Source organism: Lemur catta, chromosome 7 (genome assembly GCF_020740605.2).
Source record: "Lemur catta isolate mLemCat1 chromosome 7, mLemCat1.pri, whole genome shotgun sequence".
Classification (NCBI taxonomy): Eukaryota; Metazoa; Chordata; class Mammalia; order Primates; family Lemuridae; genus Lemur; species Lemur catta.
The window spans coordinates 43865437-44109229 of NC_059134.1; the positions used below are offsets into that span (position 1 = coordinate 43865437).

The 243793-nt window shown below is 33.7% G+C and overlaps 2 long non-coding RNA genes across 4 annotated transcripts; both read right to left on the reverse strand.

Annotated features, from left to right (window-relative positions):
• Positions 1-70206: 70206 nt before the first annotated feature.
• LOC123642228 lies at positions 70207-243581 on the reverse strand. Of its 3 annotated transcripts, none has more exons than XR_006736401.1 (9): positions 243543-243581; positions 177236-177402; positions 155421-155532; positions 152531-152594; positions 148110-148170; positions 141208-141289; positions 140847-140938; positions 72182-72344; positions 70207-70370 (listed from the first exon to the last, which is right to left on the reverse strand). It is a non-coding gene; the product is annotated as an uncharacterized LOC123642228 (long non-coding RNA). The 3 variants fall into 3 exon arrangements; XR_006736399.1 differs by having other exon boundaries at positions 155345-155532; XR_006736402.1 differs by lacking the exons at positions 70207-70370; positions 72182-72344 and adding an exon at positions 140121-140235 and having other exon boundaries at positions 155345-155532.
• Positions 212725-216033, reverse strand: LOC123642229. The gene is made up of 2 exons (XR_006736403.1): positions 215770-216033; positions 212725-212863 (listed from the first exon to the last, which is right to left on the reverse strand). It is a non-coding gene; the product is annotated as an uncharacterized LOC123642229 (long non-coding RNA).
• Positions 243582-243793: the final 212 nt, after the last annotated feature.

Consider the following 243793-nt stretch of genomic DNA (forward strand, 5'->3'; position numbering starts at 1 on the left):
ACTGCCTGAGACGAACGCATAATGTGTAAAAGTCCTTCATCATGTTAAAGATACCTAGTGGAACCTAATAAAACAGTGGGCTCTATTCATCTTTTTTTCTTTCTTTACCACATGTGAATTACACCATAAGACAACAAGGTTGTTCATGCCTTAGTTACTTTTCAGAGGAACCTATTTGCATTTTGAAATTTTATGACATATGCCTTGGAGTTTTGTATTGGACTTAGAACAGGGTCTAACCTAGGCATGTGGAAAAGATAATTATGAACACACCATTAAAAATGAGGACATCTGATCTCTGGAAAAACTAAAAATGCCCTGCATTTTGAAAACTAATACAGCTGCATTCTGAACTATCTGCTCACTCTGCATTCTTGAAAATACTAATGCTACCACTCCTAATACAACAATAGGTATCAAAAGTTTAAAAAACAATCAAACCTTTGTTCGACTCAAAAATAAATTTGAATTGAAGTATAAAATGGATTCAAATTAAAAAATAATTTTAACTGTAAAATGAGTAAAATCACAGAGGAAATTTCTGAGATATGTTATTACCAACATTCTATCCTTCATCTCTCACATTATCCTTCCAAAATCCACTACTTTAGAGAGCTCCACGTATGTATACCATACACATATCTGTATTCATATCCATATTTGTATCTATATTCATATCCATATGAATCTTCCCTCCTAAACACTTTCTACTAGTTGAGTTTTCATGACACAAAAATTCTAGAGGTAAAAAAATTTTTGTTTGCTTGTTTTGTTGGTATTTCTTTTTGAGAGTTCCCGATAGCACCTATCCTAATAATTCTGAAAGCAACATTTGTTTCTTCTAGACATTGTTATAATGTGAAATGTGTCTCTCTAAATATAGAAAAATGGTGTAGACTTTATTTTCATCCAGTGCAGAGTGAATGTTCTGTTTTCATGTTCTTTACTCATATCCAACCAAACCAAACCATTTCTGGAAGCTTATTGTCTCCCCATAACTGTACAGTGTTACCCTTAAAGTGGTAAGATACTTCTGTTTTAGTGTAATCCTTCTTATGGAGTTCATTTATTATTCTTGCCACTCTTCTTTTTATTTTTTTCTAATTTTTAACTCACTAATGCATAAAATGCAAGAACTGAAGGATGCACCCTTAATAAATATTTGAGAATACCTGTCAATACATTGTTGGAACCTAAAATGGCTTGCTGTTTTAGTGAGTGATAATATATACACATTCATGGCCTACAGAGGAAAAGAGGAAAACTGAAGGTCTTTCATGACTGAGAGACATTAGGGAGACTTTTCTGTCTCTTCTCAGAATCTTTTTCTTGTGTCTCACATCAACCATCCAAGGCCACAGTATCAGGAAAAAAATCATGTTTTACAATTAATTTGGTGCTTCTGCAGGGTTATCTTTAAAGCTTTTCTAGTTACCAGTTTCATATCTCTTACTAACGTGTAGTTATATTTTAAAGAACGGAAGTTAACTATTAGAATTTCAATGAAAACTAACAAAAAATATTCTTTATATTACAGGGATGGATGGCTTGAACAGAAAATAATTCAAAACTACTATGTCGCATAAAAGACTTGTCTTGGTTAGCCTTCAGCCTCCAGACCAGTTTTTCTTCTTAGGGCCCTGTATTCCCGTTTATCCTTTGTTTCTGACTCAAATAAACAATTAACTCTTTCTTAGTTTATTTCTTATATGCCTGGTTTTCCTATCTTGGAGAACTGCTTGACCCAATTACATTACTAGATCATTATTTGGTAAAAATGCAGACCTAGAATTCTAGTTTTCTCACCACATTATGACAAATCCCTCTGTCCCTATAGCAGCTTTCCACTCACCAAGGTCATAGGATTGATGTATAAAATGAGAATGCCAATCCATTAATTTCTAATTAGAAACATTACCATAAAAAACAGTATATTTTTATAAGATAAAAACATTGAAAAACCAAAAATCAACCATAAAATTATTTGAGATATATATGAAATGAAAACAAAGAACTAAATGAAATTTAGGTGGCATCAGGCAAAATTTTAGTAGTATATTGCAAAGGTTCTTGAATTCAACTATCAAATCTCAGCTTGATCACTTACAAGCTGTGTAGCCCTAGAAAAATTATTTAAGTTTTCCATCCCTCAATATGCTCAGCAGTAAAATGGGAGTGATGATAGTAATTTACCACAGATTAAATGATGCATGTGAAATGCTTACAACAATGTATCAGGTATCATTCTATTACACATAGAATTTCACAATTAAGATGGATAGGGTGGGGGAAACTTCATAGTAGGAGATTTTTAACTAAGGTGGTTTCTATCCCAGACACTGCTTGTACGGGTCTTGCCAACATTTGCCATCAAGCATTTCCTTTTACTATGTTTCCAGGGCTGAACAATAACCTTTTTTATGTCAAACATGTTTTTCTTTAGACTTGCGATAGACAAATTTTGATCAATCTTCACACAATCATGAACCATTTTGTCTCCTTAAGACAATTTTGCACATCTGCCATGAGGTATTTAGCTTTGGATTTTACAATTCTACCTTTAATATACCAATATATTCCCTCCTTCCTCCATCCTATGAGAAGCCTTGTTATATCTCGTTGTATAGACTCAGTGATCTCACAGGTAACAAAAACATCTGGACAAAGTCATATAGTGTCAGTGCAGGCTTTAGAAAAGACAAAGAACTGAAGAGATAACATGCATCCCTGGCCAGTCAACTGACTAGACTCACTGCCTCCATGGTCAGCAGGGACAAACCTCAAACATTAAAACAAACAAACAAACATCTCAATGCTCTCAATTTCCTTAGTTTCTCCTGGCCAAATTATTGACTATAGGTACTTTTCCTATAAAACTGGTGATTTTACTTTTAAGATTGCATGTTATTCTCCCTTGTCATTTTTGTTAGAGTAGTAAATGTGTTACTTGTCATAACCAATAAAGCACTGAATCACAGATAGTTTTTGAAAAGTTTTTGAAGGTTAGAAATATGGCTTACAGATTTCTTGCTAGATTTACTTACACAGGAGAAATTGGACAAAATAGCTTAAGAGAACTCTGTAAGTCACACCCCAGGCACTCATAGGCCCAGGATTTCAGGGTCAGAACTCTTACTCTGAAGCACAGTAGACTTCTCGAGTGACTGTTTTGGCTTCCTTGACATCTAGTCTTGACTAATCAGTCTTGAAATTATGGAAATAAGGACCTGGCAAAGGCAGACATTGATAAGTCGGGCATCTGGGAAGATACTTTATAATTATTCTCTCCCAAAACATGGAGGGTTGGGGGAGAGATAAAGAGAGAGAAAGAGAGATGGAGAGAGTTCCTCTGTGTGTATATATCTCTCCCACTGTATTCCTCCACATCCACCAGCCCTATCTCATACTTCACATTTGATACTGATTAAATTTTTTCTACACAAGTAGGACAGTTCTTGTCATTCTCAGTCTCCAAATGGATATCCTGAAATTCAGAGAGTTTAGGTAATTAGGACTAAATCTCTCAGTGAATACAAATCCAGGCTTAAAATCCAGGTTTTTTAGCTTTGTCTCCACTGTTCTTTTGATCCATTCAACCTTGAAATGAATATACTTTCATAAAAACTTATATTTTTTGTTTTAGGCATGGTTTATAAAGCAATAGCTGTGAAAGAAGGGCAGAGGGATATATAGTAATAGGGAGGGAATTATTTAACAAAAAATAGTTAATAATTCTGAAAGAGTTCAAAATGAAAGAAAAATAAAGCTGCGCTAGATAAAGTGTTCATGGTCTTTTTGAGGCATGGTACAGAAAGAAATTAGTGAATAAAACTGTAAGAACATTCACTAGAGCTCCAGAAAAATCAGAGCTATGAGCGTGATGCCCTATGAAATAAGAATGTGAACAAAGTAGTAGACACAACTATATGAGACAAGCTAGGGCTGTGAGTAGTTGCAGTGATAGATAATACGATGCTGCGTATGTGGGTGGGTCCTTTAATTTACCAAGAAATTAAAATCAAAGTATGACTATAATTGTATATTTTAATTGCTTCTTTAGGTTTCATATTCAGAAGAATCCTTAATACACGCACACACACACACACACACATACACACACACATATATGCACATACACATATATAGTTATTTCTGAATATATATAGTGAGGAATTTGGTTGTCTTATCTGCTATTTTCAGGTTCAGAGAAATTAGTCTGAACTTTAGAAAAGATGAAAATAGATTTTAAGTCACTTCATTTCTTGAAAACAGCATTTAATTTAAAAAATTGTTTAACTCCATCGCTTAGAGAAAATCAAATCATTTTGAATCACAGAGGCTAACATGGGATAGAAATTACTGGGTATCTCTTGGTTGTGTAGCTTATATCAAAAGTAGTGCTGTGACAGAAATTTCAAAGCATTTCTCATTGAAAATTACAGTTGGGAAAAATAGCTTTCACAAAAATGAAAGGAAAAATAACGTGATGTTTCCGTTTTCTACATAGTCCTGTTGGATCCCTCAAGTGTTTAGAAATCCGATCCCCAGTCTTCCCCTAATGGTTTTAAAATGAAGAAATTGAAAGCTGTGCTCAGCAAGCACTCCCTGGCTCTCACTCCTCTTTGTTTCCTTTTCCTCTCTGCAGACACATTCAGTTGCATTCTCCCAGTCACTCCTCCCCAAGGCTGGCCTTTCCCAAGGAATATTTTTCACAATGGTAAAAGCCAATGTGTTTTCTTCAAAGGGTGGGGGCGCCAATGGACATATTCAGGGAACATTCTAACAATTTTTGTTCTTGAAAAGAAAACATCTAGGGGTTTGTGGGTTTGTCTGTAAGAATTTGAGAAGGAATGATCAGTGGGGGTCCATTAATACATTTTCAAATAATGGTCTCAAGTTTTGTACGACAAATGTGCAAATTGATGGAACAAAATGGCAGTATTTTGGAAAAAAAAAACCTTAGAGTGACACTCTTAGGAACTTAATTTTACCTAGGCATAATGTGGCAAAATTCTTGTGCTAAGTCGGCCATCTCTTCTGCTCATTTCAACTTACTGCTTACTAATTTAATTGGGCTTGAAAATAAGATGAAAGAGGTAAAAATATAATGATTTTGCTCAATTTTTACTGCAAAAAAAATTGCTTCCACATTTTAACTCTGTGTCCTGTGTATATGATGCATATTTATGATATTTTTATTTAAGTCTAATTTCTGTCCTAAGAGAGACAGTATGGTGGGGTGGGAAGAGCATGGATTATCTCTGCCTCTTAACTTGATATATTTAATTCAGCAGGTTATTTAAGGTTTCTGAGTCTCAATTTCCTCATGAAATAATTTTTTAATATTGCAGTTTCAATTACATGAGATATAACATATGTAATCATTGTCAATGCATTTGAATCCATATATTCTTCTTTTTCTTAGTTCACCTCATCTTCTCAGATCTGGAAACTCCCAATGAACACAAAAAGGTCTACAATTAAGTGCAAAATTATTGGCAATGATGAGGAGGTGGGTACACATCTGTCTATTTATTCATGGATCCTCAAATTGAATGCACCATTTTTTTTTTCCTGAGCAAATGATACATTACCAGAGGTCCAACAGCCTAATTGGAGTAAAGAAGAGTGAAGAAGCATTAATGGAAGTGATAAGTCAGAGACCACTAAGAAAAACTAAATAAAATACAGAGGACTCAGAGGCTGATGGAAGAGCAAAACATCAATCCTTAAAAAAAAAAAAAGGATAAGTTCAGCAGCCAAAAGATAATTGCTCACTCATGTGTTCTATAATGTATTTAACAAATATTTTTGAGAATCTACTATGTGCCAGGCACATTTCTAGGAGACACAACAGGAAACAAACCAAACAAAAATTTCTACCTTTGTAGAGCTTTCATTCTAGTTAGGGAGAGGAAAGGAAAAGGAGATGGAGAATAGGAGAAGTATAAGAAAGTGACATTTAAATCAATTTCTGAAGGAAAGGAGGGAGCCATATGAAAAGAGCATTTCAGGCAAAGAAGCAGAAGGTGTAAAGGACCTGAGGCAGAGGTGTCTTGGATGCCCAAGGGACAGTGCTCAGGCAACTAGGGCACAAAGAGTTTAAATAATATTCTCAAGTTCATATGTATTTAGTAAATAATAAAACTAGGATATAAGCCCCAAGGACTCAACTTGAAAGCTCAAATTTTTAACTACAAGATATATTTCTTCTGTTACATTTTGCACTGGCTTTAAAGTTAATCATGTAAAGTTTTTGGACTTCTTAACTAAGTATTTCAGTTTTCATTCAGATGTATGTATGAGAAAAAACTTGACAAATTTTGTAACTATATCGGTTTAGCTTGATTTATTTAAGTCCAGGCTCAGACAAAGGCTTTTTATGGTCAAAGTAGTTTTTTCATTTATTTGTTTTTAATCCTAGGTTAGAATTTGACCTACTAAATCTACTAATCCTCCTGTCTAAATACTGTGTGCTAATTATACTTAAGTATTTTTATAATCCTGAAAATTTACACAGGGTATTTTCTTTCTGATTATTCTTAGTGACACTAGTATTGTTTCAATAGTAAGTTCACTGTCAAATTTTAATGGATTAGTTCACTTCCAGGTTGAACTATGAGCCCCGCTTTCAGAAGCAAATGATGGCTGTCCCCAAAGTAATTTGTTTAAGAAGCATAAACACCATCAAATGGCCAGGTGATGATGATGGCAAGTGTGGTCTTTCTATGGATAAAAAATGACTTTTAAGAGGTTGTAAAATACAGAAGTCCTAAGATCTGGTTCATATTACAGAACTTTGCCTTTCAAAATGAGAATTTGGGAAATGGAATTTTAAAAGTAAAAAAAACAAAAATGGCATGAACTCTTAAATTCTGGACCAGATTCCTCACCATCTGCAGCCAATCTGCATTGCCTGTAAATTCAATCAGACATCTTGCCCATCTGTAAATTCCGGCCCCTTCATACTGATTTCCTCTAATTAATGGAATTTCATTTCATAATTTTCTTTGTTTAGTTGTTAGACCTGGTTTCAAAATCCCAATAGGGCAATAGAGGAAAGAGATGGATTCCTTACAGGTAAAATATGTATCTTTAATACCATGACTTTTTAGTAACTAAAAATATGGAATGTTAATTTTTGTCACTTCCAAATGGTAAAAGTTATAAAATATTTAATTTCAGTTTATTCCATTGTAATGCTCTTTACACGGGAGAAGTGAACATCTTCATTATAAAATTTAGCAGACTGATAAAAACAGTATACCACTGACACATTGTTTGACAGGAATGAAGGAAAGAAAACAAAGGCATTTTGGGCAGTGGTGTATATCTGCTTTGAAAAAAAGGAAATGCAAGTAAACCAATGTTTACTGGTTAAACTTCTTATATAATTGCCTAAATTCTCATGATGTCTTTTAGGTCAAGTATGGACTATTTGATGGAAAAAATACAGAATAGGAGAAGTAGCTTGTGAATTTCTTTTATTATTCTCAAGAGAAACATGGCAAACACTCTTTATAGGTATATATCTACAAATGGAAGATTGCTCCATAGGTTTGGGGACTCACAAAAGTTCAATAATCAGATGTATATAAAAAGCCAAATAATGTACTTACTTTGGTTCAGGTTAGAAATGTTCATGGGACAAGGGAGTTTCTTCACTATTAGGTAGCTTGCCTTCCTCTGTCAATGGTACTTAATGTGTGTAAAATTAAAGGCATCACTTGGTATCACACAGTAGGTGAAATGGCTCTTAAGCAAAGCAGGACAAGGAGTTCATCCTTCAGCCGCTTATCGTGCTCTCTTTTAAAAAAAAATTGATGGTTGGGGGAAAAAGTGATTTTTTGTATTTTTTTTTTGTCTTGCTAGTGTTGCAAGGCCATCATTTATCTTATTAAAATGTGCATATAATAATGCAGGATGTGGTTGAATGTCACTCATTTTGATCCCATTGATCACATAGTGTCTGTTGGTCCCAGTTTAATTTGTCATGGTAAGGCACTCTAGTTTAAAGGTAGAAGCAAATGAGCTCAGTCATCTCACAATTCCCAAGGACACAAATCTGCTTTTTTATTTTCTACACATTACTGCTTTTTGTGAAGATTGAACTGAGTCCTCAATTTGCAATCTGCTGGGCTTTTTATTACATCTGAAGGGCCTCTGTGACATAGTCATGAAAGAACCCCAATTTGTACCACAATATAACAGAAGCCAACTATTAACTAACTTTGTTTTAATATACAATTTTCTGGGCATTTTTAAACTGTATAAATCTATCCTCATTACTGGCTACTGACACCACACAATACATGAACTTCTCCTTAGAAAAGTTGTATTTATGAACAAAGGATTGGATTGAGAGGGGAAATAAGAGACACTGGGCATGATAACCAAGATCTTCAAAGGATAAAGGATTGAATTACAATTACAGGGCATTTTACCCAGCACAAAAATGTTGGTTTTCTTTCTAAGGTTTCTGATAACTGAGTATCAGGAGGATTTTTTTCCAATTTGTTGGCAGAGCCAGAGGGGAAAGGATTCTGCAAGAAAGAGTGGCTATAATAGAACACTAAATCTGTAAGTCTTAGGGATCTCCTTAGATGCATGCTTCAGGAGCACAATGCAGGACTCTAGTGGGTCTGGAGTGAGAATCCTTTAATTGATAGAAAGGTCTTTAGGTGCTGGGCTTGCAAGCAGGGCCAATGACACTTTGATCTTAAAAAGGCTCAAAAGGGAGAGTTATGATGTTTTCAAATACAGTGACTGATCCCAATTAAATCTTCGGGCTACCAAGAGACCTTTGCACCCAGCTCTGAATAAACATCGATGATCAAATGCATTAAACTTCGAGGGACTAGAATTCTAAGTAGGCTACTGCTGTTGAGCTCTCACCCATTTTTAAGGCATCTAAGCAAAGATATAGTTGGTGAAAACCTTGATATTTTAACATATGTGAAAGGAAGCTTAGGTTAGGTGAAAGAAGTAATATAAGTAAATTAATAAAATCCCATATTTTACTTGCATATTTTATTTTGGTACTGAATCTCTTTTAAGCTATAGTATTAAAAAAAAACTTTTCAGTTTATTTTGCAAGTAACAAATGTATATTACATATAACTGCATATGCTTTTTTTTTGTATTTGTCTCATTATTTTCTTAGGAAAAATCTCTAGCAGTAAAATTGCTGGGCGAACCCAGCGTTCATCTTAAGGCTTTTGAAATAGTTTAATTGACCTTTGGAAAGATTGTAATACTCCCATCAGACTTACTTTTAAGTTTTAAATTGCTCCCACATTTTTAACATATTACAATTTTTAATTTCTCTAAGCCTCGCAAATTAACACTCATTTATTCACTCATGCATTCATTTCCTTAAACACTTCTTTACTCCTGATGTTTGCCCCAAATCATCATAGCATGGAGGGGAAGTGGCGATAAAGGGGGAAAGTTTATCCATGTTTATGAAAATGGGGTAGCTCATAATGAGCATGTGATGTAAACTTAGAAGACCCTGATTTAAAAAATAACTTCTGTATTTCATTGTGTGTCACTTGACATTCTTGAGGCTTCAGTTAATTATTTGAAAAATTGAAAAGACAATAACTACCTAGGAGAGATAAGCATATATGCAAGTTCTTTCTAAAAAAAAAAAATAGGTGTTTACAAATTTGAGGTGGGATTTGGCTTGACAGATGCAAGATGGAATTCTTTAAACTTTCTGTCACTTATACCTACATTTTTTCTCTTCTTAATTGATAGTTCAATATCATATTATAATAACCTAAATAAATCTTCATCCTTTTTATCTAACATAGGAATGAAACTATGACTTTTTTCTTCTCTCCCTCCTTTCTGCTTTCTCCCTCCTCTCATTTCCTCCCTCCCTCCATTCCTTTCTTCTTTTCTTTCTTCTTTCTTTTATAAATTTTTCTTTCATCTTTAAATTTTACTTATGAATTTAATAAACAAAGCATTTACTTATTTAATAGATAAGCAATTCACATGTCTTAAAAAATTCAGAAAACATGACACAATATATTGTGAAAATTCTCCTCTTCACTATAGTGCCCAGCCATTCAGCATTCAGTTTTTCTTTCTGAAGGCATCAATTTTTCTATTTTCATATGTATTCTTGCAGAGATAATCTCTTACATATTCTCACATATTCTCTCTCTTTGTTTCTGCCTCTCTCCCTCTCTCTCTCTCCACACACACACACACACACACACACACACACACACACATTCAACTTTTTTCAAAATGATTGGGTATTATATTCACTATTTTGCACTTTTGTTTATTCACTTAATATTCACTTAAGATATATTTTCGAGGTTATTCCAGATGGGCTTATATATTTGATTTTACAGCTGTACAATAGTTAATTGTGAATATACCACAAATTATTGAAGCAGCTTCCTACCGATGGACATTTCAGTTTCCAATTTTTTTAGAGCAATGCTCCATGTCATTTCACATGTGCGACTGCCAAACTAGTACACATTTCCATAATTGCACTTGGAGGCTCAAAGTGTGGATGCATTTGTAACTTTTAAATTCTGTCAAATTTCACTTTGTAAATGTTATACAAGTTTATATTCTCATGAGAAAACATGAGAGTACCTGTTTTTTCACACAATCACCCTCACTATTTTTTCACAACTGTTTGATCATTACCAATCAGATAAGTAAAAAAACAAAAGGTATCTCAGAGTATATTAGATTTTGAATTATCCTTTTATGAGAAAGGTTGGGCATCTTTCCAATGCTTTAAGACCTTTATATTTTCTCTCCTGTTAATCATCATCTTCATATATTTGGTTTTTGTTTGATTGAGTTATTTCACTTTTATGTGGATAGTTTTATGGTTATTTCCTCGTATATGGAAATATATATCTTTCTCATGTATTTTAATAAAATGCAAATGGATTTCCCAATTTTATTTGTATTTGGATGCTTTCAGTTGCCTTTTATCATACTTTTTTATTATTTTGAACTCTATAAATCCTTTATTGTTTTGGGGTTTCATGTCACATTAAATAGACCATCTTCAGCTTGAGATCTTTAAATTGCTCTATTATTATTTTTCTACTATTATTACAAGTTTCCTGCTAAGTTTAAGTATATATTCCAACCTGAATGCAAGAATATGCGTATTTTTGATTACTCCATTTTTACTTTTTAGACAGCTTTTTTGATTTATTACTTCATTTTACTTTTTTAGACCCATGTTATTTAATAAAATGTTATACATTTTATTTAATAATATGAATCTTAACAAATTATGATATAATATCTTTGTTAAATAATAATTCCATAATCTACTTTACCCTGTCTCTGCACTTTCCATTCTGTTGCATTGATCTGTCTATTCAACATCATCATTTTAACTATTTTAATTTTATAATAATATTTAAAAATCTATTATGCTTTATTCTCCTTATTACTACTATCTTTCAGAATTATTCTGGCTCCAGTTACATACTAATTCTGCCATATGACTGTAGAAGCAGCTAATCTAATTCTCCCAAAAAAGTACCTATTGATGTTTGTATTGGGTCAAATAGATTTACAAATTAACTCAAGAATAGACATTTTAACAATGTTGATTCTGCCAACTCATATAGAACTCAGGAAAATCAGCAAGAAAACATGTTTCAAACAACCTTATCAAAAAGTGGGCAAAGGACATGAACAGAAACATTTCAAAAGAAGGTAGACTAATGGCCAACAAACATATCAAAAAATGCTCAATATCTCTAATCATCAAGGAAATGCAAGTCAAAACCACAATGAGATATCACTTATCTCCTGTGAGAATGGCCTTTATCAAAAAATCCCAAAACAATAAATGTTGGCATGGATGCAGAGAGATAAGAACACTCACACACTGCTGGTGGGACTGCAAACTAGTACAACCTCTGTGGAAAGTAATATGGATATACCTCAAAGAGCTACAAGTAGAACTACCATTTGATCCAGCAATCCTGTTACTGGGCATCTACCCAAAAGAACAAAAGACATTCTATAAAAAAGACATCTGAACTCGAATGTTTATAGCAGCACAATTCACAATTGCAAATATGTGGAAACAACCCGAGTGCCCATAAATTTGTGAGTGGATTAATAAAATGTGGTATATGTATACCATGAAGTTCTACTCAGCCACAAAAAACAATGGTGATCTAGCACCTCTTGTATTAGGCTGGATAGAGCTGGAACCTATTCTACTAAGTGAGGTATCACAAAAATGGGAAAACAAGCACCACATGTATTCACCATCAAATTGGTATTAACTGATCAACACTCAAGTGCACATATAGTAATAACATTCATCTGGTGTCGGGCAGATGGGTGGGGGGAGGAAGGGATGGGTATATTCACACCTAATCGGTGCGGTGCACACCATCTGGGGGATGGATATGCTTGAAGCTCTGACTCGGGTGGGGCAAAGGCAATATATGTAACCTAAACATTTGTACCTCCACAATATGCTGAAATAAATTATAAAAATAATTAATTAACTCAAGTAAATTTTAAATACTTATGAAATTGTGTTTTTCTGTACAAGAATATGGAAAAATTTCCCATGTTCAATTGTCGTTTTATGATTCTCATTAGCATTAAGTGCTTATTTATAGTTTATGAATATTTGATACTTTTTTATTCATAGGTATTTTATTTTATTCTTCTTTATTTGTAGTTTATTTTATGGGCTATTACTTATGGAATGTTTTATTAGTTTATAAATTCTAACTGGTTGTGGTTTGTATTATAAAGTCTATTAATTTCTATGTCTTCCTGAGTTTTCTTATTATTACTAATAGTGCTAAGAGGATCCTCTTAGTTTATGTTAACTATATAATCATATACAGTCTTTTATGTGTATAATCATATAATTTTCCAATGGACAAATAAATTATGTTTATTTCCTTCTCTCTTATTTACATTCCTCTCTTTTTCTCTTGTCCAAATTTATTCCAGTAATTTCATACACTGTTTAAAAATTTTTCTGTTAATGTGTGGTCTTTTCTTTTTTTCAACAATAATGTAAATGTTTCTGGTGAAACTTCCTTAAGCACATAGTTGACTTTGGATTAATGTCAATACATTAAATACTTTTCATGGAAGGAAATACCTATCTACTTCTTGATCCTCCCTAAGAATAACTGTTTTATTTTATAAAATGGCTTTTGAAAAAGTTATTTACGGAGCTGATCATCTTAATTTCTCCTCTGATTCATTGATATGGAGAATAATATCAATAGATTTTCTAAGATGTAATAATTCCATCATTCCTAATCATTATTTAATCCTGATTTCATATTCTTATAATTTGCTTTTGATTGCTAGTATTCTTAGTAGAGATTTGACTATAGATTTGTTTTATTACATTGTTTATTGTGTTTGGAATTTAACATTAGACAGATAAAAACAATTATCCTTTGTAACCTTTGAATCTAGTTGCATAAAGTTTATCAATGAAGTTCATTTTTATATTATTATTGTCAGAATTTATCATTTTCTTTAAAATTTTGAAATGATAAAATATACATGTGACACTATGCAAAATAATTATAAATAGTAAAATATGTCTTATACATAATATATAACCTATTTTAAATATTAAAAAGAAATAGTATTAAACAAAACTCATGTCAACCCAGGCTAAGTCTTAAAACATTGGTATCATTTATATATATCTCCTGTTGGATGTATGGACGTGTTTCTCTAGGGTGTATTATTGGGAATTGAAATGCTGAGTTATAAAATATGAATATTTTCAAATTTACTGGATATAGACAGACACTATATACATAAAAGTACATAATAATTCAATATTCAATCAGTAATCTTCAGTTTCCATTAATATTTTTGGCCATATGGATTTATCATTTGATGAAGTATCTGATTAAAGGTTTTTCATATTTTTCTAATGAATTTGTAGAAATTCTTCATTTATTCTAAAGACTAGTTATTTGCCAATATGTATTTTAAATCATACCATTTACTATATAATTTTTTTTCACTCTCTTTATGGTGGTTTTTAATGAACAGAATTCTTAATTTAAGTGAAGTTGAATGTACTGTTAAGAATATGGTTAGTACTTTCTGTATTGTTTAAGAATATATTCCCTATCTGAAAAACATAAAGATATTTTACTAACTTATCCTTAAAACTTTCATAAATTTGTCTTTAACATTTCAGACTTTAATACCCCAGGAATTGACTTTATATACAATGTGAGACAGAGGTTAATTTCATTTTTATTCCAAATGGATACCTAATTTCCCAGCATGACTTATTGAAAATCTTGTCCTTTGCCTATTGACCTAAAAAGTTACATCATATGTCAAACATCCATATATGTATAGGTTAATTTTTTGGTTATGTATTCTGAAATATTGGCCTTTTCGTTTCTCTCTGGAAAATAATTTCTTTCTGTTAATCACTCTAGGTTTATGACTCTTGATGTCAGGAACAATGGCCTTCCAACTAGTTCTTCTTTTTCAGTAAGGTCCTACCCCTTGGCATTTCCACATAAATTTAAAAATCAGCTTGCCAATTTACATACACACACACACACACACACACACACACACCCTGCTGAAATTTTAATTTCAATTGCCTTAAATGTACAGAAATGTTTGGTAAGAATTAAAATCTTTCCAGTATGATCAGAAAACCTATAACACAGAATATTTCTAAGGAGCATATTTGTTTCTAAAAATCTTTTTTTTTTGTGCAAAATCACTCAATAAAAACCAAAAGGCCATGGGAAAAGTGTTGCTAGGGGGAAACACTCAAAAACAATATTTGTGATATATAAAATTATAAGAACCTACTAAAAATAGTAACACAATTTTACATACGCCAAGTTGTTAAAAATACATATATGGTACAGTAAATATGGCACTTTGCCTTGAAAAACATCTGATGTTTCCTTGTGGAAGTGGGCATTAGAATGGTTGCTACTTGTGAGTTATTGTGAAGTGGTGGGAGACGTGTTATTTGAAATCAGAAGGAAAGTTTTAATACCAGATTTAGATGAATGTAGCTCATAACAACCATGGCAAATTGTGATAACTGGTAGATGTTTGAGATGCGTATGAGTTTTCTCTGTATTTCTACATGGCTCAGTTCAGCTGGGTACAGTTTTTGTATTCACCTAGTGTTTCTCACTTTTGAAACTGCGCAAAAGCAAACACAGACTTTGCCTTAATCTGAAGTTATTCTCTAATATATCAATTGCATTGGGAAAACAACATTTCAAAACAAATGTTGTACCAGAATTGATTGTATTGAATTTTCCAAAATATCACCATAGTGTTATTATAGAAATATATTATTGTCTCAATAAATTTTGTTTTTTTCTTTGTTTTGATTTTCTTCCTAAGAGATTTTGCATACCAATTGCTATATTTATTCTTGTGTATTTGATAGTTTATGTTTTGTAAAATCTATAAATCATATTTATATTGTTTTTATTTTATTTTATTTTTTATCACTAGTCTGTAGAGATACAATTAGTTTATGAATTTTTTTAACTTGGCACCCTGCTAAACTTTCCTATTAATTCTAATAAATTAGTATTGATTCTTTTGTATTAACTCTATGAAATTATTCACTTAAAAATAATGACAGTCCTCCATTTCTAATCTTTATACTATTTTAATTGCCTTACTGCACAAATTAGAAATTCTAGAACAATATTTTAAAATAATGATAGCAGAGATTCTTGCTATGTTCCTGATCATAAATGAAAGTCTTTTTAATATTTATTCAATAAAGTTTATGTTTAGGGGACATTTGTGGTAGATACTATTAATTAGATTAAATATATTTTTTCTCTTCATAGCCTGCTAAGAGTTTTTGTAAAAGAGTTTTATAGTTTTTGCTCATCTTTAAAATGGGCAAGTTCCCTGTCCCTAATGAGTTGTAACCACAAGCCAACCTTTGCAATATATAAAGAAACAATGGCTGAGAATTTGCAAGTGACAAAAGATGTCAATATACAGATTCAAGAATCACAAGCATGTTAAATAAAAATAGAAACAAACATAACAAATGCATGCCCAGAATGAGACTGCACAAGACCAAGAATAAAGAAAATAATTGAAGATCCTAACATAGAACCCTTTCAACACTCAAAGTCAAGGCAACACTCCAAGTCCCAGTTTCAGCTTTACCTGAGTGTATACAGCCTTTTGTTGCTCCAGTTTATAGGAAGAAAGTTTATTATTAGATTCCTCACTTGAGCAGGCCCAGATTTCTACTTTACTTACCCAGGTCTTCCAAGGCTATTAAAAATCTAAAGCTCAGGTTTACCAGGTTTGACAATCGCTCTAAGACAAAAGTAGCTTCAGTGCTTTGCTTTCTCTATGAATCACTGTTTTTAATTATAATTTGCCTGATGCCACCCCATATTCTACAATAATTTTAAGAAGATTTTAAGAATATATTATAAATAGAATGTTATTTAATAATGGATGGGGCCTTTATACTTAAATTCATTCAGTTATTTTATGTTCTTTTTTTCTATTCTGGGTACTTGTGATTTCCTTTTATTTTTTTAATGTGGCAGAGAGGAAATTGTTAATGTATTTATTGTTTTCTTATTTTATTTTATTTATTTTAACTGACAAGTAATATTGTATACATGCATGGTGTACAACATGATGTTTTGATATATTTATACATTGTGAAATGACTACATCAATTTAATTAACTTAGCCATCATCTCACATGCTTTTTTTGTGTGTGTGGTGCAAACATTTACAATCTATTCTCTTAGCAATTTTCAAGTACACAATGCATTATTGTTAACTATGGTCACCAAGCTGTACAATAGATGCCCAGAATTTATTCCTCCCATCTAACTGAAATTTTGTACCCTTTAAACACCATGTCCCCATTCCCTATCACCTCCCTGCCCCCCACTCCTGATAACCACCATTGTACTCTCTGCTTCCATAAATTGACTGTTTTAAATCCCAAATAAGAGTGACCTCATGCAGTACTTGTCTTTCTGTGTCTGGCTTATTTTACTTCATATAATATCCTCTGGGTTCATCCATGTTGTTACAAATGACAGGATTTCCTTCTCTTATAAAACTGAATGGTATTCCATTGTGTATATATATTATTTGTTCTTTATCCATTCATCCATTGACAAACTCTTAGGTTGATTCCATCTGTATCTTGGATATTGTGAATAATGCTACAGTGCACATAGAGTACAAATATCTCTTTGACATACCAATTTTATTGCCTTTGGATATATGCTCAGAGGTAGAATTGGCAGATCACATATTTCTATTTTTAATTTTTTGAGGAATTTCCATGCTGTTTACCATAATGGTTGTAACTAATTTATATTCCCACCAACAATGCACAAGGGTTTCCTTTTCTCCACATTATCACCAAAACTTATCTTTCATGTTTTTTATAATAACCATCCTAACAGGTGTGAAGTGATATCTAATTGTAGTTTTAATTTGTATCTCTGATGATTAGTGATTTTGAGCAATTTTTCCTATACCTGTTGACTATTTGTATGTCTTCTGAGAAATGTCTATTTGATCCTTTGCCCATTTTTAATTGGATTATTTATTTTCTTGCTATTGAGTTTTGTGATTTGCTTATATATTTTGGATATTAGCCCTTTATCAGATGTATGATATGCAAATATTTTCTCCTTTTTCTTTTTTTTATTTTAACCACTGAGTCACAAGTTACTTCTTTTTCTTATAATATCTATTCACTCCATCGATTGTTTCCTTTGCTGTGCAAAAGCTTTTTAGTTTGACGCAATCTGTTTGCCTATTTTTTATTGTTGTTGTCTGTGCTTTAGGGGTCATATTCAAAAAATCTTTACCAAGAACAATGTCAAAAACCTTCTTCTGTATGCTCTCTTCTAGTTTTACAGATTCAGGTATTGTGTTTAATTCTTTAATACATTTTATCTTTTATTATTTTTTAATTTTTGTATATGGTATGAGATAAAAGTCCTATTTCATTCTTACGCGTGTGAATATTCAATCTTCTCAGCACCATTTTTCTAAAAGACTGTTTTTTAACCATTTTGTATTCTTGACACCTTTCTCAACAATTGACCACAAATGTGTAGATATATTTCTGGATTCTCTATTCTGTTCTAGTGGTTTGTATGTCTATTTTAAGGTAAGTATCACACTGTTTTAGTTACCATAGCTTTGCACATATTTTGAAATCAGGTAGTGTGATGCCTCCAGCTTTGCTCTTTATGCTCAGAATTGTTTTGGCTATTCTAGTTCTTTTGTGATTCCATACAAATTTTAGGATTTTTTTCTCTTTCTATGAAAAATGTCATTGGAATTGACATTTGATAGGGATTTCATTGAATCGGCAGATCCTTTGGGTAGTATAGACATTTTAACAATATTAATCCTTCCAATTCATGAACATAGTTATCTTTCCATTTATTTTTATCTTCTTCAATTACTTTCATTGGTGTTTTATAATTTCCAATGTACAAATTTTTAACTTCCTTGGTTAAATTTATCCCCGTGTATTTTTTTGCAACTATTGAATATGAGATTGTTTTCTTGATTTATTTTTCAGGTAGTTAATTGGTAACATATATAAACATTCCTGATTACTTGCAGGTTGAAAATTGTTTAATATTGGACAAGTCATCATGCATCCTCTCCACCAATACATCATCATTCCATTTGATTGATTTTTATCTTTGATACATTTAAAGTCATAACAGTGCTTAAAAGTGGCCCACCTATGTTTGGGAGTAGAATATTTTTTCACTGAAAATTCAAATTCAATAAATTATAGAAAACTATCCTCTTTAAACCAATATTTTAAATGTGAAAGCTTTCTCTTTGTGAAAGAGAGCTAGAGCCTATATTTCAAATTTATTCTTTAAAATAAGGAAAAGTAAAATAAGGTCTTATAACTTTAACAGAAGAATACTGTTAGATGAAAAAAAACAGTGAGTTATACCTGAGGCTCTGACTCTAGCACTTGGAGTTTAAATCAGACAGGCAGCCTGAAATGAAAATCTCAGACAGCCCTGTGCCTTGTCTTGCATCATCAACCTGACCTCAATGTAAATTTTCTTTAGATAGTGGGGACAAATGAGAAAACTTTTATGGAAGTTAAGAAAACACAACTTTTACCTGCAAGAAGACTGCCCCTGGGGATACGTTTGAATCTTTTGAATGCTATACCTGTCTACTGTATATAAAACATGGAAAGAGATATGCTTCAGCCATTCTTGTCTCTGCTCTCAATAGATACTGCTCTGCCAAAGGGAGGACGTGTTTGTGTATTCTGGCTTTAAGCAGGTCAAATTTGAGTTCATTGTAATGTCACTATTACGTGCATTGTCTAGAAGAGGAGAGAGAAAAATGTCTACCTGAGGACAAAGTCCTGGGGCTATTCCCGTGCTTGCTGAAGAATTTGGTTACTTACAAGAATGAAAAATACACTGGGCCTTACACAAATAGAATATAGTACAGTACATCACCATGTTTGAAGAATTACATGATATTGATCACAAAACAATTAAAATAAATATCCAATTAGGGACAAGACGATGAAAAAATACTTTGCAAATATTTTAAGGACCTATACAAAAATCCAAGAAAATCAACTAACATTATCATGCATCAACAATATCCAAAACACTTTATACGTATTTTAGTTACTGCTCACTCAACACTGAGATAAGATTTGACCTGACATTAGTAATGTTGTCATTGAGATTCACAGAAGTTTTTCAACTTGCAGTTAATAGGAATAGGAAAAGGACTGGTAAAATTCAAAGTGTTGGCCTTTTTAGTTCAATAAATAAGAGAGGGAGAGTGTGTGTATGTGTATAGTATATGTATTTATAATATTATATATATTTATAATATAATATATATAATATATACTATTATATATAATATGTAATATTATATATAAATAAAATATTTATATATTATATATATTATATATACATATATATTATATATATATAAAAATATATAAAAGAGCATAAGATCCCTAAAAGAACCAATTAAGAAATTAAGGACCAAATTAAAGACCAAGAAAAAAGGACCAAATAATATTAGACTGCTAAACCTGGTTGTGGCTTGACAAGTGACCTTGGGCCTTTAACCTCACCTCACAGAACCTCAGTTTCATCATACATAAAATTAAGGAGATGAAAGTTTACATATCCAATACTGTTTTACATGCATTATCGTATTTGTGAGGAAAGTATGATTGTTCCTATTTTAAAATTATGAGGAGTAAGGCTTATAAGGTTCATGTGAAAGTATAGCCAGTGAGCAACAGAGTTAAGCTTTCGAATCGAATTACATTAGACAACAGAAGACATATTATTTACATTATAGATATTTACTAAGAGTGTCAGGTTTTTTTTCCCCTGATTGTTTATGCAACATGGAGCATACATGATTCCTGTAGCCAAGCAGCAAATGTAACAGCTACGTTTGTCTGAAATCTAATGATATTGATGGGAAAACAAGCATCGGCTGGAGGAATTCCAGAAGCCCAAGGTACTCACCTAAATCCTACATTCCACACCTACTGAAATCACCACAAATCAATGTGAACAAATAAAATCATAAAAATCTCACACTTTCCCTGGAAAAGTGCAAAATTAAATACTATCTGAAGGCATAAAAAGTGAGTAAAACCAGTCATCTTCAAAGAGAAGTTAACTTAGAAGAAGAATGACACAAGGGATGTTTCCAGTTTTTCTGGCTTTTATCCTAAGGGTAAGCCATAGTCACAGCTGTTTAGAGCTCTAAATTTCCAATGGAAAAACCATAATCTTTAGGCCAGAAGACCTAAAAAATAAAACTAGGATCATCAACAATTGCTAGACAGTGAGGGAGAAGTCACAGAAGGGACTCTGACTCTCTTATTTTAAGGTTTCAACACATTTTTTACATTTTAGAATTGTCATAAATTATATATGCAAGAGACAGACCAAAAAGAGCCCAGCTAAGAATGAAAGACATGAACTGAGATTTGAGCAGACATTCAAATGAGAGCTTCAATTTGAATTGAAGCAACTTAATTTCCTATGAAAATAAATGAGGAAAACATCAAACTTTGGTGGATTATAATGGAATCCATAATCTCTACAGTATAACATTCACAATGTACAGGATACAATAAAAATTTCTCAATGTATGAAGAATGTACTCAACTAAGGTGAACTAGATATTGGAATTAGTAGCAAGTATTTTAAAGCAGCTAAATAGTCGTGCTTAATGTTGTAAAAAATATGCTCTTAATGAGTGAAAAAATAGGAAACTGAAAGAGATAAACAGAAATTATTAAAAATAACAAAATAAAAATTCTGCAACTAAAAAAATACAATATCTATGATAAAATTTTAAGTGGATGAAACAACATAGTAAATACAGGAGAGGAAATAACTAGTAATCTTAAAGGCAGATCAATAGAAGTTATTCAGTTTGAGCCAGAGAAGAGGGGGGATGGGCAGAAAAAAAGAAAGAAACTGAAACACAGCATCTGTGGAACAATATTAGGTGTCGGGCAGATGTGGGTGGGGGAGGGGATGGGTGTACACATACTTAATGAGTGCGATGCACACTGTCTAGGGGATGGACACGTTTGAAGCTCTGACTGGGGGGGGCAAGGGCAATATATGTAACCTAAACTTTTGTACCCCCACAATATGCAGTAAATCCAAACAACATGTACTGAGAAAAAAAGATAAGATAAACAAATTTTCCAGCAGCAAGAGAATAATGACACCTTATAAACAAATTAAAATCTTGATTCTATTAGTAATGCTTTGGGGATTCAGGCACTCTATTTTCTTCATGACACTGCAAAATAGCACAATCTTTATAGAGGCAGATTTGTCAATATTTGCAATGTGCATATGTATCTTCCTTTTTACTACTAATAATTCTACTTCTAGGACTTCATCCTGGGTATACATCTTCAGAAAATACACAAGATTATTATGCACAGCATTATTTTAAGTTGCAAAATATTAGAACAAAATTCATTTGCCCACATATAGGGAGATTAGTTGAATATATAAATATATATCTATAAGAAAGAATGAGAATGAGCTCTGTAAACTACTATGCATTTTTAAAATATATTGTTTAGTGAAAAAGTAAAATAAAATTGTGAAATATGGAGATGATAGGTAGATGATAGATAGATGAAGATGCATGTCTATACATCTATAATATCTCCATAAGATACTAACTACAAAGGGAAAAAATAATAACTTCACTCTAAATCTAGCAGACAAGACATGAACCAAAGGACCCAATGTAGCATCACCATTAATTGGCCAACCAACTTAGTATGATGCACTGAGGACACAACATCACTAATGTGCTATCTCTGTGAAAATTACTTATCAGGAATCTAATATGAAGAAACACTAGTTAAACCCAAACCAAGTTCCAGTCTGCAAAATTAGTGATATTTACTATTTAAAAATAACAAACAGGAAAGACTGAAGATTCTAGATTAAAAAAACACTAAAGAAATGAGCAATGCATGACCTTGCTTTGTATCTTAGATAAGAATAAAAAGAAATTATAAAGGACGTTATTGAGATAAATGATGATAATTGCATATGGGATATAAATTAAACAATAGTATTGTATTTTACGATTTTGATAACTTTACTGTCATTAAGTAAAAAAAAACTCTTGTACTTAGGAAATATACACTGTTGTATTGAGAGATAAATGGGCCCAATGCCTTCAATGTACTTTCACATGGTTAAATAATATAGCCACATAGATAGATGAATAGATAAGGCAAACAGAATAAAGTAAAATTAATTCATGAAAATATGTAAGGGGCATGTAGGAATTCTTTGCAATAATCACACAACTTTTCTCTAAATTTACAATTATATCTAAATAAAGAAATAAATTAAAAAATATTGAGAAATAAGAATATGACACCTTTAATTTTTTACTTTCTCTTCAGCAAAACAATGTTCACTTTGCACTTTTAAAAACATGTATTTGTATATGTCTATAAGCATAAATATTTTAACAATGTTCACTTCTTTTAATTAATATCCTAAAAGAATTTTGGCTCAAAGTAAACTTGGCTCAATTAGGATTTGAATGTGTATTTACTTAAAGGGGCAAAATTTGGATTTCTGTGATATTGATATTGTTTTCATTCTTTGTTTAAATGATTACAGAGGCAGTCATCTTGAAAAACTCACTGAGATACATATAGATATATATACAATTTCTGTATGTTATATTAAATATTTTTTTGAAAAAGGAATATCAATTTGGATACATTTTCACTCAGTTTCTTTTTTATGATTATGTATCAAAATGATATTGCTGTTTTTTTTCTGGATAAATGAAAGTTGGCAAAGAAATGGAAAGTACTTCATATGCTGTTTATGAACATTGTTCTCTTGAATAATCCAGAAGATTTCTATATTGGCAAATGCAAGTAAAAATATTTTATTTATCCTTTTGAGTTTTTTTTTCCTTCATCATATCATACCTGTCTTCCTAACTGATTTCCCCAACTCCATCTCTTCCAGTTCTTATCATGCACTACAGTGTCCTTACAACTGTATTCATAAATAACATATTTGATAGTGTGATTCCTTTCCTAAACAAAGTTCTATTGCTCTCTGCTGCCCATGTAATAAAATATTTAATGACAAATAATCTTTTTCTTCTATCACCTCATATGACACTTTGTGATATCAGTTTTGGGCCAAAATTTTATTTTTTGACCTTTTACTTATGGTATACTATATTAATTTAAACAATAAGTATGCTTTTTGTTGAACCATTTTCCCCTTGCTTGTTAAACTCAGACATAATTCTTGAAATTTCAGTAACTCTAAAATGTTCAGATTTTTTGGGCAATTCAATACTTATAGAAAAATAGTTTATATAATATATAAGACTCTCATGCAATCAGAGAAGATATTTTCCAAGGGAAATTTCAACTTTAAGTGATACTACTGTAGAAAATAGTAATGGTGAATTCAGGGGTAAATCAGAATATGAGAAGAGCTAAAATATGAGAAAATGGAAAAATTAAACCATTTCAAAAAGGAGAATTCAAAGTTAGTTTTTCTTCACAGATCCTAAAAGCACTTTAAGAAAAAAAGATTATATAAATATAATGACCTGAGAAATTATGTATTCATAATTATGTAACATAAATACTCCCCTGAAAAGTACATAAATAATTTTAGAGCTTATTTCTTTTAAAAGTTATTTTCCTTCTCTGTGGGTTTGTTAAACTTTTGACTCAGGTACATAAGGACTTCAATGTTACCAAGAGAAAACAGATTTCAACGTGATTGATATTTAGTACAATCCTAGCTATGGACAATTAGTAGACATAAAAGAGGTATTTTAAATGGGCTACATTTTCATCAAATGTATTCTATTTGGAAACTCCAAATTCTCCAGGAATGTGTATCTGGGTCATTTGAGAGTGGAGAGAATATGCTTGTTCTTTCTGTCTAGATAAAAAGTCACTGTGGGAAAAGTCCAAATGACAGAATATGAAAAAAGGACCAACAGTAGTGAAATGGTTTGGTAATTATCAGGTCTTAACTACAAAAGAGGATGCTTGGCCCCATAGTGCCATGCACTCTACGTAGAGAATGGAAATGTTAGCTTATTGTTGTCCAAGTGCATAGGCTATGAGAGCTAAAGAATATTCGAGATTTGGAAAGTGGATGCCTTGTGCCTTCCCTTCCATATAGAAGACCCCTCCCTTCATTTTATTAACAGTTATCGTACATCAAGATGAGGCAGAATGTTATATGGATGAGCATGAGAATTGTAGTCAGGAAGTGTGGGCATGAACCCATCACGTGGTAATTTTGTAAATTTTGTCAAAATGTCTGATTTTTCTGAGTCCCCATTTCCTCATCTGTCCAATGGGAAAAATAACAATTCATTCCTGTTTGTGAGGCTAAGTTGTAATAATATATATAAATTATGTATTCACCGTGTGTATATGTAGACGTAAATATCAAAAATTTAAATTGTATACCATGTCCACTCATGTTCTCCTTTTTGTTAGCCCCAGGATGCCTACCTCTTATTAGAGTTTTGAGATGGTAAAGAGACAAAATGTGTCTCTCCTGTTTTGGGATATAAATATCTAAATAAAAATAAAGCAGTTTGGTCAAAAAAGTTAAAGGAATGATTTAATTATCTTTGAATTAATCTATGAAATTATGAAATCTTTGTCTTATAGAGAAGTGATCAAATAACAAGCAGAAAAAATGTAAAAAAAAAGAATTAGGGATGTGTGTCAGGAAGTAATTACTGAAAATATCATAGTACTGGTTTGGACTTTGTGATTGTTGTAACATTTTTTAGTCTTTAAATTTCTTTTCTCATTTATAAATAGTCATATTTCATGCCTAATATTATATTTAAAATTTGTATTATTTTTCTTAAAGAGAGCTGTTCCCTACACGTATCTCAACTTGTATAAGGTTAAGGCTACACAACACCTGCATCAACTTCCTTGTGGGAGCACATGATTTTCATTGTGGGAGAGATGGAACTCCTCTTTGGCCTGGGGTAAGTTGAATACTTTCTCTGCTCTTTTGTATCCTCATTGATGAAATTGAATGATGGTCCCTTGTCATCTTGAAGATAAAAATGTCTGAATACTCGAAACATTGAATGAAAACTATAAATCAGTGGGTGCATATTAATTATAATTTTTGATAAGGCTTAGCCTCAAATCTCTGGTTTAATGACTTCAGGACATTGGCAGAATGGCTTAGAAGGAAAATGCATTGTCTTGTTAAAACAAATAAATGTTTTTTTATTTTAAGATTCCACTAATGGCTCACTTATTTCGAGGAAGAGTCATGAGTTGATTTTGTAGTACTGAATTTCTGTTAATTCTTCTACATTCTCTGGCAATCAATGACCTGAATTTGAGAGACAGATTGGCTAGGAAATATATAGTTTAAGGTCATTGAACAGAGCAGAGTGTGAGGAAGGGTATGGATTCAGTGTCTTTTAGCCTAAATCATCAATCTTGACTATTGGCAAAGAGATTTTGTATATTCAGATGAGAAATTGCATCAGAAAGAAGCTTACAAACGTATTTCTTGTGCACTTGTAAGTAAAGTAACTTCTTAACTTCTTAAGACTTAAGAGCAGTAATTTCATCAATACCAGATACAGAGTAGCTTAACACAAGAGAAGAAAACAAGTGACAAATATATCCTGTATTCAATACATCATTGTTAAATACTATAATATCTGGTATGTGTAAAAATATGTAGATAACTGTTAATTAAATGTCTAAACTCTCTTAACTGTCTAGCCTCTCAGACATGCAGGGTAACTATTAATATGATAACCTTCCAAGAGGTTCTGAGATATAGTTAATGCTAATTAATATTAAGTAAACACTAATTGAATCAATGAATATGTATTTCTTTGATAAATTAGGTGTCTGCAGTTTTTGGGGGGACCTATCCTCACCTCTTTCTGTCATAAGACCTATTCAAAAAATATGGATTTTCATTGTAAGATGTGTCTTTGGATCCTTATTTTCTTCTTTTCAGGTTTAAAAAAAAAAAAAAAAAGGAAGAGAAGATAACTTAGAGATTTTCATTTGATGAAATCTTTTGACTCAAACTAGGTATTGTGTTAAAGTTGGAGACAAAGCAGGAAACAAAACAAATGAGTTTCCTAATTGGGTATGCATTGTAGTCAGGAGATTAAAAAAAAGATAAACATATAAACTAGATAAACATATTTTTTGGAGGCAAACCCGAAATCTTCCTTGTTATTAAACTGATAGGAAAACTAGTGTTAATTAAATAATCCCACAAGAAAGACAAGTTGGCCTGTAAAATAAAGATTGATCTAAAAGAAAAAAGAAAAAGAAGGAGCTTATGTGGACTGGGTTTGTGATCAAGTTTAAGAGATATGAAATTTGGGGTGGAAGTTTTAATTAGCAGCTGCATTTGCAAGCTACATTGAGAATAAGAAATGGGGAGTATGTAGTTTTGAGAAATTTTGCAGTGTATCTAATTTTATTATTATAATAGTTATTTGATTCTTTTTTTTTTTCCTGCAGAAACTGCCAAAAAGATTTAAATTTCTTCTGAAGTGGTCTTTGGTTGCAACAGTGTTCTGTTGAGTGTAGCAAAAGGCCTAAGTGAGTTACTTTGAGTTAGTTCATGTGTGGCATAGTGATTGACAGGAAAATTTCAATAAATTTCTTCTTCTTCCCTTGCTTCATTCCTCTGGCTTTTCCTGCAACGTAAACAATGATTACTCTTTGTGGTTAAAAGCTTGCTCAGCTATGCCATAGAGCCTTCCTCGATTGCTCCCTCCTACCTTCTGGTCTTCTCTGTCTCCTTTGTTGACATCCTCCCATCTGCCATTCTCATTTCTTCCCTCCTTTCTTTCTAATATTTCTTAGGCTTTTACAGTGGATCAAGCAACACAAATTTTCAGGAACATGAGAATAAGCACTGCAGTTTCTGCATAGATCCTTCTTTTAACCTTCCAAGGTCTTCAATGTTTCATTTAAAATGATAATGTTTTAGTATTACCTCAGAGGTCCTGTTACATTTCTTATAAATTATGTAGTTTAATTTTGTTTCCCACAGAAAAGCTAAGTTGGTCAATCTTTAATTTCCAAAGTTTATATCTTCTCCTTCTTTTGTAAAGATGAATGTAATATTGACCTTGTTTCTTCCCTGGTTTGACATTTTATGAATGTGTCAATATGTCCTGACTAGAAGATCTCAGGGGCCCTTTCCCTCCTCACAAGTGAATATTTAGGACTGAATATTAAAATACTGTGCTCTCTGTACCAATATCTGTACATGGGTAGGGTAGGAATGTAGAAGAATGACAATTTAGCAAGCTCTGAGAATATAGTAGGTACTAGGCTGAAAATATTACTGATTTTTTTTTAATTTATTTTTGAAGCAACCATGTGGTTATAGGCTCCATTATCCCATTTCAAGGATGAGAAAATAGGCTCAGAGACATAAAATGCTATTCTTAAGCTCACATGGTTTGTAACTAATTAAGTAGGGGCTTGAAGGTAGGTCTAACGTCAGGAACAAAGAACTTACCAGTGTAATGAAAGTAACCAAGTATTAATAGTGCATGCATATGTCATGCCCACTAGACTAGGAAGAATCCTTAGTACTCTATGTTAACTCTTTTAATTTAATCTTTGGAATATTCTTATCAGGTGGACACAGTTATTACCTCATTTTACAGTTGATGAAATGGAAACAAGAGAAGATTGGGCAATATTGAATTATCAGTAAGATCAAGTTAGTTTTTAAAAGGAATGCTAATTCATTCCCCAATCTCTATTCCCATTTTGTAGAAATAGGAGTTACTCAGTTACTTATATTTAAATACATATAATACAACTAGGTAGTTTGCTATAGCCATTTCCTCAAAATTAGATATTTAGAGCTTAGTTTGTACCTTGCATTTTGCTCCATTCTGAGGGGAATTGAAATGGGAATATGACATATATTTTGCCTTCTTTAAGTGTTCTCGCTCCTTCTGCCTTTCAGCTGAATCCAGTTAAAAATTTTTCAGTACATGTGTGGATGTGTTTCATTGTAGTGACTTCAAGAAATGTGGAGTGTTTTCTCTAAAACGAAAACATTTTGACCGGAAGATACTGAGGGATTCTCTAAGATTCCATTAAATTTCCTGCTATATCTAATTTCAATCCTACGAGCCTCAATTTAGGTCAAGCTTTATTAGTTTCTCAGGGGAAAGATAGGACAGATTGTTTTTCTTTTCAACTTATATAACCTTAGAAGGAAAATAATTACATTTAATTCTGAGGCCAGGATTCTAGATTTGAGGAGAAAGTATACTAGAAAACATAAGCTTCACTGAGTTTGGTCAAGACAATATTTCTTTTCTTCAGTGAAAGACAGCTGTGTTAGTTAGAAGTAAGCAGTGATTAAAACTGTTTAAGAAGGCAAGAGTAATTTTTTCAACTGTTTATCTACAAAATCTTCCTCCTAAAACTTGAAATTATAGCAAAAGCAATGTATTACTCTGCATTTTCTAGATATAAAAATAACCTTTCTATGTCTCTTAACTTTTAATTCTTAAAAGTATGTGAGAGAGCTGAAATTCCTTCCACAAACATTTCTCTTTGAAATGAGGAAAAGCTTAGTCATTATACCAAGTAAATACATAGGACACATCTCAGTCCAAATTCAGCTTGAACTTGCTGGTAAGGTAAGGTGTTTGCTATAAATATTGCCTATATATTTTTTTTAAACTGCAACATCAACTCACTCAACCTAATATCTACTTTAAAGGTTTTTGACTCTATAGGATAGCAATTTAGATAAAAATAGGATTTGAAATTAAAATTGCTTGATAAGTATAATCATCATTTAAAAACGGATAGGGGCAAAAACAAACATCAAAATCACAAGAATAAGATAGGAAAACATGGAATATAAACCAATGAACCTAACTGTATTTCACATGAATAATGCAACTACACTGAAAAAAAAAAAAGACTATGCAGCATTTGAACACAGTATTTTAGCTACAAAACTATCTACTATACGCCAAAGAATTGTAGAGAAATGTTGAACTCTGGTTACCAAGTTTGTTGTTTTCAATGTTATGAGTAAAACTTTAAGAAATACTCTGTGTGTATTCCAGGACTGAGTAAATAAGTAAATATATTGTAGCTAAAGGAGTCAGGTTTCTTACTATTCAAGAAAGGAGTGAAATTTATGGAGTGGAAAGCTAAAATAAACCCTGTGTTATTGAAACAAAATCAGAAGAATCAATATGAATTTATAATTTTAATATAAATAGGAAAAAAATATATATATATTTTTATTTCAGCTCATCATGGGGGTACATAAGTTCAGGTCATATACATTGTCCATGTCCCGCCCATCCCCCTGAGTCAGAGTCCCAGGCACGTCCGTTCTCATTCTCCAGACAGTGTGCCTGGCACTCATCATGTAGTCATACCTCCATCCCCTCCCCCCCCCACCTCCCTGGGTCTGCACCTTCAAGCATGACCATTCCCCAGAGGGTGTGCAACGCACTCGTCATGTAGGCATACACCCATCCCCTCCCCCCACCCCCCATCCCAGTCTGATATCCAATTGGTATCCTTCCCTGATGTACATTTAGGTGATGATCAGGGAAACCAGTTTTCTGGTGAGTACATGTGATGCTTGTTTTTCCATTCTTTGGATACTTCACTTAATATAATGGGTTCCAGCTCTCTCCAGGAGAACCAAAGAGATGTCGTATCATCGTTATTTCTTATAGCTAAGTAGTACTCCATGGTATACATATACCACAGTTTACTAATCCATTCGTGGATTGATGGGCACTTGGGTTGTTTCCACATCTTTGTGATTGTGAATTGTGCTGCTATAAACATTCGGGTACAGGTGTCTTTGTTAAAGAATGACTTTTGTTCTTCTGGGTATATGCCCAATAATGGGATTGCTGGATCAAATGGTAGGTCTACTTGAATCTGTTTAAGGTATCTCCATATTGCTTTCCATAGGGGTTGCACTAGTTTGCATTCCCACCAGCAGTGTATGAGTGTTCCTGTCTCTCTGCATCCACGCCAACATGTGTTGTTTTGGGATTTTTTGATAAAGGCCATTCTCACCGGAGTTAAGTGGTATCTCATTGTGGTTTTGATTTGCATTTCCCTGATGATTAGGGATGTTGAGCATTTTTTGATACGTTTTTTGATCATTCTTATGTCTTCTTTTGAAAACTTTCTATTCATGTCCTTTGCCCATTTTTTGATAGGATTGTTTGATTTTTTCTTGCTGATTTTCCTGAGTTCTAAATAGATTCTTGTTATCAGTCTTTTATCTGATGTGTAGTATGTGAAAATTTTTTCCCATTCTGTAGGCTGTCTGTTTATTTTCATGACTATTTCTTTGGCTGTGCAGAAGCTTTTTAATTTGTTGTTGCTGCGATTGCCTTAGGGGTTTTCTTCATAAATTCTTTGCCTAGACCAATGTCTGTAAGAGTCTTTCCTACATTTTCTTCTAGAATTCTAATTGTTTCCCATTTAAGGTTTAAATCTGTTATCCACTGTGATTTGATTTTTGTGAGAGGTGAAATCTGTGGGTCCTGTTTCAGTCTTCTACATGTGGCTATCCAGTTTTCCCAGCACCATTTAATGAATAGGGACTCTTGTCCCCAGAGTATGTTTTTGTCTATTTTGTCAAAGATTAGATGGTTATATGAGGATGGTTTTATATTTGGGTTTTCTGTTCTGTTCCACTGGTCTGTGTCCCTGCCCTTGTGCCAATACCACGCAGTTTTAAGAACCACAGCTTTGTAGTATAATTTGAAGTCTGGAAAATCAATACCTCCCATTTTGTTTTTATTGCTTAAGATTGCTTTTGCTATACGGGGTCTTCTTTGATTCCATACAAAGTGTATAATTATTTTTTCTAAATCTGTGAAAAATGATGTTGGTAATTTAATAGGAATTGCATTGAATCTATAGATTACTTTGGGTAGTATAGACATTTTAACAATGTTAATTCTTCCAATCCATGAGCATGGTATCGATTTCCACTTATTTACGTGTTCTGCAATTTCCTTCCTTAGCGTTTCATAGTTCTCTTTATAGAGGTCCGTTGCCTCTTTAGTTAAATATATTCCTAGATATTTTATTTTCTTTGTTGCTATTTTGAAAGGTATTGAGTCCTTAATTTGGTTCTCCGATTGAATGGTATTGGCATATATGAATGCCTCTGATTTGTGTGTATTGACTTTGTAACCTGAGACTCTCTCAGGCTCTTTCTTTTATTACACTGAGCATTGCTATCCATCCCTACAATCTGACTTTTGTAGGAGTTCTGCCATTCAATCTGCAGTATTTATGTGAACTTCAGATGTTGAGAGAGTTGAAAACTTCCTCCCTAACCAACTACAGTAGATTCTTTAGACTCCCACCTCCATCCTTGTTTATCAAACTTTCCCTAACTCAACACATAGGTTTTATCTGAGTTTTCATTTCAACTTAACAAGGTACCCTAAGTATAATAGTAGCCAGTTTCTAAATAGAAGAATGTCTCTTCAAAGCTGTTTTAAAACTCAAACTTAAGTTGTTTCTGGGTATTATATGGTAGTATCCTTCAGTAGGAAAAAAAAATATTTAAATGTAGCCTTAATTTATTGCTACAGGATTTTTTGAATACTTAGGGAAATCAAGAGTAGTTTCAGAAGGCCGTATACTACTTTGAATAAATTTATAAAAAAGCTGTTGCAATTTTGATTTATGCATTCATAACAATGGATGCCAATGATTATACCTGGTTTTCTATAACTAATAATCAGCAACAGATTGCCCAAGATGTGCAGCTGCTAGGCTGCTAAGCTGGATTCTACCCAAGCACCACAGCTCTTTTAATCATGCTCTCCAACTCAGTGGCCCTTTTCCCAAGCAATTACATCAGTTCACTTCAGTTCTTCTTGGCAAATCTTATATTTTCCTTTTATTGCAGGCATGTTTTTTTTTTCTCTTGAGATTAATGGCAATATGTTAACCATTTGTATTTTTAGATATGAAATTTTTTATAACCAATTCATTATCTTGATCCACTTCCTTTCCAGTCTTATTTTGAAACATGACAAGTAAAACATTTTTAAGCACTAATGGGGATGACCACCTGTCAACACATATTGCAAAAAAGTTACATGCACTTACAAGGAAATCTTAGATTGTAAGATTCTATAAAAGTAATAATTACTTTTTTCCCGAGTAAAAGTAAAGATATCTTTTCCAATTTGAAATGTTTTAAAAATTGATTTCATACTACCAACAATTCTATACATAACATTATAACATCAAATGTGGAATATAGTTCAATTGTTTTAAGCTGAATTATGACATAAAATTTGGCACTCTTCCAAGTGGCTCTCGAAATTTTCTTTTATATAGAATGTTCTGAAATCTTCTATTAGGTGTCCCTGAAATCCATGCCAATGTACATGTGGCCAGGTAATGCCATGGCCTTTCAGGAATATTTAGACTTGATTTAACCATAAAACAAATTGGTGTAATAGCAAATGCAATGTTACTCTTATTGGCATTATAGGCACATTTATAAAGAAAATATGTGAATAACTTTACAATGGCCAAAAAGACTACTTAGTGTCCTGTCTAGTATATTCTTCCAGATTATTTCTGCCTTTTATTGTTTTTGTGCTATATTACAACTCTAAAAATTATAGAAAACTGATAAAACTACAAGTGATTTTTGTTTCTAGAAATGCAAATGCTGTCCCATGATATATTGTTGATTATTTTCCTGTGGCTATGCATCAGTTTTGCATCTATTCTATAAATTATATTCGGTATTCCTGACTGCCTAAATGTGTGTCTATCCTTTGTATTCTCCTTTGATCTGCTTTTAAGAGTTTACTAATTTCCTCAATAATTAATGAAATTCAATAAAATTTTTGAAATATGTACATTTATAGTTTTATGGGAGTGGTGATTTTAGTTTTAAAAATCATCCTTTAACAGTTTATATTATAATTTAAATGTTTATTTTACTAAACACTTAGTAAAATACTTATTAAAGTTTGTTTGGTTATCAATCAATCATTGATTGAATGATTTCAGAATTTTTATATTAACTTATCTATTGTTTGTGTGGTCTTCCCTTTCTTTGGGTTTATGCTTTGTCATAATTTTTCTTATAATGCAAGACTAAAAGCTAGAACTATTATTAGGCTATTTTCTTGATATTTTTAGACAATTGACAAATAAAATGAATCAACCATAAATATAATACACTAGCTGGAGTTTATCACTTTACTTGTCTTCAATTGAAAAAACTAAGTCATCAATTATATGAATACTCTTAGAACTAGAAACCATGTAAGAAGGGCCTGAGATTTCTTTCATTGAATTCTGTTCTGACTTAGTTTTAGAAACTACTGTTTAGAAGTAGTTACTCATGTTTACATTTACTTTAAGATATAAAAATATTTACTGAGTGTCTACTATTGATAAGACCTATGCTAAGTGCTGATGACGCATCATAAATAGGTTATGCTGCCTGTTCTCCAGAAAAATGAAATCTAGAACTGAACAAAGATATTCTTTTTGGGTTTAGTATAGTATATAAACTAAACAGCTGATCTGATGTTAACTATTACCTAATGATTGGTTAACATTAAATAAATGGTGTCACATCTCTTGTGTAGAAGGGTACCCAGCTAATAGTATATACTAATGACTGATAACTACAACTCTAGTTACATTTGTCATGTACTTGATGATAGATTTAGTCTAAGCACTCAAAGCACATGCTTGTTCAGTTTAATTCATATAATAATAATTTATTCAGTGCCTGCTGTGTTCCATACACTGTGCTAAAAGTAGGGTTAAAAGATTAATATGGCATAGATTTTCCCCTTAGTTGAGCAAATATATATTATTGAAGGTACAGAAAGAAGAAACGTAGAAAATTAAATATACAAAAATGGTACAGGAGTTACAACACAATTATGAACAAAGAGTTAATGTGGCAAAGATAGAGCAACTTAAGCCTACATGGTGTATAAAAGTTTCACTCAGAAGGCAACTTTTGAACTATGGGTTAAAGAAGGAGGCAGTTATACTTGGTCAGAAAAAAAGAGGGCATTCCAGGGAGGAAACCCAGTATGTGCTGTCTCATAGATGCATAAACAAGCAATGCCCAGGCATGCAGTGAAACGTGGCAAGGCAGGTATTGATGAAGGTGGGTTGTAGAAGGATGCAATGCAAAGTTGAAAGTGTGAAACATATCTGAGAAATTAAGATCTATTTATAAAATATTTTATATTCTGTTACACAGAGTTTTGCTATAGATCTTTTGTAAGGAATTATGTATGAAGTAGCAATTTAATCTGGGATGTATAACATTAAATATAGAGGGAATAAGTAGAATGTAATGGGGGGGAGATTAAAAGCAAGGAGTCCAATTAAGATACCTAATGATTTTTAATGTGCACATTTATCTTGTCATTTACTGAGCCATCAATTTATAATTGTTATGTTATTTTATAAAAGAACCTCCAAGGCACAATATTAAATTAGGTACTATGTCTTTAGAAACCGTTGAGACCCTAGTAACTGAGAGTTACATGCTTCATCATGACCAGCTTCCCTAGAAGCTCCCTAAAGACTTGTGCTTTATCGCCATTCTATCTCCAAGCCTCTTCTCGGTAGGGGGAAAAAAAAAGTAAAATTTACATCTATGTGTGAGTTCAAACAAATTCTTTATTTGTCCCATGACATTTTGCATTTGAAATTTAATTTCTGAGCTAGAGCTAATATTTCATTATGAGACATCCAGGATATTCATAAACAAGGTGCTTCTGTTTCTGTCGCATTTGCTATTGCATGCTGATTGTTTATTAACTACTCTGCCTCGGCAATGGGTAGTGCCTCTATCAGATGGCAAGGTTGGGGTGGGGAGCAGTTGGGGAGATGTTAGTCAAAGGATACAAAATTTCATTTAGATAGAAGGAATAACTTCAAGAGATCTATTAGAAAACATGATAACTATGTTTAATAACAATGTATTATATGCTTGAAAATTGCTAAGGTGGATATTGTCTTCTCACTACAAAAAATAATATGAGGTGATGTATATGTCAATGAACTCAAGTTAGCCATTTCACAATGTATACATATTTCAAAACATCATGTTCTACATAATAAAAATACATAATTTATATTTACTAATAAATAAATTACTAAAAGCCTGCTCTTATTTTCTTCGTTTGTTGACTACCATGATAAAAATCTAAAATATAACTTGGAAGTTTTTCATTCTCATTAGTCTCTATGCTTTTACTGTGATTACATTTATCTCCCTAATAATGAATCTACAAATTGCATTTTTATGATAGTAAAAGACTTTCCCAAAACACATGAATTCAGGAATCTAGGCCTTGCTTAACAAAAGTATGCATTCTTCCTGTTTAAGAAATTTTGTATCACAAATGCAGACTTGTGTGTTTCTTAAGATTTTATTTGTAAAAATTACTTGTGAAAAGTAATTATTTTTACCCTGGAAATTGTTATTTCAATTCTCATTAAAATAACCAAATTACAATTCTAAAAATAACCAAAAAAAAAAAAGACAAGGTTGAGATCAAGAGATGATTGGATATTTTCTATTATCATTTTGACATTACAGATTTCCTGAATTCAAAATTTTATAGTAATATACAACTTTTCATAACCATCTTTTTTACAATGTACTGGTGAAAAACAGTGAAGCACTTAGGATAATTGCTAACAGACTGAAAACCTGCAGTGTTCTTTGCTACTGAAGGTGAAAGACCTTGTGAATATGACCAAGTATCTTAGTAAAAGTATTAATAAAATGATTGGATGTGATCATCATTCTCCTGGAGCTAAGAATTGACATAAATTCTATCAGATTTTGACCTTGTGATTTTTAACTTGATTTATAGTGTTATAGAATTAAAAGCCCCATTTAGAAAGAGGTAGTTTTAAAAATAACAAAATTACAACTTTCTAGTATCTGCATTATCTACTGCAACAAATGGCTTGGCCAGTTTTTAACACCGCCCTCTAGGCCTCAGTAGAGCCAATAATTCTCGCTCTGTTTACTCAATATTTAACTTTTTAAAAAACTCTGGGTAATTGAGTTATCATTTACACACTATAAATTTTACCTTTTTTATATGTACAGTTCTACATGCTCTAACAAACATACATAGTCACGTGAATTACCAAAATCAAGAGAAAGGACATTTCCATTATCCCAGTAAGTTTCTTCATGCCTCTTTGTAGTCATTCCTTTCTCCCCCCACCTCTGATAACCACTGCTCTGTTCTTTATTCCTATAGCTTTAGCTTTTTCAGAATAGCATGTAGATGGAACATTCAAGCATGTAGTCATTAGAATATGGCTTCTCTCCTTTGGCATAACATGTTTGCCATTCATCTATGTTGCCATATTGCTGATGACAATTCCACTATACAGATGCAGCACATTCTATCCATTCACGTTTTGGGGGCATTTTAATTGTTTTGAGGTTTTGGATATTATGCTTAAAACCACTATAAACATTTGAGAACAGCATTTTGTGTAGACATAAGTTTTATTTGTCTAGAATAAATATCTAGGAGTGATATTTCTGGGTAATATAGTAACTTTATAAGAAACTGCCAACATATTTTCCAAAATAACTGTACCATTTTGCATTCTCACTAGTAACTAATCAGAGTTACAATTTCTCTCCACACTCACCAGCTCTTGATACTGCCAGGTATTATACCTAAGTCTTTGGAAAATGGCTCTTCAAATCTTTTGTTCATTATTTTTATAATAGTTTATTTTCTTTTTATTGAGTTGGTAGGCCTTTATATTTTCAGAATGAATTTTTTATTATTAAATTGATATATGTTTTACAAATACCTTTTCACATTATGTAGCTGTTTTTTACTTGTCTTAATAGTATCTTTGCATAAGGAAAAATTTTTAATGATAATGAAGTCTAATATATTTTTTCTTTTATGATTTGTGCTTTTGTTGTGTCCTTTGAGAAAATATTTGCCTAAACAAAAGGCATATTTTCTCTTATGTTATCTTATATATGTTTATATTTATGTCTTTTATCCATTTTAAGTTAATTTTTTTATGTGGCACAAGGTATGAGTTAACTTTTTTTGTATATGGTTGCTCAATTTTTCCAGTATCACTTGCTGAAAGGACGGTCATTTTTAAAATTAGTTATCTTGGCAATTTTGTTGAAGATCATTTGACCATATTTGTTTATGTCTATTTCTGAGCTCTCTGCTCTGTTCTATTTATCTATGAGCCTATATTTTCACCAATACTATAGTTTCCTGATTGCTATAGCTTTATAGTAAGTCTTGAAAGCAGGCGATATGAGTCTTACAACTTTGATCTTGTTCAAAATTACTTTGGCTATTCTTATTTCTTTGCATTTACATATAAATTTAAAATTAGATTTTCTGTATCTACAAAAAAACTGCTGGAATTTTGGCTGGAATCACGCTGAGTATGTAGATCTAGTAGTAACCTGAGTCTACATTATTATAGCTTTTTAAAAAAATCTTCCAAAAATGTGTTTTATTTTGCAGCATACAAATGCGCACATATTTTTGAGGATGTGCATACAAGTATTTCATGGTTTTGGTGATATTTTAAATGTTACTTTAAAAATTATTTCCAACTGTTTATTGCTTTAATATAGAAATATTGATTTTTAAATATAGGTTTTGTATTGTGCATTCTTGTAAAAATTACTTTTTAGTTCTATTAATTTTATTTTTTATAGATTCTGGGAAAAATCTATGTATACAAACCATCTTATGTTTTCCTTTTCAATCTATACAACATTATTTTTATTATCTTTTTGCATTGGCTAGGACATTTAGTATAATGTTTAATAGTAGTTGTTAGAGTGGACATCCTTTCTTTATTTCTAGTCTTAGGAGGAAAGCAAGTCATTTCTTTAATCATTAACTACAGTGTTACCAATAGTTGTTCTTTGTCAGGATTAGGAAGTTCTTTTCTATTCCTAGCTTGCTGTGAGTTTTAATCATGAGTAGATGTTTAATTTTGTCAAATTCTTTTTCTGCATATATTGAGATAATCATATGCTTTTTTCTTATTACTCTATTGATATAGATTACATCAACTGATTTTTCAAATGTTTAAACAACCTTGCATTCCTTGGATAACTACCCCCACCACTCACTTGGATGTAATATGTTATTCTTTTGATATAATACTGGATTTCACTTGAAATTATTTTATTATGTTTATATTCATATTAATAATGATATTAATCTGTATTTTTTCATCTAAAATCTTTGTCCTGTAGTATTTTTGCTGTCAGGATAATGACAGCTTCATAAAATAAAGTGAAAAGTCTTTATTCTTATTTTGTTTTATGGAAAATTTTGCATATAGTTGCTATTATTTTAAACATAAATGTTTGGTAAAATTTGGCTCAAGACATCCATTTGAGCTTCTTTTGATTGCAAAGTTTTAACTAAGATGTCAATTATTTAATATATGTATAACTATTCAAGTTATAAATGTCATATTGAATGACTTTAGAATTTTGTGTCTTAAGAAACTTATCCATTTCATCCTAGTTGTTGAATATATGGACATAAAGTTGTGCATGATATTTCTATATTATACTTTAATGTCAGGAGATCTTTAGTAACCTGTACTCTCTCTTTCCTCATATTGGTTATGTGTGTCTATTCTCTCTCTCTTTCTTTTCTTTTATTCATTTTTCTTATTCAGTGTAGCTACATTTATCAATTTGTTGATGTTTAAATTTTTTTCAATTTATTTATTTTGGTTTCATTTTATTGATTTCTGCTTTTATCTTTAATATTTTCTTTTTTCTACTTGCTTTGCATTTTGTTTTCTTTTTCTAGTTTCTTAAGTTTAAATCTTAGGTAATTTATTTGAGACCTTTGATCTCTTCTAACACAAGCGTATAGTGTTATGGGTCTCACCCTAAGCAATACTTTAGTTGAATCCCACAAAATTTGATAGTTATAATTTCATTTACGTTTAATTCAAAATATTTTCTAATTTATATTCCTTTTCAACTGTGAGCTACTTATGGTGTGTTTATTTTAAATTTTCAAATATTTGGAGGTTTTCTCGATATCTTCCTGTTATTAATTTCTAGGTCATTCTATTGTGGTTAGACACATACTTTTTATGATTGATTCTATTGAGTATTTTGAGGTTTGTTTATATTCTATAGTGTGGTCACTCTTGATGATAGAATATGTATTTGATTTTCGGCTTCTCTAAATGTCTATTTGGACAAGTTATTTCATAGTGGTGTTCAGGTAGTCTATATACTTAATGATTTTCTGTTTACTTGCTTGATCAATTACTAAGAAAAGAGGGTGGAAATATCCAACTATAATTACAGATTTGTATATTTCTTCTGTTTCTTTTTCCATTTGTATGTTTTTGTTTCATACATTTTAAGGAAATAGTGCCAGTTGCATATACATTATATTTCTTTTCAGTCTTTGAAATGTTATACTGTGATTTAGTGGTTTCAAAACATCTTATGCACATATATTATAAATTTTACTTGAGATTAATTATGAATTTCACATAAAACCCATTGTGCTTTTAATAATCATACCTATATATGCATGTTTGATGCATATTTATATATATACTTTAATATAGATATGCCATACTACCTAATTTCTTTGGTTTCTAAATTTCTACACTAAGCATCCAAGTATTAAATACAAAAAGATATAAAATTATTTCAAAATATTTTACCTCTGACTTTTAGAAAATGAAATCTTGGATATCAGGAACTTGAACATCAAGAGATATCTGTATATATTAAAGGAAGTATGATATATGAAGAAATAGAACATATTTGAAATGAAACGCCAAGGTAATAGGTACTTTTAAGCAAATTAAAGTGAAAATTAACTTTAAATACATAGCACACCACACACCAAATGAAGAACAGACAAATTGTAGGCGGTCATTAATGACAGTTCCACCAACTGAGTGAACCACATTAAGCCTCCTGCTCCCTTGAGCTTTTAGATGATTACAGACGTAGCCACCACACAGCCACAACCACAGGTGAGACTCCAACCTTGTCCCATAGGAGATAAATCAACCCATAGGACTTTGAGAGATAAAAATATATTGTTTCTTTAAATTGTTCAATATTGGATTATTTATTAGGCAACAATAGATAACCAGAACAGGCTGAGGAGGGCTACTCAGATGGAATTACAGGATGTAAATCTGGGATGACTACAGAGGACAAAACAAAAAGCCCCGAGGGCAGAACCAACAGCTGTGTGGAAAATTTCCCAGGACCCAGAAATGGATGACAAATGCCCAGCTGGATTCGAGTATTGCCTTTACCTCATGTTCTCTTCCTTTTTGAATAAGAGTATTTATTGAGGTTATGCTATCTTTGTTTCACTACTGTGTGTTACATGTATAAGGAGCAGGCAACTGGTCTCTCTAGTTCAAAGCACTTCACTCTGACAGGTCCCATACTCAAGGCCTGGACAGAGGGGCCTCAGCCAGACCTAGACATGATTTAGATGACAAGACTCTGGATTTTGAGTCTGAGCCTGATGCTGTAATACCATGAGACTTTCGGGAGGGTCTTAGAAGAAGGTGCATGCATTTCACATGTAAGAATAATGGAAATAAACTGTTGACTATGAGGTAGATTTAAAAAATAGAAAATTCTTTGATAGTCCTCCCTTTGAGACTTTTAATTATTCTCCTTTTGAAACTGCATTGCCCTTAGTGATTGGTTTGACCAAAAAAAAAAAAAATATATTGTGGAAATGATATTTCAGGATTTCAAAAGGTAGGTCATAAAAAGCCTTGATATTTCAACCTGGTTCTCTAAGTATATTAACTCTTAAAATAATTCATCTTCAAATTCAGCTGCCCTACTCTGAAAATTCCAAGCCACATGGAGAGGTTACATGAAGACGCTCCAGTTGACAGCCCCAGCTAAGCATCAAGCCTATAGGCATCATTAAATGCTAACCACGTGATTAAGCCATTTTGGTTTTACAATCTGGTTCAGTCTTCAGATGACTGTGGCTCCAGTGCACATCTATCTGAAATCACATGGGATACCTTAAATGAGAACTCCCCATCGGAGCTCAGTAAACCCACTGAACCAAGAAAGTTAATTCTCAATCATTGCTTTAAGCCACTAAGTGTTATGGTTCTTGTTATACAGAAATAGATAACTCAGATAAGTACTTATACACTATTTGAAATAATATTAGTTTTATCCTACAGTTTATAGTTTATTCTATAATTAGCTATCTGAAGCCTACCTTGCTGCTTTCCAAATTTTCTTATTTTAAATATTATATTATTAATTACAGCATATTTTCTTTTTCAAATGACCATGAAATTAAATTTATAATGTTCCCTTAAAAATTGACTGTGATTTTAATTTTTATTGAACCTATAGAGGAATTTGTTGAGATTGCATGCTTTCAAATTCTAGGTCTAGGCATTTGGACCTGAGAATGAAAATTTTTTGGAGTAGAAATTATTTTTTACATATGTCTGCCATATTCATCAACTTTAGATTAACATGTCATTTCATTCAAAGATTTTTGGAATACTGAGGACATTGAAAAGTGTAAAGATGAACATTAGCAACTAAAAATCTTCGATATTTCTTTTTTGTAGGTATTTTAGTCTCATTCAAATTGTGTTAATTTTCAGTTCTTCCAAATTTCTTTATAGGTTGTCTATGTTTGCATAATCATCAATATTCAAACGGTAAAGATAATGTTGGAAAGGATGATGCACTTTGCTAAACACTTCCCGTATCTTAGATGTTCTACAAGCCAGCTCATTATTTCTAAAATTCATTATATGCATTGACCTTGAATGCAGTATTTAGTCTTTTCTGTGAAAGTGATGTTTAAGAAAGAAAATAATCCTTACTCCTCTATTCATCTTCAAAACAATTACCTGTAAGATGGTTAAATTAATATGACCACTTATAAAAATTATATGCCAGATCCTTGTTATAACAATAATTATTTTTAGTAAAATAGAAATCAGTATCAGAAATATTTGTTTATACCACATAGAGGTTTCTGGGACAACATATGGAATAGTTTTCATGAAGGGCAAATGATCATGAAATTTTCAGCATTTTTAACATCAAATTGGAAAACAACAGATAAGAGAAAGTAAGAAACAAAAATCCTCTTTCTGAGATTATCCCTATCATTAATTTCTTCATCTTCTATCCCTTCTTTCTTGATTCTTCTAGTAAATTTGACTGACTTTCAGTTCTTGGAAGGCACCTTGCTGAGTCTAACATCCATGAGTTGTGTCCATGATTCTCCCACTGCCTGGAATATTCTTCACAAACTGCCACAAGCCCTACCCCTATCTACTGGGCTCTTTCATGTCTCACAAATTATTGCCACCTTACTACACCTTTCATGATGCTCTCCTTGCTCTAAACAAAATTGGAAATACTCCTATTTGTGTCTCACATATCCCATAAAGGATTCTGTAAGATTCTTAAAGATTGAGACTATAACTTATCAGTCCTTGTGTCCATTAGACCGGCAAATTGATTATACACAACAGACCATATATTTATTTATTGCGTCAATGAATAAATGAATGAATCTTAAATCTATCTTGAACCCAGGTACCAGTGTAGTGTCTAGGTAAATTTCTTATATAATTAAATATAAGTATTTATTTAAGTGTTGTGATAGGAAAATGATATTTTTATCTTCCATTACAGATCCAACACCAAGGTTATACATTCCATTCGCATACTCCACCGTCATGTCAATAATCTTTTTTTTTTTTTGGCCTCAGAATTACTTCTAAGTATGAGACCTTTTTGCCTTAAATGAAAACATGCATAGTTCCTCACTTATACAACTGAATTTTAAAACAGTAAATAAACCATTTTGATATTTTCTCATTCTGCTATTTTCTCATTTTGCTATTTTATATTTTTAAAAGAGAAGTCCTATTTATTTTACTTATCCTTTAACAATATAGACTTATCTTTCTATGTGTAGAATTAAATAAATACTTAGCCATGTCCACCTCCCCAATCTTCTCCTAATAAATAATGCCAAAATCAGAGGTATATATTTGTAAGCAATATAATAAATAATTGTACAGATCAGTGTGACTGATTTCATATGTAAGAGTAGAATTGATATACTATATCATAAATATTAGATTTTAGAAAAGAGCTGACTGCAGGGGAACTTTATCCTTCATTTCTCCTCTTGCTTTTTTTTTCCCCCAGTATTTCTCAAATAAAACTAGTGAAACATACCTGGCCATTGACTATTGAATATTTTTGTATTCTTTGTGTGTGTGGTTTCAACCATTATTTTTGATTACCTCTTCTGGCATGATCACAATTTCCTGTAATATTTGTTTTCTCTCCCAAGGGAAATTAATATCTGTTCCTAGCATTTGTCCCTTATTTTCTTTGTGAAAACTGAGACAAGAAAGCAAGGATTTAATTTAATATTTTAGCAATATCTATTTCTTTGGTCGATAATTTATTCTTATAATTTTTACTTCTCCGTCTTCTTCAGGGTGACCTCTGGTTTTTTATATGCCTGAAACACACTTTGTATAATATTTTGACCCTCTGTGATATTTTTCATTCATTCTTCACTTTGGCTTTCTCTTTCATTCTGCCCTCACGACTGTGCCCTTGGTCTCTTTCCTCCAATTCCACATAACCAATATTTTATACTTCATATCTGAGCTGCTCATATACTTGATTACTTTGTACAAATAATTTTTCATTCATACTGGATTTTTTTTAATTTCTGTGAAGTTTACTTTAATGTTACACATAAACACAGTCCTTTGGGAACACTGAACATTAATTTACTTTGGAACATGCTCCACTTTTTCTTCACTTTTTTGTTTTAGTCCACGTAATAAAAAAATAACTCACCATTTTTTTTATTGCAAATACAATACTGCATGTTACCAGTTCCTTATTTTCTCATTTATTGATTCTTTTAGTCCTTCATTAAACTTAGATGTTCCCTAACATTTATTTATTGTTGTTTTATACTTGTATGTAGGCATCTTAGAACATGGCTGTATCATGTGCATTGATAAAAGTTAACACAGTACATGTGTTCCTTCCACTTCAGCTGTAACCATTCATTCATGGTCACAACATACAAAGAACACGTCTGGATAAGAATCATCTGTTCCCAATTTAGTTTCCTTTTTTTAAGATATTTTATAATTTCTTGCCATCCTCAGTGTTCCTGAAATAAATTTCTTAAACATAGTTATTTGGTATGTCTAAAAAATATGCTTTGATAGGTGTTGTAGCAGTATCTCATTGTGGTTTTAATTTGCATTTCCCTAATGGCTAGTAACGTTTAACATCTTTTTATATGTTTATTTGCCATCTGTATGGCTTCTTTGATTTATGTCTTTTATTGTTTTCGAACTGAATTGTTTTTTACTGTTGGTTGTGAGTGTTCTCTCTGATTCTAGGTATGATTCTATCGTCAGTTATGTAGTTCGCAAATATTTTCCTTCAGTCTGTAGCTTGTTTTCCTAACTTTTTAAAAGGGTCTTTTACAGAGAAAAGGTTTTGAATTGCTGTCTTTTTGAATCTTGGCTGGCCTTAGTGACTGGCTGACCAATAAAGTGTGGAGGTAGTGAAATTTTAGGGCTTAACAAGTTAGGTCATAAGAAGCCTTAAAGTTTCATGTTTCTTTTGTATGTGACAGTTATTTAGATTTGCCTTGGTTTTGGTGACTTTGACAGTTTTGAGGACTATTGGTCAGATATTTGGGGGAATGTCTGGGATTTATCTGATGTTTTTCTTATAAATATTCCGTTGTCATGGGTTTTGAGGAAGAAAATCACTAATGTAAAGTGTCATATTTTTAATCACCTCATATCAAGTGTACATTGTTGGCTTATATTTGCTAATATTTTGTAGAAGGTTTTTAACTCTATGTTCATAAGAGATAATTGTAGCTTTCCTTTCCTGTAATGTTTTTATGTTTTGGTATTAGGGAAATGCTGGCCTCAGAAAATTAAGTAGGAAGTGTTTCTGTTCTCATATTTTCTGAAAGAAGAAAATTGGTATTATATCTTATTTAAATGTTTGTTGAAACTTACCAATGCAACCATCTGGGGCTAGTATTCTCTTTTATGAAAGATTATTAATTATTCAATATCATTGATACATTTAAGCTTAGTCATATGACCTATTCTCCTTTTGTGAGTTTTGGTAGATTTTTCCTTCTAGAAATTGGACCATTTTATTTTAATTATCAAATTTGTGGGTATAACTTTGTTCATTCTTGTAGAGCCCTTTTAATGCTCATGGTTTCAGGCACTGTGCTGAGCCAAGAAAGAGCTGAGCTGTCAGGAGGCAGAGCAGCCAGTTAAGACAACAAGCCAAAAGGAAAGTAAAAGTTGAGCTTTTAATCACTTACTATGATAGTAGAAGCAAGAAGCTATTAATAAACTTGAGAAAATGCTGACTCCTCCCTGCCCTTCCATGTATTTTTTTGAATGGTACTGATTGAAGAACAGGTGGACCAATACAGGTGGTAGGAATTGTCATAATGCCAAGGGAGCTCTAAATAAAAGACTTCTGCAGTTTTCTGGGCCAGTAGGACTGGGAGAGAGAGAGAGGGGAAAGGGCTAGGAGTGTCAAGTACTGAGTATTGAGTCTGAGTGGAGAAGAGCATCTTCAAATCCTAAATCCCATGAGGGAGTCTCAGCAAAGGCACCTGAGAAAGTCCTCAGCTGAAGCCCCTCCAGTAAAGTGTTGTCTGAATTGAGGCACCAAAGCTAAGAAGTAGCCATGCATAAGAGCATGGCTGATCAGGGCAGCCTGATTCCTTGATTATAAACTCCCTCTGACACTGCAGTCCATTGGCTGTGTATCAAGTCTGGTGTGGGGAAGAGAACTTTCCACCATGAAAGGCCTGCCAGGTAAAGCCTTTGTGATTGCCTATGGTTGACCCTGAAAGACCCCACATAGGGTTTTGGCCACTCTTCTCTCTTTGCTAGTTTTGATTGAGCATTTTAGATGATTCTATTTTAATTCTTCTCTTATATCAATTATACTTATTTTTCAAAAGTTTTTGAATTTCTTCAAAAAGTTTGCAATATATACTTTTAACTAATCTAAGTCCACTTTTAGGTAACACTGTAATGCTTCAGTTCAGAGTATTCCCAATTCTTCGCCTCTGTTTCTTATAGCATTGCTGTCATTCATTTTACTTACCTCATGGGATAATCACTCAACACCAAGATATTACTGTTACTCTTAAAAAGAGTTACCTTTTAGATCAATTAAAAATACGAAAAATAAAATATTTTATTTGAACTGCATATATTCTTCCTCTAATGACTTTCCTTTCTTTCTAAATCCACATATATGGCCTATGTTACTTTCCTTCTGTCTCAAGGAAATCTTTTAACATTTTTACAAGGTTAGTCTATCAGTGAAGAATTCTCTCACTTTTTGTTTGTATAAAAAGTGTTTATTTTGTCTTCACTCTTAAAGGTAATTCCATTCAACATTGATTTCTGAATTTTTCTTCTCCAAATAATTAAATATTTTACATGACTGTCTTCATGCCTTCACAGCTTTTGATAAGAAATTGGTATAATTCATTTCCTTGTTTTTCTATAGGAAAGACCACCACACCCTCTTAGCTTCTTTTAAGACTTTTTTTCTTTTTTGTTTTTTGCAGTTTGTATAGGGTGTGACTTCGTGTAACTTCTATACTATTTCATTGGTATTTATCTTGGTTGGTACATCTGAGATTCTTAATTCTGTGGTTTAGTTTTGTCATTAATTTTGGAAATGTCTTCACTATCATAGCTTCAAATACTTATTATGCTCCCTTCTTTTCATCTTCTTCTTCTGATATTTTAAGTATGCCTATGTTCTACCTTTTGAAATTTCCCACAGTTTTGTGACATTCTGTGATTTTTTCATTTTTTCTTCTCTTTGCAGTTCAATTTGTAAAGTTTCTGTTGACCTATCTTCAAACTCACTGACTCTTCCCTCAGTTATTCCCAATTTACTGATGAATTCATTAATGGCTTCTTCATTTTTGTTAAAATGTTTTTTGCTTTTTAGCATTTCCTTTTGATTCCTTCTTAGAATATAATTCCTCTTCTTTCATTACTCATGTTGTCTTATTTTGCCATTAGAGTTCTTGATGTAGTAATTATAGATATTTTAATTTCTCTGCCTGATAATTCCAAAAATTTGCTTTCTATCTGAGTCTTGTTCTGATGCCTACTTTCTTTCTTCATTTTGTTTTCTCTTACCATCTAGTATGCCTTTTAAATTAGTGTTGAAAGTTGGATATCCTGTAATAAGAACTGAGGTAAAAAGGTAAAGAATTATGTTAATTTGGTTAGGAGATGGATTGTGTTAAATGTTTACTAAAATTAGTTTTCCAGAGACCTAAAATTTCTCTGGTGTCTTTGTTTTTTGTTTTCTTTCTTTTCTTTGCCTTTGGGCTTCCGTAAGAGGTCCTCCCCAAATAGTGTTGTCTTTCAGCTCCTTCTAGCACAATACACTGATAGACTGGAGCCCTGTTGGTGTGTTGGTAAGGTGCAGAGGAGGGGAAGCATTCTGTAGTCTTATGATTAAATTTCAGTCCTTTAGTGGACCTGTATTCCTGAGCTGTGACCTCCATAAGTGTTGTTTGGCTTTTCTTCCTTCCCTTTAGGTGCCACAGGAAACGTAGAAAAAAAGTTAGAAAATGAAATTCCTTGAGGCAGGAAAAGGTTCTGACAAAGAACCTGGAGAGTAGATCTTTGTTATGAAGAACACTCTGGGCATATTTCAAAACATTTACTTTTTCTTCCCCTTGCTAGGGCTAGGAAGGGATTTTTCTTTGCTCTTCACCATAAGAACTTGATAATTTTTGTTTGTTTGGTTGGTTGGTTTTTAGATATAACCTACTAAAATACAGGAAACCCTAAGACTGCAAAGTTGTGACCCTCAGCAGTTTCTCACTCTCAAACTATTGCACACCAAGCCTTCATCAACTCATCATAATTGTCTTTTAAGTATTACTACTACTGGCCCATGGCTCTCACAGCTTCTCTTCCAGGTAAGATTTCAGTTTTGACTCTATGTCCACCTATGTTTAGAATGTTTGGAGTCGTGGTTTATCTTGTGACCTCAATTATCTGGTGTGTCAAAGAAAATTTCTTGACTTTTAGTTTGCTCGGCTATTTCTTATTATAAGAATGGGAATGACAGCTGGGTACAATGGCTCACACCTGTAATCTTGGCAATTTGGGAGGCTGAGGCAGGAGGATTGCTTGAGCTCTGGAGTTCATGGTTACAGTGAACTATGATCACACCATCTGCGCTTCAACCTGGCCAACAGAGCATGATCCTGTCTCTAAAACAAAGCAAAGCAAAGCAATGAAAATGATAACTTCTAAGCCTTTTTTATATTGGAGCAAGAAACAGAATCACTGCATTTTTTAAAACAAACATAGAATATTACTTTCATTTCCATTCATCTATAGCCTGGAAAAAGTGAGGAGAATGGGCATCTGACTGTCTTCAGAGTTATTGCATTTCCTGGTATTCTTGCAGCAACTAAGAAGAAATTGAGATTAACTTTTTTTAGCTTTCATTAAGGATTTCTAAATTTATAAATACAAAGTTTATATAATGCTGAATACTGTTTTTACAAGCTATTATTAACCAATACTACTCTAAATCCTAAAAAATAAAAATAAAAAGTGAAAATCACTATATGTACATTTGTGTTTACACACAACATCCAGAAAATGGAGGAAGAAAAAGAAACTACAATTTATTGTAAGCCTACTATACAGACTGGCCTAGGCTAACTTTTTTATTTTCAGTTATTAATTTATTTAACCCTCAAAACAACCCTAAGAGAAGGTCATTATTCCTATTCTGCACATGAGAAATGAAAGATTTATAATGAAAATCACTTTGGAAAATTCATGGAGAAAAAATTTTTAGAGTAAATGCTTATACCCAGCCAGCTTATTTATCCTAAGCCCAGTAAGAATATGAAACAGACCAGATTACCATTTTTATAATGATACCAAGCAATTGGCATATACCTAACCTTTGATTATAGATCAGTCAATGGGGGAAAACATTTGTTTTGCCTTTTTTTCCCTTTTTTATACCTCATATTTTCTATACCATATTGCAAAACCTATACATAGTATATTCTAATCACCTCTTAAAATGCTTTCTGCCTCAATATTAATTTATTTTCTTCTTTGAAATTCATTAAGACAGATTATAGACATTCTTGTGCTGAAACTATAAATTCAGCTTTTTAGGAGCTCAACAAGTCAGCACCAAATATTTGTGTAATTCTCCACAGGTATATTGATCCATAAAAATACTGCCTTTTGCACTTTGCGGAAACACGTGCATTTTGCACTTCATGCAAGATCATCTGTTTCTTCTTGTGTTAGCTGCTAATCTCATAGCCTAGCAAACCATAATCCTACCTTCTCTTAAATCCTGTCTTGGAAAAGAAATCTTGTCAAGAAAAAAAGAGGAAACTTAATACAGCTTAAGGTGAACCAGTAAACCTTAACTATGTCTACGCAAAATCAGCTCCAGCTGTAACATAGTTATAGTCAGAGCTTTAATTCAAAACACTTGTATGTTTTGTCGTGACAAATCCAACATCTTGCGAAAATGGTATTTTGATAGCTTTTTCTTCATATGGTGATTTTTCTTAAAATTCTTGAGCAGAATAAATAAATACAGTTGAATAACAATTAAATAGGGATTAATAAAACAATTTTTATAGAAATACTATGTTACTGCAGTTCCTTAGAATCAATCATATTAACATGTTCATTTCATAAGAGATTTCACTCAGTAGGAAATGACCTTATCATCCCAGTGGGAAGTAAACTCCTCTTATCTCAGAGAACTTAATTAGTAATCTTACCTTTAGGAGTGTGAGGCCTTTCCATTAATTTTTTTCCAGTGTATTTTACAGAGACAAGGGTTCCTGAGTTGTGTGATTTACATGAATGATCAGGGGCTGTCTATGATTTTCCTCATGGGAACTCCTATTTGCATAGCCAGTCAACTCTTAAGATTTCATAGCTTTTATGAATTCTTTTGGCATAAAAATAGTGTTGATTGTAACTATCCTATTTTTGCACTTCTCCAAGTTTTTCGTATTTATTTAAAACACACACACACACACACACACACACGTAAAAAAAAAACAAACAAAATAACAAGACCAAACTGAATTTGCTTTCCAAAAAGATATCTCACTTTTTTTCTGGGAAGTTAATTTTCTAAGATGTTATACAATAGCTTAGTGGGAAAAGATAGATTAGATATAGATCTATTTTCAGTATTTGAGACAAGCAGAAAAAGTGAGGTAATGTGGTTAGTATTTCTGTTTTATTATTTGGCTAGTTATTTCTACACATCAGTTTCTAATTGTTTGAAAGTTTTAATGCAATTTTGAGTGTCTTTTTGTCTTTCTGCTCCTTTCTCTTCTAGATCCGTACTTTTCTTTTTTGACTAAATAAAGTGTTTTTGTATATTTGTGAAAGAATTTGGTCAAGATAAAGGAACTAGAAGTGTGGAGAGTAACTCCAGTCCACTTTTTCCATTATCTAAGTGTTTTAGTAACTTATTTAATATTAACAAATGCTATTGCTTAATAAGGAAAAGTTTTCTTGAGTGTTTGATAACACTGTAGAAATAGGAATGGCTGCCTTTCCATTTTCTAGTATATGTCAGAATTTTAAAGATATCCATATAAATGTATATTAAAGATAAAATGCATGATATTAAAGAATGTAATTCTTAATGCAATTAATATTTAGAGTAAGTTTTACAATTAAAGTTATTCATACATGGGACAAAACAAATAAAACTTTAATTTGTAAATGCCAGTGCAGCTTTTGCTAGCACTAATATTGTAGAATGGTGAAGAACACAGAAAAGGAACACATAGGAAGTATCTTATTTCTTGGAGGACAATTATTTCTCTGGAGCTTGACAAAAACTAGTATAGTATATTGTATGTTGTTACGGAGTATAGTATTGCATGTTAGTATTGCATGTACATATATGTACATTTGGTATATTGGTATATATACATACACACATATATCTTTAGTTAGCTAGGATAAGAAGTTAACTTTTAGATGACCAGATTACTAAAAATGCAATGATATAATTATCAAAAGAATCATAATGAGATATATAAAATAATCATTATTCTATTTTGTGTACATTCTACCATTTCTCCAATCCCATATTCTTCATATTAGTGATTTCACAATTTAGTTAATATGAAATTTAATGAAAATATGGGAGAGAGTTTGTGTTTGACTTTAAGACAAAATAAAAATTCTTCGGCACATTGTCATTCATAGATACCATTATTAAACACACATTTGACACTTTACATTCATATATTTAATTCTGTAGTAAAAGAATTTAAAGATGTGGAAATGGAAGCAAATGAAGCTAAGAAGTGAAAGAGGTTTATTTTGAATGAGGTCTGTGCGCTACCAAGATCGGCACTGTCATTGACATCCTGCTGTTATTTTATAGGACCCATAAAAATCTTTAAGCTGAAAATGTTCAATCTTCAAGTAAATATTTGATTTTTGAAATTGAAGAACAGAAAAGTTGGCACTTTGGTTTCATAACTTTGATTCCACTGCTTTGCATAAAATAGTACTCATAAAAATATGGGACCACAGAGTCCTTTATAATTGCAGAGAATTAAAAAAAATTGATTTTGAAAAAGAATATATATAGTATTATTATAACTTCCCATTAGAAAGAGCTCCATAATTCCAGAGTCTTCTGGCTCTCTGATTTACAAATATTGAAATATTAATGAAATATTGAAATGATAATAAAATTTTCTCTACAGAGACATATAACAAAATATCCACTTACATATCTGGGGTCAAATCAAAGATGTATTATTTCACTTTCAGAAGGAGAAATTTTTGGTTGTTGTTTAAAAATTGAGATCATATTCCCCAGCACCAAATCATTATTTAAGCATATAATTAGAATTATATCAAGCTTCTGAAGAATCTTAGACTTCATGTGGGTGTCATCCTGTCATTAGAGTTTTCATTTATGTCATTCCCTTCCTTATCTTCTATTTACGTCATTCCCTTCCTTGTCTTCTTCTCCTTTCTGTATCTCTCTGTTCTTCCTCACATTTCCCCATAAACAGTTACTTATTGGGAAAAATGGTGATAAACAACTCTTGCAACCCTTGTTTTAATGTGGCTTTATCACTGAGTCCAAGGCACTACGACCATGTGATTTAGCTATAGACAGCTGTTCTAAATTAGATAAAACATTACTTTTTTCAATCCAATTGAGTTGGGTCAAAGTTGTAACAAATCAGTCACAGATGTTTGAAATCTTGGCCATCACAACTCTTTAACACTTTTTGTTTATACCTCTCATTTGGAAGAAAGCATATGCTACCTTATATTTTAAATAATTTTGTCTTTTTCTCTGTATTTCTTTATAAACTTCAATGCCAACATAACTCAAACTTCCCTGCAAACCTTCTATTTAACCCTGGACACAACATATGTTCCATGTATATTTGTTGGTTCACCATAAAATTCAAACAACATGTATTAAATAGCCTACTGTGGGTGACTTAAATAAAATAAAATAGATGTTTTTACACAAAAGAATTATAGAACCAATGTTCAAAGGAATTGTAGATGTATTGGAAGGAAAACATGTGTATTATAACTGTAATGCGAAGTTGCCTAGGAAGAGTATTTATTTTATCCAGACTGATGAAGACATTAATAAAGCATTACCATTTTTGACTTTTCTCAGAGGAAAGACATTCCATTTCATGGACGTTTAAGTTAATACATGGTAGATAATTGATAAATGTTTACTAATAGGGATGTTTGTGAACATGCAAACAAAATGAAAAGGCCATAGACTTAAAGTTAGGGAGAAAGTAAGCAAATTATCTGATTTAATTAGAACATGAGCATGATGATGAAAGGTGAGGAGTTTGCTTAAAATTTTAGCTAGTATGTGATCAAGGACTGTGTAGTAGTTAGAAAAATGGCCCTAGATATGTCCACATCTTAATTTCTCAGAGTTTATGAGCATGAAAGAAGGGACTTTGAAGATATGATTAAAAGTATAAACCTTGAGGTGGGAAGATTAACTTGCATTATCTGGATGAGTACAGTCAAGTCATGTGAGTTCTTCATAGCAGAGAACCCTTCCTGTCTGTGGCTGATGAGAGATATGACTAGGAAAAAAGGGTCAGAGAGATGTGATGTTCCTGACTTTGAAGACAGAGGAGAGTCATGAGCCCAGGACTGCAGTCAGCCTCTAGAAATTGGAAAAAGCAAGGAAATAGATGCTTCTTTAGAACTCCCTAAAAGGAACACAGCCCTGCTAAAACCTTGAATTTTGCCCAGTGAGACCCATGTTGGACTTCTGACCCACAAAATTATATGATAAATTTGTTGTGTTTAAAGGCACTAATTTTATTTGTTATAGCAGCAATGGAAACAATACAGTCTTAATTGGCATTCTATGTGATTAAAAATTAATTTATCAGATTATAGAGAGCTAATAAAAGTTTTTAAACAAGGTAGTGATTTTGATTAATTTCATTTTTCTAACAAATATAAAATTAATCAAAATCAAATTAATCAAAATTTTATATTTGTTAGAAAAATGAAATTACTTCTGACTTTTAACATTTAATACAAATGAAATTAGATATAGAAAAATCAAGTTTCCAGAAGAAATGGAAAATAATTATTATATACATGAAATAGTCTTACTGCCTTTAAATATAAATTGCAAACTCCAGTATAAAGTCAGTAAGACAAGACAATATGTTTCATAAAATATATAACTGCTTTAAATAAATTTTTAAATAGAGAAGTTAGCTATTTTTCTTCCAATATTTTATTTCCAAACATGTTGCAGAGTTAAAAGAAGTTTAGAGGGAAAACTCATAATCACAACCTAGATTCTATTATTGATGTTGTTATACATACTTTATCACAAATCTATTCATCCATCTATCCTTCTATCAATTCTTGTTTTATTCAATACATTCCAAAGAAAATAGCAGACATCAGTAGAATCCCCCTAAATATTTTAATTGTCTTATCATTAGCTGTAGTTCTATATTTGTTTAAAGTTTTTCTTTTGATGAAAATTTACAAAAAGTGAACTAGGACAATTGTAACTGCATATTTTCTGAGCTTTTTCAAATGCTGAATACTGTGAAACTGAAACTTCTACCAAGGTATGAAATATTACCATCTTCTAAAAAGTTCCATTACACTCCATTGTGTGCTAGAATGAGCTTGAACCAGCTCATAAGAGTTCATTATACACACCTCTTCTCAATTCTGTGTTTGGTGACATCAGTTTGGTAGCTTGATATTGACTATGGTGATGGTGGTAGTATTCACACCACAACAATAGGGAAATGGTTGAAATCCAGACTCTTTCCTCACTCCTCAGTCCACCCCTATGAGAGCTGGAGATGGTAACTCTTCTAATTTTATTCCCAACCAAAATTAACTTTGCCTGGGCTAGAGTTTCATAAAAATGGACTCATATAATATGAACTCTTTGGATAAAGTAACCTTAATTCAGTTCAATAATTTTGAGATTCATCCTTGTTGCTGCATATATCAGAAACTTATTCCTTTTTATTGCTGTTTAGATCTCTAGTATATGAATACACTAGTTTGTTAAGTCATTCTCCTATTGATAGACACTTGGGCTGTCTCTAGTTATTGGATGTTATGAATAAAGCTTCTTTGAATATTCATGTACAAACTTTTTATAAATATATTTTTTAATACTTGAGTAGATATCTAAGATCACTGGGTCATTTTGAAGGTCTATGTTTAGTTTTATAAGAAAATGCCAGCTCTTCACCATAGTGACTGTACCATATTACATTCTCATTAACAATGCATGTTAGTTACAGTTGCTCCACATCATATCCAACATTTGATGTTGTCCATCTTTTAATTTTAGACATTTTCATGGGTGTGTAGTGGTTTCATATTGTGTGTTAAATTTAACTTTCCTTATGACTAATGCTGTTAAATGGGATTTCATTTGTTTACTGGCGATTTGTATATCTTTTGTGAAGTTTCTGCTCAAATTATTGGTATTTTTTATTAGATTACTTGTCTTTATTATTGTTGTGTTGTAGAAGTTCTTTTTGAGTGTTTGTTGCTGGTTCTTCACATGCCTTTTATTTTATTTTATTGCCTTCTTGCACTGGCAAAAATCTTTAGTACAATGTTGGGTATAAGTGGAAAGAGTAGACAACCTTGCCTTGTACTCACTGTTAGAGAGAATATAATTACTATTTGTACATTAATTATAATATTAGGTGGAAGTTTTTCATAGATGTCATTTAACAGGTTGAGAAAATTCCTTTCTATTTCCAGTCTGCTGAGAGGTTTAATCATAAGTGTCTTTTGGAATTTTCCTTAATTTTTTTTTTTTTGCAAATATTGATATGATCACATTTTTTCCTTTTTTTATTATAAGTTGACAAATTTAGTTGTCTATATTTAGAGGATACAAAGTGATGTTATGATTGATGAATATAATATAGAATAATTAAATCAAACTAATTAATATATTCACCATCTCAAATACTTTTAATTTTTGTGGTGAAAACATCTGAAATTTATTCCTTAGCAATTTTGAAATATACAATACACTACTATTAATTATATTCACCACACTGTGCGATAGATCTCAAAAAGGAAATTACTCACAAACATTACCTCTGGCTAACTGAGGCTTTGTATCCTTTCGTTATCATCTTCCCATTCCTTTTACCCCCACCCTTCTGGGAACCACCAGTCTACTCTCTGCTGCTATGAATTTGATTGTTTTTGAATTCCACAGATAAGTGAGAATATAAAATCTTTGCTTTTTGTGCCTGGCTTATCTCACTTAACATAATTTCCTCCAGTTCTATTTATGTTGTTGCAGATGACAGAATTACCTTCTTTTTATGAGCAAATAATATTCCATTGTGCACGTATACCACATTTTGTTTATCCATTCATCTGTTGATAGACATTTAGGTTGATTCCATAACTTGGCTATTATAAATAGTGCTACAGTGAACACAAGAGTGGAGATATCTCTTTGACATACTGATTTCAAATCTTTTGGGTAAATACTGAGAAACGGGATTGCAGGATTACATGGTAATTCATTTTTAGTCTTTATGAAGAACTTCTATACAGTTTTTCATAATAGCTGTACTTACATTCCTACTAATCATGTACAAGAGTTCTCTTTTCACATCCTCGACAACTCTTTCATCTTTTTAATAGTAGGCATTCACACAATTGTGATGTGGTATCTCATTGATGTTTTAATTTGCATTTCCCTGGTAATTAGAGATGTTGAGCATTTTTTCATCTATCTGTTAGCTATTTATATGTCTTCTTTTGAGAAATATCTAGTTGGGTCCCTTGTCCAGTTTTAATCAGATTATTTGTTTTCTTTCTATAGAATTGAGTTCCTTATACATTTTGGAATATATGAGAAATAATACAAATCTTAATTAATTTCTTGATTGGAGACTTTTTATTACTGATTTAGTCTCCTTATTCATTATTGGTGTTTTCAGATTTTCTATTTCTTCATGAATTAGCCTCGTTAGGTTCTATGCATCTAGGAATTTATTCATTTCTTCCAGGTTATCCAATTTGTTGGCATAAAATTGTTCATGGTAGTCTCTTGTGATCTTTTGGATTTCTGTAGTAACAGTTATAATATCTCTTCTTTCATTTCTGATTTTGTTTATTTGAATATTCTCTTTGTTTTCCTAGTCTACCTAAAAGTTTGTTAATTTTGTTTTCTTTTAATAAAACTTAGATTTTTGATCTTTTGTATTGTTTTTCTAGTCTCTATTTTATTTATTTCCAACTGAATCATTATTATTTCTTTCCTTCTGCTAACATTGGGCTCAGTTTCTTTTTTTATTTCTTTAAGGCATTATTTTAAGTTGTTTATTTAAGTTATTTCTTCTTTTTCATTCTAGGTATTTATTGCTGTAAACCTTCCTCTGAGAACTGCTTTCGCTTCACCCAGTAAGTTTTGGTATATTATGTTTCTATTTTTTTTTTTATCTCAAGAAATTTTAAAATGTTTCTTTTAATTTTTCATTGACTCACTGGTTCAGAAATATGTTGCTTAATTTACATTTATTTGTTGATTTTTAAGTCCTTGTGTTATTGATTTTTTAATGTTCCAATTTGCATTATTCCTTTTCTTCTGCTTACTTTGGGTTTAATTACTTCTCATTTTTATAGTTTCCTAATATAGAAGCTTAGATTATTGACTTTAGCTCTTTTTTCTTTTCTAATATATGCATTCAATACTATCAATTTCCCTCTAAGTACTGGTTTTTCTGCATCCTACAAATTTTAATAAATTGTATTTTTATTTTTACTTAGTTTGAAATATTGTTAAATTTCTCTGAGACTTCTTTGACTCACGTGTTATTTAGAATTCTGTTGTTTAATATCTAAATATTGGGAAATTCCCCAGCTATCTTTTTATTACTCATTTTTTAGTTTAATTTTATTGTGTCCGAGAGCAAATATAGTATGATTTCTATTCCCTAAAATTTGTTAAGCTGTGTTTTATGGCCAAGAATGTGGTCTATCATGGTGAACTTTCCTTGTGTGCTTAAAAAGAAAATATATTCTGCTTTTTTTGGATGAAGTATATTATAGGTACCAATTAGATCTAATTGATTGATGGTGCCGTTCATTTAAACTATGTCTTTACTTATCTTCTCCATTGTAGTATGTGAATGTGTTAGGTAGATAGTGAGGAGCCTCTGGCTCTCCTGGGAACAGGGAACAAGTGTCCCACTTCCGAGAACCACCACAGGAGGAGGGAGAAGGAATGCCCTGCCAATCAGACCTCAGTATGCTAACCACAAAAGCAGCCAGGGATTCCCAGAAGACAGAATCCTTAGAAAGCCAAGCAACACAAGTACAGTAGGGCCTGGAAGATGATCAAAAGTCACCTTGGGCCAATTCATGTCATTAGCGTAAATCTGCATTGCAGTTCTCCCCACCTCACAGTGGGTTTTCATAGAGCCTCACTGGAAATCTGCATGCGCAGTAAGATTCAGGTTGTGTAAATAACAGCTGTTTATCAAGGTGATGCGTGAGCCACACCTGCTGCGGAGGGTCCAACCTAGACAATATAAAATGAAACTTCAGTTAACAGTTGGGGCCTCCTATTATAACAGGGCCTGTTCGCTGTCTGTGGCGAATGTATCTTGCTCTTGCTCAATAAATTTTGCCTCTTGCTTACTTTGCTGTCAGTGGGTCCTGTCATTCTTCGGCAAGAGTGCACTAAGAACTGAGAGCAGATCGCCAGACCTGACAAACATATTTTGTCTTATTTCTATTTTTTAAATTATTATAGTAAATTTATGGTTCAGAATATGGTCTATCTTTGTTAATATTCCATAAGAGCTTAAGAATATTGTATGTTCTGATTTTGTTGAGTAGAGTTTTCAATAAATATCAAGTTGAATAGTAGTTCTTTTCAGGTCAACTATAGTCTTACTGATTTTCTCCCTGAAGAATTTATCAATTAATTATTAATGAAAGGATATTGTAGTCTCCAACAATATTAGTAAGTTTGTCGATTTCTCCTTTGAGTTATGTAAGTTTTGACTCATGTATTTTGATGCTCTATTTTTAGGTGCATGATCATTTTCGATAGTCTTCTTGGAGAATTGAATACTTTATCATTATGTAATGACTTCCATTATCTCCAATAAACTGTTTACTTCTGAAGTCCATTTTTTTCCCTGAAATTAATATAGCTAATCCAGCTTTCATTTGATTAGGGTTAACATGGTATATCATCTTCCATCCCTCCAATTTTAACCTGATTCGTTATAGTTAATATTAGTTTCTCACAGATAACATATAGTTGAATCTTATTTTTTATCCACTCTGACAATATCAGCATTTTAATTGTGATATTTAGACTATTTTCATTCAAATTAATTATTAATCTAATTGGATTAATAGCAACCATATTTGTAACTGTTCTGTCTTATTGCATTTATTCTTTCCTGACCCCCTAATTTTTGGTTTTATTTGAACATTTTGTATGATTTCATTTTATTTCCTCTCTTAGTATATCAGATATCTTTTTTATAAGATGTTTTAGCTGTTTTTCTAGATTTTACAATATCTATTTTAAATAATATAAGACCACATTCATCTAACATTATTTCACCTAAAGTGTAGTGTAGATAACCTATAATAGGGTATTCCCGATATTTCCCTTCTTTCCCTTGGGATATTATTCTTCATTTCACTTTTTCATATGCTGTAAAAACTCCATACATTATTATATTATTACTCCAAAATTTTTCATTAAATACAAATAAAAATAAAACATTTTATTTTACCATCCTTTATTCATTCTCTGGTATTCTTCATTTATTTATGCAGATCCAAATTAAATCATTTTTCTCATACCTAAAGAAAATCTGTTAACATTTCTTATAGGGCAGTTTTGTAACAGAGGGAATGGACTGGAAAAAACAGCAAAAATATTTTCTGTTTCTTTGAAACATCCTCCACTTCTTTTTGAGAACTAGAGCCACATCCCTGCCTCAGGCCAGTGGTTGGGAGATGCAATCTGGTAAAGCGAGATCCTGGGCTGAGGTCATAAGATTGTCTTCAGCAGAGATGAGATGATCGGAATCATCCACTGTATCGGGCAGATGTGGGGGGAGGAGGGAGGGGATGGGTGTATACCTACATAATGAGTGCAATGCGCCACACTGTCTGGGGAATGGACATGCTTGAAGCTCTCACTGGGGGAAGGGGGCATGGGCAATATACATAACCTAGACTTTTGTACCCCCATAATAAGCTGAAATAAAAATAAATTAATTAATTTAAAAAAAAAAAGAATCATCAACTGTAGTTAAACAGTTATTCCCTGAAGCTGAGGACCCATCCTTTAAAAGCTCTGTATTTCTGCAAATGTTCAGGAAATTTGAATTTTGAGATGAGAAGGTCTACCATTTTTTCTCCTTTGTCAGGAAAGTAATAAAACTTTTCTTTCATCTTTTCCAAACAACTTCCTTGTTCTTCTGATTTGGCCTCATGGACAAGTGCTAAGTTTTTAGTAACAGTTTTGCTAATGATCACTTACAAAATTTTTATTTGTCTGAAAAAAAATTCTGTTTAACTTTTGAAAGATATTTTCACTTTGTATTGAATGCTAACTTAGAATTTTTTTTTCTTTCAACTCTATAAACATTTTAGAATTCTGGTCTTGCTTGCATGGTTTTTGAGGAGATGCCTACTATGATTCTTTTTATTCTTCTATGGGAAAAATTTTTTCCTTGCACTTCTTTCAAGATTTCTTTATTGTCTTTGGTTGTCTACAGTTTGAATATGTTGGCCTAGGTGACATTTTGTTTCTATTTTTAGAGGAGTGGTATTCTGTCTGTGTTAGGTCCAGAGCCAAGAGGGAGACACATGAAGCCTCATGTGTAGCAAAATGATTTTTATTTGAGCATCTGGGTGTAGCCTGGTAGAGGCTGAAAAAAGCATCCATGCCAAAGGAGGAGAGAGCCTTGGGTTTTATAGAGAATTTTTCTGGGGGAGTGAGCAACTGGGCAAGAACAGCCACCGTATTAAATTCTTTTCGAACAACTGGGAGGGATAAGGAAAATAAGTTCCCCTCTTGCATTCCATTCCTTTATCTCCCTAGGGAACAACTGGGAGAGGTAAACTGTCCTTATCAGGAGGGATCAGGATAATACGTTCCCCCTGACATTCCATTTCTTTATGTCCCTAGGGGTCTGGCAAAGGCTATGTGCCTAATACACCCCTAGGAAGGGGAGAATGGTGGGTTTTATAGGAGGTTTGGATGGAAGTTTGGGGAGGGTGAATTCTTTAAGCCTAACAATCTGTTTGTTGTTTTCTGAGCTCCCTGGATTTGTTGTGTTGGTAAAAAGGAAAAATTTTCCCTTCACCATCTGAAGGTTCACTGAAAAAATCAACTCACAATAAAGCAGATTAATAAGAGAGAAAATATACAAATTTATTTAGTGTGAATACATGAGAATCCTCAGAATGAAGATTAAACTCCCCAATGGTATTTAGAAACTTGTATGCCTTTCTGGTAAAAATGGGTTATGGGAGGGGGAAAGAGTAATTCTGTTGAGGGGCAATAATTACTAGGGAGGATGAATGGTTGGGGAAAAAAGATTAACTGGCAAATATTTGTCTTTGGAATTTAAATGAGCCTGAGAGACATGACACTATCTTCTTAAAGAGCTTGTTCAGGTGAGGTCACATTCCTGGTCTTATAGGGAGGGGAAGAAAAGAATAATTGTCCTAGGTAGCCTGGGAGGCAGGCAGATAAAGAAATTTCAATGATTTGGGGAGAGTAGATGGTGTTGGTGGGGGAAGGTCTGAGAGTCCTTGGGGCTCCTTCAGTTGATCCAGTATGTCAAAATGCAAAATTTCGGGTCAAAATATTTTTAATTTCCTTCAGTGGTTTGTTGACTATCATTAATACTGAAAAATTCTCTGCCATCATTACTTTCAGTAATGCTTCTGTTCGCTATTTCTTTACTTCAGTAATTTTAGTTATCTTTATGTTACAACCCTTTCAAATTGTCTCGCTCTTCTTAACTCATCTGCTCTTGCTCTATTTTGCGCTCTCTCTCTCTCTGCATTTCAGTTTGAAAAGTTTAAATTGACCCAGCTTCATGCTCACTGATGCTTTTTTTGCTTCTGTTGTGTCTACTGAGGAGCAGATCAAAGGAATTCTTCCCTTCTGTTACAGTGTTTTATTTTCTGGCATTTCCTTTTGATTTTTCATTCTTCTGCTCACATGACCTATTTGTTCTTGCATGTTGTCTTTTCTTTTCATTAGAACCCTTAGCATGTTATTCATAGTGATTTTAAATTCTTTATCTGTTAATTCCAAAATGAGCATCATAATGCTTTTTTTTAGACTGCGTTTTTTCTTGCTCCTTGGAGTATCTTGTAAATTTTTGTTGAAAGCAGGTTATATTATATTGGAAAAAAGGAACTGAGGTAAATTGGCCCTTATTTTGCAGATTTATGTTAATTTGGCTAGTAGTGTTGTGTTTAAGGTTTATAATATCTACAGGTGCCCTGAAACATCAAATTCCTCTTCTGTCCTTGTTTTGTTGTCTCATCTCCACTTTGGACTTCTCTAAGCTCTTCTCATTACACAAAGTCTGTATCTTGTAATTTTTTCAGCTGTTATTTATTGCTATTATAAGGGAGCTCTGCTGGTGTGATGGTGACTTGTGGGAAAGGGAGACCTTTCTATAACTGATAGTTAAATCTCAGCCTGTTAGTGGCCATGTATCATCAGGCTGTGACCTTCATCTGTGTCTCTCCAGTGGTATAGCACCCCCCACACACCCATTCCCCTTAATCTCTTCCTAGCTCTCGCACTCCAATCTATTTCTTTGAAGGTTTGACCTTCAATGACCATGTATTTCTTTCTCTTTTGGTGAAACAAAGGACTAGAGGAGGCTGGAGTGGAAAAATACATTTCTTCCAATGGTATAAGACAATGTCAGAATCTTCCCTTTGGAGAGTAGGCCTTTGCTCTGGGCAAAGCTCTGGGCATATTTTGCAATGATTACTTTTCCTTCCACCTCCTAGCATCATGAAGGCATTTTTTTCTGGCTCTTCAGCATTTGAAACAGTAGGGAATCCTGGCCACTATTGTGTGGAAGTTCCTGTAAAACTACAATCTGTAGGAATGGCTCACTCTTGTGGTAGTTCACACTGAGACTCAGCAATTTGTCAAAATCATCATTCAAGTGTTGTTGTCAAAACTGTAAGGGGTTTTGGCCTACATCCAGTTGCTCATTGTACAAAGATGCAATTATTGGGACAAAGAGGATTACCAAGGAAGAAAGGAGTTCCTTAATAGGAAAGACATCTAGTTGGGAGAAAGGGAGAAACTACCGCAAATTTGTCTCTTTGAATAATGGAGATCATAGGCTTTTTAAGGAGGTCTATGTGCCTTGGGGTAGGTTCAGGGAGAGGTTGAGCCCTAGTGTCAGGAATTCTGCCCTGGGACCTTCAGTATCTCAACTCCTTTGTCTTGCAGAGAATCCATCATTTCTGGGAAACAACTCAAAAGGTCAAGTAGTTAGTTCAGGGAAAGGATTATACAAAACATACAGGGGTCACTGAAATATGTTTACAGGGCCAGTTATAGTGTTTGTACCACTTGATGGCTCCAGAGTCTTCTGCTCCAGGTAAAGAAATCTTGGTTGTGACTCTCTGGACATGCTTTTCTCTCTGATTTTGAGGGGCAGCATGACCTGAAACATCAGTTCTCTCTTGGGTCCATGAAAAGTTATTAGTTTTCAGTATTTCTAGCTTTCTCTTGTTTTAAGGATGGCAGTAAGACCCTAAGCACTTTGCACATTGAAGCTGAAGCCGGAAGTCCACTATCATTACTTTTTATTTCAAATATATCATCTCTTATACACAGTGCTTAATATATTCCCACTTAGAAATCCAAGTTTATTCATAAGCTGTTGCCTTTTTCTGTCTCTAAAATTTTACATTTATATATGAATGTACATGCATGGGTATGTGTATTTATTTATTGCTATATACTGTTGAGTTATGTGGATATTCACAATATTGCCATTTTTATATATTCAAAGAATCTTTAGTCTAGTGGAAAACAGCACCAAACAAAGGTTTGAGTGTCATAGGGAAAAATGAGCTTTTTCTTTTTCCCCTCTGGGTTTTTATTCCTTATTTACCACTTACTGAGGCATCTTGTTAGTGTCTTCCACATAGCATTACTATGGCGATTGACTGATGCAATGTAAACAAAATATATTGTGAGAACTCAACTAAATTTATCTATTTATATAAATTAAGATTACTGTCAATCAAGAATACAATTGTAGGCCGGGTGCGGTGGCTCACGCCTGTAATCCTAGCACTCTGGGAGGCCGAGGCGGGTGGATCGCTCAAGGTCAGGAGTTCGAGACCAGCCTCAGCAAGAGCGAGACCCTGTCTCTACTAAAAATAGAAAGAAATTATCTGGCCAACTGAAATATATATATAGAAAAAATTAGCCGGGCATGGTGGCACATGCCTGTAGTCCCAGGTACTCGGGAGGCTGAGGCAGTAGGATCGCTTAAGCCCAGGAGTTTGAGGTTGCTGTGAGCTAGGCTGATGCCATGGCACTCACTCTAGCCTGGGCAACACAACGAGACTCTGTCTCAAAAAAAAAAAAAAAAAGAATACAATTGTATAATAGAGGTATTGGTAGAACTGCTTGAGTACAGAAGAAAGCATCTCTTGGTCTGCCTAGTAATGTCAAGAGAGGTATTACACAGAATGCAAGATTTCTGTACTCATGCTGTATCTGAAAGCTGAGTATGACCTTGCTAAGTAGACACATTTGAGAAAAGCATCCCTTGCAGAGAGAATCTCATGTACAGGGGTATGCTTTGCAATTTCAATAATATTGTAGCATCTCTCAAATGTAAAGATTATAATGTGATCAAAGATAAATCTAAATAGAAAGCAGTGGATAGTCATGGGAAACATCTTTTTAAATGCATATAAGTTTAGATATTTATTATAAATTCTGATATATCTGAGTTGCATTGTGATTTCATGACCTATTCAGGAACTTTAGAAGGCATTCAAAAGACAATAAATAGGTGAAATAACTACTCTAGAATGAGAATGAAATATGTACATTAATTTTTCATTAATAATCCCTTGGATTTTGAGCAATAGTTTCATGACTTCTCTATAGTTTCTTGCTTATGAATGTGGAGAATGTAAACTGCACCTTAAAAAATGGGGAATGTAAAGCATACATTAAAGAAGCAAGTCACTAATATACACACAAAGATCCTAAGCCAGTGCCTAGCATAGTTCAAATTCTTCCCTGTTGGTGTCACTCATAAAAGCATAAAATTTATCAAAAGAACAGAAGCTGCTTGATCTTTCTTGCTACACTTTCCAAAGATAAATCATAGTTCTCCCATATGACCAATTCTTTTAAGCTTCCTTTATTTTAATTCTCAAGTCATTTTTGTATTTTCTCTTCTAAAGCCTGTCACAAGAATTCTCAGTGAGTCATTTTCCAGGTTGTACATAGGAACACCTGGTGTCTGAATGCACCAGAGCAAAGAAGTTTTTGGAGCGTATTGGTAAACATAAATTGAAGAAACACTGGTAAAATCGAAGAGTAAAAGCATTTGTACGTCCTTTTAAATGGAAAAAAAAGAAAGCAAGAAGAGAAATCATTATGCTGATAGCAACCTGAGAAGAGAATGTATATTTTTTCTACTTCATCCTGTTTCCATGGCTTTACATTTTGTTCCAGTTTCTCTGATAAACCTTTTACCTAACTAAAGTACTTCAATTTCTCCTGCCATAATAGCCATATTTTATGTCTTTTTCCCTGCCTCCCTTATTTCCATTTTTCCTTTCTTATTCTTTCAATATATTTGTTGAGTTTCAGCTCTAGGCTAACTATTGAGTTAAGTCCTAGAAAAAAATATAATGCTAAATTAAAGTTTCTGCCTATATGAAAATTATACTCTAGTGGAGAAGAAAACTCAGCAAAACAACGTAAAAATGAATAAATATCTTTGGAAGTAGATGTACTACAATATAACAAGATGTATAATAGATGGAATATAATGCTTCTAATATGGGATCCAAGAAACATTTATTGAGCTCCTCTTCTGGGCTAGGTTAAGTGCCATTTATATTATTTAATTTAATCTTTGCAATAACTCTATGAAATGAGATTATTTTTATCATTTCCAATTGAGGAAAATAATGCTCCAGAGCAAGGAATTTTTGAGGTAATAGAATAAGCTCCTTTAAGTTAGATATCTATGACTTTCTTATCTCTGTATTCTTGCTTCATATTAATATGCATAGGACATTGCGACCCTCACACAAAATGTATATTTTCTGAATGATTGAATTGAAAGCCATATGTTTTCAATGCCAAAAGTTTAGAGTTCCTAGCAGTGAGGGGTTCACTCTGATTTAGGATGAAGAGGAATGTGGGCAAAAGAAAATTGAGGAAGAAGCTTTCTTGCAATAGTTGATTCTTGACCAGGGTCTTTAGTAAGTATATGTTTGCTTATAAATAGGCTCCCTATTGCACACGTACAAAAAAGGATACCTCATTTATTTATTTTTGCCATTCATTATGAAATTGACCTTATGAAATTAATTAAGGCCACAAGGTTAGAAGTGTGGTAGAGGCCTGAGTTTTACAAAGGTATACCTGTAGCTAAAATTCAATCAGGCATTGTTTCATAGCATGCCTCCTTATAATTGCTTACTGCTCAGAAGTCATGTCACTGATGGTCACGAGATTTGTAACTTCCCCTAATCACTTCTATAGATAACATCACTATTGTGAAACTTTAGACTGGTTCTTGAGATGTTTGCCAGGCTCTACATTCCACTGGACCAACTGATGCCAATCAGACCAGCAGCCTATACCAAGAAATAGACTCAACTGGTCTTGTGATCCCCACCCAGCAACTGACTCAACACAGAAATACAATTTCTACATCCCACTTCACCCCCAACCCAACCAGTCACCACTACCAGTTCCCCTTTCCCCTGCCTGCCAAATCACCCTTAAAATCCCAAGCCCCCAAATCCTCAGGGAAGTGGATTTGAGAAATTTTTCCAGTCTCCTTGTTCAGCTGTCCAGCAATTATTAAACTCTTCCTCTGCTGCAACATCTGCTGCCTCAGTATATTGGCTCTTTCCTGTGCCATGGACAACCTGGTCAAGCAGTAACAAATTTACAAAAGTTGATAGTTTTATATAACATCTTCAAGTGTCTGATCATATTTTTGCCTATGTTTAAATGATCTTGGGAGAAAATAAACTATGTTTTTTTTTTTCTGCTTTTTTTTTTGGCAACAAAGTATAATTCTCATATTTTTCCTTTGATAAAACTCAAGATTTACTTAAGATTTCTCAAGTAATTAATCATTTTCACACCATGTATTTTTCCCTCCTTTTCTCATTCAACTTTGCAGCACAATTCTTACACAGCTTTTTATAATACATACTTACCAACACAAGCATACCTAAGTTTAGTAGTTTAATTTTCTTTTAAAAATATAATCAACCTGTTCTAATTCTATTGTGAATTTATTTAAATATTCTTTTAAATAGCAAAGGGCAAAGGTTTTCCTAAAATCCTTCTAAATCTCAAATGTCAAGGTTATCACGGACTGCTGAATTCTTGAGCTCTAAGGTGTGTCCAACCAATACATTTGTTTCTTCATCTTTAGATTGGAGTACTACATTCATTGACTCCTAAAAGTAGTTCTGTAAAATATAAGACTCGATCATCTTTATTTTCTCAAAGGCATGATAATATGCCCACTTTTGTCTCATTAAACTCATCCAAAGAAAGAAATTTGCTGAAAATGTTTTCAGTCTAGTTGTATGTTTTTCTAACATCGCTCGTGATTTTGATCCTCCCAATTTTGGCGTCTCACATTTGCTCTTTGATTTTTAGTATTTCTGCACACATTTCATTACCATCAACAACAAAAAAAATCTTATCTTTTAATCACCTCTAGAGAAATTGTTGGATTTTTTATTCTTTGAGAATATCATATTATTATTATTATTATTACCTGTAAGCCTCTTAAAAGCAGAGTATTCTTATCTTTAGTAATTCTCTTTATATTGCAAATATATTCCTATTATAATTGAAATTTATTATGTTTATAATCTATCAGTTTCTGCAGTTTTTCAAATATTGATAATGGCTATTATCAATACATAGCAAATAGGAGTTAATTTGTGCATCATATGATTTGCATCATCATTTAATGCAGTAAATTCTATCTACCTCCAAACGCTGACTTTTGTCTAGTGTAGTTCTCTTATGAGAAATTGTTCTTTTCATCTGACTTAAATGACTCTTGCTTAATTGATTCTCATTTATTCTTTTATGAATCCCTAGAGACCCTGGTAATAACTATTGATAATTGACCTCATCATTCTTCATATGTATTTTTGAAATATTGCTTGCTTTTCTTTAGAACAACACTTTTGAATGCATATTCCATAGGACAATGCTATTTTAAATGCTAGGCTGGGAAAAAATATAAAGGTTGTGGTCAAATGAATTCAGTAACTGCCACAAAGCACACCCTTTTGTTGGATAAACATTAATCTATTAGTGATTCTGTGTCAATTTAAAAAAGAGGATGTTTAACTTTATTTTACTTAATATTTCTTAATCTTATTTTACCACAAGCTTTATTTTTCATGTAACAGCTATAAACACTCCATGAAACATGATTGTGGAATTATTAAATTTGTGTTTTTTTAAGTTTTAATCACTTTATTTTCCATGATCTGTTCATTTTATTACTTGTTTTAATATGTCGATGACATTCTCATATTTTTGAAGGATTATGTTATAAATTTCACATTACATTGTAGTAAAGGTCAGATGAATATGAAATAGAATAGAAAAAATATTTTCATACCGTTGCAAAGTTTTGTAATTTTAATACATTCTGGTGTCTTATTCACTTCTTTCATACTGAAGAAGACTACTACCACATAAGTACCAAACCCAAATGGCATTCTGTGTTTTCTGAGTTTTTCTTTCTCATTCTTTGGCCTTCCAGATAAAAGTGTCTCCTTTCTTTCTTTAAAATTTCATGACATAATGGGAAAATGGCATTAAATCCAGTTATGCTGGAATTTTCCTCTCTTTATCATTACATATTTTTTTCAAAGTGTTGGATATTCTTGTAAGTTTACAAAGGTTAGTACTTTCGTTCTTATTTTTAAGATCAAGAGAACAAGATGAAGAGTTAAGTGAGTAGGGCCAAGCAAATCTTTGAATCCCTGGGACATCAGCTGGTGCTTAATCTGGTGTATTGTGCCACCACCCAGCACCCAACTAGCAGTCACCAATACAGGTCAAAAATGAGAAACATAAATCAAAGGAAAGAATAAAAAGCAGTGAAACATTTGATAGTTTGATATGGCCCATGCTCTAATTGTTAGGTAGATAACAAGGGAAGCCGGGTCTCCTAGGGACAAAAGTGGGTGCTGCTGCAATTCGCCACGCCCCCATGGGCTTTCACAAAGGCTCATGGCAGATCTGCACGCACAGTAAGACACAGGTCATGCAGCTCCCAACTGTCCAATCAAAGTGGTTCCATGGTGATGTCTGAACCACAAGGGAGGTCTCAATCCAGGCACTATAAAACAAGACACAGACCATAACCAGTCCCTTTTCTGCAAGCTTCTGTTTGCCCACCCTTTGTTGTGCCAGTGGATCCGGTCGTCAACTGTGGTGTATGTATCATGCTCTATAAACCTATATCTTGCTCTTGCCCCACCTTTCTTTCCTCAATAAACCTCATTTTCATGCTTGCCTTACTTTGGCATGTCTGGTCATTCTTTGGCCGTGAGTGCACCAAGAACTGATATTTCAGACTGAAACCTGATTTAATGAGCATAAAATGTCGACAAAGATCATGGCAAAACAGTTGTTGGTTCCATTTTGAAAATTTAGTCTTCCCATATGAAGCAAAACAGAAATCTGAAACAAAATAAATCATACATGAAGAAGTGTTGTGAGGGATGAAAACTGTCCCATTTACCACCTTATCTACTTAACCAAACATTAAAGAAAAGGTTTATACCACCAAGTAACTAAGCTCAAAAGGCATAGCTTGTGAACTTGAAGTATCTTGGTACTTCTTTATGCTCCCCTTATAATTATGTATTTAGGTTGCATTTGATGTGCACATCACATGTAATTAGAGTGTGGAAATTTACTCTTGAAAACTTCCAGTACATCTCTTGTACCATACTAAGTTCCTACTTCAATCTGTGTTATCTTTTTGAATTCATATCTGTTAATGATACTTTTTTCTTGAGACATCACTTGTTTCAAGTCACTTGTAGGACCCTTGTGACAAGGAGATAGATCCACATTATTTATAATGGTATTTGATACCCTTCTCAGCCCAGCACAAATCTATCTATTCAACAGAGTTTTTTCAGTGCCCAACTAATGGCCACACATGCCCTGTAGTTTCTGTAGGTTGTGTAGTGTACAGACATTCACTTAGGCTACAAGATAAATGAGCCCCTGGAGTTGAGGAATGTGATGTTCTTTCTCTTGGCTCACCATTCCCTGCTTTATCTTGCACTGAATTTTCTCTTTTCTTATGAAGATGTTGTATTCTCTCACACCATTATCAATTTTCAGATGCTCTTCCTTTTTCTTGAGATATTTTTTCTGTTGTTTTTAATTTGACAAATTCATAGGCAGTCTTTAGGACCCAGTTAAAACATCTATTCTCTGAAGACTACTGTGAGAATTTGTAACTGCTTGTTATGTATTCTCAGTGTTTTCATTTATTACACTGTGTAGTATTCTTAGATCTCTTTTTTCTCATGTGTTTATTTCCTTGCCTGTAGCCCCTACTAATGAATATACTCTGTGAAGGCAGGAAACAGTTCTCCCTTACTGTATTAGTTTCCTCTGATTGCTATAACAAATAATCACCAATGTAGTGGCTTGAAAAGGACACAAATTTACTATATTGCTGCTCCAGAGGTCAGAAATCTGAAATGAGTGTTGCTGGAGGATGTCAGCAGGGACACATTTCTTCTGGAAGCTCTACAGGAGAATCCATTTCTTTCCCTTTTCCAGCTTTTAGAGGCTGCTCATATCCCTTGGCTCATGTTCCCTTCTTCCATTTCCAAGGTCAGCAGCATGGCGTCTTCAAATCTCTCTCTGATTCTGACCTCCTTCTTTCACTTTTAGGACCCTTATTGTGATTACATTTGGCCTATCTGGGCAATCCAGGATAATCAGCCTAACCCAAAATCCTTAATTTAAACACTTGCAAAGTCTCTTTTGCCATGCAATGTAACACAGGCACAGGTTTTGTGGTTTAGGGCATAGTATCTCTGAAATGACATTATTCTGCCTGCCACAGATATGTATTATATCTTTACATTTTGTAAAGTTCTTAGCACATATTTACTGTCTGATATTTATTAGTTGAAGGAATTAATGAGATTTCTAGTTTTTAGCATTTATGTCAGTCTTTTACTAGATTATAAAATTCTTGAGACTGGGGAGCATGTTTTAATTATCCCCATATCCCCATGCCTTACATAATGCCTGGTATGTAGCAAATTCAAAATAAAATTTTGTTGAATTACTAATTACATAAGAGAGATGCTGCTGAATTCTACCTTTAACGAAGATATTGAAAGAAATATCGGTTTATGTATATAAAAGAACTCCACTTTCCAGAAGGTATGCCTTTTGGGTCTATTAAATCTTATTTTAGATATAGTATCAGATTGATTAGAAAGGAAGGATGAAATTACCACAAAAAGCTGGTAGTCTTTTTCATTTGGAATTGCTGAATCCTCTTCAATCCCCTTCTTGCCTTTATTAGGTCATTTCTCAGCTACATTCTCACTGGCATTATCAATACTGTTGATGCTGATTCCACTTCATCAATTTATGTAATTTGAATCAGCATGGACTCTGTTAATCAATGAATATAAAAACAATCTCATGAAACTGACCTATAAAAATCAGAAAATCTGAATAATATAGGGGCAAATATATTCCCTAAAGATAATATCAATGATTCAAATTTTCTGTATAGTTTCTGTATTTCACACTTCAGTTTTCCTGTGCAGACGCAATCTATGGGTCATTATCGATGAATTCTCATTCACAAAATGCATCTACAAGGTGTGCTACAACAACACAATTAAATTACAGGAATTCTTTTCAAGCTTACACCCCACAATCATGGTTATTATCATAATCATAAAAATAATTTATTTTTCTGGTACTTTCAAATAGAGGAGCACATAAATGCTATAATGTAACCCAATTTTCTTCCTCTGCTGACATATTGTGCAGCACTGGGCACAGAGTAGTTGCTTAATAAATAAATGTCTATTGAATTAAATTGAAGTCTTGAATAATAGTCCCTTATTGCTTCTTGTTTCCAACCTCTTCCCTTATTTACCTCATTTTATACAATCTCCTGGATAAATTCCTTCATTCCAGCTAAGCAAACGCTATACATGGTTTCTTTAATATGGATTAAGTGTTATAGTTACCTGAAATGATATTACTTTCAGTAAATGATATTTACTTTCAATAATATGTGTTTTGTTTCCTTCTAAAACTGTATATATTTTACTCTGTGGTATTTATTCTACGATATTATCAAGCTTGAGTCAATCTAATAACTCCAGTTTTCCTTCAGAATCTCTGAATAGTGCTCTATAAACATTTAATGATTCATTTGCTTATTTTCATTTACTGTATTTACCTTTTAAATTTAAACTTCTAGACAGAAGAGGGTATGTCTATTTATTGTCATCACACTTTAAATGTTTTTAAAAGGAGAAACTGTTTTTTACTGGTCCCTGAATATGCCATGATTATTTCTGAATTCAAGACTCCTGAAATGCTGCTCCTCTTTTCTCTATCTTTTCAGCCTTTGCTTATTTTTCCAAATGCAGCTCTTGATTTTCTATTATGCAAAGCCTTTGCCAAATAGTGCTGTCCCTTTTGGTCCACTTCATTAATAGAATTGGGTATTAATCACTTTTGTATTATTTACTTTGGTGTTTCCCAATCTCCCCTTGAAGATTAAAATCACTAGGACATGTATTCAATACATTGGTCGTCGTTTCTCTAGAAATTCTAGTTCAGTAGAACTGGGCTAGGGCTTAGGAGTATACATTGCAACTTTCACAGACAATTTCTTTCTTCAGGGAAGTTAGGCAAATGCTACTGCCTTTCACTGACAATTCATGGCATTAACAGCATTAATGGCAGATTGGGTCCTTAAAATCACATAACCCATATACTCTTCTAGGACTTGAATTTTCTATACACATTTCTAATGAATAGCCATGCATTTTATGCTACTGAAGAAGTGTCTTCCACCTTTTATGGTCTGAGCATAAATTCTTTCTGATATGAAGCTGAAATCAATTTTCTTGTAATTGCCACTTATTTCCTCAATCTGACTTTTGGGGACACAGAGACAATTAGATCTTTCTTTCTACAGGTCAGATCCTTAATTCTGAGAAAGTGACTATTGTTCCCACTCAACTCCTTTATTTTCTAAAGTTCAAATATTCAGTTCTGTTGACTTTCTCCAAAGTCAAGATTTTGCCATCCTGCATAACAACCCTTGGACCTGCCCTGTCCAATATGGTGGCCACTACTCATATATGATCATTGAGGAAATAAAATATGACTAGTGTGACAAAGAAACTGTCTTTAATTTTATTTAATTTTAATTATTTTGATTTTACATTTATATGGCCACACATAGCTAAGCATAAATTAATTTATAAGTTTAGAACACACAGAGATCATTCTAGGTTATAGTTGCCTAGCATCATGAATGAGTTGAGCTGAAGCTTCAAAACATGTAAGATTGAGATATATGTGAAGAGCAAAAATATTTCTTGGATAATTTGCACTTGATTCATGACAGAAGAATGTTCTGGTCAAGTTAAGAGTCTGTTAACTATGTTTCTATCTCTGTGATTTAAATGGTATGATTCTAAATTTCAGTATAAAACTTATCCAATAGTACCTAAACTACTTTCCTGTTCCTACTGTAAGCTGCGTTAATTTGAAAGCTGCATGTATAAAGTGTGCCACCAAACAGTGGGTGTTTTGATGACAATTATCATAGCCATTTTCATTTGCTAATTCATTTAACACATATTTATTGAATTCTCTACATGCTACAGACAAGCAGATGCATGGCTAATAAAAGGAAAACAAATAAGTCTTTGTTTTTTTATTATTTTGGAGCTCTCTTCTAGTGGGGAAAATAGCATAGACATAAACCAGCATATTCATATAATGCACTGTCACATAAAGCAATATAATGTAATACCATATTAGATAATAAGTAGTACGGTGAGGGGAGACAGTAAGCAGAGCTGTTGTTTTAGCTATACTGTAAAGCAAGGTCTCCCTTTGCAGCTTATAGTTGAGTAACTATCCTTGCAAAGATCTGGGGGAAGAACATACCAAACAAAGAAAAAAAAGCCAGCACAAAATCCTAAAGCAAAAACATGCTTAGGGTACTGGTATTAATGTATATGAATTTCCTGCATTTCAGTAAATATTTATTGAATGAATGAGTGGATGAAAATTGACCACTGACAGAATAAATTCTAGCCACAATATGTTACAAATAAGAAATATGATAATTTTCATGATGTCTGAGAAATGACATATGCATGAATTTTATGTGTTCAAAATATTTTGTTCTCTTAAGCTATTATGATAATTTAAGTTAATCAATAAAAGTGAAATTAGTTCTACTAACATGAAGTAGAACTGTTCTCTTCTTTTCCATAGTCTTTTAAAATGCCAAGCCACATTTAGAAATACTTTCAATACTTTTTTTTCCTGAGGACACTTCTCTGAGATAGAAGAAAATTTTGTTCTTTTTTTCATTTGAATGACACCCATAAAATTTAATTTGGTGCAGTTTTTTGAGTGGAGAAGGATTTGAGTGTTTAATGTGTTCATAATTAAATTATGGTCATATACAATCCACGTTGTATAGTTATTTTGATATTTTCAATAAGTTACCATTTTTTATTACCTACCCAGAAGAAACAATATACTTTTGACTAAAATTTAGGCAGGAAATTACCATTTAGATGTTTATGAAACCATATGGTATGTATCTGGTTCCTTACAATATCTAGCAGTTTGGGCTAGTAGGCATTATAGTCAGATAAAAACTTTTCCAAATCTAGTTGCATAACCTTTGGCCTCAGATTTGTTCTCCCAGTTTTCTTTAGTCTCTACTCAAAAGTCACCTACTCAGTGAGACTTTCTGGGTGCCTCATGTGAAATGGAACCTACTTTCTATTTTATATTCACTCTTTGATTATATATATATATATATATATATATATATATACACACACACACACACATATACACGCATACTTATCTCATATATGCATATACATCAAGGAGACTATCCATTGATACATATTTATATTTGCATGTATTTTTAACTTAGCCTTCTCTAACATATTAAACATATTTTATGTTTTACTCATTTAAATTTGTGTCTTCTCCATTAGAATGTAAGCTCCATGAGGGTAGGCAGTTTTTTGATTTTTATAACTACATACCTAACATTAAGATTAGTGTTGTCTATAGCAAGGGGCCAATAAATATGTTTGAATAAATAAATGTTAAGTCTATAAATTTAGGATATTAATATTATAAGAAGTTATTGTATTTTAGATATTTAGCATTCAAATTTCTGATGTTGCAAGGTTATATCCAAGCATAAATCTCCATATCTGGAAAATGTCACTGACAAATAGATTACTTTAAAATTAGCTATTGGTAACTTAACCTTAAAACATATTCTTACCTGTCAAATCAGTGTTTTTACCAGTATATTTCTTACTGATTGTCTGTTGTTGCAAATTTGACAGAATTAGCCAAACATGATGTAAATAGAGGGTTACATGAAATAGAAAATATTATAAAGAAGTAGAATTTTATGAAGCCAAAACTGATTATTGTAATGTTAGTGAACATCTGCAATTTGTAGATCAGCAAGTTTACAACTTAGAAAGAAAACAAAAAAAAACCAGTAAATAAGCCCTTTAAATTAAAAAAAAAATCTGGATTGAGTATAAATCACTGACTCCTAGTTTTATAACTCCATTCCCAATCCTCCCCATATTTCTGTCTATTCAAGTGGTTCTTCCTTAAGAAACTCCAGACAGAGTTAATACTTCTAACACCTTGATTTTAGCACAGTGACACTGCTTTTGGACTTCTCAGCTCTAGCACTAGAACATAATAAATTCTTCTGTTTTAAGCTACTGTTTTGTTATAGCAGCAAACAGAAACTAATACACTATCCTCTAACAGATTATAAACTAGATGACACAAATGAGAAAAAAACCTATAACTCTGTTTTCTTTATAGCCACATTATCATCATCCTCACAGCATTTATGTGTCTCCAAATATAAGGCATTATGTTTAGCTCATGTGCCTCAATAATGTGGTGATATAATGAGAGGATTTTGTAGTTCCCTTTGGTTACTTTTTTACTAACTACTTGATCTGGTATTTGAGATATAGACAGATTGTTATTTTAATTACTCTTTTTCCAATTGCTTCCAGAGGTTTTGATGTATCTCTAAAGCAGGAATATGAACTTCTTAAAGTGATGAAAACTCAAGAGTTTCCGCAAGGAGAAAAAAGCAATCCAGGATAATATTATTGTAATTATTTATTTTATTCAGAATGAAGTACTTAGTGAAATGAAGACTTCTTGGGAACTTATCAACATTGAAGAGACTAGATCTTAAAAAGAAACATACCAGAATATGTGAATAATTTCAGAGAACCCTTACATAATGGCTAGTCAGATGTGTAGCTATGTACACAACAAAAGGGCAACCATTCTTGCAAAAATTGCCAAATTGGTTAAACGTCTCTTAGAAATCCTCCCTGCAACCTTCTTAGGACATTTCTTACCTGTGTATACACATTTAAATTCATGACATCTCTAACCAACTAGGCCTTCAATTACAGAACCTCTAGAACCAGACCTTTATTTTCATCATTGGTTCTCTATTGTTAAACACATCTTCTATTACTGGAGGACCTAGAGAATAGTCAAATCTTCACTCTAAATGAAAAAATAATTCTTCATTACTCAAAATACTTTTATGTTGTAATCAACATCCTCTAAATTGTATAGCATATACAAGCAGTATCTAGTTCCTTTGAAAATTCTGTTATCTCTGTTACAGATGATTTCACTGTTATAATATTTATTTGTGGCACTCTTTACTTTTCACTGAAATTGAATAGTATTGTTAAATGAAGAAAAACCCAAGTTGAGTTCTAATGCAATGTATATGGATGAAGCAATAAAGAAAAACATACAATCCGGCAGTAAGGCTGCTACCAAGATAGCTGAAATGCAAGACAAAAGCTAAAGGGGAGGTGTTATAAAGGCCATTACGGGATATAAAAACAAAAAAAGGGAGTACTTATCTTGTTTTATAGGTGTATTTTGAAGTAGCCAATATACTATCAGTTTAGTTTCAGAAAATCTGGTTTTTAGCCTGTATTTTGGCACATAGTGGCTAGACAACCCTGAGTACATAAATAAAACACTCTGAAGCATAGTATACTACGGATCAAAATAAATCAATAATTTGTTCTTTACCATGCCCTCTGGTAGTTTTCAAGAAACTGGAGGGGGTAGGGTCCAGGGGGAAAGTAAAATAAACATATAAGAATAACTAGAACATAAAATAGAATAAGAGCAGCTGAAATAATACACTGTCAAGGTTCAGAAAAATTGGGTAAGCCTATCGATATTGTATGATTCTGAATGTTTATAAATAGATGGTGACAATTTTGAATTTGTTTGCTTAAATTTTGTACAGTAATTTATTTTTGAAAATAAAGACCTCACATTATTTATCCATTTCATAAAATTAATATTAATACATAATCATATGGAAATAATAAAATCCATTCTTTATTGAATATTGGTTATGCACCAGCAATAAACAGTGCTCAGTATCTGCACAAAATTACCTCATTTGATCTACACCATCTTCCCATTAGATAGGAATTATTACCAATCTCATTTTGGAGATGAGAAAACTGAGCATCAGGCAGGTTAATAAGCTTGATATCATGAAACTCTAAGAGGCGACCAAAACAATTCAAATCCAGATGTGTCTCATTCTACAATTCCTACCCTAATTATCAGGCTTTATATAAAATGCATACAAGTAAAAAATAAATGTAAACATTCATAATACCACCCACCCAGAAATTACCACTGCTAACGTTTGTTAGGTTATACACACTACACACATACAAAAACACACATACACATGCAGTGCTCAAGGTGAACCTGTCAAATAAGGTTAAAATTATAAGATGAAAAAGAAAAGTTCCCAATTTGCCTCTTCCTTTTTAGTTTTCTCACATGTAATAGCCACTATGATCAGATTCTTATCTAGATCTTCATAAATTTAATAGAAATATATTTGAAACATATTTTAAATGTTTACAATTGTGTCATTATTATACATCTAGATTCACTACATACAAATAGAAAGATTCTATATGATATAAAACATAATACAATATATTCATACCATAATTGCAATCCAGCTATTGAAGGGCACATATGATTGACAAAAAGATATACATATGAATGTCTGACATTATAATAATGACATTATAATAGTTTATAACAATATTAAAACAAGCTACTATTCATTGAATACTGGCTATTTTAAACATGTGCTTGTACTTTTTAATATTTATACCTGAACATTTTAATTAGTTTCATATCCATTATACATATCAGAAGGCTGAAATTTAGCAAAGTTGAATAACTCACTCTATGTTATACTACTAGCAGTAAAAAGAGATTTGGTCTAGAGTTGTGTGAATATAAAGTCAGTTGTTTATCCACTGTAATGACTTCACTCTGCTGCTTTTTGAGTTTTGGGACTGTTCCTTTACAATACAGCATTTAACTTTGTATACACACACCCACATTGGTCTAATTTGCTAAGTAATTATCAAATTCTACTTTTTTTAATACTATATGGAAATACAAATATGGTTTTCTAAATGGTTGCCAAAATTCAGTCAATGGAACAGGCGAAAGAACCACAGAGATTTTTTTTCCAGATAAACTCAGGAAGACAAAATTATCACAAAGGGTACTTGCAAATTCTACTTTTATTCTGTATCTTTCCAATCCATAGATTAAGGCATTTGTCTCGGTTCACTATATCTTTCTGGACCTCTCGTTATTTCAATCACATTCTTGAAGTAGAACATTTGTTTAAAAGCTTTCTGTTTAAAGCTTAGGCAAGTGAGGCAAAGGAGAGAAATAAATACTTGTATTTACTTAAACATTTGTCCCTTATTGGACTATAGAGAGAGTTAATTGGGATGAAATACATTAGAATTTTCTGTTTCTTTGGTTTAAAACTAAGAGTAAATAGTTAATTATAAATGTATAACATTAACAAGTAATATGGTATTCCTAGTATTTATGTTAAAACTGTGATATTAACCTGGACACATGTGATAAGATTAATCTTGTTCCTGTTCTCTTCTTTCAGCTTTCCCTCTTTCCTTTCTTCTTTCCTTCCTCTTCCTCCCTTCTTTCCTTCCTTCCTTCTTCCCTTCTTTCCATCCTTCCTTCCTTCCTTTCTTCCTTCCTTCTTTCTTTCCTTCTTTCCTTCTTTCTTTTCTGTCATAGCAAAATATCTGCAGGGTCTCAGGGTATAATTCAGAGAAGACACCAAATAAAGTAAGGAAAAATATGAAATAGTGGTGCAAAGAGGTCCACTCTTTCTTTGAGCTCACTGGAGTAGACTGGTATTATCATGCATAGGATCCAAATGAATCAAGCGAGGCACAAATTACCTCCCATCTGAACATTAAATGGCTCCAGAGGCAAATGCAAAGGAAGAGTATTACTAAATGATAGCTGAAGAGGAGAGCTGAGAATCAGAGTAGATGAATTTGTGTTAAGAAAAAAACATGAGGTGAAAAATTAGATGTAGAGCAAGAAAAAGGTCAAGAACTAGGGGAATTTAGTAATAGCCTAGGATGTCAAATGTAAGGGTCTAGAAAAAAGTTTCAGAATACTAGCAGCAAAGAGGGTGGGACCTGGGGATATTCTTTGTGTCCTCTGTGGGGACACAAATATTCAGGCCATAAAAGGTCCATTAAATTCCCTGTAAAATCTCATTCTTGAGGAGCTTGTATTACTTATTAGAGTGCAGTCTTTGACTGAATCTTTGACCGTTGTTAAGGATGCCATTTGTTCTGAGAAAAACTAACTGCCCGGTTTATTTGTCAGGAAACTACAGTTCTGTCTCTAGCCTACAACATCTCTGTACTCTTTTAAGTGTATGGTGGTTTGAGTGGGAAAAGTTACCTCCAGCATGTGGTATGACTGTTGGTCCTCCATTAATCAGAAACATGTAAACTGTAATTTCTTTCTGCAATTCCAGTAAGCACTGAGTCTATTTTGTATGTCCCACTGAACAAATGACCAGTATTACAGCACTCACATCATAATATCGTATGTGTGACTCCATTTCTCTCTCTCTTTCTATCTCTTTCTGTCTTGTATGTCTGTCTCTCTCTTTCTGTCACTTTCTTTGGAGCTCTGATCCTTCATTATCTGCCTTTCTCTTTTTCACCCTCTGGGACCCAGCTTACTGATGATTGTAGAAGTAGGGGACCTATATAAGAGACACACAAATCAAATATGATTCACCTGTGATTAAGCACAAGGGAAACATACAGTATAGTTATATGGACTTCCTAAAGGCAGCCTCGAGTAGCAGTTGAGTATAATCAGGACAAGAAAGAACTGATTTTGAATCTTAATGTGGCTACTAATTAGCTATATCAACTTGTTCTTTAAACCCATGAACCTCAAAATGAAGATCATATAGTTCCTCACAGAGTTGGTATCATAACTAGAGTTTAAATGAGAAGATCTATGTAGAGTGTTTGGCATTCTGACTGGTCCATATTAACTGTTCCATAAAAGACAGCTACATGTGAGAAGTGATGTTTGCCCAGTGGGGACTTGTCTGCAGAGAGACAGGGTAAACTTTGATGGTCAATGAAAGTCTGGGAATAGTCTTTAAAGCACTCCCTGAGAAAGCAGAGCTATTGGAAAAGCTGCGGTTTCTAGTCTAGACCTCTGCCTATTCTACATTGAGTAGAAAACCTAGATTCCACTGAATGTCACTGATCATAGACCCTATAGTTTGGAGACACTTGAGTGTCTTCAGGGGCCAGTAGATAATGATGCTTTCTTTTACTAGTTCCATATCTACACCACTCTCATAAGTAAAAATACAAAGGGAATTGCCTGACTTACATTACTCACGTGTTCGGTATGTGAGAGAGGGGAACACAATTTTGCACAAATCTCTTATTTACTTTTACCTCTGTTAACCCTTGCATGGCCCTACTTGATAATAACACAGTAAAAACTACTTTCCTTTCACTTCCAATTGTCTCTGACAGGTACTTTTATTAGTGTTTTTGCCCGAAGTATTCACCAATGTCCATGCCTGCAACACTCTGTGCCCTCACTGCCCTGAAATATTAGTGAAGTATATAGTCTTTCTTTTCATACAGAACAGCCCCCAAATCTGAAGACTTTTGTGAATTCTTTTCACCTCCTTTTTCTGCCTGAGTTACTGGCTTTGAAGTGCACATTATATGGTCTTTTTATTTCTGTGGCTGGGATTTCTTAGACTGTATTTATAGACGTTCATTATCTTTTCTCTCACAACCTACTCCTTAGTTCTCTCCTCCTACTTAGTTGGCAAAAGTAGGCTCCTTTTTGAGCTTTTTGTCTTTTTTATTTTTTTGGCCAGCTTTATAGCCATCATTCTACTGAGGCTTTAAGTTCATGGGTAAAGGTTTCACCTCTTTTCCTGAATGTAATCTGCCTTCAGTTGTTCAGGGGGATGCCTGTTTTTCCAAGGGTCTCAGAATTCCACTTTAGCTGTTTATCAGTGGTCCCCAACCTTTTTGTCATCAGAGACCATTTTCATGGAAGACAATTTTTCCACGGACTGGGGAGGGGAGAGGATAGTTTTGGTATGATTCAAGCACATTACATTTATTGCACACTTTATTTCTATTGATATTACATTGTAATATATAATGAAATAATTTTACAACTCACCATAGGTTGGGGACCACTGCATATGACATAATTTCATTAGAAACATAAATTCTAGTGAAGTTTTATTTTTTATAGGTAAATTCCCACTTAATAGAAGCTATGGCATCATCTGTGTGTGCATTGGTCCCCTCTGATAATTTTCAAATCCCTATGGACAGTGAGAGATGGTATCTAATTCATATTTGTATATTCTATAATATCAAACATATTTCTTGCACAGAGTAATAAATAAATAATATTATCTTTTGTTTTATTTGAAAGAAATAGCTGTAGTCTGTGAGAAGACACTAAAGTCTCCAAAGAATTAAGTGGAGGCCATTCTTTGACTATTGGTTCTCAACAAAAATTAGAGTGAACTTGATTTAGGTCCTTAAAGTTTTACCCCATTTTTCTATTGGTGGAATAAGTAATATTTTGCTTATTGAAATGCTTTTAGAGAAGATATATTTAACTTCTCTCATGTTCAGAAGGGATCATGTTATTTTGTCTTATAATCCCATGCTTATCTGAAGAGTGAAAGAAGTTTTAAAACTGGAATTACAGAACGATAAATAGCTATCTTTCCTCTCTTGGATATGCAAGTACTCTCAAATTCTATCAGAGTATTGGTAATTGAAAATATTTCCTATTTATATAATAGAATGTAAACTTCGATGGATTTCAAGTCCTAAAATGGTCCCCAGTATGGTCATATGCTGAGTGACATTGAGAAATTTGCAATTCCTATGAGTTTGTTTCAGCACATGTAAAGTGGTGATAATAATATCTCTCTACAGGATTGTCATGAAGATAAAATAAGATAATGCATATGAAAGTACTTTCTAAATTACAAAACCTCTTTTAAGTATAAGACGTCATTATAATTTTTGGCTTGAAAAATAATACAACACCCAAACTTTTGCAACTCAATTTAAATGCAATGGATAAGCTGTAATTATCTATATAGTTGTTACTTAGTCTGTTGAAAGTGTTATAAAACCAGAAGTTTCATACCCTTTGAAGAAAAATTGCTAAGTGCAATCTCTGTGTTCTACTGGGAACTTTGCACTTGGCTTATTAGCTCACAGTATGAATTTCTTGTAACTTTTGACCTATTTAGAATCTGTAACTACCAGATTTTGAGAAAGTTAAATTAGCATTGCAAATTAAGGATCGGAATTCAATTGGATCTCAAGAATCATGGTGGTCTGAAAAAATTAATGCTTTTGAACATATAGAAAATTGAAACTGTAAGTTTGAAGTCTTTTTCAGAATTTGTGAAACCTGGTTCTTAAATTAGCTAATCTGATAAGTTTATAGAACAAAATTATATGCCTAGCAAAGATTTTCTTCATTTATCATAAGGAATAGGAGAAAAAATTATTTGATATAGTGGAAAGAGGAGTAAATTTTCTTCAGAGACCTAAAATTTAAGTCCTAGCTCAACCATACTTCAGTTATGGGATCCACAACTAGGCAAATTACTTTAACCCTGTGACCTTCAATTTTCTCAATGATTGGATGATTTATGGGGATCAAGCGAAAAAATATTTATTCATTGAGTCCACATATGTATGCATATATATGTATAATTTAGCTTTCAAGGATATAGGCATAGTAATGTTTCCCATTGAAGAAGAGGAAACAGAGAAGCTATGAAATATAGGGGGATATAGCTATATATATATCCCCCTCTGCGTGTGTGTGTGTGTGTGTGTGTGTGTGTGTGTGTGTGTCTGTATAAATATATATATACATATATATATATATATAAAATCAAAAACAAATCCAGGTTTGAGAAATGTTATAGAAGAGGCAAAGAATGGCTTGAGAAGAAACAAAATAGGAAAACAGAAGCCTGATTATGGGATGTTTTGCAAACAATACTAAGATGGCTGGAGTTTCTTCTTTATGTGATGAGGAGGATTTGGAAGGTTTTACAGAGAACATTGAAATGGTAATATTTACATTTCGCTAGATCTAATGTAAGCCACATCGTTGTGTTTTTTAAAGTAAAGCACACTCAGGTTTACCTCTCTGTTTTAAAATATGTAATGTCACCTACCCTAACAAAAATGAAAGACTTGGAAGATCAAGTTGATCCCAAGTAGCTTGACTGTCTGCCAAAAAGCATCTACTACTCTTTAAAGAAAGACAACGAAATCCAGCATTCAACAAGGTAAATTAATAATATCAAATATTCACTTAAAAAATAACAAACATGAGTAAAAAGGTGACTCTTAACTAGTAGATAAATCAATTAATAGAAATAGACTCAGAAAGACCAAGATGATAAAAGTATCATCCCAAGATTAAAGCCACTATTTTAAGGATTTAAAGAAAATACAAACAAAAAGTAGACATTTAAATAAAATATGGTTTATCAATATTGTGTTCTCATTCAGTAAAAGGAAATAAGAGAATTGTACATGTAACCTGGATGAATCTCAAAACCACTATGCTGAGACAAAGGAACCAGGCACAAAGAATGTATCCTATATGATTGTATTTGTATGAAATGCTAGAACAATAAAAACTAATCCATAGCAATGGTTCTCAACTAGATATAGTTTTGCTCCCTAGGGTACATTTTTCAGGGTTAGACATTTCTGTTTATCACAACTGGTAGTGTGGAGAAAGCGTTCTACTGGCATCTGGTGGGTATGGGCCAGGGATGGTGCTAAAAATCCTACAGTGCTCAGGGCAGCATCCCCCCATGCCCCAACAAGCAAATACCCAGCCCAAAATATTAATATTGCTGAAGGTGAAACACTCTGATCTATAGTAATGGAAAAATCAGTGACTGTCTACAAGTGGGGCTGGGGAGAAGATGGCTACAAGGGACAAAAGGGAATTTTTGTAGAGCCATGAAACTGTTCTATATTATTATGATGTTGGTTATGTGGGCATAGATGTTTGTCAAAATTCAAACTGCATTCTTAACATGAGTGTACTCTGTTGTATGTGAAAATTGGTTATGTATATGTATGTATATATACTGTGGGTACGTATGAATTGTGTAATGTATATACATATACATATATATCACAAACACATGCAATGTCTCTTTAACTTAGAATAAAATTGAATCATGTATCAATATCTATAATAAGATGCTGCTAATCTTGTCTCTACCTATTATACCTCTTCCATCTAAGCTGTCCCACTGTTCTGCTTTGCTTAATACATTTACTTTCATGCTTCCTGAACATGCCACACCCTTTCCTAACTGCCAGCACATGCCACTGCTGTGCCCTCTGGCGGGAATCCTCTTTCCCATCTTATTCCAAGCTCAGAAAAATAATGTCAGTTCCTTGAATAAATCTTCCCTGTCACCCTCGCTAATGTGTTCCCCTTACTTTATCTTAGAACACTACCACGTTAAGGTTAGATATGTAGAGGACAATATTAAAGAGAGGAGAGAAATTCAGGAAGATAACGTTATTGTTCATGTGATAAGTAGAGTCCTGAGTTAAGAGAAAGCTGTAAATGTTAGTGAACTGCTCACTTGGTGAGCCCCTCTAATACCTGAATAATTTTCTACCAGTGTCATACCTCATAAGAAAATGAGTCCAGTTCAAATCAATAAGCATACATCAAGTAGATGCTACATTTTTGGCGTGATGATAAATGCTGCTCTTAACATTGTTCTCTATCTGTAACAAAATCATGACAAGCTGCTTTTCTATTTGGCCGTAAGCATGGCATTGTACTGCTGTTGCTACCTGCTGGCTGCCAAACTCTCAGAACTATTGGCTCTATGATGCACCCATAGAGAGTCGACAAGGTGTAGCTGTGTATCTTAAGTGATATTGGCTAAACTTAAATGAATTAATATTAAGTAATAGCCCGTTGCATCTGTTGATAGGGATAGACCTATATTTAGTATTTGTAGGGCCTGGTACATTAATATAAATGGAGGCAACATAACTTTTTATAAATATTTAAAAATTGTCAATGACATTAATAACTTATTAAATAAAACATGTTGCATGATCTATCTTGAAACATGTATCTTGCCCTTTTGTTATGACAGAGAGGGCCATTCGCTATTCTGTGGCGAACGTATCCTACTCTTGCTCTGTAAACCTATATCTTGCTCTTACCCTGTAAGATAAACCTATCTTGTCCTTCCTCAATAAACTTCATCTCTCACTTAAAACAAAAGAAACGTATGTCTTGATAATGACTTTTTTTTAACGAAGAAGCAATGCTATGATATTTTATATAACATGCAGTCAAATAGCAAACATGATTAAAATTAATGGTTTTAAAAGATGTCTGGTTGTTCTGCTGATGGATAGTGATAGTTTGATGTGTAATAAAATAAATACATATATAATTCACAAAGTAATACAGTCACATGGCATATGACATTTTGGTCAATGATGAGCCACATATATGACAGTGGTCCTATAGGATTATAATATGGTATGCTTACTGTACCTTTATTATGTTTAGATATGTTTAGAAATGCAAATACTTATCATTGTGTTACATTTGCCTACAGCATTCAGTACAGTCACATGCTGCACACATTTGTAGCCTAGCGGTATAGGATATACCACATAGCCTACATGTGTAGTAGGTTGTACCATCTACGTTTGTGTAAGTACATTCTATAATGTTTACACCACAAATGATGCATTTCTCAGAATGTATCTCTGTCAAACTAGTTACTTGAACTAAACATGCACAGTGACATAGGACTATATATGTTTAGTTCAAAAATTATTTTCTTTCCCTCAATATATTACAATTTCATATAACAATCACACAACTATCACAAAAATAGGTAAGAATATATTATAATACTGCTCTCTGAAAAATTTTGTCAAATTACTTAACATGTCTTCCTTTTATCTAAGCATTGCCATTGCTCAAATCTTCCCTTTGTTGTAAAAACTAATAAAGAGGATTTTGGTATAGGTCCAGTTGCTCATCACGCAAAGATCCAATTATTTAGGATTGCCAAGGAAGAAAGGAATTTTTTAATATGAAAGACATCTTGTTGGGAGAATGGGATAAACTGCCTCGAATCTTTCTCCCAACTAACTGAGAACATGGGCTTTTAAAGGAGGGGCCAGGTGCCTTGGGGCAGGTCGTGGTGTAGCTCACAAGTGACTATGTGCATTGGGGGCAGGTTGTGGAGATGGTGAATCTTGGCATCAGGAAGTCTACCCAGGGGCCTTCACAATCTCAACTCCTTTATCTTGTAGAAAATCCACCATTGCAAGGAAACAACTCAAAAGTTCAAGTACTTAGTTAAGGGAGAGGATTATAAAAAACATATAGGGGTCATTGAAATTTGTTCATAGAGCCGGGTCCACCTTCACTCAGAAGCAGACTGCCATCACACCAATGGTAGCATTATCCGCAAACCTTCAAACAATTTATATATAGTTGCCTTTCCTTTCAAGAACACAGGGAAAAAGTTGGGAAGAATTGTTTCCCTGAGGTCTAGATGCTGTTAAATATTTGAGTAGATAGTTTGGCTTATGCAATGTACTGTGCCAGTACTGAGCACCAAATCCTGAATTCCTGAGGCACTCACACCCATATTTCTTAATAATGTTATTTTTTGTGTGAGTGTTTATCAAAATGTATGGCCCCAAACCAAAGATGCTCCTACGTGAGCCTAACATACTACCAGGCAAAAGAAGATATTTAATGGTACTGCTCAGAGAATTTGACATAGGAAGTATTATAGAGCTATATAATGGGGAATTAGAAACTGGGCACCCAATGAGGAAGTGAGTCTTTCTACTGAAAGAAAATAACTGTATCACAACATTATAAATGGAAGAAACTGACCCTGGGTGAAAATACAGCTGATGGGGAGGTTCTCAACCTTGCTGTACCTCACAGTCACATGTGGCTATTTATAAGAAATATAGATCTTAGGGATCTTTTCCTGAAAATTCTGTTCTAGCACATTTAGTTTCGGGCTGAGGAATCTGTATGTTTAATAAGGTCCTCATATGGCACTGAAACAGCTTGTTTGGAAACCACATTATAGATTATGATTAAAAAGTAAACTGAAAAGCTAAGCAATCAGATCAGATCTGTTCTAGGGCATTAAATAATAAGACAGAGAGCCAGCACTTTACAGAATAAAACTAAAATAATATTTGGAAAATAAACACCAACCAGTTGCTATTCAAATAGATACGTAAATAATCCTAAAAAAAAAAAAGACTAAAGAAAATTCTGTCAAATTTAGAAAAAAAAATCAAAATTAAAAAAATTCTTAAAAGTAAAAAGGAAGTAACTGATCTGATAGAAGAGGGCATAGACTTAAAACCGAACAAACAGAACACAGCAGAGTCTTGGCCAAATCTCTTGAGAAGAATGAGGAGATTTCAGGCCAGAGTAGAGCAGTGACACAAGATCAAAGATGGTACTGCAATTAGTTATATTTAAAATTTACAATAATGAGGCAAGGAAATATTCACAGAGGAGATAATATCTCAGCTGGACATTGAAGAAAATATTCTGCTAATTGACAAGCAAAGAGGTTTTTTTTTTAATTTATTACATATTCTAATCAAATGGGAATAGCACTGAAAATGTTCATGCAATTTAATCTTTCCTTAATAATTCAGAAGGTAATTCAGTGTCTTAGTGTCTTGAAGTCATCACTTTGGATATACTTTTTTGTGGAACCTACTAAATTATTGACTTTTTTCACTTAAAGATCTATAGGGTATTAAATGCTTAAAGAAGAAAAATAGGTTCAAAACAACAGTACTTTTTTTTAGTTTCTCTTCTAATTCTAAGCCAACAGTATGTTTTTAAAGACAGTTTAAAAATATACTGATGGAGCCATGCTCTGAGGAATCAAGTCGGGGAATTGAAATAGTAGCATTAAGAAGAAAGTATGTGGAGTTGTTATAATACTCATAGTAGAATGTGTGATAGGTAGAGTGAGTGAAGTCAATTAGAGGGTAAGAAGTCCCTGATAATTTTTTAATCCATTTTACTATTTCTATGACTTTTGATTATCTCCATTAAAAGTTATCAGCATAAAAATTGCTAAAGTAAGAAGTAGCAGGAATCTATATACTTGAAAGACCACACTTGAAAAGAAATAAGAGAATAAAAACAATGAAAATGGCTAATATGTTCCCAACAGAAGTCATATAGACACACTATACGGGATGTCTGGGATGAGATTTTCAGTAACTGTGCTTGTGTATAAACTCTTCAAGCAGGAAAAACTGATCAAGAATAAAGTTTGGCTTTTTGTTTGTTTCTTATATATCATGCAAGTGTTTGACGTGATCCTAAATGCAGAGTTGGGTTAATCAGCCTTCTGTTCCTTGCAAAAATACAATCTTGTCTTGCATTATTTTCCTGCCCCTTCATAATTGATCTCTATTTCTATTCAACTCCCAATCATGGGCAACCCTTCTAATGTGTTCAATTGATATGTCCTTAGTTTTTTTATTACTGTTTTTTTTCCCCACCCGGTGTTAAGATCTAAATTGTTAGTGTAGTTTATTGTTACTAAGTGTTGCATAGCATTAGACACTAGAAGTATATCACATTTTTTTTTTACTCTAGCGATGGACAATGATATTGCCTCTTGTTCTATCTTACAACAAACACTATTCTTGAATATGGCCCCTTCTAGGATCTATGCAGTAAACACCCTTATGTGTTTCTCTCTGGGTAAGAGATATATTATATATATAAAAATGTGTGTATGTATGTATCACATATAACATGCATGCACACAAGAATAGTATCGCTGTCATGTAATATTTATATATGTAATTGTACAAATACTGTCAGATTTTTTCTATACCTGCTATATCAGCTTAAATGACCATTAACAGTGCCTGAGTTTCATGTTTCCCCACATCCTTGTCAATATACACTGTTATTTACTTTCTATTGTTTGTCCTGGTATGTGTAAACTGTTATTTCAGCATGATTCTAATACTAGTTTACCTCAGTATAAATGACGTTTTGACTCTCTCCTTACACTGGCTTACCATTTAGGTTTCTCTTTCTCTGAATAGCCTATTAAAATACATCACTATGTTTTTATATTAGATACATTTTATTATCTATTTTGCATAGTCTAGATACCAAAGTGTTTAGTTTTACACTTTGTAGGTATTTATTCTAGGTATTAATTTGACATCTACCTTTTCATAAAACTATGAATTGCAGGATTTTTTTTTGTCTTATCACTATATCATCAATACTAAGTATAATGTCTGGCACACACAAAAAAAAAGATTCAATGTATTTGTTGAATGGAAGATCACGTCTTCATTGTAACACTTCTATACTCAAAACTGCAAGTTTGCCGTGTCTGTTTGCTACCTTTGTAGCTACATACATTGATTAACTCAGGATTAGAATTCACTGATAACTTGAAAAAATTGGTAAATATTTGGTTCCAGGTTTCTATAGGATAAAAAGGATGACTAAAGTTGAATATCTCCATATATTCTGCCCCTTACACACATACCCAAACATGTATATCAATAAGAAAGCAAATTATACCAACATTAACTCATGTCTAGACTATACCTAGGAGACAGAGAAGGCTAAAACTCTCAAATTTCATGTTAGTAGGGAAATACACAAATACAACTGAGCCAGCTCCAGAATCTACAACTGAATTAAAAGTTAAACAGATTAAATACAGAAGGGAGGAGAAGACATGGAACCTATGGGTAATAAAACACAGATAAATTCATTCCAAAACAAATGCAGAGAATGCAGAAAACATGTCTGAGAACTGGCGTAGATGAGCTCTGGCTACTTGGAAATCAGAAGGAAGATTTGAAAATGTACATAATAAGATTTTATTTTATTTTACTTTATTTTTTTAGAGCGAGAGAAAGAAGAGGTCATTTGGAAGACAAAGAATGCATTGGAGGCATGGTGGGAAGTCCAAGGAAGGATTTATGAGACTGACATTATTAGTATTAGTATTAGCATGGCAAACTAAGAATTAATGTTTTAGGATTTTGTACAGACGTGTTGCTGTCGAAGACCTGATATCGGACCGTGGGAGGAAGGAGATTAAATAAATAGATAAATATGTATGAAAAGAGAAAAGGAAAAGCTCTTCACACAAAATTGCCAACTCATAAATGTAACAGTAATGCTAAAATTGCAAAATCACCATTGCACAACAACCACTGTAGTAATTGACTTAGGCAACGATTATTAATTTATGTTAATCCAACAGTATCAACTCAAATATTACTTATTTGCTCATTACAATTAAAATTTGTTTTATTTTTTAAGAGACAGGATCTTGCTCTGTCATCCAGGCTAGAGTGCAGTGGCTCAATCATAGCTCACCATAGCCTTGAACTCCTGGGCTCAAGTGACCCTCCCACCTCAGCCTCCTGAGTAACTGGGACTACAGGCCATGCCACCACACTGGATAATTGTTTTCACTTTTTTAGGGTTGGGGTTTTTGTATGTTGCCTGGGTTTATCTCAAACTCCTGGACTCAAACAATCCTCCCACCTCAGCCTTCAGTGTAGCTGGAATACCAGGCTTGAACACCCAGCTCAAAGTGGGTGTTTTGTATATAAATGGCTTGAGCAATCCAAATACATGAAAAGCATTGAGAAGATAAAGAAATGCTACCTCTTCTGCAAGGGAGACACATCAACCTCCCTAAAAAATTGTTTTGAAACATTTGAAAAAGTAAAACAGAAGACAAGGCAAGGATTAGTGTCTCTCCCCAGCTTGTCCTATCTATCCAGTGGATATCTGGGCCCAGGAGTCACCTGCAAAGAACAGTTATTGGACCCAATTTTATATTAGTTAGTATTTTCTAAACGGACAGATGATCAGATTTTAATTGTGTATCCCCAGAAGGGATTTTTTCTTATTTTTAAGCAAGATTTATTCTTGTTCTCCTGAACTCAGATGGGACATGGTTTATTTTTTGTTATGTTGTTACATATAAAATATTTCCTTCTGATGATTTATTTCCAGGCTGTCTGGATTTCTTTTCCATGTTGTCATGAAGTTCAAGATTATTAATTTTGTCATCAGATTAGGACCTTTTTTTTTCCTGTTTGCATTGATTATCCTCTTAACAATGCTCACTTAAGACTCAATAAATAGTGTTCTGAGGCAAACTGTTTTTTAGCTACGGAAGCCTTTAAATTGAGTGACAATCAGGACATCTGTGCCATGAGCTGTTGCAGTTCTCAAAGGGGAACATGCCACTACCCTTTACTCTTTCCAATTTGGCAAATCAGTCTCATTGGGTGATGATTCCTGGTGGAAATGTCTTTGCAGTACATAAATGATAACTGAATTACAAAATGATCCTAGTTCCATTAAGAAATGTTGACATTATTAAGAACACTACTCTTAATCCTCAATGAAACATATGATGGGCTATAAATGGATAAATGTCCTAGAGTACAGCTGTTTACAAGAAAATTACTTCCTCAGCCAATCAGTGCATTTAAAAGAGTCACTTTCTCTAGAGTTGGCTCCATGGGCCTGAACAGGGACCTTAGTAGTCCAAGGCAAGAGAGAAAAATTGTAATGTCTATTTTAATGGCTTTCTAGAAAATTGGGGCAAAAAATAAAGATAAACAAAACTTACTAAACAATATGTAATTGAAATCCTAGAAATTATATTTTAGGATTTTTTAACGTGACAGAAAGACAAAAGAATGACTTTATTGTCTTTAAGAATACTAAAAGGTATTCTTTTTTTTTTTTTTTTGAGACACAGTCTCACTCTGTTGCCCGGGCTAGAGTGAGTGCCGTGGCGTCAGCCTAGCTCACAGCAATCTCAAACTCCTGGGCTCAAGTGATCCTCCTGCCTCAGCCTCCCAAGCAGCTGGGACTACAGGCATGTGCCACCATGCCCGGCTAATTTTTCTATATATATATATATATATATATATATTTAGCTGTCCATAAAATTTCTTTCTATTTTTAGTAGAGACGGGGGGAGGGGGGAGGTTCTCACTCTTGCTCAGGCTGGTCTCGAACTCCTGACCTCGAGCGATCCACCCGCCTCGGCCTCCCAGAGTGCTAGGATTACAGGCATGAGCCACCAGGCCCGGCCTAAAAGGTATTCTTAAGAAAATGCCTACCAGCTGTTCTCCATTTCCAAAACCAGTATGAGCTAAACAATAAATGGAACTCAAATTCACCTGTTGGAAGTCAGGCAGCCAGATGAAAAGACCTCTTGAGAGAACTTCCAGCTCTAAGGTTATATAGAAAATAAAATGTCTTTCTTTAAGAGTATTGAACTATATACATACTATCAGAAGAGTTGAGACAATATATGTGTGGAATAATTTTAACATATTTTCAATGATTTCCTTCATGCATGCAAACGTTATTAGCCTTCCATCAAGAAAGCATATACTTTTGGTTGTTTGTCCACTATTGGTGCTTTATTTACATTCTTATTCAGTGCAGGCTGTTAGCAACTCCAAGGGCAAGCACGCTTAACTGACTCACACAGGGTTTGAATTCATAACCCTGGACTCATTAGCACTAAGGAAAATAAGTTATCTATCTGAACCAAACCACACTAGAATATCTTGGGGAGGGGGTAGAGGTGGGGTGTTAATCTATGTTTCAGTACATATTTTGTCAGAGGCAAAGAAGTAGACATAATAAATTATTAAGCCCCATTTTTTTTTTTACTTGGGATTCTATGAGTCTATATAGGGGTTTTATAGAAGAGAGATATGGATAGATTCTCCATGCTTGACAATTTGCCTCTTTTAGAATGCTTTGCCTCTTTTAGAATGAGGCAAAGGTTTCAGTCAGGACCCAAACTAAAATGACTGAGGCTTACAGAAAGGAAAGGTGATTTTCTTTCTGACCTGATTTGCTGATCCCAAATGCAACCCACTGATTCTTTTTCATTAAGCCACTAGCCACCATGGTAACCATTTTATATTATTACTGAATCTGGTCAGCAGTTGAGCCAGTATTCAAGAGGTGAGAGTTTTAGAATAGCATTAACAAAAAGAATTCTCCAATAAAAGATGAGCATTTTTCCCAATAAAAGACTTGGCTTGAAGCCTTCCTGTTTAGCGCAAAAAGCAAAAGATAAATCAGATATATTCCCAGTGTGGAGCAAGCAGAAGATGGCAGTGTATTTTTGTAGGCATAGAAATGAGAATTAAATAACCCATATATCTTCTTTCTACAAAGTGAGGAAACCTTTGAGAGCAGATGCATTTACTTTCTGCAGGGCTTCAAGTAACAAACTCTATTTGAAAAAGAAAATGCTGAGCAAAAGGAAGACTTTGGATTGTAACAACAAGGAGCAATGGCAGAGCCCCATTCCCATCCCAATGAAGCCATCACTATGCTAGAGGGAGCTGAGATAGAAAACTAGGACTGACAATTTTATTCCCCAGGGGAATAAATAGATAATACAATAATTTATTTCCACCTGCAATTTCTAGCATTCTTTTAGACACAATACAGAGCAGACGTCCTTGCAATTTTATAAATGCTTCCCAGAGGATGGAGCATGAGACAGCATAGATGTCTTTTATAAATGTCAAGTAGATGCATTATTGGATTATAGAATGTACAGAAGTTGGGCCAGATTACTAATAGAATATGAATATTGAATGTTCTTTTGAGAATAACTATTTTTACTTTAAATGGAGGATTTTTTCTCCTCTTTAGAACTCTAACAAAGTTCACTCAGTCTCCAAAAACCCTGATTATGGGCTCAGATGAATCATCTGAAGGGCAGGAGGACTGGGAAAAGGCAGAGAAGAAAGGCTGGCCAAGTTACCTGCTGCCTTTGATCCCAACAGGAGCCAGTAAACCTATTAGGGTATCTCTCATTTTCTCTGGGCCCTGGTGAGCAGAGCCTGAACTGCAGACTGTGCACCGCCAGTCTGTGACAGGCTCTTGACTTCATCCTTGACTGTCCAGTACTCTAGATTCCTGATGAGTCTTGTCAATCAGCTTCCTTCACATGGAGTAGATTCAGAGAATTTCTGGAGGTTAATTTTTTACTATAAAAGATAAAGTAGAATGCTCATCTTTTTTCTGACATCTCTAAAATGTGTAAATACAATTATGATACTTATAACAAGCTAATTCAGCCCGTCTAGTTCTCAACTTTGATGCCATAGGACAATACCCTTTCCTATTGAATAGATGTCAATGGAAGAAAAATAAAATACTTTCTCATCCCCACTCTTTTTGTGGCCCACTGCTATTGTGACTTGTTCAGATTTGGCCATATGCTTATGTATCAGTAAGGATTCTTACATAGAAAAGATAGAAGAGTAGATAATTCATATTTATTCATTGTCTGCTTTGTTTCAGAATGCTAGGGGCATTATATATTTATTTACCCCCATTTTATTGGTATATGGCTTCTATCTGTATGGTTACGAAGAGGCAGAGCTGAGGCTGGAATTCAGCTACGCTACTTCTGACTTTCTACATGCACAAGAGATAGGAGGAATAAGTGAGTGGAAAGTGTGCACCAAGGATGACTTACAATCAGCTGTATTATACCACTTTTCTAAAATATGAATTTCAAGCGTTCTGACAATAAAGATATCATTCATGGTACTGAAAATAACTCCAGGCATGGAGTCAATTGAGCTACTTCTAAGTAACCAATTAACTTCCACAAATTCAGATTTCCTTTATGCAAAACAGTAATAAAACCTGCATGACACAGGGTATAGTGGAAGGAGCATGGATTTTGAAGTCTCTTTGTAAAGTTGATCAAGTGACTCAACTTTTCTGAGCTTCAGATTTTACATTTAGAATCCAAGTTTGGGTCTGAGAAATTACCTATAAGCAAAAAGCCATAAGCTTTCATTCATGGATTTTGTTTCAACTATTATGTTCCTTAACAAGCATTTTGTTGTTCTTTGAAGTCCTATACTTTGATCCAAATATTGCATACATCAGTTAGGTTAGACTAGGTCATGCAGAGATAAAAACAATCCTAATATCTCAGTTGCTTACAGTAGCAAAGAATACTTCTCACTCATGTCCGCTGTGTGTCAGCTGAGGTTCTGTGCCACATTTTCTTCACTTGGGATCCCAAGTTGGTAGAGTCTGTCTGGAACATTGTTATTTATTGCAGCAGTGGAAGAAAAGATACAGTGAACACCATACTAGCTCTTAAAGCTTCCGTCCAGAAGTGACATAATGTCACTTACACGCACATTTTATTTTCCAAGCAAGTCACAGAAGTCTTAAAGGAAAACCTAAACTCTGCCATAAAGACAAAAATATTTTTATGTTCAAAAAAGAATGTGTACAGCATACGGCATGTGCTAGGCATAAGGAACACAGAAAAAAGTCACAATCTCTGCCCTAAAAAGCCCTTAGTCTAGTGAAGGGGACAGATATACTGTACTATCTCTGTCCAATTATAGGATTTAAGGCAGAAGTGAGAATGGAGAAGCATGTTATTTTGATAGTCTCTTTTAAGAATTTGCTGGCCGGGCACGGTGGCTCACACCTGTAATACTAGCCCTCTGGGAGGCTGAGGTGGGTGGATCGCTCAAGGTCAGGAGTTCGAGACCAGCCTGAGCGAGACTCCGTCTCTACTAAGAATGGAAATAAAAATTATCTGGACAACTAAAAATATATATAGAAAAAATTAGCCGGGCATGGTGGCACATGCCTGTAGTCCCAGCTACTCAGGAGGCTGAGGCAGGAGGATCGCTTAAGCCCAGGAGTCTGAGGTTGCTGTGAGCTAGGCTGACGCCACAGCACTCACTGTAGCCCGGGCAACAAAGTAAGACTCTGTCTCAAAAAGAAAAAAAAAAAAGAATTTGCTGATGCTCTAGATCAGCATAACAATAGACCTGGTATTATTTTTAAAGATCAGGGTTAGTCATATCCATCTGCCACATGAGTGTGGAAACATAGTTGTTATCAGTTAATCTCTGAAATGTTGTTTAAACCACAGTGTATATGTCTTCAACTGCCTCAGTCATTCATTGACTTCGTCCTAAGTGGGAAGACAAAGCAGCAACCACAGAGGGGAATATTTCTCTGAGCCCTAGTGGTAATCATCAAACGACATCACTTTGACTGTCAAGTAAAATAAGTTTAGAAATAGCCAAACCTGATTTTGAAGTTGAGCCCTAGTGGTAATCATCAAACGACATCACTTTGACTGTCAAGTAAAATAAGTTTAGAAATAGCCAAACCTGATTTTGAAGTAGCTACTACACTATTTTAAATTAAATTATTGTTTTAATTGCTTACGTGACAAATGTCATCATTAATTACTTAATAATAATTTAAAAACCCTTTATACAGTGTTGACTTACACAGCACTGAAGTAGGTGACATCTATTATAATGAACACGTCTTAAGTGTAGTCTACCCAGTGTCTAGTTGTTCTGACCAAGCTTATTCTTGAAACCCAAGACATCCTAAAAATTCTCATGAATTAGCAGAGAAAACGCTCCAGATCCCATCTTCCCTTTTCTGTTTTGAAGCTTTCTTCATCTGGCCCCCCCTTACTTAATCTATTGGTTTTGCACATAGATTCAGCCCTCTGTCTAGCTTCCCTTTCACAGATAACCTAGCTGTGTGTGGTTCTCTCTTGTGATTCATCACTTCCCTACTTTGTTTTCTCACTCACCAGGTCTGTGTGCCATGATTAGAACCTGGATACCTGTGATGTCATTCTCTCAGTTCTCTGAAAGGTATAGGCCTAGACCTGTGATGTCACTTTTGATGTTCACCACATATTTCCTGGTCACTTTCTTTGAGCCTATGCAGGATTATTATTCTCGTCTTCTGTTAGAGTTACCTATGGCCATAGGATGTGCTTCAGCCAATGAAATGTGTGCCAAACAGATGTATATCATATACTGTTGGAAGTTTTAAGAGGCAGCGCAAAATTTGCAACATTCCCAACTTCCTATCAATCGAATTAGGTTCCCCATCCCCCTGGGTCCCTGGGTGACTATGAAATCAGAGCCCGCTTGCAAACCTTCATTGAATGTTTAGGGTATATGAGAAAGAAATGTCTGTTATTTTGAAACCACTAAAATTTTATGTTATTTGTTGTAATTATTATAATGTCAGCATCAATCATATGGTCTATTCTGACTGATATGATGCTCAAAGGAGTTAAATGGTTTACTGTTTTTGTTGGTGATAACAAACCACATAGTATCATTCTCTGGTACTTGGTTATGTGTATATACATGTGTTCTAGAATGAGAGTTTAGATTCTATCCAATTTTTTCCCCTTTTCTTAAGTTCTTACATCATTTAAAAAAGAAAAAAAAAAAAAAAAGACCTTCCAAGCGGAACTCTGTCCCTGAGTGGAAAAAGAAATCCCTAAAAAGGTAATTTTAAACATGTTCAGATAAATATCTTAAGTTTCTTCCAAGGAATTATATGCATAACTTCAGTGCCAGAATGATTGTATCTCTAAGAAATACGTTGGCATTTATAAGGCCAACATAAACTTGGTATTGGAATTTGCAGATCATTCTCAACGCGTAAGATTAAAGGAAAGAGCTTTAAAAGTTTTCAGCTGGTATATATCAGCATGTCCTCTTAAATAACTAAAGGGAAAAAGGCTGAAGGCTCACAACTTTGGTATTTTATATAAAGGAATAACCTTATTTTCCCCCAGATCACTGATTTTTATCTATCTTAAGTGAATTTACTAAGGTTTTTTATGGCTTTTATGAAAAAGTTGGTGGTCTGTGCTGGACATAATATCAAATAGGCAGATGTATAGGTCATAAAAGCAGATTTAAAAGATTGAGCCTGTTGTGGCTATATAAAAGAAACTAAAGGCTAAAGGAAAGTGACTATATAAATCGTGCCGCTGGAAAGTTAATGAACAGTATGAAGAGAATGACCTGAAACACTTGCTTAGTGCATTCTTCTTTATCACTTTTACCATATATATTTAAAAAATTCCAAAACTGGAATTTACTTTCAAAACTAAGCCAGTATTTACTGACCATTGGCTTAACTGCTATTAAGTGTCTGTCTGCATGTTTGTTTTTACATATTGGTGAAAGGATAGAGAGATTGGTAAACCTTCAGACTCCTTGGCTTCATCTTCAAGACCTTCTTATTCAAAGGCTCTCTAGTGGGCACTAGGAATCCTATTTTAAAGTTCTTATGCTATGAAAGACTTTTATCTTACCTAATTAAGAACAAGACCCAGGCTAATAGAGCATCTTCCATGTAGCAGGTATTCTATTCATGTTTGTGAAAGTACACAGGTATGTGCTTGTACATTCGGATGTAGATCTGTCTTCTGAATGTATTAAAGTTATTTGCAATATTTCTAGTCAGTTAATTGAAAATGAAATTTGAAGACTATGAATGAATTGATGTAAAGGACACCCTTCTTAAATGAGAAAACTGCACATTTTGAAACTTGATTTTCTTGACCCCCCCCTTGTTTTTATGAATTTTAAAATATGGCTTAATAGTACCTACCTTAGATAGTTTGGTTCTAGGATTAGGAAAGGAACATTTTCCTTACCTTATGGAGTAAAAAGCCCTACCTCCTTCTCAAAATCTAAATTCTGTGTCTTGATGATGTAACTTTCTTCATAAACCATCTAATCCCTTGTTTTTTTTATAACTTCGTCCCCTTTCTCTTAACTTTAAATTTATGTTCTCTCAGTTGGATAAACAATACTATCAAGTGTATTTTATGATCAAGGAAAGACAGATAAAAATTATTTAAATGTAATCACTTCACCATCACATAAACACTACTAATATTATAGCATTTAACTGGTAGAAGTCCAAAGTACCTATAAATATTATCTAGTACAAGCTAATAAATAAAAAAGTGAGATTTCAAAATGGGATAAATATTCTGTAAATAAAATGATGCCTACAAATACCTAGTTCTGAAACTAAGTTTAAGCCAGGATTAGATGTTTATAAATGATACTTATGTTTTAAACATAACTACTAATTTTTGACATATGCCAGCTCATCATAATTTGAGTTAGGAAGATGACAAACTATTTGAAGGAAGAATATTCGTGTACAGCTCTCAGAAGAACATCTAAATCTCCAAGTAGAATCTTAAAAACATCCAGGTGATTTTGTCAAGCCCATGATTACACGCTGGCCACTTTCTTCATCAGTTTTTCTTTATTGCTGATTATGAAATGAGATTATTATTTCTCATTACCTATTTTGGAACTGTTGGAGGTAGACATTGCTAGAAGTAAAAACAAAAGTGGGGAAAATGGTGAGTGGCATCAGTACAGTGTCAGACTGAAAAGAATGATCCACATCTGTCCTCCCACAATGTCCCCAGGTGAATTCTGTGAAACTAGATGAAGCATAGGTGTTATATTCAAGCCTTTGTCATTACAGAATTTTAGCTAACGCCCCTGAAATTATAAGATAATGCAGTCAAGTGGGAAAAAAGAAATTGTGACCATTAGGCAAGAGGCCACAGTTTCTTTTTTTCCTCAAGGTGTACTGAACACCTTAATTGTCGTCATTATTAACATCATTGTCATCAACATTATCATTGCCAAGCACATTCATGAAGTTTCAATATTTAATGAATATTGAAATTGAATATTTAAAGCAAAACATTTGTGCATTCTAACTTCTAGAAGCCAACTTTTTATAAATTCAGGTTTGAGATCATTTACATATAATAAAATTAATTTATTTTGGGATGTACAATTCTATAAATTTTGACAAATGTATATAGTTCTGTAACTACCACTAAAACTTTCTTTGTGCCCTTTTGTAATCAATCTCTTCTTCCAAACCCTCATATATAGCAACCACTGATATAAATTTTGCCCCTATGCATTTTCCAGGTTGTCAAATAAGTGGAAGCATATACCATATGGTCTATTATATCTGGTGTCTTTCACGTAGCATAACACTTTTAACATTCATTCATGCTGTTTTAAATATCAATAGTTTACTCATTTTTTTATTATTGAGTAATTTTTCACTGGATGGTTATATCATAACTTGGTTTTCATGCAACCATTGCTTGACATTTGGGTTATTTCCAGGTGTGGACAATTATGAGTAAAGCAGATTTAAACTTCGGCATACAGGTCCTAGAGTCTAAATAAAACCTTTAAAATTATTACTTCAACTCAATGCCACATGAACATGCCATGAATATAGAAGGTTTTAAAGTTTTTGTTGAAGGAATGATTAAAAATTACTTCAATAATAATGTTTATTTAAACTACAGAGAATAGCAATATGTTAATACATACACTAGACTCTTTATTATGTTATTACATATATAAGAAGTATAATATGGTAACATTTATTCTATGGATAACACAACAGTTATCAAAAATAGAGGCACAGAGAACAATTACAAAATAACCATTCTTAATTACCATTATTACTAATATTATTAACATTATTAGTATTATTTACATTATAGTGGCAATGTAAAGACTCTTTTCTAATTTCTACTCTTTTCTGTTATTAACTTGGCTCTGCACTTTAGGCTATAGAAGACTCTGAATAGAGAAGCACTATGTTTGTATAGTGCCAGGACAATTAAAGGGCTTTACTGATATCATCAGCTGTGCAAAAATGTTCTGAAAGACAAGAAGCCTAAAGATTTCCATTCTCCCTGCAGAGGAAATGGGATCCATGTTTCCCCAGTTAGTCTTACCCGCTTCTACTGCTTGTCACTAGAGAAAGAAAATGACTTTTATACCTAGGAAAATTATTCTACCATTAAGCAAATTCCTTTAAAAATACAAAGTTATACAATAAAAACATGTTCTTTTTTTCCAGGCCTCACTACCTGAAATTTTGGGAGCTAAACTAGGCTGGACTGTCCTTACAGGCATGTACTCACATGGCATGAAGTTAGGGTTATGGAGAAACTTTCCCTTCCTTTACCAATTCACCCCATAGTCCCTAGGGATATTCCCCTCCAAGTCAGCGTAAACTTCTATTGTCATCATTAGTTCTGGTGATTTGATTAAAAATGTGGGCTCTTTAATACTAACTAAAGCAATCTACAGATTCAATGTAATCCTTGTCAAAATACCAATGACATTATTCACAAAAATAGGAAAAAAATCCTAAAATTTATGTGGAACTACAAAAGACCCCAAATAGCCAGAGCAATCCTGAGCTAAAAGAACAAAGCTGGTGCCAGGCAAAGTGGATCAGCCCTGTAATCCCAGCACTCTGGGAGGCCCAGGCAGGAGAATTGCTTGAGACCAGGAGTTTGAGACTAGCCTAGGCAACATAATGAGACCTCATCTCTACAAAATAAGTTTTAAAAAATTTGCTGGGAGTGGTGGCACATGCCTGTAGTTCTAGCTACTCAGGAGACTGAGGCATGATTATTACTTGAACCCAGGAGTTCAAGGCTGCAGCAAACTATGATCTTGCCACTTCACTCTCTGCCTGGGTGAGAAAGCAAGACCTTGTCTCAAATAAAAAAAAAAAAAAAAGAACAAAGCTGGAAATAATACATTACCAGTCCTCAAAATACATTACGAAGCTAGAGTAACCAACAGTATGGTACAGGCATAAAAACAGACACCTAGAGCAATGGAAGAGAACCTAGAAATTAATCCTCATATCTACAGTCAACTGATTTTTGACAAAGGCACCAAGAACACTCCTTGGGGAAAGGGCACCCTCTTCAATAAATGGTGCTGAGGAAACTGGATAACCATTTGCAGAAGAATGCAACTAGACCCTACCTCTCACCCATTACAAAAATCAACTCAAAATGGATCAAAGACCTAAATGTAAGATCAGAAACAATGAAAATACTGTAACAGAAGTAAGAGTCAGCAAAACTATGAAAATACTGTAACAGAAGTAAGGGCAGCATGTTTTACAAGTTGTCTCTTTAAAACCCCTCACCCTTTTGGGAGAATTAAAACCTGCACTCCTGCCTGAGGCCAATAATCAAAGGGGCAGAAAATGTTCTTTTTTCTTTGTATCTTAAACCACAGGAGATGGCTCAACAGAATTGTCTGGACAGAGGTCAGGAGATCATCTTGACTGGAGATGCTATAGTTGAACAGCAATACCCTGAAACTGAAAACGCCTTTTAGAAAGCTCCATATTTCTGCTTAAAGGGAGGCCAATGGTTCTTTAAGACCAGAGTCTGACATCCTCCTCATTTGCTGGCAATTTAATAAATTTCTTTCCTTTTCCTCAAACTGTTTCCCCTTTTCATTTGGCTGTGGGGACAAGAACAGGATTTTTGGTAATGATACTAGAATAAAACACAGGAGAAACACTTTAGGACATTGATCTGAAAAAAGATTTCATGAATGAGATCTCAAAAGCACAGATAAAAAAGCAAAAATAAACCAATGTAGTAATATCAAACTAGAAACCTTCTGCACAATGAAGAAAACAATCAACGGAGTGAAAAGACAACCTACAAAATGGGAGAAAATATTTGCAAACTACTCATCCATCCAACAGATTAATATCCTGAATATACAAGAAACTGAAACATCTTGACAGAAACATCACTATGTGAGCCGTGAATATGTACAATTATTATTTGTCAACTAAAATAAATAATAAAGAGAAAACTGAAAAAAAAGTATGGTCTATTTAAAATGTGAACAGCCAATTCCAAGCCTGCTCTATATGTAATATTTCTTTGGTAGGTTTTTTTCACTTAATATTAAGATTTATGAAACCAGTATAAATTCTGCTTGCACATGGGAAAACAGCACCGTCTAGAAAGCAAGAAAGTTTTCAACACAGTTCTTAAGGATATTCACTGCAGCAAATTACAGTTTGATCATATGTTGGGCTTTAATAAAATTGGAATAAACATAAATGCCTCCACAAAGCTAAGGACAGTTCTCTACTCTGACTCAAGGTTACTAACTGGACTTCCTGCCTCTGAGGATGTATGTGCACATTAACAGGGGTAGATTGTATTTCACATTGTCTTGGGCTAAATTTAAGTCTATTTTCTAATTTCTTTGTATCCCAAGATAAAGCCTTGATAGGCATTCTATACCTAACTTCCAGACTAGGCATCAATCCAAAATGTTCATCTTCAGCTTGCTGCTGTGCCCACTTCTCTATTATAGGATAGTATCAAATATTATAGAAACCATCCTGTCTAGCAAACAGATTCATGATAAAGGTATGGTATGTTTTCATCAAAAGCAAGTGTTAAACCTGGGTATTCTTTGAAAGTATTCAAGATAGCTCTGAGACCCACTAGTATCAGAGATCATACCAATTTTGATTCACAGAGGTCTTTTAAATACTCCATAAATAAAAGATAGAGAATGAAATTTTATAACATCTGTTTCATTTTAACACCATTCCTTCCTTTGTATATAAACTCGTTATATTATATTGCAGTAACCAATACTTCATGTTTTGTCTGCATTAAATTTTAGAGCTTATTGCCCATTTGAAGTTGTTATTTAAAGCCCCTAATAGATATGAAAATTTGCAATAGTGAGAGATTATTTATAGCAGTCACAACTTTAACAATAACGATTATTACAAGCAAGCACAAAAAATTCCATGACATCTTACTAGAGTGTTTTCTAAATTTTAAAAACAACGCATTTAGAACAGTCTTTCTTGAATCTGGCAGTTTGAGAATGAGCATATTTGACTTTTGGCTAAAAGTATCATAGGTTAAATAATTTGTTTCTGACTTCACCAGAGCTCTTGGTTTCCAGGCATAGTTTGGGATGGCCTTGGCAGCTGTGAGAACTTCTCTATTAAAAGAGTAACTAAAGTCCTTTTTACCAGTAGAGGCTTTGAATTTTTCACTTTTTAAGTGACAAGATTTTTTTTTTTCCTTTTCTGGCTAGAAATCAAAGATTCTGCAAAGATTTGGCCAAAAAAAAAAAAATTCTGTGTAGAAGGAGAATGATATGAACTCTGGATGTTTGCCAGTTAGAACAGCAATTTTTTACATAACAATAAAAGATTTACCACAATTTATTATCATTACTTGCCTGGTTTCTTTTTGCCAGAATAATCTTCTTCCATTCTACTCATCAGTTCCAAGACCTGGTAGTGTACAGCACATTGTATGTTTTGAACAAATGAATACATCCTAGTATAAATGTTCAGTTCCATTTAGAAACATAGTTTTTTTTTCTTTTTTTATTCTTGGAATAAGGGTGAAAAAAAACCAAACTAATTTTTCTGAAAATTTTTTTGTTTCCTTGCATTTCCAATATATGTGAATAAAGTCACCATTTACCTATTAGATTGTCCAAACCAGAATCTGAGTTATCATAAATATCTCCCTTTTCTGCCTCCATCTCCAACTAGTAATCATCACCAGGTCTTATTCACTTTATCTCATTATATGTATATTTTTTCACCTAACCCAACACTCTCATTCCCATTTATCATTATTCTTATAACTTGTATTTTGGCTGTATTCTCCTAATTTGTGTCCTTATCACCATTATTTTATTCTTAAATTCAGCCTCACTTGAAGTCTGAAAGAAACATTTTTTGGTTCTAGTTCATTAATATTCTAAGAAGCCTTATTTACTTTTTACCTTGGCCCAGCAGCTGATTTATATATTCTTCCCCTGCAGTCTTATAACCTCCCTATGCATATGACTACTTTTGACACATATCATACTCTTTTACTCTTCTATTTCTTCCACTAGAATTAAAACACCTTACCATCAAGAATAATACCATATGTGATTATACATATTCTCATATAGAAGTAAAAAACAAATACTAGTCATTCAATAAATATTTGATGAGTTGATAAAAAAACTAAAAATGTAATTAATAAGTGTGTTAGAAGAACTGTTGAAAAAAGTAACTTAGGATTTCTTTAGAAAATAGTCATGAAGTCCTGGGTTAGGATGAGTACTTAACACTTTTTATAACATTTTATTGAATAAAAATAATGGGGGCTGACCATTTCCAGTCAGTCATGTGGGTGAAAGAGAAATACCAGAGACAGAGACCAGGGATCAGCAAACATTTCCTATAAAAGGTCATACAGTACATTTTTGGGCTGGGAGGGCCATATGATATCTGTCACAATTTTTCAACTCTGTCACTGTAGCTGTTAAAAAGCTATAGACAACATATAAATTAAAGGGAATGGCTGTGTTCCAATAAAATTTTGTCAGGCGATGGCTGACCAGAGACATCAGCTGCCAGAATGTCTCAGTAAGAAGGAAAAGTTTTAGATGAAAGGTAAAAAATGAACAAACAGACAAACAGAGATCAGGTGTGGATCTGAGGGAAGGGTACCAGAACCTCAAGGAGATTATATGGGAAGAAGTTGTAGAGAAAAACAGGAAGGAGCCAGTTATCAGCAGAAATCAACCCACAAGAGGCTGGAGTCCAGTGAGGAGGGTAGATGGTGCAGTTTATTTCTGCCCTACTCACATCTCTGATAGTTGGCTGGTTCCCAAGCTTCTGGAGACACTTTCTACCCACATGAGCCCAGAGGCTGCTGCTGCCAGTAAGCTAGAGCTTCTTGTGGACAGGGCACCAGGCTCTCAGGCCCCCCTTGGGTGCTTCCCATCTCCATAGACTGGAGCCAGGATGGCAGGTGCCATATTGCTTCCCTACTGACCATGTGCCTTTGTCCTCCCCAGGGGGCTTCAACTCCTCAGGTTTCATCTTGCTTGCTTCCACACAGACATTTCCCAACTCTGGCCCAGACTACAAGATCCACAGGGATTGAGTGGGTCCTGAGTGACCTACATGACTTCTGTGCCTGGACACTCTGGGAAGGCAGCCTCCTGGATTGAGGGATGGACATGAACAGACTACTAGCTTCCCTCCATTCAGACTGTCTTTCTCCCCTCCCCTTCCCCCACACACAGCTACCAAGAGAAATTGAGCCATAGCACTGCACTTCTACAGAAAGTGGGGCTCAGACTTTTCCTCTTGTGGTACTTCAGCAGATTGAGGGGGGCTCAGACCATGAGCTCCCTGCCCACCAGCCTCCCTGGTGCTGCTTGCCTGGAAACTGCATCAGAGCAGGGCACACGCTTCCTTTGCATGCACCATCAATGTGATACCAAAGAGGGTGAAAAAGAAGCACATCATGGTCTGGAGAAAGACTAATGCAAGAAGAAATGCAGCCACCATTTGCAGACCCAAAGGGAGTGTTTTGTGAACACATCAGGTAACTTACAAAGAAAAACACATCAGGCTAACTACAACCTTCTAAACTGAGACCTTACAAGCCAGAAGGGAATGGGGCCACATCTTCAGTCTTCTTAAACTGGACAGCCTAGAATTTTGTATCCTTCAAAACTAAGTTTCTTCTATGAGGGAGAAATAAAGACTTTTTTAGACACACAAACACTGAGGAAATTTGTCAAAACTAGACCTACCCTGCAGGAAATACTCAGATCTGCAAAATACATCGATCAGCCCAAAAGAAACCCACCAGTATATAAAATCACCCAAACACTGAACAATCAAAATAAATGTACATGAATCAGTAGCATTCCTATACACCAACAACAGTCAAGCTGAGATTCAGATCAAAGATTCAATACCATTCATAGTAGCTACAAAGAAAATAAAACACCTAGGAATATACTTAACCAAGGAGGTGAAAGATCTCTACTAAGGGAACTACCATTTATTGAGGAAGGAATTTGTAGGTGATTTAAACAATGAAAAAACATAATCATGTTCATGAATTGGCAGAATCAACATTGTTAAAATGTCCATACTACCCAAAATGATTTACAGATTCAATGCAATGCCCATCAAAATACCAATACCATATTTCACAGATCTAGAAAAAATAGTTCTACTCTTCATTTGCAACCAGAAAAGAGCCTGAATATCCAAAGCAACATTAAACAAAAGGAACAAATCTGGAGGCATTAGTTTACCAGACTTTAAGCTATACTACAAGGCTATAGTAACCAAAGCAGTATGCTAGCGGCACAAAAATAGAGACATAGACCAATGGAGCAGAACAGAGAACCCACATCCTCATCTGGCCATCTGATCTTTAACAAAGTAGATAGCAATATACATTGGGGAAAAGAATCCCTATTTAATAAATGGTCCTGGGAAAAATTGGATAGCCACACTCAGAAGATTTAAACAGGATCCATATCTCTCTCCACTCACAAAAATTAATTCAAGTTGGATAACAGACTTAAACCTAATGCATGAAACCATCAGAATTCTAGAAGAAAATGTTGGAAAAGCTTTTCTAGGTAAGGACCTAGACAAAGAATTTTTGATGAAGACTCCAAGGGCAATCACAGCAACAACAACAAAAAAATAAATGGGACTCAATTAAATTAAAAAGCCTTCTGCATAGCCAAGGAAACAATCAACAGAGAAAATAGAAAACCTACAAAATGGGAGAAAATATTTGCTTGCTATACATCCAATGAAGAACTAATAATCAGAATCTATAAAGAACTCAAAAATCAGCAATAAAAAAATCAAACAACCCCATTAAAAAGTGGGCAAAAGACATGAATAGAAGCTTTTCAAAAGAAGACAGACTAATGAACAAGAAACATGCAAAAAATTGCTCAGTGTGATTAATAATTAGGAAAATGCAAATCAAAACAACAATGAGATATCACCTAACCCCAGTGAGAATGGCTCTTATAAGAAGCTGGTGTGGATGTGGAGAGAAAAAAATACTTACACACTGTTGGTAGGACTGTAAACTAGTGCAGAACAGTAACCCTGCACAAATCTTAAAACAAAAAAGCAAACAAAATATGTCAAAACAATTTTTTAAAGATTCTCTGTCCTAGGGCAATTCCTGGGACTGATGTTCACAGTTTCTTTAAGCACATAATGCTATTTAGTGTAATTAGTTCCTTTAGGCATATAATGCTATTTAGTGTAGTATGTGATTCAACCTATATCTAGATTTTAAATCTTCAATGTATTTCCAAGGAATTCACTATTTTGAGAAATCACAATTAAAAACTGAAACAAAAATAAATAATAGAAAAGGGATGTTCTGATTTTATTAAAAAATCAGTTGTAGTTAATAGGAATAGTGCAAAAAAAACATATGTAACAAATAATATAAACACATAGGTAGTTAATTAAATATGTTAATTAAATGTGTTTATAGTTAATAAATTATTATAATATGAAGTACAAATACATTTGCACTCATGTTTTAAGAATGCTAGTATAAACGATCACCAAAATATTTGCTTGCTCAAGATGCTTACATACTTCCCTTAAGTTTTCAGGGCATATTTGCTGAATTAATATGAAAAATCTCAATAGCAAACTGCTTTCCTCAAAATCTGGTCATCTGACAACCTTCTTGAGCAAAAGCTTGATGGGCATTTCTGGACATTCTCTATAGTATGGGCTAGTACTCAAGCCTGGTATGGCAGTTGACTTTCCAACAGTACAGAGCTGAGAATGAATTTTCAAGGGCAATAATTGACTCCCTTGGAGGAAGGAAGGTGCACATTTAAAGAAACAGCAGGCAAATTTGCCTTGGTGTGAACCTTGGTGTCTGCCAGGTATGAGAAGCCAACAGAGAAGGAAGACACTCTAGCAGGCAGCAACTGGCTTAGTGTGAAAGATCCTCAGGATCCTGGTTGGAAAGAAAATAAGATAAATCCAATCGAGGTCTGTATTTATGAGAGTGGCATAGCCCAGCTTTTGCCTTGCTCTGATTGGCTCTTTAAAAATTTAGAAGTGCTCACTCTTCTTTTTTTCCTGAAACACATCCTTGGAGGAGGTGGGATTATTTGGAAAAGCATAGCTTAAGTGGTAAGGGATTTAGGCTTTGAATCGATGTGATATAGCACCTAATTAGCTACCATTTAACTATCAAGTTGATCATTCACTGAAGAAAAACAACAAAACTATTCAGGGAGGATGATATGAGAATTAACATAAGGTTATCAGCCACCAACTGTAAGTGATTTGTAGAGATTGGTAAATTTTTGGTGCAAATTGAATGTGCCGTATATGTTAACGTATGTGGAGAGTTGTTCATTCAAAAGCTATCTTTTTAAAAAAATAAATCTTAATCACATAGCACATATTTTTTTTAGGCAGAAGCCCTTACTTAGTCATTCCTCATTTTACTTTTTATCTTCTAGATTTGTGGTCCTTAACCCCAGGCCATGACCCCATACTGGTCTCCAACCTATTAGGAACCAGGCACGTATCATTGCCTGATCTCTGCCCCCTCCATGCCCATCTGTGAAAAACTTATCTTCCATAAAACTTAGGAACGAGGCCGCAGAGCAGGGGGTGAGTCACAGGCGACCTAGCAAAGCTTCTTCTGTATTTACAGCCTCTCTCTGTCACTCGCATCACTGCCTGAGCTCCGCACTCACCCCTCCACTCCCTGTCTTCCAGGAAACCTGTCCCTGGTGCCAAAAAGGTTGGAGACTGCTGTTCTAGATGACTCATTTAATTTTTTTTTTTTTAAACAGTGCAGTAGACAAAAGTTGCTTTTAAAACTTTATCAAAGTGAGCCAGGCATTGTGGCTCATGCCTGTAATCCCAGCACTTTGGGAGGCTGAGGGAGGAGGATCGCTTGGGGCCAGGAGTTGGAGACAAGACTGGGCAATAGCAGGATCCCCGCCACCACCCCCCATAAGCCCTACAAAATATTAAAAAAATAGTAGAAAAAAGAAAAGTAATCCAAGTGGTTAGCCTTGGAGAAACAAAGAGATAATTTATAGTTTACTCTTTTAAAAACTATAAGAAGATGACACATAATAAATTTGATGAACCTATAATTATGTTATTTAATATACTCATTTAGGGCCAAATCTGATTTTACACACAATGTTGAGATTTGTCGCCAAAAATCACTCTGCAATATTGGCACAATGTGTCTATGTTAGATTGGATCAATATAAAGATTTTCCTAATGTGGGTTTTATAGACAAAGATGAAACTAAATGAATAAACACTATTGAAATCATCATTTTATGTTTAACTACTCTAGAACAAAATTCATATTTTGGCTCTGTCTACATGATATTAAGTGCAAGGAGAGGGAATGAGAAATGGAGTATTTTTGTTGACACTGTGCCAAATCATCCAAATGAACAATGGCAAGTACCTTTTAAACTTTATGCTCAAGAAATTTATTATTACATTAGAGAATCAATTTATTTTTACCTCTTTTTTTTATAAAAAGGGAATGAGACTGGGCGTTAGTGCATATATTTAATATTAAAGGTTAGTTTTTATCAAATCCCAGCAGATGGGATTTACTCATTTTAATTCTAGAATTTGGGGGAGGAAATGTTTATAAATTTATATATGTCATGTTTTAAATAACATGCCTTTATAGTTAATTTGGGTTATTTAAAAGTAAAAAAAAAATGGAAGCAGCTAATTCATTTGAAAACTTAATGGTTTTATTTTCTTTAGAGAAGAATAACAAAGTATTTGTTATACGACAAAATATTCATAAATTTCTTTACAAAACAAACTTCTTGAGAACAATGAAAATTCACATTTGCTTATGTAAATCACAATTTTATCAATTTCAAAAAAATTACACAGCATTACTTCTTTTGGCTTCTTTTGATTACAGACACACACACACACACACACACACACACAAACACACACACACATACACCCCTGAAATAATTAAATATATCTCTCATGCCATGGCAAACTAATTCAGATACAAACTAAATTTCATGTTTTAAGCTTTTAAAGCACATGGAGAAATGTGGTGATTACATAACAAAAGCTTCATGAACAGAAAAAAATTATTTCCACTCCTGGTTTTGCCACTACCTAGCCCCAATGACCCTAAACAAATTACTAAATAAAGTACTTAAAGTTTCAAAACTCAAATTCCCTCATCTGTAAAAGGGGGATTATTATCTACTTCGGAGGTTTATAACTGTTTGATAAAGCAGTTGATGTTATTACTCTACTAGGAAAAACCTAAAAAAGACTCCCATTTCTTTATGCAAGTACCCTTTTCTTTTTAAACCATCCTTTTCTTACAAAGGTATTTTACTACAACTTCTTTTTAAAATATGCATCTTCTGGTGATGAGAATAATATTAATAATAATGATGATGTGGAAAGTATTCGATAAGCACAGCCATAATTTCTACATGCTAAGCACTGTGCTAAACACTTTATCCATCTTTGTCTAACCTAATAGAATCCCTCTAATTCCACTGCAGAATTTAATTGGACAACTAGGTAGTCCAGCTGGCATTGTGGCAGGGAATACAGGAGAATATATAAAGAATGCACGCATATGTCATTTTTAAGAAATAGTAAAAGTGGACTAATACAACCACCTACACTGTAAATCCTCCATCTAGTATCATTGATAGGCTGCCAACGAGTGACAGCTCAATGAAACATATTTTAAAGATATAGCCATGGCAATGGACTTACATTAAGCCTAAATTTGTTTCTTCACTTTGACATTTAGAAAACATGGAATTTTTAGGAAATCAATTGCACTATTAATTTTTCAAGTTTCTCATCTATGAAATTAAAATAACATATAATTCTTTGTTCTTTTTGGTGGTTAAAGGACATATTAATACAAAAATGTTAGGTAATATTATCATGCATCTGTAGCTATCAGGTTGGTTTTATTTCCATTCTTATAAGCATTTATTGAATTCAGCCATGGTTCCAATCACTACTGCTGTGTAACAAAACCACCCCAAAATGTAGTCACACACAACCTGTTTGTTATGCACTTAGAGTCTATGGGAATTTAGGAAGATCACAGCAGAGATGACTTGTGTAGTCTGTGGTATTTGCAGCCTTAGCTGCGATGACTCCATGACTCAGGGTAACTTGATGCCTGGGCACATGGAATTGTCTGGAAGAACTTTTACTCAAATGTCTGTTGCCTAATGTTGGCTTTCAGCTGGGACCTCAGATGAGGCTTTCAACTGGAGCACTTGCATACAGTCTTTCCACGTGGCTTCGTTTCTTCTAGCATAGCAGCTAAGTTCATAGAGGGAGCTCCCTGAGAGGGAGTTTCCTCCTGAAAACAAGCATTTTAAGAGGACCAAGTGGAAGCTACAAGTCCTTTTCTGATGTTGGAAGTAATATGACATCACTATTCTGTTGGTTAAAACAGCCACAAATGACCTGAGATTTAAGAAGACAGGCCATAGACCTCAATCTTAATCAGATAACTGTCAAAATTTTGGGGGCCCATATTCAGAACCACCAAAGTCATATTATTGGGATTCACATTGTTTTATTTTACATTTTCCCATTCCTTCCCTACTCTAAGAACACACCATTGCAGTTTTCCTAAATAAGGAATTTTTGCCTTTATATTCTTATTCCTTCTGATCCAAGTTTATGGGAAATATTTCATCTAATTAAACCCCATTATTTTAATGGCATGACAATATTTGGAAATTCAACCTCTTTCAATGTATGAATAGGCAAATTTCCCACATTTTATGATTTTAAGTCCTATATTTCATTTTTAAAGCTATGTAGCAACCAAATAAAGTCCAAAGTTAATAATTATCAGCATAATTCAAGCACATAAAGTCGCTATAAAATATTCACATAATTAGGAATTAGTTAATTAATAATATACCCTTGAATTACTGAGATATTGGTTTTGGTTGACTGATTTGATTTACTTTACCCATAGAATACATACATGAACTTAGTTTTACAAATGCAATTAGTTAATATAGATAATTTCTTTGGGTTTTATATCCTATAGCTAATGACCCACAATAAGCAAGTGTGGCTCTAAAAAGTTGTACAAAGTTAAATGTTTTATAAGAAAACATGTTAATTTTATTAAGAAGTTGATTATTTGAAGGCATTCTAAGTCAAATTCCAAACTATTTGGTAGCATAAATTGTTAAAACATGTTTTCAAAATTTAAATTTTGATATTTTTATTTTGCTTACTGAAAGGTAGATCAGTAATTCTTTAACATCAATGCCATAAACATGCACTATATATACTTTTAGATGTTTGTGTGCATTAACATCTTATATTTTGCACAATAAGTGCTAGAGGACAGGTAATTTGTGTTGTATAATGCTATGTGTAGGAAGATTATTGCTTTTTGATCATGATGGATAATGATTATAATTAGTGAAATGAGAATCATAATTAAACACTTTATGTAACACTATAAAGTGTACATTGAGCTGCCCCAATTAAAGTTGTGACTGAACAAATAAGGATTAAAAGTTTATAATCCATGACCATGTATTAAATACACAAGCCTAAAATGAATGTATTGAAAATTTTATAGGTGTGTTACTTATTAAATGAACATATTCAATAGTAGGAAAAGGCTCAGAAGTCCTTTGAAAAAGTCTTTGCAATTTTCAGACTAGTTTAGTATCTGAGACTGAATATAGAATGGTAACAAGGCTGTGGGTTGTTTCTCCCCAGATGAAACAAAGGAAGCCTTTAGAATGGATGCTTAAGACTAATAAAGTAAAATAGACTTCATGGAGAAGAAAATGAGGACCAAGATTCCATTTGAAAAATATTTCAAAGTGTTTAAAAGGGGGAGAAGATTATGTATGAGAGAGGAAAACTGGGAAGTAAACTGAGGTCCTCTTTCAAGACTCACTTGGGTGTCACTTGACACCTTAGGATCTATCCAAGGCTTCTTCTAAGTGCTAACTTGGCTCTTCATACATACATCTTTATAGAGTTGGATCAACAGATGTGGGAATTGGATGTTTTAGTTTGGATAGCCCAGCAGCAGAACCTGATGATAGGGTACTAGTGCAATGGTATATCGGAAGGTGCAGGAGACATTGGGATGAGACTAATGAAGTGAAGTAAGCAAGGGAAGGAAGTCAGTACATAGTGCGTTATAAAGGCAACTAGCACTGTGTAACTGGAGCTTAAACCTGTGGGGGAAATCATTAGAAAACCAACATAAACCTTACGTCTCAGAATTATGGCACGAGAAGGGCCATTGACCTGGGTCCTTTGACCCTAACTCCTCTTGGTCATTGGTTATGGACTACTAATGGGTATAAGCATTTCCAATTTCTGTCCTGCTTTAGAGAAAACCCTCAGATGCAGAGATGCATGCACCAGCAGAAAGGCATAGGCTGGAGCACACTGAAGGAAGAAGGCCTGAGGAATATGGTTTGGCACAGATAAAAACCTGGCATGCCTGTGCAGGCTAAGTGTTTGCATTTATTTGTATATTCACTTATGCATTTAATCATTTTATTCATTCATTCCAAAAATAACTTTTTGACAGGAGACTAATCCATGCTATTATAGTCCTTGGCTCCAAAAACCAAGGTGTGCACTGGCCGCAGCAGCTCCTGGGCTTGTGTGGGCAGAAAGTCTCTCCAGCAGCTCAGGAACCTACCAAGTGTCAGAGATATGAGAGAGGGAACCAACCATATTGTTGCAAGTGATCGAATTTAATTCTTTTTTATGACTGAATAATATTCCACTGTGGATATGTACCACATTTTTTTTTTTACATTTTAAAAACAGAATTTTTTTTTTATATTATTTATTTCAGCTTATTATGGGGGTACAAAAGTTCAGGTTATATATATCCAATCATCCACTGATAGATACTTAGGTTGATTCCATACTGTGGCTATTGTGAATAGTGCTGCAATAAACATGGGAATGCGGATATCTATTCCATATACTGATTTTCTTTCAGATATATACACAGTGGTAGAATTACTGTATTATATAGTTCTATTTGTAGTTTTTGAGGTCTCTCCATACTTTTCTCCCTAGTATTTCTGTCTTAATGTACAGATAAATGCAATGTTTTTGTTCTTATCAGGGATGTTTAAACACTCCAGACTCTTTCTTGCTCAGTATAGAATGATATCCTAGGTAATTTCCTGTCCCTTCTTTCAGGTTTGTTTCTTTGCAGTTATATTTTTACTTTTGTTTCTCATAGTCTTTAGGCGTTCTTCCAGAGTAGATACTGTCTCTTATTCATATTGATATTTGTAATTAAAATTCAATAGGTGCTCAACAAAGTCTTTGTAAATGGGAACACTAATTTAGAGTAAAACTAGTAAAGAGAGAACTAACAGACCAATATAATCGTTTACATCAGGTTAAGTTGGCCAATTCAAAGAGAAACAAACCAGGTTTTAAGAATTGCACAGTATCATAACTTATTGGTTATTTGGAATTTTTATTTTGTTCAGCAGAATTTCTAATTGACTATGGTGTTTAGCCTAGGCCTGATTCAAAAATGTTGTCCATGGGAGCTATAACCATGGGAAGTAGAGTCTGGTTTCAGCAGAGTTGAAATTGCCATTGTTCTGGATTGACTTTGCCACTCTGAGAGAAAGACTAAGTCTGACAACAAAGACATTAGTCTGGGGAGTGATAGAATATTACTGATAGAAAGAGAGCAGCCACATGGGGGAAGTGGCACAACTGATTCTTAGTTGATGTCTTGTGCTGAGCTATAGGCAACATAACCTCAAAGAAATGAGAGTAATTCAACACCTCTCTAAGGCCAGGGAAACCAAGTTAATACCATTTGACATTTTGCCAGACAACTCAGTTAGAGCTCGTGTAGCATTGGGCACTTTATCTTGGAAAACAGGAAGGCTGTAATTTTCACCGAAAAGACAGACGAAGTTGGCATAAAATTGATGACTTTGTCATTCCTATATGAACACAGCAATTATCGAACTTTTACATAGCAGGTGCTCAATAAGCACATGCTATATAAGAAAAAAAGGGGGGGGCCTTCATTTCTTGGCCACTTCCAAATCCAAGTGTCACCTATTCCAAAAAGTCTTAATCGCTTTGTTGGCTTCATAACTCTAATGTGCTATGTGAGCCTTTACCAACTGAGTTTACAGTGCTTTATTAACTGGTTATAAATTTATTACTGAAAAGTACCTTCATCCCAACCTATATATAACTAATAATTGCTTTAAAATCATACTTTGCAGCCAGCAAGATGCTCTTATATATATTATTTAATTCTCACTGAGATAACAGTGTTTTCAATTATTGTTATAAATATATAAAATTTAAAGATTTTATATGTTAAGCAATGTACTTAATGCAAAATCTACATAATCCTTTTGAGATAATAATTCCCACATGTTTATGGTTTACAGAAGAAAAGATTTCTTCGTCTTTTAAAATGGCTTCCTACTTGCTGTATAATTATATGTTTTATTTATTGAGTTCCAACAATGCACTAGGTTCTTTAATTGTCATGCCATACAATCTTTGTAATAAAACTGTGAAGTAGGTGGCAGAAAGTGCAAAATCAGTCCTTAGGCTAGCTTGTTGCTAGTTAATCATGGCTATAAAATACTATTTTAAAAAATAGGTAATAAAATATAATTTGCTATCTAATTTCAGTGGGCTCCTTAATATACAATTTTAGGTCTTCCATGATCTGGTTCCAAAGTATCTTTCTAGATTTATCTTCAATTATATCATTCTGCATACCATAGTCTACAGTTTTTCTAATCTATTTCCTCCCCTGGACAAGTACATTCACTTTCCCACATCCTGCCTTTGTCTTCACTATTCCCTCAATGGGGAATATTATGCCCTATTTTCCATTGTTTAAAGTCATACTTGAATATTGAAATCTAGTCTGAGTGCCTAAAAACTTGACATATTCTTACTATATAATTACAGTATTTATTGCTTATTCCTATATTTTATTATTGTACCTTTCTACTACTGAGATTGCCACCCCTTCTGCTTCTATACTGATCATTTCATGTGTTGTACTTTATAGGTAATAAATAAACAATATTTTATTTTGATTCTCATAATAACACTTTGAGAAAGTGCAGTATATCATTGTCCTTATTTTAGAAATGTATAAAATCAGCCTAATAGAAGTTAAATAGCTGGCTCAAGTTTCTGTGTGTGTGTATGTATGTATAGCCAGCTCTCTGTATCTGCAAGTGCTGTGTCCATGGATTCAACCAAACATGCATCAAACGTACTTTGAATAAAACACAAAAATAATGGTACAACAATAAAAATTATACAAATAAAAATACAATATAACAGCTATATTATTTACATTGTAGTAGGTATTATAAGTAATCTAGGGATGATTTAAAGTATATAGGAGTATGTGTATAGGTTATACACAGATACTATGCCATATTCTATCAGGGATACAGCATCCAAAAATGTTAGTATCTGCAGATTCTGATACCTGGGGGATGGTATCCAGGGGATCCTCGAACCAAGCTCCCACAGATACAGAGTGATGACTCTATGTATGTATACACACAAAAAAAAACATGCAAGAGAGAGACAGAGACAAACACAGAAAGTCAAAAGAGCCGTTTCTCTGTGCCACACATTTTGCTAAGCACGTTGCCACATATTATTATATTTGTACTCATAACAACATTTTGAATAACAGATCACTAATGTGTCCACTTATAGATGAGAAAACTTAGAAACAGAGATGTTAATGAACATACCTGAGCTTATACTGTTAAAAGATGCTAGAATTTGGATATGAACAAAAGCAATGTGACTCCTGATCTTATGTTCTTTTTCTTTTAAGATGATTATCCCTTTACATGTCTATCAGTCTTTTCTATATTCTTAAATTGTGGTAACTGAGTTTCCTTCTCATTTTCTCTGTGCCTACAATCTACCCTGAAAACTAGCCCAGGCATCTTGGTTCAGATCTCTTGAGTTTTTGTCTAGGAGCATTATCCAATTCATCCTCCATTTCAATACTGGAGTTTTTCTATTGAACTCCAAGCTTATATTGAGGTCAACATAATTTTCTAGACTGCAGAGAGCTTTGGTGTAAATTGAGGTGGCGGGAAGAAAGATGTCCTGTATAGGTGAATATAGTAAAAAGCACTCACTTGGGTGTAATCCTAACAATCTCTTCCGCCTAATGAGCCTGTCTTGTTATAGATCACAAACACTTCCATGAGCATCCTGTAATATATTAGAGTGATTTTAAATGCAGGGAGGTGTAGTGGGCAAAACCTGGATTTTGATATAAGTTGTCTAGAGTTTGAATCTTATCTTTAGCACTACTATCTCTAGGATATTGGAAGAAGTGCTTTTAGCACCCAAAACATATTTCATCACCTAGGGCAAAGCTGCTGGGGACAGTAACAGTAATTCATTAGGAGTGCCTTACATAGTGCCTGGTTTATAGTGGTTCCAATAAAAAATTATTTTATTACTTTACTTGTTTTAATGATAATCTTATAATTTAAGTAGCTTGGCTACTTTAGAAGTAAAATCTGATCATACGAGTACCTAATTTAAAACTTCTAAGTCACTTCTAAACATTAAAATAGGATAAAGTTCATACTTTCTATTTTAGCACCTTGCAGAACTCCTTAAGACCTGGTTTCTACCTACTAATTCACCTTATTTCATTTTATGCTCTCTCTTGGAATTTTTTGTTCGTTTTTCAGGATTTTTTTTTTCTCATTAACAACTTAAAGTTATCTTGTCATTTCCTTAAAATTCCCATTTATATGTGAATTTGGTTTACTCTCCTAAAATTTTGTTTTGAAATCTTGTGTACCTAATGAACTTCTACATATCTTTCAAAACATGTCTTGAATGATATCCTTTATATGATATTCCTGTCTGTGCTGCCCACCCCACTCTACCCCATATCCACCAGATGAAGTTAATCATGGTATAGCTAATGAGTCTGCTACTAATGCAACATACTGTTGACATGACATTAGTGTGCACACACACAAACCTAGATCCTAAGCTTCTTCAGGGAAATAATAATGTGTCATTAACTTTACCCCCAGGCCTGGCACATGGTATGAACTAAATTTTAAAGTACTGAATTATTCAAAGTCTAATAGGCAAAATGTTGCATTGTGTTCTTCATCCTTAATAAATTAGCTTGGCTTCCTGGGATTCTTTCTCTGAAAGATTCTAAGACTAGATCCAGGGTCATAGTAAAGATTCTGCTTGTTTGTTTTTATTTTTATTTTTGCTTGTTTGTTTGATGTCATGGTTTTAAATGCTAACATGACTTTAGGCATTTGTTTTTGTTCCCTATCTCTTTTTTTACCTTCCCATTGCTACTATCTTTATAAGAACTGAATTTACCTACATTCTCTAAGGTGACCCCTAATATATGTGACTTTTAACTTTAATTCCATTCCCTTTATGCTGTAAGATGTTATTCATGAGTCCATTTATGGACTGCAAATATGAACTGGCAGTATTTCAAGGCCTGCCTTTTATTTATTATAACTCAAATGACTCATTACAATAAGATGCACTTCAAAGAGCAAGCACAGTGAAATAATCACCACAATCAATTTTAGAACATTATTATCATCCCCAAGTAGAAACCCTGTACTCTTTGGTTATCACTCCACACCCCCCTCTCCATTTCCCCCAGCCCTAGTCAACAACTAATATACTTTCTATCCCTATAGATTTGCCTATATTGGACATTTCATACAAATGGAATCATATAATATGTGGTATTTTGTGACTTTCTTCTTTCACTCAGCATATATGGAGGGTTCATCTGTGTTGTAGCATGTATTGATATTTCACTAATATTTATGATGGAATAATATTCCATTCTGGGGATGTATCACATTTTTATTTTTATTTATTTACTTATTTATTTTTTAATTATTATATGATTTTATATTTTTTTTATTTCACCATATTATGGGGCTAAAAATTTTAGGTTACGTATATTGCCTTTGCCCCACCCGGGTCAGAGCTTCAAACATGTCCATCCCCCAGACAGTGCGCACTGCACCCATTAGGTGTGTGTATACCCATCCCCTCCTACCCTCTCCTACCTGCCTGACACCCGATGAATGTTACTACTATATGTGCACTTAAGTGTTGATCAGTTAATACCAATTTGATGGTGAGTACCTGTGGTGCTTGTTTTTCCATTCTTGGGATACTTCACTTAGTAGAGTGGGTTCCAGCTCTATCCAGGATAATACAAGAGGTGCTATATCACCATTGTTTTTTGTGGCTGAGTAGAACCTGATGGTATACATATATCACATTTTATTAATCCACTCATGTATTTATGGGCACTTGGGTTGTTTCCACATCTTTGCAATTGTGAATTGGTCTGCTACAAACATTCGAGTGCAGATGTCTTTTGTACAGAATCTCTTTTGCCCAGTAATGGGATTGCTGGATCACATGGTAGTTCTACTTGTAGCTCTTTGAGGTATCTCCATATTGGTTTCCACAGAGGTTGTGCTAGTTTGCAGTCCCACCAACAGTGTATGAGTGTTCCTATCCCTCCGCAACCACACCAACATTTATTGTTTTGGGACTTTTGATAAAGGCCATTCTCACTGGAGATAAGTGATATCTCATTGCAATTTTGATTTGCATTTCCCTCATGATTAGAGATGTTGAACATTTTTTCATATGTTTTCCAGCCATTAGTCTATCTTCTTTTGAAAAGTTTCTGTTCATGTCCTTTGCCTACTTTTTGATAGGGTTGTTTTATATTTTCTTGCTGATTTTCCTGAGTTCTACATAGATTCTAGTTATCAGCCCTTTATCAGATGTGTAACATGCGAATATTTTCTCCCATTCTGTAGGTTCTCTGTTTGTTCTCATGATAGTTTCCTTGGCTGTGCAGAAGCTTTTTAATTTGATCAGGTCCCATGTATTTATTTTTCTTGTTGCAGTGATTGCCTTTGTTTCCCATTTTTAATCCATTCATCAGCTGATAGAAATTTGTGCTGTTTCAACCTTTTATCTTTTATGAATAAATCTACTATAAATATTTGTGTATAAGTTTTTTCATGGACAAATATTTCTATGAAATATTTCTTGGGTATCTACTTAGGAGTAGAATTACTGGGTCAAAAGATAACTCTACGTTTAATGTCTTCAGAAACTTCCAGAGCATTTGATATTCCCACCAACAGTGTAATTGGGTTCTTATCTTACCAGGTCCTCACTGACACATGTTATTATCTGATGTTTGATTATAGTCATCCCAGTGGGTGTAAGTTGGTACTTCATTGGTGTTTTTATTTGCATTTCTCTTATGACTAATGATTTTAAGCATTCTTTTTTGCACTTCTGTATCTTCTTTGGAGAAATGTCTATGCAGATAAATTTTTAGTTAGGTTGTTTGTCTTCTTATTATTGAATTGCAAGAGTACTTTATATATTCTAGATACAATTTCTTTATCAAGTATGTGATTTGCAAATATTTTCTCGCATTCTATTTTCTCGCATTTCTTTTCACTTTCTTTATGGCATCATTTGAAGCACAAAAGTGTTTAGTTTTATTGAAGCTAGATTTAGCTAGTTTGTCTTTGTTGCTTGTACTTTTGGTGTCACATCTAAGAAAGCATTATTAAATTATGATCATGAACATTTATCTCTATGCTTTCTCCTGAGTTTTTTTATCTTTAACTCTTGCAAATATCTTTGACTCATTCTGAGCTAATTATCACACATAGTGTAAGGAAGGGTTCCAACTCTTGGTTATTATTTAATTTATAAAAAAGTAAATTCTGATATATTTTTGTCCATTGCAGATTCAACAATCTACAACATGTATTTCTGCTATTAAACAGGCATAAATGTTGAAGAAGATATTTTAAAACATTAAACTTTATTTCATTTACTTTTTACTTAAAAATAAGTGTATAATGAAAAGGGACACATCTATTTGAAACCTAAATAATCTAAGCTTGAATTGTACTTTCCTTATCAAAATTGTGCCTGCAAAAAATTATACTTTCTCTGAGCTTACAATTTTCTCTTTAAAATGGAAATTATTCCTACAATGGTATGAAAATATCATGTCATTGTATTTAGGATTAAATGTGATAATTTGGGTCAAACAGTACAGTAGGTAAATGGAAATACCTTCATGTATTAGTTTTATTTTCTACTCCCTTTCTGATCTCAGTATTTTCTATACCACTTGTCTTAGATCCCTACTGGAGTTGTTGTTCCAATATCTTTTCTGTATTTGTTGATACATTTAATGTTCTCATCTTTCACTGTGGGTTAAAATGCATCTATAATTAACAGAAGAGACCCCCCCAAAAAATTTTCTAGGAAGTAAAAATACCAAGACAAGCTGATAGACATGGAAGCCCAAAGATATGGCTTCGGAAAAAAAAATATAAGACAAAACAAAATACTAAAGTAAACTGTTCTGTTTTCATTCAATACATATGTAGGCATATCTGGGAGATGGAGCAGGTTTGGTTCCAGATCACTGCAATAAAGTGAATGTCATAATAAAGTGAGTCACACAAATTTTTTGGTTTCTCAGTGCATATAGAAGTTATATTTATACTATACTGTAGTCTATTAAGTGTACAATAGCATTATGTCTGAAAAACAATGTACATACCTTACCTAAAAATATTTTATTGCTAAAAATGCTTTAAGCCTATCTTAGCTTTTGATAGGTCTTCCTCACTAAGCATAATTCCTAACTTTTGATTTAAAGTGAGAGACATGTGAATCTTCCTTTCACTTGAACACTTAGAGGCCATTATAAGGTTATTAATTGGCCTAATTTCAATATTGTTGTGTCTCAGGGAATAAGGAAGCCCATGGTAAGGCAGAAAGATGTGGGGATTGGCCAGCGGTGGAGCAGGCAGAACACACACACCATTTATCAATTAAATTTACTGTTATATAGGCTCCATCTGTAACAATTATAATAGTAACATCAAGATCACTGAGCAAAGATCAACATAATAATAATGAAAATGTTTGAAACAATTACCAAAATGAGAGACAGAGACACAAAGTTAGCACACGCTGTTAGAAAAATGATGCTGATGGACTTGCTCAATGCAGGGTTGCCACAAACCTTCAGTTTGAAAAAAAAAAAAAAAAGAAAGAAAAAAAGAAAGAAAGAAAAGAAAGAAAGAAAGAAAAATGCAATATTTGCAAAGTGCAATAAAATGAAGAGCAATTAAATAAAATTTGCCTTTATTTCTGCTTATTTTGCATTACTGTTTTTATAATTGAGACAATTGCCTGTCTATATATGGCATTCTTTAATTTATCCAGACAAGCTCTGCAAACCATGAACAACTATTTGCATTCAGAGAGCTACATCTTTCCCTTTGGAACAATAAAACAATTTTCTGTACATGAATGATTGGAAAATTCTTCTCTTAACTGTGAAAGATATGCATTCAAGAGAACAAATCTGTGGCTGTCAATTTTCAAGCTCCCCAAAAATTAGAAAATGCAGACAGTAAGTATTTTGAGGACAGTAAAGCACACTTGCCCTGAAAAAGACCTATGGATCTGCTTTAAGACCTACAAGTCCACAAAAAGGTCACTATCTTTCAAAGTCAATATTCCAATGGTTTTTATAGTAAGGTATGAACTTGCAATCATGATCAAGGTATCTAATTTTGACATAGTCTTAAACATTATAAGTTGTATAAACTTCTAGATGTTGCATAAAACTTGCTTTGTTCTTATTTATAGAAATGTAAAAATTGACACGCAGCAAAAATACAATATGAACATCTCAGTCAGAAAATAAAAAAGATTTTAATTACCACATGTCTCTTTTCAAAAACATACCACAGATGTTCATCTAAAAATGCATATTTTTAAATTAGAATTTTCTACAAATAAAAGTGATTCATCTTTTACTCCAGGTCTTAGACAAATTGTGTCACTTCTTACATGATAATCAGCCACCATTTTAATTGGTAGTTGTCATTCACCCCAGCACATCAATCTCTGGAAGAGATCAAGTAACATTTTGTACAGCTGCTCCCATGTGTTGCCTGTCATCTTTGGCCTGACTTTGAATTCCTTTCCACTACCTTTTCCTCTCCTTTAGTCAATCCCCCTCCTCCTTTTCCTCACTCCCACTGAGCTGTCAAGAGTCAAAATACTGTGATATGAAATCATCCTCCATGACTCTAAGAAAAGGAAAGCTGGCACTAGACTTTGATCAAAGAGAATCATTTATAAGATAGATGCAGCAAAAAACCTCAGGGAGTGTTATTTCTCCCTCAAAGCATCAGTATTATGTGAAATAGCAAAGACAAAGAAACATATTTTAAACAGGTTTTTTTGCTCTTAACTACATGATTAAGATTCATACTATACAATTTTTATCATTATATTTGGCCTTGTTATTCAGCACCATCTCAGAAAGATGTCACCTATGAACATATAATTCCAGTAAAAATGGGAAGGATGAAGAATATACGCATTACTGCCCTCACTTTTGTGAGAAACAATGAATGGGGAATGGAAAGAAAGCTGCAACTATTGTGCAGAGGCAGGAAGAGCTCTGGAGGAGACCCATAAGGTTGCCATCATAAGGTGATAACAAAAATTGGGAAGACTTTTTGACTGTTTGCAATTATCCTTGCCATCATTCTTAAAAGGATGTATTTATGTTGTGCCACATCACATTACAATCTTTGTCCCTACAGTAAAACATGAAGTTGCTAATGTTTAGGGGAGAGAGGCATGCCGCTGTTCTTTGTCCTTTAGGGGAAGATGTTTAGTTACCAGATCCCACTTAGGAGCCTTTGTTGCAGCCACTTAAGTGAGAGGTTGCACACCGAGGTCATAGCCCCATCAAGAGATTATCACACCCTTCTCCATGTTGAGTATCAAACATTAAAATTCAGATGCCTCCTTCACTTGTCAATGCTATAACATCCAGAAAAAATGTCACCAAGATTCCATTTCTCAGAAGTGATGATAATAAGAGTAATGGAAACACTGGCCAATTTTACCTCTGATTTTTGTGTAACACGCCTATTGTCTTCTTTGGATATGGAAGGTGACTTTCTTAAAATGTAACAGAAAGTAAAGAATGTAGTTGCCATAATGGCACTCTTCACCCAGATTTTAAAATGTTTATTTATTTACACTCTGGTTTTGAAAATGCAGTCATTTCCTTGCTCTGGGCACATACACAAAGAATGGTACATTGATTTGTAATTTATTCATTTGATCTTTAGCTTTATAAAAGTGCGCCCATTGCCATCATCTGTGGGTGGCTATAAAATACTAAGCATACAAAAACAAAGTCAAACAATAAAGGCAAGTTATATAATGTTATGGCTTTGAGATCTTGAAGGTCAAGGAGCTAAGATATTTTTAGATTAATAATATAAAGGCAGTAATATAAATTCCTACTTAAGATTATATATATTTTATACAAATATATCTCTATATTTTATCTAACTATCATCTATCTATGTAAGAGAGAAAATCTAGATTAAAACCAAAGAAGGGAGGTAAATGAAAGAACACAGGATGATAAGTAGGATGAGGAAAGGAAAGTCAGAAGGAGTTACAATACATGGACTTGAAAATTATTTAGGATTTCTAAATAGGCACTGTGGCTTTGTTTGTTAGTGTGAGTTTGGATGTGCATATGCACAAGGAAGACGATTTTAAGAGGGTCATTTGATGTGTGTTGGGAAAAATAAAATCTGATTAAGGTAGGGTGTTGATCATGGGAGCAGAACTGAAATTTGGGCTTTTTATACAGAGACCATTCAGTATCAAAGCCAGGAGGGACAAACAGGTCAAATCATACAGACAATTCCAGTGTTTAAACACAGGAGAATGCAAGTAAAATTTGAAGTCTAAGGACTACATGAAAGAATTATGTTTGAGATCACACAGCCAAGGAGGAAAAAAAAAGAAGTACAGTGGGGAATTATACCTCTTTTCTCACCAGTGTCCTGAACATATTGTACTTTATATAGATACACATATATATTTGAGCATATTATGGGGCTTCAAATGTTAAGGTTACATATATTGCCTTTGTCTGGCCCAAGTCAGAGCTTCAAGTGTGTACATCCCCCAGATGGTGTGCCCCGCACCCATTAGGTGTAAATATACCCATCCCCTCATCCCACCTCCCACCTGTCTGACACCCGATGATTACTACTGTATGTGCACTTGTGTTGATCAGTTAATACCAATTTGATGGTGAGTACATGTGGTGCTTGTTTTTCTATTCTTGGAATACTTCACTTAATAAAATGGGCTCCAGCTTTATCCAGGATAATACAAGAGGTGCTATATCACCATTGTTTTTTGTGGCTGAGTAGAATTCCATGGTATACATATACCACATTTTATTAATCCACTCATGTATTGATGGGCACTTGAGTTGTTTCCACATCTTTGCAACTGTGAATTGTGTGGTTATAAACATTGTTGTGCAGATGTTTTTTTTACAGAATGTCTTTTGTTCCTGTGGGTAGATGCCCAGTAATGGGATTGCTGGATCAAATGGTAGTTCTACTTGTAGCTCTTTGAGGTATTTCCGCATTACATTCCACAGAGGTTGTACTAATTTGCAATCCCACCAACAGTGTACAAGTATTCCTTTCTCTCTGCATCCATTCCAGCATCTATTGTTTTTGGACTTTTTAATAAAAGTCATTCTAACTGGGATTAGGTGATATCTCACTGTGGTTTTAATTAGCATTTTCCAGATAATTAGTGACATTGAACATTTTTTATATGTTTATTGGCATTTGTTTATTTTCCTTTAAAAAGCTTCTGTTCATGTCTTTTGCCCACCTTTAGTGGGGTTGTTTGTTTTTTCCTTGCTGATTTGCTTAAGTTCATTGTAGATTCTGATTATGAGCCCTTTACTGGATGTATAGCTTGTGATATTTTCTACCATTCAATAGGTTGTCTATCTGCTCTGTTGTTTATTTCCTTAGCTGTGAAGATTTTTAATTTAATTAAGTATCATTTATTTATTTTTGTTGTTACCATGATTGGTATTGTGGTCTTCTTCATAAACTCTTTGCCCAGGCCAATATCTAGAAGAGTTTTTCCAACATTTTCTTCTAGAATTCTTATGGTTTCATGCATTACATTTAAGTTTCTTATCCATCTTGAATTAATTTTTGTGAGTGGTGAGAGATATGGATCCTCTTTCAATCATCTGCATGTGGCTATGCAATTTTCCAAGCACCATTTAGTAAATAGATATTATTTTCCCTAGTGTATATTGTTGTCTTCTTTGTCAAAGATCAGTTGGATGTATGTGGATGGTTTTATATCTGTGTTCCCTGTTCTGTTCCACTGGTCTGTGTTTCTACTTTTGTGCCAATACCATGCTATTTTGTTTCTAATAGCCTTGTAGCATAGTATGAAGTCTGGTAATGTGATGCCTTGAGACATTTTCTTTTTGTTTAAAATTTGTTTGGCTATTCAGGCTGTTTTCTGGTTCCAAAAAAAGCATGAAATTAGTTTTTCTAGGTCTGTGGAAGTGATGTTGGTATTATGATGGGCATTGTATTGAATCTATAAGTCACTTTAGATACTATGGACATTTTAACAATGTTGATTATACCAATCCACAAGCATAATATGTTTTTCCATTTGTTTGTGTTTGTGGTTTCTTTTCTCAGAGTTTCATAGTTCTCTTTGTGGAGATCTTTCACCTCCTTGGTTAAGTATGTTTCTACATATTTTATTTTCTTTGTGGCTATTGTGAATGGTATTGACTCTTTGCTTTGACTCTCAGCTTGACTGTTATTGGTGTAGAGGAATGCTACTGATTTGTTTACATTGATTTTGGAATCTGAGACTTTGCTGAATTTATTTATCAATTCCAGGAGTTTCATGGTAGAATCTTTGTGGTTTTCCAGATATAAGATCACATTGTCAGCAAAATGCAATAGTTTGACCTCCTCTTTCCTTATTTAGATACGCTTCATTTCTTAATCTTGCCTGATTGCTTTAGGTAGGACTTCCATCACTATGTTGAATAGAAGTGGTGGCAGTAGGCACCGTTGTCTTTTTCCAGTTCTTAGTGGGAATGATTTCAGCTTTTTCCAATTCAGTATGTTGACTGTAGGTTTGTCATACATGGTTTTTATAATCTTGGGATATGTTCCTTCAATGTCTAATTTCTTGAGAGTTTTTACAATAAAGTGGTGCTCAATTTTGTTGAATTATTTTTTGCATCTATTGAGATGATTGTCTGGTCTCTGGTTTTGCTTCTATTTATGTAGTGAATCATATTTATTGATTTATGTATGTTGAACCATCTCTGCATCCCTAAGATGAAGCTTACTTGGTCATGGTGAATTATTTTTTCAATGTGCTGTAGAACTTGGTTTGCTAGTCTTTTATTGAGAATTTTTACATCTATAGTCATAAGGGATATTTGTCTGTTGTTTCTTTTTCTGTTGTGTCCTTTCCTGGCTTTGGTATCAAGGTGATACTGGCTTCATTCAATGAGTTGGGGAGGATTCCCTCCTCCTTGATGTTATGGAATAATTTCTGCAGTATGGGTACTAGCTCTTCTCTATAGGTCTGGTAAAATTTGGCTGTGAATCCATGTTTTCTGGGGCTTCAAGCTTGTTGCTCATTAGTAGCCTGTTCAGGAGTTCTATTTCTTACTGATTGAGCATTTGAAGGTTGTGTATTTCCAGGAATTTGTTCATTTCCTGTACATTTTGGATATTATGTGCATTGAGATTTTCATAGCATTCACAGATGACATTTTGTATTTTTGTGGTATCAGTTGTAATATTTTTCATTTCTGATTGAGCTTATTTGGGTCCTTTCTCTTCTGTTTCTGGTTAATCTAACAAGAGATCTATCAATTTTGCTTATCTTTTAAAGAATCAACTTTTTGTGCCATTGATCTTTTGTACTGTTTTTATCATTTTCCATTATGTTTAATTCTGCTCTGATCTTATTTATTTTCTTCTTCTGGATTTGGGTTTGGTTTGCTCCTCCTTTTCTATTTCCTTGAGACATATCACTTGATTGTTAATATGTGATCTTTCTATCTTTTGATGTAGATATTTAAGGCTATGAATTTTCTGAGAGATTCATTGCAAAGAAGCAATCACCAAGAAACATAGTTATCAGACTGGCCAAAGTTAATGTGAAGTAGGAACTCCTGAGAGCTGTGAGGTGAAAACATCAAGTAACTTACAAAGGAAAATCCATCAGACTTCTCAACCAAGACCTTACAAGCCCAAAGGGATTGGGACCCCATTTGCACTTTTCTTAAACAGAACAACAGCCAGCCTAGAATTTTATATCCTGCAAAACTAAGTTTCATACATGAAAGAGAAATAAAGACTTTTCCAGACATGAAAATACTGAGGGATTTTGTCGAGACCAGACCTGCCCTGCAGGAAATACTCAGAACTGCATTATACATGGATCAGCACAGTACACACCCAACAGAGTAAAACCACTCATAAAGCTCAGGACTCATATAAAACAATAGCTCAAGAGTTAAAACAGAGCAAAAAGGTACTACCCAACAGGATGAACAAAACAGCATCCCATATATCAATTCTATCAATCAACATGAAATGTCTGAATGCCCCACTCAAGAGACATAGCTGGTTGAATGGATGAAAAAATACAAACCAAGTATCTTCTGTCTCCAGGAAACACATATAACCCACAAGAACTCATACAGACTCAAGGGGAAGAGATAGAAAAAATCTTCCATGCAAATCAAAATCAAAAGAAAGCAGGTGTAGCCATTCTCATATCAGATAAAATTGACCTTAAATCAATAAGAGTAAAGAAAACAAAGATGGTCGTTACATAATGATAAAGGGAGAAATTCAACAAGAAGACATAACAATCCTACATATGTATGGACCCAACATAGGTGCTCCCAGGTTCAGAAAGCAAACCCTACTAGATCTAAGCAAAGAGATAAACAGCAGCTTCATAATAACCATGGAGTTCAACACCCCACTGACAAAGCTGGACAGATTATCCAAGCAGAAAATAAATAACCATTGGACTTAAATGGGACTCTAGAACAAATGGGCTTAACAGACACTTCCAGAACATTTTACCCCAAGAATTCTTGTCATCAGCACAAGGAACATTCTCTAAGATTGATCATATCTTAAAAAACAAAACATTCTCAACAAATTAAAAAATATAGAAATGCTACCATGTATCTTCTCAGACCATAGTGGAATAAAACTAGAAATCAACCCCAAGAGAAACATTCAATTCTACACAAAGTCATGGAAATTAAAAAACCTGCTACAGAATGAATATTGGGTCAATAATGAAATTAAGATGGAAATCAAAAGATTCCCAAACTGAACAACAAAGGGGACACAAGCTACCAAAATCTATGGGATTCACCAAATTAGTCCTAAAGAGAAAAGTCATACCCTTAAATGCCTACATGAAAAAGTTATAGCAGTTAAAAAAGTTAATTGGAGTAAAAAGTATTTATTTCATATTTTAAGCATTGATAGTGAAAGCTGTTAAGTGCACAAAGGGATGTCCTAAGCCAAAGCAGTAAAGAGGATATATAGAGAGAATACCCTCAAAAAGATTGTGTTTATATATGTATGTGTGTTTAAATGAATGTGTTTCCTCAAAGTGTTACCCTTGACTGATATAATGTATGATGGTATGTGTTATTCTTTTCACATATTACATTGCCCCCAAAGTTTTACACTTTAGTGACAGAGGTGGGAGGAAGTTGACAGTAGCATAGGCCCTGTAAGAAATGCCCTCAAAGCTCAATAATCATTGTCATCAGACAGATAAAAGTGACTGGCCTGAAAATAATATCCAACTATAATAATGAGAATTGTAAAGATGCTAAAAGTCAAAGACCAAAGATATTGAGATCACCCACTGTCTTCCCATGTACTGCTTTCCAATGAGCCTTAGGCCTTTTCCTCCTCTAAGGTCTAAAAAATGAACTTAATGTTATGTATTGGAAGAAGCTAGAAAACCATTGTATCATATTTTTTTCTTAATATTAAGGGTCTTTATGTAGATCTCAATAAAAAGGTGTGTTCTATTATCTGAAAGATCAGAAGATAAGAATTCAGGCTAAAACTGTGGAATATGTAGTTTACATAAAATAGATATGTAAACTTCTCAGCTATGAGTATTATTATGTACTATAATGGTTTATCAAAAGACATTGAAGAATAACTTATGAGCATTAACTCTTCAAAAATAGTTTTGTGCATAAGGAACTGGATGTAATGAAATAAATCAGCTTTGAAACAAACTGAAAAGAGTAAAATAAAATCTTCCTTGTTCTACTTAAAAAATGAGCTTGATGTTGTGTTTTAATGATATATTCTGTAAGTAATATTAGAACATGTAATGTTACCCAGGGATCTGCTTGGAGCTTTGTTCCAACAACTAATACTGATATTCATCATTTGTTGTCCACTTTACTTAGGTTTGTGGCTTTTATGGGTCTTGACCTTGGATTAATATACTGAATAAGTAATAAGAGATGTGTATTTCTTCAGTTTCATATTTCTATTAATGATTACAAAATGGGATTTATTCATGTTACTGACAGATTGATGATGTAAACTTGTCCAGGATTATGCTGTTTTACTTTAACGCATGCATTTTTAAATTTGAGATGGGGATCTAAATTATTTTTATTTCCCCCTTTAATATTAGACTGTTGCCCTTGTAAAATTGTGACTATGGCTGAGAGAAAGGCCTTTGTGACTAGAAAACTTTACTTTGATCTTGACATTGAAGAGTAATATTGATTTTCAGTTTTCAGTCCCTCTTGGAGACTACAATAATTTTTTTCAAATGAACTCCTGTACCTCATTTTTCCACCCTCATGATCTAATAAAATCCAAAAGGTCCCACTTTCAAATATCATCACATTGGAGATTAAGCTTCAACATATAAATTTTTTTTTGGGGGGGACAGAAACACTCAATCAATACTTCCTATTCTTACTGCTTTTATTCAATAGTGTATCAGGATCTGAGTTAGCACAATAAGTTTAGAAAAAAATTGAAAAGTAATAGAAAAGGGAAAAAATTCTATTTATTTACCTGTAATACTAATTTAGTTGCAATAATTTCTAAACTATTACATGATTGTTTAGATAAAATCCCAAAGAACTTACAAAAAGCTACTATAATTAATAAGAGCATTTAGCAAGGTTACAGGATTCGAGATTAATATATAAAAATCAATTGCATTTCTATATGTTTGCAGTGAATAATAGGATATTGAATTGATGAAATATTTGGTAAATCTAACAAAATACATGTGCATGCTAAAAATAACAGAATCTTGCTGAGACAAAGAACTAAGTAAATGGAGAGATATCCATTGTTTAAGGAACATATCTATTTTTAAGATGGCAATTATTCTAAATTAATCAGCCTAGGCAAAGAATTTATGAAGACCCCAAAGGCAATCACAGAAACAACAAAAATAAATAAATAAATGGGACCTGATTAAATTAAAAAGCTTCTGCACAGCCAGAGAAACTGTCACAAGAGCAAACAGACAACCTACAGAATGAGAAAAAATTTTCTCAAGCTACACATCCGATAAAGGACTGATAACTAGAATCTATGTAGAACTCAGGAAAATCAGCAAGAAAGAATCAAACAACCCTATCAAAAAGTGGGCAAAGGACATGAATAGAAATTTTTCAAAAGAAGACAGAAGAATGGCCAACAAACATATGAAAAGATGCTCAACATCTCTAATCATCAGGGAAATGCAAATCAAAACCACAATGAGATATCACTTAACTCCCATGAGAATGGTCTTTATCAAAAAGTCCCATAACAATAAATGTAGGCATGGATGTGGAGAGACAAGAACACTCATACACTGCTGGTGGGACTGCAAACTAGTACAACCTCTGTGGAAAGCAATATGGAGATACCTTAAACAGATACAAGTAGACCTACCATTTAATCCAGCAATCCCATTATTTGGCATCTCCCCCAAAGAACAAAAGTCATTATATAAGAAAGACATCTGCACCCGAATGTTTATAGCAGCACAATTCACAATTGCAAAGATGTGGAAACAACCCAAGTTCCCATCAATACGTAAGTGGATTAATAAAAAGTGGTACATGTATACTATGGAGTACTACTCAGCTATTAGAAACAATGGGGATATAGAATCTCTGATGTTTTCCTGGATAGAGCTGGAACCCATTCTACTAAGTGAAGTATCCCAAGAATGGAAAAATAAGCACCACATGTACTCACCATCAAATTGGTTTCACTGATCATCACCTAAGAGCACATCTAGGAATAACACTAATCGGGTGTCGGGCAGATGTGGGGTGGGGAGAGGATGGGTGTATATATACATAATGAGTGCGATGCTCACTGTCTAGGGGATGGACACGCTTGAAGCCCTGACTCAGGGGCGTGGGGGGGCAAGGGCAATATATGTAACCTAAACTTTCATACCCCCATAATATGCTGAAATAAAAAAAAATATTCCCAATGAAGCTGAATTGTAGAGTGTCACTTAAACCTAAAATTAGAGTTGACATTCTTCATATTTTCATTGAAATGAACTAATCCACTCCAACCTAGGCACTGTTCCTTTAAAGAAATAGCATTCTATGGTAGGTTTAAAACACAGAAGAAGAGAAAATGTGTCAACTCAGAGGATGAACCACCTTCAAAAATCAGATAATTCATTCCTTCTACATATTCCTTCTACTTGGGGAGGAGAAATAAAAGGAGCAGACATCAAACTCCCCTTTCTGGGGAGTAAAGGCTACTTCTGTCTATGAAAACGTGAGGACCTGGGGCAGTAGTACTCCCCTCTAGGAGCATATCTAATCATAATTCTATCACCTCATTTGAGAGAAGGTAGATACCCTTTCCCTTTTTTGTAAATAGCAGCATTACATGATAACAAAGAATAGCATTGTATAAGGATACTTCCTATGGGAACTTTTGTAAGGCTTAAATACTTTGCATGTATCAATATACGTGAAACTTTAACTGCCCCCTCGGATGTCAGAAGATCTTATTTGATAAGCAGAGAATATTGATTCCATCTTTTTAAAGGGGAAAATAATTAGTCATTAATTATAAGTCGGGGTTATTTTCTTTATTGCCATAAAACAAAACTTAGTCAAAAATCATTCAGAACACTCTGCTCCTGCCCCTGTTGTGATGGCTGCACATATACTTTTGAAGAACTGTACTAACCATGCCCCACACTTCCTTTTCACACGCAGTGCCAGGAATGGAATGTCCTAATCATTTCCTCCCCATGTATTCTGTCTCGTATCATCTGAGAATCCTTCCCAGAACCCACAAAGGAGGTATTATAACTCTTTCTCCTGGGTTTTCTTAGCATGTCATTTCTGCTACTATTTTTTAATATTGTTAATTATTTTATGCTTGTTAAAATTCACAAGTTTGGGAAAATACATAGTAAATACAGAAAATATAGAGGAGATATTTTTAAATATCAATAATTAATTTACATTTATTGAGCTTCAGCTATATCGCCAGATACTGTGCTGGAAAAACCCAACAAATCTGACTGAAAATGCCAATACTTTACATTCATTGAGAGTTTATCATTCGTACATTTTATTTTAAATAATAATTAATTTTAATTAAAATTTAATTATAAATTTATTGGTAATATAATTTTTATTTAAATTGCTTGGGAATACATCTCTCCTCTCAACTAGACCAAGAAATTCATAAAATTACTACATATACACATATATTTTTATTTTTATTAACAACTCAGTTGATTTGAATTCAGACTCCTTTTTTATTTCATTCAGTTTTTCTATCGAAACATCCTTGGCTGTATTACTAGGTATTGATACATTCTCAGAGTTACCTACTATAAGATCCCAATATTCCTTCTTCCCATCTTCCTTATTTACCAGAATCCCATTATGTGGGGGCACTAATATACCTAGATAAAAGTATTTACTTCCCAAAGCTGTCTTGTATCTAGGTGTGGACATATATCATAGTTTTTCCCAATGATAGTAAACAAAATTCCTCTAAGAATTTCTGGGAGAGTCTTGGATTTCCTGGTATAGGCAAAGGAAAAGGCTGTGTCCTATCTTTCCTTCTTACTTCCATCTTTCTACCTGGGTGTAGACACAAAGCTGGAAGTAGATTGGCTCTCTTGATATCTAGAGGCAACAAAGACCTACATTCAAATGACAGAACTAAAACAGTGAAAGAGCTTTGGCCACTAATGGGATCCTTGAGTTACTATGATCTAGGCTTTTATTCTGTGAGATAATAAAGTTTAAGCGGTTATGTTAGGATTACTTACTAGCACTCAAACACGTTGTAACTGATATACCACCACATTAATTTGTGCAATTCAGGGTTTTAAATCAGAAATAAATAATCTTCACTTTGTATTGCTACTATAGATTCTCAAAATTAACTGGAATAATATGACTTAAATAAAAAACATATATCAGTTATGGGTTGGCGTAAACATATTTGTTGCATCAGCTAAAGCAAAAATAGTCTTCATTTTTTAGGAGTTAATTTTAGGAGCTAAAGGAACAAGTTGAGCACAAATAGAATTTTCCATGTGCCTATTGGGTATCCTTAAAACTCAAAGGCAGGGATGAGCTTGTCCTTAGGAAGGAAGGAACCAGAACTAAGAATCTGAAAACCAGTAGCCACTTCTTTTTCTCCCATATATCAGCTTATGCCATGAACATGTTTAATGTTCTCTCCCTGAAACTGATGAAAACTGCTCCTTCAAAGTCCACACACAGCATTCATGAAGTGTAGAAGTTACCGTCTGGGTATTCATAGAGACTGATTCATCTCTTTTTGTTATATTATTATGAATTCCTGGGAGATAATCTTTTGGGTCAAGTATCCACTTTGGTTGAAATATCTATAGTTGGGTCACATTACAGAGGATGGAAATTCAAAAGGTAAACTAGGAAACCAAACAATAAGCAAAAACAAAATTATTTATTGACTGGTAAATATCACCACTTTTATTCCTTCCAATTCTATAAATGTTGAGGGATCACTCTGGCTTTATTCTTAGGTTTCTACAATAAGACTTCATACTTATGCAAAATAATACTACTCATTTTCCTCTCTATCTCTCACTAATGCCTTATATTTTTAAAAACATGGTGTATGTAATTGAAAACAATAGAAAGAAAAGGAACAATGCATGTGTGGCTCTCTTGTTTTTCTTCATGATGATTATAAACTATTTGTGCTCTACTCTGCTTCTGTTTCCATATGGTAAGCATACTTGGGCCATAACTGAGTTGTGACTTCTAAAGGCTTTTCCATGGTTTCATATATCACTGACTTTGCTATCGAGTTTTAATGGACAAAAAGCAATAAGACAGCAATTTCCATTGCTGTTGCCTGTATGTCTGTTTTGTTCTGCTGTGTCAGATTATGTTCCATTCTGACTTTCAAATGTAATAATGTAACAGTGATTTTAGAAGAAGATTTATTTATTTCACAGGTAAAATTCAGAATATAAGCACTCTGGCTCTTGTATGGTAATAATGCATCATTATATACTCAGAGCCTTGGTCTCCTTGCAGCTCATTTCTCTGTAACCCCAAGATGTAGCTCTCATTCTCATAGGCCAAAATGGGACTTAGAGTTCCCACTATCATGTCTGCATTCCAAAGATATTCCAAATAGGTCAAAGAAGAGAAATGGTAATAAACAATTTCTTGATTCTGTTAGAGAACACTTGTAGCCATTGGTTAGCACATTGTTCCCTAGTGGCATCTGTTTAGAAAATAAACTATAAAATATTATTTGCAGATATATTGTATTCTTGATGACCATTTCCCAGCTAAATCCCAGATATTTTATTATTAGAAAAGAAAATAATAATCCTGGGGGACAATCACAGTCTTGGATCCAATTCCCTACCATATAGGTCTGGTTTCTGGTGAGAGAAGGGAAAGAAGAAAATAAACTCAGATCATCATCTTCATGAATCCAGTTTTAACACCAGACATGATTTTTTTATTCCTAATAGATGCCTGTTATATTCTCAATTTGATTGCAAATTCAGAGGAGGAAAAAGTGTCACTCCCCATAAGCCACAAAAATCATTAAAAAGTAATAATAGAAAGAGACCATCAAAGAGCAAGAGTATTTCTAACATATCTAATGTCTCTGTCTCTTCACTGTACTGTGTCTAAGATATGTCGTAAGTAAAAATGTTGTTCATTTAAAACTGAATTTAAGGTTGATAAAGTTATCAGTTTATCAGTTTATCAATTAAGCAATTCATTTATCAAACATCTTCATTATCTTAAGTAACAATTTATTATATAGTTAGTTACTATGAGTGCTTCATTAATAGTTAATTACATTAAATATTCTTCCCTTTAACAATTTTTATTAAGGATTTACCATGTGGCAGACACTGTGCTTGGCTCCAGGGATACAAAGTTGAATTATTGACCATCACAACCCTTGAGGATCTTATATTCTAGTGCTAATTACTGTACTGTAGGCTGCATGAAAGATCAGGCTTCAGAGATGTTTTAATTTTAACTTCTTTTAATTAAACAAATTAAAAATTATATTATCCATATTATTGAATTACCAGCTTTCTTTTTCTTTCTCTCTTCCTTTGCATTCTACATCCTTTGGTAGATATTTGAAAGGAAAAAAAAAATGCTTCCCTTTCAGTTTTAGACAAAAACAAAAGTTGATTTCTCTGCATAATGTGTTTGGTGCATGTACACAAGAATACTACCAAGAGGCCTCTGGGGATTACATTCATTTTCTTAATTAATTTATTAAGCTGCATATCTGTCCCTTTGTTTTGCTGGCTCAGCACCCTGATTTTATTAGCACACCAAGGGAGTATTAATATCTCAGAGGTGTTTACATGGTACTCAAGCTCTGAAGACACTTACAAATTCAGAACGGCACGTGATTAATTCACTAACGTGAGCTATAACTGTCACAGGAACAACACTTGCACCCCTCGTGGTCAGCCCATTTTTGTCTCTCTACATGAGCTGTCCAGTCATATTCTGAATGTCAACCTGTCTTTCTATAACAATTATCATAGGTACCATGTAAACTTCAGGTTTATATGATCAAAAACTGTACTTGATCTGACACACGTAAGTGGAAACTGAGCGCTGCCAACAAGCCACAATCGATCTGTGGGAAAGCAGAAAGGCTAGACAGATTTCTCCTTTTCTTTAATTTATAAAAGGAAAAGAAAAATTACAAAAAAAAAAAAACATATTGGCTGTAATAGTCAAGGTTCTTCAAAGAAATAGAATAAGAGATTTCACATATATAATATGTATATATATCTATGTGCATATTATATATGCATATATATTTTATATATGTATTTCAAAGTGAGTAATAGATATTAATTTTTTTCCTTGGGAAAGTGCCATAATTTTCTTTTCCTTTCTGGGAGTCTCCACTTGCTTGCTTGCTTGCTTGCTTTTCATCCTCCTTCCCTCCCTTTCTTCCTCCCTCCCTCCCTCTCCCCTCTCTCCATTCCTTCCTTCCTTCTTTTTTAACTGAACTGTTGATCAGAGAGATGTTTATTGTTTCAATACAGAGCACTCCTTTTTTTCTCCCTGAACAATTCACAAATTCTCTCCTAATGGCAACTCTGTCATGATACTTGTATTTTTGTTGTTGCTTTGTTTTATTTTTATTTCTCTGGTTTACATTTAATTATAGTACATATGTTAGCTTGAGTTTATAAACTATTATAGGTTGTAAGGACCCAGAAAAAGAAGGGTGCAAACAGTGAAGTGTTAGGATTTTACATTAATTCCATTTTAATCCTCTGATGATGAAGCTGCCCAGGGATTCAGAGCATCTTTCTTCCGATAGTATTCTTATAATAAATAAACTGTCTTTGCACATCCCCAAGATTCCATTTTCTCACCCAATAAATGAGGGTAACATTTTCCCAAGTTACCTCAGAGGGTTGATGTGAGCATCTAATATGGAAATAGAAAGAAAGCTCTTTGAAAAGAATAAAGCAGTTTTGCTATGAGTTTAGGGAATTATTAATTATTGATATTTTTAAGCCTAATTAGGAACTAACCTTAAATAATTTATCTAATTCTATAGATTAAGTTTATTGAAATGCTCTATCGTCCTCTCAACAGCTAGTATAATTTGTTCTCTGACTGAGATAAGAATGTTTTCCAGAGTATAATTTAAAATTGTTGCTATGAAGAGCATTTTCTATGAATACAAATCTACTTTTGAAATTCAAGACTCAACACAAGTAATCTCTGCAAAGAAACATGTATTGTTTTAAATATTTACTTGAACCTCATGTATAACATTACAAAACTGAAAACATTCAAGCTTTCTCACACTTTACCCTATAATTAACAATTTATAAATGAAAATTTAATTTATTATATCTACTAATGCACGAACCTATAAATATATATAGGGTACTTTTATATTTTTACAGACAGTTTAAGTTGGATGAAACAGACGAATGTCTAGAAATACTCAACCTATCAAACATGATACAAGAAGAATTATAAAATCTAAATATCCATTATAGCAATTGAATCTGTAATTAAATACTTACCACAAATGACATCTTCAGGCCCAAGAAGATTCACCAGTATATGTACTCAATTTTTTAAGGAGAAATATAACATCAGTCTTACAGAAAATAATCTAGAAAGTAGAAAAAGAGAGAACACTTCAAAATTTATGTCAAGAGACAAAAACATAAAAGAAATTACAAGAAAGAAAAATATGATCTCACTCATGAAAGAGATGTGAATTCTTTCAAAGTACTAGTAAATCAAATTTAGGAAGTATATTCAAAAGGAAGATACCTCATAGCCATGTTAGGTTTATTTCTGAAACATAAGGATATTTAGCATTCAAAAATCAATGTAATTCATTATAATAATGGTATAAAAAAAGAAACATATGACTACCTTGGTAGTTTCAGCAAATTCAATGGGTAAAAATTAGTAACGTCCATTTTCTTCCAGCTTGTTGCAGCCCTTGGAAAATATTCTACAGATAGAAAGCAAAGATGGTTATGAGGCTTACCTTATGAGTTCTCCTTCCAGATATTGCATTCTTGGGATGGATATTGTGCAATGCCTAGATGAGTTCTGTTTGCTTATACTTTACTCAGCTTATTATACCAGAAACATTTCAGTGCCCTCTTCAGTACTCATGCAATTTAAAAAAAAATTATAATTCTTGAAATAGAATTGTCTTCTAACATCTCAAATGTGTTATATCTTCACCAATGTCATATCCTCCTCCAATTTCTTAAATGTATGAATGCTGACTGTATTTCAGTGGATTACAGAGTTTGTTAAAATATGACATATTGCAGAAATAAATCATTCAAAAATTTGAAAACCATATTCTTTATATAGTAGGTTAATTTGATTTTCCCAGACTTGCCCATAAACGCTCACATTCTACTGTAGTAGAATACTATATTACATTGATGAGAATCAACTTCAGAAAGAGTAAAATAGTTAAATTAGCTGGAATGCAAACTTATTTTACATACCTTTGTTTAAGCAACCCACAATTATGTGCCTCTGTTCATGATTTGAAGACAGAAATTATGTTTCCACGTTTCTGTGTGATATGTGGTGAGTGATTTGTATTCTTAGAAAAAGAATGCAAATCTATTTGTCTATATATGTAAGAAAGTATTGCTGCAACTTTTGACAGCATTGAAATCCAAATTTACACTTCAGAAGTACTTTACCATTAGACAATCATTTTAGGGGTTAGCTGCTGCAAAATCTATAGAGTTTGTAAACTTATGGCCATAAATATGACTTTATTTTGAAAAATAAGTGATAAAAAAGGAGCATTTCTATACCCAGAGCTGTATTTCTTACAGTCTCTGTCAAGCAAGTAATCTTCTAGGTACTTAGTCAGCAGAAAAATTATTTTAATAAATTATATGCAGTACATTAATTTCCACTAAGTCTTTAAACCTAATTCAGATATTTATATATGCTACATATATAATATCCAGTTACATGGCAGTAGAAATTTTCTAAAATGATATTATGTTTCTGAGCTTGCTTTGATAGATCAGTGTAAAAAATCTTCTGTTGTATTTTTTATTATCATGCCTTATGTGAAGTATATTGCCCTCAAGGGTTGCAGGATTTTAGAATATCCAAACCATCATTTTCCTGTTCCCTCAAAATACACAAAATACCATTTCTTGAAGCCAGAAGTAGACCCAAACTTCCCAGTTTAGTCCCGGAGGACACAAGCCAGTTTGGATGAATTAACTGTGAGTTGGGAGAGCACCATGGGTAATGACCAGAAAACATATCACAAGCAAGGAAAATGTACACTACCAAAATTGGAAGCACTTTTATCTCACCAGCATTGACTTGCAAAGTCAACTTGAACCTCTGAGGATTTAAGATGAGGTCTTGTTTGTTTGCTTCTCTTGAGAAAAATAGGTTTCTCATTTACAATAAAATGGGTACCAAAGGGATTATAATAGGGCCAAAGCACTTTGGGGATTTAAAATTGCTTTTCCAGAGCAACATTTTGGAGACTTGAATGTACCCATTAATCAAACCCCATGTATATATAGGCTCCTGTCCCTAATAAACACCGTATATGAAACATGGTGGTTAGGAGAGGCTTTCTCCTCTACATTTTTCTTACCATTCTCATGTGAGGCCTTAATCTACAATAGATAAAATTAGGAAGATGTTTTATTTCAAGTGTGTTCATTTCTCCCAAGAGCAACTAAATTAGAATAAAAACAAGTGAAAAATGCAATATTCAGGGAAATTTTCCTTTTAATTCTTTTCATGTTACCTTTTCTTCTTGGCCTACCCTGGCCAAGCCAAATTTAAATTGCACTCCCCAATACTCCCAATCTCCTTTACCCACTCTATTTTTATCCATATCATTAATCATCTTTAATCAACTGAAACATTTTTGAAAAGCATTTTGTCATACATATTTACTGTTTTTTTTTTCCTTAAAACATTAAGTGTCACAAAGGAGAAATTTTTTTCCATCTGTTCATTTTTTATTGTGAGACAGTTCTTTCTGGGTCAATTTCATTTCTGTACACCTTATAAGCAGAAACACCTACATATAGCCTTTTGTTCTGTACAATCTTTTCAAGAATGTTTGTGTAACAGACTCTTGAAAGAAATCATAGATAGTCCCTCCTTTCAGAACAGAGGGCAGGTTTCTTTTCTTTCGTGTAGAATAAATACAATATTTCCCTCTAGGGCCAAAAATTGGGCATGTTTGCTTGCAATCCATTAGGAAAGATTGGGGTTTCTTAAGCCTGGGGTCTCTCAGCAGTGATGCAAACCCACTGTGTGCACAGTATCCCTCAAAGTCATTCACTGTCACTCTGTATGGCTTAAGAGGATGTGAAACTGGGGCCAACATGCAGGTCATATTGTTTGCTGTGTAATAAATTTCTTTTCCTCTGACCCAGAAGTATCTTTCTTCTGTTAGCATCATGAAACTATGGCACATCAACTGGTTAATTGCAAGGAAAAATCTCAGACTCTTCAAAGTTGTTGACCCTAATGTAACTCTAATGCCTATGAAAATGTATATAGTTCATTGAAGGGACCAAATAAATATCTGTTGAGTTAATGAATATGTGGATGAATAAATAAGAAATGAACTACAGTGTTTATGTGAATATGCAATAGTGTTTGTGAAGTGATAGACCTTGACAATTATAATTTTTGGACTAAAAAGAAATCAATATGTCAACATGATTGAGATATTATGGAACTGAATGGTTAAGAGTCTGGACTCTTATAGCAAACAAACATGAGTTGCACTTTCAGTAGCACCTATTACTTACTGTGTGACCTTGAGCAAAACTTTCTCTATCCTAATTTCTCATCTGTAAATTAAAAGAAATAATTTTATAGTACTTTCACTATGGTTGACTTAGATGAGCTAATACAGTAAGTTTGTTACAGAAGTTTATTACTTTTATTGTTGTGTTGCCCAGTCCCCTTTCTGAGTTATCCTTATTTAAAGACTAGTAGTATCATTTATAGAGCCCACAGATAACTCATGCAATAAATCATCTGTACCCTCATTTTTTATCTTGCAAGTGCCAAACATTTGTTTAACATGTTTCAGGTTCGTAGAATTTTTGAATGTGTAGCTTGATATCTTTCATCCTTCTGAAAAAATTCTCAGTCATTATCTCTTCAAATATTGCTTCTGTCTTGTCTCCTTCCCTTTCCTTCCCTTCTCTCCTCCTCTCCTTCTTCCCCACTCCTCCTCTGCTCTCCCTTTTCTTCCGTCTTTCCCCTCCTCCTCCCTCCTCTTCCTCCTCCTCCTCTTCTTCTCCCTCTTTTTCTTCTCCCCCCCTTTCTTCTTCTTCTTTCTTTTTTTTCTTCTTCTTCTTCCTCTTCTTCTTCTTCTTGCTCTCTCATATTCAAAATCATATTACATCTAATAACATATCTGGCAGACTTTTAAAATACTATATATCCCATGTCTCTTATGCTCTTTACTGTATGTTTGTGTGTATAAAACCATTTTGTTTCTCTCCATGCTTCATTCCCAATACTTTCTTATTACCTATCTTCCAATTCCTTCTTTACCTGTATGACAACTGTTAAATCCCTTGAGTTCTTAATTATTATGTTTTTCAATCCTAGAATTTTTATTTTTTATAATTTCCCATTCTCTAGCAAGGCTGTTCCTTTCATTTCTATTAGCATATTCAGCATAGTTATTTTAAAGCATTCTGTGGGACAATCCTTTATCTCAAGATCCTGGTGAATTTTATGTTTTCTTGGATTTTGGTCACATATCTTATCCTCATATGCCTGATGAATTTTGTTTAAGTGATGGACATTGTATTTTTTAAATATAGGGGAAAAAATACCTAGAGACTAAGTATAATGCTATCTTCCTCCAGAGAAAATTTATATTTGCTTCTGACAGATGGCTAAAGACACTAGCCATTTGGATCACATAAATCTAATGTTAGGAAATAAGATAATGCAAAGTTATACTCTCTCCAGTCCTTGAGGGTAGTTCTATTTGTGTCTCTTTTTTAAATCATATAATGTATTCATTTGGGGACTCTGTCCAAATTACTTAGGATTTTTCAGGTTACTCTTTCCCTGCATGGCCTTAAACTCTAATTTTCATTTGGTAGTCAACATTCCTTCCCTTTTTCTGAAGCTAACAGGTACTCTTCTGGAATGCACACATACCTTAGGGGCAATGTGGTCCTAAATGCTGAACAGCATTCCTAGGTGTCTTTCTCTTATATCTCAGCTCTATAATTTCCCATTGTTTTTTAGCATTCCAGTATGTTCACTGGATGTATGAAATCTCCCAGGTTTTATAGCTGTTTTCAGTAGATGGATTGCCATTACTGGAAACTCAATACACTCCAAATTTTTTCATTACATCTCATTCTTTTATATGAAGCTAGATAAACCAGTGACTAATTAAGATAGAAGACATTTCTTAAGATATAAATTACTAACATAAAATCATATATTTCTGAGTCATCTACTAGAATACCTGAAACTGTATTTATTAGGTATCTCATTAAGTTAAAAGGATAAAAGTATAAAAATATAACTTTGAAAAATTTATGTAATAATGGTAATTCTCTAGGATTCAACCCTACAATCAATCTTGAAAGGACAGAAACTCCTGAAAATATAATAAACAGTTATAAGGTTAAAGAAGAATGGGAAGAAAGGTTAAGGTCCAGGACTTTTATGGATGAACAAAATGATGCGCTGAAATGAGCCCTAAAACTTCAGGTAACCCCAATTTATCCAGATGAGGCAAATATGTGATATTCTTACAATAATTTCTTTTTTCTACTAAAACATAGACAAGGGTTGGAGTGAGGGAGAAAGAGAGAGAAAGGTGTGTGTGTGTGTGTGTGTGTGTGTGTGTGTGTGAGAGAGAGAGAGAGAGAGAGAGAGAGAGAGGGAGAGAGGGAGGGAGAGGGAGAGAGAGAGAGAGAACTTTGAGCTGTGAAAGTATTTGAGTACTTGGTGGGTGATTATTAGGCCTGGTGAACAAGGTAGAGAAAAATAAGACAGGCAAACCTGAACGCTTGTCTGTTCTGCCTAGAGCCAGTAGCTCTGCTCATCCCTAAGCTATTATGCTCAGAGGGGATAATGAACAGTTTCCAGTAAATTTGCCTGTGGATACAAACTGACGGAGCAGTGTGATAGATCTCATCTAAAGCCTTAGTGTCTCCCCTGAGCATTTTCTCCTTGTTTCAGGAGCATTGTTCCATTTTATTAGAATTAAAAGTTAACTTAGTCCTCAAATCATATTTTTCTTTTCCAGCCACTAACTAGAACTTTCTGTCCTAGTTACAAGCAAAATCAACAGTTCAGTTCAACTCACTGACTAAACTATTAACAACCAAAGGAAAGAGTTTTTCTAAGTGTAAATGTTGTCCAAGTTGTGGTCCCAATTGCAAATTAACTTTTTGAATATTAGTGAAGAATAGTTTCCTTTTCAGGGAACTTTTGGAGAAAATTATATTTTAAATTTTCAATTTTGTTTTAAAATGTATTCTTTGACTAAAGCTTTTTTGGCTAAAGTTAGATCAAAAATATCTTTTAGATTGTGATATCTCTTTCCTTCAGCTGTTGGATGTCTTATTTAGCTATACTGATTTATTTTTATTTTTATCAATTCCTTTCTTTTCATGAAATGTAAAATTAAACACATTTTCCCATAGAAACTTTCAAAAAATCACAGAACAGTTTTTAATCAAGAAAAATATTTTGATGCATATTATCCATATATACTGTTCAACTTTATCTCAAGTACAGAGTCTAGAGTGCCTGACAATAGCACCTTTTGTTTAATTCATATAGTATAAGTGCAAATTTGGTGACCTGTTTAAAGCAAGTAGCTAATTATGCCCAAGACATAGATTTGATTTCCATATAGGCCAAACCTCAAAAGGAGTGCCTTGCTATTTAAATGCTTCATGTGTCTCTTTTCTTTTTCCTTATGTTCCTTTCTTTTTAATCTTATAGTAGTTTCTTTGTTCTCTTCTTTCCTTCCCTTCCTTGCTAAAACCACAGAAAGTGAAATTGCAGATAAGGAGGGGAATACTGCATATATGATAAATAGAATATATATATTCTTGAATATATTTATTATAAACATGTGTTTTGCACATTTGGTTTTATGGTTAAGGAGTTATACATTTGTCTGACATTAGGATAGGTTAAGACACAAAGATAGGCCAATGTCTTCAAAGTCATTTGGAACAGATTGACTATTAGGCACAAACATGAATATGTTTTAAGGGCTATGATATTGAGTCCTAAATAAGAAAACGATATATTTTTCTAATCTCTGACTCTGTAAAAATAAGTCTTGCTACATTATATGTATTATATAACCTTACGTATGTACTAGCAAATGACTTTTGTGGACAAGAACACAATGAGAAAACCAGGGACAGTCTTGAAAATTTGAATCCATGCCACTATTATGTCAGGTAAAGATTTAAGATGTTTATTTAAATCATAAACTCATGGGCTACATAAGTAGTCACGGAGTATGAACACTCAGTGAAATATGGCTTCTTATTGAATCCATTTTTAATTTTTCTATGCATGAATATGTAGTAAAAAAAAAAGGAAGACTCTCAAGATATCTCTCTTGTGCTGTTTTCTATAGGGTGAATTCAGCAAGTTTCAAAAATAGGCATGTTTGGCATACACTTCACTGTGAGCATATTGGTGGATTGTAAAATAGAGCAAGTTTCATGGACTGCTGTATTTCCAGTCTTAGTAAAATGCAGACAGCTTTTAAAATAAAGTAATAATATACTTACCTATTGTTTTGTCCTTCTTGAGTACATGATCTTTTTCTTAATTGATCTAGACTATTCCTGTCTGGAATGTGGATTAAATATTTTAAAGAAATAATGAAAAGAGAAAGAAATAGTACTTAGCTTTTGACATTCAAAATCAAATTTATAACAAATAGTCAAGCTATTGATTTAAAAAAGTGCATATTAGGGATCTCTCCTAGAGTCTTCAAATTATACAGTCTCACAACCTTTTGTTATTTCCTGACTAATGATGTTGAGGAATTTTTTTTCATATACCTGTTGGACATTTATGTGAATTCTTTTGAGAAATGTCTATTCTCATGTTTTATTTTCCCATTTTAATCAGATTATTTGATTTTTTCCTATTGAATTGTTGGAGCTTCTTGTATATTCTGGTTATTAATCCCTTGTCAGATGGGTAGTTTGCAAATATTTCCTACCATTTTGTGGGTTGTCTCTTCACTCTGTTGATTATTTCCTTCCCTGTGCAGAAGCTTTAAGCTTGATGTGATTCCATTTTTCCAATTCTGTTTTGGTTGCCTGTGCTTTGGGGATATTACTCAAGAAGTTCTTGCCCAGACCAATGTACTGAAGCATTTCACCAGTGTTTTTCTTTAGTAGTTTCAGGTCTTATATTTAAGTCCTTAATTCGTTTTTATTCAATTTTTTGTATATGCTGACAGATAAGCGTCTAGTTTTATTCTTCTGCATATGGATATCAAGTATTCCCAGCACCATTTGTTGAAGAGACTGGCTTCTCCCCACTGTATATTCTTAGCAACTTTGTGAAAGATAAGTTCTCTATAGATGTGTGGATTTATTTCTGGGTTCTCTATTCTGTTTGATTGGTCTATATGTCTATTTTTATGGCAATACCATGCTGTTTTGGTTTCTGCAGCTCTTTAGTATAAAGTCAGGTAATGTGATTCCTCCAGTTTTGTTCTTTATACTCAGGATGACTTTGCCTATCCAGGGTCTTCGGTGGTTCTATATAAATTTTAGGATTATTTTTTTATTTCTGTGAGGAATGTCATTGATATTTTAATGGGAGCTACATGCAATCTGTTGATTGCTTTGGGTTGTATGGATTTTAACAATATTGATTCTTCTAATACATGAGCATGGAATATCTTTCCCTTTTTTTGTGTCCTCTTCAATTTTTTTCATCATTTTGTGGTTTTCATTGTGGCAATCTTTCACATATTTGGTAAGTTTGTTCCTAGGTATTTTGTTTTATTTGTAGCTATTGTAAATGGAATTACTTTCTTGGTTTCTTTCTAAGATTGTTTACTATTGGCATATAGAAATGCTACTGATTTTTGTATATTGACTTTGTCTCCTGCAGCTTTACTATATTTGCTGATCAGTTCTAAAAATTTTGGGGAGGATCTTTAGGTTTCTTTGAATATAAGGTCAAATCTTCTGCAAAGAAGGATAATTTGATTTCTTCATTTCCAGTCTGGCTAACTTTTATTTATTTCTGTCTGCTCTAACTAGAACTTCCAGAACTATATTGAATAACAGTTGTAAAAATGGGCATCTTTGTCTCATTCCAGGTCTTAAAGGAAAGGCTTTCAGTTTTTCCCCATTTAGTTTGATACTAGCTGTGGTTCTGTCATATGTGGCTTTTATGGTATTGAGGTATGTTCCTTCTTTATCCAGTTTTTTGAGAGTTTTGATTATGAAGGGATGTTGAATGTTATCTAATGATTTTTCACCATCAATGGAAATAATCATATAGCTTTTGTCCTATGTTCTGTTGATATACTGTATCATATTGGTTGATTTGCATATCTGGAATCACCCTTGTATGCCTGGGATGGATTCCACTTGATCATGATAAATAATCTTTTTACTGTGTTGTTTAATTTAGTTTGCTAGTATTTTGTTGAGGATTCTTGAGCATATGTTCATCAAAGATATTGACCTGCAGTTCTCTTTTTTTGGTTGTGTCTTTGGTTTTAGTACCTGGGTGATACAAGATGCATAGAATGAATTAGGGAGTATTCCCTCCTTCTTGATATTTTGGAATAGTTTAACAATGGTTGGTGCTAGTTGTTCTTTGAATGTTTGGTAAAATTCTGCAGTGAAACCATCATGTCCTGGGCTTTTCTTTGATAGCAGACATTTTATTACTGCTTCTATCTTGTTACTTGTTATTGGTTTATTCATATTTTGGATTTATTTCTGGTTCAATCTTGTTAGGTTGTATGTGTCTTGGAATTTATCCATTTTATCTAAGTTTTCTAATTTATTGGCCTATAGTTGCTAACAGTTTCTAATGATCCTCTGGATTTCTACAGCATCAGTTGTAATATCTCCATTTTTATTTCTGATTTTATTGATTTGGGTCTTCTCTGTCTTTTTTATTAATCAGTCTATAGGATTTTCAATTTTGTTCACCTCTTCAAACAACAAACTTTTCATTTTGTTTATATTTTTGGTTTCAATTTCATTTACTTCTGTTGTGATATTTATAATATCTTCTACTATTTTGGGGTTTGGTTTGCTTGTTTTTCTAGTTCTGTAAAATATGTCATTGGGTTGTTTATTTGAAGTTTTCCACTTATTTGATGTAGGCACTTATTGCTATAAACTTTCCTCTTATTACTGCTTTGACTGTATCCCATAGGTTTTGATATGTTGTATCATTTTCATTTGTTTCATAAAATTTTAAAATGTCCTTACTATCTTCATTGACCCACTGGTCATTCGGAAGTATATTGTTTAATTTCCATGTGTTTGCATAATTTCCCATGCTTCTCTTGTTATTTATTTCTAGTTTTCTTCTATTGTGGTCAGAGAAAATAGTTGATATGAATTTCAATGTTTTTGAATTTGTTAAGACTTATTTTGTGGCCTAACATATGATCTATCCTTAACAATGATCCATGAGCTCAGGGAAAGAATGTGTATTCTATACCTGAAAGTATTTTATTGATGGATGTAAAATTCTATGTTGGGAGCTTTTACTTTGAACACGTTGAAGCTGTTAATCCTCTGTATTAGACTTTTATTGCTGTTTTTGAGAAATTAACTGATAATCTAATAGCCAAATCTTTAGAGATAATCTGTCTTTCATTTCCCTGTTTTTTTTTTTTTTTTGTTTTTTCCTGGCTGTTAATTTTTGGTAGTCTTCACCGCAGTAATGTTTCTAGTTGCTCATAGCTTTTTATTTGTTGTGCATGGTGTTGTTTCAGCTTCTTGAATCTGTAGAAAGTACTTAGAAAGACTCATCTCCCTTTTCAATATCTTATTTGTTCTAGTCTTTTTTTCCCCATCCTCTTTTAGAACTACAATTAAATGTATTTTGAGAATACTTACTATATATTTTTAATCTTTTAACTTTTTAAATTCTATGTTCCCTGTTTTATTCTTTCTATGCTATATTATGGATAATTATAACATTTTCCAGTTCATTGATTTTTAGTTTGTTATGCTGTTATGTTATTTATATTTTCACAAATATTCCATAAGGAAGTATTATTACTGTTTCATTTTACAGATTAAATAAACAATCTGGTTGTAGATGACAGAATTGGGCCAGATACCCATAACTACCTCCAAACCATGTTCCTAACTAGTATAGTCTATTCCTGTGGTTCCTTGAAGACTTCAAAGAGGCTGAATAATTACTTTTTTAAATGAAATATCCATTTGGGTAGATCCTGCTTACTGGGAAAAAAAAAATATATATGACTACCATGCCAGAAAGCTTGGTTTCTAATGCCATCTCTATTTCAGCTTCAAAACATTCAATAGGCAAAAATTCATAAGGCCTCATTTTTATAAATTAGGAGAGATCATAAAGATCACCCAGTCAAGTTCTACAAAGCTGTTTTAAAATATTGGATTTCTTAATACAAACAAATCTTAACAGTAATCTCATAAAGAAAACATAAAAATGTCTGACTAAAGTGATGATGAGGGCTAGAATTTTGTCTCTACTTTCACCTAGCCATGTAACAATTCTCTGAGAAAACTTATTGTCTACTATGTGCCTGGAAATGCCAAGAAACTGGAGAAAGAGTGGTAAGTAAGAGTATTTCTCATAAAGTTTACATATTAGGGGGTGGTTCAGATATCTCCTTGGAACCCCAAAATTTCACAAAACTCAATTCAAGTCCTACAGATGGAAAGGAAAAATCAAGGCTTCAAAGAAGTGGAAATTTTGTTTGTGTCAAACAGCTGATTTGTGGCAGAGTCAGTACAAGTATCTGCATCTTCCAACTGTTAAATTGAGGGCCCTGTTAGAATACTCTTCTACATCATATGTGAATTATTGTAAGAAATATTATAAATACTTACCTTATGTATCCTGAACTGTTGTGAGAATGACAAAAGGTGAGAGGGCTTTTAATATCCCTTTAAAACCCATTTACTTTTACTGTTTTAATAATAAATCTCACTCCCATACTCACATTCGCTGCTATATTCTTTTCTGAAATAGGACTTTACCATCCTCGGAACAGGGTGTATGGCTCTCTGAGGCATGAAAGTACAAGGAAAAGCATTGAAACAATCCAGTTAATCCAACAAAGTCACTTAGTTTAAGTATTAATTGATAAAATTATTATTTGGTTAATTGACATTTTTACCATCAAATTCTTTGTTTTTTCACAGACATTGTTCCTCCTGCCACCAAATATAACAAAGATTTTACAAAATGCACTGTCCTTACTTTTCAAAATTATTTTATATATGTCAAACTATATTTTCAGAACTTAAGAAATAAGTTTCCATAAAATAATAAAAAGCAAATATGGAAGATATTATATGAAGTTAAGCAAACCACATTTGGCATTTAGATTTAGGCAGAAATTAATATATAAGTAAATACTCCACTGAGAATTCTACTTAAGAAACATGACATTAGTTTTACACTTACAGTGCCAAGAAACAGAGTTAAGGGCCAATTATTAATTACACCTACACTTATGAAAAACTCATCCCCATCTCTTCATAGTTATTTATCTTTAACTCTAAACATAAATATAAAATTTTTAGTATATCCAGGAATCACATGTCCACATTTCATAATTTAAATGAATCTTTTAGCCTTTGAAGTGCTAGCTATTTCTGAGCACACTGTAATTCCCAATTCTATGTTCTCTTAAAATAAAAGATTACTCAGTGATCCCCAGGAAACTATAAATTCTTAATGACTAAAAAGGCAGTTCAAGTGTTCTGATACATAAGGTAACTGAGAAAGTGTGACAAGATTTTTAAGAGGCATTGACTGCATTTATGAGCATCAATAACATCTGTGGCCATAAGTGTTAGCAGAGACTGATCAAATTTAAATATGAATTAGTTATCCACAAGACAATAGAAGACTACTCTGCCAATGAAAAAACACAGTGTAATTTTGATACTTCAATACATTTTTTCCCAGTAATTTCAGTTCTTTTCAGTTGTCAACAGAAACATAAGGCCAGTCTGGCTACTAATAATATAATCTAGTATGGCAATGACTTGGCATAGGATTGAACTAGCGAGTGTATCTAATTTATCCAATGAATGCATTCCAGAAAAATCCACTCGCACTTGTGTCCAACCCTCTGAAGTTCTTCTGCTAATAAGACTCTGTAGAGGCAGGCTATATCCTCAGAATCAGCCCTTTTATGTTCCCTTTGGCCCTTTAACTAAGAAGTCACAACTTTTATTTCCATGAATTTTGTTAATGCGGAACTACGTTAGAGTCTCCTTCTAGCATTTTCTACCTAAACCTAACAATATAGCAAATAAAACTATTCAAGCACATTCAGTGTCTAGATTAGAAGAGATAGACTCTAAAATCTGCAACAGTTCATAATGGCTTATAGAAGTTATAAAAGTGCACAATTGAAAGCCAGTTTTGTGTCTTCAGGTTTTTACTTTTATATCTTAGCAAATACAGAACGTAGACCCTGAGGAATGAGAGGTACGACATTGGTAAAGCTCAGAATGTGCATTTGTCTTACTGTTTTTCCATCCATGTGGTACACATTGCCCTGCTCTCTGTGCTTCTGAATTTTATTAATTCATTAGGTCACATTGGTGATACTGTCTAAAATCCTAATAGTCCAGAGATTTAACTCAGACATGAGGGTTCAGCCAACTGAATTTCCTATTCATATGATGCCTTTGAAAATTAAATAAATTTGAACTTGGTTTATAAATGCTTTGTTGTTTTTGAATTTTGCTCTGGCTCTAAACTTCAATTACATAAAAATAACTACATATTCACCTATTTCTCTCTATTCATTATTTTTCATTATCTTGCTGTCCATAACCTTATCTGACTTTTTAAAACGGATCTTTGTTTTATAAAACTAGCCATGGTGATTTTTACCAGGATTCCATGGAAATTTATATTTATCACTATGAATTTTTATTCATTCACTCATAATTTGTATATAAAGGACTGTGAGTTGCAAACAGAAGCATTTCTGAGAATGGTCAAAAGGAAAAAAGGGAAGAAAGGAAAATTATTTAATTAAAGGTAATACTTTAGAAATGTTGATTTATGAAAATATTTTGGTTCACTGATGTTATAATGTCAATAATCTGTTGAGTTTATAATGACATTAGGAAGCAGATGATGCGTGCAAAATCAGCACCTGCCAGCCTCGAATCAGATGGTTGGTGAATTAAGATGTGTGAGCTACCTGTTAACAGAGCTTACTTGTGCCCACTGGTCCTGTTTGGCCTCTAACCAGTTTACTGTGGGCTGCTGCTAAGACTACCTGACTTTATGATTTGGTAAGTATGACAAAACTGAGCTGAAAGTGGATAGTTCTAAAAGCATGGTCACTTGGAATAGCATAGTTGGGTTTTCTGTCTCTACTGTGGCTTGGTAACACAATAAGACCTGTTTCTGGAAGAGTGTAAAACATTCTGCTGCAGATGGCATAGACTTACCCTAAACTCCGAGGGGCCTGCATTGTGACTCCCCTTCTGATACTTTTCACAAACTTCATAGTGTGTTTCTACCATTGATCTCTCCAATAGTCTAGGTTCTACGGATCACATGTCCCAAAAAGGAGGCTGCTGATTGCAGTGTGGTTGTACCTATCCCAGTGCCCTTTCCTTCTTCAGCCTCCACTCAAAACTGCAAGCCTTCTGTGCCAAAATGCCTAGGAATACGTTGCCTCCAGAACACAAAGAAATTTACCAGGCACTATACTTCCTCCTTTTGATGGGCCATGTAAGATATAGCAAATTGTTTTTCACTTTGAAGAAGGCACACTGACCTCTACATCTGAAAAATTTTGAAGCAGCCAGTTCATGAAACTTCATAGGGTTTTTCTTCCACTCTCTGTATCTTACCAAGGCCTTCTTTGTTGTAGCCACTTTACTCATTCTTTTCATTCTGCATGTCAATGTGATGGATCTGTGTGATATTTGTGAGTTGTCTAGGAGATCCAGAGCTCTTCATGTTCTATTATAACAGAATAAAGCATAAACATAGCTCTAAGACAAAGCTATAAATGAATATCATTTTCCATTCCATGCAAATTCAAATTGTTTCTGATCCTCTTTTTTAATTGTAATGAAAAAGAAATAACCACATACCATAGAAGATGCTATCTCCTCCAGCAATTATAATACATATAGCACAACAGTTGTGATCAGGGTTACAACTTGATAAAGTCTGCAGTAGTCTATGGTCATTCTCCTGCATCTATCAGGCTTCTAGAAGAGGCAGCTGGCAAGTTAAATGGATTTATTATAGGATCCACCATTTATGCTTCCTTTAGGTCTTTAATGGTAGCACTTCCATTTCCTCAAAGATGAAATGGTGTTTTATTTTGTTTATTTACTTTATTGGCCTATATGGATGTCTGTGTGCATTGAGTGCATTTGAGGTTTTTATTTGACTTTCCTCATGATGATAGTTCTCACTCCACACTGCAGGTACCTAAAGTAGGTTTTACTCTAACTGCCAAGTCAATGAATTTCAATGATGCACTCGAGAACCAACAACCACTGGATGGGTCTATGGACACAGTGCACTCACTGTGAACTGGACTTTAAACAAGACTGTATCATCAGATCCCCATAGGCTCTACCTGTAACAGGGGGACCTCATGATCCTTTGGGTCTCCAGATATGGGTGTCAATTTGGCTTTATCTTAGTCTGTTTTCTGCTGCTATATCTGAATATCTGAGACTGGGTAATTTATAAATTAATGAAATTTGTTTTCTTACAGTTCTAGAGGCTGCAAAGTCCAAGGTCAAAGGGCCACATCTGATGAGAGCCTTCTTACCAGTAAAGACTCTCTGCACAGTCCTGAGGCTGCACAGGTGGTGAGGGGGCTCATGAGAGAGCAAACCAGGATTTATAACAGACTCACTGTCATGATAATTAATCCACTCCCTAGATAACCCATTCATCCATTAATCCATCAACTCATTAATCCATTAATCTATTAATCAATAAATGGATTAATCCATTTGCTCTCATGACCCTATCACCTCTTAAAGTTTACACCTTGTTATTCCTGTTATATTGGGGATTGAATTTCAAAATGCATTTAGACAGGGACAAATATTCTAACGATAGCAGCCTCCTATGCCAATAGTCCTCAGAATGTCTTATCATTTCCCTTTTCTACAGGTACATTCACTTGAGTAATTAGCCATAGGTGCCTGAGGAATTTTACACTATGTCTTTGCCACAGCACTGCAGGATCCTTCCCTTTAGGAGCCTGGCTACCTTCTTAATCAGTGGATTCTGGATCTGAATATCAGTTCATGTTTTGGAACTAAGTAACAGGTCTTAACTTTTTTTATTGGAATGAATGCCTATAGTATGCTTTTCCATTCTATTTTTTTTTTCTTTTGTAATAGATGTTAAACAATACCCTTGTTGGCTATCTATTTTACCTTTAGGAACACCATACTCTATTAACCTTCTCAACTCTCTGAATGTCAAGTTCCCTTGGCTGCTCTTTTGACCTTGTCAGTTGTTACAGTAACTGCAGATTCTTGGTTTCTGGTGGTTAAAGTGTGGCTTCCTAAGCTCTCTTACTTCAGGGCCTTTTCATCTCTGTGCATGTTAATGAGCATGGCTCTGCAATTCTCTCTCCTATAAACCACCCTGTCGTTCATGGGAGTTATCACAGAACTTCCTAGTGATATTAGTGTCTCTTTCCCTAATACACCTCCAGATGTCCTTGGACAATGGTCAATATTCTGGTCCTTCTTGTGGAAAATAATCTGGCGGTAAAATTTTCAGCTTCATATCACATATACATTCTAACATGCTCACTTCACATAGCCTCTTTATTTCTTCCTTTAGCATGTGTTAGGGCAATTTAGACATTTCTGCTACACTCAATACTGGCTATTTTTCCTAGTCTTTTAAAAGTCACTAAGCAGTGAATTTACCCTATCCTCTCAGATCATTGCCAATGTGCTAAATCTTGTAACTCAATAAGGTATCTCTTAGACAATAAATTCTTGATCATCCAGTCTTATACTCTAACCTCATTGATCAAGCACCCTTAAAATCCAATCCTAGGAGTACTCCCCTGGGTCCTACTGGTACATGGAAAATCAGGGTGTTAGCCTAGGATGGTTTCCTATGATGATATGTAGATAAAAGTCTTTATAGATTTCCCTATACTGTTGCAGTCATTTGAAATACTGCCATGGATAACCTCTCTTTGACAAGATTCATCTAAAACCTTGATGGGTCATCATAACATATGCAGCCACACAGAAAGCTAAGATCTCAAGAAATGTTATCATTCAGAAATAAAAATGTGCAAGAAGGACATCTCTGTTTACTGGGGAAGTTTCAACATTTTTACATATATACACAATGCTTACACACATAGCCAACACTGTGATAATGCACGTTCATAGAGTCAAACTTCTGATGTCCAAGGCAGCAGAAGAAATGTTTGTCCCAGCTCTGAGAGAGACCAGTTAAGCTTCTCTGTATTTGTTCCTCCCAGGTGCCTGGTACTCACCAGCATTGAGGGCAGACCTGCCCCACGTTGTCCACTCAGACTCACAAACTAACCTTTGGAAACAGGCTCACAGACACACCCAAAATAATTCTTTACAAAGTTTCTAAGCAATCTTTAATCCAGTCAAGTTGACACCTAAAATTAAGTGCACAAGTCCACTTCTGTGACTTGGCACCAATACACATTGCCTTAAACCATACTTAATTTCCAAAGAAAAACAATGACAAGGTAACAGTTCTACCTAACATAATGTAACTGTCCTGGGTACAAAGGAAAATGCCCTAATCCCATCTCCATAATTGGGCTTTCAGGAGCATTTCAACATTTGGTATTTCAATATTGTAGGATTGGGTTATGGGAATTTATGAGTTATAAGAATAACAACAGTCCTGTAAGTAATTCATGACCTTGAGAACTTGGAGTTTTTTTGAAGGTATAGGGCTGCTATGGAAAGAGCTGAATGACCAGGGAAGTTCATCTCTCTGCCTCTGATGTTAATGGCTTTCGTTGCTGTAAGCACTCACAGGAGGGATTCCTACTATCCAGTGGGAGTTCTCAACCTGTGATAACATTCAGGGCAGTGGATTAACTCTGACGATGAGTAAGAAGAACAAAAACATGTATTAAGCTGGAACATCAAAACTGACTCATTCTTATTTACATAAAGATTTAAGTTTATAGACACCCAGATACAGTACAAAGTAAAAGTTCTATTTAAAAATTCAGTGAGATCAGATGGGAATGATGAAGAAAGAAGAACTGGATTAGTCTGCCAATGATAGAAATAGAGAGCCAATTACAGGGACCCACAAAGGAAGAGAAAACTAGACAATCGGAACCAACCAAGTAGATTTCCATGTGTGAAGATGATAATTAACATGAGCAGTTTTAGTGAACAATCCCTAAATTCTTAAGGGTTTCACACAATAACAGCTAATTTCTGTCTCATATCATGGTCCAAGTAGTTGTTGGCAGGCAGGCTTCCAAGCAGTGACTGAGGGGACCAGGCTTTTTCTGTCTAGTGGCTCTGTTATGCCCTAGGGCCTTCTCTAAGCCTTCTGTTTCAGCTATCCAATGAATAAAAGAGGAGGCAGCACGATCAGAGGATATTATAGGGTATTACACAGTCCAGGCATGAAAGTGGCACCTTTTCACTCCCATTCACATTCCATTGCCGGGGATAATCATGTGACTCCATGTCCTTGTCCTTGCCACATCAGTCACCTAGAGTTGATGTTTTTGTATGAGAAAGTTGAATTGAAATAAAATTCATAAAGGTGATAAAGACCAGAAAGAATCATGTGTGTGCATGCAAAGTTAGAACAGGATATAGTTTAAATTGACTAAATGTGAAACTTCAAGGCAAATATACAGCCAATAGGTGAGGTGAAGACAAAAATGGAATAAGGGAAGGTAGCATCAATAATGAACGTGTAAGCTGAATATATGGTATTGTGTCAGCATGATTAGAGCTCTGTAATTGCCTATGATCACTGACTTCTGAACAATCTAAAACTGAAATTAAAAAATGATAAATAAATAATAAATTTATGGTGATAACTATATGATTACTAAGCTTATGCTAGATTTAAAGACGCAAGCTTATATTAAGCTAATTTTGAACACAAGCCACTGTGAAAAACTAGTAAAAACTATGAAATCTCTACTTAGTAAAATGAAAATAAACATCTATTCACAAAAATTTCCACTCAATTTCTCTTAATTCTCAAGTATTCCAAGTTTTCAGAGTAAGAATTACTTCCTTGTTTTAGAATATGGGGGGGGGGAATAAAACCTAAAACCATTTGAGAAAGACTTTTATGTCAGAGGAAAAGCACTAAACTCTTTATGTACTGGGAGATTTTGAACTTACAACAAAGTGTTTTTAACCACAATTTAGATTAGAGAATAGCTACTGGGACAAAACGATCATTTTTCAGAGAATCTGGCACCCTTGGAATTGAGGAAACAATCTATCTCTTGGTAAGCAAACCATTTTCCAAATTAGCATTAATACTTTGCTGTTAAAAATTATGTTTTTAAAAATCAGGAGCTATATTATTCCAGTTAGCTTTTAAAAATTCTATATAGGATAATATAAATCTGGTAATCTTGCAGATTAACAGCCTCTTTCCCCCCAAAGTTCCTTATACTACAACTTCTTTTTGTTTATCACTCACAGATATCTCTTTTATTTATCTTGATAATAAGAACATACAGTTGCAGGTGAATTAGAAACAGCGTAGAAATAAGTATTTAATCCTATGTCCTGGAGCTGAGGTGTGCCTGGTCCACCTTAAAGAGCACTCTAGTTCCATAGCAGGTTCGTGATACTGGCTATAATATATAACAGAATTTTTTAGTTCTCTGTACTCAAGGATCTCATTGCCAAAAGACATGCCTTTTGGATTCTTGGGAAATGAAATTATGTATCAAAACCATTTAGCACTGTGCCTGGCCTACACTATATGTTCATAAAAAGGGAAGCTACTCTTCTAATATTATTAGCTATCAACACACTACATAAGAAAAAAACATAAGAAGTTATTTTAGTTAATGAATATGCCTAGTTATATTAGTTTTCTATTGCCACTGTAACACCTTACTACAGAGTGGCTTAAAAGAATAGATATTTATTTTGTCACAATTCTGCAGGCCAGCTGTCTGAAATTAAGGTGTCAGCAGGTCTGCACTCCATCCAAAGGCCCTACCGGAGAATCCATTCCTTGCCTCTTCCAGCTACTCATGAATGCCAGCATTCCTAGGTTTGTGGCTTCATCATTGCAATCTCTGCCTCCATCTTCACATCACCTGGTCCTCTGTACATCAGATTTCTCTCTGACTTTCTGTTTTAAGGGAACTTGTGATGACATTGAGGGTCCACCACAGTGATGGAGAATCATCTCCCTATCACAAGATCCTTAACTTAAACACATCTACAAAGGTTCCTTTTTCAAATAAGGTAATAATTACAGGTTCCAGAAGTTAGGACCTCATGTCTCTGGGGACCAAATTTAGTTTACCTACCACAATAGTAAAATGTAAAATAAAAACAATGGAGTAGGTGCCAGAAACCAGAATCTTGACTGAGGCTCTGGCTCTGCCATTTGCTTTCAACGTAAACATGAGTAATAAAACTGGTTGACATTTGATGAATGGTTACTCTCTTCCAAGAACTAAGCAGTGTTTAATATAGATTGTCTCATTTATACTCAACACAACTATATAAAATAAACATGGTTATAGGCATTGTACTAATGAAGACAGTGAATTGTAATCAACTTACAATTAATCAGTAGTTACAGAGTAGTGATGTCAGAATTCAAACCCTGGTGTGCTTCACTGCAGAGTCCATTCTTGTAACCCTGCACTGTAGTTACATTGCCTCTCCAGCAACTATGGTTTTCGTTCTGTCATTAATAAACTTGTCATTTATAATACTTGTAATTTATTAATACACAGGAGAATGCTAGGCTAAATTAAAAAAATATGTAAACTTTGTAAACTATGACATTCTATAACAAATGTAAAGTATTAATCAGGATTTTAAAAGTATTTTAAAACAATGGTTTCCAGTCAACACAATTAACATAAACATTTGAAATGGGCTATCTCTTTGTTCTATAAATAAAATTCTATCCCTATTATTGACTCATACAGAGAAGTCTTGGTTTTAGGTCCTGAGACTTTTCAAGTATGACTGTGGTCACAAAATCTTAACTATTTTAGCCTGGAGTCAGATTTTAAACAATGACAATAGCAACAACAAAATCATAGCATCTGTTCTAAAGAATCTTTTCTTTGGTAATGTCCATGCTACTTGTAGAAGGTCAAATCAACAAAACACAAGGTATGCCTGATTCCTACAAAAGACCAAATAAAGGAGTTATAATTTGTTCAGTTTTGATTTGCTGTATCAACTGGGTGCCTTTGGTGTTAGATTTGGGCAGAGCTAAACGATAGAAAGATCATTCATTAATATAAGAAGCATATTCAAGAAATGGGACTTTGAGAAAGAGATAATGGAGATCACTTTATCTCCAGGTTCCATTGGGCAAAGAGTTTCTCCTGTTTACTGTTCAGATTATCAGGGCTTTGCTAATACTTATTAAATAACAACTCCAGAAATGGTGTTTGGGTTTAACACTCATAAGTTGTATAAAGATTCAACTAATTATTATTTGAGACCTAACCATAAGTCAATCACTCTTCTAGGTTATTTACATATGTTATCATATTTAACTTGAACTCATCTCTTAAAAACATAATATGGGCTCAAATACATATTTATATACAATGTGATAAAAAGGCTTTTCTTCATTAGAGCAATCCTTCTTTTAAAAAAAGGTTTTCAGCGATTGATCACTTATCATTTACACTTATCAATGCCTGGCCCCGTGATATCCACCTCCTTTCCTAAGCTAGTCACAGTGCTTGTGACCCAAAACCTTTTTTGTGTCTCATAATTGCGTTTCTTAGACTAGATTATTTTTGTTTCTTACAAGTGAAGGCAAGTCAAACTTCTTCAATCTGTGCATTTCCAGTGGCCATTGCTGTGCCTGGCACTTAGCAGGTTCTCAATAAGAGAACTTACTTTGTAATAAACTTTCCTAAAACTGTACATTAACATGCATTACTTCTAGGATAAATTTGTGACTCTTTTAACTGTCATGAAAAGATTCTCATCATCCAGCCCAATTTTACCACTTTACCTCAGCTCCTGTCATTGCTTGCATCATTTACTCTAGCAATAAAAGCTTTCTGTTGTTTCCTTTTACAAAGCTGACGCATAGGTTTTTGACTATGCAGAATACAACACTATCTTTTTTGGCCAAAGCAGTGAAAAGAAACAAATGGAAGTTAGTTCTTGGCATTTGTATAATTCAATTAATTGGGTCACATTTTAATATTTCAGTACAATGTGATGTGATTCAAATAGTTTTAGAACTTGCAGTCTAGAGATTGAGACTTTGAAATTTAACAAAAAGATACAGTGTCATCTGCAAAGTGCATGAACAGAAAATATGCCTCCTAGCTCATGCCACTGTCCACCTTGTGCCAAAGGCTGCGTTACAGTGGGATCCTAGCTGTCTTGTTGCTTTGTTGCAGATTCTGGACAAATGACAGGTTGAGTAATGAAATAACAACCAAATTATGAAAAATAACTGTATTATGAAACCTATATGCTTTATGTATCAAATAAGATTTAATTGAGTAATTAAATTTAACTCAAAGTATCAGATAAAAAGAATTCCAGATTTGATCATATTACAACAACATATAGCAAGAGAGAGTGCCCCATAGTCTGCAACTACACTAACACTATTCTTTTCATATAATCTCTTTTAATCTTCTAAGTGTATTAAATTGCAATTATGTTACAGCTAGTAAGATAAAGCATACTTTAATGTGATTATTACATCGGGACAACTTTTGTAAATGTTTTCTCCATGTCCCCTTTGCATTTTTCCTTTAGTTGTTGATTTGTGAAAATCCTCTCTATATAAGAAAATAAATTTTTTTCCAAGAAAGCTTTTGAAAACATTATTCCAAGTTTATTTGCTTTCCTGATCTTGTGACTTTTCTTTTGATGTTGGCAGTTGTTGCTATTGTTTTAATTGTAGCAAAATCAATGAAATTATAAGCTTTATACCTCTACCCTTGCTCCTTGGTTTAGAAAATTCTTTCCACCATAGACTATGTAAATCAGTGCTTTTATTTTCTTCTAAGAGGTTTTGATTTTATTCACTCTATTTAAATATGTAATCAGTTTAGAATTTTGGTATAACAAATGAAGTAGGAGCTATTTTTTCTATTCTTGCTTTATCATAATGTTAAATCAAATTTGCATAAAAAACATGAAAACTTTTATAACTTTTATTATAGTAATTTATTTCTAGTAAAATATTCAAAATAAGGAAAAGCTGTAAAGCTATACAATGACATTTGCATAAACTACTAGAGTACATTTCATACCAGCAACTGTGATAAGGGTATGATGGTATATAATTAGCATAAGAGCTAGCTGAGGAGGCAAATGATATTAAGCACATTTTGCAGATGTGGAAATTGAGACTCCAGAAGTTACACAGCTTTTATGATAAGCAGCCTATACTATTTATGCTATGACTGTAGCTATTGATTTCAGGTATATCAGATGACTGAAGGTTGAAAAACAAGCCAGAAATGAAGAAGGAAAAAGAAGCGAAGAAAGAAAGACAGAAAGGTAGAAAGAAGGAAGGAATGAAGGAATGAAGGAGGGAGGGAGGAAAGGAAGGAAAAAAGGAAGGAAGGAGGGGAGAGAAAGGGAGGGAAGGAGGGAAGGGAACTATTTAGGTCATTAAATATGAAATGTCCAATTTCAAATCATAGTTTAGTTTATTATTTATCAAAAAATAAGCAGTACATTTAAACAAAGTATGTGCCTAAACTATCAACACAATTTTACCATCTTAACGGTAGTTTTTTATGCCAGAAGCAAAGAAGCCTGGAGAGTGAGTGGCAATGAAATTGCAAAAGGCATTTTTCATAGCTTGTTGAGAATTGAATTGAATAATTTTCCTGCAAGAAGTGGTCCAAAGCCTGGAAGAAGTGGAAGTCAGTTGGTGCTAGGTCTGTTGAATATGGTGGATGACAGAAAGTTTCCAAGTCCAGCTTCTGTAGCTTGAGCAGCATTGTTTGTGCAACATGTGGTGAAGCGTTGTCTTGCAAGAGGATTGGCCTATCTCTATTGACCAATCTCAGTTGCTTAATCACAAGTATCCTCATCATTTCAATCAACTGGTTGCAGTAGACATCCCCTGTAAGGAGTGACCAGGTTTCATGAAGCCGTAGTGGATAATGCCAGCACTGGGCCACCAAACAGACATTAGATTTTGTTGATGAATATTCCATTTTGGACTGTGTTTCAGCACTTCATCAGCATTCAACCATTGTGCCAAATGCTTGCAATTATCAAAAAGAATCCATTTTTCATCACATGTAACAATATAGTGTAGAAATGGTTGGCTTTCATGTTGTGACAGCAAAGAAAGGCAACCTTCGAGAAGATTTCTCTTCTGATGCTCCTTTAATTCATGTGGTGCCCATCCATCCAGCTTCTTTATCTTGCTGATTTGTTTCAAATGGTCCAAGATTATTGGAATAGTAACGTCCAACCTTGCTGCTAATGTACACGAAAGTTGAGATGGATTCAGTTCCACCATAGCTTTCAGCTGATCATAATTCAGTTTGGTCTCAGGTCACCCACGTGGCTCATTTTCAAAATTAAAATCAGCAGAATAGGCCGGGTGAGGTGGCTCATGACTGTAATCCTAGCACTCTGGGAGGCCGAGGCAGGAGGATAGTTTGAGCTCAGGAGTTTGAGACCAGCCTGAGCAAGAGAGAGACCTCATCTCTACTAAAAATAGAAAGAAATTATATGGACAGCTAAAAATATATATAGAGAAAAAATTAGCTGGGCATGGTGGCACATGCCTGTAGTCCCAGCTACTCAGGAGGCTGAGGCAGGAGGATTGCTCGAGCCCAGGAGTTTGAGGTTGCTGCAAACTAGGCTGACGCCACAGCACTCTAGCCCAGGCAACAGAGTGAGACTGTCTGAAATAAATAAATAAATAAATAAAATAAAATAAAAAATAAATAAAATCAGCAGAATAGAACTTCTCAAACCATCGACATGCTATGCGTTCATCAGCCACATCCTTCCCAAACACTTCTTTGATATTTCTAGGTGTCTGAGCTGCACTGGTTCCATGATGGAACTCATATTCAAAAATAACATGAATTTATGAATTATCCATGGTTTCACAAAAATTGATCTACAAAAATTTGAAAGATAATTGCAAGCTATACCATGTGTTTGGAAGAATGAGAATATACCTTCACAACAGATCTAAAACAAAAAGTGTCAAAGTAAAATGTCAGAGATATCAACTGTCAAACTTATTACTTAAGGAAATCAGACATTTCATACTTAATAACCTAATACCATAGGAAAAAACACAACCAATTCCTGAATTATGCAATCTGCATGATGCATAGGGACAACAGAAGGAAAAAAATGATAATAATCATTTTTTAGAGTTGTGTTATACGGTGAATATTGCCCCCTTTACAGTTTTCTGAAATGTTATTGTCTCTTAATAATAATTAAAAAAAGGGACAAGACCCTCTGTACCGTCTTTATTCCAAATTAGCTAACAGAGATAGCTGGGGTTTTCTTATTTTTAATTCTTTCTTTAAAAAAAATTATTCCTTTAACCTTTTTTTGTACTTTACCCCAGCTCTGCTGTGATTCTTCCAGACAGTCTCAAGGGCAGCTGGAGCAAGAGTGGTTTCTAGACAGTACAATGAGCTCAATTGAGCCTGGCACATTCACTATACATTTTTTTCTTTTTCCTTAACACCTGGATGCCAATTTTGTACACACTTCCCTGATGTGCCTTACATAATAGCTGGGCTATGGGAAAGAAAAACCACTGCTGCCACCCATCTGTGTGTTCTGGCAATGTGCAGTGGCTCATGGTCCTCATAATCAGAATTCTTGCTGGGCTGCCACACACGTGGGAGGCCAGGAGGTTGAGAGGCCCAAGGTTTACAGTTGCTATTCATAGTTTAGCTCCAAAAGGAAGAATAATTATGCTTTAAGATTAGGGCTATGTGTGTAAGACACAATGGAGAATGAGCCAACGACAGAGTGCTTCACTTCATTCTATAATTGACATAAGTATAGCTTAGGACCTAAATTACTTGAATTACTTGATAATTATACCTCCAGTCTTTACCTCACTAGCTCCTTCATCTTTACTCCAACAAAATTATGAGCTAGCTGCATAATAACATAAACCTCATTATATTCTAGTAATTTTTTTTTTTTTTTTCTTTTTTGCTGAACTGCTTTCCCCAGACTCACCTCCAGGAACACTTTAAACATAGATTTTTTTTTTTTTTTTTTTTTTTAAGAGACAGGGTCATGCTCTTTCACCCGGGCTGGAGTACAGTTGAGGGATCATAGGGATCATAGCTTGATGTAACCTCAAATTCCTAGGTTCAAGTGATCCTTCTGCCTAAGCCTCCCAAGCAGCTGGGACTACAGGTGCCACACAATCATGGCCGGATAATATTTTTTAAATATTTTTTAGAGATGGGGTCTTACTATGTTGCCCAGACTGGTCTTGAACTCCTGGCCTCAAGCAATCCTCCCACCTTGACCTGCCCAAAGCACTGATATTATAAGCATGAACCACGGCACTTGGCCCAGACTTTTTTTTTATTACATACATTTAACTCTCAGAATCTAAAATAATCTGGTGTATAAACACATGCTAGTTAAAATAATTTGTATGTGAATCCCTGGAGTATCTTTTATTTTATTGGAGTCGTTAGGGGATGATAACCTAAATAAAGTTTATAAACAGATATCCAAATGCAAATAATTGCTATTCATTATATTAATAACTATCTTCCTCACAAACAACACAAAATTGAAAATATTAAATCTAATTGGAGATATTTTCTTCAATTTCCTTAGGCTGTGAAGGGTTCTTTAAAATTACTTATTTTTTATATATTTTTTAAATTTGTTAAAAATAACTCTACAATTTTAATTGCTATTCCGCATCAAACACTGACCAATTCCTGAAAATAGAAACTACTACTCAGAGAGAAAAACAAATACTGCTAATTTTTACAATTGGACAAGTAAATTTAGTAGTGATTGTTTTCAAATTTTGATATATCTTTTTCCTTTCCTCAAACTGCATCTTAACATGTATATCTTATGATATTAATTTTAAGAAAACCCCATACAATATAATATTGGAGCCAAATTACCAGTATGTTGATTTTTAATTAACTAATTTATTTATTTATTATTTTAGATTGCTGGTGCTGCAGTCAGATGTTTCCTTTGCCGGGCATGTTTGCCAAATGAGGAAGTAGATAGTGCTCTGCCAAAGAAAAAATTTCCCCATGACAGTGTTTTCTCTAAAGGCCAAAGTAGTCATAGAAAGATTAATTCAACAAAGGCCTCTCAAAATTATTAACTTGTAAAAATCAAGTCCATGTAAGGAAATTAAAGTATGGATACTCAGTAGCTTCATGCTACATAGTTTCCCTATGAGAATATTTTCAATCATCTTTCACTCAATTCTGTATTCAAGAAGGTATTTGAGCACATGGATACACTTAAAGCTCTGACTCAGGTGGAACAAAAGCAATATATGTAACCTAAACATTTGTACCTCTGTAATATGCTGAAATAAAAAAAAAAACGGAGATAAAAGACACATCTCCTACTCTCAAGGAATTCACAGCTTAGTAGGTGTCAGGGTTCAAAGCATCATACCCCAAAGTATGGCACCTTGACATGCTGAGTATCTTTAAATTGAAGGAGACAGGAGGGCCTCAGAAGCAAGATCTCTCTCACTTTCTCCAGTCCTCCTGTCTCTTGCCTCTCTTTCCCCCTAAAGCAAGCCATAAAACCTGTATAGGTGACTCTCTGACCTACCTCCCTGAAAGTTGGTCATAAGACCCTGAAGTGACAGGTATCCTGCCTTACAGAGGAAAGAAATGCTACACAGAGAGATAAAAACGTATCAGATCAAACAGGTCTTGCTGAGTCCCCCCTCTTAGTTGGTTACATTACATCATATTCTTCTTTTCCAATCATGTTTCTCCACAATTATCCACTTCCTTCATCAGACTTAGCATAAAAATTTAGTTTTCCCTAGGTCTTTGGAACTTCATTTCTAAAGGGTCCCATGTCATGTAAAATTTTAATTAATAAATTTGTTATATTGTTTCCTATCTGTCATTTGTTATAGTGATATCAGCTGAAAACCTTGCAATAGGTGAGGAAGAGATATTACTCTTTCTACCATACACAAGAAAGACAGACTAAGTACTACAAGATTATATGCTGAGTGTTGTAGTGCAAGTCAAATATTTAACACATTGTTGGAGGACACATCTGGAAGGTCTTCCAAGATTAACAGAAGAGTGAGTTAAATCTTAGAGGTGTTATGGGATTTGAGTAGCTGTAAATGAAGAAAAAAATACACTAAAGAAAGGAAGCCAAATGGGCAGCTAGAAAGGTCTGAGAGAACAAAACAAATTTAATTCTGCAAAGATAGGTAGGAGCTGGATCAAGAAGGATCTTGCATTAAAGCTTGGACTTTAACCTATAATCAAATAAAATTTACCAAAGGATCAAGTAGGGAGGTGACATGATGGAATTCACTTTTTATAATCATTACAATAGATAAAACAAGAAATGAGACATAATGACAATCTGGTTTAGGCAATGAAAAACCAAACACTGTGCCTAGTACAAAGTCGTTGAGTATATAACTTCTATGTGAAAGGTGGGGATAGAGAAGTATATAGAGGGGATATATATAACTTCTATGTGAAAGGTGGGGATAGAGAGTATATAACTTCTATAGTTGAAAGGTGGGGATAGAGAAGGGACATATTAAAAATTATATAGAAAGTAGAAATATAGAATTGGTTTAGACTTTCAGGAGCCTTTAGGTATAGGGCTGATTTCTAAGTTTCTTGTTTGTATGATTATGTTCACTGAGGTATACTTCAATGAATAAAGCAAACTAATGGGAGAAACAGATGCACAAAGATAGATGATTTTAGTATAATGTCTATTGAATTTGAGGTATCTGTTGCATACAGGAAGTTGATTATATAGATCTCAAAAGTAAGGACTGGATTTGAATTGCTGGTTTGGTAGACATATCCATTTAGGAGGCAAATATTTGAAATCCTGGATGTGGATAACATTGCTCGAGGTGAGGGGCTAATGTATTTTTCTGTAGATGTGATGTTATTGCGCACAATCAACTATAGTATTTTGTAAACATAACTATATGCACTGGGAAACCAGAAAATTCATGCAACTTGCTTTAGTCAGATACTCACTGTATTAGGGTGGTTTGGAACTAAACCCACAATATCTTCAAGGTATGCCTGCATAGTAACATAAATTATCATACGCATTTACTTAAAAAAAAACACTTCCTGGGAACACCGAGATAACAAAATGTCAGTTCATTTGGTTATTTCTCCCTTTTCCAATAGATCATGGTGCAATTTTTTCATACTTTTCACAGAGGCCCACTGTGTTACCTATTATGTTGACTTGCAATTTAATTATTTGCTAAATAATTAAATAGTTGCAGTTATCAGCCTGCTACAATAGCCAATATTAATATTTTCTTAAAATCCAAAACAACATAATAATAGATTAATTAAAAATTTATTAAATATTGCCTTAGTTGCTTTCATAAGTTGGTACTGCCTACTAAGGCCTGAGAGACAATAAAAATTTAGAGACTGAAGTATGTAAGCATGTGTGATAATAGTTAATGAATATGCACATAAGTCTCTGTAATTTGGCAAAATCCCATGAAAAAGAAGTTTAATATTTATTCACTACTCTCCTTCAATTCCAGAAACTGAAAGGATCAAATTTTGAGCCATCCAAATTTAAAAAGTTTTGTGGCGCATTTTAACTAGCACCTTACGTGCTCTGATGTCTTGAATAAGAGTGGCATTGGGAAAATTAAAAAGAATTTAGACATTCTACTGTAAGCGGGTCGGGATAAATATGTCTTTTTAATTTGCATTGTAAAATGGGGTAGAAAAAATCCAAATTGTGGATAGACAAAATATCTGGCTCCAAGTATTGGAATGAAGTTTGTAGACCTTAATGTCTCAATGACTTGTGCATTCTTTATACAAATCTCTCTTGCCTAATTGACTAGAACCCCTATGAACATAAGAAGGCTGAAGATGTTATATTTAATTGCCATGAAACAATCAGGAAATGGCCTTACAGCAAGTTATAAATCATTATCCCAAATGTAGAAATAACATATGTAATTTTAAAAGCTACAGTTGAAACTTTAAGATATTTGATACTTCATGAACTCTTTTGATAGAGGTGTTTTCATGAAGTCTCATTTTTTTACAAACTAGAAATGAAAATGTTTGAAGGAAACACTGAAGGAGTGAAAGTTTACCTTTGCTTTTTCTTTCTCCCACTTTTATATTTTTGCATGTGTACTTTAAAGCTGTGGGAAATGAGATTGCAAAGGAAATTCAAGATTCTATGAAAGTTTCTTAAAATGATTTTCATTATATAAAATGGAATCTAGATGTGCCTATTTTTGCATATATTTCTTTATCTCTCTCTCTTTCTCTCTCTCTGTCTTTCTCTCTCTCTGTCTCTCTCTCTCTCTCTCTCTCTCTCCCCTTCTCCCCACACACACACATACACTCAGAACACATATATGTCTCTACTTAAAATATTTAATTCTGTACAATCTATAGTGTATCTTTTATCACAAGGCAAAACTAAAACTTCACATATTTTCCTTGTAAAATATAAATTATAAGCAGAAGAAGTGTACTTAATTTCATGTGCTAATATCAAATCTGTCTTTGTTAATATTAAAAATACACTCAGTCTATAGTCTGGTTTTAAGCACAGAATTTAGATAATATGAGAGGTGATAAACATTAGACAAGAAGTTGAAAAACTTTATTTATTTATTCATGTCATCTTATAAAAGGGAAAGTCTCTGTGATGTAATGGGATGCCAACTGATACAAGGCAAATTCAAAGGTGGGTTTATAAGGTTTGGGTAGTGTCATGGTTTGAATGTTTCCCTAAAAACTCATGTTGAAATTTAATTGCAATCATGACAGCATTAAGAGGTGGGACAACTAAGAGGTGGTTAGATCATAAAAGCACTACTCTCATGAATATATTAATGCAGTCATCAAGGAAGTGGGTTAGTTATTGTGCAGGAGTAGGTTCCTGATAAAAGAATGAAGTTTGGCCACCATCTTCCCTCTCTGTCTTATGTGATCATTTGCCCTTTCACTTTCTGCCATAGAGCGACATTAGCACTGAGGTTCTCACCAGATGCTGGCACCATGTTCTTGGATGTCCAGGCTCCAGAATCATGAACCATATAAACTTCTCTGATTGATAAATTACCCAGTCTGTGGTATTCTATTAATATTATAGCAACACAAAAAGGACTAAGATGGAAAATTTGGTACCAGAAGTGGGGTTCTTGTTATACCTGAAATACCTAAAAATAAGTAAAATGTGGAAGTGGCTTTGGAATTTGGTGATGGGCAAAAGCTGAAAGAATTTGCAGGAAGATGCTAGAAAAAGTCTAGATTGCCATGAATGGGACAAGAGCTATATGGGCAGTCTGGAGCTTCTTAGACATTATTTAAGTGGTCATGACAGAATGTTGATAGAAATATGGATGGTAAAGATCATTTTTATGAGGTATTAAATGGAAAGGAGGAACAAGGTATTGGGAACTGGAGTAAAGGCCAGTTTTGTTACACAGTTGCCTAGAACTTGATGAAATTGTATAAATCCTAGTACTTTATGGAATACACTACTTAAGAGCAATGAACTAATAGTCATAAGAGCAGGACCACCACTAAGATTGTGAAACTGTAGAGCCATCAACATTTAATGCTAGCCTGGGAGAGCTGCTGGCACAAAACTCCAACCCGTGGAAGTTTCTGGGAGGATTGAGCCCAACAAAGCTATTGGAGTGGGGCTGCCTTAGGCCTTGGAGGTCCAATTCCTGCCCCAGTGAGCCAAGGATATGGGATATGGATGCAAAGGTGATTATTCTCCAGCTTTAAGATTTAATGTTGTTTGCCTTGTTGGGTTTTGGTGTTACTTAGAACAAATTACTCCACATTTTTTGCCTATTTCTCCCTTTTGGAATGGAAATGTCTATTGTATGCCTATCCCACCATTATGTTCTGGAAGTAGGTAACTTGTTTTGATTTCACAGGCTCACAGCTAAAGACAGTTTGCCCCAGGATTAATTGAGCTTTGAGTCTCACCCATATATGATTTTGATGAGACTTTTAATATTTGAATGAGTTAACACTTTGGGGCTGTTGGGATGGGATGAATGTATTTTGTATGTGAGAAGGACATGAATTTTGGGGGGTCAGGGACAGAATGCTATGGTTTGAATGTCCCCTCCAAAACTTATGTTGAAATTTAATTGCTTAATTACTTCCCGGCCTCCAAAACCATGATAAAAATACATTTCTATTGTTTATGAATTACCCAGTCTGTGCTACTCTGTTACAGCAATACAAAATGGACTAAGACCAGTAGAGTTAAGGGAAATGAAAAAGAAATGAGGAAATATGCTGGGCCCAGCTACAATGAAAGCCTTTTCCTTCCCTGCACTTATAGCGGCAAGAGAGGCCAGGCATGGTGACTCACACCTGTAATCCTAGCACTCCTGGAGGCTGAGGCAGGAAGATCACTGAGGCCAGGAGTTTGAGACCAGCCTGAGCAACATAGAGAACTCTCATCTCTACAAACAGTAAAAAACTTAGCAGGGATGTAGTGGTGCACACCTGTAGTCCCAGCTACTCAGGAGGCTGAGGCAGGAGGATCAACTAATCCCAAGAATTTGAGGTTGCAGTGAGCTATATTGATGCCACTGAACTCTAGCCTGGGCAACAGAGTGAGACTGTGTCAAAACAAACAAGCAAACAAAAAACAAAAAAGCAAACAAAAAAATAAGGTGGTAAGGGAGGAAAAAATTACTGGATTTGTGGTTTTAACTATAAATAAGTGATGTGGCCTTTAAAAGAGGAATCTGGCCACTCCTAACTTGAAGTCAAACAGAAATGGAGCTGAGGGAAAATGTTCCATGTTTACTCTCTTTCCACCATCTGATCTCCTGCCTACAACTTCCCAGTATAGGTTTAACACAACTCGATTCTGGATAGCAAGTTGGCTGGTTGACAATATTCATTAGTATGTATTTCTGAGCCACATAGAATAATTAAATATGGTGAGTAGATTTCAAGAGGCAAATGAAATTAGCCAGCCTTGGAATGGACAGAAATTATGTCTGTCATTTTTATCACATTTTCCCTCCCTTGACAAAACAATGCCTAACCGTCTTTGGTGCTTAATATATATTTGTTGAATAAATGGATATTCAAATACCCATATTCTCCATAAGTCATAATTATTTTAATATGCCTGGAAGAGAATTATAATTATTAAATGGACTATTCCCAAACTAGCAACAATTACTAGGTATTTGTATCCCATTATTTTTGCAGTATTACTTTAAAACAACCTACTGTGCTGTTACTCATTTCATTCTGGTAGGGATGGTATCATAATAATCATAATACCTTTTTGTTATTACTTTTTTAAAGTTCTCTGAATGCCTATTTTATGAAGGCTTACTTTTCTTTTTTCCTCCTTTACTTTGGAAAGGTTCAGATTTTCTCAGTTTGACAGAATTACTTTCTACCAGGATTTCTCTTAGTAAGATTTAATGATTCTTTATCTTAAATCTATTCATTTTATAGATTCTGAATCTTTTATACACATAGTTTATACTATATACTATTGCTTAAATTTGGGACTCATTCATAAAGAAGTAAATAATCATAATTTTATAAATAAAAATACTCAATAAGCAATGTAGGTACAATGAATAATTGAGGTGTTTCTATTATATATGTGCATCCATATTTGATTGAAAAAAAGAAACTGAAATTCTGATAGTGTGTTATGAGAATTACCTACTGTTTCTAAGTAAACAATGTTGTAAGAGAAAAAAAGGGGAAATATTATCAGTAGTTCATTTGTGCCTTTCCTAATAGAAGAAACACTAAAACAATACGAGAATATATTCTCAAGAAATGATTCTTAATGAAAATTCCAGATAATATTTGTATACTTAACTTCTGAACTCTGGAGTCAGTTTAATTCTCTGGCTGAATTCAAGGTGAATTGAATATTTGCCAAATCCTTTGGAATATTATAACTTAATGGAGTGTTTGTGCTCCAAAAGAGGGGTTGTTCATAATCTGAAATCTATGTATCCCTAGAGATCTCTGAATGGGTTTCCATGGGTCTGTGAAAACTTCTTGAAATTCTATCAGTATTTTGCATAAAATCATGCACATATATACATATCCTTAAAGGAGTCCCTGTTCCAATCAAGGTTAAGAACTTTTTTCACAGGTATCTTAGTGAGACGATCCAGTCCAAATTGTGTAATTCACATGTGCGCAAACTGAGGTTTCTACATTGGCAAAATCACCTGTCAACATCTGGCACAAACTTGAGTGGAAACTGATTCTCCTGCTTCCAATTGGAGTGCTCCTTAGTAACTCTGTAGCTCTTTTTGAGGTTCATTTAAAAAGCACACACAAAATGTATTTTTTTTTAAAAAAAAAACAAGCACTATGAGTATCTACTAAATTCATTCATTAACTCATTCATTCACTCATTTATTTAAAAAAAGTTTTGAGTGTTTATTATATATAGATTTTTGGGTTAAATAAATATACAGTTTGGAGAATAAAAAAGACATAGTCTCTGATCTCATTGTACAATTCTATAAGGCAGTAAATAAACACATAAACAATAGTGCAAACACAATGAAAAAGTTTTGATACATTCAAAAACTAAGATTCCCAAATTAGTATTCAAGAAGAGCAGAAAAGCACATTATGAAAAGGTGCTCAGGAAGGGTCTTTCTGAGAGATATTTAAGTTGTAACTGAAGGATGAGAAGGAAGTGCCAGATTCAAAGTTAGAGGAGAGTTTTCTAAACATAGGTAAGGATGTAAGAAGAACCCATAATAGGAAAAAGTCTAGGTAATTTTGAGGACCGATTTAAAGTGAGGCTTGCTCTAGTACAGTGAACTTGGGAGGACAGGGGGACAGTGAAACAAGTCACGGATGAAGACATAGACAGGTAAAGCATCATGGAATCCTCTAGAAAGCCAAGCACTTCAGGTTGCTGGAATGCTGACAGATCCTTTACAAATGCAACTTACATATTTCTCCTAGCAACCTTTTAGAAGTAGGTATTATTATTCTTAGAGATGAGCACATTGAGGCCTGTCCAGGGTTACTTATTTGGTAAGTGGCAGAGGTAGAATACAAAATCAGGTCTCTCTGAATCAAACGATGTCCCTCTTTCTGACCCCTGCACTGGGCTAAAGTACAGTGGCCTCATTTTATTTTTGTCGAATAAACATATTTGATATAAGAGAAGCCACTTATTTATTTGTTCATATTATAAATGAATACCCTGTGCCCTACATGGTCTAGGAGTGGGTTTCTAAACTAGGTATCAGAGAACTATGCATGCCTTAAGGAAAGTGTATTATGACATGACTGAGAATCAAGATCAAGGATTCTTTTTCCCATTTCTCACTTTTTCATTCATTTTATTTTTTGCTGCCTATGGAAATGCACTGGATTTTTTAATATTTGCTACTAACTTTGTTTTGGGTGAAACTTGCATTATCTCAGTAACCTGAAAAAGTTCAATTTCTCCCCATAGAGTACAAATTTTCAATCAGCAATTCATTTCCTGGATAGATTTAGCCAAATGTTATTAAAATACTCCAAAGTCATGTTAAGAACATAAATTCATATTTTCAGTGTACATTAAAGACAGGACATACATTGTTAGATTTATTTTTGTCCTCATTGGCAAAATCAGGAAGAAATAAAATAGAAGATTTAGAAATTATTAGAATATTTTAGCATCAGGATCACAGCCAAACCAAGGACCACACCTTATATTTGAGAAAGTTAACAGTGTAGATTTAATATTTAATGGAACTTTTAATTCAGTAGAAATTGAAAGTGGGTAAAATGCAAAAAAATTCTGCCAACTATTTGACTGTTTTTTCTACATAATGTAAAACAATTATTTGAAAAATAGATGTGTCTATTTTTCCATATGTCATGAGACTTTCCCCGTAGATGGTCTGTGAAACTGAAAATTATAATGAACAACGTGTCGTATCCTGAAAGAAATACCTAAACTAGGCAGTGTGATAGAAAAATTAGCATAGAATTTGGAGGGAAATAATTCAGTTCAATCTGAGCCTCTGCTTCTAAATTTCTGTGTGATCTTGGGCAAATCTTACTATCTAAAGGCTATAATTTCCTCATCTGTAAAATAAGGTGTTGGTCTAGGTTCATGGTTTTATCAATCATGGTTCCACCAGAGAAACAGAACCAATAGGGGATAAACACAAACACACACACACACACACACACACACACACACACACACAAACACACGGAAGGTTGGCTTACATGATTGTGTAGGCTGACTAGACAGGTCCAAAATCCACAGGGTTGGTTATTACGAAGGGCAGGTTGGACTTCTTCTCAGGCACAAATTGAAGCTTCAGTCCACAGGCAGAATTTTTCTTTCTTCAGGGTGACTTCAGTTCCACTCTTAAGTGTTCTTTAGTGTTTTTCTAAAAAAAAAAAAAAAAAAAAAAAAAAAAATTCTTCATTTTCTTACTGTATTTTCATTGTCATGGAACAGCCCTAGTTTGTGGAGTTTGGGAACCACTGAATAATATCATCTCTATTGTCCCTTCCAACTCTAACATTTTCTGAGTCTATGGAGCCAATCAAATGACAAGTGATTGGTACGAAAATGGGGTTCTAATTGTTAATACAGACCAGTTACATGTAAAAAGGCATTGGCTTGGTAACATTCTCACAGTGTTCTTATCAGTAGTTATTATAGAGTCAATAGCTAACGTGATCTCAGGCAATGAAATGCATCTCTCTGCCTCAATTTTCTGCTACAAAATGAAAGTAATAGTGCTTACTTCACAAGAGTATTCTGAGGTTAAAAATGTAAAGTGTTTATCACATGTAGTTCATTGGAGGTGTTCAATAAATATTGGCTATTTTTATTATTACTATTATTTCTACTTGCCATGCCTCTCAATTAGATTTAGATGATCATGTTATGGCCTTTCTGGTAGCAAGTCCAGCCACTCATACTAAAGGCAAACAACCAAAATAGGTTCTACCTAAACTCATTGCATTTCTACTATATTTTAGACACCATGCTAGTATTTTTTAAAAAGTTAATGCTGTCCAAAACGCTTTCATAAAGCAGTATAGTCTACATTTTACAGATCAGGACACTGAGAGGCAAACATTTTAAATAACTTATTCAATATTGTAAGGTAAATATGGAAAAAGAATCATCATTTCAACTCAGGACTTCTAATTCAAAACACTTTATTATTTTTCTACATATTGCTTATTTCTAACAGATTTGTCTAATTTAGCTACAATGACAAATTACTTGACAACCCCTCCTTGCTCCTTCTCCCATCTTTTCCATCTCATTTTTTATGTGGTGATGGGTTTCAATGAGGCTGTAGCTCTTGGTGGGTAAATTCAGCCAAGAAGGACACTGATTGGAATGGAAGACATTCCCAGTGTCCAATGAAAATCAGAGTTTAAATACTCATCAGTCTGTCTGCAATACATCTCTTCTTTTCATCCTTTGCTGACTTCTTTTCTTTCTCACTCTTGGTTATCATACCTCCAGTGGAACATACAAGTTTGCCAGATATACAAGATATTACAGATCCTAACACTGAAAGTTCAGAGAAATCGAAAACAGCCTTTGATTTGCTAGTCTTTCCTTAAAAACAACAACAGCAACAACAAAAAAATAAAACTAAAAAGTTTAAAAGGCTGTTATTTCAAATACCATATGACTGCAGTACTATAAATATGCTTAATAAACTCTCAATTCCTTTGGAGTTTAGAAGGATATTTTTAAAGAACTTTGTTGTATTACGCATTGGACTTGATGAACAAGAAGGCATTTTGATCTCTGTGAAATATTCACCTGATCCCTATAAAATATTTACCCAATCCAATATTTTGCTCAGCAACACAGATGAGTTAATTTTTGGAAAAAAAAATACAAAGGAATATAAAATCACTTTCCCTGCAGAGACAATCTTATACTAGTTCTTTAAGCTGAAAATCATTCACTGTTTCATTCAAGATTTTTCTATTTTAATAAAAATTAATTTCAAAAGTGGCACAGAATTTTAAAATGCTGCTTTTCTGATTTTGCACTGTGTTAAGCATGTTCAGATGGAGAAATAGGTGGGGCCTTGAGGATTCATCTGGCTCAAGTGTTCCATATAGTAGTTTGCAGAATGGTAGTTATCAGGCTGGCTGCATCAGAATTACCTAAGTGAGCTTGTTAAAAATAGACTCTAGGGACTTACACCTGTTCTACTGAGACAGAACCTTTCAGGGTGGTGCCTTGGGTACCATGTTTTAAATAAATCCTAAGGGCAATTCTTATGCCCAGCCAAGTTTCTTAGCAATAAATAAAGTGAATTTACTGACTAAATGTAGGGTATAAATTATCCCACAAAGAGGAAACATGATTTTGTTTTTAGAAATAATACCTTCATCCTATTTTTCAATAGCTCTTCTAATATTTTACAACTTGCAAGTTTTATTTATTTTTATGATTTTTATGTTTATTTAAGTATAATACTTTCTTGGTAGTTCTCTATGACATACACATTATGAGGGGAGAGGAGAGAGAAAAATGCTTATACACATCCATTTATCTCATAATACTTCACATTACTGATAGGGAATACTGAGCCCAGTATCATGACCTACACAAATCTCAATTATTTCCACCTCTTTTCCTAAAAGCTTCTCTCACCTAGAATACTTTCTTTTCTTTCTACTCCCTTTCTCCTTCTATCCCAATCCTCTTTGCCATAGCTCATCACTTCACATTGTTTAACACATACAATTTTAGAATAATTTCATCACTTTGTCATGTATGAGTGTTCTATATACTTATGTATTATGTACGATTGCTACAGGTTAGTTTATATTTTCCTCTTTCTTTGCATAGTTTTTTATCTCATTGAGCTAAAATGTACAAACAATAAAATGCACAGATTTTAAATGTACAGTTAGATCAATTTTGACAACTATATGCCCAAGTTACCGCTATCTGAAAACAAACAAACAAAAGGATATAGAAACTTTCTATCAGCACAGAAAATACCCTTGTGCTCTTCTGTTGACAATACCCCTAACACAGAGAAAATGACTGCTTTTATTTCTATCAAAATAATCTAGATTTACCAGTTCTAGGATTTCATACAGACAGAATCTAACAAGTTTTTTATAGCTCTAGTTTCTTTCATTTAATATATGCTTATATTCATCTATGTTGTTTGTGTATCATAAATTCATTCCTTTTTATTGTTAAACAGTTGTATATGTATACTACATTTTGTTCACTCACCTTTGACAGATGTCCTGGTTGTTTGTAGTTTCTACTTATTATAGAAAAAAGAAACAAAACAAAACAAAACTTTATGGTCATTTACATACAAGTGTTTGTGTAGCTATGTGTTTTTATTTATCATAAGCAAATATCTGGTTCATACGTAAGTGTATGTTTAACTTCAATGAATCACAGAAGAATTTTCCAAAGTGGTTTTACCATTTTATACTCTAAAACGTATTTGATAATCTTATCTGCTCCATATTCTTGAAAATATTCATTATTATCAGTTTTTTGTTTGTCCATCTATTTTTCTTTTGCCTTTCTACTGGTAGTATAGTCATATCTGAAGGCTAGTTAATATGTATTTCACTGATGACTAATGTAATGAGTATTTTTCTTGTGCTTAGTCATATCTATATATTCTTTACTGTTGTATCTTTTCAAATATTTTTATTATTAATTTGTAGTTCCCTATAAATTCTGGATATATGTATTGTGAATATTCTCTCCCAGGCTGTGGCTTGTCTTTTTATGTTTTTATGCTGACTTTAGAAAAGCAGATTTTAAACTTGATCAATTCCAATTAATAATTTCTTTTATTTAACAGTACTTTTTATGTCTACCTGAAAAAATCTTTACCTTGCCCATGAGATGGCTTTCATTTCAAATTCAATATACTCGGTAAAAATGCAACTACTTAGATTTTTAATTTCTTCTTGTGTTACATTTGAAAGTTGTGTTTTTCAAGAAATTTTTCTATTTTATCTAATCTGTCAACATTATCAGTATAAAGCTGTTCATAATATTCCTTATTATATTTTGTATGTCATTAAGATCCATAGAGATATCTTTATGATTATTATTGATATTAGTAATGTGTTTCCTGTCTCATTCATTCTTTTTCACTCTTTCTTGATTAGATTTGCTAGTAGTTTATCAATTGTGTTGCTCCTTGAAGAGTAAACATTTGGCCTTATTGATTTCTTCTCTTATTTGTATTCTAGATCACTGATTTTCACTCTTGTATTCATTGTTCCATTTCTACTACTCATTTTCCATTTAATCCGTTTGTCTTTTTTGTAGCTTAACATGAAGTATAGATAAGTGATTGTAAATCTCTTTTCTATTACAAGCATATAATCTTATACATTTCCCTCTAAGCACAGCTTTATTTATACCCCATAAATATTATGTTGTGCTTTCATTAACATTTAGGCTAAATTAATATTCAATATCTCTTGTGATTTATTCTTTAACTCACAGATTATTTAACCCACAGATATTTTGTCATTTTGTAGATATAGTTTGGTTATTTGGTTCTAATTTATACCTGATATGCTCACAGAATATACTTTGTATGACTTCAAGCCTTAAACATTAATCGAGGCTTGTTTCATGGAAGAGTAGATGGTCTATCTTGGTAAATATGCCCTGGTTGCTTGGAATATTGTGTGTTCTGGAGTTTTTCAGATGTAGTAATCTTTAAATATCAATTCAAATTTGCTTAAAGTCTGTCCAAATCTTCTATATCATTACTGATTTTCTATCTATATCTAATTTTTCTATCAGTCAATGAGGGAAGATTAATAAAATATGCAACTGTGATTGTGAATGTTTCTATATCTCCATCTGGATTTGCCAATCTCACTTCAGGCACTTCATAGCTCTGTTATTATGTGCATAACCGTTTAGGATTGTTAGGTTTCTTGAATTAATTCTTGTATTAAAATACAACCTACTTCTTTACCTCTGATAATACTCTATTTTGGAATCACTTTGCCTGATATTAGCATACTCACTTCAGCTATACTGTGATGATTTCTTGCATAATACGGTTTTTCATCCTTTCATTGTCAAGATGTTGATATCTTTAGATTTTACTTGCTTCTCTTATAGACAACATCTACTCACATTTTCCTATTTTATCCAATCTGGCAATCTCTGACTTTGATCAGAATATTTAATCCATTTATATGTGATCTAATTATTGGAATGGTTGGGTTTAGGTCCACTATTTTATTATTTTCTATTTGTTCCTATTATTTTTGTTTTGCTTTATTTTCCTTTTTTTCTTCTGGGTAAAGTAAATAACTTTTACTGTTTCATTCTAACTCCTATTTTGACTTTGTATCTCTATCTCTTTACATTTTTAAGAAGTTGCTCCAGAGATTGCAATATGGATTCTTAATTTATCACTGCCTATTATCTTGGTTTCATATTATCACTTCCCATATAATGCAACCAAGAGATTCTATATAATTACACATCTATCTCTACCCATACTTTGTGCTATTGTTGTCATGTACTTGACATCTATATACCTTATGTTTTCTGCATTTATTTGTCATTATTCTTGTTTTCAGTTAATTGATTTTAAAAAATTTTAAAGAAAAGTATCTTATATATTTATTCATATATTTAACATTTCAAGTACTATTTCTTTCTTTCTGTAGAATTTAATGTTAATATGTTGTCATTTTCCTTCATCCTAAAGAGTATTCTCTTATTTTTGTTTTTGGTGTGCGTGTATGTGTGGGTGCACAATGCACACACGCATGCTTGACAAATTTTCTCAGCTCTCAGTTCCCAAAGAATGTCCTTATGTTGTATTTATTCTGAAGAAAAATTTACAGGATATTCTACACCAAAATAATTTTTTCAACATATTAAAGCTGCTATGCTATTTTCCTCTGGCTTTCATTACTAATGGAAATTCTGTTTTCAATATTAATGTTTCATTATATGTAATGTGTCTTTTTCTCTCCTCTTGCTTTTCATGATTTTCTCTTCTAAAGTTTGACTATGATATTACTAGATACTATTTGTTTTGTATTTGTGTGGTGTTTGCTGAGCTTCCTGGATATGTAGGTTCCTCTTTTTGATCAAATTTGGAAATTTTTTTTAGCCAATATTTCATCATCATATTTCACTTTTGCATTAATCTCTTCTTCTGGTATTCGAATTATATATTTATTAACTTATTTTATAGTGTCTTACTAACCAATTGAGCTTCTCTCATTCCCTCCCAGATTAATTTTTACCTGTCTTCTGGTTCACTGTTCCTCTCTTCTACTGTGTCTAATCTATTATTCTTTTCAGATTTTGCAATTTTTAAAATTTCTAATATTTCCATTTGTGTCATTTTTATAGTTTCTAAATATTTTCTTTTATTTGTTGATATTTTCCTACAGATTCTTTAATATATTTATCATAGTTATTTTAAAGTGCTTGTCTGCTAATTCCAACATCTGGATTGTTATTGAATCTGTTTCTTTCTAATGAATTTCTCTTGATTGTGAGTCATATTTTCTTGTTATTTCACATCCAGTATTTTTTATTGTGTTATGAAAATAATAGATAATTCATTCTATAGATTCCAGATTTTGTTATCTTCCTCTGATGGGTGTTAAGTGTTGTTCTATTAAGTGGTTGAATCACTGGAATGTCACTCTCAACCATTTGTAGTTTGGTTTTATGGCTTGTTAGGGTGGGGTTATTTTGGTTTTGCTTTTATTTTTAGAATGATTAGTTTTGGCTTTATGCCTAACGTCTTGCTGGAATTTACTCCTAAGCTTTGAACTTTTTTGTACTTCAGTTGAGAGTCTTATGGGCTTTGAAGTCCTGTTGACTTTATAGGACTTAAACTCCAAACTATTTTATTTCTGAAATGGGCACCACTTGCAATCTAGTCTCACTACTTCCAGACTTCTAGTTATTATCTCTTTCTCATATCCATATAATCTCACCTGCACATGTCTAATTAAGTGTCAGTCAATAATATTAAGGAAAATTATTTTCAGATTTGGGACTTCCCCTCTTGATGCTTCTCCATAAATATATTTCCCCTGCAATTTCCATTTTCTCTGGTTCCTACATATCTGTCCTCTGACTTCTAAGTCCATAAACACTGCAACTATCTGCTTGAGTTCTAGCTGCTTCATGCCATATAGACTGACATTGTCTTCAGGGGGAAAGCTGTATACAGATAGATCTCATCCTATGTGATTCTCTTCTTTGAAGGGTTAAATCTCTTCTAGTTTCTTCTTGCTTTTAGTCACTTTCCTGTACCTTCACACAGTTTTCTTTTTTATATTTTTTCCAGAATTTAAAAATGTTATCTCTGTGAGGGTTAGTTCAATTGTAACTATTTGATCATCACCATAACAAAACCAGAATTATTTTCTCTTTGTTGTTGTCTACTTGTGTCTCCTTTTGCTTCTTTGTGTGTATGTGCACATTTACATGTATTAACCTGTCTTCTTTTCCTCACTTTCTCTCTGACTCTCTCAATAATAGCCATGAATTTCATGCATACTGAAGGACTTTTTTTTTTCCAAAAGCTATCTTTAAAACCAAAAGATATAGAAAGGTATAAGATCCATTCCCTGTTATTAAGGTCCTTTCAATTTATATAATCATTCAACAAAAATCTCTTGAATGACTGCTATGTAGTAAGGACCAAGCTAAATAATAGAGATATAAAATTAAAGAGATGCAGGTATCCAAATGAACAAATTACAATTTTGTACACTCAGTGATATCATGTAAATCTATGAATTCATATATATCAGATTTCAAATATTTTCATTTAAATGGCTTTTCGTATACCCAAGATACCTCTATTTTATAAATATGCTTCATAGTTGCTACTCCTATTACTCTCTGAGAAACGTTAAAATATCAGTTTCCGGGGCCCCACCCTGTGAGATTTTAGAATGTGACAGTGTCTGTTTATTAAGCTCACTGAGAGATTCTGATGTATAGCTAGATTTGTGAATCACTGTTTCTTATTATGTATGCTTATTGGGATACTTTCGTTTCAAAGCCTATGAAAATTTTATTACCCAGCTATCATAAGCAAAGGAATATTTTCTATTTTCATTTTCCAAAGTAACTCCCCTCTTGAGCTGTCTTTTCTAGCCCTAGCTCTGATATTTTAGAAAGATGTGTCCAACAGTAATGGTTTAATATTGTTGTAGAAGACTTAATAAAGGAAAAGTGGATCTTTTAAAAGGATCTTCCTAAATGGAAAGTGGTTTTATTTTTCTTTTCACTATTTTGATCTATACTGTGAAATAAATTATCTTTCTTAGCTCTCTATTTAATTGTTGAAGTCAAAATAATGTTAAAATAACTATTACATTTAAGGTGAATGTCTTCACTAGAATTTCAGCATTTTACAAACAGACTATAGGGGTGGCAGCTATTTTGTTCCTTGAACTCATTCTGCCAAAACTGACATCCTCTCCTGAGACTTAGAGAAAGAGGTGTTGTTTGATTGATTAGTGGCTAAAGAACTTTGAAGAGAGAATCTGATGGTGGCTAAGGGATTTATACCAGACAAATTGTGGTAGGAATTTCAAAAAATGAGCAGAGAAATTCATGCCAGAAGGTCATAGATGCTCTGGAGAAATAATTAAATAAGAACATTTTCTTAAAATCAGTTAATCAAGTATTTAGCAAAATTCTGGACTTTCAATTTGTTTCCTGCAAAAGTATCATAGTTCTATTATGCCCTTCCTGTGGAATTCAATTTTAAAGACATATACATACAAGATTTCAAATGAATACAAGATAAAACTGCCAAATGTTACTTTATTTCTAATTATGCTTGATTTGCTGGATCTTAAGAAACAGCACTATTGGTAATATTTGAGGTTATTGTAACCCTCTTTTATTTAATGAAATTCAGTTGACATAGAAGATTAGGAAATATTTAATTTAGACACTAAAGTTATTTTAATGAACTGTTTTTTACCCTAGAAAACTTATAAAATAAAAAGTAAGCAAGAGAATATTATTAAAACCAATAGTTTAGATTCATTCAGGTAGTTCTTCATTTTGATGTAAGACAGTTCTGACCTAAAAGAGAAATTTATTTGTGCTTTGAATTTTCTACCATCTTTTATGAGTGTGTATATATATACATATATATATTTATATATATAAAAGAGGTTAAGTCTATCTGAATGACAATGAAAATTCCAATTCTGGCCAAATTATCCAGCATTTTTAGGCAAGTCTAATTAGATAATTTAGAAGTATGTAATTATGTCCAATCTAGTTGACCTCATAGAACCTAATTGTGCTTCATGTAATCAATAATTGTGTGTTGAATAAATAAATGCAAAATCCTGTCAATTCTTTCTCCACATATATTTTAGATTTGTGTATTTCTCTTTATATCTACTACACTATCCTGGTCCAATGAGATAGCTTCCTAAATGGGGTGTTCTTAGGACTTTTGACTTATGAAGCAGCCAGAGCTTTCTCTGAAAACACATGTCAGATCACATCACCCTTTTTTCATTTGTTCCCTTTGCACTAATAAAATTGAAAATCTTTATTGTGACTTAAAAAGCCACTTAGGATTCCTACTGTGTCACCACATGGCACATGTTAGCTCTAATCACATTGACCTTTTTTTTTTTTTAATTTCCTCAAAGAAACACTGTCCTTTCCAAACTTTTGGCCTTGGTTTTTGTTTTAATCTCTTCTTAGAAAACTCCTTCTCTGCTGTAAGATGGCTGGCCCCTTTTCCTCCTCTGTTTATTAAATGTCAACGCCCCAGAAAGGGCTTTCCTGACTACCACATACAAAAGACATTTCTCCTTTCCCACTTTTTCCCTTTCTGCCTGTCCCCCATCACACTGTTCTCTCTGTCGCAGTACCAGAGGCATCTCAGTGCCAATCCCAGAGATACTGATCCCCTTAGAATCCATGTAAATGACATCTTTGGACCAGAGAGTGTACATGTCACAAAAGGTGCATGTATGTGCAGCACATTACTACACTGCCCAGTATCTTGTGATCTTTGCTTAAATAATTGGTTACCTTTTAAACAGATATTTATTTCTGCATTTACTTGTCTACTCTCGCTCTTCTATCAGCCTAGGAACTCCATAAGAACAAAAGTCATGTCTGTTTACTTTGTGTAAACAGGTCTTGTGTGTAGAAAGCCCTCATTAAGTATTTGTTAAGTGGATAAATGACTAAAATAATAATTTGATCAAGATGAGATATAGAAGAGAGTAAAATGGAAAATTTCTACGTTATTCCTGAGAAACAACAGTTTTCCTTTCTTTCTGGGGAAGCATATGTGAAGATCCTTCAGAGCATAATAACAGAGACTTGACTAAACTACTGTTTGATAATTTGGGCCTAGGCAGTGTCTCCTCAAAGCCCTGTTTCCTAAATACTATATTTAAATCTTGCAAAGGTTTTAAATTACTTAGGTTAGCATTAATCTGAAATACTTTGGGCAAAACTTATAAGGTGGAAGTCACCCAAAAAAGAAATATTAAATGGGAATTAAATTCAGTATAATTACATTTTTTAGGCTCTGAGTTTTCACCAAAATTAAATAGACCAATCTGCTATGTAAAAAATTTTGACAAATGGCAAAAGAATAAGTGAGCTATTTTTGTTGAGAAACACTCCCCACCCCACATGTACACCGCCCCCCCGACACACACAACTATTTCTTGATTAGGCCAAAAACGGGTAATGGTAATACTAGTGGCTAGGTAAATATCCTTTCAATATTATATTTTCGTCAACTCCATGTTTCTGATGTGTTAATTCCTATAATTGTGTGTAGCACTGATGCTTTTTAAATTTGCTCTCATTGTCTGGAAAAGAGTACTTTGGTTGTACAATTTAACTATTGCAAAACATTTTAAGCAATTAACGAAGTAGGGGGCAAGAAAAAAGATAGTATGCCCCATTACAACAAATTTTGACTCCCTCTCACTTTTAAACTTTGTCATTTATATTCCTCTCTGCAGAGCTTTGAAAAGCTTTTATAATTTTTATGTGGATACTTTCAGAGTAAATGTAATTCTATATATTGCAAACTATCTTATATGAGCTTGAGTTGATTCAACTTGGTGGGCAAAGTGGAAGTTTTACATTGGAAACATCGTAGCTATAGATTACACAGAAGGAGAAAAATGATAAAACACACTTAAGTTCAAATAAATTCACTGAGCCATTAACAACTGCCAATATAATAGTCCAGAGTTAGCAAACTATGGTCTATGGGTCAAATCCAGCTCACCACCCATTTTTATAAACAAAATTTTATTGGAAAACAGACAAAAATCTTATTGGAAAACAGTCGTATTCATCTGTTTATGCATTGCCTAGGGCTGCTTTTGACTACAATGGCAGTATAGAGTAGTTGTGAGGAAGACTATCTGGCTTATAAAGCTTAAAATATTTATCATCTAGGCCTTTAAAGAAAAGTTTGTCAACTCCTGTAATAGTTTAATGCTCTCACTTTATGGCAAATGGTACTTGGTGTTTAGACAACATCTTTTGTTAAGGATTTTCCATGTGATCCACATACTGAACAGTGCCCAAAAGTGAAATAAATTCTCCCATTCACCTAGCAGTTCCTTTGGACCTTGACTGTTTTCTCTGGGTGGTGGTTGTTTGGTTGTTTTTTTGTTTTTGTGAGACAGGGTCTCTGTCACCCATGCTAGAGTGCAGTGGCATCATCATAGTTCACTGCAACCTCAAACTCCTGGGCTCAATCAAGTCTCCTACCTCAGCCTCCCAAGTAGCTGGGACTACAGGCACCAGCGATCATGCCTGGCTAGTTTTTCTATTTTTTGTACAAATGGGGGTCTCATTCTTCCTCAGGCTGATCTTGAACTCCTGGCCTCAAGCTATCCTTTCACTTCAGCCTCCCAAAGCCTGCCTGTTTCAATCATTAACTACTGTAGTAATTTTTATTATTTTTAATAATCATTAAATTTTCCGGGAATAAAATGCTATGTAAATTGAACAAATGTTGTATTTATATGGCTGGAAATTTTAACAAGAGTTGTTTACCATTTAGAAAGAAATCACGTCATAAATAAAAATGCCATTTTGTATGTTCACTTTCTTCTTTTTCCATTCTTAGAACTAATGTCCTTTGAATTAGCCAGCTGGCCACTTGAGATTGCTCTACCACCTGACTCCAGTTGAGTCAGAATGACAGTGTGTCTCTTTGCTCTGACTTGTTTTGAATCCTCTTCTATCTGATATTCTGACTTGAATTCAGTCTCATATAAGGAGGCTATTCTTGTTTTTGTCATATATTTTTCCACTCTCACTTCATTTATAACAGAACTATGATTCTTAATTCTAGAAGGCTCAGTGTCCTTCTTTAATAACTTTATAATATAAAATTCCCTTTGGAATTCTAATGAAATTCACAACTAATATTAAACATTTATTCATATGACTTAAAAATCAATATAGTATCCTCACAGTAATCTACAAAAGAAATTTAAAATAATTTATTATTGTAATTGTTATTCAATATGCAAATGCTTTGGCATGGCTACATTAGAAAATTTAATAAAATGGTCATGTGCTTTTTACAATAGATAAAATGATTATTAATGAACTACACATAAATTCAAACTGATGGTTATAATGATGACTCAAATATGCAAAAGTGGCATTTCTACTCATGGTGTGATTTCTTTCTAAATGGTAAACAATTCTTGGAAAAATTCCCAGTAATATAGAATACAATATTCAATCTATTTGCATAGCATTTTATCCCCAGAAAATTTAATTATTATTAAAAATTATAAACACTATCTATAATTTAAAATGTCATATAAAGATATGTTTTTGGATTGTATTTCTACAGACATAGCTTTTACACTAATTCATATGCACAAATATATTTGAAAGTTTCATGGAATGAAGGACGTTCTGATGAGTGGGATTTTCCAAAGCACTGTCAGGAAACTAGCATTCTTGCCTCACCCCTTTGACAGTGACAACCAAAAATGTCCTGAGGACATCGTGCCCTACTGAGATAGAATAAGTAGTGAATACGATGGATTCAGTGCTCACCTTGCCTGTTGGCTACTCCTAACCTCTTGTTATAGTTCTGAAGCCCTACCTGAAAGAATTTCACTGTGGGGAATGAAAGTCCTAGGGAAATTCCAGAAGTAAGCTGATGTTCCTGACATAATAGTCTATTCAAGGCTTAAATTTACTAGGGATTAAAGGTAGAAACAGGGGAGGCATTAATTGTGACTGGAGGGAACATAGTAAGAAAGAAGATACGTCCAGGGCATGGAGTGGCCCAGCCATATTGATATATAGATAATCATTTCAGGTGCACAATACTGCATCAACAATAGGCATAGAATAGGTGCTCAATCAGTACTCGATAATTTACATCAGGGGTTTTGAATAAAGGAAGCCAAATGGTTCTTATCAGCTTCCTTTGTACTTAAGAGTTTCTGCTCAAAGCACTGCTAAGGACACTGAAAGCCTAAGAACAACTAATGTACTTTCCAGGGAATAATAAAAATCATATTTGTGAATTTGCTTTCTGTTTAAATTTCAATTAGAAAGCAAACGTTAGTAAGTTTATTTCTGCTTTATGCCAGAAGCACAGGTGTTATCAGTAGAAAACATGGCTTTCTGGGGTGAAATTTAAAAATGATGACATTCCAACATCCTTGTAAAACTGAAGAGGATTTTATTTATTAATCTACTTCTGAAGCCTGATATAAAAGCACAACATCCTCAAAACAGGAAAAAAATAAAGGGTGTGGGAATTGGTACCTGCAACATCGGGTAATTCATGGATTTGTAATAATGTCTTTATCCATAGAGCTTCCTTCAGGAATTCTGATCAATCTCTACAACTCCTGCCTCTATTTTTCTCCAACATTTATCCTTACCCTTACTACACATGCTAAGTCCTAAATATCCTTTTATTTGTGTTTTAGTGAGGAAAAAAAAGCTTAAAATCCACCACCTTTACTCTCAACTTTAGCAGTTCTAATTTCTATCACAGTGTGAAGGAATGTCAAAATATATTATTTTAAAATTTCCAACATAGGTATGTCATATTGAAAATTTAGAATGATCAGAGATTGTGAGCTTTAGTTTTCAATGTTATCTCACGGCTTTTCCTAAAAGACCAAAACGAGAATACTCAAGAGAATGTGGCAGGTCAATAGGTGAAGAGGGCACGCATCACGGAAACCCATGTGGTGGACGTCTGCTCACACCTCCTCTATATGTGCCACGCGTTGCCAGCTGAGGGTTGAGCAAAAAATAGACAGCAAAACTAGAAGCTAATTCTGAATCTTTCAGTCAGACCTGGGATAAATCACTTAACACACATCCATTTCCTTGCTTTAAAATGATGAAATGCATTTTCCCCCAGAAAAAAAGTAACTAGAAGTCTTTAAATGAAAGACTTTGAGTCTTATTTTATTAATAAAGTATTATTTTTCTTCTAAGAATAATGATTCTAGGGCACTTATCCCCTAAGCCACTATCCATCAGGAAAGGATAAAGCATTCATATTGGTTGCCTGTATTTCAAATGATTTATTGTTAATGCTGAATATATTTCTTAATGACTTCAAGCTTGAGTAGTGCTGTGAAACCACAAAACTTGATGTTTGCGATTTATTTTTCTGTTCAGATAAAATTTCAAGTATGCTACAAGCAATTAAAGTGTGGGGAATGCCTTTGTTCCCATTTAGAACTTCTATAAACTTTTAAAAATATATCACCATCCCTCCAACGTGCAATACTCTCCAGCTGGGAAACTATGTTAAAATAAAACAGTGAGGACTGAGTCAGGTTGAAAAGCTTGCCTGCAGAGATCACCTACAAATTTTATAAGGCAAAGCACAGGAAAGACATTTACATTCCTAAATTCTGGCTTTTCAATGGAACTAAGTATTATTAGGCAGAATGATATCAGCTTTAAATATAAGAGGGACAGAAGCCATAATTCTCTTTAAAGTTGTCTTCAAATAAAAATGCCCATAATATTCTGAAATAAAAAAAAATTAAAAAAAAACCAAAAATACCAATAAAAGAAGCTAGCAAAAGTTTTAACAACAGAAGTGAGATCTGAACATTTATAGGTTTAAACACATAATTGGTTGGCTACTGGGCATTTCTTTCTTATAAAACAATTGACTGCGGTTTATAGATATCAGTGGCAACATAGGAATATCAGGTTGTGCTTGCTGCATTGGTACCTTCTCCAGTCCAAGGGTTTAACTGTTCCTAGCTCATTCAAGTCACATGAAGTATCTTACGTTTTGCTAAATAGTAAATTAACTTGTGTTTGCACAAAGATTTCTCAAGTAGCTACTCCATGACATAATTTTATTCTTTTACTTTTCCCCTCCCCTGTACATATGCATACATATTGTTTCTTACATTTGGTCTCACTTCAATTGCTGGGGCTCAGAAACCAATACACCAAAATATGGCAGCACGCTGAACTAAAAAATAAAATAGTCTCAGGGTCTCTCTGACCTCCCCCCACCCCTCAACCATCTTTCTCAATGCACAGGATAAAGTTGTTCTCTGAAGTTCCCTTATCTACCTGAAGTCCAGACCTACCAAAGAAAGAAAACAGTTACCTCTGGTTCCTTCCCTGAATTTTCATTAGCTGAACTCATATTGCAGGAAGGAAGACTAAAGCCTGTCAACAAACCTGGACAGACTTTTGTCACAAACCAGTGTCCATTCTGCAGGCCCAACAGACTTTGTCTCAGACCATTGTATGTTCTTCAAGTTCATTGAATTCTCCCCAGTAATCATTTATTGCCCCTCAACAGAATTCCATCCCATAACCTGTTTTGCCAGGATCCAAGTTCCCTTTCTTTCTGTAACCTCAAGATAGTATATAAGCTCTGCACCCCCTGAGGGTTTGGGTCTTCATTCTGAAAGTTCCTATGTCATGTAAAAGTATAATAAAATAAAGCTGCATGCCTTTTCTCCGATTAATCTGCCTTATTGTCAGTTGATTTTTCAGTAAAACTTCCAAGGGTAAAGGAGAAAATTTTCCTTTCACATCTACAGAATCAATGCTAAAAGCCAAAAATATAAAATGCAAATCGGGGAGAAATAAAAGAAGAATATACCTTTACAAAGATTTAGGAAAAAAGAATTGGACCTTAATTTCTCTGTGCGTTTTTTGCTAAACATAAAAGAAAGTGAAATATATTTTTTCTTTAAATATGAATTTCTAAAAGTGTCAGATATTACAACAATTCAAAATCTTGATTATGAAAACCGATGTTACTGGCTTTCAGGATTGGTGATATTTATTAATATTGCTCTAGGTTTCATGTCAGTAACAGGAAACTAAATTAGAAGTTACAAAATTTGTACTAATGAATATTCAACATCAACCCTCTCTTTTTTATAGGAATGTACATAGAAAGGTGCTAAACTGAAAGCACGTGTGGGATCTTCTTCCTGCTCTATTGGTAAATAATAGAGCAATATTGAACAAGTTGCTTTCTTTGACTGGCTGAGCTTTAATATTCCCTTCAACTCTAACCTGCTTCATTATTGATTATAGGTTATCATATGTATATAAACAGAGAATATTTTTCCCTTTTTTCTCTTTTTTTCTCCCTCCCTCCCTCTTTTCCTCTCTTCTTTCCTTCCTTCCTTCCTCTCTCTCTCTCTCTCTAGTGAGCTAATGGAACAGAGATGTCAGCAACTACACACAAGAAATACAATCTTTGCAAAAACAGTTTGAAAAAATCATTTTAAAAATGGGCAACTGTAATCTACAATAAACAACAATAGCTAACCCTGAAAAGCAGGAAGAATCTGAATTGCAGAGTTACCACATTATAAAATTCAAAACGCCAAATGACTAGCAGAACAGTAAACTAAAAGAATAGAGACCACAGATGCCAAATGCAACAAAGGTAGCATTTACTAAAATACTAAAAATAGGAAGTTTCCAACAAATAAACATGAAGCATGCAAAGAAATTAGAAAATATAGCTCAATCAAATGAAAAGATAAATTAACAAAAACTTATTGGACAAAAACTTTAAATCGCTTCTCTTAATTAAGTATGTTTAAAGACACAAAGAAAACCACGGACAAACAACTAAAGGAAACCAGAAAAATGATATCTCAACAAATAGAAAATAAAAATAAATAGATAAAAATTATAGAAAAGGAAGCAAATAGAAATCTTGGATGTGAAAAAGTACAATAATGAAAATAAAAATTTCACTAAAGAAGTTCAACAAAAGATTTCATTGGGAAGAAGAAAAAAAAATAAGCACATTTGAAGATAGGTCAAATGAAATTATCCAGTCTGCGGAGCACAAAGAAAGAATAATAAAGCAAAATGAGTAGAATCTAAGAAGGCTGTGAGACACCATCACATGTCAATATACATGTAATGGAAATCCAAGAGAAAGAAGAGAGAAAGGGGCAAAATGAATATTTGAGGATATTATGGTCAACCACACTCCAAATTTGATAAAAGATGTGAATCTAAACATCTAAGAATCTCAACAAACTGCAAATAGGATAAATCAAATAGATCCACAGCTGTTTTAACAGCTGAAATCCAAGGACAAAGGGAGGATCTTGAAACCAGCAAGAGACAAACTACTCATCACATACAAGAGATTCTCAATAGAAGTAATGGCAACAAATTTTTCACCAGAAACCATAGAGGCCAGAAGGGATAAGGAAAATATTTTTAAAGTCCTGCAAGAAAAACACAGTGAGTCAAGAATTCTATACCCAGCAGAACTCTATTTTAAAAAATAAATTAAAACATCGATATATAAACCAAAGCTTAGAGAGTTTATTGCTACAGAATGGGAGAAAATATTTTCATGCTATACATCCAAAAAAGGATAATAACCAGAATCTACAAAGAACTCAAGCAAATTAACAAGTAATAAAATCAAATAAACCCATTATAAAGTAGGCAAAAGACATGAACAGAAACTTTTCAAAGGAAGATAGACTAATGTCCAATGGACATATGAATAAATGCTGAACATCACTAATCATTAGAGAAATGCATAGCGTAAAGGTGATTCTGGGAAATGTTCTCAACATAATGAAGTTGACAATAAAATAATTCAGCTCAGCTCATCCCATGTCAATTTACATATCCACACATACTTCTTTAGCCATATTTAACTGCTAAATAAAGGCAATAGCAAATTCATGTTTCTTCCTAAAATAACACAACATCCCTGTAGAATCACAACACTATGACACTACACAAACATGATATCCCAAAGCCCAATTTATCTATCTTTAGAAAAGTTCATTTCTCTTTTAGCAGTCACACTTCTTCTCCTGAAATCCTATAACTTAATTACTGAGATGTAAGCTTAATCGGTATAACACATCTTATGTTTGGTTGTGTGTATGCGTGAGTGTGCATGCATGTGTTATGTGTCTCATAAGTATCATAGACCTTGTTTCTGGTCATACCTGCTATTTACTACCTTATTCCACTTCCTCTTAAAAATCTAACTCTAATCAAGATGAACCTTATTTTAAGTAGGTTGAACTCTGCTGTATGTTAAGGAAAGGATTTTCTGATTAAATAAATCTACAAATATGTCATCATGACTGAGATTCAAACCTCCCCTGTAAATTTTTACAGAGAAGCCTGTTAGGTTGAGGGGTTCTCCAATTGTTGGAATACACCGGACTATTTTGAACAAAGTCTTCCCAGTATTCTACATCATTTCTCAACCTGGCTGCACATTAGAATCATCTTGGGAAGATTTGACACTATGAATCATTAATCCACTATTAATCCATTAAGCCATGTCCCTGTTGCTTATAGATTCTGTTCAATTATTCTGGCATGGGACTGAGCATGGATATAATCCGAAAGTGACTCAGGTGATTGTAAAGTACAGCTCAGATTGAGAACCAGCCACTGCTCTATATCCATCCTGAGATGCCAAAATGTGTCTCTCTTAGAAGGGAGATAAGCAAATTGGTTCAATTACCCTAGTCTGATCAAAGTATTCTAGTATTTGAATAGCAAAATTGTCATTGTCTTCACTGATTTTTCACTTCTTTATATACTTCACCAGTTATTTAGTTATAGACCTATTGTTTAGTAATATCACTTTCTGCTTTTTTCCCTATAAACCAGAAAATGTAACACCTTCCAATTTCTCCTGTTTGATTGGGTGGATTACTGAAGAACCATCATTAAATTCTACATGGGCAAAACCCAAACATCCTGCCAGTTTGCAGTTCCTTATTTTTTTAATCTTTTGATTGTCTTTGAAACACAACTTTAATCCCTTTGATTCTGACACCCTTGCTCTGGACTCATTGTAAATTGTAGTGAGGTCATAGAATTCTACAGTCAAAATGACTTTTTTAATTATGAAATTAGTCCCTTTGAATTTTCCTATTTAGGAGCCTCAGGTGGGTCTCTCTTTTAGGTCAGTACTGAGTCCCCATAAATGATTAAAGGCAAGTGCCAGAGAATTCCAAATATATCTTCCACTTATTAGAGCATTTTGTTTTGGTCTAACAAAGACAGGAAATTGTGTTTTATTATGTTTTGTTTATTTACTTTGCATTATTTTGCATTCGATGCAAAATAGATAGATGATAGATAAATAAAGAGGTATATAGATAGGTACCAAGGGAGTGATTTCTGAAATAAAAAGAAAGGCTACTTGGTGATTTATTTTTCCTAAGTTCAATAATTTCTCCAAAAGTTCCTCCCCAATATTTCCTTGTTTTGTAAGCAAAGATACTTTCAGTGAGTTATGAGTACCCACTATAACTTAAAAACCCTTTCTTTACAATAAATATCTTCAAATGAAGATATTCACCTCCAAAATGTGGCCAATAAGCCTGCAAAAAGCAGTGACCGTAATATAATTACACCACTCCTTATTAAAATGTTCCACCATTTGCTACAGATGCACAGTTCATGGTTATGGGAAAAGGTAATTTGTTTAATAATATATTCACCCTGCTACACATAATGTAATTTAATCAGTACATTATATGCAGACTTGTATTTCAAATGATCAAAATGAATTATTAACAGGTTACAGTCACTGAATCCTCATGTGGGAAGGGGAGAGATGGAGATTTGTCTCATCCCCTCATAAATCGTTTTACCTTTCAGCTACATCTGAAGACTGATATTCTGAAAACTACCTGCCATATCAAACAACAGAATATCAACTCTACCTGTGTTAGACAAAATCAAAAATATTCCTGTGATCTGATATCAATTTGTTCACCTTGTGAGTTCATGTTATTTGAGAATTATTTTAATATATCAGTTATTTCTTGTCCAGGCGAAAAACTCTCTTCCCTCCTCTGGCCTTTTTTTTTTTTTTTTTTTTGATACAGAGTCTCACTCTGTTGCCCAGGCTAGAGTACCGTGGCATCAGCCTAGCTCACAGCAACCTCAAACTTCTGGGCTCAGGCGATCCTCCTGCCTCAGCCTCCCGAGTAGCTGGGACTACAGGCATGCGCCACCATGCCAGGCTAATTTTTTCTCTATATATTTTTAGTTGTCCATATAATTTCTTTGTATTTTTAGTAGAGATGGGATCTCGCTCTTGCTTAGGCTGGTCTGGAACTCCTGAGCTCAAATGATCCACCCGCCTCGGCCTCCCAGAGTGCTAGGATTACAGGGGTGATCCACTGCACCTGGCCCCTCTCTACGGCATATTGCATCCATTGCATATCCTTCAGCCATACCTACAAAATATAATCATAATTTCACCATTTTCCTGCTGCTGCTACCCTGGTCAAGGCACCATCACTTCCTCACCTGGATTATTGCTACAGACTCCTGTTTCATCTTTCTAATTTTGCCCTTGCCTCTTGTAAGTAAATTTTCAATTCCAGGTGATCTGTTAAGGAGTTTGCATTTATTTTAATTAATTCTCATAGCAATCCTATGACATAGATGCTACTATTTCCACTACATTTGAAAAATCTGAGGCTTTGTGAAATTAAATAACTTAATCAAATTCACAGAATCATAACTTGAATCTAATTCTGTTTGTCTCAACACTACTTCCTTATCTGCCTCCCTGATTTCACAAGTTATTAAAAACTTGATTGTGACTTAAGTGTGATTTATCATTCCTAAATCAATCACTGAGGAGTAAAATGTAATTGCTATAATTGTCTTACACCAGTTGTTCCCATCCAGGTGCAATTTTGCCTGCAACGGTACATTTGGCAAATTTGGTTAGGACAATCTGGGTGTCATAATTATCTGGGGCAGGATGAGGGCTACTAGTATCTAGTGAATGGAGGACAGAGATGCTGCAAAACATTATGCAATGCCAAAAACAGACCCTCCATAAGAAAGAATTGTTTGACTCACAATATCAATAGCAACATTGTTGAAAAACCCTGATTTAGAGTTTCAATACATTTAAACACCACTGACTTTCCTTCCATACCATAATATGCTCACACAGCAGATCATGTAAGAGATAAACTATTAGGAAACAGGAGTCAAAGGGACTGAAAGAACAAGCCTCAGCTATCGAATTTTCCAAGGGTGTATATTAATTAACAAGGCATCTTATTTTCTGCCTTGCCTTCTCAGAGATACCTGTAGCGTGATAATCCATGTGATATTTCATAAATTATATATCAGGATATTAATTTCATGGAATTTTTATGGGTGGTATATTAAGCCATTTCTTATGATTTCCAAGAATACCTGAAATATAAAACAAGTATTCCTGTCAAAAAGTTTTATAACTGCATTTAATTAATAGAAAATATAATACAGATATCAGACATTAAGTTTTTAGGCTATCTATAGGCATTAAAAATTCCAAGGTGCCCTCAGTATGAAAAGTCATGAATGAATCATAAGCATTGAATCATTTCTTGGGGGGGAGGAAAAATTATCAAGACTTTAGGGTATAATTTCTTCAATTTGCAGCCTCCTGGAATTTCCTTAAAGTTCAATACACATATTATATCCAGAAAGCAGCCAGGAATTCCCTTTCAGTTCTGTATCAGTCAAACTGGCATTTTTTTCCTCTCTACTGGTACTACTGCTTCTGCATTGTTGGGTTTGATTTGTGATCCCTTTGTTTCCTGTCATCCAAAAGGAAAAGTCCAGGCAGTGGCATGTGACTTTCTAGCCTCATACTCCAGAGGCCCTTAAATTACAGGGGTAGCAGAGGTGTTGTGACCTTCTCTATGATCCAAGGGCAAGGAAGGGCAGAATTATAATCATCCTGCTGGTAGTTGCCAACTTACTTTTTCTCTCTTCATCACTTTTCCTGTCTTAACAAGAATCCTTTTCCATTCTCAGTTTATTCTCTGATGAACTCTCTATTTAGGTTTCCAATATCCCTTTATATCACATCTCTGTGTTATTGTCCTGAAATGCTTCAGTAACAAAGGCTTATATCATGGGTCTAATAAATGAAATCCTGTGTCTGGGGATTAACACCAAAACCTCCTTCAGAGAGAAACCATAAAGCAAAACATCCAGATATAGAGAGTATTACTCACCACTAGGAAGATCTCGGAAAATTATCTCTGAAATATAAGCAAAATTAGTATATAAAAAGATCAGCTCTACCTATAATCAGTGTAAACACTATCAAAAATGAGGTGTGCTGATATTGAATGATTTCTAAGGTTTATACAAATAAGACTTCGGGGCCTGATTTCCAAGCATTTTACATCAACACAGATGCTAAATATAGAACTAACAGTATAAGTAATTGTGATTATTCCAGTGGAAAATAGATGCATTTAACCTCTACATCTCCTTGTTAAATCATCAAAAACATGAAATATAGTGGTAATTTTCAATTGATTTTATTTCCAAGAAATGTAATAAAAAAGTATTAAGGAAGTAACTTTTTGATTAAAACAATTTCAAACCTTATTCTACTGTGGCTTTATCTTTTGAATAAGCTAATGTGTACCATCAAGCTGCAAAGAACTATGGATTAAAGTCATACTTTACAATTAAAGTAATACCATTTACAGTGCTATTTATTCTAACACTTTCAGAAACTTCACTACAAATAGTAATGACCCTGCTCCCACCAAGCTTCTTTTATCCACATTCCCAAATTTAAATTTGTATCTGAAATTTTTAACTGTTTTTTTTTTTTTTTGCTACTCACTTGGCTTGAGGGGCCAAAATAGATTAGTCTTGCTCAACTAGTTTCTTTCTCATGCAAAAAAGGAAGGAATTTTCCAAAAGAACAAATGCTCAAAATGGGTTTTTTTCAAATCTTTTAGTATATTGAAGTTGAGAGATGTAGATTTGAGTTAATGAGATGTATGTTATTCAGATGTACTATCATTTAGGAAAATTACTACACTCAATTTTCAAGTGCCTTAGTTTTCTAATTGTTAGCCAGCAAAACATTTACAATATTTTCCCTTTCTCTTTAATTCATGTTGTAGAAGAAAAAATATAACTTATATAAACATTTTTTTCTTCATTGAATTCATGCAAATATTTTCTTATTGGTTTGCATTTAGTTTACTGAGCCTATAACAACTAATTTAATGGCAACTAAAATTTCAAACAGTTTGTTCCAACAACAGTAAATAGTCAAATAATTGGGGTTTTTTTTTGCTGGTTAATTAAATTATAAAATGCCTCTCATATATATTCCCTTTTTTGCTTCCCCTCTACTAATTGCAATCAACAGCATATGCAGATATTGTATTAACAACTAAACTGGAAGGCCAGGAGGGGCTATTGCTATGAACATTATCAAGATTTTATCTCAGTGCTTATAAGCATGGAAAAAGACAATAATATAAAAACAACATTTTTTTCTTTATTATTTCAGAATATTATGGGGGTACAAAGGTTTTGGTTATATAGATTGCTTTTATACTGCTTGAGTCAAAGTTATAAGTGTATCCAGCACCCATATAGTGTACATGGTACCAATTAGGTATGATTTTGTCCATCCCTTCCTTCCCTATCCCACCTACTTGATTTCCGCTGAGTTTTACTTCCATCTGTGCACATGAGTGCTGATCGGTTAGTTCCAATTCAATAGTGAGTACATGTGGTGTTTGTTTTTCCATTCTTGTGATATTTCACTTAGGAGAATGGTCTCCAGTTCCATCCAGATTATTACAAACAGTATTAATTCATTTTTTATGGCTGAGCAATACTCCATGGTATACATATACAATATTTTATTAATCCATTCATGAATTGATGGACACTTGGGTTGATTCCACATATTTGAAATTCTGAATTGTGCTGTAATAAACGTTCTAGTGCAAGTGTCTTTTTGATAAAATTACTCTTTTTTCCTTTGGATAAATACCCAGTAGTAGGATTACTGGATCAAATGGTAGGTATACTTTTAGTTCTTTCAGGAATCTCCATATTATTTTCCATAGAGTTTGTGCTAGTTTGCAGTACCACCAACAATGTATAAGTGTTCCTTTCTCTCTGCATCCATGCCAGCATCTACTGCTTTGGGACATTTTGATAAAAGCCATTCTCACTGGGGTTACGTGATACCCCATTGTGGTTTTGATTTGCATTTCTCTGATGATTAGTGATGTTCAGCATTTATTCATATGTCCATTGGACATTAGTCTATCTTCCTTTGAAAAGTTTCTGTTCATGTCTTTTGCCTACTTTATAATCGGTTTATTTGATTTTATTACTTGCTAATTTGCTTGAGTTCTTTGTAGATTCTGGTTATTATCCTTTTTTGGATGTATAGCATGAAAATATTTTCTCCCATTCTGTAGGTTGTCTATTTGCTCTATTGATTGTTTCCTTGGCTGTGCAGAAGCTTTTTAAGTTAATCAAGTCTCATATTTTTTTTGTTATTGTTATTGCTGTGATTGCCCTTGGTGTCTTCATCAAAAATTCTTTGCTTAAGCCAATATCTATAAGAGTTTTCCCAACATATTCTTCTAGAATTCTTATGGTTTCATGTCTTAGATTTAAGTCTGTTAACAATCTTAAATTAATCTTTGTGAGTGGTGAGAGGTATGGATCCTGTTTCAATCTTCTACATGTGACTATTCAATTTTCTCAGCACCATTTATTGAAGAGGGATTCTTTCTCCAGTGTATATTGCTGTCTACATTGTCAAAGATCATATGGCAATATGTAGATGGTTTTATATCTGGGTTCTCTGTTCTGCTCCATTGATGTATGTTTCTATTTTTGTGCCAGTACCATGCATGATGTTTTGGTTACTATAGCCTTGTAGTATAAAGTCTCATAAAGTGATGTCTCCAGATTTGCTCCTTTTGCTTAAGGTTGCTTTGGCTATTCAGGCTCTTTTCTGGTTCCAAATGAAGAGAATTATTTTTTCTAGATCTGCGAAAAATGACGTTGGCATTTTGATGGGCATTGCATTGAATATGTAAATCACTTTGGGTACTGTGGAAATTTTAACAATGTTGATTCTGCCAATCTATGAGCATGATATGTTTTTCTATTTGTTTACCTCATCTGCAATTTCCTTCCTTAGTGATTTGTTGTTCACTTTGTATAGATCTTTCACATCCTTCATTAAATATATTCCCAAGTATTTTATTTTCTTTGTAGCTATTGTGAAAAGTGTGGAGTCTTTGCTTTGATTCTCAGCTTGACTGTTGTTGGTGTATAGGAATGCTACTGATTTGTGTGCACTGATTTTGTAACTTGAGCCTGTGCTGAATTTCTTTATCCATTGCAGGAGTCTCTTGGTAGAATCTTTGGAGTTTACTAGATATAAGATTATGTCATCAGCAAAGAGCAATAATTTGACCTCCTCTTTACCAATTTGGATACTCTTAATTTCCTTCTCTTGCCTGAGTGCTCTGGCTAGGACTTCCAGCAGTATGTAGAATAGAAGTGGTGACAGTGGGCATCCTTGTATTGTTCCAGTTCTGAGTGGGAATACTTTCAAATTTACCCCATTCAGTATGATATTGACTGTGGGTTTGTCATAGATGGCTTTTATAATTTTAAGGTATGTTCCATCTATGCCTATTTTGTTAAGAGTTTTTATCATAAAAGCATGCTGAATTTTGTCAAATCCTTTTTCTGCATTTATCATATGATCTTTCTTTTTGCTTCCATTTATATGGTGAATCATATTTATGGATTTACATATGCTGAATCATCCTTATGTGGACCTTTATTAGAAACAACATTTCTTGTTGGCAAAATCATATAAAGAAACTCATCCATTGCAACGTGAGTCATTTTTAATGAAAAAAAAAATCAGTTTTGATCCATTCAAACCAACATTTACTGGTCAAACACTATATCTCAGACATTAAACTAGGTACTGGAAATGCAGAGATATAGATAATACATTTTCCATCCTCCAAGAGTTTAAAAATCAGAGAAGTAAAAAATAATAGTTGCTAACACTTATTGAGTGTTTACCAAGTAGTTTGTATTCTTGTTGATAGAGAATTTTATGAATAGAAAGAATAGGTTGCATTTGGTTAACTGAAAGTAGTTTGCTGCAGCTGAAGCAAATGAAATCACTAAATTAATATAAGCAGTCATGAGTCAACAGCACGTTAAGAAATAAATGCTGCTATAATGACTAACACATGCTATCTCATACACATAAACAGAGGCACACAACAATAGGGTAGTCACATTTACAGTCACTATTTATACCACCTGTTTATATTGGTGACAGTCAATTTGTACCTGAGTCAAACCAGAATTGAAAGTTCATATCCAGGATCATCAGCCTGGTCTTCAATGTTTTATGGCATGAATTTATTTATAAATATGACATTTCAACAATCAAAATTTCATATTAACACATGTTCCAAATTACACTTTGTGTGTTAATACATGTTCAAATTCATAAATTTGCTTGTGATCTAATCAGTAACTGCTACTCCCAAAGTATTTCATTTGGAACTTTTCTTTTGGGTATAAAACTTTTCTATAATGTATAATACTAAGTTAATTCACATAATTATGCATTTGTTCAATCTGGGGGATTTATCCCGTAGAAATGAAAATATATGTACACACAAAGACCTGTACGTATTTGCTCATAACAGCTTTATTCATAGAAGCTCAAACCTGAAAACCTTCAGAATGTTCTAAAGTAGGTTAATGATTAAACAAATTAGTACAATCATTAACATGGAATAATACTCATCAATAAGAAGGAACAAATAGTGATGCCCATAAATTGAATAGAACTCAAGGACATTATATTGAGCGAAAAAAAGAACAACCTTAAAAGATAGCATACTGTGTGAATCCATTATTTAACATTAATGAAATAAAATTTTAGAGATATTAAATAGCTAAATGGTTGTTAAGGCTTAGGTATTCAGGGACTTGGGGGAAAAATTGGGGGCATATTTAACTATAAAGAGAGTAATGAACTGAATGGTGACCCACAGAAAGATATATCTGTGTCCTTATCCTAGAATCTGTGAATGTTAACTTTCATAGATAAAGATAGAGTAAATTAAGGATCTTAAAAAGAAGAGTTTATCTTGTATTGTCTGGATGGACCCTAAAGGCAATCACAAGTATCTTTATAAGATATGCACACATACAGAGAAGATATAGAGGAAAATAGTCAAATAGTAAGTTTATGTTTAGTATTTACAAAATTATCTATTTTCCACAGTGGCTGTAACATCTTACATTCCACCAGCAATGTAGGAGTGATCCAGTTTCTGAATTTCCTTATGAGTATTTGGTACTGTCACACTTTTTAAATTTTAGTTGTTCTAAATAGATGTGTAGTGATAAATCTTCATTTCCCTAGTGACTAGTGATAATAAGTACCTTTTATATGATATATCTTCTTGAGTGAAATGTCTCTCCATTGTCTTTTGCCCATGTTTTAATTGGACTATTTTTTGTTTTGTTTTGCTTTATATTTCTGTTGCATTTTGAGAGTTCTTTATATATTTATATGAGTTTTGGTTAGATATGTGGCATTAAAAATATTGTCTCCTAATCTCTATCTTCCTTTTCATCTTCTTTTCACAGGGAAAAACTTTTTAATTTTAGTAAAGTCAAAAATGTTTTTTATAAGTCATGCTTTTGGTGTTATGTTAAAGAACTCTTTACAAAGCTCTAGGTTCTAAAGATTTTCTCCTGTATTTTCTTTTAAATTCTACAGTGTCATTTTTTCATATAAATTTATGACCTATTCTGAGTTATTTTTTATATAAAGTACAAGGTTTAGATTGAAGTTCCTTTTTTCTTTTGCCTATGGATGTTCAATTTTTTCAGCACCATTTGTTGAAAAGTTATCCTTTTCCCATTGAATTACTTTTGTACATTTATAAAAAAAATTAGTAGGCTATACCCACATGGAGCAAGATATGTGTTTTCTATTCTGTTTTATTGATCTATATGTCCATCCTTTCACCAACACCATATAGTCCTAATGACTAGCTATGTAATACATTTGAAATTGGTTAGAATGATTTTCTCCCACTTTACTCTTCCTTTTCAGAATTGTTTTATGTATTCTAACCCCATATACATTTTAGAATAATCTTTTCTATATCAATAAAAATATTGCTGGGATATAAATTTGACAAGAATTAGAATCTTTATTATATTGAGTCAATGAACATAGTACATCATTCTATAGAGCTTCAATTTTTCCCATTAATGTTTTCTAGTTTTCAGCATACATATCTACACAAATTTATTAGATTTACACTGCTTTTGAGAGATTTTAAATGACATTTTATTTTTATTTTTAGTTTCCTGATGTTTGTCATTAGTATATACATATATAAATAATTTTTGCAAGTTGCTATCATATCCCAAGAACATGCTAAACTTCCTTATTAATTCTAGGAGTTTTTTGGATGACTCCATGGGATTTTTTAGGTAGATCATCCTGTGTAATACAAAAAGAAAGTGTTTTGTTTCTTCTTTTCTGATCTGCACATCTCTCATTTTATTTCCTTATTGTCTCAGCTATAACTTCTAGTCCTTGTAAATGGTAATGAGAAAAGTGGATGTCTAAGCACTCTGATCAAATTTGGTCTTTCACCATTAAATATGATGTTGCTATAGGTTTTTTGTAGATGTTATCAAATAGAGGAAATTCTACCCATATTCCTAGTTTTCTGGGTGCTTTTACTATGAATGGCTATTGAAATTTGCCAAGTATTTTTCTGCACCAATTCATATGACCATGTGATTTTTTTAGGCTATTATTATTACGGTTTACATATTGGATCTGCAAATACTGAACCAGCCATGCATCCCTGGAGTAAACTGCAGTTGTTTTGCTGTATAATCCTTTGTTGCTGAAGTCTATTTGTTATTATTTTGTTAAAATATTGGGCTCTACATTCACAAGGGACATTAACCTATAGCTATGTAGGTTTCTTTCTCTCTCTCTCTCTCTTTCTTTCTTTCTTTCTTTCTTCATTTTTGATGCTTGCCTGCCTTCCTTCCTTCCTTCTTTCCTTCCTTCCTTCCTTCCTTTTTTCCTTTAGCTGCCTTTATCTGATATTAGTAGCAGGGTAACATTAATTGGGAACTTCCAATTCAGACAAAATGGTGTGGACACATCACTTCTATATCATTTCTGATATGTTACTTGTATAAAGCCTGTAAATAACACAACTATAAGAGAACTCTTAAAGGTAGAAAAATTAACATTGGTTGGTTAGGGATTCCAGGTCAGAAGAAATATTTTACAACTCCCCATTCAACAAAAGGCAATGTAGGCTTGGTGTTTCCTGACCACCAATCTAGCAACAGAAGTCACACCACATAAGCTCATTCCTTCCCCAAATTGAGTGAAATGAAAGTCCTACTGATAATATCCAGCAAGCCCAATAGAAGCATCAAAAGGGATTAATTAGACACTCAACTAACAATAAGCATACAGGATAAGAGTTCTTCCTCAGCACTGGTAAAGACATCTCTAGCACACTCAGACATACCACAGAGTTGGGAGTCACTGGCAAAGCAGATGCCACAACAAGTATCCAGCCCAGAAAAAATATTTCATCCCAGAAATCTGCAGACTCCTTTAACTCCCTAGAAGTATCAAGGGCCTGGTCTGTGTAAGCTCCTTCTACCCACTAAAGAAGCAGTAGCCAAGACAAGTGAGAGCCACAATGACACTAGATAAATATATTAAATCAAAATAACACCACAAAGTCTCTGAAAATTAAATTTTCATTGGAACCAAAGCCCCATCAATTAGTTTAGGAGGACCTACATGCTAAATCTAAATAAAGAGACTACCTGCTAAAATAATAAATAAATAAATAAATAAATAAGACCCAGAGCTTCTAACACAATAGAAAAAAATGTCCAGAATACAATTAAAAGTCACCTATCACACCAAGAACCAAGAAACTACAACATAAATGAAAGAGATAATCAACATATGCCAAACTGAACCAGATGTTGGAATTATTGGACATAGATGTTAAAGCAACCATCACTAAGATGATTCAGTAAGCAATACTTACAAATTCTCTTGAAACAAACAAACAAAAAGAAAATCTCAGCTAAAAAAATATAGAAGTTCTAAAAAATGAAAATTATAGAACTGAAAAATGCAATAATAGAAACAACAAAGCCCCTCACAGTAAGGGCTCAAGAGTAGAGTGGCGAGAACAGAGGATACAATAAGTAAACTTGAAGCAGATTCCTACAATTTACCCAAACTGAACAACAGGTAGAAAGTAGATTGAAAAAAATAAAATAAACAGAGCTTTTGAGACCTATAGGACAATAGCAAAAGATGAAACATTTGTATCCTTGGAGTCTCAGGAGATAAGAAAGGAGCTAAAAGTGTTTTTGAAAAAATAATGGTTAGAAACTTCCAAATATTGGCAAAAAACAAACACAAATCCAAGAAGTTGAGTGAAAAACAAATAGGATAAACCCAAAGAAATCCATGCTTAGACTCATCATAATTAAACTTCTGAAAACCATTAAAGGAAAACATTTTGAAACAGCCATAGAAGTGATATCTTACCTATCAGGAACAATTCAATGAGAGCATATATTTTTTAATCTAAAACTGTGGAGGCCAGAAGGAAATGGATTAGTATTTTTCAAGTACTGAAATAAAAGAATTGGTAACTGTGAATTCTATATCTGATGAGACTATCCATCAGGAATGAAAGATAAACAAAGACATTCTCAGAGAAAAGAAAATTGGAAGAATTTTTCACTATCAGACCTAGTTTTTAACTGGCTAAAGGAAGTTCTCCAAGCTGAAACAAATAGATAAAATAAGAAATCTTTATTCATAAGGAAGGAAGAATGAAATAGTAATAATATGGGTAAATATAAATAGACTACCTTCCTCCTCATGAGTTTTCAAAATCTTATGTAATAATTGCAACAAAAATTATAACACCCTCTAATATTAAAGACAATAATATCAAAAAGTAGTGATTGTGAAGGAACCTAAATGATAGTAAACATTCTATACGTCATTTGAAGTGGTAAAACATTGCTACCAGTAGGCTGTGATAAATCACATGTATGTTGTAATACTCAGAGCAATCACTAACAAAACTATATAAATTGATACACTCAAAAACTATAAATAAATCAAGATGGAATCTTGAATAATAAAAATTAAACAGAGAAGGAGAACCAGAAGAAACAAACACAAAACAAATAACAAAATGGAAGACTTGAGCTATAAGGTATTAATAATTATTTTAGATGCATATTATCTAAATCCAACAGGCTAAAGACAGAGACTGGCATAGCAGATAATAAACATGACCCAAATATATGCTGTTTACAATCATTTTTGGAAATTTATTCCAGAAAAATGAAAACTTATCTTCACAGAAATATCTATATATGGTTTATAGCAGCTTTAGTCAAAACATTCAAAAGCTGGAAACACCCGAATTGGCCTACAGTAGGTTTGTGGTTAAACATAAACTGTGATACACCATACCAAGGAATGCTACCAAAAAAATGAACAAACTACTGATACACAACAATTTGGATGGATCTCAAGGACACTATGACAAATAACAAAAGTTCACATTAAAATGACAAGTATTATACAATGCAATTGATACAATATTCATGAAATGACAAAATTATAGAAATGGAAAACAGATTAGTGATTTCTAGAATTTAGGAAGAGGGTTAGGGCAGAGAAGTGGGTATGGCTATAAAAGGAAATAAGAGGGATCTTTGTGGTGATAAAACTATATATTTTCTGAATCAATTTCAATATCCAGTTTGTAATATTGTACCTATACTACGGTTTTGCAAGAATTACCACTGGAAGAAACTGAGTATAAAGAGTACACTGAGATCTCTGTACTATTTTTCACAACTGTATTTGAATCTTCAATCATCTGAAAATAAAAAATTTAGTTTAAAAAAAATGAATTGGGGATTAGTCTCCCTCATCTATTCTCTGAAAGAGATTGTGTAGATTTGATGTTAATTCTTCTTTAAATATTTGTTACAATTTTCCAGTGAAATCTTCTGGGCCTGAAGACTATCACTTGCAAAACTACCCTAAAAGCATAGCTGAATAAGTTCTCGAAACAGAAACAAAATGGTAAAAGTTTTATCAATTTTTGCTTCACATATTTTGCAGCTATGTTGTTTGATGCATCTACAGCACCCAATCTGGAATATAAGCCAAAAAGAAAATCCAAGAAATTCACTCTTATGTTTTTTCTTGGATTCTGAGATCTGTAGCAGGTCTTCTTTATCTTTTCCACCATTCAGAGTCTTATTATATTTGCTTTATATATAATTTCAAGGTTATTAGTCATACTTACGGAGTATATCTACTTCATCTTTTCCAGAAGTGGAAGTTTCAATTCTCATTCTTTTTTCAAAAACAAGAATGAGTACAATTTATTGGGCATATACCACAGACCAGTGCTTTAATTACATTATCTTTCTTTTGTATTAATTTCATGGAGGTAATATATACACGAATAAAATGTATCCATTATATGTGTGTAGAGATCAATAAGTTTTGACAAATATGCATAACTTTGTGTGTAGAAATGTACACAAAAAATAGATCATTTCTCTTACCCCAAATTACTCCCTTCAGCACTTTCAAAATAAATACTCTACCCTACCCCAGGATGCAGGCAATCACTGATCTGCTTTCCATAATTATAGATTTATCTTTTCTAGAACTTCTGATAAATGTAATCATACAATATATACTTTTTGTGTTGCAATTGTTCTGATAAGCATAGTATTTTTCAGGATCAGCTATCATATTTCTGGGTAGGATTCCGTTGTGTGCCTAAACCACAATCTGTTTATCCACTCAGCTGTTGATAGCCATTTGGGATGTTTCCAGTTTTCTCAGCCATCAGAAACAAAGGTTGTAGACATATGCTTTTATTTCACCTGAGTAAACACCAAAGAGTGAGTTGCTGTATTGTATAGTAATTGTGTGCTTAACTTTATAAGACAAAACCAAATTATTTTCCGAAGTGGTCTTGTCATTTTACATCAACACCAGCAATGTATAGGTTCCTGAAAATAAACTTAATCTTCTTATTCTAAAATATGTCCCCTCCACTCTGTTTTGCTTAAGAATTTCTTCCTAACTAGATCATTCCTATCATTGTTAAACTCTTTATGTTGGTTATTTGGTCATTTCTTAATCTTTTTTTTCCATCTGGATTCTGCCTGCCTCACAGCCATTCCATTGACTTATTAGAAACTGCCTTCTCAAAAGCCAATTAACAAAATGAATTTCTGTCCTTATTCTCCATGTCATTACTATACCATATAACTCTTTCTACGTCATGGCCTCTTTTCAAATGTCTTTCATGACAAAACTTATGAATTGACAATTGCTTATATGATATAATGCGATGGATGAAGAGAACTTTTCATCTAAAGTATTCTTTGCATTGAACTTAGCAGATCGTTTTGAATGTTAAGCTCTTTCACATTTCAATGGTTCCATACTAGAATACAGGTAATTTTGAGACAAGTAACTAAGATAAATTGAAGGACATTTTAAAGAGACATTTTGATTTAATGTAATTCTATTAGGATATGTCTCAACTTGGGCTGATAATAACAAAATACTCTAATCTGGGCAGCTTAAACAATAGACAAAGGCTCTTAACTTTGTAAATTCTGGATCTGGGAAGTCCAAGATCCCAAAATCAAGGTGCAAGCTAATTTGGTTCCTGTCTTCTTGCTGTGTTCTCACATGGGCGATGGGGGGAGACAGAGAGAATCTCCAGTCTTTCCTAATCCCACAGAAGGACCCATCCTCATGGCCTCAGATAAATCTAACTACCTACCAAAGGCCCCTCATTCACATATCATCACACAGGGACTTAGAGCCTCAACATGTGCATTTTGAGGGGACACAAACATTCAGTTCATAACAAGATGGATTTTAATATTACCTCTTACTCTTCTTTTTTGCTTTTGCCGGACATATACTGCTGGGACATGTCACAAACCAAAAGATTTAAAAGAAGAAGCCATTTGAAATATTATTCATCACAAATAAAATATATGGAAAACTTTTTTTAACATACAACATTCAAGAGTTATTCCAGTTACACCCAGTTACCACCTGGGTCAAAAGACCCAGATGCCAAAAAGTTAGGATTATTTTTCTTTAACATCATGATACTCTCTTTCTCCAGCATAAATCTGATGTTCCCTTTAGGTTCATCCAGGAAAAATCCAGAACTGAGTGTCGGAAACCTGGCCAGAGGTCAAGGTACAGTGAAATCCTGAGAATTTGGGGAGCCAAGGTGTTAAATAGAGAGGCTGAGAGGATAATGAGAAGCAGCATACAGCTAGGAAAATGCTCCCCGACTCTGAATAAAGATTAAATGCCCCAAGAAGTACAACTGAGGCACAAGTAGGACAAGCTGAACAAAGTAGAAGTGCCTCTCCAAAATCCTCTACAAGGCAGGATTTTGCACAAACTGCAGTTTGCAACTTGAATTTGATGTAAGGATCTATTATTTCTATCTTTATGTATTGTCTCTCGTGTGTTGGTTTGGCTAACAGTAACATTTTTATGTTTTGATGTAAGACTACATTAACAATACAGCCTCTAGATATGAGCATGGTTAAGTGCTTTCAGGAGAAATACAATTTTAACTTTTACAGCTTTTGCTGAGGTAGTGAATTATTTGACAGTAGAGGTATTTGTTTTCAGGCAATGGAAATTGGCATGAACTAGTGGGGAAAACACATTTTTGGAAACTATATCCAATCCAGGGAAAGAAACTTCAGAGAAAGTTTGAAGAGGTAAAATTTAATACAGATAAATATTAGCAATAACAGCAGAGTAACTACAAAGATGTAAAGAAAACACAAAAGAATAGGCTGGGGCTGAGGAGGAGTAACCAAGGAAGGAAGCACAGGGGTGGGAGCCCTCCTACAATGATGGAAATCAGACCTTGTTGGAAAAGGCGTGGTAATGGCCAACATGATGGTGGAGAAGTTCATTTGGATGCTCATGCCAGAAGTGGTCCATGGTCACTAGGCAAAGAGCAAATACCTTCTGGTATGTAGGTGGGCCAAGGTTAGCAATCCAGCATGTAGAGGGAGTTGGCATATTGGGATCATACATGCAGCAGGGCCCAGCCTGGGTTGTGCAGTGTTCCTATTGGGAGGGCCACACAGAAGAAACTCTGGGATGCAGGCAGGCAGAAGATAAGGGGCAGACACACAAAGGGAATCAACGTATCAGAAGCTCACTTACTGACAGTGTGGTGCTAGCCTTGAAGCACATGGTGTCCACTTTGAGATAGCTGCAGTAAGGTGATCAGTGGGGTGGGGCCACGGATCCAAGATTACAGAGGAATTGTACACTCTGGTTGTGCGGCTGAAGCAGAATGCCTCTGATTATGGTACAATAAGGTGAAGAAAAAAAAAAAAGGAAATAAGAAAGTGACACAGGAACAAAGAGAAGACTCTTTTTCCCCACAACAGCCCTTGGCAACCTCAACTGATATCATACTAAAAGGGTGAATTTGGAGCTGAGAGGCAATAAATAGAGAGCTGACACAAAATTGAAATGCAGTTTGCCTTTTACTAGACATGTGATCTTTTCGTTGTGTAAGGGGTATTGCAAAGGAAATGAAATAAGATAAAGTACAAAAAATGATTCACACAGAGTAATATGCACAATGTTTCTCTTTAGCTACTTTTAATCAGAAATGAACACTATATTAATCAACGGCAGTAATCTAATAGCAAACCCAAAGATATTACAAGAAAAAAAATACCAAGTGAATATAACTCATGAAAATAGTTACAAAATTATAAAAAACATTAGCAAATAAAAGTCTATGATATATAGGAAACACCATTATATAATGGTCAAGTATTGTCTATCCCAGGAAGGTTGATTTAACACTAGATTTAACACTAAAAATTATAGTTTACCATATTACCAACTGAAAAGAAAAATAATATGATCCTCTTAAAAAACACATAAAATACATTTGAGAAAATCCACCCTTGTCACTCTATAAAAATTCTTAGCAAACTAAAATAGAACATGCCTGTTCACAATAAAGGGCATCTGCCAAAAAACTCCATCTCACACCACACTTAATAGCAAGAGACTGAATTCTACTAACATTGGGAATAACAAAGCAAATTTGCTCTCTCCACCCTTATTCAACATTGAGCTAGAGTTTCTAGCCAGTGTAATCATGCAAGAAAAAGAAATAAAAGGAATACAGAGTGGAAAGGAAGTAAGATAGCTTTTATTGGCAGATGACATGATTTTCTATACTGAAAATTCAATAGAATCTTCCAGAAAAGATACTAGAATTAAAAAGTGAATTTAGCAAGTCATGAGATAAAAGAACAATAGAAAGACATTCAATGTATATCTATATATTAGAAACAATTATGAATTAAAATATAAAAATAATTCAACTTACAAGAGCATAAAAACATATTTTCTTAAAAATACATACATATGAATGCTCATGTCAGCTTCATTTGTATTACAAATAATATAATTTGCTATTAGCAAAAAGTGGAAACAACACAGATATCTATTAACAAGTGAATGGGTAAACAGTGGTATGTCTGAAAGTGCAATACTACTTGACAATGAAGAAAAAAATGAATATGACATAAATGAATCTGAAAATAGTTATACTGAGTTTAAAAAGCCAGATAAAATAGAACACATACGGTATGATTTATAAATATTCTAGGAAATGGAAATGAATATTTAGTACCAGAAAACAGGTAAGTGGTTGCTTGGGAATGGGGAAGAGATAGTAGAAGACAGAAATTACAAAGGGCCACAAGGAAACTACTGGGGGATAGATATGTTCTATCTTGTCTTGATTGAGGTCATAGTTTTACTAGTGCAAAGATATATCAAAGTTATCAAATTGTATATACATTAAATATGTGTGGCTTAATGTATGTCAACCTTAATGAAACTGTTAAAAACAAAGAAGACTATCTTTACAGCTCCCAGAAATACTCTTATTCCTGCTTTTTACTTCGAACCAATGCATTTATACTCACTTCTGGAATATTTTCCTAGATTTCCTAGGTAAAGTTAAATCCTTTTATTTCATGTTCTACTGCTCTTTGTATCTACCTGGAGTATTGCAGCAACCTCTAACCTGGTCTCTCCTGTTCCACTCTTGCTTTCTCTACGATTTGTTTTCTTGGGTCACTCAGAATAATAAAATCAAATTACATCACTCCTGTGCTTCAAAACTTTCCATAATTTTTCTTGGCTAATGGCTTAAAATCAAATTCCTTATAATAGTCTACAATAATCTGCGTGATAAACTCCTGTCTACCTTTCAGAGCTCATTGCCTATATTTTTGCAGTATTTATTAGCATACAACTTTCTTTTGATTCTTCAAATACTTCAGCTTATAAAGCTTATATTATCTTTAATGAACAGCTCCCAGGAGCACTGGAAATGACAAAATTTCACTAAATAGAAATTCTCTAACTATTAATATATGATGATTATTTGCATATTTTTCTGTCTTACAGATTCGAAGTGCCTAAAAAATATTCTTTTTGTATCAATAGCTTTAGCAGCAAGTTTACTAAAATCATTACTGAAGAATGCTTGAATGAATAGATAAATCATTATTAATGTTTATTCCATCACTTATTATCCTTTACACTCTTGAGCATCTTGAGAATTACCTTATTGCATGAATGATACCAGGAATGTCCAAATGCAAACCCATAATTCACTATTTCCTCAAATTTAAGTCTTTCCTTCTGAATCGATAATTTTACTGCCTAATAGCTGTCATAGTTTCCTCTTCATCATAATTCCATATCTCTAGATCTTTATTTTTATGTTTTTAGAGATACACTTGAAAATATCTCTTTAGAATTGCATATTTTATTTCTTCTACATGTTGTAACCTCTCATCTGCATCTAGAAATATGAACCAGCATAAATATTTTATTTTCCATTAAAACCTCTGTAAAAGTGAAATCAAAAAAACTTATCTCATTTTAACTTTTTGGCTAACCTGAACTCCATTCTGTTTGTTCTTTCCCTCCAAGTCACAGCAGCCTTTTTCTGGCTTCATGGTAGTTTTCTCACTTCTTCTCTTGCCAGCATGAGGTCTATGACTCTTAATGGCATTCTTAATTTGTATAAGGAAGCGTTATTTTTCTATTATATGATAGATATGTAAACTGCACTATTGGAAAAGCTGTTACTCTTTCTGTTCCAACGTGATCCTCTTGTTAACTATCAAAATCCAAGGGTGGGGAAAGTAGCAAATTTCTTACCTGGATTCATATCAGGTGTAGCTCCTGTTATTTAGGCAGCTTGTTACAATTTCAAAGTCTATTTCCAACCTAGATCGACCTGATAACTGTATTTTCACCACGTTGTCTCATGTATGATCCATAATTATCATCTGCCATGCTCATTGGTCTGTGATTGTAACTTCTCAAATGTCTTCTTTCTGATTTCTTTGTCTATTAAAGCTGATGTTTACCAGTCTGCTTTCATTGTTGACTCATGATTCTATTTAATTTTATTTATTTCTAGCAAAAATGTTATAAAATACCCTATAATACAGAAATCATTAAAAATTATATTCATCATCCAGGTCTTAAATTTATTAATATTTCCCATATTTTGGTCTATTTTTTAAATTTTTTAAAATTAACTTCAGATATCATGATGATTACCTCTAAAGGTTTCATTATGTTTTTCTAAACCTAAGAAAATTTAAATTAAATCTTCCTATATAAACACAATTTAATTATCACACAAAATGAAATTAACAATAATCTTAGCACAGTTTAATAACAATTCCCTACTCAAATATCACAAAATTTCTTTGCTGTGTCACTCACAAATTATTTGCATTTGGTTATGCTTCTTAAAACACATTTAATCTAAAACAGACCCACATTTTTCATGACACTGGTTTGTTGAAAATCAGGTAAGTTTTTTCTCCAGGATGTTCTATTTTTTTAATTTTGATGACTGTTTTCTTATGGTATCATTTGATTTATTTCTCTGTCTCCTGTATTTCCCTGTAAATTGGAATTAGATCTAAAGACTTGATTAGCTTCAGATTAAATATTTTTGGCAACAATAATTAATAGCAATTCTATATAGTTTATTTTATATTATTGGATTCACATAATGTTTAGCTATTCTACATTGCTCACACTGATAAGTGGGTTCAATTGGCAGCTGTATCACTTATTCTATTTTCATTTTTGTAACTTTTTTATATATGTTAAAACTTATGGCAAATTTCAAGAATAAAACAAGGAACATATTCTTTACCCAGACTATCCCAATGATTACATTCTACCCCTTGTTGTTTGCTGTTTTGTCCTTCTCTCTCTTTCTTTGCATACACACACACTCTTACATATTTAAAATTTTGATCTGAGTCATTTGAGAGTAAGTTGGAATATCACATCCATTTATCCCCAAGTATTTTAGCACACTTCATTTCCTCTTTTGTACTCCATGGAAGATATTGCTATAAGCAAAGACGCTCTTCTCTACCAAACTAGACGTGAATTTAGAATCTTTCTCAAAACAGTATTTCTTATAGCCAAAAGAACTCAAAAAGATATACCTATTTGACATTCTTTTTCCTAGACTCTTTCTTCTACTCAACTTATTGGTTACTTTTCTGTAGTGTATCTATTTTATCTCACGGTATAGCTATTGAATGCAAAATGCCAAACCTACAAGGCAAGTAGGTTTGCCTACAAGGCGATACACCTGTTGCAGTAAGCATCACTTAAATGGTATAATAGAGAGACAATATGTTTCATGGGGTGTAAGGTAGCTTTGGAGTTTAATTGTACTAGAATTTTACCCTGGTTAGGGCATTGCCATCATAGAAAAAATGACTTACTTTGAATCTCAATGTTTTCATCTATAAAAGAAATGGCATAAAACAGACTTCATTATATTTGCCTACCTTATGAGGTTAATGTGATGAATAGCGATATTAGAAATGCACCTAAACTATTGTAGGCATTGTGAAATCAGTAATTATTATTATTACCTTTATTGAGTGCTAATTCATGCTCTAGGGTTATTTTGAATTCTACCTTAAGATTTGCTACTAACTGTGGTTGAGGAATAATGTTAAGAAAACCTTATCAAAAAGCATATAGGAAGCATGGTGGTGCATATCTGTAGTCCCAGCTACTCTGGAGGGTGAGGTGGGAGAATCACTTGAGACCAGGAGTTCAAGGCAGTGAGCTATGACTGCGCTACTACACTCCAGACAACACAGCAAGACCCCATCTAAAAAAAAGTTTTAAAAATATGTGGAAAACATCCATGCACAAATAGCTATATAGAATGTGTAACCAATCAGAAAGGTGTAGTATGGAAAATATCCTAGGAGTCATTAAACTTTGATTCTATCTGTATTTCCTTGCAGTAGCTTAGGAGGATTAGTATTGATAGAGTACTGCAAAGCAATATGGTGTGCTCAGAAGATGACAGAAATTTAAGTTAGAGAAACTTGCATTTGAATCTTATTTTGGTTACTTACTGGCTTTGTAACCATAAACAAGTTACTTTATATCTTTCACTCTTAATTTCATCATCTATAATATGAAATTGTTGTCAAAATTAAGTGACATCTTTTAATTTTGCAAAAACCTTACATATAGTGAGCATTCATGAATACATCAACATTATTTATAGTCACTATAAACATTAAACCTATAAAATTTATTATGGCATATATTTAGGGTTTTTATTAATATATATAGAATTATATATCTTTGAATATTTATAACATTTACATAGCACATAATCCAAACCATAATTTGTAAGTAAAGCAAGGAACAATGATGCCAAAGGTTTAATAATGGCTTTCATATCTTTACTGATATATCTGGAAAAGTGAACTTGGAAGCTCATTTATATCTTGGCATTTCTACCTCTGTGAATGAATCCTCAAATACCAAATTAATATTTAAAATGCATCCTGCTGCTCTGCTTCCCATGAGATCACATTTATTCTAGGATTTTCCAGTGCAATTTAATAGGCAAAACATAAAAGGAAGCAAAACAAAATATATATGGAAGTGGAGATTGAATTTTAGTAGGCATAGCCAATTTGATGACAACAGATAATTACCTGAAGATAATTATTAAGAGAAGATATTTTTAGATTGTGTGCTAACCACATTATATCTTTTGTTTTCCTATAACCCATCTCCCTAAGTAGAAGTCTACATAGCTTCTCAAAACTACTACAGCCATAGTAGCCTTTTCTTCAAGACCACCATGCTCTTACTATCCTTTATCTCTCCTACCCACTGACTGGATATCTACCTAAATTCTCTCACTCCCTCCACAATGTCTTTGCTCAGTAATTACACTATGGGGTGTTCAATACTGCTTCTAATTTTTCCAGAGCAATAGGCCTATTTCACCTTTTATTTCCAGCAACTCATTATTTTTTCACCTCTGCTGTATCCCTGCCACCTGTATGCTCTCAAACACATCAATTATGTTGATTTCTTAAATCTGAACTGTATACAGGAAGAAAAAAAGGGATCAGTGATAAAACTATGGCTAGTATTCAGGCGCTTTAACTTTCCATTTCCTAATGCCCATTTGATTCTTATCAGAATTACCAAACTTTACTGTTGCTAGTATCAATAATTAAATTTTATATGTATGAGGACCCTACAATTCACAGAGCTCTTTCACAGACTTTATTTTATTGGATCCTTAAAGACGGTTCTCTTTGGTGCTCAAGGCAGACATTATTGTGCTCATCTTAATGATAGATAATCTCAACCTAGGAAATGTCAATGGTTAGTCCAAAGCATCAGAGCTCATAAAGTGATCAGGACACAGACTGGTTTCTCTAATTCCATACACTGTGCTATTTCTACTACATAGTCTTGCTTGATTGCTGTTGGGTTTCCTAAAGTTCCTAAAAGGAGTTTGATGTTCATGATGAATAAGAGAAACTTGGAATCAGCCAAAGCTTCTCTTTGTGTGGCTACAAAAAAGAATTGGGGTTCTTTCCTCCTAATTTGTCTATCCTTGGCAATATTGTATATTAATCTGTTTTATGGTTTCTTTTAAACATCCATTTCCTTTATGTAAGCATCTTTGCATCCAGTTCCTTGGGTCACCTATCCTTAGCTTGAGATCATTTGGAATATAGGAAAGAACTAATGACAGAAAAAAAACTTACCAGGTAAAACAGAAATTGACTCTATTTTTTTAAAATCAGGAAGCAAAAACATTTCTCTTAGTTATCTTCACTCATTACCTAAGTTACACATCAGGGCCCATGGCTTTAAATACCTTCCTTATTTTAAAGTTTATCTCTAACCCTAACACCCAACAATGCCAGGCCTTGTATGCCCAATGGTCTACATGACATCTCCATATATATGTTTAAATAGCATCTCAAAGTTAACATGCCTCATAATCAAACCTTTGAAATACATTCACCTCCAAAAATACCCTACCCTTTCCCCAATATTTTTCCACCTATCAATAAATGTCAATCCCATGTTTCTACCTACTTGGGCCAAAGTGTTAGAGTCATCTTTAACTCCAAACTCAAACCTCATATTCAATTTACCAACCAATTCTGTTTGTCCTATCATCAAAATACTTAGTTACAAAATCTATTTCTCAGCCACACCAGTATCACCCAGGTAAAAGTCATCATCATCTCACACTTCAACTGTTAAAATAATCTTCTACAATGTCTCCCTGCTTCTACCCTTGCCCCCACCCTTAGTCCATTTGCAATGCAAAAACAAAATTGATCCTTTTATAACGAAAGACTGATCACATCAACTCTATCTTCAGAAACCCCCAGTAGCTTCTCATTTCACTCAGAGTAAAAGCCAAAGTTTTTAAAATGGCTGACAAGCTTCCCAAAATCTGTTCCCATCTCAATATCTCTGTGACCTTACCTCTTACAACTGTTTATTCTGCCTGATTCTATCTGTTCATCAAACATACCAAGCACATTGCTGCCTCAGGACACGTGAACTTGCTGTTTCTTTTGCCTGAACTACCTATTTCCCAGATATAATCAAGAGTCACTTCCTCACCTGCATTAAATCTCTGTTCAAATGTTACCTTATCTGTAACGATTTCCTTAATTACCCTCTTTAAAATGGCTAGCCTCACTTCCCCAACTCTCCCTATTTTTATTATGCAATCTTATTTATCTCATAGCACTTTTCACTACCTAAAAAGCAATGCATGTTACTTATTAGTTGGCCTATTGTCTGTTAACATCATCAGAAATAAAGTTTCATCAGGAAAGCTTCATTGTTCTCCATCTAATGTATTCCCAGGAACTAGAACAATATCTAGTCCATAGTAAGCACTTGATAGATTTCGTTGAATAAATTAATTTAATATGAATCTTTTTGTCATGCATTTAACCTGTGATAAAACATACCAGAAATAGTAAGTAATCTAGTCAAGGGGACACAGCATAGTGACAGTACCAAGGATAATAAGGAAGAAAGGAAACCCTAGCTCACAAAGACTGCTTGCTGACTAGGCCTAGGTGTCCTAAGCAAATAATAAGTGCTCAGACTCGATTCAATCGGTGAAGGTCAGTGGTTAAATGTCTATTCTTATCACTTCTATTGAATTTTTTATGAGCTGTGCTAAATTAACATTGAGTGGTACAATGGCAATAAAAATGTTATTTGAGTTTAGTAGGAGATAGTTGCATATTAAAGCATATAATAGTTATTAAATTCTGAATGAGACAATGCTTACTCAAAGCTGACCACTAACCAGACAGTTTATTAATTTATTATTATTTAACCTTGAGGCCATGTTGGTAAAAAGAAGAAGGGCATATCTGAATTAATGATTTAGAAGTATAAATGGGAAAAATTTTAAAGCAGGAGAGCAGGAGTACACATGCTTTCTTCTAAAAAATAGAAAAATTTAAATTTCAAACATCTTTTGATTGCTGCCAGGAAAAATGTGCTATAATGGCCTGTATTATGAAATCCTGAGATGATCTGGGCATTTCAAGTAAGCAATAGTGTCAGAACTTACTAGGCAAAGATAAAGTGACAGACACAGAACTCATAGCTAATCAGATAAAAATGTAAATAATTTGTCCATGACAGTTAACTCATCAGTTATCCTTGTTGTGAAATACAATTTAGGAGAATAGAAAAAAGACATAGCTTAGGTATAAATGCAAAGAAATTGAAAATAGTTTACCAAGTAAAAACTTACCAATCTTGGGATTCGGCAGATATAAAACTGAAATACTGAAATATCATTTAAGATACTGGTTCAAGATGGACAAATGCATTTATGCAGTTTTCTCTTTTCTAACTTTTGATTTACAGTGATGGAAATTTTTAAGGCAGTAAATCCACAAGAGAAAATAAATGGGAGTGGGGCCCTCGGGAAATAAGACATTTTGCTTCTTGTTTTAAAGTTGAGGTAAATGGTAAAATATTGTCAGGTGAAATGAAAGCTCCTACCCAAATATCTCCAATAAGAGGATAGGAGGAAGGAGAAATTCCAAATCTCTGGACTTGGAATCTGCTTGTGTGAAGAAAGACAGAAGGGAAATGGGCTAAAACAGGATAATTAAGTACCCACACAGCAAGAAATCAGATGTTGAAGAATAAGAATTTATATATATTATGTAATTTTTAAAGTTCTATTAAGTAAGCAAGGTTCGTAGCTCAAGTAGTACAATCTTTCTCAGGCTGACTTAAGTAGAAAAGGAATTGCAGGAATGGCTCTGTATAATTCACAGAATTTCTGGAGAACTAGAAAATAGGGAAAAAATAATGACACAATGAAATCCCAGGCTGCCAGAACCACAAGTGGCCTTTCAGAAAAAGTTGGTATGCAGCAGCACCAACACTGAGCATTAGCTCTGTGGCTGAGCTGATGCTGCTACTGGAGAAATTTGATGATGACTTCCCAAGAATGAAGTTCCCACTTTTTGATTCATTGCAATCACTAATGCTAGAGGCAAATCTCAAGGATGGGGCAGCTAATTATCTGAGCCTAGCTCACATATGCATGCCCTGGCTACCAGAGTTATACATAGTTAATGGGATCTGTTGTCAGTGGAGACAAAGCAGTTTCTGCCACTAACAGTTCCTTTAGTGAGTTTTGATATTGGGTAAGCAAAGGAACATAAAATTTAAATATTGAGATATAACCAGTAATTGTTAAAAGTGAGTAAGAGATAAACGAGTGTGTGTGTGTGTGTGTGTGTGTGTGTGTGTGTATACACGTTAACTCTATATATACAATTAGGGATAATTTTATATAGCTATAATTTATATAAATTCATATAATTTAACCTATGTGGGTATATATGAGTGTGTAAAAATGTTAGATGCATTTGGTTTGATTTGTCAGTCTAGGATGGAAAGAGGGGAGTGAATACCTGACTGCTTTTCATTGTAAGTTCTTTCCTACTTTGTTTTTAATGCATTCATATATTTGACAATTAATTAAAAACTAATGTATTTGATTAGTAAATGATGAGTTTACATGAAATAAAGAGGGATTGAACTAAAGGCTGCCCAGTTCTAAGACTCTGTTTTGGGTTTTCATAATTCTATGGCGTTACAATTCCAAATGCCAAGCATAGAATCGATGGCAGTTTCTAGCAGCCCCACCTTCTTATCTGAGGTCTCCGCCATCAGGAATTTTAGAAATAACTGTGCTGAAAAACACAGAGGAAAGATTATTTCATTCTTAAAAGGAAAATAAATTCCATTTCTGGCATGAAAGCATGAGGAGCTCTCCAGATCCACTCCCAAGTAAAAGTGGTGAAAATTATAAAAAAATAAAATAAAAAAATCTACTTAATTTAAACAAAAATTACTATTTCAAGTATTTGGAAATATCCCTAAGGGAATGAAGCAAATGACATAATATTTTCTGGGGGGGTGTGCTATTTGTTAAAAATTTCAGAGTATTATAGGGGTACAAATGCTTTGGTTACATAAATTGCCTTTGCTCTAAGTCAGAGCTACAAGTGTGCCCATTCCCCAGACAGCACACAACGCATTTGTGAGGTGTAAATTTACCCATCCCCTCCTCTCCCTTCCCTCCGCCCAACACTTGATGAATGTTACTTCCCATATGTGCACATAAGGGTTGGACTATTAGTACCAATTTAATGGTGAGTACATGTGGTGTTTGCTTTTCTATTCTTGTGATACTTGACCTAGAGGAATTGGCTGTAGCTCCATCCAGGATAATACAATAGGTAGTTTACCGTATTTTTTATGGTTAAGTAGTACTCCATGACATATATATATACCACATTTTATTAATCCACTCCTGTATTAATGGGCACTTGCATTGTTTCCATATCTTTGAAATTGTGAATTGTGCTGCTATAAACATTCAGGTGCAGGTGTCTTTTACACAGAATGTCTTTTTTTCCTTTGGGTAGATACCTAGTAGTGTAATTGCTGGATCAAATGGTAGTTCTACTTTTAGTTATTGAAGTAACTCCATACTACTTTCCATAGAGGTTTTACTAGATTGCAGTCCCACCAGCAGTGTATGAGTGTTCCTATCTCTCTGCATCCACACCAACATTTGTTATTTGAGGACTTTTTGATAAAGCCATTCTCATTGGGGTTAAGTGATATCTCATTATGGTTTTAATTTCCATTTCCCTGATGATTAGAGATGTTGAACATTTCTTGTGTTTCTTGGCCATTAGTCTGTCTTCTTTTCAAAAGTTTCTGTACATGTCCTTTGCCCACTTTTTAATGGGACTGTTTGATTTTTTTGCTGATTTTCCTGAGTTCTATATAGATTCTAGTTATCAGCCCTTTACTGGATGTGCAGCATGCACATATTTTCTGCCATTCTGTGGATTGTTTATTTGTGCTGATGACAGTTTCCTTGGCTGTACAGAAGCTTTTTAATTTGATAAGTTCCCATTCATTTATGTTTATTGTTATTATAATTGATTTTGAGGTCTTCTTCATAAATTCTTTGCCTATTCTGATGTCTCTAAGAGTTTTTCCAGCATTTTCTTCTCAGCTCAGAGAGGTGGATACTGTCCTCCAGACTGATACAGCCAAGAACCCAAGAACACAAGGCTCTCTCTCCCCAAGTTCCCATTCCAGGAGGGCCTGATATCAGCATTTTTCATCCTGCCCCCAGGTAACTGCTAACTGCTAATTGCTGCAAAGGTGAAGTGCTCATCAAGTACAGCTGAGAGATAGGGGCTCCCTTCTTCTGCCCAGCCACCATTTAAGGGACAGAGGTTCTACCTTGGATGTGATGCCATTGAGAATACTAGGGCCTGGATCACCCATGTGCTGGCTTATGTGGTAAGGATTCCACACTCAAAGCAGCAAGTTGAGGGGACCTGGGCTACTACTTTTCCCATCCACAGAGCATTCAACTGCAAAAGCAGCAGAGTTATTCAGAGAAACTTAGCACTATTATCCCTGCCCTACCACCAAAGCTATGGCTCAGAGATTTTGCCTAGAGGAAGAAATTAGTAGTAAAACAGAGAATTTAAAACTTTCTTCCTAAAGTAACTAACTTTATTTGCAACAGAGTGTGGGAGAGTTTAAACCCATAGGCACTCTCAAAAACAGTAGAGATTGTAATCAAAGGCAATTGTGAGAGGACTTACAGATTTATTGAAGATATCAGCTAAATTATAGGCCAACTAGTTTGCTGGAGAGAAAAATGGGAGATACCTGGGAATAGTCCTTCTGGGATCAAAGCAAATCTCAAAGACTAACCTCAGAAATCATTTCTTCAAAGGAATCTAAGTTTGATTAGTCTGTGACTTAGTCCTCAGGATATTGTTAAAACAACAGAGAAATAAGCTGGAAATTACTTAGTAGAGTTTGACAGTTGGGTATGGTTAGGGAGTGAGACAGACAAAGAGAGAGACTGGCCAAAACCACTCTCATCTCAGGGTGTGCCCCTGAGGAGCAAGCTTAGAGGGTTCACACTGCTGATGAGGACTTCACTAGAATAATCCAGCTAGTAACTAAATAAATAAAAAACCAAATAAAAATAAAATAAAAAAGCCTGGTATGAGAGATACACACATCCTATTTTTTATTTATACTACTTTATGCTGGAATGTATTTAATACTATCTGTAAGTTTTATTTTCACCAATAACACACCATAAAAATCTGCCAAGTAAATTATACTAATTTAAAGCCCTTTTATTTTCCTTCACTCTTTTGCCTCTAACAGCTATGCTTCAATATTAGTCTATTAAACAACTAAGTGGTGAAAAAAACACATAAATTTAATCAAAAAGAAAATATTACTTATTAAAAGAGGAACAAATGATTTTTGAAAGACACGTGTTTTCAGTATTACAGCTGAAAACTAGCTATTATACCTCAACTTGCATTTCTGTGTTCCTAATACTGGAGCTGATGTTTGCTGGTTCATTAAATGACTTCATGCTCTGTATTTATGCTATTTTCCTGCTTGCTTTCACAGACTTAACACCTATTTATGGTGAAGTAGATGGGGTCTGTGAAATGTTGCCACTGCTAACCACAGGAGGCCATGAGCTACACCATTTCCCATCATTAATGACAGCAGTATGCCAGGGGTCAGCACACATGCTTATCGGAAGGCACTGGGATACCTTTAGAAGCTGGTATGTTGGATTCAAGCTCACAGCTCTTCCCTGGCTGGCTCCCGCTTTGAAAGTTGCTGATCAGTTGGACTCTTCTACAGTACAGAGGTCTAGGTGTGTGAAGCTAGACTGACCAGCTCCAAAACTACCAGATGTTTGACCTTTAGCACATCACTTAACCTCACTGTACCTCAGTTTCATCATTTTCAAAATGGTGCTAATAAGTTTCTTTCTTTTTTCTTTTGAGACAGAATCTTGCTCTGTTGCTTGGGTTACAGTGCTGTGGCATCAGCCTAGCTCACAGCAACCTCAAACTCCTGAGCTCAAGCAATCCCCTTGCCACAGCCTCCCGAGTAGCTGGGACTACAGACACGGCTAATTTTTTTCTATTTTTAGTAGAGACGAGGTCTTGCTCTTACTCAGGCTGGTCTGGAACTCCTGACCTCAAGTGATCCTCCCACCTCAGTCTCCCAGAGTGCTAGGATTACAGGCATGAGCCCCCATGGCTGGCCCTCTAATAAGTTTCTTGTAATGACTAGTTATATTCATGAATGTAAAATGCCTGGAATGGTGACTTTAAATAATGTGAAATCAATAAGTATTAACCATTTACATAAGAGAAAATGATGAGGCATTTAGCACCAGAAGAGCAAGCCTGAATATACAGATTAGATTGAGTAGGAACTTCTCCATTTGTATATTCTAGAATTTGACTTTAGATTAAATAATTGCATCTGGAAAGGTAGCAGCCTATTTAAAAGATCATCATCTTTGGAATCAGACTGGGCTGACTTTCAGTTATAATTCTGAAATGTATCAGCTGTGTGTCTTTTGCCAAGTGGTTTTTAATCAATTAACAAGTATTAATGTAGTGGCTATTGTATACCTACTATAGTAACAAGTGCTGGGGATACAGAAGTGAACAAAAGAGATACAAGTCCCTTCTCTCCTGGAGTTTACACTCTAAACTGGGCCTCTGTGAGGCATGTAGGATTATAATGAGCTTTTGGCTTGACATTTGTAATCCCAAATTCTCAACTCTAGCAGATCTAGAGACCATAGAAATGCTTTCCTACCTGTATGAATTTGCATGAGGATGCTATCTCTCTCTCTTACCTTTGCACAATTGTAGAAGGGCCTACTTACCTATCACAATGAGGTACAACACAATAAAAAGGATGGACAGCAAAAGGAGAACCAGAACCTGGGAGGAAATATACTTATATAATGACCATGAAGAAAAAGGAAAGACCCTACCCAAATGGAATTACCTTATCAAAATAATGCATGCTCTATGTAACACTTGTTAGGGCAATCGATATATACAGAGATGAACAAAAAGGCAGCGACTAACCAAGGAAGTCAAAGTGTGAATAGATGAGTTATGATTTAGTATGATCATTCTGGCAGACATGTGGGCAAAGCAATAATTATAGGAGTACACAGAAGGGAACTTCTCTTTTTAAGCAGGGAAGGCAGATGGACATAACATAGAAAGTTATATGTGAAAAGAATTGGAACAGATGTCTAGGGATTTTCAAAGATGAGCAAGGACTCTTTCAGACAGTAACATGTGTACAACATTACACAGCAAATGGTTGCTGACTTTTAAAAAGACGAGAATTTTTAGTGGTCTGTACCTCAACTTTTAATAAGTACCTGACCCCAGACTCACCAAAGGGGAATCAGACAGATTTGGTTGAAGCACAAGAGTATACAGCAGAGAATAAACATCTGAGTCTGGAGACTTAAGTTAGATCCAAATTGTGAAGCATTGTACATGCCACACTTAAAACTGTGGACCTTGTCTTTTATGTAACAAGGCATCTTAGGAACTACGTAAGCAGAGAAGTAAAGATATTAGAACTCGCTATAATCCTAGCAACAACCTATATAATAGACAGTAAGCTAACAATTGAAGGATTGGAGGCAGTGTAACTATTGCAGGCACTGATGCAATTGTTTAAAAGAGAGAGATGAGTTCTCACTTAAGACAGTGGTACTGGAGGTAAGAAAGAAAAGCTAGATTGGAGATAAACTGGTAAGAATAGGTGGTAGGTTCTGTTTTACTTATTTAACTAAGATTCATCAAACAACTACTTTTCGCTTTTTTTTAAGTTTTTTTGACTTTTTGTCACTCCTTTCCCCTGACAGCTATGCTTTAACACCTGTCTCTAGAACAATCAAGTGGTAAAAAAAATGCCACATAAATTTAATTAAAAATAAAATATTGCTTATTAAAAAACCAATGAATGATTTTTGAAAGGCATGTATTTTCACTATGTTAGCTATTATACCTCCACTGCATTTTCTAGTTTTTGGAAATTTAGCTACACAAGATAGATAAATCCCTGCCCTTGTGCAGCTTACATTTTAGTGATCTAAAAACTGAGGAAATATCTATTAATAGCATATAACAGGTGCTTAATAATATTATAGGAGGAATGAATAGATGGTTTGAATTAATTCAAAGAAATAGAGAATGACTTCAAGTTAGGAGATTGGCTAAATATTAAAACCATTAAGCCAGATTAGATATGAGGCACATTTATTATCACTGGAAGAGAAATAAAACTAGGTAAAGTTCTGTGCCTCCCAGTCAGATTACCCTTTAACTAAAAAACGAAAGTGTGTGTGTGTGTGTGTGTGTGTGTGTGTGTGTGTGTGATGTGTGCCTCTGTGAGAGAGAGAGGAAGTGCATGGGGTAGGAGGAATTAAGAATTTAGGAATCACATTGAAATGTTAGTGCCAAATAAACAACATGAGTGTTGTCTAGTGTTTTGAGATGGGGAAGGAGAGACACTGTGTAACAAGGGAAGTTTCCCAGAGGAAATAGGACTTAAATGGTGATTGAGATGAAATGATTTGAGAAGATACAGGTGGGAAGGATGTGTACCAGATAGGGGAACAGTGTGATCAGAATATATGAATGTGAGGAATAGACAAATACATTCTTGGGGCAAGCAAAGGAAATGAGTCTGGGGGTGGGAAGAGAAGATGATACAAGAGAGGAAGGGAAGATGCAGATGAAAATGAAAGTAGGAGGCAAATTATAAAGGCACTGTTGATGAGGAAAGATTTTTTTTTTCACCAAAAACATTGCTGATCTCTTTCATTCTCTTGATTCTTGGTGAAACTAAGATCACAGAAAAATGTGTCCAAAATTATGTTGTGTCTCAGCTGCTGCCTTACTCTGTTGTTGGCAAACACCACATCATAAATAACTAAAATGTTAAGATCTCATTATCCTACTTCCTGATAAAATACTGGACTACAAATGTCCAACTACATTTGAATTTCAAGTGAACAACGGGCATATGTGCAGTGAAAGTCTGCTTCAATAAATATTTGGGACATACTTATACTAAAATTTCATCCCCTGTTTATCTGAATTTCAAATTTAACTTGATATAGTATTTTTTTATTTGCTAAATATGTTATCTCCTCTGAAAACTATGAAAGAAATTGGACTCTAAGCAGTTTTTATCTGTTACGACAAAGGAAAACAAATGAGAATAGAGTATCTGTAACATTCTTCTTTAAATTAAACTCATCTAATGTTTGATATGGCTTGTGTAGGAGAAGGGTAAACGATTTTCTCCACAGCAGTTATCATGTTGTGACAATTTGTACAGGGTTTTGTTAAGTTGCAAAGGCAAGGGGAAAAAATAAAACAAAAGACGAAAAAACAACCCACTGATTTCAGAGCAAAGTGATTTAAAAATGACAAGTGCCATAAATAACTGCCAATTATTCTTCCTCATTGTAGTCTAAGTGCATGAAAGGGTTAAGCTTCAAACTCCCTTCAGCTTTTTGCCCTTGGACTTCTATTTACTTTAATGGAAATCACTTTTCCAAGGCACCACACAGAGATTTGAAACACTGGGTTAAAGGTCATCCTGAAACTCCAAGAATAATAAATTTGCAATTTGTACTTTCCTGACCTCTAGAAATATTTTTAGGTGTTTGAGGCCAAAGAAAACAAAGCAGTGCTTTGAAATGACTGGGGAGCTATCAATTGATCAATTTAAGTGGGATTATCTGATAATTGTGTAAATACATCATTATTGATGTGCAGAAGAAGGAGGATGTGCCAAGAAAACATTAATGCCTAGGCCTAGATTTATCTGCTAATCCTTGAAGGAGGCAGTTTACTGAGGACATGAGTAATTGCTCTGCTAACAGATTTGTTCTTTATTTAGGCCCCATTTGGGGTTTAAATCCTCCCCTCTCTTTACAGCAGTTTAAAATGTGGCCTGAATCCTGCTGCCCACAGTGGTAGACTTTGGAGCCCTCTTAGTCATGTTCGGATTCCAATTTCTTTGATTTAACATGTGCTGCAGTAGCTACAGACCAGTGCTCTAGCCAGATGTGCTTTACATGAATGAACTTTCAAGAATTTTGCATTTGATTGGGCTACCTGGAGAGACTTGCCTCTTCTCTGCAGCCATATACTTAAACAGATTATTTTTATAAAGAGCCCTAAGGACATCATGGTTTAGTGGGAAGATCTCTGGACTGGAAACCAGGAAACCAAGGTTCTAGTCTTGACTCTGTTCCTAATTATTTTTGTGACCTTGATTAATCTGATTACATCATCCAACTGTTTGACCTTTAATTTCTCATTTATGAGTCAAGGGAACAGAACTGAGATTGCTTCCAGCTCAAACAGTCAATAATAGAATGAAGTAATTGACCTTCTGCATTTTATGTTAAGCACATAGACCCAAATACCAGGAGTTCTCACAATTCTAGTTTTTTGTCCTTCCTGATATAGCCATGTGTTATCCCTACAACATGAATCACACTTGGGCAATCTTGGAATTTTCACTAGGAGAAGTAAAAAAATTGCAGAGAGTAGGACAATTTTTATTTGTTCAAAATTTTTATGTAAATTTTCTGTGACTATTAGCTATTCTGAAATCCCACTATATATGACTCTTTTTAGGAACAATGTCTTTTTAGCAAAATTATTTCCAAATCCAAATATCTAAATGTGTATGTGTATATAATCTTCCCCTATAATCCCTCATGTTAACAATAACCTCTTTAAAATTAATAAAATTCTATAAGGGACAGCCCTCTCTTTTCATGGCTTTCTTGATCTGCTTGGCCAGATTTCATGCCTCAACTCTATAGCTGATCTTTCTAGAAACATCTGTGGTTAAACCCACCCTTCCTTCCTTCCTTCCTTCTTTCCTTCCTTCCTTCCTTCCTTCCTTCCTTCCTTCCTTCCTTCCTTCCTTCCTTCCTTCTTTCCTTCTTATCTATATATCTATTTACTTTCTTATCTATGAGCTGAGTTGAATTTGATAAGTTTGAACTATTTAAAGCCATCTTAATTCACAAGAACAGATTATGACCATGATAGTGAAAGATCTATTTTCAGTTTATATCTTATTTGTAAGCAAAAGGTCTTAACAAGACACATCTATTTCGGGAAAAATCTACAACCACCGATCACACAATCTGTAAAAGAAAAAAAAAGAGTAATCATTTCGCCTCCTATAAAATACATTACAGAATGTATCGGTTATGGTATAGGCTAAGCTTCTTAAGAAACATGAGATAAGGAATGTTATGGGTCAAACAAGATAGAAGTTTCTCAAATAACTAGAGTGACAGAAAGGACGAACAAAAGGCATTCCTGCGGTGAAGCAGCTAAGTATGTGATGTGCAGGGACCAGGGGAAGGGAAACTTGTCAGAAAGAAGTCAAGGTTGAGACCATCATGAAAACGGCATCTCTGTTGCATGAGGTCATCGAAGGGCCTAGACTCCTTTTGTCGTGGTGCTCTGCATTCTCCAGAGTATTCCTCTTACCTGAATAGTCAATGCTGGCTTTCATTCCGGCCCCACATTTCTCCAAATGAAAAGAGTAGAGTAAGCAGCTTCCTGATGTAAAAGTGACTCAGAGGTATCGTACATCCTTTCTGCTCACATCCTTTGGCAAGAGCTTAGTGGTATGGTCACTCCTTACTGCAAGAGAGACTGGAAAATGTCATCTCTGACTGGATGGCTGGTGGTATGCTAATGTCAAAGGTTCTATCATAATAAAAAAGAAGTAGAAAATGAATACAGGGGGCATATAGCAGTCTCTACTACAGAGATATGCCACGTCATCATGTTTCTAAAGAATCCCCCCTCAATAGGCAAAATGTCTTACAACCGTTCCCTATGAGAAATTCAGTCATCACAAAATCTTGATGGTAATGATAATGTTCCAAAGACTAGTTATATCTTCAGTTAATGAACAGGCCACCTAAGGACAAACACTTAACTTGAGACCTTTATCACCAACATAAAAACCTTCAAATTATCAAAGATTTTTGCTTTTAGGATATTCTCTCAAGTCTTCTCAGTATTGCTAATTCTTTAATTCTTCTTAAATGCATTTTTAACTCAGACATACATACTTCATATTTAAGAACTAATATTGATACATTTCACCCTAACTAGAAAGGTATTAGACATATCTTAAAGATTATAGTCTTGCTGGTTCTTAGAACCTAGCTTTAGGGATAAAATTACTTTAACAGTCTTTCTTTCTCATAGCATCCATGTTCCTCTCTACACAGCTGTTCCTTTCCTCTTCTGCTCCTTCTGAGCAATCTGTTTATATTCTATAATCCAAATTATGGAGGGAACCAGTCAAATTTATAGTTAACACATTCAGCAGAGCTCTTTCCTGGTTGCCATCTAATGGTAACTGGCCAAGTTGTAGAGTGACTGGCCTTAAGTCAGGTGTAACTTGCAGAATAATTCAGGGCCCCTTTTGCATAAATACCAGCCAACATAAGAATCCCTGAACAGGTGGCTATTAGCAGGACAGTGTTATCTGGATGGGGATGTTAAAGATTGCAAGTGCTGTGACAAAGAAAATTAATACTGTATTTTATCCAAGCTGTCATTGATACCATTGATAGATCATAATTTTATGTATTACCAAAAAAGAAGATAAATGCTGCTGTTTAAGACACAATTCAGTCTGACAATTGATGCAATGTAAAAAAGTAGTGCATCATATAATTGATAAGACACATTAAAGTAATAAAGTTATGATCACAGAGATAACTAACAGTTGTTTAGCACTTACTGTGTATGTGATTTGCATGTATTAAATCACAACAATCTTATGTAGAACACAAAATATTTAATATAAAAATGAAGAAATCACACTTATATATCTGATAGGTAATCATTCATGTTTTAAAAATGTTTAAAGGTAGGGAAGCATACTATCTCATATAATAGAACATTCATGTTTGAGGGCTCCATTTCTTAGCTTCTCTTTTGTTGAGCTGAACAAAAATCCTTGTCTTATTTTATTTCTCTTTCTTACAAGTGATGTCTCTTGGGTAAATTACTTAAAATCTATTAGACCACTCCTTGGACCGTCTCTGTGATGATTCTCTCTAGAGCCATTTCTCAAGCCACACACCAGTCAGATTCATTGTGATTCTTTTACCTTCTTCTAGTCATTAAAGTTCATTAAAACCTCCAGCTGGTATCTAAGGTCAGGTTTATAAGCTTCATTTCAGGGTAGGCTGGCTACCTAAAAGAGTAGCCATAGTTTAGAGATTCTTCCAAGGTGCTACCACTTAACTGTGTCCCTCACGCCAAGCTGGGAATTAACCTTTCAGTAACTCAAGTTTCTTGAGCTATATAGGCTACAACAGTATCTACACTAGATCAACCATCTTTATATATATACATATATATATATCTTTATTTATATATATATTTATTTCTAACCTACAAAAATCAAAGGACATAAAAACTGGGGAAGTGGTATTACTTTTGGTTGCTCATCTACTTGGCGACTAAAGACAAAAATTTACAAAGTGACTTTGAAACCAGGGAATTGTTAGACAAGATGACCTTGGAATCTAATGAGAACAAACAAATTCAAAGGTATCATGAGGCCTGGAAATGTTTTCCCCAAATCACTCTTACCTAAGGTATATCTTAATAAAGGGGAAAAAATTCACTTATGTTTTAGAGCATCTGAAATTGAGAAAATAAACATATCTAGAATTAGGGTCTATGTATTCATTTCTCCTATTAAATGCCACCTAAATTAAGATATCTTTTTCTCAGCCTCAACTTCCTCTTTTATGGTCAAGAAAATAACTCTGCTCTGTGACTCACAATTTCATAGCTAGCTCATGATTCATTAAGATTTTATCATTTTGGTTACATGTTATTGAACTTGGTCTCTTTAGCAGGCTGGTCCTATGATTACAGGAGTAACTGGCAAATGCTTAATCATCCACTTTATTATCTTCTTATAAATAATAAATACCAGGAGACAGATGCATATAATTATATTGCTAGTTTAAAAGTGAGATAAGAACTTCAAGTTTGCAATATTGGGATACTAATTTAATTTGAATAGTATCACATTGGTACTTGGGGCAACAGCTCTGTGTAAGCATGAGAGGATATAAATCCTTATACTTCAAACCAGAAAACTTCATTGATAAATTTGGTGATGTTTAATTGAATGAGAGATCCTTTTCATGGAGCCTGAAACCCGCCTAAATGGTAATGTTTCCTTAAGTAAACTTTTGCATGATCTCTCAGATGATCCATGGCCAACAGGATTTGAGAAGTTATTGTTAAAATTTCTCATTTATGTCACACCTATAGGGGCTCTAGACAAGCTCTAGACAAGGATTATCCTTCTAAAAATACTAATTGTCCTGTTTAGTTACATCAATCTTCTGATTATTAAATGTGGATGATAATAAGCCTGAATTTTGGATAAATATTTATGGTTCTTCTATAAAATAAGGCAATACTAATGTCTACTTTTAACAAATCTGCTGCCATCAATAATCTGCTTGAGTATGAAGGATTTCCGTATTTGAGGTTCACCCTGCCTCTTGATCAGACATTCTTTTAGTCCAGTAGCAAGTATTTTTCTTGAGTACTATGTGTCAGGCACTAGTCTCCAGCACAAAGAGTGTTAATTTTTATACTAGTATGGCATAGATAAGTGACATTCACCTATGAGACATGCCTCCCAATATGAAATGCCATGAAATGTCAACTTTTGCTCCATTTTTCTCTGAAATTCAAGTAAGAGAACTGAGATGCAACTGAGTATTTTTATTGTACAAATAATACTGAAAATTGATCTTATTCTAATTTATGTGACATGAATATTGGGTACTTAAAATTATACTAGTAACAAATTTCACATAACATACCAAGACTTACCAGCAAATCTTTCCACGTCTTATGCTGCTTAGAACCAAACCTTTCCAAGTCCTATAAGTTTAATTGGATTCATCTTGGTATCTCTCTATATATCACTTTCATTCCTGCATCTGTGACTTTATTCAATGTTATTTTTCTATCCTGAAATTTCCTTCTTCTTTGTGCCAAAAATCTATTATCTATCTATCCTTCAAATCTCAGCTCAAATCATCTTTTATTTTCCTGACTCCTACTCTGATTATTTCTGCAAGCAACAGTTTACTCAGTTATTGAATTCCTATTTGAAATATTCATTACACATCTACAATGTATATAGCATGTTCCAACTGCCCATTTGATTTGCATTACTCAGTGCCATTTGAATTTGTTTAATATACTTTCTTCTATTCTTATATTAAAAATTAACCTCACTTTTTAAATTACTATGATAGGAAGGATACATATATGTCTTATATTTCTTTCTTTGTATAACATAATATAACTCAGAAATGCATAATGTTTAAAACAGTGTTGATATATTGAGTTATGCTGATAATTCAAGTTTATTTACACCTTTGGTACATTTCCCTAAAGTTCTCTAAAGTTCTCTATCCAGCCATGCTGATATAACTAAAAGGCAAATTAAAGGTAGAAATCCAGCATCACCTGGGAATCTGTTGGAAATGTAGGATTTTGGAAATCACTCCTGATTTACTAAATCAGTTTTTGTATTTTTAAAAGACTCTCAGATAATTTTCTATTATTTATCCCATATTTTTAACATTAGTAAGCAGTTCATGTCAATATCAGTATATCTAACATCTACTATATAATATATACAATTCAATATTATTTTACTGATGAGGAGACTAATGTCTAAAAATGGTAAATGACTTGTCAAAAAGCACAAAGCTAATGACTAACATGTTGGATTTTAGCTAAATAGTCTGTGCCTTTTTATTATTTATTTAATATATTCAGGAAACCTATAAAGTAAATATTACTAGTAACTCCATTTTAGTGATGAAGTAACTATAGCTGAGAAATGATAAGAAGCTGGGTGTGGTGGTATGTGCTTCTAGTCCCAGCTACTCAGGAGGCTGAGGCAGTAGGATCACTTGAGCCCAGGAGTTCAAGGCTGCACTACTCTATGATCATGCCTGAGAATAGCCACTGCACTCCCGCCTCACAACATCATGAGACTCCATCTTTTAATAAATATAACAAGAAACTTCCATTAAATCATGAAACAAATAAATACATCAGAGATTCACATGTTTCTGTTCTTCAACACCATCCACTTAATCATGTAATTCTATAATCACAACCATCCATGGCATAGATTTCCAAAGATGTGAAATAAAGAGGAAACATGACAGGTGCAAGGAAGTCAAAGAAGGCTAATTTGAAAATGAATGCAAAATGGAGTATAAAATATGTTGATGCAGGAAGGAGGAAGGCTTTATTTCATGGCCAATTTATATATTTTAATTTTCCTCAAAACAGAAGGGAATCACTTTAAACAAGAATGTAATATAAATAGTCTTGTGTTTTGAAGAGACTACTTTGGCAGCATTATGGAAAACAAATAGGAAAGAAGAACAGAATGTATTCAGGAAAAATAGCTATTATTTGTTGCCAAATTCTAGTCAAAGGTTAACAGCAGTTTAGACTAGTGGGTCGGCCACTAAAAAGACAGAGATAAGCAATTGCATTTGAAGACTATTTAGAAATAAATCAATTGAAATGGGAGATAGATTTTGGTATATTGAGTGAAAGTATAAAGAAGTCTCAAAGAATATTTTTAGGTCTTTGGTTTGCTATTTAAATGGATTATGGTGTCCTTCACTGATTGAGATAAGAAGCCATGAAAGAATAATAGGTAATAACCTCTGAATTGAGCATACTGAGTTTGACGTGCATTTGAGCCATTAAAGTTCAGCAGATATTCGAAAATATAGGTCAGGGACTCAGAGGAGATTTTGTGCTAAAGACACTAGATTGTGCATTATTTGTGTATAGAATGAAGAATACTGTGGTACTATGGGTTAACGATAGAGGGTTGAGTAATGATAACACTAAAAATCCTGCAACAGAGACAAAAAAGTAGCAGACAGAGTGGGAGGAAAGTTAGAAGGGCATGTTACCTTGGAGACCAGAGGAAAAGTGGCTCTTTCAATGAGGAAGTCCAGAGTAAGGTAAGTACTGAACTATGTTCCTTAGATGGAAGAATATGGCAATCACTGCTAATGGTACTAACAACTGTTTTATTGAAACATTGGGAATGGAAGCCAGATTAAAATAGGTTGTAGACTAAATAAGTGAGTAAATTGAGGCATTAGGTATAGAAGACTCCTCCTAGAAATTTGGTAATGAGGAAAAGGAAAGGACTAGAAGTGAATAGAAGGGGATGTGAAACAGAAATAGGTTTGTTTGAATGTATACTTAAGATGGAAGACATTTGGAAATTTTTAAACATCAATGGGAAAAATTCAGTTAAGGTAAGTATCAGAATGTACATAAAATAGAAAAAATAATTGATTTTACATTATTCCTGAAAATAGAGAAGGAAGAATAAAAAGCAAAGGGTTTTTGGATCACTTCATTCTAGCTGAGCACACTACATAGTGCCATAGCAATGGCCATTAGATTGATATTGCTTATAAAATAATTTGATTGATCCTCACTTGCCTCTGTAGATATTGCCATGTCTGAATTATGAACCAATAGTAGATATTCATAGCAATTTTTCTATGGGCCAGACTACACAGGTGTGCACATGCATGAGCACATGCACACACACAAAACCCACATATAACTTTGATTTTGAAATAATTTTAGATTTTCAAAAGAGTTGCAAAATTATTACAGAGAATTTCCATTACAATTCACCAAGCATCCCCAATGTTAACATGCTACATACCCATATAACATTTATCAAAACCAAAAAGTTTTATATACATGTTATCACTTTCAACTCACCAAAAATTGTGTGATCACTTTAGAGGTGAAAAACTAAATTTTCACAAGTAGAAGTCGTCTAATTAAAAGTCCTGAAATCCCAACCCCTATATTAGAGTTTTCCAAATGTAAGTATATAGATTGGTACTGTTTTTTGATGATGCTTCCATTAAAGTAAATTATTCCATTAAAGGACTACTCTTAATTCTAAACTTTTTTTTATTCTCTCTTTTTAGTGTACATAAACCACACACACACACACACACACACACAGACACACACACACACACACACATTATAAATGAAATAGTACTGAGAGGGATGATAGTTTTTATTTTATATTATTTAATTCATAAAATAAATCATTGGTAATGATATGCTGGACCCACTCACTTTTCTTTTACTGCTTTGCAAATTCTTATAGTTTACAAACTGTATGCTATTAGTATAATGTAATTTATCTTCTGATTCCGTAACATTTCAAAGGACATACTGACTCTAACATGTGGTTTGGGGATCTGATTACACATGTCTGTGTATTATGTGTATGTGTTTGTGGAGACAAAGTATATTATATAAAATATATTTGTATCATATTTCAGAGGACTTTTAAGTATGATGACAACTTATTGACTTTCCTAATACCATGAAATGTAAACACCAGAATTGTGCCTATGCATAGTAGGAACTCAGCAAATATTTATTTAGTAGATAAATAAATCAATGCATAATTTTTAAGTTTTTTTATATACTATAATGGAGGGTGGCACGAGGTGATGAAGGAGGTCTTCTCCTTTAAAGGAATCAGGAAAGTTTGTCTAAAATACCTCTCTGGGAAAGCAACTCAATGCTCTCCAGGAGGAATAGGGAAGGAGTAGCATTCATCTTTTAACATATGGTACAATACATTTTAATTGTTTGCATATGGGACTGTATTGGAGGTAACAGGGACATAGTAAACTACAAAGGGGAGAGTTTTCTAATAATGATTTCTGCAGTTTGAGCAGATAAACTTGCTCATGAATTTCCCTAACTCGATTAAATAATGCAGTGTCACAAAGTTAACCTTATGGGGTTTAAGAGAGGAATGCTAACTACTCTTGTTTATTTACATTTTTGGTACATTTTTTTAAAATTGTAAGAAATAAATCACTATCCTATTTGATCAAAAATGGCACTGATCTCCTTATCTTCGAAGCATTGCCAACATCCTGAAAAGATGGTGTTTTACTACAATATTGAGAGCCAGTAGTTCATTTGATTACTTCTAAGGCCTTTGGAAATGTAAATTATCAATTTCCTCTTCTTTTTATAGCATATACAATCATTAGACTCCATGCTTTCATTTTCCTTTGTTTGTTTGTTTGAGAGAGGGTCTCACTCTGTTGTCCTGGCTAGAGTGCAGTGGTGTCATCATAGCTCACTGCAGCCTGAAGCTCCTGAGCTCAAGAGATCCCTCTACTTCAGCCTCTCGAGTAGCTGGGACTACAAACAGCTGTGTTCCACCATGCCCAGCTAATTTTTCTATATTTTGTAGAGATCGGGTCTCACTATGTTGCTCAGGCTAGTCTTGAACTCCTGGCCTCAAACCATCCTCCTATCTTAGCCTCCCGAAGAGCTAGGATTACAGATGTGAGCCACCACATTTGGTCCCCTCATTTTCCTTTAAACTTTTTCATAATTGACGTTTACCAGTTTATTTGTGTGTGGACAAGGAGCCTTTTGTTCCCCAACCCTCTTTCCCCTCTAGACTGATTTAGTTTGTGTTTGCAATATCACAGTGTATCACCATGGATATAACTATAAGGTGAAAAATATTGGAACAAACTGAATGAGAAAAGAATGGTTAGAAAGCGGAAGTAATGGTTTTGAGAGAACAGCCTCACAGTAATCCCTTAAATATATACATTTATTTGTATATATATTTTACTCTTTCAGCTCCTTCTCACTGAAAGAAACTTTTGATCTTACTGCATTAATATGTACCCAAGTATACATTCCTCTTTATAATCACTTTTGTATTTTACTTTTAAAGTTTAATACAACTCTACTATTTAGTAAAAATAGCCTTTTCTTAAAGATCTTCCTTAATAATTCTAATAAAAAAACAGAAAGTTGACATTTAGGAGTGTAAATTTAGAATTACTTCTCAACATGCTGAGACAATGTATTCTATTACAAAGAGAATACAAGAGAAGAGAGAAGACTTGAGGTTCAGTGTTTACTTCCTTCATTAGATTGACTAGTTTTGTAACTCTCAGAAAATGACTTTGTACATGAAAATCAGATTAAACCACTTGAATATGTATATCACAGAGACTAAAATTCTCATAAATATTGTATTCTGTTTGTTTTACTTTCAGGATAAGAAAATAAAATGTAAAGTCCAATTACGATCTCCAGTGTCTTTTTTTCCTAACATGGAGATGACAAACTTCCCTCAGGCTGAATCCTTGAGTGACCATGTGGATCAGAGTATTTGCCAAACCACCACTGGACATATAGAGTGAACAAGAAATGAAGCTTTGTTACAGTAAGTCACTTATATTTTAGGTTAAATTTGTAATTACGCATTATCAGTTACTACCTATAATGTTATTATATTATTATAATAATTATTTTATTATTATAATGCTCTGTAAAAGTTAAATCTAAATATTAAAAAGTACATTGACTATATGATTAATACTATATTTATGTAGGTTCTTGGCTCATCTCACTTCTTATAACTGAGTATTCTCAGGAGCTCATCCTTTTTCCATGTCAGCCTATGTTGTACATTCCTACCCGGGAGACTTCTGTTGGCTTCAGGGAAATACAAGAAGCATTACCAATCTTCTTTCACTTTTTGCCTTATAAGCTATAAAATAAAGCTTTGTTATAATATATTTGCCTTTATCCATTTACGTCATTAAAATTTATTTAACTTGCACCTAATATTTAAAAATGGGAAATAGTTTAGTCACAAGTTTTATGTAGTCCTATTAATTCAAATGTATAATCAAATTATACTCTTTCAACATAAGATTTTTATTTGATAAATTTGCTCATACTATGCAAAATGCTACTGACAAAACAAGTTTTTACTATATTATAAGCATTATCATATCTACAGGTTTGACAAAATAAACATTTTCCATAACATCCTTAAATGTTATTAGTAAGTTAATTTATAGGTTAAATGATTAGCAATACCAGATAAGCTAAGACAAAATTTTATTAATAAATTTTAGTAGCCCTAAGAATTTTAATAAATTGTCAGATGTTAGTTTTACTTTAATAATGAGTCCAATATGGCAAAAGTAAGTATTAACTGAAAAAACTGCTGAAAGCACACTACATTGTAAACAATGAGTGCTATTATTATTAAGATAATTTAAACATTAAAGAATTGATTTAAACATATGGAAGAGAGCTGCCATGGTTAACTTTTAACTCAATCTATGATCAGGGAATTCCTTTTATTTTTTGTAGCAATATTGTAGCCATAAGAAAATTATACAATTACACTTATTAAGAACCTAGAAAACCTCATCTTTGCTTTCCAGGAGTATATAGTTGGAAAAAAAAATACAAAGTAGTTCAGAAAGCAGGACTGGTCCACTGTCAGTTTTAGTGACTACTTAACAGACTTATACCTTCTATAAGGTATATTAGTGGAATTGGCTCATGTTAGGTATATTAAGTGGACTTGGTGGGCAGGTCTACAAGAGGTGCTAGAGAGTTCTGCACCCTAAATCTAGAAGGGAAATAGGAAGGATATAAACAGGAAATGGGTTCAGAAAGTCAACCATCTAGCAGACTATATATGAAAAATAATAAGCAGGAGCATTGTTTTACATAGCTTTGGAGCATCAGAGTCCAAAATTTATGGCTCAAAGCCTGGTCTGGCTTAGTTACCACAGGTTGGGAAGGATGCATACATGTGTGTTGCAGGGTAGAGGGGAGGATGAAGAGGGGTTAGTTAATGTGTACAAACATACAGTTACATAGGAGGAATAACTGCTAATGTTTGATAACACAGTTGGTCACTACAGTTAACAACAATGTATTGTATATTTCAAAATAGCTAGAAGAGAGGGCTTGAAATGTTCTCAACACATAGAAATGGTAAACGCTTGAGGTGATAGGTATACTAAATACTCTGATTTGATCATTACACATTCTATACATGTAACAAAATAACATATGTATTCCATAAAAATGTACAAATATTATATATCCATATAAAATTTAATAGCAGTCTTGAATGTACACAATTTTAGGGAGATTTTTATATGCCACGAAAATATGACTGTATTAATATGAAGATGAAAATAAAGATGATGATGGTGGTGAAAAAATCTGATCTGGTTTATAGAGCAGATGTCAATGGAGACAAAAAAAGTAGTTGGGGTGGGGGGACAGGGTGGTAGAATTGCAGTGTTTAAATCTTGGAATCTAGAATCAGATAGACCTGTTTAGGTAAGGAAGAGTGGTTATCAGCTACATCAATTAGGACAAATTATTTAATCTCTCCTAGTGTCATCATATAAAAATGAGTAAATAAATAGTCATTATATGATGTTTAAATTAGGTACAATACTTATAACAGGCTAGGTACCATGTCTGGCACATACCAACTATTTAATAAATGTTAATATCATCATTACAGAGGAGAGAATAACATGAGATGAGGACAATATGTAAAATCAGCCCCCTCCATGAAAGATTCGCCTATCTAGGACCTGGTAAGGTCTCATCTAACTTACCTGTACAAGAGTAATAACTTTGAAGTAGGAAATATTTAAAAGATGAGCACAGTGATTCTGGTAATTAATGGAATGAATTCAAACAGAATTCAGCAGTAATTGTATTTGGTATTTAAATTTAGACTATCTTTCAATTACTTTCCCTTCTCACTAATTGCCCTCTGGTATGTTTAAAGTATTATAAATCTCAAGAGTTTCAGTGACTCATATTATGGAAAAAAAAAAACTTGGGATTTGATTTGGATTTAAATAGTTTTTGAAATATGTATCTTGGCAGAGATATAAATCAAACTCCTGTTTATCTCAACAAGTAAGGGAATATAATTTTCTGCTTGACTGAATATTTAGGTTAATAGGTCATTAGAATACATGCATACCATGAGTAAATGGCATATTTTCAACACTTCACACTAAAACAAAAGTGAAAAAAAGATTAATCATTTTTGGAATGTTTATGGGCCATTTGAAGATTTTACTGTATCTGATAGTCTCCATATGAATGTCACTCATTCCTTACCTTACTTAGACCTATTCCAGACTGATTTCTCAGGCTCTGCTTGTTCAGAAAGTCTGCAGCCCTGCATCAAGGTAACAAAGCATATCCTCTGCTCCAAACTGGGGTTGCTCAGCACTCCTGCAGAAAATGAATACAATATGAAGAATAGTTTGTTAATATATATTTATGGTACCCAATCATGGATGTACCCTGAATGTTGCCAGTTGGTTTAATTTTAATAATAAGAACTATTTTTATAAGTGCCAGTTTTT